The sequence below is a fragment of the Haemorhous mexicanus genome, chromosome 10 (assembly GCF_027477595.1).
Source record: "Haemorhous mexicanus isolate bHaeMex1 chromosome 10, bHaeMex1.pri, whole genome shotgun sequence".
Lineage (NCBI taxonomy): Eukaryota > Metazoa > Chordata > Aves > Passeriformes > Fringillidae > Haemorhous > Haemorhous mexicanus.
The window spans coordinates 10,811,131-11,097,893 of NC_082350.1; the positions used below are offsets into that span (position 1 = coordinate 10,811,131).

General features: G+C 39.6%; 8 protein-coding genes and 1 long non-coding RNA gene across 26 annotated transcripts; 6 read left to right on the top strand and 3 right to left on the bottom strand.

Moving 5' to 3' along the window:
• Positions 1-23,076: 23,076 nt before the first annotated feature.
• RHBDD1 (rhomboid domain containing 1) lies at positions 23,077-49,611 on the top strand. 3 transcript variants are annotated; one of them, XM_059855296.1, is made up of 7 exons: positions 23,077-23,159; positions 28,935-29,453; positions 30,744-30,876; positions 34,166-34,254; positions 35,832-35,882; positions 40,357-40,479; positions 49,303-49,611. In XM_059855296.1, exons 2-7 carry the CDS (start codon positions 29,021-29,023, stop codon positions 49,413-49,415), a joined length of 942 nt encoding a protein of 313 aa, XP_059711279.1. In that variant the 5' UTR covers positions 23,077-23,159; positions 28,935-29,020; the 3' UTR covers positions 49,416-49,611. The 3 variants fall into 3 exon arrangements, with proteins under 3 accessions (XP_059711279.1, XP_059711280.1, XP_059711277.1); XM_059855297.1 differs by lacking the exon at positions 23,077-23,159 and adding an exon at positions 25,661-26,129; XM_059855294.1 differs by lacking the exon at positions 23,077-23,159 and adding an exon at positions 27,849-28,165.
• A 9,170-nt stretch (positions 49,612-58,781) lies between these two features.
• On the bottom strand, positions 58,782-115,537 carry COL4A4 (collagen type IV alpha 4 chain). The gene is made up of 47 exons (XM_059855298.1): positions 115,353-115,537; positions 114,428-114,467; positions 112,515-112,592; positions 103,268-103,402; positions 102,358-102,402; positions 100,608-100,724; positions 99,299-99,367; positions 99,042-99,077; positions 98,246-98,308; positions 97,747-97,782; positions 97,538-97,579; positions 96,910-96,990; positions 95,428-95,481; positions 94,246-94,305; positions 93,596-93,640; positions 92,529-92,582; positions 90,749-90,818; positions 89,456-89,560; positions 88,726-88,890; positions 88,060-88,156; positions 87,566-87,725; positions 85,342-85,414; positions 83,954-84,060; positions 83,419-83,602; positions 82,768-82,836; positions 81,647-81,751; positions 81,027-81,245; positions 80,281-80,442; positions 79,474-79,644; positions 79,119-79,262; positions 78,634-78,741; positions 78,198-78,376; positions 77,067-77,130; positions 76,482-76,556; positions 76,237-76,344; positions 75,811-75,918; positions 71,828-71,899; positions 70,916-71,044; positions 69,015-69,122; positions 68,318-68,473; positions 67,601-67,699; positions 67,286-67,294; positions 65,667-65,798; positions 63,510-63,626; positions 62,603-62,791; positions 60,544-60,830; positions 58,782-59,938 (listed from the first exon to the last, which is right to left on the bottom strand). Exons 1-47 carry the CDS (start codon positions 115,406-115,408, stop codon positions 59,675-59,677), a joined length of 5,046 nt encoding a protein of 1,681 aa, XP_059711281.1. The 5' UTR covers positions 115,409-115,537; the 3' UTR covers positions 58,782-59,674.
• On the top strand, positions 85,983-99,356 carry LOC132331673 (uncharacterized). Its single transcript, XR_009487655.1, has 3 exons — positions 85,983-86,076; positions 95,183-95,249; positions 97,977-99,356. It is a non-coding gene; the product is annotated as an uncharacterized LOC132331673 (long non-coding RNA).
• Positions 115,538-120,616: 5,079 nt separating the features above from the next.
• Positions 120,617-177,757, top strand: COL4A3 (collagen type IV alpha 3 chain). Its single transcript, XM_059855988.1, has 53 exons — positions 120,617-121,013; positions 121,476-121,537; positions 131,299-131,355; positions 134,449-134,538; positions 136,428-136,472; positions 136,950-136,994; positions 137,289-137,351; positions 138,060-138,113; positions 138,927-138,953; positions 139,552-139,629; positions 140,521-140,583; positions 141,058-141,093; positions 141,204-141,245; positions 142,628-142,705; positions 144,129-144,191; positions 144,450-144,506; positions 146,207-146,251; positions 147,641-147,694; positions 148,073-148,114; positions 148,807-148,894; positions 149,253-149,288; positions 149,608-149,772; positions 149,965-150,057; positions 150,778-150,873; positions 151,221-151,291; positions 152,469-152,657; positions 153,538-153,706; positions 154,995-155,087; positions 155,579-155,683; positions 156,540-156,637; positions 157,999-158,149; positions 158,271-158,384; positions 159,161-159,328; positions 160,412-160,501; positions 161,084-161,218; positions 161,924-162,022; positions 163,061-163,150; positions 163,513-163,652; positions 164,644-164,770; positions 165,037-165,117; positions 165,736-165,834; positions 166,791-166,841; positions 167,796-167,981; positions 168,625-168,755; positions 169,199-169,271; positions 169,350-169,421; positions 169,531-169,650; positions 170,446-170,544; positions 171,135-171,347; positions 172,005-172,182; positions 173,240-173,354; positions 174,649-174,821; positions 175,067-177,757. Exons 1-53 carry the CDS (start codon positions 120,617-120,619, stop codon positions 175,149-175,151), a joined length of 5,391 nt encoding a protein of 1,796 aa, XP_059711971.1. The 3' UTR covers positions 175,152-177,757.
• Positions 177,758-180,032: 2,275 nt separating this feature from the next.
• Positions 180,033-202,145, top strand: MFF (mitochondrial fission factor). 7 transcript variants are annotated; one of them, XM_059855299.1, is made up of 9 exons: positions 180,033-180,192; positions 184,504-184,724; positions 185,584-185,756; positions 186,706-186,794; positions 190,214-190,288; positions 193,391-193,549; positions 199,072-199,134; positions 201,066-201,150; positions 201,480-202,145. In XM_059855299.1, the coding sequence occupies exons 2-9, from the start codon at positions 184,505-184,507 to the stop codon at positions 201,609-201,611; spliced, it is 996 nt and encodes a 331-aa protein (XP_059711282.1). In that variant the 5' UTR covers positions 180,033-180,192; position 184,504; the 3' UTR covers positions 201,612-202,145. The 7 variants fall into 7 exon arrangements, with proteins under 7 accessions (XP_059711282.1, XP_059711283.1, XP_059711286.1 ...); XM_059855300.1 differs by lacking the exon at positions 199,072-199,134; XM_059855303.1 differs by lacking the exon at positions 193,391-193,549.
• A 1,700-nt stretch (positions 202,146-203,845) lies between these two features.
• Positions 203,846-207,268, top strand: MRPL44 (mitochondrial ribosomal protein L44). The gene is made up of 4 exons (XM_059855320.1): positions 203,846-204,033; positions 204,341-204,809; positions 205,559-205,737; positions 206,937-207,268. The coding sequence occupies exons 1-4, from the start codon at positions 203,870-203,872 to the stop codon at positions 207,106-207,108; spliced, it is 984 nt and encodes a 327-aa protein (XP_059711303.1). The 5' UTR covers positions 203,846-203,869; the 3' UTR covers positions 207,109-207,268.
• A 14,294-nt stretch (positions 207,269-221,562) lies between these two features.
• AGFG1 (ArfGAP with FG repeats 1) lies at positions 221,563-257,047 on the top strand. 6 transcript variants are annotated; one of them, XM_059855308.1, is made up of 14 exons: positions 221,563-221,813; positions 230,641-230,734; positions 241,263-241,378; positions 241,937-242,099; positions 243,079-243,235; positions 248,701-248,820; positions 249,447-249,518; positions 250,485-250,694; positions 251,538-251,718; positions 252,384-252,463; positions 252,755-252,847; positions 255,620-255,775; positions 256,381-256,472; positions 256,858-257,047. In XM_059855308.1, exons 1-14 carry the CDS (start codon positions 221,647-221,649, stop codon positions 256,915-256,917), a joined length of 1,761 nt encoding a protein of 586 aa, XP_059711291.1. In that variant the 5' UTR covers positions 221,563-221,646; the 3' UTR covers positions 256,918-257,047. The 6 variants fall into 6 exon arrangements, with proteins under 6 accessions (XP_059711291.1, XP_059711290.1, XP_059711293.1 ...); XM_059855307.1 differs by having other exon boundaries at positions 221,564-221,813; positions 255,617-255,775; XM_059855311.1 differs by having other exon boundaries at positions 221,677-221,817; positions 255,617-255,775.
• On the bottom strand, positions 256,857-273,141 carry LOC132331678 (thiamine transporter 2-like). 3 transcript variants are annotated; one of them, XM_059855318.1, is made up of 7 exons: positions 269,267-269,664; positions 268,152-268,251; positions 266,188-266,344; positions 263,471-264,287; positions 261,692-261,884; positions 261,047-261,188; positions 256,857-260,281 (listed from the first exon to the last, which is right to left on the bottom strand). In XM_059855318.1, the coding sequence occupies exons 3-7, from the start codon at positions 266,335-266,337 to the stop codon at positions 260,159-260,161; spliced, it is 1,425 nt and encodes a 474-aa protein (XP_059711301.1). In that variant the 5' UTR covers positions 266,338-266,344; positions 268,152-268,251; positions 269,267-269,664; the 3' UTR covers positions 256,857-260,158. The 3 variants fall into 3 exon arrangements, with proteins under 3 accessions (XP_059711301.1, XP_059711302.1, XP_059711300.1); XM_059855319.1 differs by lacking the exons at positions 268,152-268,251; positions 269,267-269,664 and adding an exon at positions 273,007-273,141; XM_059855317.1 differs by having other exon boundaries at positions 268,152-269,664.
• On the bottom strand, positions 269,816-280,379 carry LOC132331677 (thiamine transporter 2-like). 3 transcript variants are annotated; one of them, XM_059855313.1, is made up of 6 exons: positions 280,225-280,379; positions 277,458-277,612; positions 276,310-277,126; positions 274,666-274,858; positions 273,007-273,148; positions 269,816-271,825 (listed from the first exon to the last, which is right to left on the bottom strand). In XM_059855313.1, exons 2-6 carry the CDS (start codon positions 277,605-277,607, stop codon positions 271,646-271,648), a joined length of 1,482 nt encoding a protein of 493 aa, XP_059711296.1. In that variant the 5' UTR covers positions 277,608-277,612; positions 280,225-280,379; the 3' UTR covers positions 269,816-271,645. The 3 variants fall into 3 exon arrangements, with proteins under 3 accessions (XP_059711296.1, XP_059711298.1, XP_059711299.1); XM_059855315.1 differs by having other exon boundaries at positions 277,458-277,623; positions 280,225-280,358; XM_059855316.1 differs by lacking the exons at positions 269,816-271,825; positions 273,007-273,148 and adding an exon at positions 273,151-273,293.
• Between the last annotated feature and the right edge of the window lie 6,384 nt (positions 280,380-286,763).

Here is a 286,763-nt window from a genome sequence, read left to right on the forward strand (position 1 = left end):
AAAACTACCAGCTGACTTGTATTGTGTCACACCAGGGAAAATGGATTTGAGAGTAAAAGCAGGAGACAGTCCTATAATCATAGAATTTCTTGAGTTGGAAGATATTCATACAGATGACCAAGGCCAAGGCCCTGCTCCTCATGGGGCCAAAACTAACCCATCTGACAAAGGCCATTGTCCAGACTCTCCTTGAACTCTGACAGACTTGGTGTTCTGACCACTTCCCTGGGGATCATGTTCCAGTGACTGACGACCCTGTCAGTGAAGAACCTTTTCCTAATGTCCAATCAACTTCCCCTGACAGTTTCATTCAGTTCATACCATGTCCTAGCCACAGCTTGTGGGCAGACAGTATATTTAAATGTGCTCCATTCATCCTGGGAACATTCTCTTCAATAATAGCTGGTTTTGCAGATAAAATAAAATCTGGTAGTTCTTATCTGGTTATCAAAGGGATTCAGTAAACGTCCCAGAAGTGTTTTCAAACTTTATTTATAGATTCGTGTCCTTTGCCCAGCAGAAATAACAGGCAATAACATACTTCCAGAATATTCTGAAAACTATTTTTTAAAGTTAGTTTGCATCATGCCAGACCACATCTTGGAATTGTTTTCTTGCTCTTTGAGTTCCAAAACTCTGAAGTACTGTGCTTCTCTGTGAGGTACGTAAGTGTGCACACCAAACACCAAAGAGAAGAATATACCCTTACTGTTTCTATTTAAACACTACCCCTGCCTTGACTGAGAATTCAGACTTTGTAACTAATTGCAAAGGGGTTCAAACCAAGACATTTAATTCTCCGTATAAATACCTATAGCTATCACACTACACCACTGTTTCTTTATACAAGAAATTCAGCTTCAATAAACAAGAATAAAATTGAGGTTGCTTTTTTAGCACCCGTGTCCAACTCCTAAATTTCATTTCTGCAGTACCCTTTGACCATTCCCCTATTCTGATCATACACCTCAGAATATATATATATATATATAAAAAAATATGTGTGTGTGTGTGTGTATATCTCCATATTCATTCTCTTGGAGACAACATCATTATTTGATATAGAGAAGGGGAAGGAGTATAATAGAACAGATAAGGATCAAAATTCCCAATTTTTATCTGCCCAAGTAAGTGGTTGAAAGATTAATTTAGCATAGGGTAATCTCAGGAGATGTAAAGTGTTTGAGACACTTAGTTCTCACAGTGTCTCTCCTGAACCTAGCAGAGCAGATCAGTAAGGACTGGGAGATATCAAAACTTGTGCTTTGGTAATGCTCTCTTGGTGAAATGGCATCCCAGGAAAGCAATTGCAAAGATCCAAAAGTAACTGAAGAGGTAGTGCTGCTCTAAATTACAGTGAAGACTGGTTTCTCTTGAAGCCTTTACCTGTTTACAGAAAGATTCTCAGCTAGCTGCAAAAATGAGTAAAAGCAGAAGTTAAGACTCAACATGCACCCTTAATGCAGTAAGGAAAAAAAAACACTACTCATTTATCTTTTCAGGTGATTGTCATAGGCTCTTGGTTTTTTGTTGGGTTTTTTGTGGGGTTTTTTTTGTGGTTTTTTTTTTTTTTTGCCTCTGCCATCAACTGCTTTTATGGCTCTTTTCCCCAATCTTTCTCTCCTCAGACACATCTCTATGTGCTTTGTTCACTTTCCTATGTATCTGACTGTTCTGTTAAAAGGGTGTTAGACTTGTTATTACAGTCTTTTAGAATTTTTGGGTCCACAACAAAAAACTCTCTCACAAGGATGCAAACCCAAATAAAAAATTCCCCAAAGGTGAAGTTACATCACTGCAAGTCCCTAAGAAAAACAGAATTACCCTTGTTCACCACCTTCCTCCATTCACCTTGCAGACACAACTGACCTACAAGTTGCTCCCTCTAACCCCAACTCCCAGTTACTCCTAAAACGCTTGATCTCATTTTCCACATCCAGCTCTTCAGTTAAAACAAAACTATTTCTAGGCAGAATTTCATGGGGGAAAAAAAAACAAACAAAAACAACCCAGGAAATCAAACCTTTCTGAACATTATTTTCTTTAATTTCCTAATGAGTTGGAATCAAGTTGTCCAGGAGCAGGAAGCTGCTCGGCCAGGGAAGGGGAGCCAGGTCAGGGGCAGTGACCTCCCTAGCTGCAGCCCATTCCTATTGTACCCAAATAACATGAGCAGGGAACCCCTGGTGCTTTTTCTGATGTAAAATTTCTCTTACATATAAATAGAATTTCCTATGTTTCAGTTTGTGGCCTTTGCCTTTCACCCTGACACTGGGCAGTACAGAGAAAAGCCCAGCTCTGTGTCCATCACACCAACACAGGTATGCTCTGGGCCACATCCCAGGGTTCAGTTGATTGCATATTTTATTTTTAAGTTCATTTGTAGTATTTACTTTTCTCAAATCAACAGGAAGGACGAAATTTGCATAACTCCTTCAAAAATAGTGTGGCCATCTCTAAACTAGTTAAATCATTACTTAAGTAAACAAGATGTTTAATTTCTCTGTTAAAGGAATGGCAGTAATACCATGATTATATATTTTGTATCACTGACTTCTACCATCATCTCTTTGAAGCAAATCAAGAACACACATGGAATGACTAATTAGAATCTTCAAGTGTCTTTCAAGAATCTTCAAGAATCTAAATTGTTATGCTGCCAGCTGTATCCCACTGCATCACAATAACAAGAAAAGTTCAAGGCATCTTTTCTATACTTCACTTATTAGGAATTTTTCTATCATATATTCTCCAGTTCATGTGTAAAACACTGTTACTCCTAACAGCATTTAGAGCATATTATTGATATGAAATATTTATGCTGTAGCGATCAAAATTAATTAATACAGATTATATTTTTTTGTACATTAGTACCTCCCTATATAGCTTTATGTGTCCTTGTTTAAAGAAGCCAGAAAAGATAAAACATCATTCCTAGGCTTTCCATTGGGAATATGGATATCCCAACTGAAGGATCACTAAACTATCAGCAAGCTCAGTAAGACTTTTGGATAATTCCCAGGCTACTCTGATCAACCTTCAGCTCTGCATCTATTATCTTTACATTTCCTTGCTGTAATAAGTTCAAAAACTGTAGTGATGCTTCACAGATTTTACTTTTTTTTTTGTGCTTTAATTCTGTCTCCTTCACCACAGACAAAATTGCCTGGAGCATGAATTTCAAAGGGCAAGTTACAGAATCTTTTATCTAATTTATAATAAGTTTTGTCTGTGCATAGCTTAAAGTTTTGTCTGTGCATAGCTTAAAGCAATGGTCTCAAGCAGTTTTTGACTGAACAAGGGAGTTTTATAGGTCCACAGGGGCTTGGTTTGGGTTTTTTTACCACTGTGGCCAAGTCCACAGAGGTATGAAAATTAAAGCCAAATAGAAGGCTTTTTCCATGCTTACTTGGTGACAGCAGCAGTCTCAGTCTTGCTCAGTCAGCTTTATTTCATCTTTGAGGTGTCAGTGTTTAACCCCGAATGCTAGATAAAGCAGAAGCTAATGTGCCTGCTGCTGCCCACAGTGCCATTTAACAGCTACAGAGGAAAAGTAGAAAACATATTCATCCCTGCAGCATCCTACAGGGCAGATCCTTCTGAGGCAAGAACCAAGAACCTTGTTTTGCTGGACAGGAGTGAAGGGGTGGGGTTGTGCTGAGCCCCTACTCCAGCCCAGGCCATCGAGGTGGGTTAGCTGGGCTCAGGACTCCCGTGGCCTGCAGCCAGAGCCCTGCCCTGGCCACCAGGACACTGCTGTCACCAGCTGCCTTTGCTGCTGGCCTTGCACTCAGCCTGGCCTCAGGGCTGGTTACTTCTAAGCAGGATGTGCTGCGGGTGTTTGAACATGAATGATTCCTCAGTCGTGTTTGTCAGGAATGGGGAGACTGAAAAATGGGATAACAGAGCAAAAGACTCAGCAATGGTTCCTAGAGAAAAAGGAGATTTACTCTGGTTTTCTTCAAGGAGTTTAACAGTTGAGCTTATCTAAAGACCTGACTTATGTCCAGTGATAGTGGGCAAAATTTATTGATTTTTATCAACCTGAGAAGACATGGACTCATTTTGCAGGCTCCAGCTGTGATTCAAAATTCCTTGAGCTTTCCCTTGTGTGATATGATCAAGCTTAATCATGACCTGCTGATTGTAAATGGAACATAGTTCCTTGGTCTCTGCTCTTTCAAAGAATTACTGAAGGTTCAAAGAGCTGCAGAAAAGCCTCTTGCACAATGGGATGCTGGGCAATAAAACAGTGAGCTTAAACGCATGCAGGAAAAAGCCATTCTGACTTTACATATTTAGTGACATACTCCAAGTTAGTTACAGCTACTTTTGAAGATGGCCTTGGAATTGTAAGAGATAGCTCTTTAAAAACATCAGCTCAACACTTTTGCAGTCAAAAAGCAAATAGAAGATTAGAAATTATCATGTAAAGAGAGAAAACAGACTAGAAACTTTTTTTTTTTTTAACATGCGCTAACTGTTGTACCTCTTGCCCTTGCCTACTGTGGAAAAATTCTACTTTCTGGACTTGAAAACAATAATAAAGATTTGGGAAAAACTAACAGCACATGATTAAAGATAGTGAAAACTGAGCTAGTAGACTGAGATTTTTCAGACTGGATAAAGAATGTCTGCGAAGAGATGTGACAGATACCTAGAAATATCATTCCTGGTATGGAGAAGGGAAAAGGATTGATTGTTCCAATACAAAAGATAAAGAACATGGACTAAAACTAGGAGGTTCAAAACAAAGTTACTTCTTTAGTGTGAATGAACCTGTGAAATCATTGCCACACAACGCTGTGACTTGAAAAATCAGTGGATAGGTACTTGGGAAAGTCTGTCCATGCGATACAAAGACACGACAGGCAGCTCCAGGACTGCAGGAGATACAGAAGCTGGGAGAATGCTTAGGGAAGAGCCACTGTTAATGGATCTTACTCCTGTACATGTCTGTCACCAAGGAGCACCTAGATGGACGTTAGTATGATGCAGCACACATGCTTATGCTTTTAAGAATAATTTCACTTGGTCATGTAAGAGTTCTTTGATAACTGTTCACTCTTTGTGTTGGAATCCATAGCCTGGCTATTCTATTTAAGAAACACTCAGGGTTTCCAAAATAGTGATGTTAATTCTGCATTATTTAAACAGGAACATTGAGGCACCTGCCAAATATCCTATTTAGTTACTGCAGGAAGAATTTCAATGATCTTTTTTTAAAAGAGGCTATTGGACAGAGAATGATTCAATGACTTGCTTAGAATCCCACACCTCTCCTAAACAATAATATCTCAACACTTTCTGGGACAAGACCCAGAGAATATCCATATGCTCGTGTGATGCAAGCAGCACTGGGTAGCAATTTCACTATTTATACACTGGCTTTCATTACACCTTCCCCACAAAATGCCTTTGCATATTGGCATAAATCTCCCAGGAAAGGTAATTGGGACATCTTGCATAGCAAGAAGATGGTCTAAACTGAACTCATCTTCAAATCACCTGAACTGGAAGCAGTTGTTACCAGTCTTCCTCTGTCATCACTTCCATTTTGCAGATTTCTGCTGAACATTTTTAAACACTACCCCCATGAGAAGGCCTTACATCAGGGATGAAGGTGTATGCTAAAGTACTGAAGGGCAGGTTTTAGCCAAAACCTGTTTTCCCTTGATTTCTAGATGAACCTGCAGCTGATTCAAGTGCAGGTCATCACATGGAGGTTTTCAGCAAGCCTTCCCTTGAATTTTAAATACAAAAATAGGGCATAAGCACACATATGCATGTTAATTACTGTGCTTTATGTTTTAGTCCTCCTCAGTTGCCAGGAGATTTTATCTGTATTTGGGGAGGATTTGCAGGGTGGATGGCAGGGCAGTGTGTATAAAATACTAAAAATATTTATTTTCATATATGCCCACTGATGGGTAAGTATGCCTGCAAGTTCATGCATTTGGACATGCAAAGGAAGGCACTAAAAGAATTTAAACCCCATTTTCATATTATTCAATTTTCTTCATACTTTCAGGACTCAACATTTTCTTGACTGATGTCAGACAAAAAGCAAATTTAGCAAATCTTAGACAAAATCCTATCAATTGTTTTGAGTTCTGTCTGCATGAAAGAGCAACCCAAACTACATTTCTTTTTTTAACACGATTCAAATTTTTCCTTTTCTAGCCTGTTCTGAATAGTCTAGTCAAAATCCATTAATTTCTCTCAACTTCTACCTCTACTTACTGAAGGTTTGCTATTCAAAATGAAAGGCACCCTATGCATTTAAAATGCTACCACAGTAATTACTACTCAAACAATACATGCCAAATTAGAACAGTCATTTTAGGGACATTGCTGAAGAAATTGTTTTCAGCCTAATGGAAGTTAATAACTGCTACTTACCTGGAACATCATTACTATTATTGCTTAAATAAAGTGACATTTAATTAGTAAGTCATGAGCAAGAATATTCTTTAAAATGCCTGATCCTGGTTCCTGCAAATATTTTATAGATTCAGTTGAAGGTGCAAACCAGCAGAAGGAGGGAGGTCCTGCAGGGACTGGGGATGCTTCCCACCAGTCCTGTGCAAACCCTTCAGGTGTGTGGGCACCTCAAAGGGCAGTAGCCACCTAGAAATGCCCACCTGCCCCATAACATTGGAATGTCTTGGTCACTCCAAAGAGCTGGTTAGAAAACACTGATTTCTCAGATTAGAAATACTAACTTGATTCAAGGAACAGAATCACTGATTCTGTATTAAGCAATGGGGTTTAAGGTTTTGAAGATCAGGAAGGCCAAACAATGTGGATTACATTTCCATAAACATATGCATCAGTGGGGCTGAAACCAATGGGGATCTGCTCTTTTCAGTGGAGGATTTAGTAATGGTAATGGCAACTTCAAAAAGCAACAAGGAAGAAAACACCACATGGAAGAAATCTTAAGATTTTTTTGCCTTCTTAAAACATTATTTGTCTATTTTTAATATGTTAGATAGCTTAGAATTGAGCAAGACTCTGGTCCCAGAAAGCCAGTGGTTTTGCCCTGTAAGAAACAATTTGGTTATGGGGTTTGTTAGTTTGGTTTTTTTTTTTTTTTTCTTCAATTAGTGTCAAATTTTACATAGATTAAATTACAGAAATACTCAGAGTTTGGTGTCTTATTTATGTCTAACATGTGCCAGGCTCAAAAAAATACTGAGATAAAAATAATGGGGTTTGGTTTTCATCTTCTTTCTTCCATCTGATGTGGTTTGGATTAGAAATTACTTTAGGACTGCCATAAAAAGGTCCAATTTTTTCTTTTAGGAGCAAAGCAAAGAACTTGAATGTAAGCAACTAAAAGCTGTTTACCAAGCCAGTATGTGTGTTTATCCCTAAATAAATCTGTCACAGGGCTGTTAGATAATTTGTTTCTAGTGAGTACTTTGAAAAAAATGCTATTTAACAGATACTGGACCTTCATTCCAAAAGTTGGCTGTTGAGATTTTTGTGAACTTAGTAGAGAAATATGTCCTTTCTTTATATAAAAAATAAGGAGATAGGAAACAGTCTGTGATTCCAGTACAATGTTGATCTGGCCACAAAACAGTTATTGCGCTAGTTTTAAAGGGTTTTTTATATAATATCAGTTAAAACTCTGTTTCATTAGTGAACTGAGGAGGTCCAAGTTACTGTTAATTCCAGGGCCAAGGTAAACTATTCCTGTTTACAGTAAAAATATCCACCAGAAAGAAAAGATAATATAAAGAAAGAAAAGGAAATACTAATGTATGCACATATGTTTCTATAGAAAAGCTGCTTTAGTTGAATTAAGGAAAATCTCATTAAGCAGAATGAGACCAAAGCCACGAACTGAGAATAAACATTACAAATGAAACATTCATTCAGGAGTTTAATTTTTTCAATTCTGATAGCTCCTTTAGAAGACAGGGACCATGTCATGTCTAATTGACAGAGCCTCTGAAGTTACATCACACAGGTCAAGGGCTCTGCTCTGTGTGGGGGAGTCCTCAGGCTCTTCTGCTCCTCAGCCAGGATCTGTACCCACCCCAAGACCTGCATCTTTACACACCCTACAGCTACAAATAATAATAATAAAAAAAATCTAACTAGCTGTTAGCATTGTCAACTGTACTGTAGCCACTTCTCTCTAAAATTAAGCCAAATTATGGAAACTACATGACATCTGGTCTCCTTCATGTGTATGCTAATATTAGAAAAACTATTTGCTGCTCCAATACTGCACACAGCATGACATAGGTAATAGAAACAAATAAGGATTTCTACCTCTTTCAGACTCCTCCAATAAATTGAAATTTAAAAAATGATCTACCACAATTTCATTGTCTTAAAATAGCATTTTTTTGTCAATTTTGGAGATCAAAAGCCAGACTTTGAAAGAACTACAGATATCTAATTTTCTTCAACTTCACAGAAAAGAAAGTTTGTTTCCAGAAAGATTGCCCATGGAAATGCTAATATTCATTAATGAAATAATTCATTTTGCTATGTACTTACATGCCAGCACACACAAGTATTAATGATATTCATACTTTTGAATTAAATGCAACATATTACTTGAGTTACTGCTATCAAGGGTTTTTCTAGTGCTGACAATTATTTTGTATCTACTTGGCATGCACAGAGCTACATCAGCTTCAGCCATTTCCCAGTCTCTGCTGACAAACAGGAGGTCTCCACACCTATTATTCACTGCTGGCTTTCCTAACCACTTTAGCACATTAATTCTTAAGGATGCTTTAGTTGATTTACATAAATACATCCTCTCCTCCTACATGCATTAGATTATTTTTTACAAAGCACTACTGGGGATTATTTGCAGCCAGCAGGTTCAGTATGTCCTTGCCATACAGTCCAGAAAAACAGAGTTGACAACCAGCCTGTTTCCATGGTCTCCCTGTACAGGCTGACATGCTGGTGTTCACACTCAAAGTACAGCAGGCAGCTGTTTTTACCCAAGACATGAGCCCAGCTGTGCAGAGGAGGATCTCACAATGGGTAACACATGCATTTGTTTTTCTGCTATAGACAGGAAGAAAACATTTATCAATTGGTGGATTTAGGTAGACTGAAAAGAGCCAGTAAAGCCCAACTGTAAAATCTGGGAAAATCAGGATGATTATTAAAGGGGAGAGAGAAAGTGGTAAAATAGATCACTTATGTTTGAGTTTCAGGGTTTCCCTTCATGTGACCCCAGTGTGATTAGGAGATGTGTTGCTCAGCCCACTGCACACACTGGCAGGGTCACACTCTTGACTTCCCATCCTGTACCTGCAGAAATCCAGAGCTAAAGGCCCAAAACTCAAGGGCCAAGCTGCAGAACACAAAGCTTATTTTCACACCCAAGATCTCCCCAGGTTTGCAGCAGTTAGATTTATCCAGCTGTTTGGATCACTTATGTATTTATTGCTTCATGTCACAAGTACAAAACTAGTGTAAATACCATGAAGTAAAAAATTTTGCTTTATTTGGTATGTTTTGCACTCTCATTTCCATGTTGTTTCTGTCAGCATACAGGGACTGCTTCCAGACACCCTTCTGTGCCCATTTAGAGTTCCACTGCCTCTCAGAGAGAAATCTTTAAGGATCACACAACTTTCCAATTTTAATATTTTCACCAAAAAGAAAATGTGAACATGCTACTAAGCATATTCTGGTTCCTAAAGATTGCTACAAGTGCCTTACTTATCCCCCTTTCATAGGATTAAACTATAAATATGAATATAGTTACTAGAATGATTTGTCTGGTTTTTCTGCTATTTCCAAAAATAGCACCCAGGAGATGGGAACAAATGAATTTGGTATTTCATCCAGGGACAGGATACCTCTTGGGCTTTTTAAGCCTTTAGAAATTATTTAGCAGTGATGACAGATGCAAGACTGACATCTCAATACAATGAAAATCTCTATTTATCCATGCTATCAGCAAGGCTCCAGTTATTGAAGGATTCTATAGCTATGCAGTTTGTTACTGAATTAAATCCTTCCTATAGGAAAGTGATTAATAATCCCCGCTTTTGTTGTTTAAAACAGATGTTTCAGGCCACAGAATGACAAAGATCAACTTAAATACATGAAGAGAGTATAAATGTCTTCCTGAGTCTGCAGAACAACCTGAAAAAATTTAATTGAGAGGTCTGCTTCCCCCTAATCACCTGAAAGGGTTGTCACGTCTGGAATGGAAAGATAAGTTACAGCATTGCCCTGAGTAATTATTGGATGGAGAATTCCAGCAGAAGCATCCAGCTTTTGTTCTTAACCTCCAGTCCAAAGCTGGCCATAAAGTAGAAAAACTAATAAAAAATAGTATCTCAGAGGAATTCATTCTTATTATGAAACAGTTTCATATTTAACTAACTTCAAATGTCTTAACATTAATTAAGTGACTGTAGAATACCCAGTTTCTTCTGGTGCATTAGAGTTCTGTAGCAAATTTGGTTTAAAATCTGGATCCAGTTTGCAAAATGGCATTAACATCCTAAACACACACTCACTAAGGTCCTGCAGGTGTGTCCTACAGCAGAGCACTGCATAACCAACCAGCACAGTCATACTCTGGGTTTGGCAGGAATTCCCCTCCCTGCCTTTCTTTTAGTGGCAGAAGGACTTTAAAACCAAGGTGTGAAAAGGTACATCAGGCCCTCCTTCTCAGCTGAGCCTGCTGACTGATCCTGGCAGCAGTCACTTCAGAAAGAATAAACCAGCAGTTACTTTTTTGGTGTCTTTTTCATGAGGATTACAGCTGATAGATTGCAATGTCTCCCCCTTCTGTGCAGCTGGAGATTCATGCAGTGCTTCTTGCCCCAGCAGAGTAGTGGCACAACACAGATGACTTTCCCATGGTTTCTAAATCCTATATTTTATATCCATGACCTTTGCAAATCAAGCCTCAAAGAGAAAGCACAGTAAGTTTATACGTTGAAGACCTAAGACTTGCAAGTGAAATATATCTGTTTAGAGGCAGAAAGTAGAGGCTTCTCAGGCAATTAGAAGTTGTCTCTGTGAAAGCAGCATTAAGAGCCATTTTCTTTTAATCTGTGATGACAAATTTCCTCAACAGCTGCATTCCTCAGAAATGAAGTGGCCAAACTCATGGGTTAAACTCCTGTGAGAAGACAAAAATCAGCCTACCCTACTGGCTTGAAACTCCTCATACACTGGAAATAAGGATCACAAATTCAGGTATAAGTGCTAAAGTAATTGAACTGTGCTTTACCACAGCAACAGTTAACAGGAATAAATGATAGAATACAAAAATAAGAGTGAAATAGGAGCTAAGAAATTCAGAAGCAGCCTAAAAACAGGCATGGGAAAAGTCTGGCCCATACTTGTGCCTCCCCTTGCCTTGTGAACAGGAGACATCAGGTCATTGAGTTCTGCAGTTTCAGTATCTGAGAACTGGGGTATTATGCTAATAGCTGTGATGATAGCATTTTATGTGGATTTCCAGGTCATTAAGGATGCCATCAGGGTCATCCACTGAAGGAACACACAATTCCCACTGGAGACACCTCACTGGAAGGTCAGATATTATTCAATGTAAGAAACAAGCCCTCTCTTGCATACTTGCCTGATTCAGGATGTGAGTTGCACATTGAGGACTACGAAGGTCATAAGCCCACTGGCCAGCTCCTGGCTAAATCCTTTCCCACAGCTGCATGAAAGGTAAGTAGCTTCAGGGGAATCAGCAATGAGTTTACTGGTGCAATATTCAGTAAATGTTGTCTCTAGTGCACAGTGTGAGAGACAGATCTGTTGCCATTGACCTTAATACTACCGATTACTGTGTGGTTTGTTGAGTAAGCACTGTGTAACTGAGCAAGTCAGAAGCACAGCCTCTGAATAAAAATAACATTACATCAATATTGTGTTATTTTAAGCTTATATTAGCAACCCGAAAGTAATTGTTAAACTAGCAGGAACTGTGCCACAGGAAGCCCCCTTTCACTCCAGTTCTAATGCAGAAATAACCTGCAGAATAATCTCACCAGCTAAGACTGCAGAACCTTATAAAAGCAACATGGAACACTTAGGGTTTGCATGCACATTTTTAACCTGTTTTTTTCCAGACCTTCATTTTATTTGTTAGTTCTTTAAAAATTTCTGACTGTGTTTTGTTTTAGTCTACTAACACCTATGCCTTTGCAGGAACTACTGTCTCTTAAGAATTCATCCTTTGCACAGCCAAAAATTTTGCACTGGTACAGAAGCAGGGAACTTTCATAAGAGTGCTGAATTAAATAGTTTTAAGTAATTTTGCACTAAGAAAAAAAAGATGTGACAGATTACTATTCCCAGTTTTAATTTGTATATGCAAAACTAATCATCCAGCATGACCTAAATGGGGAGTGCCACTTTCTGTTCACCAAAAATGCAAATGGTAAAGGACCTTGAGAAGTGGCGCTCCTTGCAGAGGTCACCTCGCTGGTCTGTTATCAAAGCTTGCATAATGAAGTGGATGACACAGCCATTAACTTGCGTGTGGGCTTGTATATGTCAAAGCAGACCAGCTTAATCTAAAGGTGAATTCAATAATGTTATGCTGAATTGCAGTACAAAAAAAGCCTGCAAAAGCCTATGATTAAGGGTCAGCACATTTGCCTTCTGATTTGATGTCAGCTGCTAACCCTTCTTTGACCTCATCCCCTGCAGACTTTCTAACTGCCGATTACTAAGGATTTTTTACAATGTCATCTTGCCAACTCTCACTGTGCACTGAGAAATACCATGTATCTTCACCTTTGCTAAGTTAATTTCCAAACCTCTTCAGTACACATGGAAAACTAACATTTAATTTCCTAAACCTGCAGTAAATGGTATCTCACATTGGGAGACAGTGAATGAAAATTGTAGGCAAGCTTATTTTTCCTTCCAAAATAACCATTCTGCCCATTAGCCAGTGTGATCTCTCAAATTTGCATGCTTTTCATAACAGCATTAGTGACAAAAATTTATTCATGCTTAGTGTAGCTGTGTGAAACCAACAGCAGAAAAAACTTGCTTACGCTATATAGGAAATCATTCACACCACATGAGATTTCCTACTTTACTGACTTTTATTGTTCTTCCATTTATTCATTCCCCTATATTTGGCAGGTTGGTGTCCCATTTCTGTTTTGATAGCCTGTGGCTTGTTTATACTTTTGAGTAGGGCAGTCCAATTCTGCCAAAAAATAAGGACAAAGCCTGTTGAGAGGCTGCATCCTTCTGCATAAAAAAGAGAAACCTCTCTCAACTTGGCTTTCCATTTGCATCAGAAAACAATCTGTTCATTAGAACCAGTTCATAATCTTAAATGTTTTTCTAAGCTCCATACCAACTGATTCTCATTTCAAAACAAACAAAAATTACAATTTACAAAAGTGAAAGGTAGATAATTACAGCAGAACACTCAGTTATTAGATCATTTCCAAGTACACAAAAGGAAGGAAATGAATGGTTTGTGAACACCCATATGCAATAGCAGACATTTCTCAGTGAAAATAAAGGAGAAGTTTTTCAGTACAATGAATGCCCCAAGGCACCACAAGAATTTACTTCATGGGTGTAAAAAAGATACATTAATTTGATACCTAAATATTTTAGGAACACCAGTGAGTAAGAACACACCCTGCAATTATTTGCAACTTCATTTTGAGAAGAATGTGCCATAGGCTGGCATTTAGAAAAAAAGAATTCCACTATTTCAAATGATACACAAGCATTCATGCATATTTTTTAATCTATTCAGGTTTATAAAAGCTTCAAAAAAAGAAGCTATCCAATACTTGAGTTGTTGCATGCATCAAGACATATGAAAGATTTCTTTTAGAATTTTACCAGTGATCAGCATTTCTCACTTATTTTACCCTTTCCACCACATTTAGGGAAAATGGGGCTTAATTATGGAAGCCAGCAGCTGTTGTAGCTCCATAATGCATATAAATAAAACACCAAAAGACTGCAGGGCCTCCTTTTGGGGTTACTATTTTAATGAAGCAGTATCACAGTTCTAGCTTGTTCCACCCTTTCCAGGGTGCATATCAGCAGTAAATCTCATCGACTGCATGCTGCATCGCTGAATTAAAGATAGAACCTACTGGGATGGAGCTGAAACCAATGGGAATTTAAAGCTACACCACACATAACAGGGACTGGGCTCATTGCCCACATCACGGCCGTAACAAAGTATCAAGAAAATAATAAACACAAAAAATAAAGTTCAATAACTTCGTTATCAGTTTAACTAAACACAGGTTTCATAAACATATCGGGTCTAGGCCTGCAAAGCCTAATAGTAACTTTTTCCTTTATTCCTCTCAGCCAAAAAGCAAACCTTCATTATCACTTAGAGCCCACCTGGTTTTCCAAACAGCAATTACACCACCTGCACTGCCATTCCACTCTAGAGCAAATTTAGTCCCACTTCACTGGCATTTCTGCTAGGCTGTAGCTGCCACCCAGTCTATCTGCCTCTCATTAGCAAGGCAGACGTAGTAATAAGCAAAAGGACTCCTCATATATGCAAAGAGACATGGAAGACATCTGATGGATGTCACGTTGCCTCTGACTCCTGTGTCCATCTTGGCAATGCAAGCCTTCCATGAGCACCAGTAACTGTGCATGCACTGAATACATGTTTCCCCTGCTTCCCGAGCAGGCTGGGGCTGGCACATGCAGCAATCTCATTCTGTTTGTGTGAAAGTTTCATATTTTTCCCCATTATGAGTCCCCACAGCCCAGATTGATAGTAGACCCAGCTGTCCTTTATAATTACATTTTAATGACTTAGGATGGTTGTTTGCATTTTGGCAACTTGTTTAATAGTGATGACATTTAAATTGTCACAACTAGGCTTCAAAGTTATCAATTTATTAGATGATCAGGAATCTTCACACCTATAGTGGTGAGTTTTTTTGGCTGCAAAATCAGTAATCCATCGGCACACTGATTTATATAATGAGGGTTATTTCATAGGGATATGCTTTAGTTAATTCAGCCCTGAAAGGGATTCACTTGAACAAATTAAAAAGGTTCTGTTTACTTATTTATTATTTTAGATTGACAGATACTCTAAAAACACACATATTGTGTTTTGCCTTCTGTTGCTTTTTCATTTCAGTGCATTGACTTTTTGTGCACATATCCATTTATTTCTTCTCCTTCTTTAAATGAACCTGGGATTTGCAGAATCACATATGATTCCTTCAGAGAAACACTTTGATACAGCAACAGAAGCACTCAAATACTGCATAGTTTATACTCTTGGTAGATTTTTTTGCTAAGTATTTCAACACCCATCCCCCAATGGTCCATCAAAACAGTTGTCCAACTCCTTATAGATGTAGAAGTCATGAATAGCAGAAAAATTAACCCTGATTGCCTGGTCTGAATGTCAAGTTTAATCACAGAACTGTCAGCTGCCTGGCACATTCCCTATACACTGCTTGTTTACCCCTCAGGTTCCCTGCTTCCCACTTTCCACCCAAGGGTTTCAAGTCTCCCTGAAGTCTCCCACCCAGCCCCATTTGATCTGCTGTTTAGAAAAGAACCAGCACAGGGTAGGGGCAGGTAAAGCTCATGAGTTTCCTCACAAACCCACTGCACAGGCCCAGCTGAGGAAGGGGCACAGCTACAGATGAGCAGTGCTGGCCAGGCCCTTTAGAACAAATTGGTATCCTGCTATGTCTCCCAAACTGGGGCTCAACCCTGAGACTGGCAAGCACACCCTGGCCATTCCCATCAGTGTCGAAGAGCAGCTCCCCTCACCAGGCAGGGTGACCATGCATGGCAGCTGCAGGAGGTGTGGGGTGCAGCCCACCAGCAACACATACCTCTGGCAGAGGAGACTGAAACTGGTCAGTTGATTCCAAAGTTATGGGAGAGCAGCGTGCAGGTAAAATTGTCACATGTTGATTTTTAGGAAATGAACTAAAACATGCTAATACACCTGATTGGTGATTGATATCAACAGGGACATGCCAGTCATCATGAAGGAAAGTAGCTCTGGGAGGGGCAGGAGGGGGATTACTGCTCAGTGCCAAGCCCCTGATGTACAAATGGCATTGCTGACAGGCACCATGCAGATGCAAGTGAACACCCTGTGAACTCCCACCTACCTCAGGGACTTGGCCCAGCATAGGGTGTGCCATATAATCTTTCCTGCAAGAGGGAACTGGCTGTAATACACAAGTAGGAGGAAAAAAAAAAAATCTAATGGATGTACTTCTCTTGACAATTTTGACTGCCTTTTCCTCTTTATCAGTGGTATTACCTTCATGCAAGCAATCATTAAGTAAACAGATCTCAATGAGAAGTCATTTCAAGTACAGATTTCTTCCACTAAACTCCCTGGAGTGCCCACTCTGTAGCCCTTGGGCAAAATCCAGCTTGAATTTATCTCAAGAATAGGCCAGTGCTCATTAATCAAGCAAAGGCCTGGCTGAAATCCTCACAGGCGGCTGCACAGAACGCCAAGTTACCTTGTTGTAACTGATCTAGGTACTCTGCAGTGCCAAAAGCCAGAAAGCTGCCAGGGACCATTATATTACAGATGGAAAGCCAGTAAAGAGAACAAGGAAAGTAATTAAAAAATATACTTCTCAAGCTCATTGGACATGGACCAAATTCAAACACAGAACGAGTAATCGAAATAAATGTGACAGGTAGCAGAAATACACATTAGTGAGCTGCTGAAAGAAAAAGCTTCAAATAGACTCTCATAAGTTTTTAGAAGAGGAGGAAGAGGTCCCCAGGGCAATCCCCATGGGAATTCTTTGACTCTGGGAAGAGGGAGGGTTCATCTAACTAATGGTTGAAAAACTTGCCCTTCTACCTAGAAAGCTGGAAGATCCCCAGAAACCTGAACAAGTCCTAGAAAGTTTGCATAAACACCCCTGCAGATGGCTGAGCACTGTCTTTATGCCCTTGCCGGTGCTCATTCCTTGCCAATCAAAAGCCCTCTGCCCTGACCTCTGCTCTGTTTCCAGGGGTAGCCTTTGAAGTGGGTGATTCCTGCACTGGAGATGGCTTGTGGGACAGGACAGCCCGGGGCTGTTACTTGTTCTAGCTGGGAGCTGTGCTGGCTCTCAGCACATGCAGAGCACGATGTGAATCTGGCCTGCTCCAGCCCCACCCAAGCCCTGGATACAGCCTCAAGCTGATCCCAGGCACCTCGTTGATTTTTTTTAAAGAAGATTAGAGAGCACTATCAGCAGAGGACTGACAGGCAATCATCTTCAGCAGAGTGAAAAATCAACAGGAGTACTAAGACAGCAACCTGTTGTAGCTGTTTGCTCAGCAAGTGCACCACATCAGAGCATTGCTCTGCTGCATGTCACGACAAGCAGTCACGGGAGGACAGCATGGAGCCACCTCCTGCTGCTGCTCCAGGTCTGAAGGAAGGCTTCCACCTGCTTTTCTTGGTCTGACAAGAAACGGCACATCTGTCTTTGTCCTTAGGCAATCACTGTGGCCACAGCAGCACTACCACAAAAATGAGTGTGAAAGCTGCTATTTGAAACCAAGGTAAAGACTGAGGCTTATTTGCTCTACATACACTGCAAAAAGCATCATCCCCAGCAGGCTCACCAGTTATTTCCACCAGCTGCTATCAGTGGTCTCCAGTGCACTAAAGGCAGTTTAAAAAAAATACACATCAATTTTTATTGAGCTTTGAAGACCATTGCTTCTATTTCAGATCTGAATAAAGCATTGTGCTCCTGAAAGCTTGTCTGCTTTTCCCATCTATACTAGCAAACCCAATACAATATATTGCATTTGCCAGAAAATTCTAGTTTATCAGGTTAGAGTGCAATTTCTCTGGAGCTGAACCCGAATAACACTCAGGTACAAAATATAAGCTCTCAGGTTTGGTGATAGTCAATAGTTTTATGTAGTTTGATTACAACTCAAGCATTACTTTCTATGCTAAAAAATACTTAGGTGCTTCAAAATCCCAATATGGTCTTCATTTACTTTACTGCTTTCTACAGCAGTCTCATAATTTCTGCTGAATATTGTAAAAAACAATAATGAAAAAGGTGAAAATAATGCTTCTAAAGAGCTTACCAGCTTTGAATTGTCAATTTCAGATTCACTGCCTTGAATTCACTTCCTTACGCTAGAACAACCTCTATGAAGGGGACCCAGCTGCAAGGCACCTGAGCAAGGGGCAGGAAAGGTCCAGGGATAGCAGCTGGTTCAGCCAAGGATCCAAACCACAAGGCAGCCCACGAGGCCGAGGCAGGGCAAAAACAAGGGCAGGAAGTCAAAAGCAGGTGTTACCCCTGGTCCAAGCTGTTTGGAGACAGAACCTCAGCCAAGGGCCAGGGCAAGGTTGGTGGCAGCTAGAGACCAACCCTAGTCCAGGCCTGCTTAGAGAAGGAGTCAGAGCCTCAGGCTGACCTTAAATAGGGCTCTGAGCCCACGAGCAGGGAGTGTGGCTAGGGGACCCAGATGAGGCTGGTCAGCCACTATTAAGGCCTAATTAAGGCAGACCAATGCACTCTGAGCTGTGACAGATGCCTTCATTAGGCTTAGTTTTGTTAAATAAAAATATGTTAAAGACAGCTTTAGGAAGTTGAAACCAACAAAACAAACAAACAAAACCCCCAAACAAATAATAATGTCCATTTCAATATTATGGATATTATGAATATTATGGCATACTATGTCTCCTTAAAACTTCCAGGATTCAAACTTCCAAGGGAAATAAAGCTTTCCTCTTTGAATGAAAACAGAAATAAAAGGACCAAATTGTGAAGTAAAATTTTTGAAGTGTTCTACTGCCTGTATCAGCCCCTCTTCCAAATGCTTCCTCACCCCTGCCTCTGCCTCTCAGCCTCTCTGCAGGGAACTGAAGTCAGGCTAGTGAGCATATACAATGTAGGACCAAGGTTAGCATACAAGACAAAAAAACATGCAGTGCATGAATTCTACTCATATATCCAGAACAAAATACAGAGCAAGAAAAGCCTTCCAAGAAGGGGCTTAAATGTAATTTCTGGTGAAATTACTGTGCTATCTTTGACAAATCCTTCTTTACAAGGTGTGCCAGATAAAGCCCTCTGGTATTGCCTTTGGATTAGCCCAACTTTGAGAGCTGGGAACCTGGGAGAACAGCAAATCGACATTTCATCTCCCTTGGGAAGGCCATTTCTTCCACTGTCCTGGCATCTTGCAGGCCAGTGAAGCACACAAATGTCACCAGAATACTGACACATCCTTGTTATAATATAGTTCAAATTTCATAAAAAATTGGATCATGCCCCATGTTTCCGTAACAGAAAACATTACATGAATGCTTTATAGAAATGGGAAATAATCACAAAATTTTCACAGCTAGAGTATTAAGAAAAATTCCCTGCCAGCAGCAGAATATACTTTATGATTTCTATAAACTGTGAATGATAAGATGTAAATTGTGCTGCCACTGAAAAAAACCTGAACAACTGTATTCAACAGAATATTTTCTGCCTAAGGGATTATTACAAGTAACAACTTCTTGACTATTATTCCTGAGGTCAAGCAAAAGGGAGATAAATGTTTGCATATGCAGCTTTTAAAGTTGGTTTTAGATGACAGCAGGTTACTCTTTTGTTACTTCATACCAAAAAACTTTTTACATTATAGTTTGTTGTCATCAGTGATGTCACATCCTATTCTCTTTGCTTTTGACACCTTTTTTAGAAAGCTCTTCAGTTGCACAGAAGGATTGCCTGGTACCATCTTCTTGGCATAGTTCACAAATTCATTTCCTTAACACTACCCTTTGGTCTACTCCCTTCTTGTCTGCTTTCATACAGCAGCTCAGGCTTTTGAGCTTTTTCAAAATGCTTTAGCTTAACTGAAGTGTCTCACTGCAGCATGGAAGCATCCAGATAAGCAGGAGATGACTGATCATCTGATCAGATGCCTTTGGCTGTAAGTGTTGGGAAACCTTTCTTCTAGCCCACATTAAGAGCAAGATACTCCTTTAGTTTCCAGCTATTGTTTCATCTATGTCTTCTGGGAGTCTATATGAACAAATGAAGAACCTCCAGGATATATTCTATCTCTGTAAGCTGGAGAGAAAGCATTTCTATTTTTCCCTCCATTTGTCCATATTGTATTATAAAGTTACTGTGTAGCGATGCTGGCAGCTGAACTGGAGAAAGTAACCTGCCAGCAAGGAAGAAGTTAGTAAAGTAGTAAAAGCAGAATTAATGTTAGATCAAAGACTGAAAGAGTAAGCCCTGAGTTCATACAAAACATTCACTATCAGATCTTATTTCCATCTGTCTCTCAGAAGGGCTTGTCTCCACAGTTTCCAAGGCATTATGTTGTTTTCAAAACGAGAATAGTAGCAGTGTATATAAACTAATAACATGTTTAAACTGATCCTTTGATCATCTGTATTTTGTTAATTTTCTGACAGACTCATAATATTCGGTGTATCAAATTCTGGGTTACCGCTTTTCTCTTCTTCTGCTTTTTGTAAACACTGTCACGTACTGACAGTCTGGGAAAGCCACAGCTCCTTCACCATAACTACACTCCGGCATTCTTCTTATATTTGCAAGCTAGTCCTAACTAGTTCCTTCAAGATTAACATAAACAGTGTTTCAAATGTGCTGCTATCAGATTCCCAGCATTAATTAGAAAAATAACCTTCAGATATGGATTTAATTTGCATCCATGCATTCATAGCAGGATGTTTCTTTGCAATTGTTACATGTTGAAAAGCCTCCGTATAACCCTCCGAAAAAGTGAGTATTCTGAGATCTGCTCTATTGCTTCTAAAACATGTTTAAACTTTCTGCTATTAAGCAAAGATCTCAATGTCACTTTTTCCTTAGGGGTCAACATATGACTAAGCTGTATGTTTACACTGATAATAGCTGTATGATAAATATTTACATGGATTATATAGTTAGCAGTAAGGCGTAAGCAGTGCTGACCGTATGCGTCACTCCTGTACCAGGAGCACACGCGTTAGGAAAATGATGCTTTTGGTTTTTTCTTCTTTATTTTCCTTCCCAGAGCTGAATTCTCTTCCTAATCAGGCCAGAGATAACCAGGAAACAGAACCTATACTGTTAATAGTTGCTTAAATGGAAAGGGATATTGTCTTAAATTAATTCAACCAACCTTTTATGCATAAGCACTTCAGTTATTCTTACTCAATAACATTATTCATGTTGAGGAAAACTGAGTTATAGCTTGTATGGCACAAGTATATCAAATGTAGAATTTGTAAAAAAAAAAAAAGTTGTAATATGTGAACGGTGTTTCTTATTTCATTCAATTTTACTGGTAAGAAAAATTAACATTCAGCCAAAAATTAAATCCATGAGGTGAATGGTGGTGTGAGATTAAAGAAAGAGAGCAGAAGGTGGTTTTTTTCTTCTAACCAGCTATTTATATAAGTATAAACTAACCGAGAAGATTTGGCAAGATATTAGTAAAATTTGTGTAGAACAAGGAAAAAAATGCCAACTTTTAAGATCTTAATGGGTATAAAGTCCCACACTTGGGTAAAGAGTATAAGAACAATGGTGAGGTTTTTTTAAAATCTAGCGACATATGTGGCCCATTAATTAGAGCATTAGAACACATTATTCACTTCCTTAGCCTCCCATTGTTTTCTGTGACTTTTTTTATCCCTGCTATATCATTAAGGAACTGAAAAGAGAGAACAGTAATATACAATTGCTCAGATTGACCCACGAAGGGAACTACAATCTTCTAGGTCCCAGAAAGGAGTCACAGCCTCAGGACTTGTACATCCAGTAATAAGATCTGGGCCTGTATTGAGGCAAGAAATATGGTATCTTTAAGAATTATGGACTGAAGTTATTGTTGCCTGAAAATGGAGTATGCTGTTACAGGAAATGGTGCCAGTTGTAGAAAACCTAGTGTATGGTAAAAAAAAAATCTATCAGTTCAGGCACTTTTAACTCCCACATCGTGTGATTTCGATGAATTATTATGATTAGCATTAATTGAGGTAACAGATCTAAATGTGCCAAAAGTAAGGAGCTTAAGGTAATGTGTCTAAATGGTGGCACACACTGAGCCTTGCCCGCCTCTTTTGGCTTCTGTTCGTTCTTGGAAGCGAGGACTATGCTGAAGTTGCTTGTTTTGGCAAAGCCTGCTCCTTTAACTTGATCTCCACCCTGTTTCTAGGAATTCAGCCCCTTTCATGCCTGCCAGTCTGCTGAGCTGTGTGCTGTTTTTGGAAGGGCAGAATGCAATTTTCTTATAAATTGTATGACATACTTGTACGAGTTGCCAAAATGTTCTATGAAACCTGAGTGCCACATAAACGACAGCAAAATCAGGCGGCTTACATGTAGCTTTGGCTATGGGGTTCGTATGATTCATTTCTAGTCACATATCGAGCACCATCAGCTCGCCAACATTTATATGAGAACCTGTTATTTCAGGCACTTATAATTTGCCCAGTGTATTCCCTACTGAATATTAATAAAAAAGCTCATAGTCTGGATATCTGTGTCAAACCTGGGGAATAATACAGTGACACCAGTGACTAGTACTCTACAAAAGTGAAACTAATGCAGTCTTTAGCTGCACCAGGGGAGGTTTAGTTTAGACATTAGGATGGAATTCTTCACAGAAAGGGTGATTAGACAGTGAAATGGGCTGCCCAGGTGGAGTCATCACCCCTGGAGGTGTTTAAAAAAAGACTGGACGTGGCACTGAGTGCCATGGTCCGTTTAACACGGTAGTATTTAGTCCTAGGTTGAATTTAATGATCTCAGCGGTCTTTTCCAACCTTGTTGATTCTGTGATTCTGCAATGTCTTCATCTAATTGCTTTTAACGCTTGGGAAAAGGTCCTCGAACTACTAAACTTACAGAACCAGTTACTGTTTTGCATGTGCAGGAAAATGCTCTCAAAGAAAACCTGATTATGTATTTTAATAGTGGGCAGTGCCAGCGGCCAATACCCGCCCCGAGCCGCCGCCTCAGCTTTCCCGCCTCCGCCCTCCGCCCTCAGCCCGCCCGCGCACAGCGCCCCTGGGGCGGGGCGGCCCCAGCGCATGCGCGGCGCGTTCCCCGGGCGGGGCCGGGGCCGCGCCCCTCGCCGCGGAGTGGCGGCCGCGGGTCACGCGGGGCGGCGCAAGGTTCCGGGTGCTGCCGCCGCCGGAGAACGTGAGTGCAGGGGCGGGGGGATGCTGGAGCCGCCGTCGCCACCTCCTCCTCGTCCCTGCGCGGCTCCTCCTGCTGTGCTCTCCTATTCTGCTCTCCTGCCCTCCTCCTGTCTTGCCTTTGCCGCCGCCTCCCGGCGGAGAGCGGCCCCCCGGCCGTGAGGGGCGCGGCCCACACCCGGGGAGCCCCGCCCTGCAGAGAGTGCGAGCCCCGACAAGCGGGGCCTGGGCTCTGTAAGCTGGCCCCAAGCTGCGCTTTGTAGGAGGTTTCCCTCCGCCGCGCTTCGTTCCTTCTCGCCGCTGCAAGGAGTGGTGGGAATTATGGAGGTGAAGAAGTTCGGCTTCGGCCTGAGAAGTCGAATCGCCGATATTTCGCTGTTTCACAGCCATTATCTTTATACACACACCCAGCGTCGTGCCTGTGGACTCGGTTCCCGGGCGCGCTGTGGTGCGCAGGAGGAGCCGGGTGTCGGGAGCCCGCGGGGCTTATCCGCAGCCACAGGTGCACATGAGCCGTGCTCCTCACGGCCGCCCCACTTTGGGCTTACTGCTTTCGTTCTCCCCATTTTCTACAGTGGTGTTTTTTTATAAATTATAAACTAGAACTTTTCTAAACTAGAAACAGCTTCTTAAAAAAATCAATAACTCGCCACAACTTTATCCCTTTCTTTGTTGATACTACAAAACAAAAAAACCTACCCCCAAAAACTGCATATAACTTGCAGCTGTATCGAAGAAGAAGCAAAGGCAGGTATATCTTGTCTGCGTTTGGTAAGCTTTCTTACAGTTGTTAAACACCGAGTTTGAGTAATTCAGGTGTCTGTAAAATGTAATTAACAATACCTGAGCTGGTTTGATTTCCTGAAATAGCACAGTGATGTTCTCCTGGAACTGGTTTTTATTGACATAGACTGGAGGTGTTGACAACAGTAGTATAACGGTAGTAACAGGAAGCATGTGTTTCTGAATTGTTTATTTAACCAGTACTATTTAAAATGGATTTCTTCAGAAAGTGTGTTTCCTGTTCTTCCTTTCTCTTACGCACTGCAGACAAATTTTCCCTCAAAGCTATCAAGGAATGCCAAAATTGTGAGAGCTGTTGTGCTTCACATTTCTGAAGTGTTGTCAGGCAGTCTTTGATGGTTTAATTTTTCGTAATATTAAAAAGTTCTTCAGATAAAGGAGGATGCTCTTTTAGTATGATTACCCAGTTATAACATTGTACTCTTGTAACAATTGCAATTGAGTGGGGAAAAAAAACAAACAACAAACCCCAAATCCCTGACCCTGAGTTAAATATCTGTGAAGTTAAAACTCAGCTGTGGCCTAATCTGAAGTTCACTGTTGTTTTGATGTATTTTTATTTTAAGCTGTGACATCCTCTTTCCTTTATAAGTACAGTGATATTAAATATTTATGACTATTTCACTTCTCCAACTTCAATTAGTGTAGATGTATCCTGGTGTTTTGAAAGGCAGTTACTAATTGCTGTCTGTTATGAGAGAGATATGACCTAGTCCCTTGGGTTCTTTCCTGTGAAAGCTGTCTCGTTTATTTTAGGATAAGGTGGTTAAAATGATTCTTGGCATGAATTGTTTAACATGTGTATATTTTCTTGTGAACAGTAATGGTTACACCCTTCAGAACACAATTTCAGTTTTAAGGTGAAGTTTTTAGTTTAAAAGCTTATTTTGTTAAGGACTTCCTCCTTTAGTGGTACCTAAGAGGATTAAAAATCTATAAAAGATTTTCAGTTTTCATGCTGAAGCAGATATAAGAGGCAAAAGAACTTCTTTATTCTCACAGAAAACTTTGAATGAAATTTAAAATGTTGCATAATAAAAAAAGACATTGATGTAGCCATTTAGGAAGTCATTGAACGTTAATATTTAACTTTGAATTGTCTCAGTAAGGGAGTTTAAATTGCTTTAAAACATTTTTATTGCAGATGTGTGACTTCTGTCACCAAATTCTGAAATGCTATGTCTTTTGAGTTCGCCATTCAGTATTCCTTTGTGAAGGAAATCCATTTAAAGGCACATCTGATGAATCCAGAAGTTGTTCTTTATGAAGTAATTAATTTTATAATGAAGTCAGAACCTTGTCTATGCTATGAACTATGTAGTTGACTGGACATTTCAAAGCTTATTGTAGCTGACAGCTTGTGGCTGACCTTCTCCTTGCATACTTATTAAATATAAACAGGATGATTCATTATGTTTCAAATTTTTAGTTTATTTTTCCTTGCATTGGTTGTTTTTTCTGTTAGGCATTTTCCCCACCTCTTTCCAAAGTTTGAGGGCCACAGTCGAAGTGTTTACAGTTGGTTCCTGCTTCCTTTGCCCTTCTCTTTTGCCCTAAAAGCACTGTTTCTGCTTTACCTGGAGAAGCCTTTGTGTCCTGAGACTGTATCTTCACAGACAAGTGGTGTGGGCTTGTTGAGGCTTAATCTTTATTGTGGAATGCTTTGTGCTTGGGATCTGATACTCACCCTTCATGTTTCAAGAGGTTTTGACATTGGTCTAGCACTAATCTGAACACGTAGGCTGAATGCACACATTTTTTTCCAGTGTATTTGGTTTTGCATAGACATAAATCAAAATTTCAGGGTAGTTATGTCTGTCTTAGGAGGAGCAAGGGCACAGGGAGTTTCTTTTCCTCTAAATTCAAATTACAGCTATAGGAAAAGACAGTAGAACATTTCATTTTAACTGATATTTACTAAAATATTTACTTTATTACATTATTTTTTTTGTAATGTGAAGTCATAATATTTTATGGTTGCCAAGTGAGTGAGGGGGTTTGTCACAGTAAAATGCTTTGACTTGCTTAGTATGAAACAAACAAACAAATTCCAAGAATATTTAGTTCAGACATTTATCTTGAGTAGGCGACAAAAATGCAGACACGTGGCAGCCTGGATGCAAGACAAATGTCTCTTTCTAGTCTGTTCTGGAAATTTGTACATTCTGAGGTAGGTGGCATGTTTTCAAAAAAAAAAAAAAGAAAAAGGAAAAAAAGTATTTCATTGTTTCAAACCTCATTAGACTTTTAATGAACAGAGGAGGAGGAGGAATGTTCAAACAGTTGAAAGCTCTATATGTTTTAAGGGAGTTGCATTAAGGAGGCTCTCAAATAACTGCTGTTCTCTGTCTGGGATCTTTTTTCCTTTAACTCAAACACAAATGTCTTTTGGCTGACATTTTTGGTTGCTCCTAGTAATGGGAATGGTTTATGATAACCAGTGCTGCTGAAATCATGATGGAAAACATTCCTAATCCTGTTCCATGATTATTATCTGGCTATGTGCTGCATGAGGCTTTCTTTTCTTAGGTGCACGGGTGTTGAAAGTACTTAAAGTGGGAATTTAAGGGTATCAGAAGCAGAGATGGGAACTTTAAAACACAAGACTGACAATTTGAACAACATGGTATGGCAAGATTTTGATGTTTCCTCATAACTTGCATTTAAAGGATGTTCACTTTCAAATTCTAACAGGTTTTGTGTCTGCTGTTTTGTGATGAAAAAGATTAACTGTGCATGTGGTACAAGAAAAGCCAGAGGTCTGGGCAGAAGATTATAAGTATATTGGGAGGTGTTGGGGTACCTGATATCAGAGCTAGTGTGGAAAAAGAGAATGACATTGATTAAACTTTGGATTAACTATTTTTTTGGTAATGTTGACTTTAAAGTCAAAGACTGATAATATAATTACCTGCAATGACCAATTTGCAGTTTAACAAGTTTGTTCATTTGAGCTTTGTTAGGGCTACAGCTGTGGTCTCTCTTTACAGCTGTGGCAGTTAAATTGTGATCAGGAGACACTTGTTTTAGAAGGCACCAGAGTAGGAAGCTACATGTTCAAGAGGCATGGTATAAAGCATGTTTCTGTTGTTTTCACTCTGTTTTGGGCTAGGCTCAGCCATCATGTAGCATTTCCAAGATAATAACCTGGGGAAAATGTAGTCAGTTTCATTGTAATGTAGCAAATACATTTTACATGCATTCTGGTTTACTGCAGTCATTTTAGGGATAAAAAACCACAACCAATTTGGTTTTTCTTCTCTTAAATTGCTGTAATATATATAAATGTGATTTAAACAGAAATACAGAGACTAAAAAAATAATTATAAGAAGTGGCACTAATTAATTCTGTGTGTGAACTAGCATGGAACTGTGTGCTTCCCTCACTTCAGGATAAGCAGAGAAGGTAGCCTGGCCCCTCGCTGGTTGTCCTTGAGGTTCCACCCTGTGCAGGTCTCCCAGCTCCTTTTGCTGTTACAGGATAACATCATCCAGAGGTGCTTTTCCTTTCCATCTGCTCACTCACTTTGTGGAATGCTACCCAATCAAATTATTAAGAATACTCTGAATACCTGAATAAACATATTTAGTGAAGTGTTTGCAGGCATGAGAATGGTCTGTAAAAATGCGAAATTAGTGAATCCTAACAGACATAATGGGGAAGGTTAAATTTTGCAACTTGAGCTGTCCTTTATAAATGTGCCATTTTTCTTCCTGTCCTCTAGAAGAATTAGATTGTTGCTTGTTTATCTAATGAAAATGTTGAAGATGAATAATTTTGTATTAATTGGAAAGGCATTTAAATAAAAAATTAGTATATTAACTTTATGTATACTAAAAAGAAGGTTAATGGGGTGTTGAAATGAGACTTTTGTATATATCTCATTATTTCAGGTGGTTTCATTTGAAACCTGGTGGCAGAGTTTTGAAGAGGAATTGTATTTTGCTGGTTCTACATAACTGATACTTCTGTGTGGAATAATGTGTTGTGTGTCTTCAGTGGCTCTGCAAAGGGACACCCTGGAGGGGAGGAGAGGCTGTGCTGTGGTTGGGCCACCTTGCAGAGTTTTCAGAGGTGAAGCAGGATTGGCCAAGCTGGGGTAGCCCTCGAAACCAGCTTGAAATCCTGGGAATCTTCCTGTCTTCTGCCGGTGGTTCCACGCTCACAGCCCCTGTGCTGGGTTATCCCGTGCAGCTTCCTCTCTGGTCAGTTCCTGTCAGAGCAAATCTGTTTCTAGCCAGATCTGTTTCTGTAGCCCTCTTTAATCTCCTGGGGTTCTCTGGCATAAATAAGGCAAAGATGAAAATTTTGTTACAACTCTTAAATTTTTTTATGCTGGTTTTGTATATGATTTCCCCCATAGTTTTCTTTTCTCCATCGCTTACTTCTAAACTAAACTCTTTATTCTCATCCTTAGGAAAGCAGTGAGAATTTTCAAATTGCATCTAGGAGTACTTAGCTGTATCTCTGTTCCTTTTGTAAAAATTGTAACTCTTAGTTTTCAAGCTTAGCTTGTTTTGAATATTTGTAAAAGTTGGAAAAAGGGTCATTAAAAAAAATTGAATATGTAGCAAAGATAGGAATCCTGGAAACTGACACTCTAGAAAAGAATTTTGAACTGTTTTCTTCCCTGAAATCCAAATTATTATGACTGAATCAGAATTAATGAAAACATGTCCAGAATACCTAAGTAATGGATTAAGTACACCCTGTTGAAGGATGTGAAACAGAAGTTGCAGACTGCTTTTTCTCTCAATGCTTGTCTGGATTACCTGTATAAATCTCTTTTATTTGTGTTTTGTATTGGTTTACAAATTCTGATTTTTTTTTCCTCACTTGAATTTTTGTTCTGATATATAAAAGGTCTCAGTTGATTACCTTAATGATTTTTTTTGTGTTTAAAAACTCAAAAAAACAGTGACGAGCTTCAAAACACTGCAATATGTGCATAACAAGTTTTCTTTTTTCTTTTAGAATTTCCAAAACTTGTATGGTTTCGAAATTGAACAAAAGACTGGAAATTGAAATAATCTTCACATTTCTTTGAATAAGAAGTAACTATGGAACGAAGGCAAAGAGGAGTCAGTGCTGGACTGCTTTTGCTGCTTTATCAAATTTCTCAAGTTGGACTCCAGAACATTCCTTCTGTTACCCTTGGGGTACTTGTACTGAATATTTTTCTCTTTCTGAATCCTTTGAGACCACTGTCTGAAGTTTGTCTCAGTGTCAATGAAGCTGTCCAGAGAAAGAACTGGCAGCGTTTGCTGCTTGCTCCTTTCCACCATGCAGATGATTGGCATTTGTATTATAACATGATTTCCATGCTTTGGAAAGGCATAATGCTGGAAAGAAAGCTGAAGAGCATATGGTTTGCCTACATAATTGCAGTATTTTCAGTACTGATTGGAGTAGTTTACATGGTGCTGGAAGTCCTGCTTGTGATAATTCTGGATGATCCTTCTTATGAAATGAATTGTGGTGTAGGTTTTTCAGGTAAGACACAGTGTTGGTCCAATTTACATGTGTAAAATTAGTCTGTATATTTGCTATGTAACAATAACTGTTATTGTTAACAATAAATGTTAATTGCAGAAAGAGCATAGGTGTACATCTGTGTATATGTATGAGTGTCACATCAGTACATCAGTGTGCTTATCCTATTTTTAAATTTAAAGCATGTCCTATGGGCATGAACATAAAGTAATTCTGGTCATGTTCTTATGACCAGCAGGGACTTTACCTGGAACATGAAAATATCATCCTGGTAGAACTGTGTTTTCTGTTTAATATTGCTGGTTAATTGAAGTCTGAACTCTTTGGTTTTCAGATGTTGTGTAAGCATTTCAATGATGATCCTTAGGTGGCTTCTCGAAAAGCCTGTCAGTTTAAAATTACTCTTGCCTGTCTTTGGAGGGACTCTCCTATATTTCCATCTGCTGGCAACATACAAACACCTGATTTTGGTCATCTCCCTTCCAGTAATGGTCTTGTCTCCTCCTTTAGCAGATCATTTTCAAGTCAGTAAACTCCTCTTAAAAAATCTGCAGTCAAGTAGAAAAATAGCCCTGCATTTCTAGATAAGTAGGGGATTTCCTTGCTGTCCTTGGGACCTAACCTTAGAAGGCAAGCCTTCTTTGTCAGCCTTTAAGAAAGTTGCTTAGACCATTTTGAGCTTTCTCTTGAGAGGGACTTTTTCATAAACACTTCCAATAAGTTCTCTGAATTCATTCCATTGTATTGGCTGGCAGTTGCATGATAAAACAATTGCAGTCAGTTAGAAATTAATACTATTTACTGTGATTAGAAGTGATTTATCTACTTTTTTTTTTTCAGAAACAAGTGATTCTGGAGTATGTGTAAGATGATTTTCCATTAATTCAGAATTTGAACCTACTGTTGAGCTTTACACATATTTGTTTGTCTTGTTCTCAGTAGAGGCTTTTCTCAAGTCACAGAACATTTTTTTGAGTTCACTAATTTTGTTAATTATTTCAACTAGAACTCCCATTTAAAATGATGTTTGTATTGTTTTGAACACCTGAATAGCTACAGTGAGCAGGCACAATAAAAAGCAGCTTAGATTTGGCTGTTATACAAATATGCAGTTTTTGTATCTTTTTTTTTTAAGTCACTGAAAAGTATCACTGAAAGAACAGAACTGTTCTGGCATGCAGCAATGTGCTTCATGGTGCTTTGAAACTCCATGGTACTTCAATTGTTTGCGTTTCTTTATTATTTGTGCACAAGTATTTCTCTCTTCATGTGATTTCTTCTTGTTTGCAGGAGTCTTGTTTGCTTTGAAAGTTCTGAACAACTATTACAACCCAGGAAGAGTGAGCAGTGTCTTTGGATTGCCCATATCCAGTAAATATGCTTGTTGGGTGGAGCTGGTGGCTATTCATTTAATCTCCCCAGGGTAAGTACATTTAATATATCAAGGAAAGGAGAAGGGATCTGGGCTATCTGGAGTAGTTTGAAATGTCTCTTGAAGTGTGAGTAGTGTTAGCTGGTATCCCAGTGCAGTGTTGGGCCTGCAGTCTGCTTTTTCCTTAAAACCCTCTGTTTTAAGTACATCTCAAATCAAAAACCTGAAATACTGTTCCCAGCAGGTGTAATTGAGTATTTGAGAGAGGATAACAAAAGTTGATGGACAAGGAAAAGGGCTGTGCCTTTTCAACGAGGTAGCTAAACTACTCCACCATAGTGCCAATGGCTTCATTAGCTGAGCAGCATTGCACTGTTTGCTTGCCATTTCTGTCCTAGACCACTCTGGCTTAGTTACTCCTCTGATTTATGATCAGACTATCATACAGTATTCTGCCAGTTTTGTCAGTGTCCTGCAGTGCTGATGGTCGTCTCCCTCAGTTTCCCTGGGTGCTCTGTGCCAGCACAGTTCATCTGCCCCCACCTCTGGGAGAACCTTGCTCTTCTTTGGCAGTTGATTGTTGTAGTCCTGTTTGCAAATGGGTAATTTCCCTATGTAATATTTTGTAACTGTGAATCACATTGCTGAATATATGCAAAGTACATACACAAAACCTATGAACTATCAAATCACAGTTTATGTACAGTTTCTCTTTTTCAGAAAGATTTAAAATAAAGAGTTCAGCAATACTGAGATATTCCTTGTCTGATACTATTATATAACTGATAGAACATTTCCTAGTGCAGAAGGAGAATTCAGATATTGCTTAGGTTAAGCACTGGTTTTATAGCTTTATGCCTGGCTGCTCAATTAACTGCAGTGAGGATTAAAGACAGAAGAGTGCTCTGCCCAAAAGCAGTTTTGTTTGTGAGCTGCATGGCATTGCTACAAATATAAAAGTAAAGCTTTTGGTACATTAAAAACATTTTCTCTGAAAAACATAAACTGTTGTTTTAGCTGAACATAGGTTTTATTTGGTGATATATTTAACAATAGTGTTTTAAATTAAAGAATAGTGGAAGGGCGTTATGTATGAAGTAAAACCATATCCTACTGTTTATGGGAGAGGAAAAACATGATTTCAGACATTGTGTGCTGTTCTTTTTCAGTTGCTTTACTGTAGAAATGTCTTTGGGTAGAGAGTGGATAGCAAGTCCAGAAATAATATAAAAAAAATATTTTGTAATTTCATGGAAGTTTAGATTGCTGCCTCATCTAAACTTCTACAGTGACCTCTACAGAGAGCAATTTCACAGCACTTAAATGATAATGAGGGCTTCAGAAAACAAGTAGTGATCTCCAGAAATTCATATCCTAGAACACATGTTTAATTAGTAACTGCCAACTGCCTTGCAATGACCCATAGCAATTCTCTCTCTCACAGCATTGCTCTTACATGCTCGTCTGTGTGCTCAGGGCAGGTTATAATATTTGAAGTCTATGTTTAACTGGTTCCTTTTGTAAACCAAATTGCATATTTAATTTTGAATAGATAAGAGGTCAGTAATTGGGGCAGAATTCTGCCCAGTTAGAAAGCTTATACAATAAATTTGGACCTGCCTTTGTGTGCTGGGAGAGGATTTAGGAGTTTACTGACATCTTATTATTTTTGTTCTCATTAATGTTTTTGGTTTGGAAAAGTTTTCAAGTGCATTCTGTATCCTTCTAATCTTCATCTTCCATAAAGAATATTGAGATGCAGGCTTTGCTTAGTGATCTTTGGGATTATTTGTTTAATGGAAGAACAGACATGTGAAAAGTTACTTTCTGTTTAATTTGTGCCTCTTCCAGAATTGAGCAGATATCTTAAGTCTTAGGTGAACCAATATCATGTTGGTGATTTCTAGAGTAGGTGATTTTTAAGTATTTTTGATTTTCTGAGGTCAGACATTTTCCAAGTCAGGCATGCATTTTTCATAAATTTGGAAAATCTGTTCCAGAAAATCTGTTTGGAAAATTAGTTCCTTATAGATACTTTGTTTTGGTAACTACCTTTTATCTATAAATTTTCACATCAGCATTTATGTGTTACTCTCTAGAGAGTTGTTGATTATCAGCAAGAGAGAACTGCGGCTCTCCATGGTAGGATACAAGCTTCAGGTTAAGTAGGTGGCAAAAGAGTGAATTTAGACTTGATCTTTACCTCCCTCTAGTGACACGTGCATTTTTCTGTCTCCTTTCATCACTGATGCCTGGAAGGTGTCTTGGCTTGAGCGCTTGTGCCATCATCTGTGATCCTGTAGATCACTGACCTGAATGTAAAAATTGATGCAAACATTACACTTGGTACATTAAGCAGAGGTTTAATTTCTACTTTATAAAGGAAAAAAAAGCTCATTTTAGCTTGTATTATTTAATTTTTTTGACAATCGGTATAAATGAGTTATTTCTAATTGCACATACGAGGAAATTTTAATGTTGAGTGTATTGGCTCCTGTAACTTGGTAATAGAGGTGAAAAATTTGCATCTAGTGTTTACACTTGATTGAATTCAGCAAATTTTTTCTTAATCTATGTTTAAACACAAGAGTTTAACTCTTAACTTGAATGCTGAAAATTTATTTTTGAATTTATAGAGTACCCCATAGTCATGTCAATAACTGGAGCAAATCTCCTGATTCACTGTAAACATGTGCTTCTGGTTTGATTTCTCAAAAGACTCCAGAGCCTTTTCCTTCTGTATACAAATGGTAATGATATTTTTTAAAGAAATTGTTGGTATGCATAGAAAAGAATTTGGATCTCAGCATTTCAATTGTTCCTTTAATTTTGAAGAAAGTGTATTACAAAGATTGCAGTGGATCTGCATTCATGCTTCTTTCAGACTAATTGTAGGATTGCATGGATAGTGCAGTAGAAAGTATTGTGTTTGTGCTTTCACTCAGAAATGTACATGGTTTTGGTAAGATCTACCCAGACATTACAATGTAACTTTTCTAAAGCTTAAAACAAGTTTACTCGGTTAGTAAGTCTTTAAATGCTTTTAGGTAATGATATTCTGTGACAACTTAAATGATCTCTCCAATTAGCTTCTCAGGATATTTGTTAAATACTTTTCTGTAACTTCGTAACTCCCAATTTTAAGGTAGTTACAAAGAAAGAAAACTTGTTCTTATAACCTTGCAGGCAGGTAATGTCTCTGTGCTTGGTCTCACTCGGGGACTTTCTCTGGGGAGTCTCAGAGACTTTATCTTTACAACTAGTTCTACACTCTCCATTTTGTATCCCTACCAAAAAAAGTCTCCCTTTCCACTACTCACAAGATTTTTTTATTTTCTAGGACTTCTTTCGCTGGGCATCTGTCAGGGATTCTTGTTGGATTGATGTACACTATGGGACCTCTGAAGAAGATCATGCGAGCCTGTGCAGGTATATAATTTTGTTGAATTTACAAAATATGCATAAGGAACATTTTTAGTATTAAAATTCGTTAAGCCTTGCATATAGAAACTCAGCCCATTCCAGCAAGTTTTTAGACAATTAAAGATGTGCTTATTTTATTCAAGTGGGTGCAGAAGAAAAAATTCAATTTTTTTCTTAAATATGGATAAGAACAATTAAGAATAAATGTGACTTTCAGATATTTTTGCTTAGAGAAAAACTTTTACTCTTCTTTTTAAGTATTTATTTATTTAGAGTATAATCTTTCAATGAAAATGTCACTTCAAGTCAAGTGTGGTGAAGCCATAAACATATGTCAGAACCAAACGTTTCCATCTTGATTTCTACTGTTAAGTTGATTCTAATGGAAGTCTCTGGTTTGAAAAAGGTGGTGGGATGCTTTAGAAATGATTGCTGGATTTCTCGAGCTGTCCAATGATGTATTATTACAGCTTTTCGTATTGCAGTAATAATTATTTTCTAAAAAAGATTATAGCTTTAGACATCTTTAGTCTTAACAATTGTTTTGAATACAGCCCCTCAAACCTTTAAATTTACAATCCCATAAATGTCAGTGTTTTAACTGGAAGTCTAAGCCCCAACACAGCAGCTGTGCTGGGGTTGGTTGGCAGAATGTTTGACTTTTTTTGTCTGACTACTTGATAGGTTGATTACTTTATTCATGACTGTTCCATCAAATTGAACATGGATATGGTGTTTGTACAGTGGGGAATTAATTGTTCAAAGGTGTGTGCTCTCACTGGGGCTTTGATCACAGTTTGGGGATAGTCTATAGGTCATGTATGTTCAGCAGCTGGAAGGAAAAGAAGGACACCAGAGCATCAGCTTTCCTGCCTTGCTGGAGGAACAGACGTCAGGTGTCCCGTTAGTTAAAGGTTAACCTTGCATGATGCTGTGCCACGGGGGAGCTACCTGATCCCTATGGAACAGGCGGGCATCCAGCCCTGGACTTGGCAAGATGCAGCCCTGCCTGGGTAACCTGCCCTGATCTCCTCCCTAACCCTGCTCTGGTTAGGGTTAGGAATTGAACTGGGGATCTTCTGAGGTCCCTTCCAATGACTTTGTCTGGGATTCAGTGATAACCCCACAGTACTGTTAGTGAAACCTGCTCTGGCTGCTGTGCAGGTTCTGTGTGACTGACAGCTGCAGGAAGCATTCAGTTCACAAGCGTTCTTTTTCTCCTGTGTAGCAAAGCAGGAATAACGCAGTGTTGCTCCAGTCCTCAGTTTCTTGTGCATTAAACATTGTTACTAATGAATACTCTCAGTAGAAAAATTGTTCATTATGTGTTCTGGAAGAGCATCATAGGTTGGTTTGCTTATTTTCTAGTCTACATGAATCTGTTGCTTGAGCATGGCACTCTACTATAAAATCTGGAATAACATACAAGCTTGCAATAGTATATTCTCTCACTGATGCCAAAACAATCCACAGCTACCCATGACTGATTTCCTCTTAAAGAAAGGGTACTTTAAATTTGAATTTTGTATTCTATAAAGAAAATATGATTATTCTAACAGTATATGCATTATTCTTTTATTTAGCGGGCATTTCTTTCTTCACTGAGCCTGACAGACCAAGGGACTACTATTCAGGTAAGTACTCTTGTCCACTTAATCAAAAACTTATTCCAGCTTTAAAAACAGTTTCTGCTAATGATGAGAGAACCTATAGGAGAGCAATGTAAATGGAAACATACAGAGTATACAAAATATTCTGCACACGTATACTTGCTAAACTTATATTACTTCTCTGGGCATGTCTCACCTTTCCTCTTCAGGAAAGTGTGTGGATGGATTTTGTACAAGAGGCTTAAGCCTCAAATTAAGGTCGTGACTTCCTAAAATGCTACCTCAGGGAAATATCATCCCTCTTGCACAAGGTGTAGCAGTGGGGAAATTGTGTCTACTGAAAGCAGCCTTTTGGACCTTGGTAAATATGCCCTTGTCTGGCAAATTTATCTGTTCCATTCTAGGGTGGTTTTTCCCTTCTAACAAGGATCTTCTTCCTTTGAACCCTCTCTGTAAATGAAGTAATTTATGTGCAGAAGGCCCCTCCTCAGCAGACTGAATTTAGGCCATCTTCAGTTTATAGATGGATGGTTGGAATGCTGGCACACGAGGGGAGCTCATTTGATTCACCTCTCCTGCAGAGCATTGAATCATTGCCTGTGGAGTGTACAGAGATAATAGGTGGAGTCCTTGTCTGTGAGGGCCGGGAGAGGCTGGGAGAAGGGCTCTGGGTGTTGGATTTGAGCTAAGGGATGCATATCCTGGCATCTCTTACCTCCTGCAGTGATTTATGCTCTTTCCTAGGCATCTGCTGGAAGAACAGGATAAATGCATAGTGATAACTCTCTCAGATATCTGCCAGTGTGCAGTGGCTTGTGGCTTAAAGATGTTCTCAGCAGAAAGTTTTATAGGAGGATTTTGTCTTTAATAGCCTGTGGTAGATCCTTCTTCCATCAATTTGTCAAAAGCTCTTTGAATCGACATGAACACTTTCAACACCTACATCATCAGAAAAGACTCACAGTTTGTTTCCTGCTTTAGAATCTGTCATTTTTTGGTTTGGCTTAAACCTGGTAACAGCTAATTTCATTTTATGCATATTAATTCTTATTTGGGGAGGGAGACTAAACCTTCATTCTTTATGTACTTCTTTCCTTAGTGCTTTTTTAGACTTCAGTCCTGTACTCACAATGGCTGTCTTTTCCTTCCACTGAGAAAGTTGGAGTCTTTCTGGTTGCTTATAAGGAAACTATTTCATACGTTTGATCATTCTTACTGTTCTCTGATGTTTTGTCAGGCAGGGTTTTTTATTTTGTGTAGTCTTTTATAATTGAGATGTGCTTACTTTGAGCCAAGTTTATAGCTACTTTTATTCTCCCTGATGGACTTTGCCTTCCATGATCTATCTCCAATTTTATTATTACATTAAATAGTCCCCACAAGCAGGATTCTGGGCCCTTAAGTATTTTTGAAACATCTGTTTTGTAATTCCTAAACAAAAGATCTTAGCTTGTTTTCTTCAGCAACAGGGATTGTTCCAACTTAAAAGTATATTTACCCAGGATTTTCATTACTCTCATTTACTCTCAGGTCACAAAACATTTGATCTAAAGGCCAGAATTGTTTATTTCTAAAGAAATAAAACAATTAGTACTGTGAAGTGAAATGAGAGGTGAAGGCAGCATGTGCAGCAAGCACAAGTGACCTGTTCCCATTCTGGCAGTCCCAGCCCAGGGGCAGGTGCTCATCCAGGTACACGTGCTGCCCAGCCCAGCAGCTCACAGACACTGAACCTTCCTCCAGTATCTCAGAACAGCAGGGTGGATGGAAACTCAAAAGATTTATTTTGGAAAAAGTCCTTTAATAGCTAATGAAGATAAGAATTTGTACTTGACATTTAAACTCTCTGATCTATTACAGCTCCTGTACAAACACCAGCTGCTGGGAGCTTGGGTGGGTGTATGAGACCACCCTTGTGGAGGGAGCAGCAGAGATTCTCAACACCCCTTTCTGTTTGCTTTTCCAGCTCTTTTCAAGTAGGGAAAATGGAAGAGATTTCATGTAGTAGATCTGCCATGATGGGGAGGGGAAAAAATGCTGTGGTATGCTGACAGCAAGGAAGTCTGGGATTTTTTTTTGTGGGTTTTTTTTTTTTTTAGCAGTCCTCAAATGCTGTTACTTTGAGTTCTTTTGGGCAGAGGGGAGATGGAGAGAGTTAACCTGAATTATCCTGTCTTCCAAATTTGCCTTTAGATATAACCATTTAATTTTTTCTTTGTACTAAATTCATTTGTATAAAATGACTTACAACTGCAGTTAAGAAAATATATATTTGTTACATTCATTCCCTGTTCATATACTTTGTAATTGTCTTTCATCCTATTTGCAGAACTCTTAATGGAAGATTTAACCTTTTGCTTGGTGTATGATGTATGGAATAAATTTGGCCATCTGTGAATGAAGAAAACTGTCTCTAGTGTCATAGGCTAATGATGCATATCTTGATTAGTTTTTCACTTTCTGGCATTGCTGATTTATTACTATGTGCCTTTAAATACCAATTTAAGTAGAAAAATAGATGAGCCTATGGTCAGAGCACAAGGAAACAGCTTTGAAAGAAAAAAGGTTTTAAGTGTAATTTTAGCACATTTAGTATTTAGTAGCTGAATTAGGTTTTCTCTAAGTGCAGTTCATGAATAAAGTATTAGGACATTTATTTTGATTAATAGGAACACCTTGAACATGTCAGTGTTACCAAACTGTGTCTCATCTTAAAATAAAATATTATGGCTTTTTGAGCACTTAGAACTTGCTGGCAGTGTGAAACATAAAACATAGAAAAAACTACAGCAATAGAACAAACCTAAAATACAGCATCCTTTTGCTTTTATCAGATAATTTCATGCTTTTAGTAGGAGGATTTTTACACTCTTCATGCATGTAGTTTTGAAGCCTCCAGAAAATAAATTTATAGCTGAGAAAATGTTTATTCAGATTAACATAAAGCAGAGGAGAATGAGGGGAGTGTACAGACATAACAGCTAAATGCTGTCCCTCAGTCAGATTTCACTGCAGGTGTAGGAAAAATCTTCCAATGTCAGTTGTGTTCCAAGACAAGAAAGAACTGGAAAAAGACAGAATGTGTGTGTGCACTGTGTATGTTTACATGTATATATAAAGTCAATGTTTGGATATTTGCAAATACAGAGGAATATATATAATTCTATGTAGAACATTGTGCAGTCACTCTGTTGAGTTTTTCCTGCTTTTTCTGTATAACTTTCAAGACAGAATATTGCTGGTTTTATTTGACTTAAGATTCTAGAGCTTAGGATATTTTTCTTTAGCAAGATAATTTTTAAATAGAAAGTATTTATTTGTCCTCACTTAGTCATCTCTATTTGTTATTAACAACAGAAACTTCACAAGTTTCACCTGGAATTGATAAAACCAATGAGAGAACACAAGACTATCATTGATGCTAATGATCTGAAGAAAAAGGCCTGCCGTACTTGTTTAATACAAAAATATTTCCACTTTTCTCATTTTGAAAAAACTTTGTATAATTTTCTCTCAGATGGAAGAAACTGGCAACCTTTCTTTACTTTGGTTCTTCAAAATCCCTTGTTCAGCTCTCTGGAAATGAACACATCACAAAAGCTTTGTATTTTGAAAATACAGAAATGGAATAGAAAAATTGAACTTTTCTGCATAGTTTTCCTCAGTTGAAAAGTGTGACTTTTTTCCATAATTTTTCTTAGCTTAGGTTTTCTGTGCTCAGTCAAGATCAGATTGTGTTGTTAGCAGGAAGAGAGTGTTGCTCAATTTTCTAGCCAAGTAATTTTTTCCTTTTGAATCCCATGTGTTTGGGTGGGTGATGGCCTGTTCTTGGTTTTGGCCAGCTGTGCAAAGGCCAGAGAGGTTTGTCAGCAGTGCAGCAGCAGCAGCAAGTGGGACACTGATGAGATCTGTGCTGTGCTGGCTTTTTGCAGGGCAGGTTTAGCTGTGCCAGAGCACAACATGAGCTCAGTACAGCACTGCAGGAATTTGTAGGAATCTTTTCCTGTGACTTCTTCTAGGTCCAAAGATGACTGGAATTTATGATGACATTGTTTTATGGGCCCTGGGGGAAAGGGGAAGAGAGGTGGGGAGAAAAAGCCTGAACAGTACCTGGTTTGTGTTCTGGTAATAGCAGTAAGGTCTCCAGATATTGACAACTAAATGTTAAAAGGAGATGAAAGAAACTGTCTTTCAATTTTTGTGTGAAACTTCTTTGTAATAGCAATTCTATGACACTTACTTTTAACAGTTAGAAAAAATTGAGATGTTTGGTCCATCTTTTTTCTCTTTTTTTTTTTTTCCCCTCCTGTTACTGTGCTGTGGCTTTGTAAATTAGAAGTTAATTCATGGCATATATTGTATAAGTAATTGAACCCTAATAATTTTTTTCTTTCCTAAATTAAAACAATTTGTGGAAGAAAGATAGCAAGAAAATAATATCTGATTTCACACTTGCTGAGTAGCAGCAATTTATTTTATTTTTTGATTCATTTTACAGAGTATTATGGCTATTATCCAGATTATCAATACAGAACTCCAAGGAGCTACTTTGACTATACAGGTGGGCTCACTGAAGAAGAACAGCTTGAAAGGGCAGTGCTAAACAGTCTTAATGAAAGAGGTAGGAATTTTATTGCATTTTTATCTCTTAAGTTATGATTCATACTGAAAGGGACTTAGGAGGGAAATAAGATGTATTCCTCATGACTTTTTTTTGGACGTATCTTGTAATTTTGGGAAGGAACTGATATAAAATATGCTTTGTTGTAAGGGGTATTGTCTATTTTACTGTCTTTTTAGGATGATATTTTGCATAAGTTTTAACATTGAGTTTGAGAAAAAAATCCTTCAAAGCTTTTAATATTAAGCATTTGGAAATGTTACTTGAAAGAATGAGCCATTTTTGTTTAGTTTTTTGAAACTATCAAGAAAACAGAATATGAAAAGTGATAAGATTATAATATAAATAAGTAGACAGTATGCACTTTAAAAACTTACATATATCACCGTGAAACATCTGCAACTTTCATTTGTAGCCTTAAATAATCTCCAACACTTCAGGTAAGATGTATTTTTTATCTGCTTGTGTTTTTGAACAAAGGTAAGTTTTGTGCTCTAAGAGGGAATGTGTTTCTTTGGAGAATGTCCTTTGATGAAAGACAAGAATGAATTTCACTAGTACCTTACTAGTAGATTGCTGTGGCAAACCAAAATTCAGTTTGAACCTCCCTGCCAAAAGCAGCATTTCTTAACACTCTGGTAGTGCCAGGTTTCAGTGCTGGTTACAGTTTTTAAGCCTCACAGGCGAGTGAAGCAGGTAAAGGTATTGTCATATATTGTTTCCAGTAGAATTTGGTGTGATCACATATGTAGGGATCTTGCTTTATTTTGCACCTCTTTCTCCTGCCTGCTGGAACACTTTAGTTTGGACAAGTGAGACCTAAGATTTGAGCTCTTAAAATGCTTCCTTAAACAAGCTGTATAATGGTTCAGTTTGCCTATAGGCAGATGTCTTGTTTCAGAAAGAACATGATACAGAGCATGTCACTGATCACACCTGTTTCAGGGACACAAAGGAAGAGATGAAATTTACTATGAAATTTACTGTGCTAATGGGCAATTAGGATATTCTTCCCTGTCAGTTTGAAAAATAATTAGCTAGAATGAGCACTATCCTTTGAACACTATGCATTTTCCCTAAAGCATGAACATTCAGAGATTCTTGCAATTACATGGATGATGAAACAGGTACTTAACATGACAAAAAATTACATAAAATAATTTGAAATAGGTTGTAATAGCAGGTACCACAATCAATTTCGGGCTCTTTTATTAATTTTTTTCCCCAACTATGACATTTAAAGCATCACAGCTGCTCTGTAACTTGGACAACAAAGTACTCCAATAATTTCAATTGATTAATAATATCTTTTTCATCCTTATTTGGACAAGTACATTTATTATGACTTCTAGGCCACAAAATATGCTATTATGGATATAGAATGTTGATCCACCCCTATAAATTGATGTGATAGTATCTTGCTGAGCTAATAAAAGAATTAATGACATAACACAGAATTTTCTGATATCAGCTGTTGTCCACAACTGAAAACTAATTTTTATTAAGCCATGCATTGAAGTTGAGCTCAGTAGATGCTGTTCACTAAACTCATATATGGGTTATCTAAACCCACCCTAAACATACAGCATTTCTGTTTGTTCCACATTCAGGCATTCCTGAACTGCAGATCTATTTTTATGCAACATCCTGGAAATTGCTATAATAATAGTAATTAGAGTCTACTGCAAGAAAAGAAATTGCTAGGCTTCTTTGAGATCTGTGGAGGCATCAGTTTAAGACTGCCAAACTAGTTTAGTGATTTAGGTCCCTTTGCTGAAAGGAGTTGCCACTTATGTTTGTTCTGTTCTCAGTTGTAGTTCTGTTGTTGCCTCAAACAAGAAACCATTTAAACAGCATTAATTCATTTTCTCTCCAGAGTTTGTTGGTTTTGTTTGTTTTGGGATTGTTTTTTGAAATTTTATTGTTAGTCTCATAATTTTATATTTGTTTTAAATTTCAATAACTCTTCCTTTACTTAAAAAAATAATTTTGGATTTAAAAAAGTCATACCCTTTGATATTTACTCTCCTTTTACTATGAAGTTCAACTATATGGCTGACATTTTTGTTGAATACTGGTTTACCAGCCACCCTTAATGTAACCCCAGTATAACCAGGTCTCTGATCTATTGTGTGTTTGTTGTTCTGCTCAGAAGAAATATCTTGATCAGTGTGGGATGTGCATTTGGATTTTTGTTGTGGTGGGTGTTGGGGTTTTTTGTGAGTTGAACTTCTAAGTGTCTGACTTTCAATGTCAATAATGTTAAGAATCCTTTGCAAGCTGGTGTTTCTCCACAAAAGACTAAGCTTTTTAAACATGGAGGTGATAATCTTCATAGTTTGTGATTGAAGAGAAATACCTACAAGTATCAGGTATAGACATTCCTCTTACATTTTATCATGAACTGTCTCTGCATTTCATTGCTTTTGATTTAAAACTAAACCAATAAATACCTCTCCACTCAAAAGCTTTTAGATGGCCATGTATTGGTTAGTCAGTCATTTGGAGCAGTTAGGAAATACCTGGGCATCTGGCTTACCTGTTCCCTGGAAGGGTTCCCTCATGTGTTTGTTGCTACTGAGACAGGATGTTTTACTGGAGTCTTTGAAATTTGCCAGCCCATGGAAGGCTGTAATATAAGAATATTTCTCCAGAGGAAACTGGAGAAACGCTGTGTATTTTATTTCCAGTGTTATCTGTTCTTTCAGCAATTATAGAAATGCCAGTCATTGCACTTGAATATGGTGGTTTTCTGTAGAAATACCTTAAAACAGATTATGTGCTTAAATATGCAGTGCATTGTTTCAGATTAAAATATATTTCATGAAATCATATGCTAGGATTTAGGCTTTGAGAATTAGATGCAACTTTTGTGATGGATTTCCTTTTGGTTTTTTCTTTTTTTTTGTGGTACCCAATACGCCTCTTGGAAAACCCATTGAGCAGACTTCATGTTCTAAATACCTTTCTAAAACTGTAGCTGTGCTCTACCATCTAATCAGCAGCACTTTCTTTAGCAAATTTCTGGGAAAATGAATCAATGAATTCTTATTTCCACACAGAAGGTTTCAGTACCCGTGTAAGAAGCAGACCACTTACAACAAGAAGCATAGTCAGAATGATTTTAGAAATATTTAATGAATTTTCTTCCATCTGTCTCTTCATACATACAGTGGTTGATGGAGGATAAGAGGTTTGCTGAAAATTAAAAAAAAAAAACTCTTGATTCTCTTTACAACGGTGATCAAAGTTCACCATAAGAGTTAAATTAACCCCCTGAACCTTTCACCATGAATTTCTCTTTCAAACCAGTAGCAGAACCAGTTAGCACCTCTGAAATACTGTGGGGTAAAGACCAGCTCTGCAAAGGAGGGATTTTTGGAAATACTGCCTAAAGGGTTGGCTTTCTTGGCTTTTTAGGCAATAAGTGACATAGGATCTTACTATTGCTATAATGGATTTTGCGATAAGAATTTATTCAGATTTTCTTGCTGAAATGGATACAGAATGTTGAGTGTTTTTTCCTGGGAGTTCCTAAGTATGCAACTACACTTGCAAGTACTCCCAATTCATTTGGATTTTTCCTTCTTGCAATTGCTTCTTGCAACTGCTGAAGACAATTAAAATAGGACGAAAATGCTAAAAAATGTTCAATCTTGGATGTTGCTAAAGATGGTTTGCATTCATATTCACATTACACCCATTTTAAAAGCATGGTTTGCATATGGAGGTGGAGACCTTTTGGTGTTTTGATCCAAGACCCAGTGATACAAATGGGAATCTTTTATCTGATTTCAGTCATTTCTGGAAATATTTATTTCCCTCAGTAACTTGTTCATAAAGGAACAAAAGTTATTCCTTTCACAGTGGGTTTGGCAGCGTCACCTTGCTGGAGAACAGCACTTCTGCTTCCCAGCTGTGGGCATCATTAGCAGGAGCTGTGTGTGGGCTGCACAAAAGCATCCCTTACCCTTGGAGAAAGTGGGAGCTGCTGGGGAGTGGCTCCAGTGGTATGTATTGGTATCTCCCTCCATCCATCTGGGTGTCTCAGGCTTGGCACTGGCAAAGGGATATTGTTCAGAGTTCCTTTGTTGCTGTGGGTCTTTGTTACGCAAGCAGAAATGCAGTAACGGGAAAGCAAAGTGGTTTTTCATGTTGTAAGATTCTTGCAAATGTTAACAAACTTAGTCTGGGAATTTTTACTGGTAAACTAAGGTCAGTGAATAGTCCTAATTTTAGATTTACCTATAATTTACTATTTTAACTTTAGTTTATCAGTGGATTCATTCTATAGATTATGTATATAGCTTACTTTTTTTCATTGGGACCATTAAAAAAATTATGTTCTGAAATGAACTCTTTTTTTTTTTTTTTTTTTTATGCCTGACTGAATAAATTAATCATTTTCTAAGGAAAAGCATACCTTGCTATTTGCAGCTGAACAAAATACTTCTACTACATTATGATAAATATACAGCCCACCTGAAATTATTCTTCTAACAGAAGTTATTCATAGCTTTCTTACTACTCAGGAGAGGAATAGCTGTCAGTCTGTCTTAGCCTAGGGGCTGACATGTTTATGTAGGGTTTTTTGAGTTAGTTAGTAAATTCCTTTCAGTACTTGGGAAAGAAAGACATAATGAATTTAATCTATCAACCATTTTCAGTTAATAATGAGTTTGGCCTTGTTTTAGGTGAATTAACATCTGGAGAATTATTAAATGGTTGGGAAATGCAGTGAGATTATTTTATGCCATCTTTCCTGGAGTATCCAGCTAGATATTTCAGTATCCAGCTAAATGGTAGCTGTAAAACTAATTTCGTTAATTCTTTGCAGAAGAGCATCAAGTCCAGCATTGGTCTCTATCCTCTTACTTCTGCATGGTAGCATTGATTATTTGTAGTAAATGGATGATCTGAGTGTGCAGTAAGATTTTGGCTTATACGGCAGTGATTGATGCTTTCTAAAAATGTTACCAGTGTGCTTTTAACAAATTGTTACTTCAAAAAGAGTTTATTTTGGTGATACTGATACTGAAAGATGAGATTTTGAAGCATGATGAAAATAAATGTAAAAATCCTTAAGTATGAAGGGATTAAAGATTAAGTCTTTAGCCATCTCCTCTCCTAACCAAAACAAATTATCAGACTTTTGGGGAGAGAATGGTTTTGTGTATTTCTCAATTTTACCATCTCCTTTTAAAAACAAGAGAGAGACAGAGACTGTTCAAGATTGTTCTGGCTTGCTCTTGTAACAATCCAGCTATGTCTGGATTCATTGTATGTTACTTTCCTTCGAAACTCATTTCCCTCAGCTTCTTCCCTGCTAATTTGATTTTTCATTTGTCAGCTGTTCCAAAGCATAGCACAGAAACAGTAGTTAATTCCATCAGTCTTCTTCACCAGTTTATGTTCAAGTCTGTAGATGAGACATACTGACCTCAGCACCAGGAAGAATAGTTTGCTTCATAGCTTGACAAAATTCTTTTCATACGTTGACAGAAACTGAAAGGGCTGTGTTATAAACAATAGCAAAGACTAATGAATGTGGTCTACTTGGAGCTGAGCAGGAAAAAATGGGGCAGTGATAAGTACTAAAAGCCAAAGCTCTCAGACTGTACAGCATGCTTGCATTTTGCAGAGGGAAGGACAGGAAAGAATAAAAACAGTTTTGACATTTTATGTTTTTTTATTCAGTTGTAGTTTCTGTCTGACTTCTAGTGAAACAAAACAGTGGAAAGGTTGCTATGTTTTGTGTGTCCCAGCTCTTTCTGGAAGCCTCCTAGTCCTGCTAAAGTATGAAAGGAGGAAATATGCCTGCACTGCCTTTCCTTAAAATTCTCTGTACAACTCAGTAAATCATAATAATAATTGATTAGACCTAAAGACTTGACTATTCATTGGCTGGAAGAGATGAAGTGAGTAAAGCAATACTGGGCTTTTTACTCTGGCTTCTTGCTGTCCTCCAGTTTGCTGCTTCTACCTCCAAATGCATCAAAACTACCTTGGAATGAGCTGTGCAGGGAGGTTGTAGAGTCACTGTCCCTGGAGGTGTTTAAGAAAAGGCTGGATGTGGCATTCAGTGCCAGAGTCTGCCTGACAAGGGGTGTTGGATCATAGGTTGGACTCCATGATCTCAAAGGTCTCTTCCAACCTCGTTGTATCTGTGGAAAAAAAAAAAAAAGGATTTTTATAAATTAAGATAACTCCCATATTCTTAAATAGAATGCTTTAAACACTGGTATTTTTGCATTAAAAAGCAAGGCAAGTCAGGTGTTCAATATATTACACTCTATGTGATCTGTAGCACACCCAGGACCTGGTTAGTAAACTTTAATTATATTCTGTGGTTATAACATAGTTAGCAGGGCTATACTATTTATGGAAGAGATTATTTATATAAAACTGGTATAAATGAAAGCCAAGGAAGTGTTAGAAGTTGTTATGACATTTGATCAAATATCCAGATCAGAGCTGTCTGGTTAGCTGTGTGGTCCTTGCTGGGTTCAGAAGAGATTACTGCTGTCTGTGATTATCTTCTACAGCAAAGCCTCTCCAGAAGTTAGAGTTTTTGTAGAAATGCAAAGTGTCTGTTCTTTGTATGGGTATTCAAGTGTTGGTATGGTTTGGTTCTTGTATGGATACCATGTTCAGTAGTGCCAGGACAGATGGTGATACTGAAAATGGTAAGCTGTTCAACTGAAATGTTCGAGATTGTTCTTTACCACAACTAAAGTTGGCATGAAAAAGAAATACAGACATACTGCTTTGTGATATCTCTGCTATTTATTTTCTACACTCCTCTTACCAGACCTAATTACATATTTCTACTAGTGAGATTTTAAGAGTTTGGTAGCTTGATCTATTCCTCCTCAGTCTTACAGAGACTGTCTTGCAAATTCTATTATCTAACCTAAAAATAAGGTCATAACTTCAGAGAAGAGAAAAAAATCAAGTGAGAATGTTTGATGTAACACTTCTGTGGCATTGCATTAATACAGATGTAGTTACATCTGTTGCTATTACAGTGATTTTCTTCTGCTCCATAGTGCTTTAATTGTGAACTTAAGGAACAAAAGAAGCTCCTACTCAGAGTGACAGGATAGGGATGGGGGTCTCAGTCTTCTGTATTCACAGAATGCTGTTCTAGTTCACAATAAATTTATAAAATATGCCATGGGAGGATTAATGTTTTGTTCTAAGTTTATTGTACTATATCCTTTGGTTTTGTCTATCACCCAGTGTTGTTGCAGTTTTTTGTGTCCTTTGAATGCAGTCTTAGATTCCATTAGTCTTTAATTTGTTTTTGCTGATGTGTTGAAAAGCCTGTGTTGGTTTCTTGCACAGATGTCAGGTGGTGTTTCAGTAGTAGCAGTGGCCTAATTACCATTTCTGAACACTGTGGCTTATAAATATTTTGATAAGATGAAGGTGTTATTTCATTAATATTTCTGCAGTAATTAAAAGAAAAAAGGTGTCAGGGAACTATTTTAGGTAGCAGCATAATTTAAATATCTACATGCAGATACAAATACATTTATTTAAAACATCCAGACTTTGCTGTTCACCATATTGTTTGATGTAAAAAAAGATCTTTTCTTCAGCCTAAAGCTTGTCAAAATATATTGTCTAGCCTTCTATTTTTGGGTCAATATATAAAAGCATTTTTCATCTTTTTTATAACACCTCATTCTATTACTAGTGATTATTAAAGCACGTGTATATTTGAAGTGTTGAGCATATTTTATGGGGACTATGCAAAGAATTGTCTTAACTGGTGAGGGGTATCTGTTTTCTTAAATAAAAATTAATCTGGGATGCTGTATAGAAAAATAAAGGTTTTTATAAGAAATTTTGCTATTTAGTTAACAATTTCACTACTGGAAAGAATTTTTTAAAAAATGCAAGTAGTTTAATTATGCTGATTTAAAAATGAGTTATTAAACTACAGCATTACGATGCAGTTTTAACCCTATGTGGCCAGGTGAAAGCTTAAGAAATGCTGAATGTTACAAAGGTTTTATTACCTTTAAAGCAAATTTGCTTGTCCTTAACACTGTAATTCTGCTCAGAAAGCAGACTCTGATTTTGTTTCCCAGAACCCCTCAGCTGAGCTGCTGTGTGTTACCAAGCCTTGCGTTGTTCCTTTGCCATGTGCCTCAATGTGAATTCTGGAGAGCTGCTGGAAGGGCCAGTCCTGGCTCCTCGGGGTGCCAGGGCCCAGAGGGGCTGGGTGTGCTCTTGCTGCTCAGATTATTTTGCTTGCCCTTGGAATGGTAGGGCTGCCATGTGTCCTTCCCTTGTGAAACTGCTGCCAGCTGGGGGTGGGAGCTGTGTGCGCATCTGCTGTGGGTCTGCACATGTTGGACTCGGTACTAAAAGCAAACACAAAAGCTGCTTTTACCAGAAGCAACTGCTGAGGACACTGAAATAGTTTAACATTCTGGAGTTTACTGTATAAAGCAGGGATCGTGAAAAATGTGAATACTTGTTAATACTTGTTATTCTTAATGGGTTAATACTTGTTTGATGTTCTTTTTGTTGTGGTTCATTGTTTGGTTTGGTTTTGTTGTTGGGTTGGGGTGGTTTTTTGGGTGGTGGTAGCTTTATTGTTTGGGGGAGTTTTCTGGTTTTGGTTTTTCTTTTTATTTGACTGTCTTTCAGAGCAGTTTCTGGACGTTGTAATTGCCCTGAAACCATCAGAATTGAAAACATTCAATTCCCTGTCTCCTTTGTGTTGCGACGCTTTGGCTTACAGGATATATGTGCATTTTTCTCCTATTACAGACCATAATAGCAGTTGTTTTTCATTGTGTCTTGTAGATTTTGGTGGAGGAACACACAATTATGGGCAACGACCTTATGGGTTTTGGTTCCCACCTGAGAACTCAGAAGAGGACATGAGAAGGCGAAGGCTTCGTAGGTTTGACAGATGATGAAGTTGGCAGGTGTTGATGTAAAGTGCTATTCAGACTTACCAAAATATTTACAGATTTATTGTAATCTGTAATTTACAGAATAATTTATAATATTTTTCCATTATTTTTACTACTTGTTGCAAAACTGCATAGGATTTTGTGAGTTCAGACTCAAAGTTGGAACTTAAATAAAAAAATGTGAGATAAGAATAAATATGTGATCTTTGGCCATCTCCATCTTAATGCACCTTAAATGGAAGAAGATTGATGGTTTTTCCAAACTGTCTTTTTTTCCTTAAATTATTTTGTATAGCATTAAGAATTCCTTGGCTTCTTGACTGCTGATGTTCTCAGAGAACAGGTTTTCTTCATCCTTTGCAACTGAAATGTTACATTTTCTATGTAACTTTTAAACTATGCAATTTTTCCTTACAAACCTTTCTCAGTTTTCTGTGATGACCAGCTCATTTTTTGGGATTACCATGTGAAGTGACACTTGAAAAGATTGGTTTGATAACAGTAGCTGGGTTATGTGAATCTAGGCTTAAGCTCTTGAGCCGAAAAATAGTTGCAGCTATCCTTCCCCTGCTGTCCTTACCAAGGAATTATTTAATGCAAACTTCAGTGTTGCAGTCTTCCTCCCACCATATTATCTAGAGCTTGGATGAGGTAAAACTGAGTTGTTACTACTTATGTTTTCCTAAAGCCTTTCTTAATATTTATGTTTTAAATCACAAACTGCTGCCCTTTTCAGAGCTGAAATAATTTGTTAGGAATTTTATGTAAAGGTAGGTGGCTATGACATACAAAGCATATATTTATTAACTAATATACTTTTTTAAAGTGTCTGTTTCCCTTTCTAAGAAGGCTTGGAAATTTTCTTTTGTATATGCTGTTCATGCAGCTTTAAAAATTCCACTATTTCTTAATATTTATCTTGTTTGAAGACCAGTCTCAGAGCTGAGAGTTTGTAGACTTGTGGAGATCATACCTAAACACAGGCTACCTTGAATCCTTCATTTTTGAGAATTTCCTTACCCACCCAGCGGAGTTGGCAGGAGACCTGAGAGCTCAGTTGTCCCACTGGGCACACCCCCACACAAGTCTGTCCTGCCTATGGCACTGCTGCCTCTTAATGTTAACTGATGAACCTCGAGGGCTTTCGTTCCAGTATTGCCCTGAAAATCGCTCCTTGTCCAGGCGTTTTATCCTCAGAATGAAAGAACTTGGGGATGTTCCTCTAAAACTATTGCAGAGGTGTGATTGCAGAAGAATAATTTAGTTGTTGGCTTTTGACACAGACCTGTTGGATTCTCCTCATCAGCACTGATGGAGTGGAGGATTAGGACAAGCAGTTTAAGGGTTTCACCAACCTGTGCTTTATGAAGTCTACTTTTCTGTGAGGTTATTTTTTGAATATAAAAAACAGTGCTGTATATTTCATACAGAAAAATATCCTGAAAGGAAATTTTTTACTGTGTTTAAATAAATAGTACCTGCCCTTTCTGTTTGTAGCTAATGTATGTAAGGGAAGCTCTTGCTTGCTGGGAAAAGCACAATATCAGGATGAAGACTTGGGGCTTGGGATTTTGAGACACAACAGGCACTGTTGTGACACAACAGGTACAGACAGAATGCTGATTTCTGGTGTGTTCTTGGGCTTGGCTGATTTTGTATATATGCAATAGCCATAGAATAAAACAGCAGACACTTATAGAAGGCCAACTTTTTTATGTTTTGAAAATAAGTCTCAAAAACCTGTATACTTTTCTCAGCAGGTAATAATCGGATGTAAATGAGAAGGAGGTAGCATTGGTTCCTCAGAAATCCTTTAATGCTCTGGTCAAAAGTTGTCGTGTTACATACTGTGTGTGCTAAACTCTGATATTTTTCTTATTTAAAAGCACAGGATGTGCTGCTAGTCAGGTAAAAAATATACTTAAGGAAAATCAAAAACCCGATTACAATTCTATAAGCACTTGGTTTTGTAAAGTGAGCTTAGACATACATGCCATTAAATATTCACAAAAAATTTCAGTCCTAATAAATGTTCAGTTGTTTTGACTTTTTTTTTTTGTATACAGAATTGAAATAAATATTTTTTAACATTTAAATCTGTTTGGTTTTAATTATAGTAATTAATAATGTGTATGTTTTAAATGACAGAACTGCTTCTATGTTGTTAGAAATGAAGACTTGTGATACCAAGGGGGTAGATTGATTGTGTTGGGACTAACTTTGTTTCTTTTTAATTTAGGGAAAGCTTTGGAGTTAGATTACTGAAAAGTTCTGGTATGTACAGTATTTGGAAGGTTTATTAACACCTGCACATTGCAGGTGGGTTGGACTGGATAGCCTTTAGAGGCCCCATCCAACCCAAACTATTCTGTGAGTCTTTAGCAGGACTTTTGCCATGATAGCCCCATCAATCAGTATTCAGAGCAGTGCTGAGGGCAGATGTGGCAGATGAATCCCCAGTGTGCTCTGTTGCACTTGGTCTCTTCAGGGACAAAAATTAAGGGCAGTTACCCAGGTAAGTGTTGGACCTTGCTTCTTCTCTGGCCCTGGTCTCTGCCTGACTGTCTCAAGGGCTCTTGGAGCAAATGCAGCTTTGTATAAAATATTTCAGCATCTGCAGTTTGATTCCTTTGTTGTAGGAGCTGTGATTTCTTGTGAGTTGTTTGTACTTCTTCTAAACTCTGTGATCAGGTACCATGTAAGAAATTCCGCTCCCTAATTAATCCTAATCAGCAGACTTGTTAATGGGCACATTCTTGAAATGTAATGGTTGAATGGCCTAACGTATTACTGTTAATAAGTAAGGGTTTCTCACAGCCCAGAATTAAGATGTAATGAAAGAACTGTGTTTAGCTTTTAAAATTCTTTTCCCTCTTCCATCTTGTCTTTAAGCACAGGCAAATGCTGTGGTTTTGTGTCAGTGTGCTGATTTCCCTGGCAGCACTACTTCTCCTAAAGGGAAAAAAAATGCCCCTTAAAATACCAAGAAAACAGTATTTATATAGGCATATAGAGTGTAGTAGGAGATAGTGAAGGGACTGGCCATCTTAGGCCAGCAATTTTGCCTTTTTTTTTTTGCCTGCAGGACTAAAGTAACTTTCTCTGGCCATCCCTTGCTCTGTTTAATTATGATACCCCTGTGTGCCAAGTGTATATATGCTGTTATACAATAACAGAGCTGCTGAACCTTTGAAGCTGCTGCTTCTCTCCAGAGGTGTGAGGGTGGAGATGGCCCAGCATGGAGGAGTGAACAGTTTGGAACAGTTTGGATCCAGCTGCCCTCCCTGCTGCTGGGAGGGGATGGGAATGGGGATTGCTCTCATTTTCCCCTCCGATTCCATGGCTGGGGAATTGTGCCCCTTTTGGTTCAGCACTGAGGGAATGTGGATCATGCTTTCACACAACAGCTGGTGTGCAGATCCTGGTGTTTGTGCTGTGGCTTCTGGAGTGTGCAGACATGAAGGACAGAATCATTGCATGGGTTTATAATAAACTTCTCATTGTTCCCTATATAAAAAAAAATTGTTATTTCTTACTTGTTACCAGATTTCAGAAGGCAAGAAAATACTAACACTTCTGAGCTTTCAGTCGTAGGAGCTGCTTCTGAAGGAGTGTCAAGCTTTCTAAAAAGTCTTACAGTCAATTCTGATACCCATTTACTCTTTCAGGAGCTGGGAAAACTGGAGAAATTCAGACAGTTTTTCACAAAACTCTAATATGGTTTGGGCATTTTTGTTTATATGATCAGCTGGGATGGGTAAAGCAATTGGGTTAGTGAAAGAGCGTATCAGGGGTATGTATGACAGCATTCTTCTGCTACATGAGAACAGCAGTAAGCTCAGCTCTCTTTCTATTTACCAGCAGAAATTGGCCTAATTTGCAGCAAAAGGAGTGCAAGCAAAATATTTCTAAACATGTAGTGAACTTTACAAAAAAGCTAGAGATTCCAGAATTTCCTTCTGTCTCTTTGAAGCAGGTTCAACAGGTACCCCTTCAGGGTTGTTGGGCAGGTCAGCAGTAAATGAGCTTGCATGATGCAGAATGTTGGTTTAGGTTTGGTCCTTCACCAAACCATTCTTTCCAGGGATCATTTAAGAGAGATTGGTGTGCAGCCATTGGATTCTGTGAATGCCTGTTTTCCTTCTTTATGCATGGAACAATTGAAAGAATAGCCCCCAAATTCATCCAATATTAGTGAGTGTGGAATGACCTCTTTGCTGACTTAATTATAAAGTATTTACATATGAAGTTCTGCAGCTGAGAAGGCTGTTGTGACATCATTTATGCAGAGATACAACCTGTCTGTAGCCAAAACTTCTGTAACATCTGGTACCGTTTATTGCATCTATTTCACTTTCTTACATACATCTTAAACATTTAAGCACAATAGAATCACAGCATTCTAAAATACTAATTTGTTTTGTAGTTTTTAAAATGCAGATGTGCAGAGTCAAGCAGACTACAGCTACAACTGCCTCATAGTAGCCATTTAAATTTTTTTTTCCTTCCCATCAGAATTTAATTGATTTCTGCCCATGAGAAAGTTTAATCTCCACTTCAATGAAAATACCCCTTTGTAGTGGTGTTTGCCATGTGCATGGAAGACTAAATTCTGGAAAAGTTCTTGTTTTCCTGGGTACTGAAACTTTGTTTTGCCAAGCTGAACCTGATGTCAGTTTGGGACTTGAGTACTTCATTCCAAATCTTGCTAGAAACCAATCAGGAGTAACACACAGGGACACAGCAGAGAGTCTGTAGGGTGGTACCTTACTGTGGGTCTTCCATTAGGACTTGTTTGGGATTTTGTCTCACATGTTCTGCACTTCTAATTCAGCGAATCTGTGGAAAACATTTAAATATGTGGAATTTCCCACATATTCAAAATATACATATACACATATACAAAAAGCCCACAAGGCTCAAACCTGTCTTCTTTTGTGAAGCAGTAGGGCAGTGGTCAAACACAAGGTGAGTTGTGCTGTGAGGTGTGTGAGCTGCCTTACATGGAGAAACTGTCTTTGTTGGACAGGTTCACTCCAGAATGATAAATATGGAGTTGTTTTTACTTTGCACTTATAAAATGTCACCTCTAATTGAACTTCCAGTACCTTCTGGAACATCTGGATGAAGTGACTAGGAAAGGGGAAAGCTGTTAAATATGAATATGGAGCAGCATCTGTTGGAGTGCTGATGGGGATTTTTTTCTCCACCTGGCTAGTTTTCCAGATGGTTCAGGTGGGCAGAATTTCAGCAGCTGTTTTTGTTGTTTGGTCAGTTTAAAATGCTGATTTCTGAAATCAGATCCAGTCATGAAATAGATCCTCAGTTTGATGAAGCAATTGCTTCACCTGCTGGAAAGTTCTTACCAGAGCTGACTGAATTTTTTTTATTGTTTTGAAGACTGATGGGCTCTGTCCTTGCTTGACTGCTCCTTCTCAGAGCTGGCTTTGCAGAGATCGTTTTCTTGCAAACAGTTGTTCCCCACTATAGCTCCTCCCCATGGCCTTGGATGGTTGTTTTCTGTCTTGCTCAGACAGTTCTAATGCAAGTCAAGCCTTAGACCAGAAGTCCTCATTTGTGCAGCATTTGCCTGGGGATGGCCACTGAGTGGAGTTACAAGTTACTTAAGGATTGCTTGGAAGGGCTGGGAGTCAGTCTGGGATGTCAGTGAGAGGTGGCCATGTGGAATAACAGAAACAAACTCCCAGATGGCTGTGTTTTGTGTCCTGAATCTGGATGAAGGTACAGGTCAGAGCATTGCTGAGGGCTGCTGGTGTGGTCCCACATGCTGTGCTGGAGGGCTGGCACAGGCCCTGCAGGCTGGTGTTGTGTGCCCAGAGCAGGTGTGGTGCAGAGCACATTCAGTCTGCTCCAGAGCATGCTTTAAAGCTTTAGGGGGATCCTTTCCAAACAAGTGAGCTGCCTGGGTTAATGGATAAATGCTTTGCTTAAATGGTTAATGGATAAAAGGTTTGCTTAATTTGCCTTAAATACAGGCAAAAAATGTATGGACTGTAGGAATTCTGGGGTTTGACTGTTGTGATACTACTTTTGTTTTCCTCTGGTGCTCATGAACCAGCCAAACTAGGAAAGAGGTTTTTTTGGTTAAGAGTTTACCCTGAAAGAATCCCTGGACCAGTTTTGCTTAAACTTGTTGCACATAATAATGTGATTCTGGGAATGACCCATGCCAGTGCAGGTACTGCCACAAAAGGGCTGCAGCCTACAGAGGAACAATGTCAGAGCACGGGGAGAGAGTGAGAAGGAAGGTGCAGCACAGAGAAGCCTGTACTAAGCCTGTACTTTGTACCTGGACCAACTCCTGTCCCAAGAAGCTTCTGGCTGCCCCCTGCCTCACTGAAGGGTTTGATGGCACTTGCTGTGGTAACAAGGGAGCAGAGCAGGGCCTGGAGTGAGTTGGCCGTGGGAAACTTGGAGGAGAGGTGTGTTAAGTTTTGTGAACTTTTTCCCCAAAATAATAAATTGAATTCCCTGAGCTGAGTCTATTTAGCCCCCAACAGTACTTGGTAAGTGATTTCCCCATCTATATGCCAACCTATGAGTTTGCTTGCTCTTTGTCCTCCTGTTGGGGGGTGAAGCAGCTGGGCAGGTGTGTGGCTGCCAGCCAGGGCCAGCTCCCCACCCTGACAGCTCACAGCACATGACAAGCAGGGACCTGGGGCAGCAAGGCCTGGCCATGGCCCCTGCACTGCTTCTGTAGGAGGCTGTGTCAGCTCACAGGCCCCAGCCAAGCACCTCCTCTGTCTGGAGCTGTCTGCAGCTGTCTGCTGTCCTCTCATTCTGATACCTGGTCCATGCATGTGGATTGTGGACTCTAAACTAAAGTTTTGCTTTAGTCTCTCCCTTTTGACATGCTCTGTATACACCAAAAGATGGCATTCAAGAGATTTTTTCAGTATTGGCTTGTGCATCTCCTTCCTTGTAATGAAAAACATCAAATGAAGCAAAAATGGCCACATTTCTTGTGAGAAGGTCAGGTTTCAGGCCATGCAGTGTTTTCCTTCCATTTGTTATCCTCTAGAAATCCTGATGCACAGCGATGTGAGGGACAAGAATCTGCCACCTGCCCTGAGGATTTGCCTTGAGTTAGAACCAGGACCTTCCCTATGTTCTGGCCATGGTTTGCCAGGGTGATAGGCAAGCAAATTTCATTAGAAATCACTGGATCTGAATTTAATTCCAGGGCAGTTTACCCCAAATGGCTCCAATTTCAGTGACCTCCAAGTGCAGCCAGCATCATTTTCTGTGTTGCTCTTAATATCCTGCCTGCTGTTGAGGATAAAATTCACTTCTTGACTGGGCCTGCACAAGATCCAAACTCTGAAATGCTACAGTGAGGGTAATTTGGACTTCAAGGGCCAGCACAAGGCCATTGCTTTTTGGAGTGTTTTTACTCTTAACAGTTTCAGCTATGCCTTTTCACACTTAATTTCATAAATAGGATCCCTATGAATAATTTAGCAATTATTTTTCAGCTTTTAGTCATGGGACAAATGATTGTAGAGTTAAAGCATCTGCTGCTTTATACTTTGATCTGTTTTACTTGCTGTGTAATATTAAGCAATTTATCTGCAATTTAATTTTGAATTAGCACAATATTTCTGACAAATGCCTTACGGAGTTAGCTGAGCATGGAACAGGAATTTGCACACTTGTGAAATATCTGACCTATCAGTAGTAGCTTAAAATACATTTCCTATATATGTTCTTACAGATCATAGTAAAATGGAACTGGCACAGTTGCAAAAACTCTGCATAAAAATGATACACAAATATGGAGGGGGTTTGTATGATGTTTTTAAAGCAAGCAAAAGAGCAACATGGTAAAGTGCTGTGAAATAGCCTATTTAAATTACTGGTAAGGCTTTTTGCTGATGTTTTAAAGATTTTTTGGTGCATTTGTTCAAGTTAGGTGAACACAGATGCAATTCTAAAAACCCTTTTTATTCCTGTTTTCACCTTGTCCCTATGACCCAGTTTGCAGTAACACAGTGCATAAGGTTTTGATTGTTGCTTACTTCAGTGCAGTTTATACCAAAAGTCCCACTTTGTTTTCCAGGAAAGCCCCAGCCCCTCTCTGCAGTTTCTCACCAGAAAAGAGGCTGCAGATGAGTGACAGGAGCTGGTGAGCACTGTCAGGTGAGGCTCATAAACAAGACCTCAGTGTGGAATCAGCTGAATCCACTCAGGAAATGGGGCCATCACCTGAGCCACTGGCTGTTTGTTCCTGTGACTGTGAGCAGCAGCAGCAGCTCCCTGCCCTGTGGGGCTTTAGCTGAGGTCTTTCTGGAAGCACAGCTTGCACACCTTGGAGAACAGGTGGCCTAAGCACTGGTGCTCCTCTCCTCTGCTTTCTTCCTGCAGGAAGCTCCTGAGCTGCTCAGCACCTCGCAGAGCCAAGACTTTGGGGTTTATGTCAGACTGGAGAGCTGCTCTGTCCTGCTTGTAGGATGCTGCCTGAATCAGGAGGGGATGGAATTCCTGCATACAGGTCAGTGTCAGGGATTGGCCCCTGCTCCAGTGTCAGATCTGCCAGGTGCAGTCAGAATCACCTGGGAGTGACCCGAGGCATGCCCTGTCCCAGCGGGCACAGGAGCAGAGAGAAATATTCCCTGGTACAGGTGGGAATGGCACATGCCCCAGGAGGGCTTCTGGACCTTGCCCAGGTGAAAGGGCAGAGTCAGTTGACCACCATGTAAGCACAGCACATTGGAGAGCACATTTGGTTGGTTGTGTCAGGAGGAAGTTGCACAGTCAGATGTATTTACACTTGACTGGACTTATCCTCTAACTGTTTTATTTTCCTCTGGCTGAGCCTGGAATGTCTGTCTTTCCTGCTCTTTGAGTTTGTGTATCCAGCTTTTAAATTGGCTGATCAGCCTGTTGTACTCGTGATGGCTTCAGAGGGAGTTTGAATTAGGACCCTTGGATGAGGATTCAGTTTCCTTGAAAATCTTTTTGCTGGGAGCACCTCAGTGAACACAAATGGAAATTAAAAGTGCTGGAAAAAGCATTTGATTCCATTCTGGTAAAATGTAGCTTATTTAAATGGTAAAAGGGGCATTTGTGGCCCTTCTGCACATGATGGATTCTCTACTTGCAATCTGTGTTTTCAGATGTTTCCCCATGATATAGAACCATTGAATAGTTCTGATTTTACAGATGAATGAAGGAGGTACAAATGTGTTTTCATTTTTTCAAAAGGTGATTAGTGCTTTAGGACATGAACATTTTTACAATCAGTGCTTTAAAAAATAAAAAGGATCTTCAGAGCTGTCATTCCATAAGGATCTTAATGGTGATGGTTCTTTTTTTTTTCACGGTGTATTTACAAACAAAGAAGCAAAGAATGAATGCAGTTTATTGTCCTAACACTTCTTATATTCATCACTCCGATAAGTTCGCCCATTTTATCACCATGTCACTGTTTCTTTTCAATTAATATTAGAAATTGCTTTGTTTCTTTGGAAACTTGGATTAGAGTTTAATAATTTAATGTAACTGCTCTTAGAAATTAATTGTAAATATAAATACGGGTTTTTAAGGATTTGTTATCACAGCTAATTTTATTTTCTTACATAATCTCCTGTTAAATGGATTGCAGCTTTTTGTTGCTTATGAAAGCCCAATTAACAGTTCTTTCAGTCTGGATCAGTACTGCAGTGGTAAAAGACTTTGATCTTCATTGTTTTTATTATTAGATTATTTTTTAACAATTACATTTTTACTTTCCCTCAGAAACAGCAAGTGCAAAGTTTCTTTAGCTTGGGAAATTCAGCTACAGGGCTTTGACATTTATATCTTCGCTCATTTCTATCGGTATGGATAAATATTTATAATATGCCATGTAAATGCACATACTCTTCCTGCTGTAAATGCCATTTCTGACAGGAAATCCATTCTCTTGCACAACAGGTATGGTGTCCTTGGTCTTCCTAGCTTGACTTAATCCTCCAAGCTCACTTTGTTCCCTGTACTTTACAGCAGTGGACTCCAATGGGACAGAGTTTTGTCTTTTCTTAATTATTTTACAAGAGATTTTACTGCCTGTGGATCTGTGTACATGGGTGGATGAGGCTCAGCACATCCCTCATCTGTGTCTCATTTTTCCATTCCAACAAAGAACAGTGCTGCACACTTTGACACAGATTGAAACACGAGCTGCTGTTTAAACCTTTAGCACGTTGCTCATCGTCCCCTAAGCCCTTCTCTGTAGCTGCCTGCTTTTGCTTTGCTTCTTAGCCATGCTTCAGGCATACCTGGCATCTACTGATTTTTTTCCTCTGCTCTTGTCCTTCTTTAAGAGTCCCTGACAGGGGGGCTGATGCAAACTGCAGCTCAGGCATCACGGTGGTCAGCCAGAAACTGTATTCATTAGCGAAGAACTGACACGTTCCCCGCTGGCCCTGGCACTCGATGAATGGTGCTGATCTGAAGTCTTCCAGGCAGCTTCCGGGTGACATAAGGGACTGTCCACCACCCTGGTCACCAGATCCAGTGTGCTGGAAAGAACAAAGAGACAACTTGGTAACTGTGCATGAAAAATAGGTAAATGATGTTCATCTGTCTTTTTCCCTACTTGCTTTTAACTGTGCTGTTTTTTGTAATCTTATATTGGAGTAAGATTCTCTTGCTGGAGAAAATTTTAATTTGCTCTCTAATAAATTAATCTAAAAGTCTAGAGCCAGCTCACTTAACTTTCAGGTATTTGTCAAACTGAAGGAAGGAGTAGTCTGGGTTGATTCAGAATGATGCCATTATCCAAACTGCTGCAAATGTAACTTGAGGATGGCATTAAAAAGACTGGAGCTCTGATTCTGAAAATTGTGTCTTTGTACATGAAAATCCCACTGTTTATTATAGACAAGGAGGCAAAACCTTTGTTATTTTAAGAAATGTGTATCTTAAGTCTCTAGAGTACAGTATATGTAGCTACAGCTAGGTTCTGCAATTTGGAACTGACCTTTGTCTTTTTCTTGTGAATTTTTTCTCTTTAATGTTTGCTGGACATTGAATAATTTTTCAGAGCTAAAAATCTTTGAACCTTTAGAATACAACAGCTGGATGAAAGAAACATATCTATATAATCATGCACCCACTTTCTTACCATCAAAAAAGAGTATCCTATCCAAAGGCTCCTCCAGTTGGGTGGGCAGGGGGGAATGGACTGGTCCTGGCTGTGCAGTGCCACGGCCTGTGCAGGGGCCTCGCACACGGCGCATCTGCTGATGTAGGGCTGGATCTCCTCCTCGGACAGCGGCGCCATGGGCAGCGGGGCAGCGCTGGACAGCCAGTAGGACTTGTCATTGCGGCTGGCATAGTAACACACCTGGTTGATGTTGCAGTAGGCAAATGGCATGGTACTAAACACAGGCAGGCAGGACCCTGCCAGACCTGGAAATGACAGCAAGGGATGCCAATTATTTCACTTCCTAGGTCAGTTGAAAATTGTATTCTGGCCAGTGTTGCTGCAAAACTAGGTATTTTAGCAGGACTTAGGTAATGCACAGATGTTAAACCTCCCAAGCCCTTTACCAAAATGTCTATGTGAAAAACAGAGACCTATTACCAGTAAGTATCTTCCTTTGATCAGTAATATTTAATTGTGTCAATCTGATATTTAAACATGATGTCGTTTGTCACCATGAGAAACAGTTATGATAACAAATTTCTTAGCTGTGCCAACACTGAAAAATAAATTAGGCAAGAGGTGATGGCTGGTTTAAAAGGAGATCAACTATTTACAAACTCATTAGGAGCAGTGAGAAACCAAGTGACAATGCTGAGAAATAGAAACATTTTTGTGAAGTATGACAAGCCATTGCTAGCAGTCCATTAAGCTGAAATCCCAGCAGCTATCCTGCTATCCAGAAAGGTTTCACTGACTCCCAAAGTGAAATAAAAGGATTGGCGGATTTTGCAGAGCCAGTCCTGCAAAATTTTCATCAGGCAGACATCAGTGGGAACCAAGAAGTGACCAGTGCATACTTCTGTGGTGAATTTCTTCCAGAACTGAATTTAGAACAGTTTCCTGATGGCTTATTGAGTTAGAAATAATCACTGCACAAAGTTCTGCCTAGAACTTGGTGTGTGAAGTGTTATTTCTGTAATGCCTCCAAACCCAAACACCTTCATTAAAGACATGTGACATTTCTGTACAGAAGCCAGTATTTTTTATCACTGATAATATTCCATTCCAGTACTAATGAAGGATCTGGAGCAGCCTTAGTAGGAAAAATGGCTGCAAAATCACACAGGATTTTCTTTGAATCTTATTTTCACTGCTGTTATGAGGCATTCTGTTAGCAACTGGCTCTCCTGGGAAATGCCAAACACACAATAGTGAAAACATTCTAAAGCATCACTGCTATTCTAAAAATAGCTCTTTTTATTGCTCTTTTAAACACTTCTTTTTTGTTCAGCTTATTAGGTCCTTGATCTTTCCTCCTCAGAGACTTCTCTGACTCTTGTATAACAAGTCAACAAGAATTTAGGAAACTTTTTCTATGCAAATTGCCACCAATCAGTTCCTCAGGCTGCAAGTCAGGCAGCTTATTTAGACATCTAATTTTAGTCAGAATTGTATAAGACAGGGAAGAAGTGACCCAAGGCACCAAAAGGAGCTGTCTCTGGAAGGAATATGGCTTTGGCTTTTCAAAAAAATATTAGCTTCTGACTCTGAAAAGCACAGGATTCTGCTGTACACATGATGCATAATTTACTTGTAAACCTTACTTATACTGCCCAACTGTACTTACCCAACTTAACCAGCTCTTTCCCAAGCTGTGTCTACAGTAAAAAGGGAGCAGATCCTCCAGGGAGTTATTTCAGAGTGGCCCAATAAGATTTCTGACCTAGGAAAATCTCTCCAGTGACTTCAAAGACAGCCTAAAATGATCTGGGGTAAGTGAAATAAATCCCTCATCTCTCCAACTTCAAGTCAAAATTACTTAGAAATACTTTTGCATTCAATTGCAGAGCAGCAGAAAGCCATTTTAAATGGGTGACAATAGGGAAGGATAACCAAATTCATTATCATCAGTGTAAATTAGTGTAGAAAATAAGTAGCTGACAGTTTTATAGCTTGTTCCATGTGACTTGTCTTTCCTTGTGTAGATAACACCATATGATCCCTTAGCTGGAAAGCAATTATGTGCAATACATACCAAGATCTTGATTATGGGCTTTTTCTTGTCCCTCCAGGTACAGCAGACTATAGCCAGTCCATAACTTTGGCATCCCCTGTGGGCAGAGTGGTTCTCTGTCTGACTGACTGTGAAGGACGAGCAAGAATCCACTTGCAGATCTAATTTGGGGGCCTGGTTGTCCTGGGACACCAGTCTGGCCAGGTGGACCTTGGAGAAAGGTAAAAGAAATTTACTTGTATAAAATACAAAGTTCACACCTGCTGTGTGTAAATGTTCAGTAAGAAGTTCCCAAGTGAATATAATACAACTTCAAGGCTGTCATGGGCAATAAAGATACAAGCAGACTTCTGTAATCCTTCTTCTGGGAGAGAAATTAAGTAGATTGCCACTGAATGCTTGGCACTTGGCTTTTCTATTGTGACTCTGTCTTGTGCTGTATAGATTAGGAAATGAACTGAAGTGGGCAATGATTTCCTGGAATTACTGACTAGGATGAACAGAATATTTGGACTGAATTAGAATCCTTGCAGTAACAGTCAATGCCCCTTACTTGCGTACGTATTAAACCCTTAATTTATTAGAGAGCAGTCACAGGTAAAATACAACTTTAATTACTCCCAGACGGTTGCCCCATTAGCCCTGGCTCAGAGGTGCATGTCTATTGATATATTCTGTCTGAGCATGGGTGCTTAATTGCCTTTCTGCTTAATAATGGATGCCGAGATAAATTTTCTTCCAATGGGTCTTGCCATGAAATCATTCACAAATGTCACTGTCAGTGCTTGAACTGAGAAGGGGCAGGAGGTATCATGAAATCTCAGGCTAGAGGTGGATGTATCCATGTGGGAACTGGGGGAGCAGAGAGAAAACTGAGTCCATGCATCATCTCACATATCTCCCCCCTGAAGTCATGCTCCATTCTTACCTTGTGGCCCAGCATACCCTTGCTCTCCTCGGCTCCCTTGGTCGCCTGGTGGTCCAGGTGCCCCAGGTAACCCATCTTGACCTGGCAGGCCATATGATCCTTCTTCACCTTTTATGCCTAGAAAAATACAAAGTATGTGCTTTTCCTTCATAGGGCTGCCTTTAAGGTTCTGCAGTGTCCAAACACAAAGGGCCAGTCAGCAAAATAGACACCAGGACAGGGAAGTGCAGAACTGCTTCTGCTGGGAATTCTCTTCACCACTTATTCAGCCTGTGACCACAGCAGTAGCTCAGACGTATGACTTATGAACAGCAGCTCCTGATAGTTTTCCATACTCTCCAGAGATCTGGAGTGATTTACAGTTGAAATCCAAGCACTTCCCAACAAACATTATCATGCAAGTCTCATGCAGAACTGCCATGAGGATCTGCACCATGGAATGAGCAGTAACTCCTCCTGAGGCAAGCCAAGCTGTCAGCTTTGAGAACCCCATTTAGCAAAGTCTTAGAACACATAGTGAACTCCCTTTGAAGTAATGGAGGTATTGGAGTACTTAGAGAACAGAGAGGGACTGCAGAACTGGACATTTTTAGGCTCCTGATGGCCTCGCTTTTTTGTATTTCTCACATGTCCATGCACTTTATACATTAAAGGGAGGAAGGTGTGGCTGTGACAGTAAAAGATACATCTCATGTAGTGTGCAGATAATGATGGGCCTGTTCACTGGCTACCTAAAACAATCTGAATTGAACAAAGTAACACTTATCAGGTATTGTTGCACTCAGAAGTGGTTTTCCCATTTTGATAAAAACCAGTTTTCAGATGAGGGCGTTTCTCTAGCAGCCACTCCAGTTGTTTCTCAGTAATGGTGTTTAATTCCTTGCAGACTTTGCTATTTAACCGGCAGACTGAGTAATTCAAGGTTGTCTCATAGCATTCAAACTTCCCCTTATTACTTTTTACTAAGAAAGTCTGAACCAGTCAAAAAAAAAAAAAAAAAAAAATTAACAGCTTTTCTATGTTGGTTGCAGAGTTATTCTTCCAAAGCTTGAGCACATTGAGGGATTTTCATAAAATTCATTGCTTTTGCCAGTAAAACTTACAATTTGCCTTCCAAGCCAGGAAAAAAACTGGATTCTCCCATCTTAATGAAGGAAAAAGCTTTACTATTTCTTTATTTCTTTCATAAAAACAGTGCAAATATGTGTATCACTGCATCACCTGGTTTTACAAAAACCCTTAATGATGTATATAATGGAAACTCAGCTGTGTAACCCCAGAAACACCTTTTAGCTGGCAAATCAACTAAGATAGCTAAAACTAGAGAGTTAACTGAAAACTGCATTGTTTTCTTTCACGATGGGAATGACTGCTGCAGGGACTCTCCTGGGAGACAATCATGGGGTTTTTTCTCTGGACCCAGAACAGCCAACACAACAAACTTTGGTTTCCCAAGTAGGAAATACCTAAACCCACACAAGGGATTCTACCATCTAAACTGAAGACACTGCAATACAGCCTATGCTGTGTTTCTGTGAAGCTGGCTTCTCTTTTGGGATCACCAGTACCAGCATCACCCTTGTTTTCTTCTCATCTGTCAGAAGAACATTTTAGTCTTTCATCACTTCTTTTTAAGATCTCTTTGGTCAGTTTCCTTTGGTGGTAACTTTTTAATGTTCTAGCAGATAAAGACCTCTGTTGTAGCCACTTCTCTAACTTCTGTGTCCTCTTAGGACTTTGGTTGGCAGAGCTTTGGGATTCATTATTGCTAGGTTTTAAAGCATGTACATTTTAAACATCCTCCAAATAGGTCTAAACCACAGGGCTGGTTTGAGGCATTGCTTTATAACTTGGTGGGGAAAAAGGAAAAATACTACTTAAAGAACTTTTTTCTCAACAGTGACTTATGCTTTTGCCCTGCCTAGCCTAGGAAATGGGAAAGTAGTTCAGGCAGGCTCAAACAGCCTGGTTCAGCTACATTTATCCATCATCCTCAGCATTAACCAGCCCACTATGTGTGTCTGGAGACTGTTACTAAATGTTTAAGGAGAAGAGAGAGGGTAAAATACAGAGAAGTAACTCTGACATTCTGACCCTTTTCAACTTGTTGTCTAAATGGCTGAGAAGAACATCCAAGCTTTCAAAACATGAGCTTACCTTGGGGTCCAGGGTGGCCTATTGGCCCTGGTAATCCTGCAGAGCCATCCTCTCCTCTTTGCCCTGCTTCCCCAGGAGGCCCTGGGATTGTAGGGCATGAATCATCCACTTTCCCTGGTTCACCAGGGTCACCTGGAATGTGTAATGGGAAAGTGAATTGCAAGACTGGCTAATAGTTCCCATGCAAAAAGTCATCATAAATGTTAGCTGATTTGGGTTTTCAAGAGTGTTCTTTAAGTATTTAAAAGTCTTGCATAACTGAGTCCTACTGTTTTAATTTTACTCTTAGTCTTTTAGCACAGTATTAACAGTGTAGCAAGCCAGTGTTAGCAAGTATATGTTAGCTGGTCTGTGATCATTGCCCAGGTGGGCAAGAAGGTCAGTGGCATCCTGGCCTGTGGCCAGCAGGACCAGGCAGTGACCGTTCCCCTGTGCTCGGCACTGGTGGGGCTGCACCTTGAATCCTGTATTCAGCTTTGGGCTTCTCACTACAAGAAAAACATTGAGGTGCTGGAGTGTATTCAGAGAGAGGCAGTGGAGCTGGGAAGGGTCTGGAGCACAAATCTGGTGAGGAGCAGCTGAGGGAATTGAGGGTATTTAGTTTGCAGGAGGGTTAGGAGAGACCTTACTGCTCTATCACAGTTACTTGAAAGGAGCTTGTAAAGAGTCTCTACTCCGAAGAAATAAGAGGAAATGGCTTAAGTTTCATCAAGGGAGACTTATACTGGATATTAGGAAATATGTCTTCATGGGAAGGGCTGTCAAGCCCTGGAACAGGCTGCCCAGGGAAGTGGTGGTGTCACCAACCCTGGAGGCATTGAAAAGACATATAGATGTGGCACTTGGGGACATGGTGTAGGGGTGGCCTTGGCAATGCTGGGTTAATGGTGGGATTCGATATGCTGGAGGTTTTTTCCAACTTAATTCAATGACTCTACATTTCACATAGTTTGTATACAGCTTCAGTCTTAATGTGCCCCAAACTGATTTGAATTAAAGCCTAAAGTCTACCTACTCAAGCTTCAGTGCAAACACCTTAGCGCATGGAAAATTTTGCAGTATTTTGCCTATTTTGTTTCTGCAAAATCATCAATAGGCAGGCCAAAAAGGCTAGCCCATAACAGCCATTTGAAGAAGTAATAATAATAATAATAATAATAATAATAATAATAATAATTATTATTATTATTATTATTATAGCCACATTTTATATATTGAAAGTTACTGGCAGCTTTTGCCTGTTTGCATTTTGTATCAACATTTAGTCAGATGGAAAGTTCAGTGTTTGTAGTAATCCAGTGTTAGGATTCAAGCTTTTGCTACAATTTTGGTTAGAAAGCATCTTGTGTGAAAACCAAAAAAAAAAAAAACCAAACCCAAATAAGAACTAGAAACAAATTTTTCACAAGTCTAATTGACATCCTAGCATGAGAGTTCTCAGCAGAGCATTCTCATGGCATTGGTTCTGTTTATGTGAAATATGTATTAGAGCTATGTCCAGCTAGCAGTACCTACTATTCCTAGAAACCACATCAAGGATATCTTCTAATAAGAGCTGAATGTTTCTATATATGAGGGAGCCCCATGAAAAGAACAGTAATCAAAAGTCATGAACTTACCTATGAAACCTGAAGAATTTGAAAAATGGAAAGCAGATTGTGGCCATTGAGGTGCAGGTGGAAGCAAGTTTCAGGCATGTAAATTAGAGTAAAGAATGGAATGAGAACTGAAATCATTTACATGAGGTGACATTAGAAACAAATAGTTCAGAAATTTTTAATCAAATAAGAAATCATTTAAGTTGGCAACTGCAGGGGTCTTTTTTTTGAGATTGTTTAAATTATTTGCATGCAAGTTAACATTAGTATGATTATACATGAATTGAAGCATCACAGTTACAGGTGAATGACACTAAGCAACAGGTTCATAAGTACCTGTGGGACCTCTGGGACCAGGTCTTCCTGGAAAACCTTGGTCTCCTGGTTGACCTAAAGCACCAGGTGGACCCTGTGGGCCATGGACCCCCATAGGACCTGGAAATAAAACCAAACAAAAATAAAATGTAGTCTGGATGCTTGGGAATCCTCAACTCTGTTGTGCCACAGAAAAAAAATACATATTTCTTCTTTCTCTGGTCTTACGACTTCTTTTTGTAGAGATTGGAAGTGATTGGTGTAGACGGGATTTCTCTACAGTATGTGAAAGAAGCAGAGTATCTAACTAAGAGGTCATAGTGTAGATTTCTGTTTTCAAACTAAAGAATCTGTTGAAAGCTCCAAGTTATTGATACGGGGCACATGTGAGACTCTGTTAGTTCAAACCCATCTGCATTTTCTATAGTTTCTCAAGACCACTGAAGAGGGAGCCACAGTTTGCTTATCTGGCAAACTCAAATGTTTTACTGCCTTATTCTCAGAGAGGCAGAAGTGTCTTCCAACAAGCTGTTGTGAAGCAGTGCATGTGAATCTGTCTCTACTCTCACCTTTTACCCCAACCCCATTGTGTTTGTAGGTAACCAGGAAGAGCTGTGGAATGTCCAGCCTCCCTCCCTTATGCCCAGCTCAATCTCCAGTGGCCACCCCGGGCACAAGGCTCAGTCACAGGGGCTGGGAATAAGTGCACACAGAACTTAAGAACATCTCTGACCATACCCTTTGGGCCTTCTCTTCCTTGGCTCCCTGGAGGGCCTCGGGCTCCCTGTTGTCCTCGTGGCCCAGGATTACCTGGTGCCCCTTGAACACCGCTATCACCTGGATCTCCTCGCACAAAGATGGTCTCTCCAGGAGGACCAGGATTCCCAGGATCACCTATGGAAAAGAACTTCATTCGTAATGTGTGCACAAAGTAGAAACATCTAAAAATAGCCACCTTCTGCTGGTGGGGTTTTTTTATTTTACTCTTGAGTGTTTTGTTTTTGTTTGTTTTTGGTGTTTGTTTGTTGTTTGTTTTTTTTTTTGTCTAGGATATAGGACACTCCTTGCATATTTCTGGAAATACTAGTGTTAGCCTTCATCCAAGGAAGACAATGACAGGAATAGTTCCCAAAGTTAAATAACTTCTGTGCAAGCACAAGAGGCAGCAAGTTACTGGTGCATTCATTGAAATACTGTTTCTCTACATTTATATCTTGTAGCTATATTACTGTGTTGCTTAATCTTGAGATCTGCATTTTGTCCTTGGTTGGTTATCTACCTAGTGTTCACTTCTCTGTGTGTTCACTGAGGTAGTGATGGGTTTCTTTATTCCCTATGCACTTCTATACATTGTTTCACAGACAGTCAGCCTGTTATTCCTAGTAGTCACAGGGGTTTTTTACATTATAAAAGTTGGTATTTTTAGTTTTAATACCTCTGATGCCATCTAAACCAGGTAATCCTTGATCACCCAGAGGACCAGGGGAGGCACTATCAGGAGATCTTCCCATGGGTCCAGTGGGTCCAACAGGTCCTCTTCTACCTAAGGGATCACATTTAAAAAAATATAAAATCTGAGGTTCTTCTTTTTAGATTACAGACAGAAGTTAGTAAATAAAAGAATGCTGACATGAGAAGTCATGGAGGTAATGGATGGTCACACTTGTATACCAAACATACCAGTCCCTAGGCTAAGGAGGCCATCTTGTCAAAGTGAAAATATTAATTATCTTTTTAAATTTTTAATTCTTCCCATAAAATCTATGTAACCTGAAGAATACATCATCCCATGTTGGCACATTGCCACGGAGAGCCATGTTTTCCTGAATTCCAGCAAGGGGAGAAATGGTTACAATGTAAGGTGAGTGGGGACTGAGAAATTCTGCCTGGGGCAGGATAAATATTCATAGATTGTTCCTAGCAAAAGGGAATTGCACTTATTCCTAGAAACCTCAGTGAACAAGATGAATTTACTAGCCTTAAATGCATTTTTTCCCTAATCTTTAATCTGGATTTTTCCACAATAAAACATTTATGCCCTTACTTGTGACAGGCAGAGTTCTCTGCACAACACTTTTGAACAGTTGCAGCTTGTTAACATGTGGGTTGCATTCTGTTGCCTTCTCTTTTCTACAAAAAAACAAATCTAGTTTCTTCAGTCTTCTTTTAACCCCATCCTTCCATTTACTTTCTGATGAGTTTTCTCTTATTTGTCAAAGCTGGTCACAACTATTGGAGACCTCGTCTATCCTATGTCAGACAGTGTTAATACATCTCGGAATTAAACCTTCTCTTTTTTCCTCAACAGCACAGTTTTGTTGACTCCTCCAGTTCACAAACTAGTAACCAAACTAAGAAAAATGGTTGTGTCTTCATCTTAGAATAATTCACCTCACCAGATTTCACCTCCTGCTATTTTTCTTCCATGTGTTATGTGACTGTGGCAAGGTCTGGCAGCATAAAGCTGATGTCACTTCTAATCACAGAATTGCTGAGGCTTGAGTGGGCCTCTGGAGACTTCCTAGACCAGCCCTGCCCTCAAAGCAGGATCAGCTAGAGCAGGTTGCCTCAGGCTCTGTCCAGCTGGGGTTTGAATATCTCCAATGACAGACACTTCATAATTTCTCCAGGTAACTTGTTCCTATGGTCAATTCCCTTCAAAGGGAAAATAAAACTTTTCCTTATATTTATGTAGAATGTCCTGTATGTCAATTTGTGCCCATTCCCTCTGGTCCTCTCACTGGATATCACTATGAAGGAACTGTCTTCAGGTCCTTCCCATCAGGTATTTACACACATTAGTAAATTCCCCCTGCACCTTCTGTTCTGGAGCCAAAGCAATTCCCCCTCTCCCTCTCTCTGCAGTCTCTTCACTTTCTCAGTGACCCTCCTCAAGCACTTGCTTTTTCCCATTTCTGTGCAGTTCCTATATCACAAAGCTCTAAAATAACCACTGCAATCTTGTGAAGCAGTTCTATCTTGCAATTACATCAGAACAGTTGACAGATTCACTATAGTTCTGAGATTGTCAGATCTTCTGCACTCTTTTTCTTCAGGAATTTCTTCCCAAGTGGCAACCCTACCTAGCAGTTCCTAAATATATTCAAGTCTATAATTTTCTATTTTCAGTCTTTCCTATAACATAAGCCAGAAATTCTGCAGTCTCTGTATCTATACCCAGGAAACATCAGCATGTTACAACAGAAGTGGTTTTAAGGAAAGAATCTTCTGAGTAATGTTCATTTTAACCAGAGTAGGAGCCTTTAGAAAAAGAAATTAAATATGAGCTTAATTTCAACACTGCAGAGCAGCACTTTGGAGAAAACCTTTTCTTACCTGGAAATCCTGGGAATCCCCTTTCTCCAGGGCGGCCTGGAATAGCAATACCAGGCCATCCAGGTTCACCTCTGTCTCCTTTTGGCCCAATTTCTCCTGAGTATCCTGGGGGCCCTGTCTCACTCTGACCTTTATAAGAAAACAAATATGTACATAAAGCTCACAGCGAGTACAAATACAGATGTGCAGAACAGAAATACCAGTTGCAGATGTTCCTCCTTGCAAGGGTTGCCTAGTGCTGTTTTTCTGGTTCTCTCTTGGAAGCTGGATAGAGTTTTGTTGAATCTGGCCCTAATTCATCACTTTCAAAGACAGTAATCTTTTTGCTTGAATGCTGTTCTTCAGGGGTTATTATATATGGTGTCATTATTGTAACTTGAAATGTAAATTGATTGCATGGTTTGAAATTTAATTTTCTATCAGCATATATGTGCAATCTTTAGATAGATTATAAGCATTGTTTTTTAACAGTGCTTCAAAAACACCTTTTGAAAGTTGTGAATAGATCAGCATGAGTGGAATCCATGTTCCTCTTAGGTTTGAGGCCCACCTCCCATGGACTTTAAATGGAGCTGGGATTTCACAAGTCTCCTTTTAATTTGTTAGTTTTATCTTTTGCATTTAAAAAAAAAAAAGACTTGGCTCTCCTTTGAATCATCTGCACTGAATTTTTTAATTTTATGAACAGCCCTGAAACATTCCAACAAAATTATGTGAGTAATAGAAGTTTGAACATTTTCCCCACAAGTAACTGCAGGTGTGCCATTAAGCATACTTTAGATTCTGTTTGAAAGTTTGGTCTGAGCCTTAATGGTATCTTCTGGGCAAGGCAAACATCAAAATAATATGCACCTTTCCTTGCACATTCAGTCATGTAGAAGATTTTCTGTTCCAGTTATTTCTCATCTTTACCTGGAGCTCCTACAGAACCCTTTTGTCCTTTAAGTCCATCCAAGCCATCCAATCCAGGCAGTCCGGGAAGACCTGAGAGGTGTTACACAGGTATGACTGACCAACAGTCCTTTACAGTCACAATTAAAAACCAAGCCTTTTTTTATCTGACAGCATCAAGCTGGGTTATTTGCTGAATTTGATTGCTGGCAACTGCAAATGAGATCACATTGCAGTGCAGTCTTTTTGGAAAGGCAAATGTGAAAAGTTTAAAAATTGCAGTCATAATACAGTTTCACATCAAAGCAATCAAAAAGCACAACTTTTAATCCTTTAGGTACTTCCATCCTGCAGCTAGCAGCTTATGGGCTAATCTACAAAGAACCTTGTGTCTGTGGCTGGACTGCTACTGCTACATGTGGCTGCTACACCAAAGTTCACTGTGCTACCACTTCATGGCCACTGATGGGGATGCAGACACTACCTAAGATAGCTGTAAAGTTGGAACTTCTTTACAGCTTCTATTCAAATAGAAGTGCAATTTACCCAGCTGCAGCAAAAAGAGGCTTTCTACTTGGCTTCTTTTCTCTGGTCCTGCAGATTTCACACAGAAAACTATGGTTTTTTTGCATCACTCTGTTACAAAAGCTCTTTGATCTGAACAGCACAAAATCTTTGAGGACAACAAATCTATAATTGAAACTTCTGGTGACACATGGTAGTAGTATATAGAGCAGCTCTGTCACTAGTGATGTTCACTACTAGCACTGGCTGAGTGTGGTAGTCAAACATAACTTTTGCTTTATTACTTGTGCTTTTTTGAAAATTGCTAAAACACAATAAATAAAACAAAAGATGGAAATTTTTAATCCATTTTTAAGAAAGTTGAACTAATCTAAGGTTGTGTTTGTTGTTTGCAGTTGAGGTTAAAAAAAAATCTCCATGTCATCAGTGCTTTTTAGTTCCTTGGTTGTATAGATAAACTATCAAATGTGAGAACACTTCCTCAGTGCAGACAACAGTCTGTCTCCTGGTGATAGCAACAGGTCTGGCAGAACTGATGGGTCATTTGTGGCAGGTTTCAAAGAGATTTCAGAGACAGGAACAGACTTGGGATGCCTCTTGCTCCAGAGAGGGACACTGATCATCAAGGAGCTGAATAATACTGTCAGTGCCTGTTCCTGTCCCTGTGCCACTTCTGCTGCTCATCTCTGCCTCCTTTCCTTCCCCATCAATTCCTCTCTCTGCTCTGCAGGATTCCCACTCCACTTGCAGTGGGTTTCTCCCACAAGTCTGAATTATTTGTGTGTGTCTCCTTTCCTCTGGCTCCTTCCTGGCACAGAAGATGTAGGTTCTCTGTTGGGTGCCTGTGCTCATCCCAGCATGTCCTGCAGCTCACCAATCTGCCATGAATCCAGAGCAGGCATCTTGGGACAATTTATTGCTCTACTTAAGCACATAAGAATGGCTATATTTTTTAAAGTTTATAAACTGGTCAAATTTGGCAAGGACAAATTGCTGTAGGAGCAGCAACACAAATATCCTTCATCAACTGCTTCACCTGCAAAATTTAGTTTTCCTAGTTCAAAGATGGGTCATCTGAGAATGAAAAATAAAAAAGCCCTAGAGTTCTCTAGCAGGCATACCAAAAATTATAATCATATAGCTTTGTTCTGAGAAACTGTAGAATTATTTTAGTTAAAATTTAACAAAGGATGAATTGTAAAAAATAAATCCAGTGTGTAGCAAACACTAGTCTGAAAAAATTTTAAATCCAGAAAATTTTTTGAAAACCTGCAAAACATTGATTATATGCTCTCTGTGTAATCCACTTTATAACATGGGATACTAGTAATCCAACCTGTAATATCTTCTGTGACCTTAATTAACTGTTTAACTTTTCATGACATTCTAACTTTCATTCCTGCTTTCTGTAGCCTTCCTGTGCTTTGGACATGTTCCCATTTTAAAATTTATGTAAGAGTTGCTTTTGGGGAATTTAACAGTGGTATTTTAAAATTATTAAGAACTCCTAACTAATTTTGGCCCCCAGGTCACCATTTAAAACTTTTTGATCTTTGGCTCATTCTGGCAAGATTGATGGCTTGGTTTTACTTGCTTTCCAGGGAATTTCTGACACATTTGCCAACAATCCATTATAATATCAACACTTCTAGATTTTTGGATTGCTATGGTCCCATATTTCTAGGTACAGCTGAATTGGCTGACCTGAGAATGAACCACAGTTTCTGTGTTGTACGGCCCAATTCAGCTCCTTCTCACACAAGTCTTCCTGGTGATGGTCTGAGTATTACTTGCTCCATCAAGGATTACTCACACAAGTAAGGCTTGCCAGGCTAAGCCCTTAACTAGTAAAACAACTGTAATAAACAAAATGGGGCTATGCTTTAATAGATGATGTTTAACTTATTATTTTTTTAAATCTAGAAGTTCTTTAAAATCTAAAAGTTCAGGCACAAGACCCTTAAGGTAACTGAGAACCAATGAGACTAACGAGGCCATGTACTTAGCTATGAATTCTTCATTTCATTTCTAATGCTTGCACCAGCACTTGTTGAAAACCAGCACCAAGATCTATATATCCAGTTGAATTAGAATACAAATACCAGTTAGTTTTCATTAGTGGGTATAGTTTCAAAGGTGTTAACCTTCTTTTCAGCTATGCTGGCAATACACAGAATCGGCAGCTTAGCAAGCAACTCGCTCTCTAATGAATTGTCACTTGGGACTGCACTTTTCCCTCTGCAGGACATGTGTTAATGTCATGTTCCTGTGCAGGACTTAGCATAACTTCTGCACAATATAGTAAAGAAGTGTCTTATGGCAAGAAGGAAAGAGCCCATCAATTATGAAGAAGTTTGCAGCAGAAGAATGCTTTTTTTTTTCTTTTTTGATCCCTTTCAGACATCCCTGCCACTGCAGATCTCTGCCTTTGTTACAGCAAATATTGCTTGCAACACTGAAATGTTCTCTTGCACATTATGTACCAGCAGGGAATCTGTCATGACAGTTTAAATCAGCACTGCTTATTTACTGCAAGCAATCATAAATTGTTTCCATTTTTCATTTGGATTTTCAGTAATTTGTAAGAAATATTCTCAATTTGTTCTTAAGCTGAATTTGAAAAAGTGGATCTATTGTCCTCTCTAACCATTTTCTATAGCCCCAAGTGTTACTTTACTGTGGTTTCTGTATATGGGTCACTAATCTTCTTCCTGTTTGGGAACTGGTTATGAGGCACACTAACAGACACAGGATATAGAGCTGATAAATTTCTCTATGGAGTATTAATAACTTACAATTTCAACTTACAATTTCAATTCTAAGCATAGTAAAAGTTAATAATGTTCCCCAACAAAAAGTTAATAATGTTCCCCAACAAAAACAATTGTATAGATGAACTGACATTCAATATAAACACAACAATCATTGCAAGAAGTGTAAATTAGGATTTGGAGGAAACACTTCTATGCTAAATACTCCAAAATCAGACAAGCAACAAGAAAACCAACAATAAAATGCAACTCAAGTCATCACAATTTGTTAAAACAAATTTGAAAAACAAAGCTGTCATAGTAGCCTGCTGGGTTTACAGAGTAACAGTGGCACTCCATGGTGAAAATGTAGAACACAGTATAACTGAAGTGAAAGTGAAACAACTGAATTACTACAAACTCCTTTTTCTTTCCTAAAGTTCTGCTCTTGGTTACATCAGCTAAGCCAGACTCTGTTTCTACCTTCCTCCTTACTCATTTTAGATTGTAGCCCAGTTTTCCAAAGTAGCATTTCTGTTACTTATCAAAGGTAATGGGAACTGGCCTAAGTCTAAGCAGTTTAAGAGACCACAGAATCCAAATCACAGTCACAGTTAGGCCTTTTCCATTTTCCCTACTGAAAGGGTATTTATGTCTGGTACTGTCACATTACCACTAGAATGGCACTGTATATTCTGCTTACCTTTTCTTTTATTCTTATATTCTTACCTTTTCTGCCTTGGGATCCAGGTAACCCTTGCAATCCTGGATGTCCCAAAATTCCAGGTTTCCCTTTTTCTCCAGGTTCTCCTGGCAATCCTTGAGGACCTGTAGCTCCTGAGAGTGAAAGAAACCCCAGTGAATATGTAATTCTGTTAAACTGTTGATTTTTTTTTTCCCCCCATGCTATGCAGCACACAGCTGTGTTAACAGCAGTACCTGCACGTGTTTGGGGATGCAGGAAGAATTGATGGGTCTTGCTCTCTGAGATGGAGCAGACAATTGCTGCTCTAGGTACAGAAATAACTTTCCATGCCCCCCTTTCTATGATCTCTGATTTCTCCAGCCTCCTCACGTGCCTCCTCAAGTGCCTTCTCCTGTTCCATACATCTTTTAAGTTATTCCATGGCACTATTTTTTAAACTTTGGCATTACCTGGTAATCCAGGTGGCCCTGGATATCCTGGGTCACCCTTGGAGCCTGGTCTTCCAGGCTGTCCTTGGATACCTGGTAAACCCTTCTCCCCTGGAAATCCACGAAGTCCTTAAAGAAAAAAAAAAACAAAAAAAAACAATTGCTACAGAATGGCTCAAAATGCACAGGGAGCAGAGCTCCCTCTAACAAAACTTAGAGAAAATTAATTTTTAAGTCCTATTTTGTCTTCAGTCAAACAGAGGTACCTGGCAATCCTGGATCTCCCAGAGGCCCTTTTTGGCCGTGTGTACCAAGCAGAGGAGTTGGGTCACCTCTCTTGCCTGTTGAGGTACAATGAATTCCATTTTATACAAGCATCCTTTCCGTCCATAAAACCAAAGCTGAACACTTTTGTAAGATCAGGAAAGTCATTAATAGATATAAACAGCTACAGGAGGGGCTAAGAGAACCCAAAATGACAATTGCTTTGGCACATGCAAATTATGACAGTTCACTTTGTTTGCATTTTCTCTTATTTGATTTGACAAATTTTCCATATCCATAAGAATGGATTTTTACATGTTTTGATGGAATTTTTAAGTTCTATGAAATTTGACAGGAATTTATCTTCTAAATTAGCAATACCTATTTTAAAGGAACAAGCTGTTAAAGAATATATTAAAGTGCAAGTTTTGCCTTCAGGTAAGTAAGACTTGTTTCTAATTACACCCATGTTTTATAAGAAAACAGGACAGAAGTGAAAATAATTTTCTAGTGAGTCTTCACAATCTATTCCTCATATATCCTAACAATATTGCTCTATTCACAGCATGTCTATATAAACTCATTACCTTTACATCCTTTGGAGCCAGTCAGTCCTGGATATCCAGGGTTTCCTGGTAAGCCAACATCACCCTAATTAAAAAAAAAAAAAAAAAAAAAAAAAGTTTGACGTAGGATATGTGTAGCAGGAATGATCTGCAGGAGCATTTGGTTCTCTTAGCAAAACTATATCTTAAGCTCAACAAAAACAATCTTGTCTTTGTTACGTGTCTAACACTGGCCAATAACAAGAAACTGTAGGTTAGACTTGCTAATAATTTTGAATTTGTGCTTTTATAGTTTTTTCTCATTCTTGGCTCAAACAGCCTAATTTCCCCATAGAAGGCTTGAATAATTTGATTTAAAAGATACCATAAAATATATATCAAATATTGTTACCCTAAATTTACTATAAACATCAACCAGAAATATTGTGATGTCACAATAAAAATGTGGATTTTCCTATTTTTCTTTTTGAATAATGAACTTTAATCAACAAAGAAATTGAATTAAACAAGCTAAGCAAAAGTATGTCTCTTTACCAAGAAAATAACAGTGCCTTTTCCTTTATGTAATCTCACTGTCTACCTACCCAGCATACAAGAAGTGAAATTTATACCTTGCATGAAATGTTTGTGTGGTTTTGTGTATTTGTTCTTGAGCAACACTGCTTGCCTGGGATCTGCTTGGGGCAAAGATGACTTGCTTTGTCTTTTCTGTTGCCTTGGTCACTTCACACAGCAGGATATGAAGAAGCAGCTCCATATTAACTGCATAATTGTGCTTCTGCTGTGTTATGATCTCTGTGGTAAGTGGTTTGTCAGTCTGTTCTTAAGAATAATGTTAAAGACTTGATTGTGCATCTGTTTTTTGCCCCTCTATTTAGTGTAGTGGAGCCTGGACTTCAACCACGTGGCAAAGCACTACATCAGAACAGGCAGCTAGGAGAGGTCCTTTCCTAACTCCCACCACAGTTCCTGTTAAAATGTAACCACGGCACAGAGGTGTTTCATTAGGGAATTTACAGCTCCTACTACACTGGCTGTCTCTTCTCAGAGGGAACATCTAATGGGTGAGTACAGTACAAGCACCTTCATCATATTTCTTAGAGGCAGGAGGTAACTGCAAAGTCCAGGGTACTTCACTACCACTCTGTTTACCTGGTCACCTGGTTCTCCTTGAAAACCTGTCATTCCTTGCAGGCCCTTTGGTCCAGGCAATCCCCGTGATCCTGGAAAGCCCATCACTCCAGTGTCACCTTGGTCACCTGGTGGTCCTGGAACACCATTCTTTCCTGGAAATCCTCGTGTGCCTCTGAAACCAGTATTGCCTTTTTCACCTGAAGTTGATCGCAGAACAAGATAATGACCAATCAAGTCAAGCCCCAGTGTTTGACACTGATTTTCAATATGGCAATGCTTCCACTCATGGTGTATTGCCTTAGTGAAAACCCAAAGAAAATATACAGCCAGTTTAGGAACTTGTAAACACAGAATGGTGGCTGGATGTTACTGCAGCCCTAAGTCCACACTGTGAAAACCAGCAGTGATTTATGTCAGAGGAATGTGTGTGTATGCAGGGCTTTCAGGAACTTACCTCTTTCACCTCTCAGTCCATGCTCCCCAGGAAACCCTGGGTCCCCCTTCTGGCCCTTCTCAAGACGGAGGTTAACGCCGCCGCTGTCTCCTGGAGGCCCCCTCTCACCTTGGAAGTAACATATGCAATGTAAATACATCCCCACAAGTGACGTGTCCTGAAAATCAGTTTGAGTGGTGACTTTCCTAATAGAGAAAGTCTTAAAATACTAATGTGGTTCTCAGTTTTCTCAGCAGGCTCACTGCTGACAGAATTTGCAGTCCTTGATTTTTTGTTTATTCAGTCATAATCCAGGTGTTATTAAATCTGAAGAATTAGGAAAGATTGTGAAATTATGAAAGACAGAAATTTTGAGCTGCCTGTAATTGCAGCTTGCAGATGATTACTCTCTTTCCTACAAAAAATTACATAGATTTTAAACACAGTAGTAACAAAACTAAACATAGCAACAATATAACTACAGAGTGAAGTGGATTTTTACAAACCTTTTATTCCCATATCTCCACATTCTCCACTAGGCCCAGGTAGACCCATTTTTCCTTCTTCACCTTTTACACCAAAGATTCCCATTGGGCCTTGTATTCCTGGGAGTCCTGGGAATCCCTGGGGTCCTTGAATGCCTTTGCTTCCTGGTAATATGAAATTATTTATTTACATGTTAAGTCTGCTTATACTGCTGCTGTCATATTCTGAGGAATAGTATAAAGCAAAACCAGGGTGTTTAGAAAGACTTCTTAGGAAATCAGCAGAACTAGAGAACCATTAGTTGGAGCATGGCTTCAAGGGCTCCCTCGGCAAGAGAACTTACAGGTGAGGTGGTCTGCAGGTTATTCAACATACCTGTTTCTCCTGGGAAGCCAACAGCTCCTTTATTTCCTGGAAGTCCTGGGGGACCTCGTGAGCCTGGAGGACCTGGGAGACCTCGTGAGCCCAGAGAGCCTTTGAGACCTTTGATTCCAGGGGGCCCAGCCAGGCCCCTGTCTCCCCTCTCACCTTTAAAGCCTGGTAAGCCTGAGAAAGACAACTTTAATCTATGTATGTAAAGGCAGGCAAAAGTTACATAATTGCATATAAAAAGTAGAGAGTGATAGATTTGGTATAAATTTGAAGATCATCAAACATGGCAAAATAAGCTGAAACCTTTTTTTTACTATGTTGGAGGTCTCACCCTGCCTAGATTTTCAATTGGGATGTTTGTTTTCTTGTATTTCTTTAGTGACAGACAATAGAAGAGCACTGTGAAAAATCCCTGTAAATACTTTTGATGGATGTGTCTCCTAGCTCTTCCTAAATAACACTTCCATTGTAGAATAAGGAAGATAAAAGCAGCACAGCAGTGACAGGAGCTCAGCTAAGTTACTCAGGACAACAAAGACAAGACAACTCTTTGTTTATTACTTATAGTGAACTCACTATGATTTGGCCAGTTAAGGAACAGCGTGAGAAGGGAAGGTGGGATACACCTGAGATGCACAGTCTACATTCCCTGAGTTTAAGGAACTGTGCAAAACATAATGTACACCTCCATTAATGAGCAGCCCCCATGGCAACATTTGTCATGCCAGCCACAAAAGTCATGTGATGAAATCTGGCAGAAAATATGTGCAAAGCTTAGGGCTGTGAGGCAACCTGATGGCTCTTGTGTACCTTGAGGTCCTGGCAGGCCCATGACACCTCTGAGTCCAGGTGGTCCTGGTAAGCCTGGGACACATGGTAAGCCAGGGAAGCCCGGACAGCCTGGTGCTCCTACATCACCTTCTGGGCCTCTAAAACCTTTGGGACCTGGAAATCCTGGGGTACCAGGTTGTCCTGGAAAAAAAAAATTGTTAATTCCATTACTCACTGTCCCTCAAAATTCCTAGTTTTAATTTTGAAATGTACATGTGAGGTTACTATAGTATCTTATTTATCCTCTAGTTTTTTCATAGTTTGTGAAAAGTGATGCTTTTCTGCAATTTAGAATTGGCTGTTGTGGAGAATTTCTTTCTTTAAGGAACAAATACAAATTCAACCCTCATCTATGTGTACAGAAGAGAGTTTCTGATGTGTAGGAGCAGAATGGGGTAGCTCACTGGCCTGCACCAGGTGCACAGCACTGGCTCAGTTCTACAGGTGTTCCCTGCACCGAAGGATGGGTGTAACTGCTTAGGGCCAGGCAGAAGGAACACCTGTAAAAGGAAACAGCAAATACCCTCTATGGAGTGGGAAGGACATGGTGGTGTGGAAACAATCACTGCAGCAAACAGCAAAATGTATATGTAAAAACAGGGAGTACTTTTAACAGTCACCATTATGGATCTGAGTGACAGGAAGTTTTCTCTGAACCAGGAGCACCTTTGCTCAGATTTTGTCCTTTGAACATGTAGAAGTGTTTCACAGAAGCTGGCTCATACCTTGAAGTCCAGGAATGCCTGGATTGCCCCTTGCTCCCTGTGCACCAGGGGGTCCTGGCAGTCCCCTGTTGCCTGGGATTCCTGGAGGGCCATAAGTGGTGTCACCTGGAAGACCTTTCTGACCATCTGTGCCAGGTGGACCTGGAAGGCCATTTTTGCCATCAATTGTAGATCCTCTTTCACCTTCATCACCAGGATCACCAGCTGTGCCTCGAAAGCCTGTTGATATGATTTTTAAATTCAAATAGAGCTTAATTCAAGAGTTGTTCAGGGGTTTTTGTTTTGTTTCCCCACTCATCCCAAATGTGGAATACTGTAGTCCAAATTTAGTCAGATTTAAGTTATCACATTGCAAAGAAAAATAACATCATAAATTAAATGTCATGTTTCTTATTTATAGCTAATGATACAAGAGGATTGAAGGAGGTAATTCCTGTGGGAAGTGACAAGGGTTTTGTTTGCAGCAGCATCTGTCTTGAGTACTGTCATGCTTGTCTGGTTCAGTGCTCTCTGGACACTGAGCTATTCATTTCAATTCAATTCTGCTTTACCCTGCCCTACCTTTCCCTGCATTACAACTTGCCCAGCAGCTCTCCCAAATTAGGGAAAGCAGAATTCACCTTCTGGCCCAGGGATTCCTGCCCCTGGCCTTCCTCGATGGCCTTTTTGCCCATCAAAGCCATTTGGTCCAGGATGCCCAGGGAGTCCTTTTAAACCCTTTTGTCCTAAAAATCAAAATGAAATACATAAATGGCTGTCAGAGCACTAAAATGTGTGATATAAGGATTTTATCTTTATTCCATGCAAATTCATATACCTTGAAAACAAGCTGATTTCATCTGCTTCTAACACTTTGGGCAAGAGCTACTGCCCAAGTCATAAACAAATGCATGGTTGCTGTTTTTCTAAATGAACATGTTCCCTATTCCATTAACAGCAGACTGCAAATCACCAGTGTCAATTAGGAAAAAAGTATTTCCTACAACATTTTCATGTTACAGGCCATGAACAGTATTAACCTAGTGAATGACAGGTGTCAAGTTCTTTTACTGTTCTGTGCTATGTCCTGCTTCTGGAATGGTGCAGATGAGCTCAGCACACTCATGTCTGTATAAATTTTTGTTCCTACCCACAACACTGATGTCAGGGAGCTGTGTAACACCATATTACACAGCTTGAAAATCCACTCTCTCCATTTCTTTTAATTTGCTTGAATATTTCAAATGTCTTGGAGGCGATCACTTTGCTAGTTCCTGGGTGAGTTCTTTGAATTTAAATTAAATAAGTTGAAGTAATGATGATAAGTATTGAGATTTTAGGGCTCAATTGCAAGTTGCCATGAGCAATACAGTTTTAGAAATTACAGACTTGGGGCATATCTTTGCCTTGCACATCTCTTTCTCCGGGTATGGAGATGTACATACTCTAGGCCTTACCCAAGTCCAGCCATATTTTACAGACTCTCTCATGCATTTTCATTGAGGCAGGGAGTTTGAAGCTACCTTGATTTAATTATTTCTGTGGAGGCTGCCTGCACATCTGCAAGTGGCAGCTGTCTGGCCAAGATTCTATTGGAGACTACATTGCTATGTATTTGCAGTTTTATTTCCTATGTATTTTCCTATGTATTTTGTTGAAAAAGTAGACTAGTGTAGCTTTTTAGGATAGCCTCTTTTCTTTAATTAGCAACTTAAAACTCCATTTCAGTATAAATCAAAAATTATTCAATGCATAAACATACCTTGAACACCTTTAAAACCCGGGGGACCTGGATTTCCAGGATATGGTGATGTAATGCAGACAGTCTCACCTGAAGCAAGAGGGAGAAGAAACTGGCCTATTGACTTTAGATTAACTGGAGTCTGAGCACTTACTGTAATATTTCTGGGGAACTACCCAACCACGTGCAAATGTGCAGTGACTGTTTTTGCACATTGTTATTTCCATATTACTGAAGTTTTGATGGGGAATCTTAAAATATATTTCTCTTTATACTTTCTATGGTACATTGGTAATTTTTCAAATCTTTGTAATGCAGTTTTATCTTTTAAATACAAAGGTTTTTTTAATTGTCATGGCAATTTGTTTTACAATGCTCTCTATTGCAAGAAAGAAATAATATTTTCATTTCAATTCTATCAACAGCTATCACTGACTTATTTTGCTAAGCATTTTTTATAACCAAAAACCAGGCCAAGATTTAAGTATAAATTGTGTTTTCCTATAAATTATTTTAACTCTAAGTGAATAGCACTATATGTATACATATAGATATGCATATAGAATAATACATTAATATGCAATATAATACATATTAAACCATGATGGATGCCACCAAACACCCAAACGTGTATTATGCTATTTCATTCTTAACGTAAACATTCAAAATTACCTTTCTGGCCTTTTGGACCAGGTGGCCCAACATTACCCATATCACCAAAGTCTCCAGGGCTGCCTCTGGCTCCTGGAGACCCAGGAAGCCCCAGACCAGGCAATCCCATCTGGCCTTTTACCCCAGGAGGTCCTGGGAGCCCAGGGAATCCTTTATCACCCGGAATTGCTACTCCAGAATCGCCCTGAAATATAAATTCTCAGTAAGTAACAAGAGCTAATTTCTCTCCTTTCTTTGATTATGAAAAAGCAGGTTAGAGAATTATCTGGAGAAACACTCTCACAATGGAAAGACTACGTGGATGACATTAGTATTTTTAAATATTCAAAGGCAATAGGAACAAGGGGTTTGTGTATTTTTTGTTTCCAGACCCTGTAATATTGGCACACAGAATTGCAGAGATTATCATCAGGAGTACCAAAATAAACAGTAATACTTACAAGAAACTAATTTTTTAATGCATAAAAGCTTTCATAATCTTTCATAAGATAATAACCTAGTTGAAATGGAAAAAGTCTGGGGAAGTCAAACATACCTCAGCTCCTTTTTCCCCTGGCAATCCTAGTTCCCCATCTCTGCCATCAGGACCTCTTTGGCCTGGAAATCCTGGAAGCCCAGTAGGTCCTCTTTCACCTTTTAATCCTTAAAATATTTTTTTGGGAAAAAATTAATATTTGCTGTAATTTTAGGGGGAGGAAGTATTTCTGCTTAAAGACATTCTGGGTAACCGTTGATCCTATCTCCATGATAATTCCCAGTCCTTGAATTCACATTCCTTAACGAGGCATTTTAGGCTTAGGAAGGCAGTTTGTAGTAGGATGCCTGATGAAACAACTTGGTCTCTCTGTAAGAGAGATATTCACAGGCACCACAGGAATGTGGCTTTTGTCTGTGCTATACATGGAGTTAAAATATTTCACTATTGAAACACATCACAGATTTATTCTTGATTTCAGTGAAGTCAGGTTATAGCAGTGCTATATGATACAGAATATTTGCATCAATATTCCCCAAAAGTTTTTGGTTTTTTCCCCCCATGGATTTTCTTGCACCAATATTTATGAGAAGGTAACTTTTGCATCAAGGACAGTAAAACTATTCTAACACAAAGATTCATTCTGCTGTGTCAAGAAATCCTTTGCAAATAAAAGCAAATGTTTTCCCCTGTTCCAACATCTGTAAAAAAACCCACAGGCATCCAAAGCTAAGCTAACTTTTTATAAACAATAAGAAGGACAATCTTCTGTGAATAACTATTTTAGCCTTTCTGACTAGGCTTTGCCATCCGATTGCTGTAGTTTATTGTTCTCTTTTTCTTTTGCTTTTGCAAATTATAACCATAACTGTGGAGAGGTTTTGATCTATTTAATTACAAGAATTCCAGTTGTGCAACTGGTGGCCTATTGTTTCTCTTCAATGCCTGGTCAAGAGTAATTTTTAGAAATAGGAGAGGAATCTGAATAGTCATTGAGACTGGTTTTCCCAAGAAGAATGTTGGTGGCCTAATATGAGATAACAGCTATGATATTGGTATATGATAGTTCAGGAGGTGGCTTCTGTTCAATAATATTTCTTCATCATTTCACAGTATTTGTATTCTGCTTAGTCTTTGCTGTACAGACATCTGGAAGAGCCCAATTATCAAATGCATGACACGAAAAGTCATTTGTTTGCATTAATAACATGCTGTTAAAACTGTTTTATGGCTCAACTATAGAGAAAAAGACATAAAACACTGTGTTGATCTTGTGTTTAGCAAGAAGAGATGGTACCAAGAGAGCAGTTTGGATATAAATGCCCTCTAGGTTTCAGTAACTTACTGAGCTAATGGATTTAGTAAAGAGTAAATTAATGTTTTTCTCACACTATTGCCTAGACATTGTATAGGAAAACAAAAAGATTAACAGTAAAATGTGTGTTTACCTTTTATTCTAACTCTTCCTGGATCACCCTTCTCTCCTTTTTCCCCATGCTGTCCAGCAGAACCAGGAGTCCCCTAATTGACAAAGAAAAGAGTTGTCATTTATCTCCAGCAAGGAATCAAAGTGGGAATTGAAGGGAAAATTAAATATCTATCTCTTGCATGGTTCCTTCAAAAAAGACCAATTAAAGTAACCAAAAGGTCGCAGTGGTCTCTTTTGATGGTCAAAAAGAGGAGTGAATGGAGTGGAGTGAAGGGCATGTGGTCTTTTAAGGCTGACTCTGCCATGTGCACAAATACACAACTGTGCTGATATGCATTAGTTGAGGAGGGAAGAAGCCACTCACAGAAATTATTTTTCTGAGAGGAGCTGCTGAGAGCTTCCTCCACGCCTAATAACACCAATCACTGACTCATTTTGAATATTGACACTTTGCTAAACCACTAGAAAGCTGAACATGCCCTTGTGAACACACATGTTAAAAATGAACAAACCCTGGGAAATCTCAAATTGGCAAACCAAAACCACTACAACAACTGAAAGAAATTGTAATGCCAGAGCACTGGGCCCACAGCTGCACAGATGTGGGACTGCAAATGTAAGAATATCAAGAGACAAATGATTCATTAACTCTTTCCACTGCAGACTTCAACCCACAACCCACTTAGGAAGGGAATCTCTGGAGAGTGGCGACTGCTGGATGAGGCTGTCCTCCCAGAAGTGAACACAGAAGGAAGTAAGTGATGCTTTTTTTTCTGAATGAAAACTCACAAAGCCACCAATAAAAAATGTAATCTAGTTAGGTACATTCTTAGATGAATACATGGCTTGAGAGGCTTAGAGGGCAAAATAAATACTTTTCTATTTTTTTATGCTGATTTTTGTTTTCAGCAGTCCAAGCAGGGTGTACTATTCATATCATCTTTGGTCAAGGTCTGATCTTGCAATAGTATATGTGGATCAAGGCAACCATGAGAAATTTCACAGAAGTAACAGACCACTAAGGTACAAAAACTGGGGTATTATTTAGGCAGCTTCCTCTGTTACTGAAAATCTTTCCCTTCAAAATGGATGGAGCAAAACCAGTCTGTAATGTGATTGACAATTTTAAATCAGGCAGCAGACTTCTGAAAAATGTGTATCTGAAACTAGAAGTGATTATTTGTTAAAATGTCTAGATCTTAAAGTAGGCAGTGATGAGTTATTAGTGTCTGAAAAGAAAATGAAATATTTGGAAGAGAGTAGAAAAATGGCAAAAAATGGTCCATTAGACCAAAGCACTTCTGTACTCAAGTGAATGATTTCCTTCTGAAGTGATTACTTTGTCCTTGTTTCTCAATTAAGTAGCCTAAGAACAGCAAAATTCAGGACAAGGCTTCAAGCCTTACTTCAGAGCCACAAGGGCTAAAACATACTCTCAAAATAACAAAAATATCAGAATCTCACATACACCACTCAGGTTATAAGGTTTTAAGAAAAAAAAGAGAGTAAATGTAAATCTTCTAATGAAACTATGGGAACTTGAATGAGAGCCCTTCCACCTCCTTCTCTCAGACTCACAATGGATTTGTTTGCTTTTTTTCCTTTTGAAAGAACATGTTCTGGAAACTTTTAAGTAATTCCTTATGTGAACAAACAGTTCTGCTATTAAAACAAACCCAAATCTCAAAAATATAAAACAAAAACCAACCAAGAACAAAAAAAAAAAAAAAAAAAAAAGGCACAAAACTCCCTCTAAACATGCCCCTCAAAACAACCCAAAAACCTAACCATAATGCAATGGTTATAAAGCAGGGCATATCTACCTATATTTTCAAAGAAAAACCTCTCACACACAAGAAAGTGTATTTAAAATACCTTCTATTTGGCATTATTTTGGCATGCAGCATGCTGGATGTACATTTCATATGTCAGACCAGAAGAAGTAAATCAAAATCACAGCAAGACCAATAAATTATCATATACTGTATTCCTAAAGCAGTTAAATTAAGTGGTGTTTTGAATTACTGCTCACTCTGGGGACTAAGATAAACTATATGAAGCACATTAAAGAAAATAAGTCTACTCCCAAAAGTAAAAGCTTGTTTCACTAGACTGTTTTAAGCTAAAGTAGATAAAAGTTCCAGATAATTTTCCAGGGCACTTTCTCTACCATTCTTCTTAAATTCCTCCTGAGTTGAGAGGTAGCTTGATGTTGTTTACTGAAGCTCATGAAAAGCACTCACAGGGAGCCCTGGTGATCCCACTGCACCAGATAAGCCTGGGTCGCCCTTTTCTCCGTGTCTTCCAGGGTATCCCATTTGTCCTTTCCTTCCTGGAGTGCCTGGAGGTCCTTGCACACCACGGGGACCAGGAGGACCAGCACCACATGAGCAGAGGCCTTGACTTCCTACATGAAAGTGTCAATATTACATTGAAACAGCTCAAAAATTAATACACAAAATATAATGCTGTCCTTTTTCTTTTCTGTGTGAGTAGTGCACCATATTTAGACTATTTTATCTCACGTTATCTCACCTGGAGAGGATTATCAGTCTCCCTTTACAGTGCTGAATAACTCTGCACTAACAGGACTCTGCTGACTCAGAAGCCCCAGTGCCAACATTAACTCTGTATTTTGATGGGCCTACACCTCCAAGTTACCATGAACCTCTTGCACATTTAGATTTGACACTCCTGGCAAAGGTTTCATACTCAAATTGTTGTTATCCAGGCCAACTTACCCTTCTCTCCTTTTGCCCCTTTTCTTCCTGGAAGGCCAATCTGACCTTTTGGTCCAGGTTCTCCAGGGATCCCTCTGTCAGTACAGATTACACCTTTGAAAAAGCAAATTTTCCAGCCAGTATAAGTCAGGTTTACTGTTTCCCCAGCTTAGGTCATGTGTCCTCCTCTCCTTTGTTACTCTCACATGAAAAGTTAGTGATAATAATTAATGCTTTACAAGTTGTTGCTTATAGATTATACTGAAACAGACAGTATGGCTAGAGTTGATGTTGACACACTGCTTGTCATTGCCACTGTTATTTTTTTCTACTGAAAACTTTACTTTTTTTCTTTTCTAAAGGATGCAGATTTGAGTTCCCTCCTCAGTATTTTTAACTTGAACAGTTAAAAAATAGTCTATTAGACCAAAGCACTTTTAAAGTTTAATTTTTATATGTGTGTTACTTTTGCGGGTTTAAATCACCCAGAAAAAGATGAAAATCTTGAAATCTTGCTGATCAAAAGCTAATAGGAAAAATATGGTTTCAACATCCCATGAAAACTTTGAAATAGCTGTCAAAATGCACTTTTCAATTCTCTGTATTTGTAGCACCAACAAAAGCAATGGATATATTAATCTGCAGGATTCTATTCTTGTTATATGAATTGCTATTGAACCTACTGGGTAGTCCAGGTAAGCCTTGTCTTCCTGGCTGCCCTGGTAGGCCTGGTGGTCCGGGAAATCCCGGTCTTCCTGGGATTAATTCACCTGTTCCAGGCAAACCAGGGTCCCCTTGAAAGCCTTGAGGTCCTGGTGCCCCACTTACTCCTGGCAGGCCAGGAAGACCTGAAAAAAAAAGAAAGGTAAACAGCCCACACAGCATTAATGTGAGATATCAAGGAGGAAACTCCAGACCATTCAGGACTGCTCTGAAGAATAGTTTCCATATAACTAATGCCTGAATCCAAATCCTTAGGTTTTTCAGGATCCACAAGAAAAGAGGCTCTTGCTGTAGACCTTCAAATGCTTCTTTTCCTCCTTCCCTCCATTATCTCTTTTGCAGACATCCCAGTTACTCCAGCTCCTCATACAGAGCAAAGCCATCCTCAGCACATCCCTTTGTATCTTTTTGAGATGGAGGGCATTTAAGCACACCACTCCTGACACAGTTATACCATGGATTTACCATGGTAGTATTCTCCTTTGTCTTCTGTTCCTTTTATAGTCATTCCTAATGTTCTGCTGGGATAATTTTGTTTCTTTTTCTGGTTATTAAGTGCTGAGTTAATATTTTTACTGAACAGTCTTTACAGTTGGTGACTTGCACCAAGCAAGACCAAAGAACAGTTTTCTTTCAGCTGCTTTCTTTCCTTCCGGTGTATAGTTCGTATTTATCCTCTACTTCTCTTACTTGTTCCATCATATCCTGGTCTTCCTAGAAGGCCTGAAGGACCTATTGGTCCAACTGATCCCATTTCACCAACAGGACCTGGAAATCCAGGATCTCCTCGTGGACCTACAGAGAATTACAGAAACCTGTGAGTTGAACACCTTATGGAATTGACAGCTTAAATCTAAATTAAGCTGCAACCAAAATTATAATTTGGAAACTGCACAAGAGTAAAATAACTTATGAAGCATTTTAAAATGTGTAACAATTTAATTTTAAGGTGGGAGGATTTGGTTACTTTTCCATGGATTCCAGCCCATTTCACAAGCACATTTTTAACTCTTCATCACTTTGTAGGAGTATCTTTGTGCTATGTATTACAAAATGCTGAGAGAAATGTTTGGCTAAAATAAACATGTGTAGCATTTAAAATAAATATGGATTTCATGTTATGTGCTTTGGCATTACACACAGGGAGGCAATTTCAGGATCACCTTAGTTGAAATTATTCAGATTTTTAAAAGTATATTTTCAAAATTGCTACAAATAATAAAATTTAAAACTGCAATTTCATACTGATAAAGAAAATCTGAATCAGATGCAAATAGCTTCATTAAATTAGAAAAATAAAATGTTGGCAGTAGTTCTGTTCTCTATCGTTCTAAAGGCCTCTTTCTCTGAAGATTGTATCCACTCACACACCATGTACATGACTGAATGTTACTTGAGATATTAAACATTGGGTTGTTTGTTGTATGGGCTGGAAACCGTGGTAATCTGTGGAAAAAAATTAATTTATTTTAGGATAAGGCCCCTATATAATGGGGGCCTTATATATATATAAGGCCCCCATTATATATATATATATATATAATTTTCCCCCTGCAAGCTTGTAGTCTAAAATCTGTGTGTTGTGGCAATACTGAAAACAGGAATCCTAAATGACAATGGGAAGGCAGGTGTTCTTATTTGCTGTCCATTAACCAGCATGGGCTTATTTTTCATTGATTTTTTGTAGCTATGCTTAGGTCCAAGAACAAGAGAGTCCTTCAGATCTAGTTGTGACTGTATGCACAAAGATCTTTCACACAAACATTTAATGTGACACTTGTACGTTTAACATAGCTCCAGGAAGATCAGCAAGACAGACAAACACAAAATGTGGCTGAACCCACAAACAGGGGGGTGGCCTGTGACCACTGGGAGTATTTTAGGGTTCTGCCCCCTGCACCCCTAGTGACCACTTTCACACATCTTAGCAAAACAGGTCCTGCACTTTATACAGCACAAAGACTAGTCAAAAATAGATATAACCTTTTATAGGAAGAAGTGGAGTTGCAACAGCTCCAGGAGGACCTGGGGGCCCTTTTTCTCCTGGATCCCCCTGTAAGAGTCCAACAATAATTTTTTTTTATATACAAATATATGGTGTACTAGAATGTAACTAAATATTTCAACAGTGGGGAGATATATAAGGATGTGACACACACCGCCCAGGAAACTTGCTTTTGACACTTTGCAGCATTTAAAACCAAGCAAAAAGATTTAAAATAGTCATTATCTTTCAGGATACAAGTGGCTAAACAGTAATATAGCCATCACACATATCTATTTGACTCTTCAGAACATGTGACTGCTGTATTTGATTTCATTCATTTATTGTAAATATGACTCAACAACAGTAAATCAGTATCCGTTTAATTGAGAAATTTTGATTTAACAACAAATCTGTAATTAAAACTTACAGAAATTCTATATCAGGATTAGGAAATTACTTCTATGACAGATAAGCATAAAGAAAGTTTCACTGTCTAACAGCTATTGTCATTGGTAAGAGATACTCAAAGCTCTTACAAGAAGTTTAAAACATCTGCATTAGGGAAACATGAAAGTGTTCACTAATGGTGAGGAAAATCACTTCTGCTTGGAGGTTTTCTAAATTAACTTGGATTTTGCTACTTAGAATTGCAAGTGAAGTGGATTTTGGGAAGTCTTTTATGTGGCAAATTGTATTAGACCTTTTGCTTTGTAGATTAGAAATCTGCTCTCCTTTTTCAGCAACTGGGAAGTAAGAAAACAAGAGTGTCAATGTGGGAACTGCGTAGTGAGGCTGCATTCCCAGACTGGACTCCAGGGCCTTTTAGGACACAGACAAGGACAACTGGCTACCCATTCTTACACAAGTGAAAACAAGGCCTCTATGCCTCTTTCTTAGCTTTTTTAGCTTTTTTTTTTTTTTTTTTTTTAAATAGTATCTCTACAGTAGTTAGACAGTTCTGTCACTGACTGCTGCCCTCGATCTCTGGCCTGTTTCCTTTGACTGTATCTTGCAGAATGAAAAAATATATTTGTGTCCTGAAATGTCACTAGACTGACACCTGGGTCTTCTGAAATTGTTTTAAGCATCTCTTCCACACTTTAAATATCTTTCTGTTTTACTGTTTAGCCCTGGACTTTGGCACCTACACTTCTAATCCCTAGTGGAAAGCAGCAGGTACTGTAAAATAAAAGAGAGTCAGTGTCATCTAAGTGAGCCAAAGTAGGAAATGTTTAAACACAGCTGGTGTGAAGGAGTCCACTTCCTTACCATTCTGGTAAACATCTTGGAACAATTACTTGAGTGAACAGATTGAGATTTTGGTAAATCATGCAAAGAGGCCCATCTGAATGGAATTTTGCCACCTCATTTGGGGCCAGTTTTCATCCTCGTTTACAGGATCATGCTATTAATTAAATAGCAGCTTCCTTTACCTCCCCTACCTCCCTGGGGAATGCAGCTCAACAGTGAATACCTTGCAGAGTACTACATTTCATGGATTAGGTAGCTATGCTGGTATACTTACAGGTAACTATTGGGATTAACAATTCCTATAGTATGTAAAATAGAATTTCCATTCTCACCTGCACCAGCTAGGAATGTTTTCTTACATTGCTATTTACTACCATGGTGATGAATAATTATAACTATCATGAAAACAGTAAGCATTTACAGAAATTATGACTGTATAAAGGGAAATGGCCTGATAAGTGGGTACATTTGTGAGAAAATATTGGCACAGAGGGGATTGGGGTGTGAATGTGTCACATTTTTTACCTGAATGCCTGGATAGCCAGGTTGTCCAGGAAAACCAGCAAATCCTGTTTCACCCTGGAAAGGATCACATAAATACAATTTGATTAATCTGTTAAGACATAATTAATTGAGTAAAACGCAGTAAGGCAGTTATACAGTACTGTCATGTTATAATTGTGTCCAGAGAATTCACTGGGTTTGTACAGGAGGTGGTGTTTCACAGACTCTCTTGTGTTGGAAAATTCACAGCATGTATTGCCAGGTTATTCAGACAGTGCTCAGCAGATTCAGTGAAGCTGGGGCACAGAATTAGCTGGAATACATACCAGCAGACTCTGATAGACTGTCTGCTTAATACAGCTGAAATTGGTTTGCTGCTTGCTGAATGATTCTCTTAAACTACTGCATGGAAAGCAGCTGCACATCACCTCTCTTTTCTTTTTACGATTTTCTAATATACTCATCCAGCCAGTACTCAAACTCTTTAGGTAGGCTAGAGTGAAAAACAGAGTGAAAAGTATTTTTGCAGATAAAACAGTCACCTGGAACATAACTCTAGAGGCAGATATTTATACCTTAATGGGATTTATGAACAGCATGATCACCATCTTAACTAGAGTTGGGCAAGATACAGATCCATATGCATACATCTATTGTTCTTTATTCCAGTAAGATGTTCAAAGTTCATAATAAAATTTAGCAGACTTAGCATCACTGGAATTTCTCAAGCCCGAAACATGAACAAAACATGCATGCACCACAAAATTGCACATACAATGTCACCATTAAAAACAAAGTTAACATGCTGCATAACTTTTCTATTATGCTGTATGTGTGTCCCACTGACTTTTCCTCCTCCTTGCAGCTTCAGATCCCCTTAGCAAATTTCAGCCAAATTTCAGAGTGGCAGAAATTCAAAGACACAGTGTTCATGCAGCTTCTGTGGCAACAGGTAGCAGAACAGAAAAGAAGGAATGCAATCTGAGCTGTGAAGTATGTGGAAATTTCAAATCTGCATAAATCCACAGAAAACAAAATCTCATTAATCCCACTATTCAGAGAGCTGCTTATATTTTCTGCCTTCTTACCTTCATTCCAGGAAAACCTGCAGGTCCATAAGAACCAGGATGGCCCTAATAAAAGCAAGTAGACTGTAAGCTAAAACAGTAAAAACTTCTTTAAAATTAAACTATTCAGAACTACTGATAGTTAATGTTACATAGATAAATATTACTTGGGATATCTTCCAAAAACTTTGAAAAGCTTTTGCAAATAGTTTCTGTGAGAAATGTACAAGAATTAGAACTGTAGACCAAAGCAAGCCAGTCAAGTTTTCACTTAATTTTTTTACCATATTGCATCAAGCACAGTAGTGGAATACTGCTCACTTCAGCACTGTTAGGCAAATCCAGCACAAGTAAAGTTGCTGTAAAAAATTGGCATCAACATGTATGGAGAACATTAAAATTACTGTGTTAGTACTGTGCTGTTCCAGAGCAGCTTTGTGCTGGTCCAAATATTTAGGGGATAACCCTACAGATTTACTTTTTTTCCAAGGAAAGTCTGTATGAGTTTATGTTTAAGTCTGAGACAGGGTAAATCTCAGGGCAAGTCTCCTAAATATTCTATACAGGAAGCATGACAGATCAGTTTAAAAAATCCTTAAAGTCTTTCTTGAAATCTGGATAATTATAGTGTATTTGTGATATAATTTATTGTGCATTTGGGTATTTCTTACCCGCAATCCAGGGAATCCAGGAAGGCCTTTTTCACCTTTTTCTCCTCTCCCAAGTATGCCCTAGAGGAGTCAAAATAGGTTTTTTAACCAAGATGCTCAGTGAAGTGTGCCATACATTTTAATTTTTTTGCGTGTTTACTAAATGATGTATACATTACATAGATGGATCTTGTTTCACTTGTGAGGCTTAGTCACTGGGGCTGACTTCACACAGCATCACCAGCAGTGCCTAAGTAGTTTCAGTTATTTGAGAAAACTGCTCTAGTGTCTTCTCTAAGCTTCATATTATTTCAGCAGTTGAATTTATATCTATTTTTCTTAAAGTTTTGGGCATTGTTGAGCTGCTTCAGTGGATTTCTCTGTTCCTGCTTATGACTAACAAGTGCGTGTATTGTCATCTACATAGACAACTAGTACTGGAGCATGCATACAAAGCCCATCTTTTTCAATGTAAATATGATAGAAAAAGATTAGCTTTGTTTTCTTTTCCAGTGCCAAGTAACAGTGGTCTTTTTATGATGGAAAATGAACTTCTGAAAAAGTGCCAGACTTCCAACTCCGAAATGTGATGTTCATGCTTTTTGTTTCTTCTCTTCTACTACAAAGCTACATAAGTTTTTAGCATAAATCTTTTGTCTCCAATTTCCTCTTTTTTTCTGAGATCTGGCAGCTTCCTGCCTATGGATTTTCCTCTTCTGGCACCTCAATGTTTAAATTTATCTTACTGACAGAAAGAAAATGTAGAATAGACAGTAAAAAGTAACCTTCTCTCCAAAGAGGTGACTCTGCCTTCTCTACCCTTGGGGATATCCGCAATGTCAAGTCTTCCCTCAACCTTCTGTGGTAAATATACATCATGCCCCACTAAGAACACATTCAGATCTTCTCTGTTTCTCTTCCTGAGGAAAAATAATCTGTACTTGTCTTTTCTTCACAGTTCCAATCCATTATGTCAACAGCCCAACTGGCAACAACACTTTCTGCTACCAGGCAACACTCAATAGGTATGTATAAAACAGACTCAGAAAGATTTTTCCAAAGGGTTTTAAATATTTTTGCTTTCACACTGATTTAGGCAGTGATTAAATTTCACAGCAAAAAATGCTGTGCTTTAGAAGTTTAACATAATAACCACACAAGGACTTTGCCAGCACCATAGGAAAAAAAAGTCCCATTACTTACTTTGGGTCCACGTGGCCCTCTGTATCCTGTTACCCCAGGTAATCCTTTTTGGCCCTACATGTGAAAGGAAAGGTTTTGTGCATATTAATATGCAGGATTGGCCTATGTGCTGCTTAACTTTTTTCAAGTCCTACTCTGAATTAGAAGTGTTAAATGGTATGTTTTTAAGCACTGGGTGTACTTCTTTAGTGTCCTAGACACAAGAAAAGCAAGAAAAACTTTTATGTACTTATCTTTATTTCTGTTAATGCTGTCAAACTAGCATAATGACTGTGGAGGGAGATTTATGTATCTTTTCACTTCCAAGGATCTGCAAGTCAGGGCTTTGTTCCTACAAACATGCACGACATTAGTTTTTTTTAATTTGCTGCTCTTCTTGGTTTGATGCAAGTACTCACAAGCATAAATCTACACTTTGGAGCACAGCCCTACTCTGAATGGCTGCTTGTATGGCCATGATTGTGTCATGTTGTGGAGCAGCAAATGTCCCACTTCCCAGGAACGTGAGGAGTTTATGGAGGTTCTTTTGGTCCTTTCCCTCTCTTCCTATACCTGTACAGCAGCTGTTTGCATGATCAAAGCCCTAGGTCTAACATGTGAAATCTACTGGTTCCCTGAGTTGAGGCTGCAAGGAGCTGGCAATGCCAACATCACCTTTTCACTTGTGTATTTGAGGAAATCAGACTTGAGGATGCAGAGGACTCTTTAACAATATAGGGCTCTGTAACACAGCTTTTGTTTAAAAAAAACGTGGCTTACAAACATTCTAATGTTCCAAGCCACTCAGCTGTAGCTATGGTAGGTGTGATCTTGAAGAAGTATAAGTTGTTCAGGAAAGTTGTGGATGCCCCATTCTTGGAAATGTTAAAGGCCAGTTTGGATGAGGCTTTGAGCAATCTGGTCTAGTGGAAGGTGTCCCTGCCTATGGCAGGGGGTTGGGACTAGCTGATCTTTAAGGACTCTTCCAACCCAAACCATTCTATAATTCTGTGACAAAACTTGCAATAAAAACTGACAACAAAATCACACTTGATTTTTATATTAAAAAGAGCACCCTAGAAGGGTTAGGGTTAGTTCAAAACTGTAGACTGGAGTACAGTTGCCAGTGACATGCAAAATTTATATTGTATTAAATAAGTAAAGTATTAGTGAAGAGCCACAAAGGGATTCAATATCACAGTAATCAAATTTGCCAAGATGCCTGAAATATGGTTTGCTAATGACAAAAACTGAAGAAAACCAAAGCAAGGGCAGTATCTCCTTTCTGCATCAGGACAGTTTTCCCTCCAGGACATGAGCTAAAGTACACATGGGGTATCCTCTCCTGAAAGCTTGTAGGAAGGGTGCTGAACACAGCATTCTGCTGCAGCTGGTCGTTTCTTACAGAAAGATAGGTATATCTTATGACATCCTTGCCAAAATCACATCACAGGATTGTACTGGCCAGGTTGAGCACTGTTAAATATGATGAAAAATTAACACCTTTTGTCCTTTGAACAGCTGCGCTCCAGGAGGTCCAACTAACAGTGGTGACCCAGGTGGCCCAGGCAGTCCAATGTCCCCCTGTGAAAGCCAAAGCAACAGCAGAGATGTTCCATGCAGTATTTCAGTGACACTCAGGCTGTTTTCGTGTTGTACCATAGCACTACATATTTCTGTACTCACTGAAAATGTACTAATTACCTGCAGATAAAGGTTTGCACTGAGATCTGTAAGCCTCTTTACCATCTGCCCAGATGAGTAAGGCTGGCAATCTAATCTCCTATTCTCCTGACTCATTAAAAATGATATTACAGCTAAGGAAATAAATGAGAATGCCTGACTCCTGCTCCAAATCTGCTGTGGAGATAGCAGTTACAGGACTGTCAAATCTCTTATATGTACATACAGTCTCTCATGTTCTAGACCAAAGCCTTTGAGCACAAATTCCTGAATGCAGCTCACTGAAGGAATTCCTTCTGCTCAGAATTAATTGGGTTGATAACTTCTGTTCTAACTTGATTAGCAGGACACAAAGCCACAAATGAATGGGTTCCAGGGAACTCAACAAGACTCTATTATTCTTCTAACTCTACAGCAATAATATATTTAATATTATTTGTTTTCTTACCGGCTCCCCCTTTTGTCCATCCACTCCAATCCCTGGATTTCCCTAATTAATAAAGAATGTAAACAGTTTCAGCATGATCAGAAAATATTAACATTAGAGTTTAATCAAGTAACTCTTTTGAAAAACTTGATAACAAATAAACAAAAGGAACATTTCAAATACTTGTATAAATTATTATTTCACTAACAGCTTCAGAAGTTATTACCTACCTGTTCACCTGGCAAACCAGGGTACCCTGGAACACCCTTTAAAAGAGAATGAAGACAAGTCAATATGTCTGATTTAGAGACCGGTTTTGAAAATTATTTCCTCTTGCTCTTAGGACCTAGAGGCAGCATTTTTTCTTGGGGTGTACCTATTCCAAAGTGCAATTTACTTCACTTGGTCACTGCTTTCAGGAGCGCTGACCTCTGGTTTCCCCCTTTCCTGTCTCCCACAGGTGGTCTTGGGAAAAGGGGTTAAGGAGAGAGCACTAGGAGCATTTCTCCATGACCACAGACTGCCAGGATGAAATATGTTCATGCAGACATGGGAAGGAACAACATATTCCTCAACTTCCAAACTCATAAGGTAAAGCAAAAATCTATCTTATTACCTGCCTGAAAAGTTACTTTTAGGTTTTGATTCACATTAAGACAAGTTCTAAAATGGGTAGACAAGAACGAATGCGTATGCTAATACAAGGCTGTATAACTGAGGGGATCTTACAGGCAAGCCTGGATGGCCTGGGTATCCAGATGGGCCCGTTGTACCTCTTGACCCCCTAGGTCCCTGGAAAAGATTGAAAAAGGTCTTTTTGTGAACACAGAAAGAACTTGCCCTTTTCCACACAAACACAGCCCCTCTAAAGCACCTTGGACTCAGCCTACTGGCCACTGGATTCCACCCACAGCCCAAAGCTTACACCATGCCTGCAATCTCCCTGTGATTAGAGCAGCCCAGCACCAGCTTCTGGGTAATGCTGGACAAGGCACAGTTCTAAGCTGTTAATGCACTGAGAGTTAACTTTATCAGCAGTTGTGCTGTACTGCAGGGACTTGTTACAATTCATCAGTGAATGCCTTTTTGAAGGGTATAACAAGAGGAACCCAAAGGCATCAAGAATGTGATTCAGCAACAAAATTAAACTCTCTCTTCTTCTTTCATGTTCTTATGGCTGAAATATCATATAGTGCTACTTATTCTTGGGAGACCCATCAGATACTGCAGAAGAAGTTTTCACATCTTGAATTTCACAGAGAAAATACTCTGTGAATACCAGGGCAACAGCTGCTCTACACACAGCTAATGCAGGTGAGGGGGGTCTGTTTCTACTCCCTTTAAGCCAACATGAACTAGCCATGGGAACAGACTATACAGACTTGATGTTTCTGAGACTTTATTCTGGAATTTTGCTATTTAAGGCAGGCAGAGAGAAACCCCAATATTTCTTACCATAGAAAGGAGAAAAAATGGAAGACCTTGAAGACAAAAAGCAGTTACAAAACCCACTGACTGTACTTACAGGCATGCCAGGGGGTCCAGGATCACCTCTCTCTCCCTGTAATGACAGTCATTGGCAAATGAACCAGTTCAAACTTTCTTGGGGGTATTTTTTAACTTTACAGATTCTAAGATCATAAAGTAGCTGTTAGAGTTGTATATGTGTTTTTAAATTTTTTTCCACTAAGTTTTATAGCTAGTGAGGTGTAATGGAACAATGACATTTACCATACATGTTTTCCTACAAATAGATGATTTTTTTCACAATCAGATACTTACCGGAAGTCCTTTTCCAAAATGTAAAATATACACTGAATTTCCTTTTTCTCCTTTTTGCCCTGGAATTCCCTTTAAAGAAAAAGAGTCTTTTAAAACATGATCCGCTTACTGATATCCTACATTTCCATGGAGAATGTATAACTTCTCAGGCTGTGACTTTCTGGTGCCCCTATATCACAAGGAATCCACTAGGGTCATGAACTATCATTTTATCTAACAAAACTTTCAGTACAGTTGAGCAAACCAGGTTCCCATAGCTTCTGGACTCCTGCTTTGTTAAGGTGCTCCTTAGCACTTTTGTCCTTCAATATTCTACAATCTTCACTTTACTTGCAGAGGTATTACAAATTAGGTTATTAGTAAATTTATAATGTTGTGTCTTTCATAGCATGAAACTGTATTTTATTCTAATTGTTATTATCTTTTATAACATCATTACACTCTTGCACCCTCTCCACGTTTTTCTAATGGCTGAATTCAGCATTTTATTTAGCTCTCACTAAACACATTTGATTTTTCATGCAAAGTGCAGTTGTTTTTATTGTGTTACTTAAAAGATTTCAGGGAAGCTGTTAGACCAACTAATCAGCTCTTATTCATTCAGAACTAAAACTTGTTTCCGCAATAAATCAAAGACTGGTGACTAGAATTGTTCAGCAAAATTTCTTTGTAGCTACAGTAATTTCTTTCCCTTAATGACAAGAATCTTTTTATCTTCAGTAGTTGAGTACTGCTAACACAGCTACTTAAACAATTTTAAAGTGCCTTCCATTTTACCAGAAAAAGTAAACAAATATTAAAGTGCTAATTTCAAACATTTTACCTGTGGAACGATCTCTGCAAATACAGATACATGTCTAGGCAAGACTAGGAGTGCACAGAGCACATATGTGTAAAAAAGTGGTACCAAATCTTAGAGTGAAACAGGACTTAGCCTTGTTGAACCTTCCACTTATTTCTAAGTCATCTCATGTATGTCCTTGCTAGTCATGCCTTTAAGAAATTTCAAGTACTAATGAATGGTAAGGGGGTTTCAAGCTACTCCTTTTCAGCTGGAGTGGCAATTCTGGGGAAACAAGACAGAATTTAACTTTCAAGGCAGCCATATGTACTTCAAGGATATAGAAGCTTATTTCACTTTCAAGCTTAATCTGTTAAGGCAGTGTTTTACTCCCATTAACCTGAGTAAGTATTCCTGGGAATTCCTTGTGCAGCACTGTAAAGCTGATGCCACAGTCTGTCTAAGAGTCATTTAAAGAGCTGTTAGGAGGGGAAATGCACATGCACAGTGGGGATGCCTTTCACATACATAAGGACCTCTTGGTCCCATGTAACCGTTTTCTCCTGGGAATCCTGGGTCTCCCCTCGAGCCATTGCAGCCATCCAAACCATGCTTGCCTCTGGGTCCTTCCCTTCCTGGGAGGCCCTGAAAGACAGTTTAATATTGATGAGAAATACACCATGATTAATGGGAAATTGCTTTTTAAATTAACAGAACAGTTCAGAAACAAATATATCTCAGATGTGAATGAGATGACCTCTCACAGTGGTGCTGGTTTCAAATTCTTTTTGCATTAGAAATGTCTTCTATTCTGAATAGATTTTTTGTGGGGTAGAACAAATGAGGTAAGTCTTTTGTTTATTTTTCTTTTAATTCTGTTACTAAAGTTTTCTTTATACCCTTAAAATTTTTGCCCTCCTGTTTTGCCCTCCTCCTAATCCATATCTCACAGCAGAAAATGAGTAAATAATTGTACTTGGGTGCACTGGTGATATGGCCAGCACTAGACCCACTACAGCTATAAAGCTGAAAAAAAACACCAAAAAACCCAAAAAATAAAAAAAATAATAATTTCAAGCAGCCTCATGCTTTTTAATTTTTAGGATAAAACAAGTAAAAAGAGGACATAGCTTGACCCAGGCACACAGTAATTATAGAGATTGTAGTTTTTCTAACCTAGTAATAACTAACCAGTGTCCAGATAAGGATTAGTTCTACTGAAAGTTAGGAATTGGGCAATGAAACAATGAGATTTTTTTTGGAATGATCTTCCTGTTGGAGGAGAAAACCTATTTTTCACAGAATTAAAGATTTTTGTAATGACAAAATATTAATTTTGACACAAATTCTTTTTTGGGGGTGGGGGATAAGTCTGAAAAATCATCAAGAGAGTATCCTGATGATTTACCTGAAACACTTTTGTCAGTTGTACCTTCTTCTTGTCTGTAAATACTTCAGTCTAATTTGTGGACACTGTTTTTAAATTAACATTCTTTGCAAAAAGAATATACATTTCTCGGGAACGCTTCCTTTTTTTTGTGCCAGATTCTGGGCTTGTGACCTCTGCACTATCCAGACATTTTGGCAACAGTCCCACTGTCAAATGTGGACAGCTGACAAGCAGATGCTACAACACCCACTCAGCTTTTGGTTCTGTTTTTACTTTCAAAATTCAACATTTTAACTTTGTTTGATCCACATGAAACTGGTAGCATCACAGGAATTCAGTTCTAGCAGGGTATTTTGAAAAATGCATTATCTAAGATACTATTTCACCAATTTTCACAATTGAAGAAGACATTAATACAAAAACATTATCATATGCTTATAAAGACATATTTAGGACCCACTTTGTTTATTCAGTCCCTATTCAGGTTAAAATTACTGGATTCAGTGGTTGGGTTTCTTCCTGCAAAAGGACTACAAGCAAAAATCAGAATGTCTGAACAAAAACCAGTGCATTGTTTGACATATTTTCAGAGATGTTAAAAATGAACCAAGCAAACTACAGTGTAATATAGAACCTGAGAAAAGAAATACTCTGCTTTTAAGCCTAGTGGTATTCTCTGCCTTCACTGCCCCACTCCTGCATGAAAATTCTGTACCTACCTCTTTCGGATTTGATGGTGTTTGTTATCAACAGGAAACACAGTTGAAGTTAACCTAGTTATTTTACATTTTTCAAAATGTGTAACTCTCTGAGAGAAATGTTAGAGGACTTGCTATGAATTTATGGGACCTGTAATTTTTTATAAAGAAATATTTGTTTAATACGTACAGGAACACCATCTAAACCAGGAAATCCTGGGACTCCAGTTGGGCCCTAAAAACAGGTGATATGAAAAAACAAAGTTTATGAGGTCATTTCTTAAAAAGAATGAAAAACAAGAATATGTGCTACTATATAGCAAGAAACAAAAATCCAGTCTTGTTTAAAATACGAATCAAAAGCCATAATTTTCAGAAATTAAGTATCTGAAAAAAACTTCTACGGGTCTAGCAGAAGACTAGTGCCAACAGTTACCTGTGTAACAGGTGGTGCTAACACCTAATACTCAATAGCTATTCATACTCCAAAGATTATAAAATGACAGAACAGGAAGTTACCTGTAACTTATAAAATATTTCTGTACATAATTTCACGATCTTACTCCTGTTTTGATAAAATTTTTGTTACAGCATTTACATTTCTGGCGTGCTAGATACTGACATTAGTGATTTCACTCTGAGATCAGTTAAATTAGACTATTAAAACTAATATGAGGTACCAAGGACCAGGGATTGTACAGATATGAAAGATATGAATCTGAACTGCAATTTATACTCTCTAAGTGGTAAAAAAATTCTGTTTAGTGCAGCATTTTTAAAAGCACCATACTCCTCCCTCCAGCTCGACATTTCTACACATTCTTTGAGATTAAGGAGGATGACGTGATATGTGACAATCAGAGTCTGTCTGTTCACCATATTTCACATCTTCTGACGATTCTAATTCTGCAATCTACAGCAAAACAACCTCCTGAAATATTTTTTCAAGAAATATCTGTAATTAACTTCTGTGAGAATTTTGTGTGAGCAAGAGTATAGTTTGGCAAATGCTTTTTGATCATTCAGGTTCTGTTTCACTTATCAACATTTAACATTACACACTCTATATAATTAAAAGAGCTGTCTGTGGTGTTTCCTACCTTATCACCTTTTTCTCCAGCTGGCCCAGGCTTCCCATTCTCACCTCTCTGTCCTTTCTCCCCTGGCAGACCAGCTGGTCCTGTAGATCCCAAGGACCCAATCGGACCTTGAGCTCCCAGCTCACCAGGCTGACCCTGAAAAGAGTCCAAAGAAGTGAATGACTACTGCTGTAGCCCCCACAGCAATTCAGAGATGACCCTGTGCATAAAAGAAGGCTTACAGTGTATAAATATTCATGATTCAAAACAGCTGCTGGACAGCCTGCAAAACTGTCTCACGAATTAGGTGCCGTAGGACCTTCAAATTTAACAACTTGCTGAAGGTGATCATTTCTTTTCACCTTCATCAGGTCTCCAAGACCACCTCTCTGAGATGCTTGGGATAACCTCCAAGTCTTCCTGGCTCCTGCAATTTAAGTATCACCTTTTGCAAGCCTAGGACTTCAATGAGCATTGTGTTTTCCCACCAGAAACATGAGGAGCCCTTTTAGACAAAGGGACTTTGTACACAATTAGAACAATCTAGCAAGTTCTCTCTTTCAAGTCATAATACGCCAGTTAAGTTTTTCTAGCTCACATTTTTCATAATCACTCTCATATCTTAGTGCCTCATATAAAACTTGTGAAGTTCCTGGAGAAAAAAAATAATAGTTTACATATAGCTATATAATAGCTAACATATTTACAGAAAGTATCAATTTTAATAGATTGTGTTAAAATGGTTTGCGAGGTTGAAGAATGTAATTTATCTATATGGCTCTAAATTGAGTATTTGTACCTTCATTACCATACAATCTCCACAGATTTCTATTAACTTTTCCAAGGTAATAGACATTCTCCTAAAGCAAAATTGCTCCCCATGCCAACTGGACTTTTCAGTCTATAACACTGGTGTGCAGTTGTTTCAGATGTGTTGCAGTTTTTGTTCTGTGCTGCTCAACAGCTATGCAATCAGAGATTCAAAGTGCTGAATGAAGCAAGCTTTCTAATCAGGCTTCACATGTGAGCTGTCTACACTTCCACCCTACAAAAATCTATGTATTTGCAGGTCTTTATTTTGCTTACATATATTTTTCATTTTCTATCATTATCCTTGTTTACCTATAACTTGTTCTGTTTCCAAACTGAAGACTGTTTTGCTTTCAAGACTTCATCCATTAATTATACTAAATTATTATAACTATAATTAATTATATTAGTTACACAGTATGTATAATCAATCAATATTTCATTATAGTATAGAATTAATTATTATAATTAATTATAATCCTGTATTTTAAAAGAGAGCAAAAGGAAACCTCACACATTCCTGACAAAACCATATGGCATTAGGACCACTTGAGGGCAGTAAAAGATATTTCAGTATTCACAGAAATAAGAGACTATATCTTTACTTTTATGAATGGGTTGAAGGAAGAAAAAAAAGGATGGAAATGAAAGATGATTGAAAGATATGTAACTTCAGGAACCAAAAGAACTGAATGCTTCTCAGTGTAAACATTTCAGCAGCCTGTCTGGATAAAATCTTGTTAATTACAACCAAGGACTCAAACTTCTTTTACTTTTTATTTATTTTCTCATTGTCTTTTTAAAATCAGTGTGATTTGATAGTGAAAAGAAGTGAAAAAATGTATGGTATGCATCATTCAATCAAATCAACAAAACAACAGAGAAGTTAATTTAATACATGTTTGAACAAGAACATAGTATAGGTTCCTTCCACAGTGGAAGTAGGGCTGGATGACCAGTGGCCCTTAAACTATGAACAAGAACTTAGTCCAGAGGCTGGGAAAAGAAGTCCTACACTTAGAAATAAGGACCACCTGAAAAAAAGAATCCTCATATGAGTCATATTCCATTTACTTGCTCCTCACACTTCAGCCTTGATCCTGCTTCCAGAGAAATCACTGACAAAAATTCCAGGGTAGACTTAGCATGCTGTCTTCTCTAATAGTTACAATTTTTGTGATACCAGAATTTCAGCAGTGTAAAATATTGTGCAAATTAAGTGCTACTGGTATTAAAAGCTGATGATTCTGCATCCTTGTTAACAGTGAATGGACAGTTGGGATTCTGGGTGTTGAGTGTTTGCTTGCATGAGCAGTTGCAACCTGTCTACTCACAGAGACTTACTCATTCTATGTTAGAATGAATTTATTAATTGAAGTACTTCTAAGGTAGCTATTATGCCCTTTAAATACTTGATTGAAAAAATAATTGGACAACCATTTTAATTAAAGCATCATTTTGAGTATAAGTGAAATTAATCAGATTAATATTATAAAATACAACTCTTTGAACCATTAAATTTACTGGAAGTGGTATGGCTTTTTAGTTCTCTAAACTATCTATTACCTTGCAAAATGCATCATTCATCAACAGGAAAAGAAAAGCATAAGATGTTTTGCACTAAGTTTTTAATGCATTTGTATTTTAGTGCATTTTGTTGACAACAGGTTTCTGCAGCAACTTCAGTATTTTTAATAAATAGTGTATATGCTCTGCACTCAAGAGTTGAAAGAGAAAATTTTCAAAACAGGTTATATCCTTTGGACAGTTAAGAAACATGATTTTTATTGCACTCAGAAAAAAAAAAAGCCGAGACACTGTAGGCATTCTGTGGTAGTCATTATAATTAAAAAATTAACACTTCCAGGACATGTAGTCCTTTAGGCTGGTAAAATGTCTTCATTCGCTGCTACACTGTGAATTTAATTGACTTCATGGTCCTCAGTAGAAGGTAGTGAAGTCATAGAACAGAGTCACTGAATTCAAAATTCACAATGGGTTTGGCAGCTGATACAACTTTAGCATGCCATGTGAAGCTGATGGATTCTCTCTCTTTCTTTCAGCTCAAAGACTGATAATGACTGGAGCTTTGTTAAGACCAAACTGATACCGTGCCATAACATCTATTATCACATCTATTATTTGTGCCCATCCAATGTGACTACCACAGCATTACAGTCTCAGGACAGCTGTAAAAATAAAGAGGATGAAGGTAGTCATGCTCATGTGGAAATGACAAATTAGCTCAGATAAAATGAACAGAATATTATGCCCACTCTGCCATCTGATGCCAATAAATTCCTCTAGGTTTTCAGTGCCTTGTTAATTGTCTAGGTCAGGAGCTACCATGCCAAGACTATGGTCTGTTATTTTAGCATATCCTGGGCTTGACCTGCAGTAAGAAATTGACTTTAAGAAAAACAAGGCTATATTTTTTTTTAATTAACTATGCTTCCTAAGACTAAGACTGCAAGCACTTCAGAATCATGCAACAAAACATCTAATGCTGTTTGGAAAAGGCAATGGCCAAGGTTAACTGGATTTTTTTTTTTTTTAATGCATGAGACTGAAAAGTATCTGATTTTGAGAATGCCTTGAGCACTTAGCTGTCTCAAACACAATGTTTTAAAGGAGTCATAATTGGAAATACAAAAAGTCATGCTACTCAAGTGAATTGTCTTGCTTCTCGTTATCAAAAAAGTCAAAAGAAGCCCAGTTATCACCTTCAGTGAGGACAGTACCCTGTGTTACAGGCCATGGAGATGTACCAGTGATTTGTGAAATGCACTTACCTTCTGTTCATGAGAACAAAAGTGAAAATGCCCAGCAATTCCATACAGATTGTAGGCAAATAATACAGCAGCCCTTTCCTCTGTGCACTGGACTCTGGCTTGTAACCAGTCTTTCTCATTTCACTAGGAGCAGGACAGAGCAAGAAGAAAAGGAAAGCAGTCTGTGGGCAAGAGAGGAGTGCTCACAAAGGCATTTGGAGAGATGTTTCATTTTGTAGTTTGCTTAGTGAGGTGGGGGCATCTGCTACTGCTCTAAGCTCCACCCATGTCCTCTCCCCTTTTGGAAGAGCTGGTCAATTACACAGCAAAGCCACAGCTTCCAGGGTTTGGAGGGGTGTCCATTCTGGGAAAATTCTACTCCTCACTGTGTAAGACCAGAACCAAACTAATTTTTACTGTAAGTCAAGGTTCAAAAAAACCCAGAACAAACCCTCTTCTAAATATAAACCTGATTAAAATGAGATAAATCTGAGAAATCACACAATTTGGCATTAAATCCAGTCTCTTGTTCTTAATAGGTTAAATGAATAAATTTTTTTTCACAGATTTTTAGCCAAGTAAATGCAATAATAATACTTAGAGCTTGAGAATCATAGACTTTCATAGAATGGTTTGAGATAGAAGGGATCTTAAAGATCAAGTAGTTCCAAACCCCCTGTTATGGTTGGGATGACCTTCCACTAGACCAGGTCATTCAAAACCTGGCCTTGAACACTTCAAGGATGAGCCATCCACAATTTCCCTGGGCAGCCTGTGTTAGGGCCTCACCACCCTCACAGTGAAGAATTTCTTCCTCATATCCAATCTAAATTGTCTTTCAGCTTGAAGCCACTACCCTTTGTTCTGTTACTACAGGCCCTTGTAAATACTCTATCTTTCTTGTAAAGAAGATCTGAACCATGCTCTAAACTACTGGAAAATTTGGCAACTTATCATATTTGGCAACTTTATTATATTTTTCAATTATATAATATACTATAAGAACAAAACCCCTGATGATGCAGTTTAGTATTCACAGAGATACTTCACAGAAGCATGAGAAATCACAGTGAATGCTGAAGACATCATTCACAATGTATACTTAGGTTTGTGTTTTAACCCTGTGGGACTATGAAAAGAAAAATTATCCAATAAGCCAGTGGGTGTCACTATTGTGTTAAACAAACTCAACAAATCATAATTTAGTACTGAAACTCTTAACTACTAATGGCTGAAAGGTACAAATAGAGAGCTACAAATAGAGCATAGATCTTATAGACCACAAATAATTAGCATCAGCTTAGCTAATAAAATTGAGTTTTGCTCTGTACTATTTTATTGAAGTCACTGATGACAATTTTTGGTTGATTCAAACCAGTAAAAAAGAATGCTTTTTGTAGAGTTTTATCTTGCTTGATGTAGAAAAGCTTGGCAATCTGCAGCAACTGAGAAAAAATACCATTTTCAGTATAGTAGGATAGGGGAACCAAAAGTATTAAGAAAGAAAGATGCTCAAGAACAAAAGGAGGTATAATTAATAAGGTCAACACTTCTGAAAATTTGAAAAATGTCTAATATGAAAAATGCTAATTTACAGATGCTGTAGCTGGGCATCATGTATGACAAACCACCTCAAAGAGACCTTGCAGTGATTGGTGTGATTCTCCTTACGGACTGGAGTGGTTCTGTTCCTATTCCACATTCTGGTAAGCAGGATCCACTCCCTACCAGTTTGAATCCTAACTTCTGCAGGCAGAAGAAAAAAAAAAAAGTGAGGTCTGCTTCAGATATAGATTTAGGGGTCTAATTTCTCTGGGTCTGTTTTATAGAAAAACATAATATGTTTTCAGTGAATGTAAATGAAATGTGTAACTGGTCTCAGCAATCTTCTGCTTTAAAACTGCTTTAAAAATTACAGCTAATGTACTGGGAAAAAATGATCAACAAGTAGGTGGCAAATAATGGAAGAAATCTAGATTTCCTCAGATGCTAGTGCACATACACCTCTGATAGTGCATTTGAGACCAAGCAGAAGGATTTTACATATTTATTTCCTGAGTTGCAACTTGAAAATTCAAATACAAGTACTGGATATTCCATGTGAATGACAGACATGCATACCAACATGCATGCCAACATGCAAAAAAAGTGTGTTTTAATAAACGCCTCTTACTTCACAAAACAGACAGAATTTGCACAATTTGCAGAGTTAGTGCATTTTAAATATATTTACACTGTGCTGTAAATTGAACTCAAATAACCCATGGAACCCACTAAGGAAATTTGGCAGCTCACAAGATCAACTGAGATGTTACAAGAGAAGCAGTGCCAGAATATTGACTTACTCGCAGGTAACTTTGCTCATTCTTACCCCAAGGCAGTGCATTCTTGCCCTGCAGTGACTGATACCAGCTGACTTCCTAACTTACCTGTGACACCCAAGTGACTCAGCATCTCTTGTGAATGCTTACTCCTTACATCTGAAGTGTCAGAAAGTGTAAAACCCTCCTCTTAGATTTCTGTTTGCTGCATTCTCCCCTACACTAGGATAAAAATAAACCTCTTGCTTCATCTGCAAAAGAACGAACATTGGTCCTGCTGAGTTATATTTATTATTCACTTTGATCCAGGCATTTCACATGACCCCATAGAAGCCAGATCAGGTTGGCTCATGAATAGATGCTTGCTTCCCAAATCTACTTAACTAAAAACAAAGCCAATGGAATTGAATAGGATCAAACTCCGAGGTCAGCACAGGACAGGTTTACAATCGGTCAGTGCGAACTGCAAACATTTTTTGAGCTATCTAAATTCTATTAGAGCAGCCAGCATTATTGGAAGCTGGTGATACAACACTGCAGGAGTTTTCCAGGAAACAACTTTCCAACGTAAAAAAAGAGGATAAAATGGTGGAAAGGTTTTACTATGTCTTTTATGAAAATTGAAATCACAGACTTCATGTGATTCCTTTTACCAAAAAGGAAGAGGGGAAAAAGAATCTAAGAGGTCAGATGGAACACTTACTGCCATGTATACTTTCACAAATATGTTTTGCCTCATTTAGCTGTTCCACAGTTCTGAAATGTCTAGGTATAATAGCACACAGTATGGACAAAGAGACTTAGCAGCACATTTTAATGGTGTCCTATGGAAGAGAGAGTTGTCGTTTTGAGTTGTGACATAAGATTAAAAGATAAACAGCATCATGAGGGACTAACACCAACAAGACTGCAGTCCCAAGTGAACAGAAGTCAAAATTTCATTGTGATGTGAACAATTGCAATGATATACTACTAGCAGTAGTGATTTAAATGTTTTTTCAGTGATTTCTTCTAATGAATAGGAGTGCAAATCTATTTCTTGCACAAAGTTATATATGGTTGAGAGAATTAAAAATGACAAGTACACAAGCTCTTCTAAAACTCAATAGAGCAACTGATCCATAGCTATGATGGTTTTATTTAAATATTAAATGAAAGTTCAGCTATTTGCTTCTACTTTTGTTTCAACTTGCCCACTATCAATACATTCAAGTATGTCCATGACAGTTTTATTTTCTTTTCTTTCTCACGGTCAGCTTTTCTCTAGCTAAACCTTAATTATCATTATCTTGTCCACTTATAATAAAGAAGGCTTTTGATGTTGAAATTTAAAATATTTTCAAATGGGCAAATAGAAGGCAAAGTCTTACTACCAAAAGTTCGGAATATTTAGGCTTGTCTACTGTACAATGCCAGAGGCTTTTAATAACCATTTATTTTTGATGATTTCAAGACAGGATTGAGGAAGATGCAAAACTCTGAGGAACCAGCCCCAGAGCAGGATTCAGACAGAAAAGCAGATAATGCAGATGTTTTGCATTCTAGACAGCTAACAATAAGATAAACCAGTCTTTTATTTTGTAATGGGTAGTCTCCACAAAAGCTTGGAGAGCAAAGTTAGTGTGTCAGAGTGTAAAAGCAGAATATAGCAAAGTTTAAAAACCAGAAGAATTGTAGTCTGAAAGAAAAGATTAAATAAACCTATAGAAAATTATTCATCACCATTCATTAGTACAGAAAATATGCACAGTAATCCATGTGAGGCAGTGTTTAGTAAAGCCATGTTTCCTGTAGGGTCTGAAGAGTACTTCTGTTTCTGGTATGTTGATTAATATAAATGACTGCATGAAATATAGATTAGTATTACATTGGAGATACTTTACCCATTATCCATCAGGGAACATGTACATCCGCATTTCAGAGCTTTTTCAGAAAATAGTACAATTCTGAGACTTACAGTTGCATAACAACATTCAATTAACTTTGAAATGTTTATTTCACTTCTATTTAGCACTTAGGTCCAGTTCCTTGGAATTATTTAGAAAACTAACTGCAAATGCATGAATAATAGTACAGTTTACATGTGACGAGGACAGCCTAGGAAAGAACTAGAACAACTGCAGGAGGTATTTATTGACTGACTATGAGAATGTAATTCAGAACTTCCAGGCAACTGAGTGAGAACCCAAATCAGGGAAATTCCCCCTGGTTTGAGAGTTAGTTGTTTTCAAATGGCACTTCAGATCAGGTTTTTGGTATCCAAAACAGTCTGTTCAGTAGCACTGAGAGACACTGCAGAGGTACCAGTCAAAATACTTTTCCTGGGATGCCCTTTTGTTAGCACAGTGTTACAGAGATATATGCATCCTAGGCCTCTATTATGAAAATCCTACAGCATGGGGGACTTTCACATAGACATAATCCTGGAGGATTAGGATAGGATCCAAGGACACCAGGGCAGTGATCATGACACAGCAAAGCATGCAGCTAACTGCAGAAGCACAGGAAGAAAAAGATGTGTCTTGCTGTTCTGGCAACTCAGGTTGTACACAAAGAAATGGGCGTGCTGCTCTTCCAAAATTGATCCACCATATTCAACCTTCCTAAACTTAAACTTAAACATAGTGCTTTGGTAGAAAACAGTTTTCATCACTGACAATTTTTTAGTTGACCACCAATCAGTACATATATATACAAATTTTGTATATATATAAGTTTTTTCCTCAAAATGTTTAAATTATTAGCTATCTCTATATAGACATGTATTCTGAGAAAGAGCAGCCAAGATAAATTAATCATCACTGGACATATTTCAGTTAGCAATTAGCAACATGTACAGTTACTAATTTTAGCATGTAATGTGAAAATGCCTTAGAGCTGTTTTATAATTATTCATAAGACAAAGAAAATTCAAGGTTTTTTTAAATTTAGTATCTTAAGTGAGTAAGATTAAAAGTCTGCAAACATTTTTGGAGTCACCCAACCAAAATAAGAAATAAATAAGTTCTCATAAAACTAGAGAATGGCATGGACATTCTCTTTCATCCAGCCAGTTAGTAGAAGACGAGTATAGATTTCTATACTTAACTTGTATTAGGAATTACATCTGTCTAATTCCTAGACTGATTTCAAAGAATCCTTAATACAAGAAAGGTATCATGATTAGTACAAACCCAATTAGAAACAGAATTCTTTACAATCTTAGGTTTCTTCAGTGACAGCTGCACTCAATACCAGTGACAGAATTATACAGTTTGTCAGATGTGTTTATGTCTGAATATTGATTTATTGATTTATCAACCATGTTGATTTTCAGGAACAGTAACGTGCACAAAGTAAACAGTATTATCTCTAATCACAACTTACCCTTGATCCTTTTTCTGGAAAGCACCGACAAACTGAACAATCCTGTCCCCCACATGGATCAATATATGCATATCCTCCCTAAAAATTGAAGGGTTATGGATTTATCAATGCACAACAGACAACAATTACATCATCAAATATTGTCAGCTGGACATATTAGCTAATTAGAAGGCAAAAGATCTCTCATCAACTCATAAACATGCTGGCAAGGTCGAAGCAATAAGTAAAAGCTTATTACTTGTTGCTGTAAAAGGTGGAAGACCTTAACTACAAGTTATGTTACATAATACTAAATATTACAGCCAAATATAACTTAGGAAACCAGCTGCACCTGAAATAGATTTTAACAGAACCAGAATTTAATTTGCAATAATGTAAAATTTGTAATCCATCACATTATTTTAGGAGATTGTTCAACTACAATGAAATCATAAAAGGCAAAACAAGGTGAAGGAGCAAGACATTCACTCAGAGATAAAACCTTGAATTTAATTCTTGTCCATTAAATGAAGCTAAGTATATGCATGGTGTAATTATGCATTGCCTACTGTTAATTTACTTCTTGTATTTAAAAATTCTGTTGTTGTCCTTTTAATAGCAAACAAATTACTGCTTTTTTCATCAAATTGCAATGAGAAAAAAATATTATTCAAGAAAACACAACAAAATGTAAATTCAGTAGATGTTGTGTGTGGTAAATGAACATGATTTCACTGTTCTTTTACATTTCTCCAAATGTAATGATAAAAGTACATCATATGCACTTAATAAACTGAGTTGGAATGTCTACTACATAGCATTTTTTTGAGTAAAACTGTGTAAATTATCAAAGATATTTTAAAAATAATTTTAACAAGGAGGTAAAATATTTAAGAATAATGTAGATAAACAAGTAAATGGTGATAAAACAAATATTTCCTCAGTGTGGGTTTTCATTATTATCAAGGTTAAGATTGTTTTGTTACTGGTTTTAATACCCAGCAGAACACTATAGGTTCATACTTCAGTCTTTCAAGGAGAAAACTCTGACAAATATTAGATGAGGAAAAATTCTGTTCTTTCTATCTGTACCATTTTTAGAATATCTAGAATTCCCAAACCTCAGAACAGGAGGGTATGATGATCTCTCTCACACACTACTTGTCTTTCACACACTGCATTTCCCATGAAATTAGTAATCTACTCTGCACTAGTCTCTCACATAGTTGTTAGACTCTTACCTCTCCTGGAATGTCAATAGAATCCAAGCTTCCAATAACAGAACTATTATCCTTTCTTCTGATTGAATAGTTATTTTTAAAAAATATTACCATCTTCAACAGCTCAAATAAAAAGGGATGAGTTTGGGGATAAAAAAAATGAACTCTACAAAAAAAGAGCTCGTAAATATCTGAAAGAATACAAAGAGGATGGACTTGAAAGAAGGCAAGGGCATTGCAAACATAAGGGTAATATGAAGGCCAGCACAGACAGGATAATAAAATAGATACTGAAACTATATTATGTATGAAAATTTGGCTTCAGAGAGATGGGACTGTCCACAGAAGCCAGTTTAAGATCTAGGTTAACATACAGAGCAGAATGGAAAGCTAGAATTGACATGTGCCCTAATGCAGAACCATTAAAGACACTTTATGAGGAAGGAGATAGACTCAGTGAACAAGGGAGGGTTTTCTACATCCAGCTTTCCAAATGCACCTCAAGAAGCCAGAATTAGAATCTAGGAAAATCCAGAGCATAAAATTGCAAATTAGCTGAGTAGCAGAAAGGAAAGTCAGAACTGCAGAAATACAGAAAGGAACATTACAGTTTTCCCACAGAACTATTGGTCATTTTGGTGCATGTGGTGCTACTTGTTTAAACTCTACCGTTCTATCCCTCACCTGCCTAAAGTAAATATCAATGTCACTTACCCCATCAATTCCTTGAGTTGAAAAAACTATCAGCAGCCACCTGATTTAAAAGAAGAAAACTGAATTAAAACTACACTCACAACATCAAACCTTTTCAAAAATTTAGCCTGTAGAAAGTGAGAAGTGATCAAGTGTACATAGGATTCAATCCTGTTTGGGGTGACTACATAGTGTTCTTATTAAGGGATGCACACCATCAAGAAATGGCCTCTCATGCTGTAAATATTTGGGTTTTTGGATTTGTGAGACTGAGGACAAACAGATAGGCATGAACAAGACTATGTAAAAGTCATTTTAACTCCCCCTTGTAACCTATTTCCAATCTCACAATTATGAAGGACCAGAGGGGACCTATTCCAGACAGATTTCTCCATGGACACCATGAGGTGAAGACTGAGTAGAGACAGGAATGATCTGCATCTACCCTGAAATCAGTTAGCTGGTGCTGTTTTCTTCTGCTCAGAGAAAGAGGGCAAGAGAAAGTAGAGAGGAAAGCCACATTCAGAATAGCCACATGATTCTAGAGCAGCTGCTAGGGAAGCCCAGCTCCATGCCAACCATTGCTGGTGATGGCTTGTAAAGTTTACAAAAAAAAGAAAAAAAAAAAGAAAAAAAAAAAAGAAAAAAAAAAGTTAGCCCAAAATTTCTGCAGCAATACAGAAAATAAGCATTCTTTTAAATTATTATTAATGTTGATATTATTTTTACTAAGAACTAAGGTGTCTACTAGTAATATGAAAAGATAAATTAGGTACAGCCATAGCATACAGACTGCTATGTACTATTCTACAGGACACAATGAAGCCTATTTCAAAATTACTTCAACTTTGCAAATATCTAGGTATTTCTTATTACTGTTAAATTAATAGCTAAGAATATATCTTAGTGAATCTGGTTAAAAAATGTAGTGATCTGTAAAACTCACCAGGCAGCTGTGATAAGCCACTTAATCCGTTCAAATGAATCCTTTGTTAATGCCATTCCTGTTGATTGAGGATTTGTATATGCAGCACTTCTTTTTTCTTTAAATGGCAGGTCTTCTCTTTCCTTCTGTTTGTGGATGGTCTATAAACACTGTTCCATACTGGTGTTGTTTTCCCCTCTGAACCTGTTTCTATTAAAATATACATCCAATGTACACATGAATAATTACTAGAAAACCAAAAATAAGTCTTAACCATTTGTATGTGTTACACTGCACAGCTTTGTGTTGGCACTACATTATATTCTTCCTATTCAGGCCACATTTTATTTTATCAGCAATCCAATTATTTCAAGGGGACTATGATGAAACTGCAGATTCACATAAAAGGGGGTACAAGATTTCAGCCTGGTAAAGATAGTCCTCATTCTGTGTTTAAAATAATGAACAAAGAGAATCTTGCATCACTATTTCTTAAGTTTTCGTTGCCACCATTTCAGTTAAAGGCACTAAGAGATGCTATACCCATGTATAGTGAAAAAAAAACCTAATGAACTTTAAAAAAACCTCAAGAAAGTATTTGTTATAGTTTTAAGACCTGACTGAGCAGCAGCATCTTTTGCAAACTGGGCTGGACCAGTCTGTGCCAGCATCTGAGCAAAGGAAGACCACTCTGAATGCAGAATAAAACATATGCATTGCAGCTAAGGGTTTTACCCATATGCATGGATGGATGACAATCATTGGACATCACCTAGAGTTTTTCAGCTTTATTTTTAGAACATTTTTTCTACAGTTTTTGCCAGGATTTAGGAAGCTGGGAGCTCTGTGTGTAGGACTGACCAGGGGCCTCCACAGTCCCACACAGTCAAATTTTGCATACATAAATTGCATACATAATACATAATTTGTATTCATAGTGCATCCCTGACCTATGACTTAGGTCCAACAGTTTTATTTGCTGCTCCAACCTTTTTGGAAACTCGAGCTTCACAAATTGAGAGACAGGGCCAGGTCATGTGCAAACTCCCTTATGCTCCAAATAAAAAAGAAGCTGCAATCCTTTTTAATAAGGCATGTCTGGCAAATGAGTCACACTGAGGGTTATTTCAAACTGAGGGTTTAAGGGCTGGGCTTCTCCCAGGTTAGCACAGATTATCACAGGCTTCTGCTTTTTAGCACTCTAGTGTTCCAAATGTGGGCAATAATTTTGAGGAAACTGAACATTGACTAGAGGGAATTGACAGGGGTTTGCTTCCTTTGGAGATGTTTCCTGAGTAGGCAAAGACACTCAGTTCATCAGCCAGGAGTAAGGATGTGAAGTGCAGCAAACTGGCAGCTCTCTGATAGCTGTTCAGGCAGCAGCCATGTGTTTGTTAAACACATGAGGGTACAGTTCCTGAAACATTACTGTTTTGCTTTCAATTATTTGATAGTGTGGCATCTTTCTAACCAGAACTAATCTATAAATAATATTGATTCCTGTGTGCATGCACAGTATATCCAAATCCTACAGTACTGAGGGAAGACTTTGGAAGCTGCTGTGCCCTGACTGATGAATAAATAGCCTAAAGGCAGCCAGTCCAAGCTGCAAGATCACTCTTTACATGTATTGTACAGTACTCCATTCATCTGTGAAATTCTTACAGTCTTGCTGTGCCCCAGTTCCTCATCTGTAAGAAAAGAAAAAAATAACAACATCCCTAATAAAAAAAAATAATATTCCAACCGCATTCCTACCTCACTGATTTTTTACTTTTTTTTATATTAGCAATATAAACAATATAAGCAAAATTGAGAGGCAATAAAATTTTGCAGGGACTGATTCCCTCAAATGGAAAATCCACGTATAAAGTGCTGAGACTTTGCAGAAATGTGTTCCTTTTGCCCACTATCCATCTCATTATTTAATTATCCAAACAGCTTCTGAAAATTAAGAAGAAAATAAAAAAGAAAATTATATTTGGTACATTTGCTTTGTATTAGCAGTGAAACTTTTATTTTCAAATTAAAATCCATTTTGATCCAACCCATTGACACAGTTTGAAGTAATACTTAATGCATGAGTGGAAGACTTGCAACCCTCTGCTTGTTATTTTGTCATGGCTATCTAAACCCCATCATTTTCCGAACAAGTTGAATTGTTCAGTAGCTAATACAATAACAGAAAGAATACAAGGTTTTGTTTAGATTGATGTGTCAAATTGATCTCATTTCTTATGTTTTTGAAGCAATCACAACAGTTACCTCAATAAAATATCCCCAGGATAGCACACTCACTGCCACCAAAGGAATAGGTTTCACCTGAGACCACCAAACCTCACCTCAGAAAAGAGAAGGGGAAAAGCTGGCAGTATAACATAATCTAGATGTTTTCTCTCTTGACAAGAATCAAGAAGCAAGACAATTTCATTCTCAGTAACTCTGCTAAAGAACAGGGGACACGAGCCATAGTTTGAGGCAGACACAGAGCTACAGTTATTGAGGTAAAAAGAATTAGAACAGTCCTAACTGTATTTTCATTACATTCAAATGAAGAAATATCACATGGAACAATACCACACAAGTTACAAAGTCAAGGATTCAGAAGCTGTGAAATAAAAAAGGGGTTGTGTGCTCAGTTTTAATGTGGTTCTTTTATGCATATAATTAGGACAGACATTTGAAGTCTGTGAACATATATGCTGTTTTCCATACGACTTCTTCCTCATTTGTGATGGATGTATTCAGTACTCCCTCCGTCCTTTCCAATAAGTCCTGTTTTTTTCATTTACAGTGTTCTATAAAACTGTGCACTTTATACTAAATTCGTACAACTTTAATGTTTCCCACAAAAATATTCCTGAAAATAGTATTATCCTTTCTTTACCAGAGAGAACCAAGGAAACAAAACCAAAGTTAAAGTAATTAAGTATCAGTTACTGTAGAAAAAGACAAGCTTTAATTAGCTGCATCTTTCAATTGCTTTCTAGAATTTAAGGTTGATCTCCTGTGTTCATGTACTGGTGCTTTTGTTGGATTTTTGTGAAGTAGCTCTACAGGCACCTGCAGGTATACATTTTGGCACAACTGATGCTCTACAGCTGGACAGCTGTTTAGACATACAAGATTGTCTGAGTTTGTAGCTCTCAGATAATATCATGGCTTACAGCAGTAGCATCAACAGAGTGTGCATCAAGGTTACACAGGCTTTCTGCGGATGGACACTGCCAATGATGGCAGTGGTGAGCAGGGAGGAGAACATCAGTGGCTGATCTTACCTTTGTAGCAGCTCCTTTGGATCTGTCCTAGAGACTCACATGAAGGCATGTATGCTTCTATGTGACAATCTCAGAGTGCAACATTACTTGCTGTTTCTTAACTATAAACACACAAAACTCCCATTCAGCTGAGCCACTTAGCAGCCAGCTGCTCAAGGTCAGTGAAGGAGGTGGTTCTGCAAGTGAAGAGGATTCTTTTTAAATATTTTGCCTTATTGATACATCTCCCTTGTTAGCACTCTCACATTTTTGCTTTGAGCTTGCTTTTTTTTTTTAATTTCCACACAGGGTTTTCATAATTTGAAAATTGACTCAGTACCTCTTTATTATAGCAGTGTTTCATTCACTCAGTATTCTGCATGAGATCCTTCATTGCCCCTAACAGTGGTCTGCCTGCTTTCATCTGTTTCTTCCAATCACTCATTGGCACAGTATTCAACAGCTCTTTTGAGTAGTCTTCTTTACAGTCAGAGCCATGTTGGGCCATTTTGCATTGAAATTGTCATCATTTCAGAGGACTGATCACTCTCTTCCACTGTAGTCTCACTTGCTCTGACCTCATTGTCTCATAGACAGCTTATGCACCTTTTGTTTTCACTTTTGTATAAATAAGTGTCTACTACCTTCTCTCTAACACCAGTACTACTTATGTTAAATTCCAGCAGTGGATACTATTTCTTCTTCATGGTCACCATCAATCTGGCCTGAAACCAGGGGAATTCTTTCCTTTTCTCTCCATACCTTGCTGTCAACGCCAGCATGCTCTCACAGATATTGGATATTTCAGAGTCAAGTTGTTTTACCATATTCCTATGTACAAGATCTTTGGTATTGAAGATAATGCTCACCTCCTCCTGAAGCATGTTCTTACTGGCACTACCAAAATTTTTGGAAAAGTCGCTTCTGCTAACCAGCTTTCACAGCAGTTTTCATAAGAGGTTGAGTATGGTCTACTGAGCAGAGATTCAGCTCTACTCTTGTGCCTGTCAGAGAAGCTGTTTTACAAAGCTCTGTGGCTAGCTTTCTGCTCACAAAAGCCTTTAGCTTTGTATTTCATTAATACTCCTAAATTTATATACATTTATTATATAGTTGCTTTTGCTATCACTTTTAGTGCAAATAAACCCTGTAACAAGGGATTTCCTGTATAGCATCCATGAACACTATAGACAAGATAAGGCTGCTGTGGCTGGCACCGCCAGCATGCTTTCTAAGTTTGCACCTTCTCAAAACAGCACTCTATTTGGTGAAAGGTTACCTTGAGCATGCAGCACTTCTGTCAATAACATAAATGTGACAAACATTACACATTGCCGACACTTTACAAATCACAATTCCGTTCGCAAAAGCTTTTTATCATATTACGTGGAAACCTTGGGGAGAACCATTTCTCGCTGCTTTCCATGTATGCGGTGGGGCAGCTTTTTGTCCCCTCTGGGAGTTTCCTCTGTCTCATAAAGAAAACACTCGAGGGAGCGGAAAGGGTTGCTGAAGGAACTCCGGTCCGTGCCCGGGAGCGCTCCGGCAGCGGCGGGATGGCGCTGGGAGCCCCGGCTGCTGCCGCTTTCCCGGTACCGCCTCGCTCTCGGCCGCTCTCACCGTGCCCTCCTCCCCGAAGGACCCAGAGCCGACCCCGCTCCGTGGGAGCGCAGCCCATGCCTCCTTCGGGCGGCGCCCGGGGCTGGCCCCGGCCCCGCTCCCGCCGCGAGCCCCGCGGTTCGGGGGTTCCGCCACCTGCGCCCTCACGGCGGCGCGGGCGGGGGACGGAGCCAGCCGGCAACCCGGGACACCTCCCGCTGTCCCGGGACGGGGCTGCCCTTCGGCGCGCTGCCCAGCCCCGTCTGGAGGAGAACCAGGTGCCCCCGCCGGGGCTGGCCGTCCGCGGCGCTCACCTCAGCTCTCAGGTGGGAAAGCCCCCGACACCTCGCTCACTCCATGCCCGCTGAGGACGGACGGACGGACGGGCGGGCGGCGGCTGCCAGCGCTGCCCAAGGCACGCGGGGGGAGATGAGGGGGTGGACGAGAGGGGTGGCCGGGGCGGGGCCGCGACCCGGAGCGCCGAGGCGGGTGCGGAGGAACCCTCAGGCCAAAACCCACGGGAGGGTGGGAGGGGGGCAGAGTCGAAGCGCCCCGGGACGCCGCGCAGGCAGCGCCCAGGGGGGGATGGCCGGCGGGGGCTGCCCCGGCCGCCTGGCGCCGGTGCTGCTGCTCGCCCTGCTCTGGCCGGGTCGCGCCGCGGCGGAGGTGAGTGAGCGCCGGGACGGGGCGGTGGCGCCGGGTCCCGCGGAGGCTGCGGCGGGCCCTGGGGCAGAGCGGGCTCGGCCCCGCGTTCCTCGCTGCCACCGCGCTGCGTTGGCCACTGGTGGGGAAGGAAAGGTGAATGCCTGTGTTTCAAGTGATGCGCGTAGTATGCACGGCCGGGCAGGGCGAGGGGAGGCGAGGTGAGGCGAGGTGAGGTGCATCTCGCCCAGCTGCGGGACACCGCTACCTGGACACCTCTGCCGGGCGGGGAGAAGGACGGGAGAGACGGCCCTGCACGGGGCACCGCGTCCCCGCTGGCCTCAGGAGCTTTCCGCCCTTCCAGCTGAGGGTTCGGCGCGGGGTGGGATGGAGGCTCCGTCCCGTCACCAGCCCGGGAAGCGGCTGCGGAGGCCCGGCCTGCGGGCACGGGGGATGCCGTGAGGGAGTGGATGGCCCTGAGGCAGACACCTCCGGATCGGCACTTACTGTCTGGACCACCTGTGCCACCTTCATGACAAAATCATTTAACAGACTTGTCTTTCGTGCTTAATGGCAAGTGTCCATCACCGTTTGGTCAGTAAATTCTCCTAGATCATATTGTAGTCTTTTCTGTGCTTTTCTCCAGTGTCTGCTTATAACATTTGGATTGTACATTCCCAGCTGGGAGAAGAGCAGGCAGCTGTGAGGGTACGCGGGTCGGTGTAGCTCTCAATATTCTGGCAGTTACCAAACAGAAAACTGCTGGTTTTGGTGAATTTCTAGTGGACATCAAACACATGAAACTGACAGTTTTAAATTTTCTGATAAACCCAAAGCACACAAAACTGACAGTTTTAGTAAATTTCAAGTTCTTTCTCCCATTATAGTCAACAATCTTAATTTTTCCTTGTATGAGTAGATATGAGTAAAGCTCTAACACCATACATGAAAGTCTTTACTGACTCTCAAAACATTTTGAAGTTCACCTTTAGAAGGAAGAAATGTGATCTTGTACTTTACTGTTGCTAAATCAGCGCCACATTCTGCTACAATTATCTGAAGCAGTCTAATTAGTAATAATTTTCCTTTAAACTCTTGCAGCTTTTTCAGCCCCCTCTTTCTGGGTAGAGTGTCTGGAAACAGCTTAAGTGCCTCACCCAATATGTTGGGTTTTTTCATGGCACTCTAACTCCACTGGCAGTCAAGTTCAGTCATTTAACAAAGATCTAATTGTTTTATTTGTAATGGAATTAAAATACCTCTTAGTTCTTATGTAGAACAGAGGTACCAGATCTATTTGCAAAGTATGTGTTTTCTGCAGAGTTGTTTCAGGCTCCATCCAGATCTGGATGTGGAAGATGTGGAAAATTAACAGCTCAAGACCTGTCTCTCTCTTCTGCCCAGTTTGCTAGTTTTTGTTCCTTTCTCCTCTTCCTCTGCTGATACCTGCCATCCATTGACCTTGTTGCTCTGAGGAGGTGGATATCATCATGTGGGCTTCTGGATGGCTTATAGCAAGCACAGGCTGTGTTCCAGGAGTGACCCCCCCCTTCCCACAACACACACACACTTTTTCTAAGCGTCTGGTCTGGCAGTTTTATCTAAACTCCTAATTAAATATTAGTGGCTACTGTAATTGACATGAGGTAATTGACAAATAAATCATTGCATCTTGGCTAAACTGTTCATTGCAAAGAAATAGTAAGTTAGTATAGTTAATGTTCTAAAATCATGCTACACTTTCATATGAAAATAAATTGATGTTTGACCAGCAAGCAATACTTCTGCTGTTTGCATCAATTTAAAAATGTTTCAACATAGAAAATTTTAGGTGTAGTTTATTCCTGAAGACAGGAAAGAAAATTAGTCATTTGTGACTGCTGCTCTTTATACAGCAAATTTTAGTCTTTGTAGCTCTTCACAGAGTCCAGACTTCTCTGCCCTTAGGAGGCTGAACTTTCTGGCACCTGCTAGGGAGTATTATTGTCTGCATTCTTGGCCACTGGCATGCTCTAATCACATCTTCTGAAAACTCAGCAGAAGTAGCATCTTCCCATGTCAAAGGCCTTTCAGCTTCTTTGATCAGCCTCTTTCTTCTTCCTTGACTTCAAAAAGTGGTGTTATAATTATTCAGATTTTTCTGCTGTTCATTTTTATATTTTAGAATCATCATCATAATATGTTTTCACAGGGCACAAGATTCTTCCTATTCTTCATCTTTTTTTTCTTTCAGAAAAAAATGGATTTGGTTTTTCATTGCTTCATTTTGTCTAACAGCACCTGGAATGATATGTCTTGGTGTAAATGTACAATTCAATTAATTCGCTTAAGAGTGTCCTGTCTTTTCATACCATTTATGTACTAATCTAAAAATATTCCCTGAAATTTGTTGTTTCAAATGACATGTTGTTTCAGTTTTTCCTAATGGGAAAAATACCTTGGTCAAGTACATTATTACTCAATCAATATTGTGGCATTGATCATTTTTATGATGCCATCATGTTAGTATTTTTTCAGAACAGGATAAAGAGAGTTTCTACTTCAGCAAGATTACTTGCTTGCAAGTTAGCTGCACCTGATCTTACTACCACTTTTTAATTTGTATTGTAAATACTGTTGCAGTGTTTGTTAGCTCACAGGATTCAATTAGGTTATGTTGTTATGTTTTTGCCTCCGTCATGACATTTCATTTTTTTCAACATGCGCTGGTGGCAAAGGAGGGGACATAACAACCATGGTGACTGTAAGACTTGGGAAGATCTGTTTTGCATCCTCTTCCTCACTCATATTGTCTGTGACTAATGCAAGTGTTCATATTTCACAATTAATTTCATTTCTTGAAAATCTTAGCATTTGCATGCAAGTACTTGAAGTGAATCTTTGTTGCTTCTTAATAGCAGGTTGTTTTTTTTCCTAATTATATGTAACCTATATTGCTGTCACAAGTAGATCTTAATACATGGCTCTTGGAAGGGAAAAATGATGTTCTGCTTCAGCCCATGGTCTCTCCAAGGCTGGTAGGAATGGCATGCAGGCTTTTTTTGACCAGGAATCAAAGTGTTGGAAGCACCGTGTCCTGGTGAGAATGTTCCTTGTCTGACAGCCTTTGGAAGCACCCAGGTTCTTTGTTGCACAAGCAGCTGAGAAGGGAAATGTGCACCTGAATATACAAGAGAGTTCACAGAGCATGTTAGAAAAACAAGTCCTTTGTGAAGTGCCCTCTTTGATTTGGTTAATGTGATCCCAGCTCCAAAGTCAAGGAGGGTGTTACTCTGAGAATTGGGTCCAACTTCTGCTAGACTTTTCTGCTCCTGATTGCCTCTACTTTTTTTGTAATTCAGGCATCACCTCCACAGAGAAACAGCCCAATGTCCCAGCCCTGCAGAGCAAGGCTTTTTCTACTGGGCCAAGAGAGGCAGCATAAATTAGCAGAGTTACCCTAATGTTTGTGCATCAAAATTGATGGATTTCTGCTGGTTTGCAGCACATTGCTCTGATGGCCAAGAAATGTGAAGTGTGCCTATGTGTGTGCTGCATCTTACAACTGAAAGATGAACCTGCTTAGATGACCTAAGTAAACACCTGTAAAAATGGAACTGTTGACACTTCATGCCTTTTCTAGAAAACCTACAAGACAAATACACATTTAAGAAAAATCTACAATTCAAGTTGTTTTGCTGGCTGAATAATGTCATTAAATTCTTAGAGTAGGCAGGTTCTTTCTTCGCTGCTTTGCATTTCATAGAGATAAAACCATTTTATTTATGATCTGTGTTAGCAGTCTCTTCTGCAATACCTAGAGCTGACTTGATATAACAGATCTCTGAAACAGAATACTTTGCTATTAAGTGCGACTAGTATGGGATGTCCGGTCATCTGTTTTACTGTCACATTCTCACCTTACTGCCTAACAAAGTAATACTAGAAGTATGTTGGCGTGGATTACAGGAGCCTAGGAGGAAGGTGAAGTGCAAAAAAGACTTTTCCTTAACTGTTTGCAGCCCCAGTCTCTCAGAGTCACACTGAAAAAGTTCTATTTTGTCACACCTAATATAGTTTTAGTTCCATTTTCATTATTTGTCTTTCCCATTTTGTGATAGGGTACAAGTCTCACAGGTTTACGGGTTTTCAATTTTGCCTGGCTTAGTGAGGACCTTTTAGCTTGGGCTTTGTGCTGCATTTTTCCACAGGCTATTTTGGAGGAAGCTGCAGGAGGAAGTGACCTTTAATGTTTTTTAATCTGTGAAATCACAGAGCCTTTCAAATAAGGAAAAACCAAAGCATGTGCAATAAGCCTTCTCTGAACAAGCTACTGTTGCTTTCATTGCTACTTGCACCACTAAACAGAAGATGCACACCAGGAATTTTATGAATATACAAATATACAGGCCTGAGGAGTTGAAAATTTTAGTGAATATCAATCCCACACTCAACAGCTGGGAAGAAATACAAAGTGTTTGAGTTAATGATAACTGTATTGTGGTAGGTAAGCAAAAATTCAGTAGTTAAATGGTGTGTATTCTTTGTTATTAGATTGCTCTTTTAAGGTGATTGTTAGGAAGGAAGAACACGGATGAATAAGCTGATTAAACACCCTTAAGAGTTTGCTACACAAAACAAAATTGTGTGGCCTGAATTGCTTAGTCTTTTTTTCCTTGGAGAAAAGAAAATATTTATTTCTGTTGCCCCCATGTCCTCTTCAAGGTCAGGAGAAGAAACTAACCCCAGAGATGGAGTTTATGGCTCCATCTTTGTAGATTTTACGCATCTGAATATATCAGGAACAGTTTGGTTCCATTTCTTATAGTCCTTATCACAGCAACTTCAACCCTAGTGAGATTATTTGTAGAGTAAGGTGTTGGTCATTATAAACATAAATGTAAATATATTCTGTGTTTAGAAGGAAAAGCATCATTCTCTTTGTCTAAAGAGAGAAAAAGTCTGTATCTTCTCTTTATAGACCTAAAGTAATTTACACACACACACCCCCTCCCCAAAAGAGGAGATTTGAGAGCCTCAACATTCAGCTTTTCAAAACTGCACACAAAATACCAGCTCTACTTGTATAGATACTGAGTAATTTTATGCAATGTCTACAAAATAGGCCTTAGTGGCCATTGCTACAGAGCTCACAAATCATTTGAGTTTGTGAAAACTCAGTGTGTTTGGTTTGTTCTGCATTAAAATATTTTATCTGTTTTATCCTAAGGCAATGATGAAGACATGGGCAAACTGAAAATTGCTAAGCCCTACTCTTCTCACACTTCCACACTGATAATGAGCTGGAGAGAAGGGAGAAGCTCAGTAGAATTAATTGTGCTGTATCTGCTTGAAGAAGAGTATGGTTGGCACCATGGGAGTTGCATGTTTAACACACTCCCAATGACACAGTGGTGTGTTTCCCTGTATGAGCAGCTATGTTACAGTGGTTTCTTGGAACTTTTGTACAAACAGGCTTATTCACAGGAAAAAAAAAAGAAAAAAAAAGATATGCTGTACAGTAAATATATCAACAAGAAAAGAAGCAAGAGATACTAGAAATTCTCTGAGAATTTTGTTTTCATCTGACTTATACTGTTTAACCTAAGGTTTACGTTACTGCTTTTTTATTGTGATAAGTGTGGATACTTATGAGAGATTTGTCTAACACTACAAAACTCTTGTTATGCAAAGTTCTTAACCAACAGGGTTTTGCTGTAAAGAGTAAGAGATTTTTTTCAAAGTGCTTTCAATCTCTGAAGTGAAAAAAGCCCTGTTCCCTTTGGCATAATAGAAAGCTGTTTAAATGTTCTCATACAGAAGCTTCTTCCATTTCTCTACATGTCATTTAGCTTAGCTGGTTTGAAATACCATTATAAATATATGTTTATATTACATGAATGAGCAAATCCCTCCTAAAAGAGCTCATACCAGTTTAAAATTAAGGATTTAAAGTAAGGAGATTCTTACCAGGTTCAGATGAAAATGTGTGCTAACATCATGTGATCATGACTCATTTATCTGTAAACTAAACACAAAGTCCTGCTTCTGTGAAGTGTTATGACCACAAATGTTCAGAACTTCTCTCCTGCACCTCACACTGAAAGCAGCACATAACCAGTAACACAAGGCCTGTGTCCCCAGAAGGCATTTTGATTCAATAGCTATTCCCTGAGCAGGGTTTCCATTACAGGTGTTTATTAGAGCTTATTCAACAGCTGCACTGCCTGCAGCATAACAGTTGTCTCCTGCTGTGCCTTTTAGATCCAGGCTCTCTGTGTTGGGTGCTATTAGATAAGTTACAGGTGTATTTCTTTATAATGGAAAGTCTGAATGAGATAATTTTTGTCCTGTGCTAGGTATTCAACTGGTAAGCAAAATGCTGTGAATTGTGATAGCATACATGGCTGTTAACAGGAGTCTTCTAAGGTAGGAATGTCTGGCTGCCTTCCAGTTCACAAGTGACTACACAATGTTTCAGGGTTTGGGAACTGACATATTTTCCTTCATCTCATCATCTCCTATTTCTGCTCTATGTTGTCTATACTTATTGAAGGCTTAATAATTTGGTTTTGTTGTACTGGTCCAGCAATCACTAAAAAAACATAAAGTTCTTCGTGGTCTTTGATAATTTTAATGAATTCATGTTTGATGCTTAGAATGCATGAAAAACTTTTAGTATACAGATTCTAATTGTGGGACTGGTATTTTGTTTTGATAGCAATGTTTTGGAGTGAGGGGAGCTCATTCTCCAGGACCTTGCACACTCCGTGGTGATTTGCAGTTGTGCAACATAAGGAATATGCTGCCAGGGTCACGTATCCACCTTGTCTAGCTAGAATTCCTGACTGTGCTAATCTAGAGAAATGTCTTAATACAGGTGCATCAGAAGAAAAAGATTTTCTTTATACAGCTTTTCTCACAGTGGGAACCTTTTTTCTGTAAAGCTCTGCTCTCAGATCCTCTTGTGCAGGTTAGGATAAATTTTCAAAACTGTAACTGTATCCAACCTCAAAACTCTAGCTACCACCATCACATTCTTCAGAAAGTCCAACATTTAACCTATGTGCGGCATACCTACCCCGACACAAATCTGCAGAGTGAATACATGGTAGAGCAAACTTTCCACTTCTCATAATCACAATGTATTACTCCCACCTTTATTAGATGCAATAGAAAACAGGTAGTAGAGAATGAGTGAAATGGGCCTTTTGAAGCTTTAAGCACTATATTAACATCAACTGTTGGAGCAGGGTTATTCTATGAGCTCAGTTGTGATTTATAGACACAGCTGGGATGTGTAAAGTGATTGCTCTGCACTGAGGCAGCCCAGGAAGAATTCAAAAATCTCCATGTGTCAGCAGCGCTTGAAAATTCATAATCAAGGCTTAAAGGAGCTGGCTCACTGATACATATTTTTTAATAAGTATTGGCATTTAATAGAAATTACAGAAAACTTGAAATTACCTTCCACTTAGGACCACTGTGATGATGTGCATATTTTCAGGCTGCTCAGAATATCATAAACGAGCAGAAAGATGGAAAAGAATAAAAAAGTGACATCACAGAAAAATAGATATTTTCCAGTAAGTCTTGTTCCACATAGTGATAGAGTTCTAATTCAGTGATTCTTTAAGTTAGGAGATAAAGACATATAATGGCAGAATAGGTGAGATGCTAAAAAATATCAAGTTTAAATGAAAAAATTAGTTATGCATTTTTAAAAAGAAGTCTGATCAGCAGTTAGAGCAACCAGTGAAGGAGAGCTTCATCACCCGCTTGAAAGACACCTGGGCTATTTTTACTGTCCAGAGTAATTAATGGATATCACCTGCACTGCTTTTAATTCATTTTAAAATACCTCATGTTGCACAGTCATCTTTGATTTATGTTAACCAGGATTTACTTTGGGCATCAGTGGAGTTCACCCATGAAATTAAAGAGCAGTCAGGCCAAAAGCACAAACTTAAGCCCCACTTCAGCCACATTACTATATTCCTTCACATTACAATTAATTTCATCTCAGCTTTCATCTCAATCTGTAAGATTCTCTCCAAATTAAGTTGCCACCACTGCAGTGGCTGGAGTAGCAGTGCCATGCTCAATCTACATTAACCTTTGTACAGGTGACACTACAGTCTGTAGTATGTTATTTTTTTCTACTTTCTGTGTCATTTCTTTGAGGGATTATGTGAAGGAGAGGACTGGAATACTTTAAGTTACTCTCTGAATCAGGAGCAGGAAGAGGTCAGAGCCCAACTCCATAGTGTAGGAAGGGCAATTCAGAATCCAACCCCATAGTGTAGGAAAGGCAATTCAGTGTTATAGATAAGGATGCACCCACTGAACAAAAATTAACCAGTGCAGTAAAAGTGCCTCAACATGGACTACTGGAATGATGTATCTGTTTAATATAACACTGTAACTGTCACTAAAAACACTTTGGAGAAGAGCTTCTCTGTAAATTACTCCGAGTGCTGTGGGGCTTTAATTTTGGTTCATTGGTAAATTGATTTGATTTGGTAATCATATAATGATCTGGCTGTATCCTTTGACCTAGATTTTAGATCAAAAATATTCTTCATCTAAATATTTGAAAGAAAAGTAAATTATTACTATGAAAATCACAAAACCAAAAAACATGCAGTAAAACTGTGGCTTTGGTTAATACACTTGCTTATGTAGATGTTATTGTGAGAATTTTGAATAAACTGTTAATACCTAATATTCTCTTTCCTTATCTTAAAACCTGGAAACATCATATTGGGTTTTTATGACCCTTTGATAAAGGAGCTGCAGGCATCTTGGAAGGATGTGAAAGTATCCTGCAGTATAAGTGAGCAATGATTTTTTGGTTCAAAGCTCCTGTTCAGAAGGTGTAATCTAATCTTACATAAAAAATCATATGCCAAAACATTTAGTATTATCCAGCTAACTGACTGTGTAATGTTAAATCATTGGTCTTTTCAGTTTAGTTTAGAGTGATATGTGTACACAAAAAGACCTAAACAGATCTGAAAGCTTACTAATGGCAAATTAAACACATTCTAAGCATTCTGACTTCTTGAAGAGCAAAGGCTTTCTTTCTTTCAATAGTTTATTAACTTAGATTAATTGTATAGTGTCATAATTTTCTACATGTTCATGCATTCCTCTTCACATTGGATCATCTTTGATTTTAAGATAAAAGGGTTTGTTCTGTATCTGCACACATCAAATCTTCTGCAGATTATACCTGTTATGGGAGAGTAATTTCATTTTTGGATTTTTCTACATGTCCTGAAAACTGTGCTTTGCATACAGATGCTGGAAAGATCTGCTTCTAGTTTGCTTTCACAGGCAGGAATAAGGTACAACTCCATGAAGGTCTGTAGAATTATAATGGTATATATCTGTGTATACATCTTATCTTGAGCAACTGCCCTTTCTATATTGCTTAGCAGACCTCTGTATGATAATCAGTTTTGAAGAAAATGCTTTGGGATGCAAGGTACTGTCATTGAATAAGGAACAAGAAAATCAGTTGTCCTATAAACTATCCCAAATTTATTTTGAGATGTACATCACTTTATCCTCTTGTATTGATGCTTAAAGGCTTAAAATATGTGTCATATAACTGACTTGATGAATTTAGATTATCCAGTACCAGACTGATTGGTCTCACCAATGAGAAATCAGGATACTGTTTGTTGTTAATTCTTGTATCCCTGGTGATATAATCATATTGATTACTATAATAGTAAAGGTAGCATAGTTAGATGGTTTCTGTTTCACATAATACCTTTGTTTTCCAAATTTCTGATGCAGTACTACTTGAATTTTAGCTGCCAGATCACAGTAAGAGTGAGTCTTCTTTAAATATGACAAAGAATTAACTAATGTTTGCATTTCTTTAGAAATCTAGCTTGAAATATCAAGTAGCCACTTATTGATCTGTCTATGAATCAGAGGCAAACACAATAATTTCTTGAGGATTTGCCTTTCATAGCCAACTGATTTAAATTTCTGCTTTATTTTGTAAATAAATGTTTAAATATCTGTTCAGTGGAGGAATGCTCCCTGCAGCTGTTTTTAAATTGATAGATGGCATCATCTCACCTAAGTTCAGCCACCTAAAAGAGAAGCAGCAACTTTCAGGAATTTTCAAGTCCATAGAGAGCGGCAGCTACTTGCAGCATCTTTCCTCCATCATAAAAGAGAGAAAAAAGTTACAAATTTGAAACACTGACTGTTGTAGTGTGAGAAACTGTAGGGGGAAGTTCTGTCTGCAAGATCTCACTAATGCCCTTATTTCTCTCAACAGAAAATACAGAGGAATAATGAGATCTTTGCCACTGTTGTGAATTGCCTCTTCACAAACATTTTATTTAAAAGTTGTATTATTTGTGAAATAATTACTTACTCAAACCACTGAGATCATATTTGCCTCTCTCCAAACAATTCAATGAGAAAAAGAATTGTATTATAATGTTTGTATTTTTGTTTTTCAGAACTGTGTATGCAAAGGTAAAAGTCCCTGCTTTTGTGATAGCACAAAAGGTAGTAAGGTAAGAAGAGATACATTTTCCCTTTTGAATATTAGCTTATGTACTTGGAATTGTTGGTAGATTACTTCAGTTGATACAGTGAGTGAATTTAGTGCATGATGGTATTTTGCCAACAGAGTCTACAGAGAATTATTATCTTACAAATTTCTTTTAACTTTGGGGAAACTGTTTAACTAAGCCTTTTCAACTGAATTTTTTTCCTGCATTATTATGTTTACACCATTGTATGATGTTTGGACACCAGCAGAACAACTGCCCAGAAACACCAGGTCTCTTTCACTAACCCCTAACAAATGCCATTACCTTGGCAGCTGCTCTCCTGTTATAAATTTCATCATGCCATCAGGAGTCTCATGTTCAGTGCTTCCCTCTTTCCACCTCTTTCCTGCCTGCCCCCCTTTGCCAGTTCCTGAAGAAAAGTTGCAGACACTGGCATCAAACAGATAAACTTCTTGCAGATGAAGCAGGGCAAGAGTTTCTGGGTCCTAATCACAAACACCTTGCCAGCACTGAAGAAGCAGCAAATCCATCAGCAGTAACAGATCCACAGCTCTGCCTGTTGCCAATAGCAGCTTGGCAGAGGCTCTGAGTGGCTTTTAGACAAACCTAAATTACACAAATGCCAAAAATTCTTTGGAACTCCTGCTCGCAGTTGGAAGAACAGTTGATTCACAAATGAAAGGGGCATTATTGAAGAAGTCATGGTTGCAATTTAGGTGAGCCATGAACACAGAAGTTGACATACTAAACCTTATCAACAGATTTCAGACATCTATAAAGATCTAGGATTATGATTAGTCCCACTGATTGGTCCTATCTGCTTTTATGAAGCTGGAGAAAATTTATTTGGAAGTAAATATGCTCATTATTAAAATATCTATTAATAAGTGGGAAAGGAAAATACTAATATTTTTAGTAAAATCTCCCTATTTATTTTTCATATTACTAGTTGATCTAACCTGACTTTGTCCTAAACAGTGAAATTGAAACCAGTTGAAAACCTAGAAAAAAATAAGCTGACCACTAAAAGAGAAATATTAATAAGAATGGACACCTACAATTTGTCTTTATCAGTTCCATGGAAAATAACAGAGCAATTTGTGGCTAAGAGTAAATAATTGTTTAGACTGATGAAGTTTTACATGCAGAAAATTAGAATAATGACATTAATCAACATGTTTTGGTCATGATTCAGTGTTTAGAATTTTCCAACCTGAAAATCCTCAGATCTTGTTGATCTGCCAAGAAGAAAGTGTAGCTAAAGTTGCCTTTTCTCTAGAGGGGGCCGTGAAGCTGTCAGGAGAGCGCAGTGCTGCTCTGGATTCAGGCAGCACCGCGTGGCTCTCGGCACGGGCAGGCGGAGGGAGTTTGGTTTTCCTGGGAGCTGGTACCGAACCCCCTCCAGCGGCTCATCCTGGGATAGCACTCGTCCTCCTACCTTGGGATGCTGCTACAGAACATACAGTGGAAATAAATTATTTTTTATATAAAGCTATGCCGATTTATTATATAGCTCTCACACACGCTTAATAATACAATTCCTATTTTATATGTGTCAAAGTATTATGGGATTACATTCTATCTTGAGAGATACAAATATATATAATTACTATTTTTAAATTTTTTATTTCATTCAGAAGCTATTTAAAATCTGGTGAGTTTGTGGGATTTTGAGAAGGAAGAATTGGTGCAGGGAAAAGCCAGAATATTTTGGCTTCCCAGAGACATCTCTTGGCTCCTGTCTTGTACATCGAATAGGACGCTCAAACTTTGCCACAGCAGAAGTTCACATGCTTTCTTTGCATAACTTTCTATAAGGCAAAAAGAAAATTGGCACTGAGAGAATTGATAATCCTGTTCTCTCTCTCCCATATCATGCTGTGATGTAAAAGGTCTTGAACCAGCAGCTCTTCACTGATGTAAAAATGAGCATGCTCTAAAAAAAGGTGTTTCAGCCCTTCAGACAGCAGCAATTTTACATTTTTGCATGTAAAATTGCTGCTGTCTGAAGGGCTGAAACACCTTTTCCGTGAGCTTCCAGGCTTGAAACATTTCATTTAAACCAAGTTAAGACTTGCATCTTCTACATTTAAATAAAAAACTGAAAATGCCCCTTTCACTCTAGCTTAGCCTTCTGTATTCTGTTTCCATACCTTCAATTTTGTTTCTTTTAATTATTTATTTGAATTTGATCTTAAAATAAAACACGTGAAAAAGTAATTTGGTGTCTTAATCTCTGAGATTCAGAAAAAAATTAAGATATTTGTCATGTAAAGCAAGGGGTTTTAGTCTGTCTGAATGGTTTTGTTGCATTTGACTCCCACTGTTTTCTTCCTTGGTTTTCATGAAGAGAAATTGATGGTTTGGAAGTGACCTTGCTGTACAGCAGAAGCTGTAGGCACACGGTTTGTGGTGATTGGGAGTGGGGCTGGCCCAGCCTCATCCCCAGTGGGCACAGCTGTGAGCAGCAGGTGAGCAGCACTGACAGCAATGAGCCATGGAGTGCCCAGGGGCACTGACCAACCACCAAAGGGAGCAGAGGGCACACAGGGGCAGTGCAGCAACAGGAGGGGATGAAAGGCTGGGCTGAACAACAAGAGGGGCAGAGGCTTGGAGCTTTCTGAAGTGGTGAGGTGTTGCTCTGTCTGGGTTGAAGCTTTCTGCAGTTGTGTGATGATACTCTGTGTATTGTGGCTGTCTCAACTGCTACATGTGCTGTGGCATGTGCTGTGACAAGCAGCTATTAAGTCTCTCAATTTGTGTCACTAAACACAATACAGAAATATTAATAAGGAATACATATCATCTCCTTTCTTAAACTTTTCATGCTGTCAGCTAACTTCCATACTCTACAAAATCCTGAGCACTATCTTGTGCTCTGATAATTCAGCCATACTTACAAGCAGGTGGTGCCGTGGGGCTGAGGCAGCCCAGAGATGGACCACAAAAACAGGTCAGTGTTGCTAAGGACAGTGGATCTGCCACAACAGCAGGAAGCCAAGGGGTACTGAAAGTAATGAATGCCTCAGAAATAAGCTATCAAAAGGAGAATTCATAGATATTTGAAGAGTTTAATTATTTTAATGTTTTCAGGGTGAAAAAGGCTTTCCTGGTGTTCCTGGTCCACCTGGTCAAAGAGGCTTTCCTGGTCCAGAAGGGCCTCCAGGGCCACAGGGACCAAAGGTAGGTATGTAAGTGAGACAGAGAGATACACACAGAGAAATTACTGTGCATGATAGTGAAAGTTAGCTATGGCTGTGTAGACAATTCTGTTTTACAAAACCAAACCAAAACCTGTCTCAGAGCTTCCCATTTGGTAGGGATGTTATTTGGTCATCAGCTGCAAAGGTCATTTTTACTGCATCAGAGTAGAGCTGAAAAAACCATGGACTTTTGTTGTCAGTTGTCCATTGGCCAGTGCTAAAGCAGCTGGACTAAACTGCCAGACAATGAACAAGGGTCTAGACAGATTTTTGCAGCATACCTCAGTTTTTGTCTTAGTATCAATTAACATCTTGACATTTGTTGCAGAAAAGAAAGTAAACAAGCTACTAATGAGACAAATATGAAAAATAGATTGAAGAATATTTGAAGGGAAACATGCTTTTTAAGATAAATCTTGGCCTGTTTAGGAAATACCTGGTTGCCTGCAATATGGAGTGGCTTCAGTGGCTTGAGCTTTCTTTCTTTCCTGTATGCCTAAACTGAGGCTGAATATGAATTTTCAATAACTCCTGCATGAGTAGAAAAACCAAAAATTGTGCATTAAAAGCATTTTATGCATAATCTTGCTGTTATCAATAAATTTGCTCTGGTGAATAACTTACTTTTTGTGTAAATATGGTGTGAACTCAGTGAATCAGGAAGGTGCTGCCACAACCAGATCATGTCTAAGACCTGCACTAATGTGGCTACAGCACTTTACTATAAACCCATTTAACCAAATGGGTTTTATAATTTTCATTTTTTTAAGTACTGTTGCATTATTCTGTCCTATCTTATTTTTACAATACTTTCTGGAAGTGATACTCATGTAGATTTGATACGTGTTGATGAGACCTTTATCTGAACTCATTGACGTGTTTGGTACAGCATTTCCCTTCTAGTAAGTGATAATAATTCTATAAGAATGGCAAAAAGTAAGGCTAGTTTATCTAGCAAGAAGACCTCTATTAGCCTGAATTGCCACTTGTTGTAGTGTGTGCCAGTAAGCCTCTTGTGTCCAATGCCTCTACATTGTCTGAAATGGAATGTGGCCCAGGATTTTAGAAGCTATGATGTTCTTCACATTTTCCATTTCCTTTCTGGGAATGGTAAAATTTTTTGCTAATACTAAAGCTCTAAGCATCTTGAAAGAATTCCAGCAGGTTCTGTGCAGATGGTGCAGTGTCACTGTGGCATTCTTTGCTGGCTTCCTTCAGCCTTGCTCTCCCATCCTGCTTAGCCCCCTTTCAGCTTGCTCCTGGGCTTCCTTTCCATGCTCAGCAGTGCAGGTGAGAGTACATACATCTATCTGATCTGGTGGACATCACCCCTATCTGGGAACCTCCCAGCTTCTCCCTCACAGGGAAGCACTTCCAGGACTCAGTTTGACCAAATCCATAGCACCTGCTTTCTCAATATAAATGGTTATTTGTCTGGCCCTATGATGAAATATAGATATTTTTTCACTATGAGGGTAGGAGGGTGGTAAGACACTGACACAGTTTCCCCACCCCTGGGAGTTCAAGGCCAAGTTGGATGAGGCTTTGAGCAATTCCTTCTAGTCAAAGGGGTCCCTGCCCATGTCAGGGGGTTGGAACTACATAAGGTCCCTTCCAACTTGAAGCATTCTGTGATACATCCCCTGGAAACACTGAAAGGGAAGGAACGACACCACAATTTATGCAAGTTGTACGGAATTCTTGTTTCCTTTATTGACTGTAATAGGCCAATAAATTTTTTTTTTTATAGGTGGTTTTGTGTGCACATATTGCTATTGATATTGAAAATATTGCGTGTCCTGTTGACATTTATGAGCTCTTTCTCAATTGAAATGTACCAAAAAATGTCACTTTCCATTTTTGCTCTAGGGTTCTCCAGGGCTTACAGGCTTAGTTGGACCCAAAGGTATCCGAGTAAGTGTTTGCATTTTAAACAAACTTACATGTATTAAATGTCATGCTAATTGCCAACTTGGTTCAATAATTTGTGAAAATAAAAGCAAAACATTATGTCTGATTTCAAAGTATGGTTAAAATTTATGACACAGTGTATGTACTAGTATTATTTATTTTTAGAACTTTTGCCCTTTTGCTGCACCTTACATCCAAGGTTGTTGCTGTATGTATTTAATATTTGGGTATTCAGTGAAAAAGTCAGACTAGAATACCACAAAGAGTTGTTTGGGTTTTTTCCCTGTGGGCAAAACCAGTGTGTGTTACCTGTGTATAACTATAATGCTTGGTTCACAGTCAGAAGAATTAAGGAAGTAATGATCTTTTAATAGAATCGTACTTGCATTCATTCTTAATATGACTGTAATCAAATAAAAATTGCCTAATGAGCTTTTGTTTTATATTCATAATATTATTTATCTGGTTTAATATCATTAGGGAGTCCCAGGAATACCTGGATTTTCAGGTCCTCCAGGCCTTCCTGTAAGTAAAAATGAAACTGATTTAACCATTTCTCTCTTACTTCAGTCTTTAGTGCACAATTATCCTCAGCTCAATGTGCTCACTCTAGTCTCAGCATCAGCATTGTCTCTGTCAATTGGCCTAGAGATAAAAATCTTGGCATCAGCAATTCTTGTTCATTGTAATGATTTAAGAATACATTGTAATCTGTCAAGTCTTGTGAAACATTGCTCCAACATAAACTCTTTCAGTGTTTCTGTAAGGCAATATGAATGTACAAAAATAAAGCTTGTGTCAATTTCATGCTTCTTTTAGGGTGAACCAGGAACTGTTGGTCCTCCTGGGCTACCAGGTGTTCCAGGATGCAATGGCACAAAGGTACAAACCAAGCTGAGTGTTCTGGAGATTGCTTTTGGCTGTGCATGGGAATGGACAAAAAGTGATCTAAATTTCCCCCAATCTACAGCTTTGATTTGTTTTGCTTTGTGACTTTATCAGCTAGAAAAACTTGTGTCATGGGACCAGAGAGAGGAAAAGTGCTACTTTTTTGTGCAAAATAAATTCTTAAATAATACATTCTAGTGGCCTGGGCTACAAGAAAAGAATAACATTTGATATTTTGACAGATAATACTTTTTTCATTAAATCCAGGAGACCTAATCAGTCTTGTCCAACTCTCCTTTTGTTGCAATGGGTTATAAAGAAGATAGTTAATCCATTTTATTTTGCCAGTATCTAGCTTGCAGTTGGCAATTCATAAATCCTGAAAGTAATTAAGTGAAAAGGCTCAATGTTAAGTAGCAGATTTGCCAGGTTTTCTTTCCTCTATGAGCATTCTGAAAGAAGTCAGAATAATCCCTACTACAGAAAATCATTGATTTCTACTGAAACTGTGAACTAATCTGAACAGTCTAGGATAGAAGTTAAGCTGCATAAAATGCAAGAAAAATCCTCTTCTAGCAAAATACGGTGATCATGAACTCACAGTGCACTTAGTGTGATAGGATAGAAAACTTCTGTGATCATTTGACAAAATCAGGCCAAATAATAAACCATAAAATGTATTATCACTGATACTACTTTCAGGGTGACCAAGGATTTCCAGGTCCTCCAGGTCGAAGAGGTGCTCCAGGCCTTCCAGTAAGTGTGAAATTCATGATTGTGTGCATTCCTACCACACAAAGCCAGTCCCTGAAGGAGAGTAAAGCCTCATGCTAGCTCACACTGACAACAGGAGAAATATATAGGTATCCCCATTTTATTAGCATAAAAACTGTGTCATAAAGAGACCAAAGTTAAAAGTAATGCTTTATTGTCTACATGTTGGGCCTCAACTTCTTAGCTAGTGACTGCATGAAATTCATTGAGTGGAATTAGCTCTCATGGGATACTCATGAAAATTTTTCCCAAAAGTGTCCAAGATATATTTAAGAGATTGCAGTTCCAGTTCATGCCTAAGTATATTTGAGGAAATAATGGCTTAATTAAGTCATTAAGAACCAGGAATTAAACCTAGAACTTCTCACTCTGGGTACACTGCTTTGATCGCAGGATTTGGGTTTTTTTTTACTGTAGAAATGTGTTCGAAAGAGATTCTTTTAAATGAATGGAAAAGGAATGCTGTCTTTTAAGTTCCAGTGGCTTCAAATCTAATAACTTATGAATATGATCTTTATTTTACCAGCTTTGCTGATTTTGTTTATTCATTTATTAAGATCAGGTTTCAAAGCTGTTCTGCCTTCAATTGTAGAGTTGTACCTGTGAGATTAACTATTTTTAAACAATATGCCCTTTCTTCTTAAATTGAAGCCTGGCCCAGTAAACATGAACCTGGCTCTGCACCTTCTTCATGAAAATAAATCACCCAAAGAGCACCAATCTTAGACACTGTTTAATGTGTGTTATTTCAGCACTCTTATTTTTCTGTTTCAATATGATTGTTCTTCTTCCTAGGGAGTTGCTGGTATCAAAGGAGAGAAGGTCAGTTTTTTGCAAGATATTACATGAAATATTTATTGGTTATCAACAATTTGTGTGTATGTTTGTTGCTCTTTACAACTCCATTCATGGGAAACAAAAGGTTTATCTTCCAGAAGAAGAAACCACGAAGTTTGGTGCTTCCTTTGTCCTAGTAGCATTCACCTCAGGTTGCAAAATGGTCAATAATTTTTTCCCCCTCAAACTACTGTTACTGCATGTAATTAATTTAACACTTTCAAGCACACATAAAACTAAGCTCCTCCCCCAAACAGTTTATGAATTCATATGGAAATCTGCAGATGCACTGGAGAGTGTTTTATAGCAATAAAGAGTAACAAAAATAAATTGAAAACAAGGATTGTGCATGAGTAGTGTAGGTATATCTGAAAAGACTGCTCCTAACAGAACTGAAAGGCTTACAAAAGATATATTTGGTTTCATAAAATCTTTTTTAAAGGTAGACTATCCATAGTAGACAGTTTCCATCATTATGCAATTCTGATGTTGCTTATTTCCCTACAAACTGTATTAGAAGATTTGTTGCACTACAGAGTTCTACAGCATAACTTTTTATGTTTCTTTTTATCTAATTGTCCAGGGGTACCCTGCAGAGGGATATAGCCAAGAGTATGGTGCAAAAGGTGATCCTGGATTACCAGGAATGCCTGGTCTCCAGGTAACTCAAAATGAGGGGTGCTGAGATAGATATGTATAAAAATATACAGTTATAAGTATAAACACATTCTATATAACACAAGTGTGAATTAAAAATGTTTGGTATTTTACATTACTTAAGTGTATTATTTACTTAATATTGATACAGTGGTTTTTTGAAATTGTGTCACTGATTTCTAAACCAAAACCAGTCAGTTTGCAGGCCAGTCAGATTGCAGAAAAACAGTACTTCAGGTAGGGAGAGAAACTGGTCACAGATCTATGAGTTTTCCCCTACACATACAGAATAGAATAGTTCAACTGGAAGGGACCTATAATGGCCATCTGCAGTCCAACTGCTAAAATTCCCATCAAAGTTAAGACTGAACAGGACAGACCAGCTCAACTTCTAGAGTACTAACAAAGGAAAGAATGGTCCATATTTCAAGAATGAACATTTATACAGGAAGGCAGGGCTGACATTTCTTCTGACTATTGGAATCAACAGAGAGCATTAAATTAAAAAGAAAACAAAAATGTTTCATTTTCCATTTCTTTGAAAAAAGCTTTAAAGTATAGGATTTATTGCATGGAATATTTGAAGCATTGAAGGATTATTAGAGGCATTAATAGGACCATATGGATTGAGTCCACATTTCTCAGAAGACTTACTTACATCCTTACTCACTTGAGTAGTTTACTTTTAGAACAGATGTTTTCTCGTGTTTCAAAACATATGCCAAATAATGAAGCAGTGCGGAAGAATTATACTTCTGTGTTTCCCTGAGACAGGAAAAGGAAATCCAGAAGCAGAGCTGCTCCTCTGTTTCTCATTCAGTTCATTGACTTTAGTGTTGTATTTTGCTCATAATCTTGCCAGGAGGTTTATTCCTGTTTCTTTTTTAATATGCAGGGTGCCCAGGGTGCTCAAGGATATCCTGGGGAACTTGGACCACAGGGCCCTCCAGGACCTTTAGTATGAATTTGTTTCACTTGTTACTTTGACCTTTGATTTCCCCTAAACCCTATGGGATTACACAGATACAAGTACTTGACTCTCTCAAACTTATTTGAGGTCTAGACACATGTGTATGTAAAAACTATGTTTTTCTGCACACATCTGATGTTTTGCTGTTGATTATTTTTATGCATGATAATTTCTATATTTTTAGAAGCATGCCTTGTCCATGTAGGCATAAATTTTAATTTCAAATAGCTATCTATTAATTCACGTCAAATACTAATATGCATAACATTGAGAGATGCATATGTTTGCAACTATACTGAGTGAACAATCTGTCACCCACTGACAACAGCTTGCAGTTGTAAAGGTGAGGGAAAGAGTAAAAATGGGCTATATGTTCTGTGGAAGTTGGGTACTTCAGAACACTTGTATCAGAGAACAAGATTGTAAGTTTCTAGCTGACGTTTTTGTTTTCCTGTTTTGTAGGGCATGCCAGGGAAACCAGGACCTCCTGGACCTAAGGTAGTCTCAGATGGGTAAAAAAATGAAAACCACTGTTGTGTAACATGAATCAACCCATGTTTAAGTGTTTGTACAATTTAAAAAAAATAACATTTGGGGTTATTTTTCAGGGTCTTATGGGATTGAAAGTAATAGGAGCCAAAGGAAGGAAGGTAATTTAATAAGAAGCTTTAAACATTTTATAAGTTTTGTTTCTGTTTTCTGCATTTTCTGATTTGCTATGGTGGAATGTTTGGGGAAGTCCTGTAAAATGCAAATTTTCAGTATATACGTGGGAGTCTTTTGTTGAAAAATGGAAACATGGCAATGTTCTCTAAGGTCAAAATGTTTTTGCATAAGAGCCAATGAGATAAACGTCCAGACAGAAGATTAGACACTGAAGAGAAGCCAGTAATTAATATTTATTAGCAAATAGCATTAAATTAATATATGTACTTTGTGTAGTGTTCCTAAATGCTTCTCTAAGCAAATAAACAGTGGTAAATATGTAGCATTTGTAGTCTCACAACTTCTGTCCAATGTATTTTCAGTGTCAGCCCTTGTGATACAAAAAACTCCCAGGTTTTGAATAAAAATGGGATAACTTGTCTTTCATGTACTTACTTTGTATTCCATGTAATTGACATTAAGCCAGGAATTACTACAAATGCCCACATTGTCTCTCAGCACCCAGCCTGCAGTTGCAAGACTGTTGCAGTTAATCTGAATATTCTTGCAAGAGATTAGGACATCTCACAATTATGCTAACTGACCTGCAGAGATTCAGTTTTAACATTGTAATCACCATCAGGAATGTGCTAGGAGTTTCCTGGGAAAAAAAAACAAAAAACCAGCCTATAAACCTGGTTATTCATTAGCAGTAGCTCAGGTGACCATGGAGCATCTTGCTTCCTTATGAAGGAGTGACACATTCTTTGCTGTTCTGCTGCAAATTCATGCAAAAGCATTCCTGGCTTAAAATCACTGAAAATTGTGGATATTGTTTTGATGAGGTCCACAGGAAAGATCACACTGAGGACTTTCCCAGTTCTCAAAGATAATGAAAAGGTGCACTTCACTACTTAGGTTGTCAGTGAAGGACACATGAAAGCTTGTTTTGTCTGTTAGCACCATGATTCTGTGATCTCCCTGGAATACCTAGACTGCAGTTTGGGGGATGTCACCAATGACAGTTCATGTAATTTACTGATTGACATAATTAAATAGAGATAAATATTGTAGTCAAGGAGCTATTTTTGCTTGATTCAAAATAGTTTTATATCAAATAGACAGGATTAAAAATTTAGGTTGTTTCCAGAAACTTTAACAGATATCAGCATATTAATTTTTGTAATAATCAGCTAGGGAAAGGTTAAATCTTCCATATGTCTTTTTTACTGGAATTTAAATGGCAAACAAAGGTAAGTGTTAGCTGAATAATTGGCTGAGTGTAATGACAGAAGAATTTTCATGATATCAAAAGTATAGTAGTAGTAATTTGAAATAAAGAAAAATAGAGCAAATTACAAGCAGTGTGTTTTTGTTTTCTTCCAAGGGTGACACTGGGTTAACTGGACCCCCTGGACCCCCAGGAACTGTCATTGTGACGTTAACTGGACCAGACAACATGACGGTAGTGAAATTGTTAAACATCACATTCAGATAAGCCATCTGACTAGGTTCTACTTGGAGAGGACATTTTCATCTTCACTGCTCTGATAACATTTCCTTTTACCCATCCTAATGTTTCTCAGACTTGTTTAATTAGATTCTAAGCTCTCTAAGAGTGTCTGTGTGGAGCCAGCTTGGCTGAGCCTGTGTGCTCACGTGCACATCTGCACGTGCCAGTGAAATGCTTCTTGCTTACCAGTACCCCATGCTGGGGATCTCTGAGTACATGAAGAGTAAATCACTTCTGCCTCACCAAATCCACATGGATGTTCTGAATGGCTATCAAAGCCACAGCTGTGTTGACCTCTGGTTCTTGGCATTGAGAATGTCAGACTCTGAGCTACCAGTGTTTCACAAAAGCTTACAACATGTTCATGTACATTTTGTAGTTTGTTTTCTCATTACTTTTACTGAAACCTGAGTAATAATGGACAGTTTTGGAGAGACAATAAATATGGAAGGAAATTGTCTGATTCAGCTTTAAGTATTGCTTTGTGAATTAAAATTCTTGCATTGTATCCTTATATAGAAATTAAACAGCAGTAGCTGACAGAATTATTAGTATTTGCATATTAACAGGACAAGTCTTCTGTGTGTTCTTGATTCCATTTTTCTTATGGAATTAGCATCTAATCTATGGAGTCAGCCAAAGCTCCTCTCCCTTATGTGCTGAAATAAAAGTGAGTTTTACATCAAGACTGAATTGAGGAGGGAAGAGAGATTGCAGAAGCAAGGTGCAGCTTTTAGGCGCACCAGCTCTCCCTGTTTAGATCAAATACAGAGCACCTGGAGCACTTTCCAGTCACAGCTGTGGTGGCATATCATGAAATAATGGCAATTTTTCAGGAACATGGGGCATTATTGTTTAGAAACTTCTCAAAACTCCTTCCATAAATACTTTGGCACATGAGTCTAACCAGGTAATAAATAGACAATGAAATTTGGCCTTACAGTGACTTTAGGATGTGGCCCAGTGGTGCTACACTATAGCGTAATCTAATCTTGCACCCATAGAGACAAGGACACTGTAGGTAGCCACTACAATTATGTTTGGAAGTAACTCTAGTTCCAGTGAAGCAACAAAGGTTTATTTGGGTTTGTTTCTTGCTGCCATTTGTGGGGATATTTACTGCAGTTCTTTTGCACGCAGTCACAGGTAGGTTGTTTTGATCTAGCTCTATTCTGAAATGTGTAGAAACCGTTTCTTTTTCAAACATCAGACTTACACTGATACAAAGTTTCTGCTTCTTAATCGTATGAGTAGAACCATCTCTGCTCAAGAATCTTGCTGGTGACAGAAGGATTTCCTCTCTGTAGAACCAGACTGAAATGGTAAGCATGGAAAAATCCGACACCACAGTGAGATCTTCTTTTCTGTGTAATAGGACTTGAAAGGAGAAAAAGGAGAAAAAGGATCAAGAGGACTCCCAGGGCCAATGGGGTTTACAGTAAGTGAACAAAAGTAAATCCCTTAAATTCAGATGTTCAGACAGCATCACCCAGTTAATGCTACTCTTTACAGCCCAGTATTTACACTAATTATTTCAACTTTTAGTAACAAGAATAGAACTAATGAATAGAATAAAATACCTATTAATAGCATTCCAACTGTATTTTTTTAAAGATAAAAAAATTATAAAATACATATTTAACTTAAAAAATGTGAATTTCAGAACATGAGTATCCTCAGTGTGGTTTTGTTCCAGGGGCCAGTTGGTGATTCCCAAAGTGAAAAGGGTGACCGAGGAGAACCAGGAGCACAGGTGTGTGCAAACATTGAACACATGTGTTAGTCCTTTCTGAAAAACAGTTTTGAAATACTGTTGCTGTCCAGTTTTTGTCTTGCTGCTACTCAGAGCAAATTTGCTAAGATTCAAAAGTTCTTTCCTGCAGTAAACTAGACAAGAGCTGGAAGTCAAGTGACTGTACTTACATGAGTACTTGGAGTGAAGGTCAGTTAATTGTGAGGATGCTTTTTTTTTTTTTTTGCTATAAAGGTTCTGCTGTTAAAACTTAGTAAAAGAGTGCTCTGCTAGACATGTACTGGCTTTGTAATGCAAAGGTATAAGTAGAAGAGAAAACACCATGTTTACTTAAGGCAGCAGACTTAAATTAGTATGTTCAACCAGGAGCTGTGTGGAGATAGGAAGTAAGTTGCCTAAGAGTTACTTCCTTAACAGCATAGTGTATGAAAAAATATTTATTAAAAAAGCATTAATATTAAATACAATTTTCCTGATTATATATATGTTTTTTGGAAGATAATTAATGGAAAGCTATTACTTTCATTCAAATGCCTTTCAAACTTTCAGATGAAAACTAATCAATGACAGAGACAGGGTCTTAGTAACTAAAACTACTAATTCATAACAACTTAATGATAAATAAACAGAGGAGAACCCTAAATTAGTAAAAAAGATCAATGTTTTGCAACTTTTTCTGAATACAGATTTTGAATACATTATGAAAGCAATGCTAAGAAAAAATAATTTTCAAATGAAATATTTCATTCAATCCAAATGTATATATTTTTGAAACTTTTCTCCTACTTTTTGTGGTTACATTTTTTCCACAAGGAAAGATAGCAAGACAAGACCCTGGTACAACCTGATGATTGCTCTTTCCTCAGTTGTATGGTGCTATAAAAATGATGATGTTAGAGAGAAACTTGATTGTTATTTTTATGATTCTACACATAATGAAAATTTCAATGCGAGTTACTAGTGTAACATTTTAGAAGTTCTTGCTATTCAAAGTGTGTTATTAATCCTCCATCTTCTGTGTTTTTCACATTCTTCTGCTTGCAAAAGCCTTGTCCTGTCATGCAGTATTTTTTGCCTCTCTTCCCTTTGTCTCCTTATTTTGTTATGAATTGCTCAAACAATTGTTTCTTGTTGCCACGTAAGATACAGGATCCCAGCAGACACTGCCAAATGGGCTGTGGAAAGCAGCAGATACCTCTGACATGCTGCCTCCTTCTGTTTTCACTTTTCCATATTCTGCCTTGCTTCAGATACCTTTGAAGTGCACTCCCTATTCCTTTCCATTAAGTAATTTCACCTCAAGTTGTCCCATACAGGAAATGGGGTTCAGAGAGTTTTCCTTCAGTGTCCTTCCAAGATCACCAAGGGAACGGCTGCTTGCTGCTCCATTGTTTTATTGTTTGCCTTGTTTCTGCAAGAACCTGATTTTGCACCAAGCTTTCTGCACTTGCCTGGAACTTTGTACTACTGGAGTCTGACACAAATAATCCTCCACAGGAGAAGAAATGTCAGTGGAATCTCTGACTACCTGTTTTGTAGAGTTTTGTGAACTTCAGTTATGATCAATGAATGCTTTAAAATAACCTTAATGGCTTTTTACAGTTTGCAGTTTACAGTTATGTGCACAGCATCAATTTGCTATGCTCTTTGAATGTAATATCCTCACTTTAAATTGTTTATTTTACATTTTTCCTTTGTAGGGGAAGCCTGGAAAAGAAGGTGCCCCAGGTCCACCTGGCTTACCGGTAATGAAGGAAGTTTTCTAAATGTTTTCTAAGTGATAGTCATCTGTTTAGGACAATTTTGTCTTCCTGTCACAGCTCTCTCACTGTGGAATGTATTTCAAAATGTTGATTTACATACACATGCAGCTGGCCTTGGAACACACCATGTTCTCACAGATTTATGTGCAGGAGAAAGAGGCTCCGTTCATGGATGTCATTGCTTCTCTGTCAAATGAAAAGACCTGTTGCTTGCTGCTGACTGTCTAATGAGTTTGAGACACACTCCAAGTTAAGAAAAACTCTCAGTTTTTTCTGGTTAGTCACATTGAAATTTTTGAAAAAGAGTTATACCTTCCCTTTAACATAAATTGAGAAGAAAAATGAATAGTTTTTAATCACTAGGATCAAAGACATTGTTTTACAAAGAAAACTTATTGTCAGGGTCATGGCTGTCTTGGCCTGGAACAGGATGCCTGATAGCTATTAGACTGTAATTTTGTCAACATATAGTTCTTAAAGTATGCCATTTTAGAAGCAAAATAGTCTAATTTGTGTACTAATTTAAAAGTTGGAGTTGTTCAAATGTGTCTGAAATACTGTGTTCAATTGGTTAAGTATCAGTTCTTTTTACTTCAGCTCTACTTTCACAACATCATTAGATTTGCAGTGACCTTATAAATATCTTACCAAAATTCTTACTGCCAGAATAGCCTATTGCACATGTATCTTACTATAACATCATCTTTGTCATGCTAAAATGACCTTCACAGGCAGTCTAAACACATTCCAGTCTGACAAGGCACACTGGATGACAGACCACAAAGCTCTACTGCCTCAGCTAACAAAAAGAAAAGTTTGTGTCATTGCTCTGTTCCCATTTCAGCTTTACTCACTAGTATTTTATTCAACTGCAGGAGTCTCCAAGGAGTCCCTCTCCCTTGCCTGTATTCCCTTGCAGAAAGGCTTAGTCTGCACTGTTTTCCCTCCTGGTGCTGCTGACACCTCTTGAGATCAGCAGCATTGCGCAGACTGAGCGAGTTCTGGGGGAGGGTGTTGAATGGGAGAGTCTTGCATTGTGTTCAGTTTCTCCCCTTCAGAAATAATTTGCAGAGGGAGAACAGATCAGAGACTCCTACACTTGTGCCATGCAGAGCAGCTTCCCTTGGGACTGTTAGTGTGCTGTAATAAATGCAGTTTTGGATGGGACACTTGCAGCTTTTGCTACAGACATGGAGCTGTACCTCAAACTGGGTCTTTCACTGCAGTTTCTTCTCCTCAGCAAATTGCATTCACTTTGCCATCACCATGAAAGATTAAAGCTTTACATTTCAGATCTTACTGTTGTCAGTGCTAAAAGATTATAAAATTATTAGATTATATCCTTAAAAAATTGTGTACTGTCACCTGCAGGGACAAAAGGGTGAACAGGGCAAGCCAGGAGTGGCTGGAAGGCAAGGAGCCAAGGTATTGTCCAATTGTTTTGTTATTGCTTTTGAGGACGAGGTTAAGGTATGTTTGGAGGTTATTATTTATCATTGTGTATATAATATGTCTCACTTGGCCTAAGAGATAACGAGTAAGGGTATAATGGAATAGGGAATGGATCAGCTGTAACAAACCATGTGTTTGAACTGGTGTCCATCTGTCTGCTGATGAGTCCTGTAGGTTTTGGTGTATGCAGCTGAATAGTTTTGTAAGGAACAGAGACAGGGTGGTGACGGACTGGTCAGGAGCAGTTGTTTTTCTTTAAAGTTTTGAGTGATGAACTGAAGTAACAGTGGGTAAATGTAATTCCATATATTGTTTTTAATGAAAAAAACCTATCTCTGTTCTCTGATGAAGGGGATGAAAGGAAACCCTGGTCCACCTGGAGCTTGTGGTCGAGTAAGTATAAATTTCCTTCATATCATTTTTCTAAACCCTTATAATAAGAAAAATCCAAATTGTTTGCATGAGGCAATAATGGATGTCCTGTGATGCTCTAATCAGGCATGGCTTTCTCAAAGTACTGATATTGCTGTGACTCTCACACAGATGAGATCTTTCTTATGGAGTTGCATACAGTATCTGTGCCTTGCTAGACCTCCCCTGGATCCAGAAATTTGGTCAGGAGATTGGACTGTCAAAGAACAGCTACAAAAATTCACAGGAGTTAATATTTAAATCAATTTCTAATCACTTCCAGAATGGGTGGCCTTAATTTTAAAATCCTAAGAACACTTTTTAAAAAAAGCAAGTTGGTATGAGTACTGTTTCCCTGTCTAGTCATACTGTCTCCCTACTAGCTTTCATAAAGGACCCATATGCACCTAACAGAAACCTTCTGCCTAAATTCTTCAGAAGAAATAGCCTTTTAAAAAGCTGAAGTGTTTGACAGAGTACTAAAAAAACACTGCTGCTAATAACAATTTTGATTTTGTTTCTGGTTGCTTGTAATTAGTAAGATCTTGTGGTGTCAGAACATCAAAATTATGAATGAGATCAAAACATTGCTTTAATCAAGTGTTCAGTGTGAGGTACTGTGCTTCTCTTTTAATTCTTGCAACTCTTTCTTTTCTTACCACCTTTCTCTTGAGACGGAGTATTACGATTATGTGGTTGGTGAAAAAGGGGATGAAGGACCCCCCGGACCTCCAGGACCAAAAGGTCAACGTGGCATGCCTGGTGAGTGGGATATCAGAATTACAATCCTGTAGTAAAAACAGTCCACTCAAAGAGCTTATTGCAAAGTACATTTTCAGCAACCTTCTGCCTTTACAATAATATTTCCTAGACTCACATGTAATTGCTGACTTGAAATGTATCCTGAGACTGATTTTTAGCATTATTTACCCTTAAAAATAATTGCCAGTATGCAATAGTTGCATGAGTGGTAGATGCCTACTCAGGCAAAACCAGATTCTTATTTTAAATTTTAAGTTTAAAATGCAAAAGATTAAAGGTTGTATTCAATGCTATTGAACAGTGACTTCATAGAGTATAAAGTGGTTTAACTCAAGTTTTTAATACCTTGCTTTTGCAGGGCCACAGGGTCCTCCTGGAGCTGCTGGCAGACCAGGTATTTGCAATAACAAAATACATTGTTCTTCCTGTCTGTTACACTGAATCAGCTTCGTCAAATATTAATTTCAGGTGACTTTAAAAATATCTCTCAGTGCTAAAACATTGTCACTCAGGAGCTTTGGTGGGTCAAGTACTCAGGTAAAGATCATTTTTAAATGTCTGTAGATTCTCACTTTCATTAATATATTTCAAGATAAAAAATATTTGTGAGATGAACTTGGTGTGTTTGTCTTTCACTCATTCTATAGACTACTTAGCTTTAAAATGCCTTTTCTTCTTTAACTCTGTTTTTTTATTTTTTCCCCTTTGTTTAGGGGTGTCAAGACCTGGTATGAGAGGTCCCCCAGGATTTCCTGGGCCAAAAGGAACAAAAGGAGAGAGAGGACAAAGTGGCTTGTGTATAGTAGGCCCTCCAGGACTGCCTGGTGTTACTGGCAGGCCTGGTTCTGTTGGATTGCCAGGTCCTCCAGGAGAACCAGGTACTTCTAGTAGCAGGTGTTTTGGATTTTTCCAGGTAGCTCTCTCTTTTAAATGAATTGTTGAATATCTCAAGTTGGAAGGGACCCATAGGGATCAGAATATTGTTTCCAGCTCATCCCTGCAACTTTTTTCTTGCTTAGCAAGTAGAGAAATGTCTGAATGTAATGGTGCCATGCTCATTTCATTAACAGGTAGAGTAACATTTGGAACTGGCCTGCCAGGACTTCCTGGAGAGCCAGGGTGTACAGGACCTCCAGGACCTCCAGGAGATACTGGCATGAGAGGTCAGTCTCAGATAACTGTCACTCAGAAGTAGAAGTAGGTACAATCTAGTAATCATCATGGATCCTCGTTAGATTTTTTAAAATTTAATTTACCTTTTAAATCATTTGCTGAGTTCAGAGTTTTAAGAACATTCATTAGGGATAGTGAGACGTCTTCCTCCCCTTTCATCAACTGGAAGAGCAGTGATGTGCCAGTGCTGCCAGTTGTACAGAACTGTCTTCACTGGAACAAGCAGTTACTACAGACTGGTAGAGCTTTGTACTCTGTTGGTTATGTTCTTGCTGGCATTTCATCTCTAAAAGACACTGCAACTTCCACCCACAGGAGCTGCTGAATCTCTTTGCCCTTTGCTTGTCATTAGAATGACTCTGAGTGTTGCAGAGCTCTGTTACTTGGAAGCATATGTCCCTTACATACTCTTAGAATCTGGCTTATCGGTAAAGTGACTGTATCCAAATTGCTTGCTAAAACTTGACTTGAAAAAATTAAGAAATTTAAACCAAATGTTTCTGTCTCTTCAATTAATTGCAGTCAGTTCTGATTGACTTTCTGACCACAGGCAATTTAGAACCGTGTTAGAAGTCATCTTCCAACAAAATTAAGGCCATGATTCTACCACTCCTGGCCAAAAAGTGTTAGCTATAACAAAGTGAGTAGCACATTAGTTAACCTTGAAAATGACTTGCTGTGGAGCATCTAATGATTTATTTTCATTCTAGGTGATGATGCTCGTGTGTGTACTGATTGTAGCTACATTCCGGGAATGCCTGGTCTTCCTGGTTCTCCTGGGCCTCGTGGTCAGGACGGCATGCCTGGTAAATTATCTTGTTCCTAACAGGATAGTAGGAGTGCAAATGATTTTGGTTTCAGCATGAGAATCAGGTGTGGGCATGTCTGCAGCCTGCAGTCCTTGACTAGCCCTGAGGTGGTGGCGAGTGTGAGAGCCTGGGGCCGCTCGCTCTGCTGACATGGGCACAAGCCCTAAAAGATTGGAACTCAGAGTGCTGATAGGCTTTAGGTGCAGCCTGAAGCCAGCTCAGTCTATGATCAGTAGTCAATGTAACAACAGGAACATTGAATACTGGGTGCAGTTATTGGAGCTTGTCAAAATCCATGTCCTTATTTTCATTTTTCTTTACAAAATATACTGATTCTTTTGCAGGTAGAGATGGAACAACAGGTCCAAAAGGTTCTCCGGGTTCTCCAGGAACACCAGGGCTTCCAGGGGCTCAAGTAAGACTGGTTTTTCAGATGAACATTCAGATCCCACAAGAATTATTTCAGAGAAACCTCATGGCTAGTGCTATGTGCAGTGTCATACGGGGTGATCTTAGCAGGTTTTTTTCCTGTAGTAATGGATGTGTCAGCATGGGAGGCAAGGCCGAGAATGTGATGCATGGCTCACACAGCTTTACATGAGCCTGGTTGCTCAGTGCAGCAAGTTAGCCCAGGCAGTGAGGCAGGTAAATAAATACCTGTGTGATTAACCTGTGCTGCATTTCATAGTGCTGAGGCTGCTTGCTCTGTCTGGTATGGGTAGTCTATAGTTACCTCCTATTCCTTTATCTAATTCAGTAATCATGGCAGTGGCTATAAAGCATATATGGATTTTTGTGTGCTGTGATCTTTGTCAGACTTCTTCTCTTGTTTCCTGCATACTCAGGAGTTGCTAAAGCCCAAGCAGTGCAGAGGAACTTGCTTTGCATCACAGCCTCTTCAGGGGTGCAAAGGACACTCCCTTCAGGAAAATGTTATGAAGAGGGAAGTCTGCCACTTGCTGCCACACACATGTCATTTGGTTGTGCTAACTTGTGCCTGTAGTAGTAATTATTTATGGGAAAGTACAGCCAGTGCTGTCCAATAAAAAAATCATGCACAAGTATTCGTTGTGGTGGTTACTGTACAGGTGCAGAATGAGGCTGCTAACAGACTTTGCCAGGAACCCTCTCAGAGTTTGTGAGCCCAAGATCACTAGAGCCCAGTGTGCTTCCAGCTGGGATAGTGTACCCACTTTGTAACCTCTGGGGGAGAGAAGGAAGAGGGAAGTTGACTATGAGCAGAGCCAGCTATGGCAATTAGAGTGTCCCTGGGGAAATATTCCAATGTGGAAGAGAAATCTCTATCTAGGTCTTAAAGTCCTTTTTGTGCCATGGTTTTACTCATTAAATTATGCTACATTATTCCTGTTTGTAGTAGCATAAATGAAATGGTAGTCTTGTCAAAAGAAGTAAAAGCAGGAGAAAAAGAAAATACAAAAATACCCCAAACCCTATTCATTGAAGTATGCTATTACAGAGAATAAAAATTAGAGTTGAGAGAACCTCTCTGAGGTATTTAAAGAAAAAAAAGAAAACTTGAAAACAGATGTCATATATCTAGCACTGAAATCCTTTTGATAACTCTATCCTAGGGACCTCCAGGTTTTAGAGGAGATCAAGGACGTAAAGGATCAAAAGGTGAACCAAGATATGTACATCCAGAAGGGCCAAAAGGTGAGCAAGGTGATCCAGGAGCCAGGGGAGAAAAAGGAAGAAGAGGTTCAAGTGGATTTCTGGGAAGACCTGGCTCTAAAGGATCCAAAGGTTCTAAAGGTGAAGAGGTGGGTATGCACTTTTTGCAATTAATATGGAAGTCACGGAAACCTAATTCTGTATTTTATCTTGTACAACAACCTGTTTAATCTAAGCAGATATCCAGCTGAGTATCTCCTACCTGACTGAGGGTACTGTCCTCAACAACCAATATGCATGAAAGAAGGAGAGAAAATATTCTGATGTAATACCAGAGAGAGATGAGACCAGTATAGGTACAAATTGCTGAAAAACCTCAGCAGTCTAGTGAGATTTTAGTTTGAATATTGATACTTGAGCACTTTGTTGGATTTCAATGATGGATAAATCTTTTTAGAAAGCATTTTCCTGACTACTTATAATGCTTAATAATTCAAGTACTTCCTGTTCAGTCTTTATGGGTTAATCTTCAGTGAGAACTGACCATAAAACTAGAATTGTTAGGAAAGAGCTTGGCAGAAACAAAAACTAATAATTATCGTTGTGTTATGTTGGCTGAGAAACTGTTAACATGATTCAGATATAAATGCCTCTAAATGTGAATCCACAGAATTCAAGGAGAGTCAGAGCTGATGTGGGTTTGATTTTTTGCTAAATGTGTTTTAAAACAGAAGAAAAGTGTACAGTGCAACAACACAGTGATTGGAAAAAAGGCAATTTATTTATTTGTAGTATTTCACTTTTAATAGCCATCTCTTTGTAACCATTGATATTCAAATTTATATTCATTTTATCACAAGTAAATCAGAGGAAAAATTTTTTCTGAAATTATCAGTTACACTGTTAGTAAAATAAAACAAAATTATAGTCAGAGAAATGGTAATTTTGTTAAGAAAGCTGGTGTGGAAAGCAAGTAATTCTTGGTATACCTGTCAATCCCTAATTAGACAGGTATACCTGTCTAATTAGGGATTGGCTGGATCAAAAGGAGATAGAGGACTACCTGGATTACCTGGTAGACTTGGGCTGCCTGGAGAAATGGGGCTTCCTGGACTGGCAGGTTATGGACCACAAGGAGTAAGAGGTTTTAAAGGCTCTAAAGGAATTCCTGGACCACCTGGATTACCTGGAGAAGCAGGTTAGAAACTTTGCTGTTTTATTGCATTACACCAATGTTAAGGAGTACTAGATTAAAATGGCAGAGATAGATTGAAATCAAAGATGTAATTTACTAATTTTGGAACACGAAAGGCATGCCAGCACACCTATTTTACTGCATTTTACCAATGGTAAGGAGAGCATGATTAAAACTGGAGAGATAGACACATTGAAATCAAAGAAATAATGTACTAATTTGGGAACACAGCTGCAAAAACCCAGAGCTCCAGACACAGCAGGTAAAAAAGACATGCCAAGGGGAGCAAAGACCTGCCACACCATGCCTCCCTCCCCATATTTCAAATTGTCACCAGCCTCACCCCCATACAGCTTTTCCTCCCTTACCCAGGGTGAGGCTTATGCCTAGGATTAGTGTTACACCTAGGATTAGCGTTCTGAAAACCATAAAGCCCACAGCTCCAGGCACACTGCAGCTGTGAAAGGCATCCCAAGGGGAACACAAAACTGCCAAGACATGGCTTCCTCAACAGCTTCTTCCTTGGAACCAGCTTTATAGCCCAAGGCTGCTTTGAATGTGAATTGTGGGAAACCACTCCTTGCAGTGGGACTTCCAGAACATCGTCCCCACTTTGGGTACCCCCGGATAGCGTAGAAAAGTCTTCAGATGATAAGATAATTTAGGTTTGAAGGACTTTGTGTAGTCTGAACTTCATCTCAGCACAGGGACAGCTCTGAGATCAGACCACTTTTCTGAAGGCATTATCCAGTTGGTCCTTGAAAACCTCAAAGGACAGAGACAGCACATTATCTCTAGGCAATGTGTTCTAGTGCTTGACTGACCTCTCTGTGGAAATAATATCTAATGAAGTATCCAGCCAGTCATCACCATTAGTGTAATCTAAGTCAGCAGGTTAAATGTAAAGGGCATAATAGTTTTTGAGTGCTGGAAGAACTCAGCTAAGTGGCTGAGTTTGCTTAAAGACAATGCCCATTGAGCCTTTATGACATAGAGTTGAAGATTTAAGCACTTGTCAGTTGTATCATTTTCCTGGTGGCTTTGTGCTTCTTTTTCTGCGTCTCCCCTAGACTGCAGGAGGGCTGAGAGGAAGACTGCAGGTGTCAATAAACTGATTTTACTTAATGAAGTCAAGATGTGAAGGCTTTTCAAAAATCTGTTGGAGTTTCAGAAATATGGCAACTGTAGACGACTACATTTTTAGCCAAGTAGATGGATCACTCATATTTTTAAATGCTTGGGATTACCAAACTATATGCCTTTGTAATAGTTTATAATGTATTTGATGAAGGTCTGAAAGGAGAGACCAGTAGGGCAACTCCATTACCTGCATTGCCAGGACCTCAGGGACCACATGGTTTACCCGGACCTCCAGGAGTGCCTGGTGAGTGCAGCACTAAATCAGTGAAACAGTTAAAATCAGAGACTGGTTAACTGTAAGGCATCTTTGCTTCGGTTTTGTAGAACAGTAGTCCTGAACAGCACAGGAACTGTCCTGAACAGCACAGGAAGTTTTTTTACAGTTTTATGGTGGTTTGTTTTTGTAGTTGCTTCTGTTTCAAGCCTCACACCTATAAAGTGTGTTTGGAACCTTCCAAGAATTGCAACATTCATGTCTGCATGTAGCTGTCTCTAGGAGTCTGGAATTTGGCCAGATTGCATAAAAACTTAACTCACAGACTCATAAATGCTTTGACACTGTGAATGCAGTTAGCACTTTAACTGTGAAAACCTGCAGTGGAGAAATAGTGTCTAAATTCTAATATAATCTACAGCTGTGTGTTTATTAAAAATGATCACTTATAACACACATAATCTTAAAAATTGATGTTCTGTGGTAAGATAATTCACAGTTTATTTATTTTCTTTGGGCAGGTAGGGTTGGAGCAAGAGGTCAGCCAGGTGATCCGGGACATTCAGGACCAACAGGTGACACAGGCTTTCCAGGGCTTGGGTTTCCTGGGAACCCAGGTCCAAAAGGTAAAATACTCTTTTTCATCTTCAAAAAAACCAAAACCAAATATTAAAAAAAAAAATAATTAAGTACATCTTAAAATAATTAGCAAGTTAAAAAAAGAAAATCAATGAACAAACAGATATGTGTTTTTAGCAGTCTTGTAATTTACTGCCTTAAGTCTTAGAAATGGCAAGTTTGAAATATTTTGAGGTATTTCAGAGTATGAAATATCAAAGCTGACAGTAAGGAAATACTTTTAAAGACATTGATTCTTGCTGGAATACTGCCCAAACAGGTGCAGCTATCTCATCTGAGTGCTATACTTAATTCAGTTGGGTTCTCTTTACCTGGATATGTGTTACAGAGACAGAGCTGTAGAAGTGTCAAAGCACTTTATTTTTAATCTATTTTGGTTATGTACGATGCAATATCTGCCCTAATATGCAGGTAATAGAAAGCATTTTTAATACTTTAAATTTAGCCATTCCTCATGCAAAGTTATAACTCCCCTTGAACCCTAGAAATACTGGGAAATTCTCATAATCCTGTAAGGACATGAGTTATAAAAAAAAAAGCTCAGATACTGAAACTTGTACCAAGCTGCTTGCTAAAGAGAACAGCAGGGAACTAACATCAGAATGACTTCACTTGGAAAGAAAATGGTGACATGCTTCAAGTCAGGTAATTAACAAGCAGTGTTTCAGTCAATTTTGAGTGAATATGTAAGGAACAAGATGCTGTGTGTCACATAAGCTCTGAAATCAAGATCTTCCCTTCAGCTCATGTAAGCTGCATTAGTGTCAGAGGCTCATAACTGCACACATGCAAGGACCCTTTTGTGAAATCAAGCATCTGACTGCCATTTAATTCCTTTTGCAGGAGATAAAGGACTTGCAGGAGGCAGAGGGCCGCCAGGTTGTGAAGGAAAGATTGGAGATCCAGGCCGAGCTGGAAACCTAGGACAACCAGGACAAAAGGTTTGGTTAGAAATAGAGCACCAGCTTTTCCATAGGCCCCATTCATTCAATTTTATACTGAGCAAATAAATTAGAAATTGTAAGGAATATGGGAATTCCTTCATTTCTTGACTAATCATGCACAAACTATGAAATTAAATTCTTTCTGTAAAAAGGGGCTCAAGCCAAAGTTTTTGATCCAAATACAAGATTTCAGAATTCCAAGTGTTTGGGATATTTTCCTACTTCAGCTTTCAGACCACAAGGAGGATACTGCATTGCTTAAAGCAAAAAAATTAGGGCCACAGCTGCTGAAATGATGCCTGTTCAGAAATCCAATTAAGCATATATTTGAGAGACGTAATTGACAAGCAAGTATTTATTTCATTTAAGCAAGTGCTCTGTTAAATTGAAGCATGAAGAAAGAAGATTGGAGGTAATACTTCACCCACTCTTGCTGATTAACAGAAGCTAATCTACTGATTCTTGACTAGTCTATAATTAGGATTCAATTTTTGAAAAAGATATTAACACCTAAATTATTTGAACATATGGCATTTCTTTGTCTGTTTGTCCCCATATGGCATTCTTTTGTGTGTTTTTTTGACATGACAAAGGAAGGCAGTTGAGGTTGTGACTTTTATTTTTTTAATCTATACTTGATGCAACAGAACATCTGGATGTGAAGTGGCCTTTGTGGTCCAAGTATATAATTAGTGACTGATATAAGCTCAGGTCTACTGATCTGCTTTATGAACATATTGATTTGCTGGTACTCAAAACAACCACCAGTTCAATCAACTAAGAAAAACCTACTAACTCAAAGTTTCCTGTCAGGGAATGCACTTGGGACATTTGTGATAAAAAAAAGTCTTCATGGACAACAATGTTCAGAAAAATGATCTAAAAAAAACCCAACAACTGACTGAGTATCCTGAGGCATATCTGGGTGCTGATCTTGATCATTCAAATAAATATTTCATATATATATAATTTTTATTTTATAAAAATAAAGGAAAAGTTATATTTGCACAAACTTAACCCCCACTTTCAGATAGATATTCAAAGCCATTCACAGCTGCAGAAGGCATCTCAATGCTGTAAAGACCAAATGGAGGGAAGTGTCTTGCACTGCTGAGTAGCAACTTCTTAGCACTAGGAGACAAAGTTTAAAAGCTGTCTAGATTAATTACTCAGCTAGCTAATAAGGAACATCCAGTGGTTTGCTGAATTGAAACCATTAGAAATTACAGTGTGAAAGATCCAAAGGGAATGAAGAGAATTACCCTAATAAAATAAGGTCATTATTACTCCAGTGGAGAAAATATTTTGGCAGCTTTGCAAAGCAGAAAGGATTGTTTATATTTCTCTCTGTGTTGCAGGGTGAGCCAGGCATGATTATTCCTGGAGAGCCAGGAAGAATGGGTTCACCAGGAGGTCTCGGCAGTCCTGGCTCAAAAGGTGAAGGTGGACTTCCAGGACTCCCAGGCCTGCCGGGGCATCCTGGGCATGATGGTGATGATGGCCTAAGAGGTAATGTTGCCAGAGAAGCTCAGGGAGCCCAGCACGTTATTTTAAAGAAAATCAAGTCAAACAAGGTTCACTGAAAGCTTAAAACTTAATTTAGCTGTGAATCCACTCTCATGTCTTTTAGGAGATCGTGGCTCACCTGGAGCTCCTGGAGACCCAGGATTTCCAGGGAAACCTGCTGAATGTCTTATTGGCCTGCCAGGTTTGCCAGGTGGCCAGGGAGCTACAGGCCCACCAGGTAGGACTTTCTGACCCAAAAATGCCATTTGACAGGGTGAGTCTGGGTTTTGTTTCTGCCTTCCAATGGCCCGAAGGAGCTGAAATTGTTTCTGGATATTGGTTATGGAATAGTATGCAAGAAAATATCAGTCCATTTAAAAGATGCTCTTTCTATAGATGGGAGGAAGCACATGCACTGATGAAGAGGGATTAAGATTCAGATTCCATTGGCCAGTATAAAGAGTAATCACAAACTGACCAAATTCCCAGGAAAAGGGATGGATGTTTCAGACATATCTCCCTTGTGGGACTCAACTGAGATCCTGTGGTGAATGGGATTGATAAAGAAATAAGTGAAAGGAGGAGCTCATCTAGGTAGGAGAAGAATTTAGGGTGCCAAAAGTACCTGCCTCTACTGCATATGATTTTCTTTTCAAAAACACACACTCAGATATACAGCACATTCCTTCTCCTATACATGATCTCAAAAGGATTTTAAAAATAAAAAATTTATAAGAAATTAATGCAAAATTGTTGGGGGTTTCATATTTGGGTTTTTCTTTTTCTGGAAAAGAACAGATTTGTCTACTCTCACTTTTTTTTCCTTCTTTTCAAAAATCCCAACTTACAGCCCTTCTAAGATTTTCTGAATGTATTTGTTGCCTTACAGATCTCATGTTTAGCCTCAAACAGGCAGAGTTCGAGAAGAGTTTCATGCTTATGATGTAATGATAGAGATGAAGGTTTGTTTTTCAGACAGATCTACCATACTACACTGTCCTGCACTTTTCTTAGGAGGAAGAGGTTTACAAGGCTCAAAAGGAAATCCAGGTGCTCCTGGTCTGAGTATCCCAGGAACCTACGGAAAGCCAGGGGAACCTGGATTGATAGGTCTTCAGGGAAATACGGGATTACCTGGTCCCAAGGGACAATCTGGAAGGCCAGGAATCTCTGGTTTGCCAGGTAAGGTTTTCCCAAGTATTTGTTTTGATGTAGCAATTGAGTCTTTGCAGAAAGGTGTTTGGCAAAAAGGTCATGTTTTTCCAGACTGAAGATGCTGAAATATTTTTTCATCAACACCTTTAGTTTGTCTTTGAGATTTTTATGAAAAACTAATAAATCATTCTTCCTTAAAGGATGAGCATATCTTGAAGCTCTCTTGACACAGTGTGGAATTTTCTATAATAGTCTTCTGAGAACAGCATTTTATGTAGTTTTTGTTCAGGAAGGTCCTTGCAGTAGGACATGAAATAGTTAATAATCAAAGCAACTCCCCCAGCACAATGGAATTGCAAAGTGTTTAGTTCCTACTCATCATCCCTTTTCAAATAGTTTGTAATGCCAGCATCTTTTTCTTATGAGCTCAGATCTGGAGTCTGACAGAGTTGAGTCAGATCAAGCTGTCACTAACCAGAGCTAACTTTAAGTAAGCTAAGTGGTCCCTGTAGGGTTGATTTGTTTGTTTTTTTCTTTCAGAAATAAGTTGAAATTTGTTTTGAAGAATAAAATATATCAGTCATATAATGTTTCTTATTTCTAACAAAGATTTTTCTTTAATATCAAATCATTACACTATGGGAAGGAGATGGCACATGCCTTTTTATATTGAGAATCTGTAAAGCTTTTGGATAAACATGTAGGACTTGACTCAGTTATGCAAACATAGACTTCTGGTGGCATTTGAGGGAGTTGTTATTTCCTAGGTGGTCTTTGACTCCTGAGCCTGAAAGGAATGTCATTCCCACGCATCTCATGGCTGATCTCTCATTCCTGTGTGGGTATCTCAGATGAATTATCCTTACTGTTAGTTATTTAATTCATTGGTAGGAGCTGTTGCAGCAACTAATTTAGGTAACTTGGGGGTTATAAGTCATGATCCTGTGGTTAAAGATGGGAAAACTGGTTTGGACAGTTACAGAAATGGAGAAAAAATAAAATAAGCAATTAAACACTGAAATGACAGGTGTATGTGTAGTTTTCTGAAGTAATGTCTTATTTAAGTGATTTAATACTAACAAATATATTCCTATTGCTTCAACTCCACAGGTGCAAGGGGAGATCCAGGTGTAATGGGACGGTTAGGAATTCCTGGACCCCCTGGCATGGTTGGAAGACCAGGCAGCCCCGGTATCCAAGGCAAGTGACCACTTTATCTGCCTTCCTTATCACTTAGAGTACAGGAATTTCAATGCTCAAGTTAGTCTTGTGATCCATTTTTGTGTCTATTATCACTCCTGAGTATAGATGTTGTACTAGAATTTCTTTGAGTTTTGGTAAATCTGTTTTCTTTATATGTGCAGTCTGCAGACTGAATGGTCATGTCATATTTTTTAGCAGTTTTGACTTGCCACCTTTTTCATTTTTTGAAGTGGCTGGTGATTTGCTCGATAAGGAGCAGAAAGGCTTTTTGCTGTTTTTTCCCCCCTGTGTAGATACCATTATTATATTTATTTAACAGACGCAAGATTGTATGTTTATTCACTATAAGAAATAACTTCCATGTCTTGCTGGAAAATCAAGCATTACTTGCTACAAGTAATCTGTACTTGTAGGTGTTTTATTGATGATTGGAGCAGTTAAGAAGCTAGTCTAGGTTGTTTTGCAATGTATATTGACATATGTAGATTACAATTGCTCTTGAAGATGGGCACTATCTGGTTTGCTTTATTATATCATCTAGTCAGGTCTCTTCAAAAATGTCACTCTATTTTCTTGCAGGTTCTCCTGGCTTCCCAGGAATAAAAGGAAGAAAAGGATTTCTTGGAGAAAAAGGTGAATCAGGTGATAAAGGTTTTCCTGGACCATCTGAGACCTTGGTTGGTATTGGGGACAAAGGAGAACAAGGTTTTAAAGGTACACATTCATTGTTCTGTCATTAAAACTAGCCAGGGTTGTCATCTGTTTTGCAGTTCCAGTGGACTCTAAAATATGGAATAAACTGACTCTACTGCTGAGAGTAGAGTCACATTGTTTTGAAATAATTATTGCTAAACACTAGAACTGCCTTCTTATTATGGAATAGTTGGATATTACATTGAATATTCAGTTCAATTTTAGTAAGTCCTAATTCCTTTAAAAAGCTCTTATTTTAATGTTAAATAATATGTCAGTAGTACCAGGAGGCTTCTGTACATTTATGCTATACATTTATGTTTTTACATTTTTATTATGCTGTGAGCACAGAAATGGCTGCTCTTACCAACCAGATGCTGGATTGCAAAGACATTAAATCTGCTCAGAAGTACTGACTGCCAGAAAAACTCCTTTGTTTGCAATATGAATATGGACTCTCTATATGAGCTGTAGATGCTTAACTAATGCTGTCTGGCTTTTTCTATTGGTATTTTCCTATGGAAGCTTTCTGGAACTTCCTATTGCCTCCACATGAAAAAGGTGTTGGATTTGAGTTTGTGTTTTGCTTATGTGTGTTCAGAGTGAAAATCCCATGCTCTACTTCTGTTTCATTAGCTTAAAGAGTTACAGAATGTTGAACTTTGTACAGAAGTTATATTCTAAGATGTTGTTTTGTAATATCTTTTAAATGAATCTTCATTTTAGGAGTTCAAGGCCAAATGGGTGTAAGGGGAGAAAAAGGAGATGTTGGTGTGCAAGGTCCACCAGGTGTTGATGGGTCTGAAGGAATGCCTGGTCTACCAGGTATGGAATGTGCATACTGAAAATCCCTGGCCATGTGGGCAGGGAGGTACTGCTGCTCCAGTGCACACCAACTTGGCTCCAGAAGCAGCACTACATTCTCTCTGTTAACTCTCAAGCTTTCCTGAGAATTCTGAAACGGGGCAATTTCAAAAGCTGCAGTTTGAAAGTCATAGCAGCTATCACCAAACGATTCTTTGTTTTCTTTCAAATATAGACCATTGTTCAGGATGACAAATAGAAAATAATATTAAATCCTGAATAACAATAAATCTAAAAGTTGATGAAACCAATGAATAAAAATTAATATTTCTAAAAAGCAAAAAGAAGTTTGAATTTGCAATATTATTTAAAAATTAATTCTAAAGTACTACAGTTTTGCACAAAAAATATTTTAGGATTTTTATTTTAATTTCAGATGAATTATATTTCCCTTTTCAAAACTGACATATTTGACTTGTATTTCAAAAGTTAGCAGATTTCCAATGAAAAGTAGCTTTAAGAATGTCAGGCTTTGGCACACTGGCATTTAGAAAGAATGTTCACAGAACATTCTAGATGTATCTGGATCTTTTAATCATTAAACTGAGTGCTAATTTAGCTAAATGAATCTCAAGATAAGTGAGTGAAGGGAAAATTGCTTAGGTCGCACTCAGCTTTTTACTATATCCTAGTCATGAGAAATCTGTCATGAGTAAGTAATAATGTGGTTGTTCCATAGACAAACTAAACTGAACTGGAGTGCAAGCAATGAAAGGAGAGTTCAGTGCATAAATACAAATTTATGATCTTGATAAAATATATTGCAGTGGCTGCCCCTAAGTGCTGTGGTCGCAAACCTTAATTTTAACATTGATACATAAGGTATTTGTTATTTCCTTGGCTTTCTGAAAACAATAATAATAATAATTATATCTGTGTTTGGGGCAAAAGGCTTCATGTTGATTATCTGTAAAATATAATACACTAAAAGAAGGTGTGTGGTAGAGGATTTTGTATCCATAACAGTCCTAACGTGAAATTTATTTCTTCATCTTGCAGGAGCCAAGGGATTTATGGGTCTCCCAGGGATTCCTGGAGGACAAGGATTCCCAGGTGGACTTGGAGACAAAGGGGACATGGGAATTCCAGGTCATTTTCTTTCAAGGCATATTACAAATTCATAAAGCTCTAGAAGCATTTGCACAGGTCTGAGCTGTTACTGTCAGCACACCACACAATTCTTGGACTGGGATTTATCCTGTAGTATCCATGGACTTATCTTCACCCCAGCATTTGCTTGACTTGCAGAATGCAATTCTCCCTCTCTATCCAAATTCTTTAATTTATATATTGTTACATGTAAGAACCTCTTTTTAGAAATAAAATCACAGTTTAAATTACTTTAATGAACAATTAATATCTGTATATATAAGCAATAGCTCACAAAACATGGAGTGTGAAATGCAATTATGATCCTTTTAAGAATGGTATCAGTATTGGTCTTTTTCCAGGTCCAAAAGGCCAGAAAGGATCTCCAGGCTTTCCAGGACCATCAGGTGACCCTGGTCCACCAGGCTATAGTGGCTTTCCAGGTGACAAAGGAGATCCTGGGTTCCCATCTGCTGGGCCTCCAGGAGAACCTGGTCCAAAGGTATAAAGGCAGTGGAAAAATTTTCCTGTTAGGCAGAGCCTTTCACTATAGAAACAGAACATGTAAGCAAGAGATGCAGAATTTGCAGAAATTGTTGATTTATTAGTGGTAAGAAATATGAAAATTCTATTGTATCATTACTCAGGAGAAGTTTATTTCATTATATTTCGCTTCAATTGTGCAAAAATTTCTTATTTATAAAGATGAAATATCTTGAAGTAATTTGCTTTCTGTAAAAGTTCCTAATTCATTAAGAGCAATGATGTTAAAAAGTACATAAAAAACTCATCTTAGCAAATGCAAAAGTCTTATAATCTAAACTTGTACTGTTTGGTTTTGATAGTCTGGTAATATCCTTGCACAAGATTTTTTTTTCCTTAGTAATGTGTATTACATCCAGTATATACTATGTTTGGTCATATATACATTGCTGAGAACAAACCAGTATTTTTAAGTTGGATCAGTTGCATAGTTTAACTCCACATGTTCGATTGTTGAATAACTGGAAGTCTTTTTACCTATGAGATTATCTGAAATTTGTGGCTGAGGCTATAAATTCCTTTATAAATCCTGTAATCTGTCTAAATTATTTGTTTATTTTCAGTATCAGCTGGGTAGCCTCAATGAGATTACTGTGAAAAAAGTCAATAGAAATTCAAGGGAAAAAAAATGCAATTCAGTATTTTGTGTATCTACATGCTACCTAAGGAATGAACGTTTGGATCAAAAGAAGAGCTGGTAGAATAAAACTGAAGGGGAATCTCTTCCAGGGAAAAATCTAAAAACAACTTGGTTTATAAAGGTTAAAAATAGATCTTTAACTATATCTAAAAGATCAGCGCTGTTATGAGACCTTGTATTTAGTCTGCTTTGGGCTTTGTCTGAAAATCCTAGTGAAATGTGATTACATGTACTTAACCCTTAAAATTTCATGTGATTTTTCTATTCTGCACTGTGATTCTTTACCTGTGTGTGTGCAACTGTTTCTCAGGGAGATCCAGGCCCCCCAGGAGTTTTTGGCCGCAAAGGAGAGAAGGGCTCCGAGGGCCCTCCAGGGCTTACGGGAGTGCCAGGACCACATGGGATCCGAGGGGAAACTGGAGGTGCAGGAATCCCAGGTATGGGATACTTTTGGAGGGCTGGTGAGCTGGCAACATGCTTGTAGAAGATAATTCCTCCAACTGCACGGGGTGCCTGGGGGTGGCACGCTGACTTACACTGACTGCTGCAAACCTCTACAGCTTTGTGGTCACAGCAGCCAGGCCAGCTTGTGTCACCTGGAGAGCTTTTGCAGCTAGCCAAAGCAGAAACAGCAAAGCTCTAAACTGAGTCTGGATCTAGAGGTGATGCCACTTCCCCTCTGCCACACTCTTTCTTCTTACAGGGCAGTGTGGACCCCCTGGAGATCCTGGTGTTAAAGGGTGCCAGGGCCACCCAGGACAGCAGGGAGTCCCAGGCCCTCCTGGTATGGTATATAGCTTCTCTCCTAAATCACTGACCTGCATTTGGGATTTCATTTCAGTGTGAGGCTGTATTTGCCTCCTTTTAACAGCCCATTTTCAATGTTATCAGTTCAGCTGAGGCAAAAAGTTTTAATTTTGCTTCACTACTGGAAAGCTTTTTGCTCTTTCTTATTATAAGTACATATCCAAGGGTCTCAAGATGTGATATCCACACAATTATAGGAAAGGCTTAAGTTCTTTAGGTTCTACCTCCTAAAAGACAATAATAAACTAAGATATAGGTAGATGAAGAGAACTAACTAGAGTAACAAAGAGTTGTAGCTGTCTGCTAAAGCAACAGAACTAAAACAGAATTAAAAATGTACCTCAGGGGCAGTGTGTATATGTAGCAACAGAGAGGCATGCATTGAAGGCTTTATTATGTCTGTGAAAATAGTGGGGCTGTTAAATCCACTGAAGTCCAGTGAGCTCCATACAAGCTACATGCTGCTCTAGACCAACACAGCTACCCCTATCTCTGAAGTAGCAGAGCTAATTAAATTTTAATAAAGGGGAGTCAAATCTTCTCACTGCAAAATTACAGAAGTAAAATTTATATTGTGGTCCATTGTAATTCACAGGTGCTGTTGGAGTCCCTGGAAAACCTGGACTTGTTGGTGAAAGGGGTACTCAAGGTCAGGATGGTATGCCTGGTCCCCCAGGAGTAAAGGGAGAACCAGGTAACAGCAGTGAAATATTTTTATTCTATTTTACAATTGGGCTTTTTTCTGTAATTATAGTGACAAGGATGATTTGGGAAGGATTACTAAGGAGCTTCTGTGAAGCCAAAGTTAAGTTTATAAGTAGTAGGTTATAAGTGGTTTTCTATGTAATTTTTGTACATGCTGTCAACAACCCAAGTGCATTACAAATGCTCTATTCTACATGTGCTGTAATGTCACCTAAAAATGTTCATGTCTGCCAGAGTGAAAGTACTGCTGGTAACAGCTCTTATGGGTTTTATCTCAAAGAGTTTAAATGAACCAAAATCCTTTCAGAGTCTTCTGTCTTACATGAATATAAAATAAAAGGAATCACAGTGTTTTCCTGCATGAATAGTGAAAGCTTCCATGACCTACACCTTGGGTTGTGAAACCTCTCATTTAAAAGTCACTTCTAAAGTTATCAGTGTTCAGATAGATTTAGTCCTACACTGAATTCTGACAGAATTTTACACTGAAAAATTTTTCTTTGCATGCTAGTGTCAAGAAGATACTTAGAAGGCATCCATAGTATTTAGAAAGTATTCTCATATTGAAGTAATCACTGTTTGAAGTAATTGCTGTTAACATATTTTCTTTTGTAGGTGTTTACGTTTATTTTTCTATTTCTCTTAATAACTAAGTGCAGATTTTTTTCTGTGTTTTTCTCTGATAAGAAAGAAATAGCTTCTTCTTGTAGAACGTACCTCATATAAGACTGACCAATAGGTGTTCTTCCTATAAATAAAAACTTAAAAATTTAATTTGTGGTTTTGTATAGAAGAAATGAATATAATACATTTTACTTTGCATACAACTACACTCTACCTTTTGATTCCATGATCGCTGAAAAAATCTATGAAATATTAGAAAACTCTGATGTTTTCAAAAAATTATTTCAGACTTTGAGTGTAATGTGACCTAATATTTTACAGGACCATCAGGGAGAGGGATCCCTGGTTTTCCAGGTATTCCTGGGCGTAGAGGTGAGTTGCCTTTTTGAAAAGCAACAGCTTAATTTTTAAATCCCAGAACCATCATCAAGTCCCCTCCTGCTTTCAGGTGCTTGCAATGGCACTAACAGTGTCAGAGGAAATCAAGAGTGATTCTGTGGTTTTGGTCAATGGTTTGGTCCTATATATTAAATGTCAAGAGTTGTTGCTTGTGAAGTTTAGATTGTTGTAAAAGGCAAATAAAGAAGCTGACTTCTGTGGTCTTGTGAAGGTGATACACACATTCTAGAGCTTTTGAAATGTTATTGTGATACATAATTTGATTACAGAGTAGGTTCTTATCAAAATAAGATCTTTCTGAATAACAAGCACACTTTGAGAAAGCTGCAGTGGTTGCATTTTAATTTTGTTCGTTTTTCCTTTGATATTGATAAACAGAAGAGGGACTCTTCCCATTTTTTAGCTTTTACATTGTATTTCTAGTGCTGGTAGAAATCCATTGATTTGCTTTACTTCAAAAAAGTAAAATTAAAGCACTCTAAGATTGACTTCAGAGCAATTTGCTTGTGGAATAGTCTCTTATTTTGTTGCATTCATATTGATGCTTCCAGCTGGGATCGAGTTTAAAAGGATTTGTTAGTTCTGATGAACAAAGAAGCATTTCTTCTACTTATTCATCAATAAATATTGCCTTCTCTGGGCTGTTTATCCTCCTCTCAAGTTGATTCCTTGAGATGAGCAATCTCTGAAATGGAGTGGGTTTTTTTTATTTGTGGGGATTTTCAATTTAAAAGAAGGGGTGTGTACCTTGTGAGTCCTGTCTTCTCTAGTTTGGTTTAGGGTAGCAAGCTGGCTTTGGGGACTTCTCTGTACTAAAGACAAGGGCTGAATTCCACCTTTGCCATAGAGGAAATGCATTTTTGGAGTTGTCACATCACCTCACTTGTCTTAACAGCCTTCTCCACATGTGATATCCACACTTTGCAGGAATCAAAGGGGACATGGGACTGCCTGGTTTTCCTGGGCCTCCAGGTGTGAAAGGTCATCAGGGAGATCAAGGACCCATTGGACCTCCTGGCTTAGTGGGGTTACCTGGATTTCAAGGTGCCACAGGCGTGGCAATCACTGGCCAGAAAGGGAACAGAGGTATTCCTGGTGCACGTGGAAGACCAGGTTTGTTTTTGCAAGTCCTTATTTGCCTGAAAAGATATACTGATAATTTAAAGTAGAAGTCAGCCTATCCAGAATTCAAGACTGAAAGGGGTATTTCCCCAAGAGAGTTTCATAACTAAAAAGGTCCCTTTAGCAACTAATGCAATATTACCATTGTAAACAACATGATCTATGCAGTGGCATTTAAATTAAAATAACTCCAAGCTTTTGAGTCCACCCGATTACACTATCTTGCCTTCCTCCCATGTAGTCCATGGGGCAGCTGAGATTCAACTTTAACAAAGTGAGATAACATGAGTGGCACTTAGGGACATGGTTTAGCGACAACATGGCAGTGTTGGACTTGATGACCTTAAAGGTCTTTTCCAATGTAAATGATTCTGTGATTCCTGACTTAACTACAACTGGAGGATATTCAAAAGCCTGTAGTGTTAAAGAGTACTGTAAGTTCTGATCTTAGATTAAATTAGTAGGTTAGGAAACATTTGATTTTTTTAAAAAAGTGTGCATATTTCCTTGGAGATCACTGAGGTGATAAACATGGGTATCGTTATGGAACTATTGAATGTTGCACTGTGTTGTGTGCAATCTAAGTGAAAAGCTGTTGGCAGCAGTTTTCCCTTACTCTGATGTCTCTGTGTAGGTGCTCCTGGTTTTCCAGGCCTTCCTGGTCTTTCCACTCTCAGCGTGAAAGGAAGCAAAGGTGTCCGAGGGGCGGATGGAATTCCAGGGCCAAGGGGCCCAGCTGGTGACATTGGCCCTCCTGGTCCCAAAGTCAGTGAAAGGAATAGTGCTTCTTTCTTGCTGCATTGATAGTCTGCTCTTACCATGAAAAGATAATACCCATTAAAAAACCCTCCAAAATTTCTAAACAAACAACAAACCCAAACAAGCATCCCCTCCCACCCATTTTCACAAAAACACCTTGTAATAGAGGAAATAACAAAATGGATGTGAGAAGCAAGTTTATGGACTTAGGTGGATCAATAAGAATTGTTTTTCTAATTCCTGGTGTGTCATTTCCTTGGCTGGTCTGTATTACAGGATAATCTGAACAATCATATGACAATTTCTAACATGCTTAACAGAAGAGCAGATAGTTCTAGTTACAGCATATTCTGTGAACATAATGCCTTGATATTCTGAACAAAAATGAAATATATTACATTGTGTGAAGATGCTGCTCCTGTTTATTACTGATGTTCTCTGTTTTGCAGGGAATAGAAGGTCGATCGGGCTATCCTGGTGCTAGAGGGCACCCTGGATTTCTTGGATTCCCAGGTGTAAAAGGTATTCATATATTATGTACACTGTCATGTGTTTTGACATTTTAAACCAGACAGATATATCTTCAATCTTCTCTTTTAGGAGAAAAGGGTAATCAAGGACCCCCAGGACCACAAGGTGCAGAAGGGCCAAGGGGACCAAAGGGCCAGCAAGGTAAGCAACCCTTCTCCTTCCAATACCAGCTGACTTAGGTTGATTTATGTGGTTTGTTTGCTTTCTCTTATTGTAAAGCAATAGATCTTCATTATATTTTTGCTGCTAGGCCCACCTGGATTCCCTGGAAAAATGTTCTCCATCCCAGGAAGCAAGGGTCCTGCAGGACTGCCAGGAATCCCAGGAACACCAGGTGATCAAGGAATTCAAGGGATTCCTGGACTACAAGGTGAATTATATTTTTATCTCTATGCATGTCTGTGTGTGCTGCTTAGGAGAACATTTTGGTTTGGTGGAAAAACTTCTGCACAGAAATTTGACATGTCTTTAAAATCTCCACCATATTTAAAAATAGCTCTTTGTACCTTAATTGTGTTAAGACCTTAATATTTATAAGCCGTCGCATTCCCTCTGTCCTCCACCCTTGCAGTGAGTCAGTGAGTACATTCCTCAATGTAAGTCTAAGGAATATAACAGATGAAAACATTCCCCATTTTCATACAATCAGAACCATGCTCAGGATTTTTGTCGTTTGTGGGGAGGAGGGAATTACCACCTATGCTAAAAGTATTCTAGATGTGCTCCAGTGTGATTTTTTTTGTCTGTCCTAGTCTGGGGGTGGGAAGGAAAGGACAGGCTTCTCATTGGCACCAGAAGTGAAGCCTGTCACAGCTGTGAGGAAGGGGGAAGGAAGGAAAAGGTCGGGTGATGTGGATATGCCATGGGTATCTGGCCACCCTTCCCAATACCACTGCTTTGCACCCCAGGCAGGGAGCTCTTCAAGGGGGCAGGCCTCTGCTGAAGGCATTTTTCTGCAGACATTCAATATTTCCTTGTAATCTTCCTGATAGGAAAGATGATGACACTTGCACTATAGATAGTGTGAAAACTTAGTAAGTTCATGTTTTATTCTACCACAGCTAGGCTTATGCGGGGATTTTAACTTTATTCTTTACCAGTTATTAAAATCTAGAATAACTACTGCCATATGCCTCTGGAGTATTTTTTCTTGATTACAATTTAGGACCCAAAGGAGTAAAAGGACTACCAGGACGTTTTGGTCGTCCAGGGCATCCAGGATTGCCTGGTCCAAAAGGAGATAGGGGATTTCCAGGACAAAGAGGTACAGGAAAGCAGAATCTCTGTTTGACTGGTACTAAGTGAATTTACAGATAAATTATACTGCTGATTTCTTTAAATCCTTCCTCTTACATGTATTGAGATTCTGTAATTTACAGAATATTTACAGTAACTTTAGGGACATATGTAAACACATTCTTAGCTTTTAACAGGTGCATGTTCACAACTGAAATAATAATTTACAGAAATATGCCTTGGCTATGCTCTTCTGTTATTAATCACTTCTGTTTAGTCACTTGAAATCTGTAGGTACCAGGGTGCCTATATTACATCAAAATAGAATGAAATATTTTTATTTAGGCATCACAAAATAGTTTTATTTTAACCTTTTTTTGGTTAAAATGGCCATGGTTCTTTAAAATACCTCACTATGCCATAAAGCTATGCAGTGTAAAGCTGCCTGAGCTAAGTCTGAAGGAATTCCTACATCTGGAACATATATTACAAGTTTTTAAGTTGTATCTTGTTATTGGTATTTTTTCGGTTAGTTTCAAGCAGTTTCATGAATTTAAAAAAAATGAAAATTCAAACAAAATTATAATACTTCCCGACATATTTATTTCTCATCCACAGGACAACCTGGATTGATTGGCTTTCCAGGTCTGCAGGGGTTACCTGGATCACCCGGTACTACCACTGCTGGTCCAACAAGAAAAGGATTTATCTTTACCCGGCATAGTCAGACAACAAAGATTCCTTTGTGCCCACATGGGACATCCCAGATCTATGTCGGCTATTCACTGCTTTTTGTACAAGGAAACGAACGAGCACATGGACAAGATCTTGGTACTGTATTGGTAAAAAAATTCAGATTGTTTTCTTAGAGTCCAGTAATGCTAAGTTGTACTGAAGCCAAATTTACAGTAAGTGTCTGAGATAAACATTGGTTTCAACCATCTGTCTCCAGAGTGGCCTGGAGTCAATTCAGGAATCGTGGTTTAGAAGTCACCTTTCTTTCCTGCACTCCTATATTCCCTTGTTGATATCCCTAGAGTTTTTTGAGGAGGAATTCAGTTACTTATGGATAGATGTCTAGTATAAACCTTCACAACATTTGGGCTGACACAGGGCTGACAGTAGCACCACAGGATGTGAAGGAGAATCTTGTGGGTTTTGGAGCCGAAGTGGGATACTTTAGTGTGTGAATAATGTCAGCAGAAACTTTTGTTTAAGCAGACAAATCCCTGCTACTGTGTAAAGGGCTGATACCATTCAAGAAGATTGTATTATTTTAACAGATTTTGTTCTTAGCCCTTGTTTATTATATAGATATTTTTGTATAAGCCAGAAGCATTTTGCTTTAAGATCGTTTTACTGAACAGACTCTTCTTATACTTAACTGTATTAATTCTTCCTATAGTGGATTGGATGCCATCGTGTGTCTCTTCTGGTCACTGCACTAAATCTCCTACTGCCACAAACCTCTCCTCTTTTGTCTCCCAGGAACAGCTGGTAGCTGCTTGCAGAGGTTCAGCACCATGCCATTCTTGTTCTGCAGCACCAATGATGTTTGTAGCTTTGCTTCTCGCAATGACTACTCCTACTGGCTGTCCACTGCAGTGGTGATGCCACCAGACATGGCACCCATTTCTGGCAGGGCACTAGAGCCCCAGATAAGCAGGTAAAAGGATAAGAATTTTAGCTCTTCTGCCCCGGAACCACAGAGGCATCACAAATTGTTTTAAGTGGCAAATCTTAGGCTAGACCTGCCCGTCTCAGCCAGTACAAGCAGTGACTTCATCAGCCTGGTTTTTGATTACTCACCTAAGTCTTCACTCAAAGACTCAGTGAAACTTTCAAGAAAAGCTGGAATAAAGCTAGGGTCCCACCACAGGCCCTACTGCTGCAAAGCCAGCATAAGAAAATGGCACACTGTCCTACTGATTGCAGGGATTGTTTTCTTTAGACCTTATCATTATGGATATTAGAGACAGACTAAAATTAAATAAAGACAGCTTTGTTCTTTAGAATTATAGCACAAATAAAGTTCTGCTTTCAATTCTGGATGATGTATTTACTGTTGTTGGTGAAGAACATTGTAAACTGAGCTGAAGGTTCTCAGCTATGAAACACTGTTCTGCAAGAATGGCCCTTTCTAGTTGCTTGGAATAGCTAGGAAGGATGGAGAACAATGTAAGAGAAAAGTTTTAAAAGAATGAAAGACCTAGAGCAGCAAAATCCAAGGTGGGAAGGCAGGCATTGCACGCTTATCTGTCCTGCCCTACTCCGTTGTTGTAATCCAGTAGCTCAGCTTCAGTTTCCTCATTTAGGAAATAAATATTTCTTTTTCTAATCAGCAAATAAGGGTACAGAAGTACAGAATTTTGAACTAAACCAGAACAACACAAAATAGTGAGCATGTGAAAAAGGTAACATACTGATAGTTACTTTGTTAAAGGCAAAATTAAGAAGTTCAAATGTTCTGCAATTGCTTCCCATCTTAGAACAGTTTTAGTCTGGTGTTATTAGTAGAGATTGCAAAGCAATTGCAAGGTAAGGTATATGGGTTTCCTTCAATTTGCTTACTCCTCATTAAACAGACAAACCTGTGTGAGTGGTAGCATTTACAGCAAGGTATGCTATGCCATGAGGTAGCTACCATCCTAGAAGGCACAAGTTTGCTCTGCTCTCATGTTTTCCCTCTTGTTTGCACTGAATGTATGTACTTTCCTTCCCAGGTGTGTTGTCTGTGAAGGAGCTGCAATGGTAATAGCAGTTCACAGCCAAACAACTGTAGTTCCTGCATGTCCAGATGGCTGGATGTCTCTCTGGAAGGGCTTTTCTTTTGTCATGGTAAGGATATAACAACTTGAATTAGTAATTTTATGTCCTCTAATTTTCATTGGTGCTTTCAGCTGTTCATAACTCATTTGTTTCTTAATAACTGTTAAATCCTTTTAATTTTTTTGCCTCTGCCAAGAAGTAGAAAATAATTCTATTAATTCTTATTCAATTCCAAAAGCATAGAAACAGCTATTTTGATCTGTTCACAAAAATAGTGGCAGGAGGAAAAGCAGAAAAGATAAGTACTAAAGGATTTTAGTCTGACAAAAATAACTGCATGCATTCACTTTCATGTGTTATGCTAAGATCTAGGAAACAGGTTTGGGGAGTGGTGTGGTTAAACTGGTCCTGAACAGAAAAACGTAGAAATAAGTGACCAACTTCTACACCAGGAAGTTCTTTTAAAAATGAGATTTGGGGTTGAAGTGCACAGAAAGCTAAAATCAAAATAAATGCAGAACACTGACAGAAGACTGCCTCAGCAATTTGGACACCATAATTAGATATGGGTGAAGAAAGTTCATAATGGAAGTGCAAACTGAGAACTGCTTATGGGACTAACAGTGAATTTATAATAGGGGATGCAGCATTTCATCTTTGTCACCCAGGTTTGTGGGATGTCGTAGGGATTGAAAAATTAAGGTAGAAGAATTTAAAATCCCTCTCTTTTGCATAATGTAAAGTCCTTTTAGCTCTAGGGTGAAGTTTTCATTTCTCTTGCAATTTGGCCCCATGTAGTAATAATAATAAACTTGGAAAAGAATGAGAGAATTTTTTAGCATTTTGTTAAAACAATTTACTTGTTTCCAACATCAGCAAAATTAGATGGTATTTTCTAGCCAATTTTAAACTATTGTAAATTATTATAGAGCTACTTTGACAAGCATTTACCAACATCAGAGAAGGAAAATGCCTTTTCTGCTTTTTGTGTTTGGAGAAGTGATCAGTGCAACAAAAGATATGAAAACACACCCCCACCAATTTGGTTTATTTGTAATGTAGTTACTGTTGTACTCAACTGGACAGAAGCCAGCTTTCTAGGCTTTGAACTGGTTAGTTTCATGCATTTCATTGACCTGAAAAAGGCCTTTGCAGGGACTTAAGAAATGCCATAACTGCTTGGATTTTCAGAAGGCTTCTGTGCTTCTTTGTAAATTTTATCAAATGAATCTGCATTCAGTTTATTTTGTCTAAGATATACCACAGAGCATATGATATGTTTTAGAAAGAGGGGTTTTTTTTTGCTTGTAGTTTACTAAAAGCTGATGGGCAAGTTCTCATCAAAATGCTTTGGTGGTTGCAGTACACAAGTGCTGGCTCAGAAGCTTCTGGCCAAGCATTGGCATCTCCTGGATCTTGTCTGGAAGAATTTCGGGCCGTCCCATTCATAGAGTGCCATGGCAGGGGGACATGCAACTACTACACAAATTCCTACAGTTTCTGGTTGGCATCATTAAATCCAAGAAGAATGTTCAGGTAAACCGTACTTCCCTGCATCCCAGTGCCCGAGGACACAAATGCTCGCAAAACCTGTGGGGGTTTCCTTTGTAATTCCCTTCAGGTTAGGCACCCCTGTTTGTTAGGTGCAGAGTCATTTTGTAGCACATAGATGTTTGAGCCAAGAATTTAAAGGTTGTTGTCAGTAATTCCATATCCAAAGTCTCATTATCTCTCCCTGTTTATTAAAGAAAAAAATTGAATGTTTGGGTTTTTTCTTCTAGGAGACCTGTGCCACAGACTTTGAAAGCAGGACAACTAGAGAATATCATCAGTCGTTGTCAGGTCTGCATGAAGAGACCAATCTAACTGGTGGCCACTCTTCACAGAACATGAAACTGATTTATTACAAAGAATTGCCTAACTCTGAAGAGCTATAATTTATTGAAATCCTGCTGCATCTGGAAAGAAAATTATAAATTGCCAGGGCAGCACTGTGGTGAGGTAGGGCAAGAGTTTGACTTTTGTCTATGGCAAATGAGAAAGCACTTTGTTGGAGGAATCTTATAATGGCATCTGCAGGGGCATCTGCTGAACCTTGTCATTTCTGAGCTGCATCTTCACCATAAAACTACAGCATCACCAGATGTTTAATGAAAGATGTCAATGCTGCCTTGTGTCATGTGCTTTTCAAACAGCAAGACAAACTAAACGCTCCTGTATCAGCTTACCTATGTTCAGTGTTTTAAGCAGATATCATTTACGGTGACAGTCTGGCATTTAAGAGAGGTAGGGTTCAATAGGAAATATTTTCAGTGCACTTTCAGCTATATAATGATTCATTAAGAGTTGTTTTGGTTTGGTTTTCTTGTCTAATAAACAAGTATCTCCCCATGTACCTCACCCTTCCTCTGGCTGGCAAACAGGAATACAAAGGTTTTTGTATCACTGTGATGATAATGGTGCTTGACTGGCCAGAGAGGGAGCAACAGCAGGCACTGGGCAGGCAGGACGGTGGTGACAGCACTGGCTGTGTGCTCCAGAGTGACTGTGGCTAAGGGCTGACTGAAGAAAGTGTTGGGAAGTTTTCTTTAGATTCCATGGCTTTTGACATTGATCATGTGATCTTTGAGTTCTTCAAATTTGGCAGGATTGGGCCTCTATTATGATCACATGCTCTCTGAAGAATCACATGTCTCTCCTGAAGAAAATACTATTTACCAAGTAATTTGGGATTTTGTTAGAATTAACAATTACTGTATGGCTCAAGGGCTCCCATGGCATTATCAGGTTATCACAAACCCATCAGGATGTGATTCCCAACAAAATCTATAATACTTCCATTTTACAGTATTTCATATTTAAATGTTTATCACAAATTGTATTCTGTATTTAAATATTTAGCACACATATCTGCAAATGAAACCATTATTCCATCCAGATAAATGTATGCATCCAGAATTTTTAAAAACACTGATATTTAAATTGTACCATCTAAGCACTGATTATATACAAGAGAATCCAACTGTAAATGAACATAAATACTTGAAAAGCACTTTCATTTGCTCATATAAATTATATTAAATTGTAGCTCTGAGTTTTTTTTTTAATATTTATAACATTGCACTTGCAAGGCTATTTAAAATTGTAATGTTGACATTTAAAATGTTAATATTTTTTAATACTTGCACAATTTATCAGAATTTCAGTATTTAGTGAAGAAGCCTAATTCATCTGAATAGTTCTGTAAATGCACCATTTTAAATGTAGGGTCTAGCAATTCAGTGAAATAACCAGGATTTCTCATTTAGATGGTTTTTTTTTAAGCCAGTGAAATTTTATATTGTTTCTGTTAAAATACTTGCATCATGTTTGTCAGACTGTTTGAATTTTCAGTGTTAACCTAACTAAGAAATGGTTTTGTCTGTGTTCCATGCCAGTTTCTTATGATGGACCTAACATGAAGATACCATTTATATGAACTGAATGGATACTTTAAAATTATTGTTTGCTTGAACAGTCATTGTAATTCTGTTTGCAAAGTATAATTGTGAATTTACAGGGTTTAATGAAGAATCTCTTTGCAGATGCACTACTGGTAAGAAGGTATTAATGTCGTTAATATTTAGTCTTTCATTTGAATCAAGCCTGGGATTGAGACTATCTTCCTTAAAACCATCACATACTAGACTTTTCCATAAACTCTGAAGTTTGCTTTAAGTACTCAAAGACCACACCTGTTGCTTGATAGGTTGTTGGGGTGCTGGAGTTTGGTTGTTTTTTTTTTTTTTTTCCCATTAATGCTCATTGCAGTCATCCAAAGATAGAACTGATGACTGTGGAGACTTCCATATAAAACTAGCTAGTAAAATGCACATGTGAGTACCTGAGGCTGAAGTCTGCTGGAAATGTGTCCAGTAGAGAATAATGTGTAAGGAGAAGGAAATGGATTGTGGCTTTGAAGTCCAAAGGTAAGTTACAGAGAATTATGTCTCATAGTATAGCATATAACTGGAAGTTATGCCTTGTTCCTAGTTTTGGATTCTGCTGCTCACTTTTTTTGTGGCCTTCAAAAGTTACTAAAGAAGGATGCTGGTAAATAGATCTAGATTTTGAGTGCTCAAAATGAGTCTTTCTTTCAAAAGCATGAAATACAACTGCAGGGACACATGTTTGTCAAGCCTGGCATAATACAAGCTAGACACTGGAAATCAAAGAAAAACTTGGGAAAAGTTGATGTTGACTTCTCACGGCAGCTGCAGATCATTTTCCTTCCCTACTGCTAATGGTTGTTGTGAGGATTAGTTAACTGCTGTCTGTAAATGCTTTGGGAGCCTTAACTGGAAAGTGCTGATGAGGTGCAAGCTGTTAATATATTGTACTGAAAGAATGGATGCATGAGAAATTGGGAATAACGAGCAAATAATGGGGGCTGTATTCTGCTAAATACAGCCAAATAAAGATATTTTGACTAAATAAAAGACCCATTTGCATGTTGGCTTTTTTCCCCTTTCCAGTACTAATGCTCTTGTCCACTACCTGGGCATACAAAAAAAAAAGGGTTATCCGATTAAAACAGAGGGTAGAGTTTGTCTTAAGAAAGACACTTGCTCCCTCTGACCTGGACCACACAAGTTTAGGACTTGAGTGTAAATACCCAAGCTGGGTCTGTGCATACCAGCTTTCTTCCTACATAGGATGCTGTGATAAGCTGGGTTTTTTCTTCTTATCAGCTGGTTCAGGGCTGTTGTGGATTCAGTAGAAGAATTTACATTGCTAACTGATAATTTATATTGCCAACACACTGATGGTTAGGTTGTTGCTCAGTAGTGTTTACTCTAAGTCAAGGACTTTTCAGTGTCCCGTGGTCTGCCAGTGAGGAGAGGCACAGAAATGTGGGAGGAAGCATGGCTGGGACAGGTGCCCTGAAGTGGCAATTCCATGCCATAGAACATCATGACAGTATATGGACTGGGGAAATTACCTGCAAAGAGGAGGCCGATGGTGGATCAGGAACCAGCTTGGCATTGGGCAGCAATTGTGTTGTCATCACTTGTCTTACCTGGGTTTTATCTCCTTCTCTCCTCCTTTTTATCACATTTAGTAGTAGTAGTATCATTTTTATTACTATTTTGTTTCAATTGTAAAACTATTATTACCTCAACATGAGTTCTATTTTATTTTCTTGATTCTCCTCCCGTTCCATGGTGAGGTGGGATGTGGGGAGTGAGTGGTTCTGTGGTGCTTGGTACAATCAGAGTGTGCAGAAAGAAAAAGGCACAACTAAAATTATTATCAAGAGTTCAGCATGAAAATAAAGAAGACAAACCAGCAGAACTGTGTTGTATGCAACATGCTTAAGGATGGCCTTTTAAATCACTGCTCTGAAAATCAAGGATATCTGCAGCGAAATCTTCAAACTGTCAAAGAAAGTTAATTGTGCAAGCACCTGTACACAATGCAAAATATGGAAAGAACAACCTGAGAGGGGATGGGATAGAGCCTGATACAATTCTTTTTGAGTTGGGACAGAAGACGAGGCAGGGCAGTTGTCAAGTGGCTTGTCTGTGACCACTGAATTTATTAACAGTCATATATTCAGTGAACAAAAACAGTCACAAAACTGATCTCAACATACAGTTACATATGGGGAATCACAGGAGAGGAGCCAAATTTCTAGTGTGCTTGAAGAACAAGTTTTTAGACAGTAATTGCTTTGGGGATTTATTGTTTGTTTTTATTTTAAGGACTAAATCCTTTTGATAATTTATAAAATGTTAAAGAATAGGTAAAATTAAGGACTCTGCATACAGAATGATGAGGCTTGCCTGGTAAGATGTGCTTGGGACAGCTCATGTTTCAAGGCAGCTAAATATAAGAGCAAATGTAAGATCTTAAGGCAACTACTGTATCATTCTCAATGTTAGACAACTTCGATTTAGTAGGAGATCGTATTTCTGACCACTTGCCTATGTAAAGCAGTGCTGTTGATATTTGTGAAGAGCTGAATTAGCAAGTTGCAAGCCCTTGATCAGTACATGCTTCTGTGGTGGAACTGCTACACTTTCTGACCTCCAAAACATTGTAATCATAAATCCAAAGATAGGGAAAGTTCTGAGCCTGCTTCTTTTTCAAAAGTACCTCATAGACATAACAGCATCTTTCATTATATTCTCCTGTGTGGAGTTGAAAATTTGATTCACGCCATGAAGCAGCAGCTGCTCCTGGTTCTCCGATAATCAGTTCCAGGAAGGGTCAGCTAATGGTGCCCTTGGAAGGTTTGAGCTCTGCTGAGTGTCAGCGGGGCACAAAAGGTACGGCTGTCACCCGCGTTTGGCGACAACAGCTCCGTGGCGGTAACGGGGCGGCGATGGCTGTGGCCGGGCAGGGCCCCAGGAGCTCAGAGCTGGCCGCAGGCAGGGCTGGGCGAGCGGCGGGGCTGCCCTGGAGCAGCGCTCAGGGCCCGGCGGCCTGCACTGCTCTGGCTCCTGCCCGTGCCACAGCTCAGCGCACACCCGAACACAGGGGCCAGGCACTGGGCACACGGCACCGCTCCGTGTGGGCACCGCGAGCGGCTCAGCCCCGGACACGGCACGGCAGGGCTGCGCCATCCCCGCCCGTCGGGCTCGCGCCGCGGGTCACCTTGCCGGGCACCCCAAAGCGGCTGCGCGGCGCAGGCCTGCCCTCAGTAAAGATGGCTGCTCCCGCGACCCTCACACGTGAGGCGCCGGCGAGAGCCGCTTCCGCCCGCCCCTAGTCACGTGACGTACGGCCCTTACGGACACCCGATGAGGACACGCAAGCCGCGTTTGGCGGCTGACGCGCGGAGCGCGGTGCGGTGCCGCGGTGCCTGACGCGCTCCCGGCCGGGCCGGGCTGGCAGCGCTCCCCGGCCTCCTTCCGCCGCACGGGTGAGTACGGACCGCCGGAGCCTGGCGGCAGCGGCCCCAGTTCCACTCGGAGGGCTCGGCCTGCCCGCGGGGCCGCAGCCGGCCCTTCGCCGCGTTCGCAGCCGGAGCCCCTTTAGCCCGTGTGTCCCCCGCTCCCCGTGGCCGCGTGTCGCTCAGCCCCGGCTCCCTCAGGGCCCGTCCCGCCTGCCAGCACCGGCTCCGGGCTGCCAGCACTGCCCCCGGCCCGGCCCCTCGGGCTGTGCCCCGCGGCCCGGCCCGGTGCCGGGGTCGCGGCCGGGTCGCGTGGGAGCGTTCGGTAGCGGGACAGGAGCTTGTGCCGGGGGCTCCGCCCGCCCGGGACACCCGGGGGCGACGCGCCGAGACCGCGAGCTCCCCATTTCTCCCGGACGTTATCGGCTGAGCCGCCGCGACCACCCCCCACAAAGGGAAGGAAGCACTTACACCCCCTCTTTTCCGAATGCTTTTAATGCCGCCACAGCGCAGTGAATGGTTGGGTGCTCCAGAAAAATGGTTGTCAGAGTGATGGTTTTCTTCTAACGTTCTCCAGCATTTTTTTTTATTACAAAAAAAAAAAAATTAAAAGTATTTTGTGTTAAAGCATTTTGCTGGAGTAAAACAAACTTGAAAGAACACAGTCTTTAGTGGTTTGTGGTCATATAGCCTTGCTCGTGCGTCATAGGTGCATTTAGTTGATGTCATGCCAGTGCTAAGGAGAGGGGCTAGTGCATTGTTTAAGTTCAGCCCCTGTAACTGCTCTGCAGAGCAGCTTTCAGCGTTTAGCCTGCCCCTGGTGCTCCTCTCCCTCAGACCGTTCCCTTCCTGCTGTGTTAGGTCACAATCTCTCTGATCTGTATTCAGTTACAGGGGCCCAGAATAAGGTCTTCTGGTTCCTTAATTCGCATCCTCAATTTAGCTCTGAGTCTTCCTCTTCCCCATTTTCCTTGTCCAAGGATAACTGGATGCTTGCCAAGGGAACACTTTGTAGCTTGTGTGCACGTGAACAGAGGAACTGCGAAGTAGCCACATCAGGAACAAACAGCAATGGAGCTCGAGAAGCTACAGTTTGGTGTGGGTTGTAAAACCTCTCTGAGCTCAGTGCTGACAGAGCTATACTGTTACCAGAGCTCATCTTCTTGTATCTGAGCTCCACGCTGTGCAGAACATTGCCGGTTGCTGCACAGATATGGCCAATGTGTGATTATGGCCAAAATGCTGCCAAACATTCATCCCTCACATTTCTATGCATTGCTTCATCCTCATCTCTTCTGTTCTTGTTTAGGAGAGAGAGGTACTCCTGTGTCTTTCTGAACATGTAATTCACTTTATAACATTTCTTTTTTCTCTCTTGCCTTATCATCCTCTGGATTTCTCCTTTATTTCTTTCTTTCGTTAAATGCTGTTGATGCTCATTTGCACTTCAGTCATTTTCTGTTTATCCTATATATGTGATTGGATTTTTATTGTCTTATCATTCTCAGACTTCTATTATCATGCCTTTTTAAGAGGTATTTAGTTCTGTAAATATCAATTTTAAAATCCCCAATCACCTGATTTATTATTAATGCTTTCTGTAAAATGCTTTGTATAACAAGGACATTGCAGAAAACATAACTTTGTTTTGTTCAGAAGCTTCATTAAAATGTTTTATCTGTTGCTGAGATCTCACTGTTTCTTGTTTTGCTGTTCTATTGTAAAAAGAAATGAAATTTGAAATCACTTTGACAGCAAATCCAGTTCTCGGTGACACAAAGTAGACAAGAGTAGGAAGATAGGAGGTTTTGCATCTGTAGGGCCTTGGCAAGCACTGCTAAACCCACACAGTGCTATTTAGTTTATAAATACTTTCTACTGCTGTCTGGCTTTGTGTAGGTTTTGCCTTGCAGCTGGAAAGCAGTTGTTGTGCAACCAACTTCTTGTGTCCAAAAGCCTCACCAAGCTGTGGTGGAAACACTGCTGCAGGGCAGGGATACTTGATCACTAAACTTGGAGCCAGCCAGGTGTTTCTAAATGAGTGAAGCAGGGAAACACCTTTTGTCACATGTGAGCAAGAAGTGTGCTTAAAGCTGCTGCCAGTCGATACTCTGGGTACTGTAAGTTCTTAAAATTTGGTCTCCCTGTTGACATGATTTTTATGAGATTGGGAAATGCTTTACTGATCACAGACGATGTTTGAAATGAAAGGCACCTTTTGGAATGTAGAAATCTCAAATGGCTGTGTATTTTGTTCATGTCACTGGCTGATCAAGCCAATGTCTTGCAAAAGGGGCAAATCTAGTCTGTAAAATCAAAGGGCAGGGATGAAAAAACTCCATGTGAAAACGTTAACATTTTTGAAGTGACAGATGCTTAAGCACCTCTTGAACTCCTATAAAGCTTTTATTCCTAATTCAGTGGGTTGCTTCACTTTCTTTCACTTGATACAGTGATAATTAATACAGGTGGATTAAATGTGCAGCACTTCAAGTATTTCCTTTAAAACTATTTTTTTTTAAGTTTACATAGGCCTTTTTTAAGGTTACACAGTGACCTTTTAGCCTGCTCCCTGATCACCTGTTCTCCTACTGTGCTACAGTGACACTTGGAGATTACTGAGATGCTTTATTTGATCTGTGGTGATAGGGAGCCTTGCAAATAACACCGACGCTCACAGGATGGACTGCCAGGTGGTCACACTCAGTGTGTGTGCAGTCGTGTGTTACACAATCCACATCCTTCTCTGTACTTCTGTCCTTTGCCTGAGGGTTGTTCAAGGTTTTACTGGTAAATGTGGAAGTACTGCTTGTGTGGGATGGTGGGAGGGAGGGTTTGGGCTGCCTCACCTGCCTTGTGCTGCTCTGCACCAAGGCCTCTCTGCGTTCTGCACGTTCAGCTCAGCAGAGTGCACATGCAGCGACAGACGTGGCCTTGCTGCCAAAAATAGTAAAGGAATGTAGTTGCAATTTTAGTGGCAAACCCTGCCTTTTTGCCAGGATGGGTTACTACATTTAGGGACCTACTTAAGCAACACCAGTCATAGATTTTGTGCTAGACTAAGCCATGCTTTGCATAGGCAGGTTTGCCAATGTAAGTTATATTTACATGTTGTGTATGTGTATATATGTCTAGAAACTTTGTTTTCCTATTCTAACCCTAAAAAACCATCATTGCAGTGTGAGCTGTTGACAAGTCCCCCAGCCTTTGCCTGGATGAAAAGTTTCCCACAACCAGTTCTTGCAGCTCAGTGTTTCCTCTGGGAGCCCCTTTCCAGCCCCCTCCAAAGGCACCTTCAGGGTGTCTCGTAACCGAGCCCATAGCCATTATCTGGGTCTGAGCCATCAGCAAGGTGCACTGGCCACTGCCCAGGTAATCAGCTCCTCCCAGCTGTCTGAGATCCCTTTCCAGCCACCCCCAGGCACAGCTCTAGGATTTCTTTTTCTCTCGACCCTAAATCTAACTTCAGAGTCCCAGTTACCTTGGTCTTTGACACAACTCCCAGCAATTGCATTAGTAAGTTTCTCACGGCCCAGTTTCTAGAGAACTCGTCCACTGCTTCATTTGAAATTCCACTGCTTTTCTAGGAAAATATATATATAAAGTATTGGCAAATGCTTTTAAGTTTAAATGAAGTCTTGTTCTCTGTCCTCCTCATTTTGTATCAGTTCCACAAAAGTAAGATGTTAATTTACAGAAAAATATAGAAGTGGGAAGTTTAAAGAATTGCTGCACTTGGGAAGGGTTATGAATATTCTCAGTTTTCAAGTTGATTTGACAGGCTGTTGATAAGGAACTTTGTCCTTGTAAGATCTGACTGACAGTGAGCAGGAGGCTCCTGCCCAGGCTGAGTCTTTTCTGTCTTCCTGTGCCTCAACACGCAGTTTTGTGAGACTTCAGCCATTTTCTCAACCACAAGTATACTGGATTTCTGTAAGTGCAAATCAGTAATTTGATTTCTCACCAATCCTGAATAGATTTCCCACCAATGCTACCAATTCTTTGATGTGTTTGTGTTTCTATTTCTGTCAGCCAGTGCAGGAATAGTACCTTGCCTGCAGAATTTCCAGGTTGGTTTGTTTTGGTTTTTTTTAACTTGTCGTGGCTCAGTTTGAGAACCCTCAATTTGAGCATTGTCTACAGTATCACTTTGTTCTTCTTTCATTGCCCTGCACCTCTCAGCACTTTGTGACTACACTTCCTGTGAATTTTACTGTGCAGTTTGCTCCTTTAAATAAGACTCTTCAGTTATTATCTCCCACTTCCCTGGTGATCTGAGCAAAGCATCTCCTGTCCCTCCTTCTGCTGGGTCCCTGTCTGAGTGTTGGGTTGCCTTGGCAGGATGGGCGGGGCGGCGTTCCCGTCGCCGGCTGCCGAGATGGCCGAGATGAACCGGCTGCAGTACGAGATGGAATACACCGAGGGCATCAGCCAGCGCATGAGGGTCCCCGAGAAGCTCAAGGTGGCTCCTCAAAACGCTGACCTGGACAAGAGCAGCCAGCAGGAAGGATTTCCAAATGCCAGTGTAACTATGCAGGTTCCAGAGCGGATTGTAGTGGCAGGTATGTCTGCATCGCAGTGCAGGTGAAAACTTAAATTAATTCCCCAGATTTCTGGATGGAAAAAATATATACTGATATGTCATTTTTGAAATAATAACCTGTAAAATGCTTTCTGGTGTTTAAATAGTTAAAGCTCTTCAACTTGGGAAGTTTTTTAAGGTCTGAAAATATTTCATGAATAGTTTTGGTGTAGCTTATAATGGAGACAGCTGATGAATTAATTATGAACAGAAGGTTAAATCGCTGATGTTTCATCCTACTATGGTATTTTTGGAGAAAAAAATTACTGTTTATTGATTTACACCTGATTTTTAGTAATTAACTGTAAGCTAAAGTAACTGTAACAAATGTTGGGGATGGACTTTATATTTGTCATGCAAAACATGTTTGATTTTAATTAGAGTGTTAATTTTGTTGATAATCTGTCTATTATGAGTGGACTCTGTCAATATAAGTTTAGTATTTGTGGTCATGGACTTTACAGTGACATATCCAGAACTGCTGAAAGTCTAACAAGTTTGCAAAATGTGTGACATGCATATATTTTATGCTTTGATGTCCCCAGTCAAAGACACTGATAGGACTGTGTCTTGAGTGCTCTCACTTGCATAATAGTTTATGTGGTTCAGGGTTACTCAGGATCATTGTCCTCAGAGAAACTGCTCAAATAAGTGTCAATGTGGTCTTGATGAGTACTTCAACAGTAGTTTTTAACATACAAGAAGGTTAAAGAAGGTTATACTTCATCATTTGGCATAGCCAGGAGAAGTAACTGCTGTGATGTCCTTTTGAACTTTTAAGCACTGGCCTTCAGGCCTCAGAACTATTTGCTTTCTATTGACAATTGATGTTCTTGCAGGTAATAGTGAAGACATTCCATTTTCCAGACCAGCAGACCTTGACATTCTTCAGTCTACTCCATTCAAACCACTGGCATTGAAAACTCCTCCCCGTGTTATTTCTCTTAGTGATCGACCGCTAGATTTTTTGGACCTAGAAAAACCTCCACAGCAGACACCTCAAAGTGAAGAGGCCAGTACTTATTTTGCTTTTTCCTTAGATGAAAAGCATTCTGCTAAAGAAAGTGAAATGACCACTGATTTCTCTACTGTGGTGCAGATCAACCTGGTGCTGACATATGTTGGGAAAATATAAAAATATTTTTATTAGTACTATAGTAGTTAGACTTCGAAGTGGCAGATGGCCTCAGCAAGCTTACTCACTACTTACAAAAATAAAGTCATAATTAGAACTACTCAAAATATTTCTAACAAAAAAGTCCTTGTGATGAAGAGAAAGCTGCAAGTTTGTTTTTATTTACAGATTACCAGAAAAATATAAGATTCTTGTGTTGTATATAGTTATACATTGTAATATATGTGGTTAATTTATGGACTTCATAGCCAGGTGATATAACACCACACAGAATTAATGAGTTTTAACAAAGCTCTGAAAAAAACAACTTCAAATAATGGTATAACATTGGCATCCAGGTGAATAATGGCAACTGACACTTTAAAAATGGAAAATTATTTATGAAGCTGCATATTCTATAGGCTTATAAAATACAATAGAAATATATTTATCTTTGGTGATAGGAAGCAATCCCAGGTAAGATTGGGAGGGACCACTGGAGTTGATCTAGTCCAACCTCCCTCAGGAGGGTCATCCTGGAGCATGTTACTCAGGATTGTGTCCAGTGGGCTTTGAGTATCTCCAGAGAATATAGAAAATTCTGTTGGTTCTAATTTTGACATCGGGTCACACGGATAGGTAACAACAGGGTTGCAGTAAGTTCGGAGCTTGGTTTTACATGTACCAGCATCACATCTGTCATCAGTGGTTTTCCTCCTAATCACTGTGAAACCCCTGGAAATGTGCCTTTGTATCTGAGGGCAGATCTGAGTGACAGTCCTGCAAAGCACAGAGCTGTGTCCTGGAACTCTCTGGCTTTTATGTCTCCTTTGCTCCCGTGCTGCAGGTGCGCGCGGTGGGAAGGCTGAAGAGAGAGCGCTCCATGAGCGAGAACGCCACGCGGCAGAACGGGCAGCTGGCCCGCAACGATTCCATGTGAGTGCAGCCCCCTGCAGGGCCACTGCTGCACCTTTGGGACACCTTTCCTTCCTTCCTTACCTCCTCCTTATTTGCTTTTCCCAGCTAATGTTTTGTATCTTGTGGCAAGAACATCATTTTAACTATTATAACACCAGCCTTTTTCTTCTTTTCTGTGGGTTTCGATTAGGCAGGTGACTTCTTGCAGGGGATGGGTTTGAAGTGTTTGTGGGCTCACAGTTTGTTTCACCAGTTACCAGGAATTGTTATTTCAGGAGATTTTTCCATTTCTAAGTTGGTACAGTATTTTTTCCCCCTTAATTTTCAGGAAATGGCATTCTTTGTGCATCAAAATGTTCCAAATTCTCTCACTGTAATATAATGATTTTCATTCATTGGAGAAGAAATATTTTTATTTCCTCATAAATATTAGAATAAGTAATTTTTCTGTGGCGTCACTGTACTACATGTATTGGAATCTGTGAGTATATACATCTTAATATTTTCTGACCAAAATGGCAAGGAGCACTTAGAATTGGAAACTTCATCTGTTGTTACCATCCAAGGTTGCAGTTCTTAGGGCGCCTTCTGAAGACATACATGTCTGTAAATTTTTGTTAGATATGATAGTCTTGGATTAATCATGGTTTATTCTGAGTGACAGCATCTTTCCACCTGGAAATAACTGGTTTTGCAATATAACACTTAGAAGTCTTTTATGTATGAATTTTAATACAGCTGCCACAAGGAATACTTGCCTTAGAAAAGGCTTTAAATTTAAGATTTGAAAGATAGGATTCATCTGTCCCAATGTAGACTGTATGACAATATTGCTAGATCACCATCAAACTTAATTTTCAGTAACTAGCGGGAAATAAGTGCATAGCCTACTTAAGGTCTACCTATTTTTAGTCTAAAGTAGATCAAGTGAAGCATGCCCTAGAAATGCCTGTTTCCTTCTATTGACATCAGGGGCACTAGGAGGTACTGTGTGTACCACATATCTGTCCACCTATTAATTTGGCTAAAATGAAATGTACTCTGATGCGTGTTCCAGACATGTTACGCTTCTCTTCCAGATATTTATAGAAATATTGCTTCATATCTTCCTCTTCTTATTTGATCAGACTTTGGGTTCATACAGGTTTATAGATTGCTCATGTCTAGGTGCTCAGGTCTGCAGAGTCACACACATTTACTGAGCTGGCAAAACTCAGATTCCCATCTTTAAGTGCCTGACCAGCTCAGTCTCTGGGTGTTCTGTCAGCCTCCTCAGTGTCCAAGTTCCCTGTGGTGTCACTTACCCAATAATGTCCTGTTGGACTGGACACACTATAATGTCACTTCAGAGTGGCTTTCTCTTGCCCATCTGGCAGTTTGGATATTGTACATGCTGGAGTACCATGATCTTCATGTGATGGGAGCTTCCTGTGGAAATATTTCTCCCTTTGATGCTGCCAGCTCTGCTTTGCCAGTCTTTGATGTATTGCACTTAAAAGGAAAAACCAATTGGTAAAGAAATTCTTGCAATTTCTTGAAATTGCTTTACTTTATCCCATGTTAGTTTAGTCTTTCAAAAGTCATGGGCCATGCCCATGAGAAAATGCCCATCCTAGAAAACAGTAAGATCAGCTCTGCCTGTAGTTGCTGTCAGAGTTCTCACATGTATGGACTTCTTGAATCTGAAAATCCTAAATCTGTAAAATTCACCTGTGTGTTTTTCTGTCACTCAGTAGTTATATATAGAATTACTGGGTTTACGTGGTCTGAATGTTATTTGCTGTCACAGTATTTTAATCTTTTATCAATTCTTCAGAGGCTTAGCAATACAATAAGCACCTGGAATCCTGTAAATTTAAAAAGCCTGTGATGAAGGAACATATGACTGACAGCTGGCATGACTCAGTTTATCAGTTTTACAAAAGCCAGGAAATTATTACACACCTGGAGATTAGTTTTCCTCTTTTGATACCCATGCCACTGCTTGATAAGGTCTGTCAAATAAATCATAATTCCAATGCCAAGCACCCTCTATTGTATCTTTTTGATTGATCCAGGATCTCTTCTCTTGCTTGTAAGATAAATAACAGCTAGATGATATTGAGCCTTCAAATCTGTATTCTCTACTGCCCATGTGGAAGATATCCTTCATTGCAGTATTCTGCACTTCTGACCTGCAGATAATGTATTTTAGCAGAACTTCATTTTTCTCTTGTCCTCCCAGGTGCTTGTTTTCTTATGACAGAAGTTATGCTGTGTCTAGTGTTAGATCATCTGCTTTGAAATCATGGAGGTTCCTAGAAATGGCTTCTTTCTCTGCCATAATTGCTTCTTCTGATTCAATGCAATCCAAAGAAAGAAATCACTTTGAACATGCTCTGTCACTCTGATGCTGAGTCTGACATTTCTCCCTCATCCAGGTTTTGTCACTCTCCAAGTGGAGAATGTGACTTTGTACCTGGCTACCTCTCAGGAGAATGTTCTAGGAATTCAGATTGTAAAAACACCACGGTCACAGTGGAACCTGTGCAGCTCCCAAAATGCAGGAAGGCCAGGCCTTCTGTACTTGTTGGAAAAGAAACCTCTTGGCTCTTGTTTCCTCACAGTTTAAGCCCTCAGGACATACAGTGTAAACTGCAAAAATATTGCAAGTTTCATGTAAATCAATTCTTTGCACTACAGAAAATGTTATTGTGCAACTGTTGCCTCATTTATATTTCCTTGGAATTCCTTTACCATCTGGAAATACTAGTTTTCCAGTTAATTACAAGAGTATAAGAAACTAGCTGCTGCTAAAGTTCTTACATCCAGTGTTGTTGGCTGAAAAAATAGTTTTCTTCTGCACTAACAAATGCTGTGGTGCTCTACCTTGACAAAAATCAGCTCTTTGTTTTTGTGCTTTGTTTGGTTCACATCTTCAGATAGAAAAGGAAGTCCACATGGGCTGCTCAGAACTGTGATGAGGTTTGAAGAGGTGCTTGGAGCACTGCCTTTTAAAACCTTTGTTTTCAAAATATGATTACAGTTCTCAAGTTTTAGTCTAGGACACTATTGTGCTCCTTGGACAAAATAATCAGATGTACTGTGTGAAATTCCAGGGCTTGACTTAGAAAGTGACAAAATCAAACATTCTGGAATAGATGGTGCAAGTGAGAGTTGGCTGGGCTCCTTATCACAGTGTTCTTGACATACACAAATAGTGGTTTCTCTTCCATTGTCTTTCTCTTCTTGTCATCCAGTTGCATGCAGAGACAGTTCTGAGGATTTTTTTGTCAGCTGGGCTTCATTAAAGTCAGTAATTCTCTCATGCTCTTAGAAATCCTGGGACTAACAAGTACCTGCTGGTACAATAACTGTGTAGCAATAATGACAACTCTAAATTACAATCCCTCTTTTTCTAAGGATGCTCACTTAAGAGATTACAATTATTATTCAAGGTGGCACAGATCAGATACTGTCCCAAGAAATAAAATGCCACGGTTCCAGTCACCTCTTTCGACTAAGGATTGCACGTAAGCCTGAACCTTCCCTGGTATATGAAAAGCAAGAGTGTGTATAATTCTGTAGCTCTCTGCAATACTAATATTCTAACTAAGTACCTCTAGCTTAGAATATAAAATTTGAAACAGCTACACTGAATGTGTTGTTTCTAATTTTGCTTCAGGGTTTCTCAGACTTGGTCAAATTGTTTCCCTCTGTAAAGAGCACAGGGAAAAACACCTGACAGCCAATGAAAGGGAAATTAAATTTCAAAATTGCTTTAATTTGTTTGACACTCTGTTCTTTAGCTAGTTTTGTATAGCTGGAGAAACAAAGCTTTTTATTGGTCATTGCCAGCCAATGCTGAATGCAAGTATTCCACTTCTCTGCTGGAGATCACCAAACCACCAGGAGTGCATGGAAAAGTGGGCAGCACTTAAATTTCTTTTTGCTCCACAAAATAACACATCTTTCTAGAGAGTTCAATTTCACAGTTTGAGAAATTCTGTTCTTGCAAGTCATGGAGGAAAAGGTGATGGTGTGCATGTCTGTCTATGTGCTTGAATTCAAAGTAACCTTAATTAGTTAAATCTGTTTACCTCTCATTTAATACTACCAGAACTGCAAGTCAGAGAAATACCTGAAATAAAGCCTGTGTACGCAACAAATGCTTTGAGAAGGTTTAGGGGAGATTGCTGCTAAGCTAAAAACTGCATGTAGCAAAATGCTACTGTACTCTTTCATAGTAATGTCTGTAATTTCATCCTGTCTGTTTTGGTTCCAAGCTCTGGAATTGACTGGTGTCTGTAACCAGGGAGGTTACAGTTGCTGGAGCTGTATATAAGAATTCTTTTCAGAGATGAGAAACAAAATTATAACTACAAGTAGGACCATTTCACTGGAAATGGAGGGGGGAAGGGGGGATAGCCACAATGTCTAATGAAAAGTGCTCATACTACATATTGCAGAATTGCCTTATGGCAGAAATTTTTTTATCTTATGTTACCTGGGCTGATTTGTGTCTCAGGTAATTGCTTCATAATATTTCTTCTCCATGGTCTCTGACATAGTCCAAAGGACTGCCAGATGCTTACAGGACAGCAATTTCAAATCCTGGAAAAGGAAAATAGAAGAAAAATTTTGCTTCTCTCTCCACCCGACAGTCATGGCCTTTGTGTCCTTCACAGAATTATTCTTGGTTTTTGATATTTTTCCTTATTGTATAACTTTGACTTTAATCAGCACATGTGACTTAATTCTAGAGAATTCTGTACAGTTTTAGTTTAAACTGGGGGGCTTTTTCCTGCTTTTTAATTTTTTAGAATCTTTTTAGTATACAGAAATCTTTGTATGCAAAAATCATTACTGTAGTATTTATACTAATACCATTTTGGACAACAGGAATTCCACAATTTTTTTCTGTTTTGCAATATGTTTTAAATATTATTTGCTACTTTTTTTTTTGAGTTGTCTTTTACCCTGTTCTGCATGTCTCTGAAGTGATGCACAGATGAAATTAGTTTTAATGTAAAATATACTGTAATTTCAAGCCTTAACTCTGCCTTCATTTGCCTCAATCCAGCAAATCCACAAGGAGTAACAATTCTGATAAATTCATTTTAATGGCAATATTTTGAACTTGCCCCTGCTGCTTGATATTTTTCTGTTGAATATTGGCATTTCTAGTGCAATTCCATAGTAAAATGTGTGACCACTACTATTGATTACAAAATAGAAGTCATCATAAATATAGAAGAAAGGTGAATTCTGCAAGTGTGGATGAGCAAGAAAAGCTGGAAGGAAGCAACCAGATATTTACTGCAATGTAGTCTGTGGCAGCCTGAAAAGATACCTGCCCTTGAGGTAACAATGACCAGTATCTGCCAAGCCCCAGTTGCTGCAGTCTGTGGGTGTTCCTTGAAGCCCATGGTGGCTGAGCTCTGCTGTGGGAGAGGTGACATTTGTGTAACATTGTTTGATTCAGTCTGTTCAGCTGAACTTTCTGTCCTACTCAGTTTTGTGATCTTGCTGCCAGCCACGTGCAGAGCAGCTCTGTTCAAAGTAAGAGTAGCCACAGAATTCTGACCCTGCTAGAGATTAGCCAAATATCAAACCAACTTCCAAGTACTCAGCATTAATGTTTTATTAAAATGCCACGGTCAAAAAGATTGACATTTTAAATCCAAACTGTTGTAGCAAAGCACAAGTGGCAAGGAAATGTGTTGAATTATGGGTACTAATCTCAGAATAAAAACTAACCCAAGATTTAAAGGGTACAGTGGCTGGAACTTGGTTTGCATGTGTGTTAATATTTACATTAACACTAATTAATTTCTACTAAAAAAGCATCTTACCTCTAATAAAGTTTCCAGATTAAAAAAAATAAAAGTCTTGCTGTGTGCAGGAAAAGTAAATAAAGTCACTTTGAATGTAAAGAAACGTAAGCAAATCGTAGGCAGCTTATCAAAGCTATTTTCTCTCTGATAGACAAGTTTGGTATAATCCAAATGGCCATGTTTGAAGTCCAGTCCTGCATATTTTAAATAATATTTTTTGCATCATAGTCAACATGTTAGATCATGTAATTCATTGTCACTGGGATGTGAATTTCGTACTATTTTTTGAATTTGTTGCATTTTGCTTTCAAACTTGGTCATGTGCAAATCAAAATACAGTCTTGATCATAGCTTCCAAAAATTTTGTTAAAGAGGTTCTGTGTGAGATTCTCCTTATGGAAAAAGGCTTGTGTTTTGAAAAGAGATGATGTGTAGGATTTTCTTAAAATGCCAGTGCTTGTAAAAACACTCCTCTCATTGATGTCAAGTGAGGACTTGAACGCTGACTTCAACAGGTATAGATTTAGCTGTACAAGCACTTTCTAGGACTAACTTGTGTAACAGATCAAAACTGTGTCCTTATTACTACCTGTGTGTGTTTCTGATGGACATATGCAAATGCAGCTCATAATCCCCACGCTACTGGAATTTGGGAGTGTTACCTTTACAGTGGTGGGAGAAGGGTAAACCAAAATCAAGCAATAAGCATTTTGGAATGGGGTCTATCTGAAAGGCTTTTTTTCATTTAAAATCTGACTCTAGTGTTTCTCTCTTCATTTACTATGCTTGTACAAACAGTGTGACCCCATCACTGCAACAGGCTCGTGTCTGTCCTCCCAATATGTTACCTGAAGATGGAATTAATCTTTACTCTGCTCGTGGCATTTTGTCGTTTATCCAGTCTTCCACTCGTAGGGCTTACCAGCAGGTCTTGGATGTGCTGGATGAAAACCGCAGGTGATTGGTTGTCCCTGGTTCTGCCAGCTTCTGCTGCTTTGTTTTTCTTTTCTCCTTTTTAGTGGACTTTGGTTTCTGTTTACACAACAATGAGATGAAATTATTTGCTTTTGCTTTCCTTTGCTTTCACTATTCATAAGCAATTTAAATGTCCAAAATTCACATTTCAAAATGCTTCTGTTTCAAATATAGCATTGTTTTGGTTTCCTTCCAAATAAAAATCTTTATAGGAAGGGTTAGCCTGTGGCTGCAAGGGGTTTTGCTGTCCGAGATTATCAGTGTATTCTGCAATTAATACTTGACCCTGAGCCTGCAAATTTACAAGCCTTGTCTTCTGCTTTTCTGTTGGTGAGCAGTGGTGCAAATCAATAAGATTGGGTTGATGATGTCATGAAGCATTAAAAAATGTGCAGAAACAGGGTAGAATATTAAAAGGCGTTGTAGACTACTTTGATAATGTGTCAGGACTTAAAACTCATGGTTTATTTTGGGATTAATTCTCTCTGGTGGCCATGTGACTAATGGTGGCCGCCGTGGATGCTGAGAGCAGGAAAGGCAGGGGACACTGGGGAGCTGGTTGCTCCTCTGATTATTGCTGTCTCTGATTCTGTGGATAACCTGACACTTGGAGAGTAATGAGCCACAACAAGCCTCATGGCAATCCCTGCGTAGTTATTTCTCTTCAGTGGAGTTTTGCTCACTTGGTGTATCCTTAGACTGTCTGGATTTGGGATTTGGAAGGGTTCCAAGAGCAGCATGTTTATTACTATAGAAACATTCCTAAAGACTAACAATGGCAATATTCATTTACTAAAAGCAATTTCCAGGTTAGTTGTGTGCCAGCACAGAAGTTCAGGTAACAATTGCACAAGTCTCCAGTGCAGGGCTAGCTCAGACCCCCGGGGCTTGCCAGGAGGTTGAACTAGTGGAAATAATGGGTAAGAACACTTGGGAGGAACTGCTCATTTCTCCTGCAGCCCTTCAGTGTGGCCTGTGCTAGCAAGTTCTTTGAAATTTGCCATGTGCCTCTGCTATCTTATCTTAGCACACTTACTATGTGTAGTGTGAAGTTTGAATTATTTGCTTTCTAGTTGTTTTGGTAATGAAATGTGACTATCAAGCCAATCTTACTGTGAATGTCTGTGTGTTTGCAGTCACTTTCCAAACTGGCACCTCCTTTAGCTCACCATGTTTGCTGACCTGACAATATATAAATGCCTATAGTAACATTCCTGAATTGTAAAGAATTCCAGTATTTTTGGCCTTTGTGTTCTTAAACTGGGACTCAGAAAAACAAACAAAATCAGCTGCATAGAGTCTCTTGAAATACTGTGGGTTGGGTTCTTAACTAATGAATTATTTAATCCTGTGAAATGCCAGGCTGTAGCTGTTAAAATTTTGATGCCTATCTATCAACAGTTGGGCATCAATACTTTTTTTTACCTTATCAATATTAAAATTATACAATTAAAAATTTGTTTTTCCAATTTAAAGCTCCCAGATAAGAAGAAATTGTACTGTCTGTGAACAGTAGCACTTAAGGATCTTGTGCCAAGAGTCCTTGTTAAAATATAGATTGGAACTGTAGCCCTTTTCCCAGTCTGCTGTGAAGCTAACAGGTTTTATTCCTGGCTTCTCTTATGCATGCTCTTGCCTATGTTTTCTTGGATTCTGGAAAACAAATCCATATACATACACTTTCAACTTAGTTCAATTATCAGAAAAATTCTAGGATTCTGAATACTTCAAAAGCTGCATTACTCAACCTGGTTTGAGTTAATTTTCGAGGTGTTCTTACTAACCTTCCTAGAAGGAATGGGAAACCTGTTTCTAGTCACCTATGAATAAATAGGTGCTAAAATAATGAATTTTCAATAAGATGAAAGTGTATTCTTTGTGGCTGGGTGTTTGGACACCCACCATTACAGCTGGCGTGGGAATGTGAAATTTGGATGATCCACTTGCATGGTTGCAAAATATTATTCATTTTAAATTGCTCTAAACCTGCACTCTGTTCTTTTGCTCTGTGTAATGTGTTTTCTTTCTCAAAGCCTTACCTCTTTTAACATTTTATGCTAAATACTTGAAGAGATCTTTTAAAACTAACAAGTTCTGGCTGTGTGTTACTGGAAATATTTGTAACTTGTTTTATAGCTTGTCTTTTTTTTTTTTCCCCCACACATTTTCCAATCTACTAAAACTGCTAACGGTAGGTGCTGATGGTACTGCTGCAGGTAATTAATTATGCCTAGCTCAGCCAGCACTGCTCACATAAAGGATTATTTAAATGAGCAACAATTTAATGATCACTGTTTACTCTTGCATTTCCTTCAGCTTGGACAAGGACAATAGGTCAGTTTTGGTTTCTAGTTCTAACCATTTTTCTGTTTCAATTTCTGTGGAATGACTATAGGACCTACCTCTAGTGTCCTTTAAAGATTGATCTTTTATGCTCTAGGCAGCAGAAGAAAATCTGAAAACAAACCAGCCAAACAAACAAGCCCCCCAAAAACTCCATGCATTTAATGAGATCTTAGTGATGTCTTAAATGCAGGAAAAAGAGACAATTTCATATCTGCATAGACTTGTTTTGAAATCTGTACTTTATCTAAACTGACTCATCTCTTGAGTCAGTACATTTTATTTAGGAGGAAAAAGTAAGGCAATTTATAATTTCTCTTCTTTAGGATAGCCCTCTTTAAAAAAAAAAAACACTGTCCTTTTAAAATGCCAAACTTCCCCCACGTAGTCATATCCTGAGATTTTATAAGATCATTTTTTATATTGAGAAAGTTAATGATATTTTTCATTGCAGAAATAAAATGGGAAGTGAGTTAAGACCATCAAAGAGGGCTAAACTTGACTCTGGTCTGGGGTAATGATGGTTCAGAAGGAAATAGATGGGTGTGCAGGTGTGAGGGAGGCTGGGAAAGGCAGCAGCTTTGCTGTGCTGGAGGAACTGCCAGCAGCACTGAGACAGGCACGGGGAGCAGCTGGAGCCAGCCAGTTCTGTTTGTACCTCAGGAGCTCCCCCAGCTCCTGTCTGGAGCACAGCCCTTTATCCTACTGCCCATTCTTAGGGCCTTGCTGATACTTGCAGAGGTTTTTTTAAAGGACAGCCAGAGCTGAACACAGCTTCTGCCTCTGCTAAACAAGGAGTGTGTGCTGGCCACAGCCTCCTGTTCACAGGCACAGGAATGATGGAAACTGGACCCAGGTCCTTGAATTGTCCACCCCTTGTTGTTTTCCTCCCAGACCATGTGTTTAGGGTTGCATCCTCATTGTGGAAGCAGCAGGAGACCAGGTTCAGTTGCTCCTTGCCTTACTGCCTGTTTTCCCACTGGTATTAGATTGTATTCCTGAGCATTCCCTTCAAGGTTGAGGTTGCTGCTGTGTTTGCAGGGAGTACACATGACCTTGCTGTTATGGGTTCTTCTGATCATGCACTAATGTTTAGGATGGAATTGACAGAAGTAGCCAGAAAATTCCAAGTTCTAATGTACACTTTTTTTTAAAGAAGGCCATGCATTTAATGTCTTGCCTATATTAAACTTGTACATTCTGGATTTGCCAAAAAACTTACTGCTAATTTTGGAGTAAGGTTCTCAATTATGAGGCCACTGTGATCAAGGTAATCAGTTCTCTGTTGATATAAAAAAACCAAGCAAGTAGAAGAGATGGGGCAATATTGTGGTATTCCTTTTGGGTCCATATGTAATGAAATAAAGTGAACTGTAAAGAAAAGGAAGAAGTCACCTGCAGCATCTTAACAGCCTGGCTGTGTTGGGAAGTAGGATCAAAGACTTGAGTTTGAGCTCCTGCCTTGCACAGATCTCAGTGTTCTGGGTTTGTGCCTTGCTGTAGCCCTCAGCTGTCTCCAAGCCTCTGGCTTTCCTTTGGAAGGGCAGTTGTGAATTAGGATTGATAAATTCTACAAGAGCTGTAAAACTGTGTTTGCCAAAAGATAGTGCAGAAGCTGAATTTAGAGGGCACTTGAGACTGTTGTTCTCATTACACAGAATCCAAATGTCCAGTGTCAGATGGTGTGGGCAGTGCCCTCTGGGTACTGGCACTGGCATTCACATATCTGCCAGTTGGTTACAGGTGACTGAAGCTCTCAGAAAAATTCTGTGGCCTTCTCCATAGCTGCTGTTTGCTCAATTTCTTACACTGTCTCAAAGCATTTAGTTGTGGCATCTGTCAGAGAAGATTTTAGACCAGCTGAATTATTTCTCTGGTTAGGAACAGGTTTTTTTGGATAACTTTCTGCAAGACCTTGTACATTTAGGTAAGAACATTCATATATTGCATGTGTCAGAAACAGGGCTTTCTGTTTTGTAAAATAAATCATGCTGGCCTAACTGCTAGAAAGGAGAACGTTGTGGTGTGCTCTTCTGGTGCTAACTAGACTAGGACCTGGTCCCAGTAAATGGTTACCAGGTAGCAGAGTTTGCCAAGGCTCCTAGATCCTGATCTTTTGAAGTGAAGCTGGTGGCTGTGATATTTTTGCATGGTTCTGGCTGGTCTCAGGCCACAGTGTTCTCCCAGCCACCTTGGCACCAAAGCTCTGCCTCCTATATGGACCTGCTGTAAAGATTTTCATACCTAGATTGTCTTCAGTTTTCTAGCCTGCAGTATACATGGGTTAAATGCATGGTACAAGAATCTGCAGTTGGCTTTGGGAAAATGAAGGAGATTGAGAAGACATTTCAGGCTCCTGCAGAGTTTGTTGCACACCTGTGATGTGGAACCCTAATGCCTCGTTACCAGAGGCACTGGAAACATGTAGTGCCAGCTTGTCAGAGGGTACTGCTGGTGAGCTGCAATACACCACCTTCTCCTTGCAAACTTCATGTATATTAGAAAGCTGCAGCAGTTCCTGCAACTTCCTCCCTGCCCAGAAAGAAAAGAGAGAAGAGCAACACGTGTAAGGATGTTCAAGAGATGTGCTTGAAGCCTGTAGTCACTTCCTGCAGAGATTTCCCTCTCTTCAGGTTATACATGGCCCTTAGGCTGCCAGCCCAGATTTTCTGAATTACATCTAGCATAGATGAATACAGGAAAGACAAATCTCCCCTTTCCCTGCAGGGAGCAGAGGGTGATTAAAAGGCCCTTTATAAGTATGTGTAGTACATTTATTGATTTCCTGTTATTGTTGGGTGAGGCTTTGGGGGGGTAATTTTTTTTTTTTTGAACCTGAAGTTCCCCATATTTATTTTTTAAGGCTAAATTTCTATTCCACCTGTTTGTCTTCTGCTGTAAATGAAGCTTCTCCAAATCTGCTTCATCAAAAATTTGCTTACGCGTCTTAGCTGCAAAAACATTCAGTGTTGATTAAATTTGAATGAGAGAAATATGAAAGTGCAATTTACAACAAAATAAATGATAGAAGTTATATTGAAACATAGAGCATATCTGGAAGTATTTTGATGTTCCTTTGATCTTGGTGTTTTACATCTTCTCTCTTGTTTGTCATTTCCTGTTTCTGTCTTGTGCTTTCAATCTACAAAATCCTGCTGTAGGCCAATGTTACGTGGTGGGTCAGCTGCTACCACTTCCTCTAATCCTCATCATGACAACACCAGGTAAAGAGCATTTTTTTGTTAGTCATGATCCACTAATTCTAAAATTCAGATTTCTATTTCCCTCTTCCCAGCAATGTTATTTTAAAGCACAGTGCTCATTTTTATGCTGCCTCTCAACTCTTGAGGTATTTCAGGCCTTTATTCTTTCTCCATCCAAGTCGCCTGCAAGATCTCAGTTGTCTGGTAGATACAATGTGCTGCAGAACTCTGCCTCAGATTAATGCTTGAGGGGAGGCTCTTACATTACATGAGCTGAATAGTTCAAGTATTTGCTATTTAATAGGGAGCTTACTAGAAAATTTGGCCTTACCTCACCTAATTTGGAGGTGCTCTCAGCCTGTGATTGTTGGGTGTAGCTGGAGGCCTTTTCACTGCCGTTGTCTTGGCAGATTGATATCATTTCAGTGGTACTGGGTAAGAGACTGACACATAATCCAATGGTCAGGCTGAGGGGGAAAAAACAGTCCTTTCACATCCATTTTTCCCACTTGCCTTTTAGACTTTAGTGTTTTCATGGAAATGGAGGTTAGATTTGTGTTTAAGTAGAAACAGCATTGAAACAGATGATTCTTCTCTAACTCCGGAATTCAGTTTCTGAAATGGTCTAAAGAGGTATCTCTAGGGGGTTTTTGCTCTTGATTTAATACTTGGAATGGTTTGGAAATCATGGAGCAGCAGTGATACATTGTTATATGAGCTGCGAGGGAGATGTGTGCATCTCATTGAAATGCTGACCCTCCCTGCCTTTCCCAGGAGAGAATGAGGGACAGCTCTGCTGTAGATCTGGTGGAATTTTCTAATTTTTTTACCATGTACTACTAACAAAAAAAATAGCTACAAAAAGACCCTTATCAGAAATCTCTTTGGTTTTCAGAGGGCATTCTAGAGAAGTTTCAGGAAAGTGATGGGAGAACCTGCAGTGCAAAAGTAGTTTCTGCACTTACGGGCCTTCTGCAAACTCCAGGAATTCTACTCATATTCTTGTTAGTTTGAAATTACTGTCATTAATTCTTTTAGGTGTATTTGTTGGGAATTCAGTGGCCTTGACATTATTTTGCTCCATTTCAGCTGTCTGCAGCAGTTGTTCACAGGTCCTCATGAGAATGGAAGTCAGGGGAAGCTGATATTGGAAGCAGAGGTTTAAAAACACAAAGTGAGAAACTCAGAAGTAGGTGGAGGTTCAGGAACAGCTTTACCTGTTTACTTGTTGGAAATGAATCTCGTTAAGAGCTAGCACTTGGATGATCAAAATATAAACCTGTAAAGACTTTCTGCCACTTTTGAACTGATAATAAATGTTCTTTATTTATTTAACTTGTCCTGGAGTTGGAATAATGCTCTTTCTGAATTGCTGCATTCAGAAAACTGAGAGTGCTCTGGGTACAAACTTAATAATGCACACCAAGTTCAGCAAGCAGTGAGTGACTGCACGGGGCTTTGTTTGCCAGATTGTCTGCCTAAAATACAGAGATTGATGTGACTGAGGTTCTTAATCTCAGTAAGTGTCCCCTTTGGATACTGAAGTAGGTACTGAGCATAAGACACTTTGCAAGTCTCTGGTTATTTCTACTCTGGCCAGGTCTCTTGCAACTTTGGCACTTTAGGGCAGGCAATGTTCAGGTTTCATGAATCAGTTAACTGGAAATGGTCTTTTGAGGAACTGTGTGTCAGAAGGAAGGTTGTCTGTGTGGAGAATTTTAAGTGTGGAGAGCGATCAACCTGAATTTAGTCAAGCACTTACCCTCTTCATATCTGTTTGTGCTTTACTTAGTTAGGATCCTATTGAAATGCAACTCTGTAGCAGCTGCAAAAAAAAAAAAAATTCTTGTCTCTATCACCACCAAAATATACATCTGCTAGAATGTTGATAAAATATGGTACTTGCTGATCTGCATGGCTGACACAGCTGAGCCCTCTCCTTCATTTGCTAGATACAGTCTCTCCAGCTTCGAAACGACGCTCGAGGGAACACCAGATGACATGACAGTCGTAGATGCTGCCTCCTTAAGAAGACAGGTATGTAAAACACAGTAGGTGACAACATTAGGACAAAGCCTATGACTACAGAGGTACCAGCAACAGGCCAGGCAAGGTCTCATCTCAGTGCCCCTGCTGGACTGCCCTCATACACCATGTCCTGTTCTGGGAGTCTGTGGAATCTGACTCAGTTTCTGTTCCTAAATAATAAGGGAGTGCAGGATCTGATCACTACTGATTGAAGAGAGGTCAAATTATCAACTGTTTAACATCCATCTGTTTGAGATACTAATTACATGGTTATTCGGAAGCTTCTAGAAAGTGTGGCAACTTGTAATGAAATATTAAAAGCCTTTATTTGTTTTTAGATAATCAAACTTAATCGCCGTCTCCAGCTCCTGGAAGAAGAGAACAAAGAGCGTGCTAAGAGGGAAATGATCATGTATTCCATTACTGTAGCTTTCTGGCTACTCAATAGCTGGCTTTGGTTTCGGCGCTAGACACAGCTCTCAGAAAGATTTACAAGCTGAAAACACAAACAATTTGCAAAATTCCTTGTTTGTTTCTGATTGTATGCTGTTTTATAACAAATACACTGGAAACTTCCACCACAGATAAAGGCTCTAGAATTGCAGTGTTAAAGGGACACCTTGTTCATTTATAACGTATTTAATAGATTTGCATTGCAAATGCTGCAGTGTCCTCCTTTGCATGCTTCTGTGTAACATGGACCAGCCCATGGGGAGTCTGCTTCATGCAATGTGAGTGGTCTCCAGGACTAACCACTGGAGGGTTTGTTGTGTAGAGAAGAGAACAAGTGGAATGGGTTTGGAAAAAAAAGAACAAAAAACAAAGGAATACAGAGTCATTTTTATTGTTCTGTTTTTAGATGCAATTAAACAATTGCACTAGTTTTCCTTTAGTCCAAGTAGTTTGAGGTGTGCCATAATCAAGGAGTGTGTCCTGTTTCATGAGTATGTTCTTTGTTTAAGTATATGTTCAGGTTGAATAATAAAACAAATTCTTTGCTAACATGCAGATTGTCCAGAAGTGTGTAATATGTTTTTTTTTTTTTGGTTTAATTTTGCAGATGTTTTTCTATAAATTACATTTTTAAGCAAGTTAGTTTGTGAGTGATCAAAATATTATGGAGTACAAGATTTTGGTGTAGTATCTTTAATAAAACTCTCAAAAAAAGCCCAACCCCAAACCATTGTTTAATATCATTTGAAGAGAATTTATGTAAACTGTTAGTCTGTGATGTAAGTAGTTGGCTCCAAAGCAGCCGGTAGCCACCCCCTGTGTCTTGTGGGGATGGGGGCCCAGCCTGGGGTGCCCTGATCCCGGGGTCAGTTTAAACATCCCCTGCTCAGCCTCGGCCACAGGGGTGCTGAGGGAGCTCCCTGCAGGCTGGTGGCTCCATGGCCCTGGCACGGCTGCAGCAGCCGCAGCTCCTTTCGCGGGGAGTACAGAATAACTCACCGTACCCCTGTGCCGGAGACCGGCAGTGACACCACAGAGCTGCTTCAGAGGGAACCTCCCTCAGCACAGCTGGACACAGAGCCCTGTGCAGGACCCTTTTCGGGCTCTAGAGGGGTGAAGAGATGGTGATGCGCGGCGGCTGCAGAGGAGAAGGAGCCGGGGTCTGTTCCAGCGCTATCCCCGCTCCCCGCGCAGCGCAGAGGCCCCAGTCCAGTGCCAGGGCTGCCCCTGCACAGCGGGACCCAGGGCGGCGCTGCGGCTGCACACGGGCCCGGGGGCGGTGCCCGGGTAAGGACCGGGCATCCCGGGAGCAGCAGCATGAGACCGTCAGGGGGTTTTGCTACAAGTGCTGCAAATGCCTGCAGGAATGCTGCTCTCATCCGTTTCTTGTGCTCTGGAGTCAGAGTGGGCTCAGTGTGTGGCTGTTGCACTGCTGTACAGGCTGCTGTACCTGCTTCCTTGGCTTCCCACAGGGCTGTCTGTGGTCTATGTTCTTTCTGAGCTTTGTTTACTGTGTTCCGTGACTATATCGGGGCTTTTGCTGTGCATATTTTCTTACCGTGAATGTTGAAGCGTGTGCCTTTGTCTTTTAGTAAAGACGATAAAAAGGGCCAGGCCTGCTTTGCACATTTTCTGCATTTTCATGAGTTTTATACCATGACCTTTGCACTGAAGGTGTACTGTATGAACTCTGATGGTGCAAATGAGGGCTGAGAGATGTACAAAGAACTGTATAGGCAATAGTCAAAAATAAAGCTTCTTTTAAGTGCACAAAACCGGACTTTGTCTTGCACGTAGGAATGGAACTCATAAAAATATTTTAAAACGCCGCCACCTAAGGGGCCGCGCGTGGGGCGCGTTCGGCGAGCGCCGCAGCCCCGGGACCCGCTGCGAGCTCCCCGGTCACACCGCGGGACTATCCCGGGACCGCTGCGAGCTCCCCATGGGTCACACCGCGGGACTGCCCGGGACCCGCTGCGAGCTCCCCGGTCACACCGCGGGACTGCCCGGGACCGCTGCGAGCTCCCCGGTCACACCGCGGGGCGGCCGCGGCCTGAGGGCTGAGGGGCGCCCAGCCTGAGGGTCTCAGCTGAAACATCCCGGCGGCCCATGCCGGAGCCCCGGCGCTGAAGCTGCCCTGCTCCTGCCCTTGCCCGTGTCCCCGGGGCGGGGGTGTCCGGTGCAGGCTGCAGAGCCCGGGCCCGGTTCCGCCGCCCGGGCCGGGAGCGCTTCCGCCCGGAAGCCGCGGGGCGGAGCCGCTCCTGCCCGCACCGCCATGGCCGCGCGGCTGCTCCTGCGGGCCGTGCGGCCGCTCCTGGCCGGGGCCGGGCGGGGCACCGGGCTCGGTACCGCGTTCAGCACCGCGCCGCCCCCCGAAAAGAAGCGGTGGCTTCGGGCGTACCTGGAGCTGCAGCGGCTGCAGGCGCCTCCGCAGCGGCGGTGAGCGGCGGGAGAGGCGGGCAGGGCTCGGAGAAGGGGTGCGACGGCCCCTAAAAGGGGAAAAATTAGAACGTTTAGGCGCCGTCTGCTCACGCTTTGGAGCAGAATGGGTTGAGCTCCGCAGGTTGGCATAGTCTGGGTTGAACGGAGCAGGCAGACGGGGATGCGGAACCGACAGTGTCTGACCCCAGGGATTTTAATACTGGGTTTGGTATTCAAGCTCAATTTCATTTCTCGTGCCCGTTCAAAAGGCGCGGGACGGGCAACGCGTTCCATTCCTGAGCTGGTTCCCTTTCCGCGCCCGCAGGTCCGAGAAGCCCAACTGGGATTACCACGCGGAGATCCAAGCCTTCAGCCACCGGGTGCAGGAAAACTTCGCCCTGGATCTTCTCAAGACTGCGTTTGTTAACCCCTGCTACATCGAAAGCGAAGAGGCGAGGCGCCGGCAGCTGGGGCTGGACAAGGACGCGGTCGCTCTTCAGCTCCAGGACAACACCGGCCTTGCGGAGCGAGGGCTGCGCTTCGCCCGCGCTTACCTGGGGCAGTGCTTTGAAGGCGCCTACCCAGAGTTACCTGCAAAGGGCATAGAAGCACTGGTTAATTTTCTGAGCAGTCAGGAACTTGTCTCTTATGTGGCTCAAAACCTGTCCATACAGGACCTGGCGCTTTGCAGGGATTTTCCTGCCCCACCAGACGTGCTGCAGAGGACGTTCCTCGCTGTGATAGGAGCCCTGCTGGAAAGCAGCGGGCCCGAGAGAACCGGGATCTTTGTCAGGGTAGGTTCAATGAAGGCTGCTTTGTACCTGGATGGGGAAAGATCCAGGGAGGTTGGCAGAAGTTTGACAATACCTGTAACAAGACAATTTAACAATGAGATCTGATGTGGTGGTGGTGGTCAGCTGGGGTTTTGTGGGTTGGGGATTTTGTTGGGGGCTTTTTGATTAAGAAGGCTGATCAAGTATATGAAATCATATCCTTCTGGATTGTGATGGTGATATTAATATTTGCTGAAAGTTGCTAAGGGAAAGCATTATATGCACTATATTATCAGATAATGAAATTATTCCATGTTAGATTTCATCTATCTTCAGTTTAAAAAAGCTCCATTCTATATAAACAGGGATGAGTTCATAGGTTTTGCGTGTAGGAGTGCAAGCCCCTGAAGATATTTCATACAAAAATGTTTGATTGAAATTCAGTGTGCCAAAGAGAGTGATCCCAGCAGGTGAACGACCCGTGGTTTTGCACATTCCCATGTATTGCCCCAGCTCCTCTGCTGCCACAGCTTGTCCCTTAGGCTGGAGCTGTCCCTTCTCTGGGTCTGGGGCTGACTTTGCCCCCGGCACAAGTCTGTCAATGGCTACACCACAGTCAGAGACTCCGAGCACTGCGATGGGGCACTGAGGCAGCTTTATCATTCATTTCAGCAATTCATTGTCAGTTTTTGTCTCTTCATACTGTTTTTTCATTAGGAGACACCAGACTCTCAAGCCATTAATAATAACTTCTACATTTTCTTGTTTAGGACTTTTTTATTCCCCAGCTGATTGGAAAAGACCTGTTTGAGATCTGGGAAGTTGTAAATCCTATGGGTTTACTGCTGGAAGAACTGACCAAGAGGAATATCTCTGCTCCAGAACCAAGAATTACCAGGCAGCTGGGAGTCAGCACAGTTCTGCCAGTCTACTTTGTTGGGTTGTACTGGTTAGTGCAATATTAATCTAAAGTTAAATGGCTTTAATTGGAGGAGTGGGAAGGAGGGAAGATGGTCTTTTACTTTTCTACTCACGCTTTTTGGTCAAGTTGTTCCAGAAAAGAAACGTGATAGTAAGTTCCATATAAAATGAGCCATTTAAGCATTAGCCATAGCTTGCTGTGGTGATACATAAACAGTCTCTGACTAAGGGCTCCAGAGGCTAAATGGGGTGCACCAAAGAGCCTGGGTGTGTTCTGAGTGACCTGACACAGGAACTTTGGGAACAGCATAACTGCACGGCTTTGGAAGGACCACAGCTGTATCCAGGGCTTAAGCAAGCATAAAGAGACATCAAGGGAGTGAGATGGAAGAGAGACTAATTTTAAGTTCCAGAGAAGTTTTTAAGTTTGAAAATCAGCAGCACTGTAAACTGGGCCATAGGAGTATCTGTGTCCAGGCACGACTTAGGAAGTGCCAGTTGTCCCTGGTGCATTTGTGTCAGGTGTGGTCAGTGCCCAGCAGTGACAGTGCTCCTGTGGGGCAGAACAGAATCCACATCACTGCTGCTCTCCTGAAGGAGCTGCAGATGAACACATGCCTTAAGTTGTTCTGCTTTACCCTGCTTTGGTTTCTGTACCAAATTAAATTGTATCTTATAAAAGAGAAAGGAACTTTGATTGTTTCTCTTCAGGAATCCCTGGTGTCCCTTTATGAACTGCTCCTATTTAGTGTGTGCCCATAGGTGTTTGTTAAACAGATGTGAGCACATAATTCATAACAGAGAGAGCTTCTCAGTCCTTTTGAAGCACTTTGAAATGCGTCTTTACCAGGGAAGGAGAAAAGACAAAAGCACTTCAGTTCCTGTTTAACCTAACCAGAGTAACAAATTTGCAGATTTTTTTATCAGGGCTGACAAATTGAATGCTGTTAAGAGTCAGTGCTGTGTTAGGAACCTAAATGAACAGAGTGGTGTTCTCCCAGGAAATGGACAGATTTCTGATCTGAGTTTCCATTACTGAATATACAGTTACTTGCCTTTGCAGGAAAGACCAACAGAAATGTTTCCATTGTGTGTATATAAAAGTCAGTGTTCACAGACACTGGAGAAAAACCAGTCTGTTTTATTGACAGTACACAGCAGTGCTCAGGGTTTTATGCTGGAAACTTTGGTTTTTCATGGTTGTAATTTTGGTTGTTTTTCCCCAAGTGATAAGAAGATGTTAGCTGAAGGCCCTGGTGAAACACTGCTGGCTGCAGAGGAGGAGGCTGCACGAGTGGCACTGCGGAAGCTCTATGGGTACACAGAGAACAGAAGACCTTGGGATTACTCGAAACCCAAACAAGAATTGGCAGCTGAAAAGGCAATCAGCAGTAACTAGATGCTAAAAGACATTTCAGGTGTATCTTAAAAATCAGTGGCTTCCATGCTGAATATAGGTGTATTTGGAAAGGCAAAAACCAGTTTGTTTTTCTGGTCTTCAGTGCTTGAAACTTCTGAATCATATTTGGTATTAAATAAAGTATTTTCATTTTGCGCAATGTTTAATGTTTGCTCATTTTCCTAAATATAAAAGTGCCCTTAATCTGAATTTTTGCCTTTTGGCTCAGAAGTTTTTCTGTGCATCACAGGAGACCATCTTTAGTGATGTTTAATAACCTGTGACAAAGTCTCACTGTTCAGAAACAGCTTTCATGAATGCTTCCTCGGAGATTGTTTGGAGAGGATTGTTAATAAGCTGAGTTGAATTACCATATGTTACGTCAGCCTTTGGATTGCATCTGGATCAATTTGTCCTTCACCTTGTGAAAACATCAGGTTTGATGATGATCCTGACACTGCTGGGGATTCAAACTCTGAGGTCTCACTGCTTTCATCCAAGTTTTATTTGCCATGCACATTGGTTTCTATTGTTGGAGCACACTCTGAAAGATTTTTAAAACTTGTAAAAATGCCTCTGCTGCAAAATGAGAAATAGGTGAAAATTAGGATCATGAAGGCCTGAACCAAAAGAAACTGGAGAACATGATTTCATGACAGGCTATGAGATAAGCTTTTTCTTTTTTTTCTCTTTTTTTTCTCTTTGGTACTTTTCCTGTTTAGTCCATGTTCTTTCATTTAAGCAGTCCCATGACTGAAGTATTGGATTCAGTGAAATCAGTGTTTGTCTTGTTTGCAACATCTGTAGCTGTTTTAGCTCCAAATGAATGGAAAGACACTTAGGAATAATTCAGGTTACCTGCATGATATTTCTGTTAAATGTCATAGAAACTCAGCATGTCTACCAGAGGGCAACAGATGTGTGAGAATTGCAGCTATTTCAGAATAATTTTCTTAAAAAAGGAGTGAGCATCTATTACAAACTTGTCTGAGCCCTGCAAGGAAGAAGCTGGATGTAGGACTAAGAAGCTGGATGTTCAAAAGTGTTTCCTGCTTTATTCCATTATGAGCACTGATTGTATAGGAAGACACCAGGTAAATGAATGTGCCTTCACTAAGAGGAGGGGGAGAATCAGGCTGATGGCCATTGATCCATGTTTGATAATGTTGTCCATTGCAACACATCCTTTGCCTTTGGCCCACAAGATGGATTTAGGGAAGGACACTTGGCAGCCAAAGGTCCTGGCTGCAGCTACTGGGCAGGTCTGTGCTGTGACAGTGAGTGCTGGTTGTATCAACCCAGTGGAAACAGATTTATTGGTGTTCTGAGGCAGGAGGAGTCTGTGTGTGGCCCTGAGTGTCTCCAGCGCTCGGTGCCTTGCATCCCGCCCGGTGTCGAACGCGGCTGTGGCTGCAGAGCAGCGAGAGCTTCCTGCTGCCCCTGGCTGAGAGGGCACATGAGTGAGGGCTGGAATGCAAAAAGGAGGGCAGAAAGATTGGCCCAACAGAAAATATGCACAAAATTGCTTGTGTTAAAGGAAAAATTCCAGCTAGGCAACCTATTACCAGTTACATAAGCAAAGCCAATAAGGTCACTATATTCCAGGGGAATAAGAGCAAAATGTGAAAAGATGGTAAAATTACTCATCCTATTTTTAGTTTCCAGATGAGGTTATTGCTCTTTACCTATTTTAAAAGGACAATAGTGAAGGAGGATTTTTTTACAGCCCAAGTTATCTACTGCTTTTATATACATATTTATGTATTTTGAGATGGAGAAGAAAATTTCAGTCAGTTTACCTTTAAAAACAATTAAAATCTCTTTCCTTTGGCATTATAGTTTGGAATGTGGGCATAAGTCCTAGGAGAAGTGGAATACTGTGCTGGTAAAAGATGAGTGATGCAAGATAAATCAGTTAACTGTGTGGCACATGAATGGAATGTATTAAGACCAAATGAAAAGACAATTTGGGGACATCGAAAGAAAGGACTGGGTTTTTATAGAGGTGTTGACTGAAACAGGAGTTTTTATAAGAAAATGTGTCCCATTTTCAAGTTTCTAAAGGTCAGAAAAGCATTTAATGTGGTATCTGTGCCTTAATTTCTGACACTCAACATATATTTCAGGATCTACAGCTGTGCTAGTGGGATCATTTATATACTTCAAGTTACTAACCTTTTTCCTTGTTTTTTGAATCAGTAGCCAGTAACCACAGCATTGTTAAAAGATTTGTCAGACCTACAGAAATCATTAGCTATAAAGTGTGGTAAAAATGGCAGCTCAGAAACATTGTTCATGAAATCCCATGGCAGTTTTGTCTGAAAAGTGCTTTGTGAGCTGCTTGCATTGGTGGCGAGTACAAGTGCATTTATGTCTCCCCGTGGTTGTTCCTTTCACACTCACATTTTATTAATCTTTCAGAGAGACAATAGATTGAGCAGACTGTCTATAATGACTGACAGAAAGGAATCAGGATATTTTATTCTTGCAACCCATTGAAGAACTGGATTATTGTTACAAAAATTACATTTGTAAACTCACTAAACAGTAGGAAACACTAGTAACCTAGACTTGCTTTTTCTCCAAATATTAGGTTAATGCAGTGTGTGAGTGGTCTTGGATTACTCTGTTTCTGTCATCTACATCCTTTGTCTTATTTTTTAAGTGCTGTAAAAGTAATTTTATTTTGAGAAAGGTAAGAGAAATTCTATTGGTAGCAGCTAAGTAATTGGAAAAAAATTGCTTAATATGCTTTCATGCACTGTTGTTGAGTTGCTTCTGATCTCAGCAACAGAAGCTGCTCTGTTGCTTCTCTGCGCCTTTGCTCCTGTGTCTCAGCAGTTCAGTGATGTGACTGAGCACTCAGTTCTAGCTCCTTGCTTTCAACTGGAGCTTCTGGTTACAATAACCAGATGTTTTGCTTCAATTTTCTCTTAACAAAAAAAAAAAAAAAAAAAAAAAGTCCAGGAATAATTATTGTGTGAATTGTTGCTGTGACTTAAAGGCAGGAAATGAAAATACAATCGTTTCACAATAATCTCTGTGTTAATTCAGAGTTTGAAGTTGCTGGTGAAAAGTTAAAGCTTTTACTGGTTTATGACATTTATTTTTTACTTCTTATAACAATCTCTTGGGTTTTATGATAAATCAAAAATTTAAATGAGGTGCTCTGGTGTTATGCTGCTATACAAAGCCATGAAGAATTCAAAACATCAAAAGATGTGTTGTCATTGTGTTTTGCAGGGCAGAGGGAGGGGATGATGCAGCACAGGGACGTAAGAAGAGCTCTACTTTTCCTTGTCCTTAACTTTGCTGAGTGCTGTGGTAACTTTAAAGAGGCTCTGAACTATTTGGGTTCTGTTACATCAGAGCTTTGAAGTTTAATATTGAGACATGCATTTAGTGTTGAGAAACACTTCTCATCAAGGACAGACTGGTTTTTTCTTTCTAAATCAATTCCCCAGATGTAATGGCACTAGTTTTGCTTTTTCCTCTTTTCAGCTTGCCTAAGAAACTAAAGATCCAGTGCTCACCAGTTGGTCAGTAAATAGCCCCTGCTGGAGTTTGAGGCTGCAGAATGGGAACAGCTGCTCTGTGTGACAGAATCAGAGCATTATTGAAGGCACTTGGTGATTCCTAAATCACAGGCACACTGCAATGCAGCTCTTTGTGGTGCACATAAAAACTGGGCTGCTCTTCTTTGAGAAAAGGGTAGCTCTAGGGAGAAGGTAAACATCATCATTCCTGTCTATTTCTGTGTAATAAGTGTAATGTTTCTGGCAGTCGTGGCAGCTGTGCTGGGGACTGTGCTCTTGAACTTACAGGTTTTTAATCTAACATGTTAATTTTGGACACATTAAATCTTTTCCTCCTGTTGCACCAACTGGGAACAATTACAGAGCCTCACTTTTCTGATATGGAAATTAAAATTTATTCTTTACCTCCAGAACTGTTCATTGCCAGTTGTGCTCACTTATTCTTGTACCAATGTTCTTTATCAGAAGAAATCTTGATTTCATTGATGTTGGAGGAATTCTGCATTTAATTGCAATGAAATTAAAATTTCATTGAGTTTTGAGCATGCTTCAGGGCTCCCCTTTAAGGGGCATCTCAATAGTTTTGCAGTCCTATGTTTTCCCTTTGTCTGGGATGCTTATATAAATCAGAGCAATATTTGTATTTCTGACTCGAGTAACATTTTTAGATAAGTTGTTACCTGACTTTTTTAGTTTAGTACTCTTTGTCCTGAAGGCACCATTTTGGTTTAAAGCACCTGATTTTGTTACTACTTTATCTAGGAAGGAAACCAAAATGAATTGCATCATTAAGTAGGCATTTCTATTAAAAATGTTATTTTCAATAGTAATTTAAATTACCTGGCCAATGTTTATGTAGCATTTCTGAATACTAAAAATATGCAACTTGCAAAAAAAAAAGTTCTGAAAGAATGTTTTGATATCTGCCTTCAAAAAAACTTAACACTGTTTAATGCAAGTTGTTTCGGGAGACGATGGTGAACTGTAGTCCTTTGCTCCTAACAAGAGGTTCCATAGTTTCATGATTCCCACATATTTAGCCAAATGTTGAATCAAATCTTCAATGCCAGTGTGCATGTGGCTTTTTGTAGGCTGTACTGTGCACTTGGGTGGGGAGGAAAAGTGCCCCTGGCAATTTTTCAACCTTAGAGAAGGGAGAAATTAAATGACTGATGCAGGATATCACTTTCTGAAGTCACAAAGTTTGGAAGTTTAAAAATGTTCTGCTCTCACTTATTTGACCATTTCTAGAGAATGGTGCCACATAGCAGGTAGCCACTGAGGAGACCCACTGCCATGTTGAGCAGATTTGTGGGGATGTATCCAGATTTGGGATGAATATCTCTTAGGTAATGTAGGGGATATTGCCAGGTCAAACAATGAAGCCAAGTGGAATGAAAAATCAGTGTGCCTGAAGGCTGAAGGAAACACAGAGGTGGAGCACCACTGCCTACACTAGACCTAAACCTATGAGAGAAAATTCAGAGTAGCTGCAGTTCAAAGATAGCATTCTGAAAGCTGTTCTTGTGGAGTATCTCCTCCACAGAGGCAGTTCTGCAAAATTAAGAAAATGCTGTTGAAATTAAGGAAGTGTCACAGAATTAGTCAGGTTAGAAGAGGATTAACCAGGGGAAGCATTCCCACCACCAGAGGGCAAAGATTTGTCTAAAAGTTCTGGTAGTTAAAAAAAGAAATCCAGTTACTTTAGTGGTTATTTCAGTAGCACTAGTAGGCACAGCTTTATCCTCCAAGTTACTGGCAAAAAGGTGAGTATTTAGGATGACAACAGAACAAAACAATTTGAGAAAATCAGTCCAACATCAGAGAAGAGTCCAGAGAGAAAATGGCTTCAATAGTTGAGCTATTTGAAAGTTCATGGAAATTATTCTCTTTAATTTCAGGTGATGGGAAGTGGAAATGTTTATAATGGTCCATCAGGAAAAACACAGCTGCCTAATCTAAAAGCATGTCTGAAGGTTTCCTATTCTATTACTCAGACCTTCTGATTGAGCAACAACTGTGGCAGTGAGCTTGGGAGAGCTACTTTTATAATTTGATTACTAGGGAGGTGATGGGCTTAGATTTGAATTATTCCCCTGTCATTTTCTGTTTATAATATCAGAGCACAGTTCAGTTTTCTTTCATGTTTCTTTTGCAGTAAAAATATATGTTAAATATTTAATTCCTACCTCAAATATCATGTGATGCTATTTCAGCATGTTTTCAGTCAGGCAGTTTTCAACAACCTGTGGCTATCAGGCAATGAGACAACAATTGGAGAAGAAGAAAAAAGGATGACATTCATATTGACACTTAGCAGATCCCCCTATGGCAATTCATTATTGCTTCTACTGCTGCTCTGATTACTTTAGAAGGAACTTAGATGCCCACGCCCACCCAGTTTCACTTCAGACCCACAGCATTGCACTTTTTTTTCCCCAGCTGCTGGGAATCTGCTCTGACAGCGACCTGTGACTGCAGGCACAATGTCCAAGTGAGCTTTGTGAGGGTTTCTTTGATTCAGGCTCTGTGCTGCATGACCAGCAGGCAGACCGCTGAAGTTCATGGAAATCTAGACCAGAAGCAAACTGCTGATTATTCCCAGGTTTCAGAATTAGGCAATTTCATAGCTTATTTCTTTGAAAGTTTCCTTTCAAACCAGTTAGTTCCTAATTGGTTATTTCAACTGCCCACTGCAAGCTCAGCTGTAAGATCAAATGTTTAGGAGATTATCATGGATCAAGTTGAATTTGGTTGATCTCATATGTAAAAACAGACTATTTAAAAATAAGTTTGAACATTTTTTTGCTTGATTGGAGTACTATACTCATCATTTCTTAGTAATCAAAACCATCAGGGATTAAATGATAACAACAAAAATAATAAAGTTTGGTAAAATTGGGAATAAGCTTCCAAATTTTACTTTAGAGAAAAACTCCCCCTGTTGCAGAAAGGATTTGTTGCTAGTGACAGTACACACTGCTAAGCTATCTGACTCTTACTAGCAAATTTTTGAAACCTGTAAGGAATAATTTTATGCTTCAAGATAATTTCCAGTTTTGAAGCATAACAATACATCATTTAACATGAAGATGTTATTTCAAGGAGTTGTGACAAATGATTATTTGGATTTCATTATATGAGGGGATGACACTACTTGTCTAGAGCACCAAGGGCAATTGTGGGCATTGCCTGGCAATGCTGAGGGGCTGCAGCAAAGAAACAAAACACAAGTACTCAGAACGTACTATGAACATTCACTGACTGTTTATAATGAGAAAATACAGAAAGTGCTAAGCCTTTTGGCAGGTGGGTTTGAACAGTGATCTCTGTCCAGGAGTGTAAAATGAATTTACTTTGGCAAATGCCTAGGTCAGTGTGAATGAAAACTTTTCAATAATTACTGTGAAACCTTTCTCTGTGAATTGTTGCTTTGCTTAAATTGGTTCTGTTTTGAGTGTTTACACTCCTAATCAGCAAAGTTGTAGTGCAGCAATGCACAAAGCTCCTCCATCCCCTCTATCTCCTGCCTGCACGTGTCCCCCTGGCAGCTGGGCAGATATCTGTGGCACAGAGGCACGTGTGGGGGGGACATGGACCTGAAGGTTTCAGAGCAGTATTTATAAGCTGGCTAAGAATACATCAAACTGGAACAATTGCAAAGCTGGACGTTTATTAGTAAAGCACTGAGGTCTGAAATAACCACATGCAAAAAGGAGCTGAATGTAAAACCTCTATGTATTCATAAAGTGGATTTTGATAATTTAGAAAAGTCAGGGTAAACTGAGAAGAGAGATCTAAAAAGTTATACTAATAGGGTAAGAAACTCTAACAATTACAAGAGACTTGATTAAAAGTTCTACTTTGTAAGAAATATTATGCTTCCCTAACAGCTTCTGTAATATTTTTGTTTCCATATTTGTGATGATTTATTAACTGTCAGGTTCCTTCTCCCCACAAATTTTCCTCATCCGTGGTAGCCCAGAGGACCTTGCTGGTAGGGTTTTTTTCCACTTGTATCAAATCTCTTGGACATCAGGGGTGTATTTCTCAAATGACTGTTTATGTCAGTAAGACACTGCTATTTTTTTCTGCTGTTATCCCAAATTTTCCATTCACTGTGCTGTTTCAGAGTATTTATTAATTCTCTTGCTGCCCACAAATCAAACCAAGGTTTTGTTCTGTTCAGGCTGTGATAATGTTCTGAACACTTCCTCTTTTCCCATTTCTGAAACCCAGTACATTGAATGTTACCCTGCACAACATGCCATTGACTATTCATTTGTTTCTGGTGGTTGTTTTGTTGTTGGGGTTTTGTTCCATTGTTTTTCAGATTTTTTAGAATTTATTTAAACTTGTACCTAGTAAATATTAAATATTCTTGTCATGTAATGAAAAATGCTTCTTTTTCATGTCAAGACATTTTGGTTAAGTCACATGAAGATAAGCATTTTTCTTTCTTATCTCCTGGTTAAAAGAGAGTTTTTCTAATTGACAAATACTTTCAAAACCAACCTTCTCAGTTGAAATTCCCACACATTGTTTCCAAGAGACATGTCTGTCATTGCCACTTCAGCAGAGAATGCATTTTTGAAAGAAATCTTAATTTTTTCACAGCTGTTTGTAACTACAAGTATGGCTTACAGTGTTAAACACAGTTCAAGGCAAGACACTGCAGGTGCTCTTGCTGTACAGGAGAAGGTACAGGAGGCCTGAGTGTCAGGGGATTGATTTTTCTTGTTAAACCAATTATTCTAAAAAACAATTTGAGGGTTTGTTTTTGTACTTCTGAAGAAAATGACATGGAGAGAAAGTGCTAAGCCATTACTAGGTTTAGTATTATTTTTCCTATATATGGATTGAGATTAAGCTTCTCCTGCAGAAAACCTCCCCTAAGTGTATTTGCAGCTACCAGGGATTATCCATATCCACTCAGTGCAGCTGCAGGAGCCTGTGCTACATTCTCTGGGGGATCTTTTTGTCTGTTGTGCATCTTGTTAGTGCTTTTACTTTTATCTGTTATTGCTACCAGTCATAAAGCCCTTCTCTCTGCAGTTTGAATGAGACAAATTCTCAAGATTAATGGAAACAAACCTTGGTGAGAGCATTTCAGATTTTAAAATTACAGCAGTGAGAAACATTACAATAAAGTTCATAGAATTGGTTTTCTTTTTGTAGTTGTCCTCTAAAATATTTTCTTTCAGAAATGGGGTGACTGAAAAACTTAATTTTCCCATATTCACATGGCATAGATTATGTTCTGTGTTCTTCTAGTTGAATGTCTGACATCAAAAAGCTGTGTTTCCTCTATTTCCCTCTTTTGTTATGTCCATCTCCATTTTTTATTCAAAGATACTGCTCTTTTTCATCCAATTTTGAGTCCAAATGGATGTTTCCCTGATGTTTAGCTATTCTGACACTTGTTATATTCATTGCTTTGTGCAGTGGAGTGTACAAAACTCTGTTTACCAGGCAAGACTCAAACATTACTCCATTGGAGTCACTGGTTTACAATCTCAGTGTTTCAGATCATGCAGTGCATGACAGGTATTTCGTGACTTGTCTTGGGAACTGTGACTCTGCACCTTTTTCTTTCTTTTCATCCTTTTTCATTCTTTATATAATCAGGTTGCTTAGAGAATTAGAAAGTTATGGGCCTGTTTTCTAGATTTCAGTTTTAGACTCTGCTTCAGGGTTACCATGAGCACTGAAAGATGTCTGCTCAGAACAGTTAATTCTACTCTAGTGTTCCCCAAATCAGCCCTCAAGTAATGTTTATTAAAATAAATGCAATTCTAGGGAAGTATGAAAGAGAATATGTGAGTTTTGTTAAGTGTGGGCAAATAAAAGAACACTGGCTGAATATGCTGTTTATCCTATCTATTTTAATAGCCTTTCCCTCACTGAAGATCTGTGTGAAATTACCTGTCTTTCTTTTTGCCCAATCTAAGGCACTTTTAAGACAGCACTAACCAATAGCAGTTTCCACAAATTAGGCTGACTAATCAATAATTTAGATTCATTAGTGGAAAGCAACAAAGGCCTCTCTTCACTCCCATGGGAGTTTTACAGAAAACAGGCAGGAAATGCTCATCATCAAGTGGAAAAGGTACTGAAGAACTGAACTTCAAAATACATTGAGGCTTTAAATACAAATCTCATTTATAAGTCAAGAAATAACTTAAGTCTTTAAACTTTAATGTGAAAATTGAGTTGTTCTTGCTCAGAGAGCTGGGAGAGCATTTCCTGGTTCAGTACTTCATGTAGCCAAATACTACAGAAGCTGTGGGGGTTTAGATGTCTGTTTAAATTCCGTCTCCCTCTTTTAACTTAGAACCAAAAGAGTTAAAGAGTTGAACTATCTTACCACCACTAAGTTCTGTCTTTCACATTTGTGTCCTAAAGATGGGGGTTTTTGCATCCTTGTTGTTTTGTTCATATCAGTCCCACAACTTCTTTCTTCTGCCCATAGTTTCTGGGCTGCCTTGTGCATTGCCAACATTCCTGTGGGATGTTCCAGCAAATGTAAAATATTATATGACTTACCATTGTATTTCTATTGCTGTAACAGAATAAGTATGAATATACTCTGTGGTTGAAAGGGTTCCACTCTCCTCTGGCATGTTCCTCTGAAAGGATGCATGAAACAATCACTTTACCAAAACTTCTGTGACAGCTTATAAAGCATCATTCAACTACAGGGTTTTATAGATTAATGATAAACCAATACAAAACAAAAAACAGTAATAGAAACATTGGCACATTCTCTAAAAATAAATGTACTGCAAAGATGAACTCCAAAATGAAATGCATTTGTCTTGCATGCAAGATATGCATTCCTATGACAGATATTTTGACTTCACTGCAACTGTATATAGGTATGTTCTTTCCACTGCCTAGTCTGTGATTACAAACTGGAATAGGATCTTGTGCACTTAAGGCACGATGGAAATTCAAGAACTGTGTCAAATAAAGGGGCAAGGCTGAAATATTGATAGCCTTTCAACATCACTGGCCAATCTAGAAAGCAGGAAGAGAATCATATGGTGACTGAAAACCATCTCCTACCACATATTACTCCAAATGAATTAGGTGTATTTCACACAAATAAAAGATGACATCAAAAAAATACAGACCACTAACTTGTTCATTACAAAAATCCCAAGCTGATGAGACTGTGCCTTTGTCTTTATTGTGAGGCCAGTTTCTTATTCACAGCTGTTAAGGGTAAAGGCAGGGCTTTCCATCATTTACCTTTTCTTACTATGTTAATGTCATAGCAGTGGGTGGGAAATGTCCAAGGGAAATGGCATTGCAAGTAAAGATAATGTTGTAATTCAATCATATTTGTCTGACCATTTTATTGCATTGAATTGTCCAGATTTAAATAACTGTCAACAGGCAGTATGATTATATATAACCATTACTATGACTTTCTCTTGTTCTGATCTCATACCAGAATGTATCTATTCATTAACAAAAAGCTACTGCTTGAATAAGGCCAGGCACAGACACACTAATTTATGCTCAGTGGACTGAACCTTGAATAGAGCATCTCAGTGAATGTTCTGGCTGTGTTCTTTCCAAGCATTTTCAGGAAACCCTTCATATACAAATCTGAAGTGAGGTAGCAGTTTACCCTGATCCGATATACCTAATCCCAGGATTAATTCTGTATGCCCATCAGTGGTGAAGCAAGATGGATTTAATAGCCCATTAGCCTTTCAGCATGATAATTTTCACGTCACTTATCCTGCTGGGTTAATTGCTTTAAAGTGGATATTATTGACCTCAATCCTAGTGGCAAACAGAGAATGTCTTATTCATCTCCCAAATGTACATTCTTAGAGTCTTGTTTCTTTTGGTCCTGACAATAAATCCACTAGATTATGTGTTTGTATATTATAATTTATACCCTATTGGCCCATATTTAAGAGCTTACCGAAGCAACATCTTTCAGATATTATTACCCACGACTGGAATATTAAATTCTGTTTCTTATGTAAAGAGAAATGTTGTAAGCATAAAAAAATAATTGTTTTACCTCTTGTTAAGAAATTAATTTTGATGCCAAAAGCTGTAGCAGGTGCAGCAGGGATTAAGCACTTTTGGAATAAACAGCTGGACAGTATATTTCCAACTGCAGAAGTCTGGTCATTAGAAGGAGAGAATGAAGAACAAATTTGGACAGGGAAGCTGCAGGAAAGGAAATTCAGGTTCTAGCATAGAGAAACAGAAAAATATGTAATGAAAAAGAAAATCCAGGAGCAAAACTGAAGAGAAGTGGTTTTATTCATGTGTATTATTTGTGGATATTTTCCTTTAGTGGTTTAGAGAAAACACAGACAGCTGCTTTGAGGGAATTAATGCTAGCTGTGAGCAGCAAAAAATAGAAAAAGCGGGAGTGGAAGAGGAGCACAAGTAACGCTGTTGCTTGTGGGGAGGTGAAATGGAGCTGGAAGTTACCGTAGCCAGTTTTTAGCTCTGCATGTGTCAACAGTGTTACACACAGTTATACTTAGGGCCTTGTATTCCTTTGGTTCCTCCGGGAAACAGGAGGGTAAGATTCAGATACTTGATTGTAGGAACCCCAGGTGTGCCCAGAGGCTCTGGAAGAAACAAGTCCCACAGATCTCATTTGTAACACAGTGTATCCTCACACACCCCAGAAGTCTCATTCTGTAGTTTCCTGGGGTAAATCTGCTTTATAAGATATAGAATGGAGAATCTTGGTATTTACAAAAAGTGGTTTCTAAACCACATTAATGTTAACATAGGTAATTCATCCACTAGTGTAAGCCTATCTTGGCTCATTAGGCTTATCAAACACCAGAATAATGGCAGGACTGTTTCTTCACAAAGCAAACTGGAGCCACAGGATTCCTACTGAACTTTCCGATTGACTTAAACAGTGCTAGGATTTTCCCTGGGAGCTCAGTTCCACATTTTACTGACAATGACAATGTCAATGGCAGTGATGTCGTTTTGATTAGCAGCTGTTCCTGTGTGACATTCACGTGAGTTCAGACGTGACACGAGCAGTGGAAGCTGCTTGCTCCCACTTCAGTTACAAACCACCTTTGACTCTGGTTGAAACTAAACCTGCCTGCATGCAGCAACTCTCTGCTGCAGCAGGCATGTGGCCAATCACTGCTCTCGGAAGGATTTTCCAGGAAAAAACAACAACTTGTTTTTTAACCTTCAAATTTTTTTTTCTAAATTTAGGTCATCTGCTTTAGGTCATTTAGGTCGTTGGAAAAGGTACGACGTTAGCATGTTTCATAAAAGGCAAAATAAATGAAACCTTCTGAATAAAAAGAATATCAACATTTGATAGAGAAGTGAAAAATTAAAGGAAGCAGTGAGAATTTGGTCAAGTCTGGAAATATTTCCTGTTTACTCTTAAGAATGCTGTTTAAACATTGCTGATTATTTAGTGATGTTTATTTTTCACTTTGAACAGCTCCTGCCATCCATACTAGGAAAAAAATTAGAGCATTGCCTTCTGTGCTTAAAACTTAGAACTGGTTGATCAGCTCATGTAAATTAGCACATAGCAAATCCAGAGGAATCAGAAGAGGAAGGACAGATTACTGATGCTGAACACCTAGTCCTAGATTTCTTTTAACTTAAACTATGAGGAAAATACAGTGGATCAGATTTTGCTCCTATATGTACTGACGTCAGGGGCACAAAACTTGACCCTAAATACATTGCACTGGGTCATTAAACCTTAAAAGATTTAATCATACATAGCGTTGCTAGGATGTTTTGTAAATGAAATCACTGAAATATAAAGTGCATTGACTTATTTTTCTAACATTGATTTCGCACACTGTTAGGCACCTTTGTGCGGAACAAACACGTATTTTGTGGATCAGGGGCTGACTGGGCTTTCCTCTCGGGTACCAGAAGTACGTGACTGCTGGCTCTGCTCTCTCCCTGCCGGGGGAACGGCCAGCCGGGCACCGAATTCCCAAAGGAAAACTGTGCCTTTCTCACCTCCGTCCCAAGGAAAGCCAGACCCGCTGGGGGTGTTCTCCCCACAAATTCGCTGCCTGCTGCAATCCGCCCTGACGATCCTCACGGAACCTGGGCCACCAGCCCGTCCCCCGGTCCATCCCCGCCGCCAGGACCCGCGGGCACGCAAGCTGGGACCGGGAGCGCCTCCGCTCTCGCCACGCCCCGTGACTGAATTTCCAGACTTTTGGTACACAGAGGGACACCGGCAGCGCTGGGGTGGGGACGGGGCACGTGGTCATTCGTTCACGGAGCACCTCCCGCTCTCCCCAGCCGGCCTGAGCCCACTGCCCACGAGGGGCTGACGGGCGGCGGGGACTGCCTGGCGCTCACCCCGCGGTGTGAAGGGAACAGCCCGCACCGAGCACCCCGCTGAGCGGGGAGGCGATCTCCTCGTCCCCGAGGAAAGTCTAACTGCACTCACTTTTTACTGATATTTTTCCATCGGGATTCTCCACAAGACAGACTCCCGGCCCTACCCCCGCCCTGCCGGGTCACGCGGGGTGACTCGGCCCCGCTGTAGGCGCCGCCCCGGGCCGGGGCCGCGGCGTGAGGGGACGGAGTGTAGTGCGCCCTCCCAAGCGACAGGGGGAGCTGCAGCCGGCGGGCGCGCGGGGCTCCGCCGCCGCCGCCATCTCCTCGCTGAGCTCATAAAGGTGTCGCGCAGGGTCCGCCCGGGCTCGTCATTCCGCCGCCCCGGGCCCGGTGCCGCTGCTGCCGCCGCCGCTGCTTCCCTTGAGCCGCGGCCCCCGCCCGCTGCCTCCCTCGTGGGGCTGCCGGTCCGCGTCAGCGGCCACCCCCCTCCCGCACCGGCCCGCCGGCAGGCGCCGGTTGTGCCCTCCCCGCCCCTTCCTCCCCTGTCTTCCCCTCACCCCCCCGCCCGCCCGGCCCCTCTCCCGCCGGCCGAGCCCCGGAGCGCCGCCGCCGCCGGGGTGTGAGCGGGGCCCGGCGCCGTGCCGGGCCGTCCCTCGCCGGCGGGGCCATGGCCGCGAGCGCCAAGCGGAAGCAGGAGGAGAAGCACCTGAAGCTGCTGCGGGAGATGAGCAGCCTCCCGCCCAACCGCAAGTGCTTCGACTGCGACCAGCGGGGCCCCACCTACACCGACATGACCGTGGGCAGCTTCGTGTGCACCTCCTGCTCCGGCATCCTGTGAGTGAGTGCGGGAGGGGACCGCCGGCTCCATCCCCCCGGCAGCGGTGACCTCCGCCCCCGGCCGCCGGGGCACGCGTCCGCAGGGCGGCGGCGGCCGGGCGGTGCAGCCCCGCCGCGGGTCTCGCGGCGCCGCCGCTCCCCCTGCGCTCGCCCTTCCTGTTCCCGGCTTGGCCACGTCGGAGGGCAGCGGGCAGGGGGCTCTCCCGGGTAAGGGAGGGAGGCCGTCGGGAGGCTTTCTCGGGCGCGTTCGCTGGAAATCCCCGTCGGAGCCCCCGGTGCGGAGGTGGCCGCCGCTGGCAGGGTGTGCGGCGCTGGGGCGCACGGCAGCCCCGCGGCCCGGAGATGATCCTGGGGAGGCTTCTCCGGCGCGTAGGGGGAGCGCGCACGGGCAGCCGGAGCACCACCACCGCACGGAAGTGTCGAGGGGTGGTTAATTAAGCAAGTGTGCGGCAATACTTGTGGAAAGGGAAGGGGCATGTGGCTTAGCAGTTCACTGTCATGATAGCCTTGAAGATGCGGGGATACTAACCCTGTCGTGAATGCGTTTGCAGATATTACTTAAACGTTAAGTTAAACCACCAGCATGGCTTTATGCGCAACGAGTTCTGCTTGGTGGTAGTTTGTAAGACAAACCTTTAAGCTCTGTCTCAGTCTATAAACTCCAGGCCCAATGGTTTAAGAGATTTTATAAGAAAAGTAGAAGCTGTTTGGGATTTTTTGATTTTACATCGACTATTTTCTACAAACTATATGTATAAACCTGGGAAAGGGATTGGCTCTGATAAAGTGATTGCATTTTTCCTGTTCCTCATTCCTGTATGGGCCTTCCTACTACTCCTCCCTTTTCCACCCGTCCTTCCCAGAGGTAGTGTGTATGAAACGAAGAGTTGAGGTCAGTCAGTTGTGAATTTCAGTCACATATTCATAATTTGGGAGAAAGACCCCACTGTCTTTAGTGCTGCTGTTTCCTTAGCTATATCTGTTTGGTTTTATATGATTCTGTAGCATTGTGCTAATGGAATGGAGCAGAACCAGAGTAACAAAAGAAGTAATAAATAGTATGTCAGAGGATATGGATTGGTGTTTCTAAAAGGCATTTAGGAGCTTGAACTAATTTCTGTCCCCTTACTACCCCAAACATCCCTTCCAAGTAGGGTCTTGTGTTTTAGAACAAAGTTGGTAATTATGTTTAAATGCAAAGTAAATATATTACTTCTTTGCTGAATTTACATGGAACAAACTGCCTTTTATACTAATAGACAGCTAATTTGACTTGGAGTTCTTCTACTTTATGTAGGCTTCTGAACAGACTTGATGCAAAAACAGAAAATACATTTAGGTTGTGAAATTGAAAAGAGACTCTGGGTTTTCACACAAACATGCCACTCAATCAGCCAGCTCTGGCTATTGTTTGCTCTCTTAGCAAACTGTTATTTGTGCTGGCATGTGAAACTATTTTAAGCTACTGCACTGAGCTTATTTAATGGTTGCACATGTTCTTACTGGGTTAAACTGAAAGTGTGGTAAAGCTGCACCATGAGAGTGTTTGTCTTTATTTTTCAGGCTTCTTAACCTTAATAGACAAGTATATTGTGAATGCTGCTGAGATGCTTAGCGTGGGTTCAGAAGAGTCTGTTCCTTTTATCTGTTGACTGGGAGGTAGGGACTACTAACATAGTCCAGTTTACAGCCACCAAAAGCATGTACAGGCAGTGAAACAACTCGTAAGCAGGGGACAGCTGCCACTTGGTGTTGGCCATCATTTGGATGATACCATGCTTAAAGGAGGAAGATGATCTGCAAAAACATGGTTAATGTATTGGTATTCCATTGAAACACAAATGGTTTTTTCATTCTAAATATGCAGTGTTTTTGTCTTACTGCAAAAAAGCAGCTACAAACTACGTGTTTGGCTCTTACAGCTAGTAACACCTACACTTACAGCTGGAGTACATGACTATTAAGAGGACTTAGTTTCCCTCTAAAATAAATTTGGACTCATTCTTTCATGTCAACTTGGAAGAACCTCTGTAAGTTGTGTGTGCAGGATCATATGCATTGGTTAACACCTTATGACCTAGCCAGTGGCATGTTTATTTGTTAGTGATGAGACTTGGTGTAGGTCATGTCTGTTTCAGAACTAGAAACTTATTTTTAACACTTTCATCAGAACAGTTCTTCAGACAACTTGTTTATTTCTAAATGCTTTTCACTGTAGAATTTCACGGTGTAGGGAAACGACTTGGGAACAAACAGCATAATGGCAATTATAAAAGTACTGCTGCTTTTGTAGTTCTTAATGGCTGTTTGTGTTCTGCCTCATAGTACTTGCTTTACTGTAAGGTTTTAATAATCTTAGTACTTTATCTTGTTTATATGCTGTGTGTATTACTTGCATTGCTTCTTGTTTTAATTATTTTTTTTCTAATCCGGTACAGGAAGTATTCTTGAAGTCAAGTAGACCAGTTTTTTCAAGTATGAAGTGCTCAGTGCAAGATTAAAGTACTAGTAGATTAAAAAGTCTCCTTCAGAAAGGTTTCTCAACTAAAAGTGATTGCTAACATCAGTATCATCTTAAAATAACCATGTTATTCTAGATACAGTTAACTCTAAGCTCTTTAAAACTGTAGTATAACTTTTTTTACTAGTTTTCTGAAGTGTTTGTTCATTGTCCTGGCAAGGGCTATCTAGTCACATCCAAAATCTTAATTCTGGATCCATCCTGAATTTCCTTAAAGTATTTCATGAGTATCAAAAGAGTGATGCTAATGTATTACTAGATTTAGCTTTAAAAACCTACTATTCCCTCTACGGTTTCCCAAAATAGTATGTCTAGCTTTTTCATATGCTGCTAAAAACAGTGACAGAACTAGTGGCTTTGCTAAAAAGATCTCTTTCTGACTTAATGTTGAAGGTGAAGCTTGTCAAGTCAGAAGTGTGGATGACAGGAGGTTTTTTCCATAGTACCTGGGGTTTAAGTGATTGGGTCAGATCAGGCTTACCAGAGCAGAAGTTTTGCTGTGCAAAATGGTGCATGTAGGAGAAGGTTCATGCTCAGTAGTGTGAATTTGCTTCCTCTTAAAATAGTTCCACTTGTCCCCTGTGTTTAAATTCTTCATGTGGGCAAAAAAAGTGTGCTAGCATCACACAAGGTAACTCAAGTTTTTGGTGTTGTACAAGAATCTAGGATATCTGGAATTATACACAATTTCTGCCCTGAGAGCGGGAGGAGGTGCTCTGGAGGAGCAGTGTGCTCAGGTCAAGATTACAGTCATACACCACGGGAAGATTTCTCTTTATTACAGCAAACCTGTATCTTGGGAAATGTTGGCAGGGAGATTATTTTGGTTTGACAGAAGTCCTTTGATTCAAAGGATTGTGTTGGTAGCTATGACTATTGTTTTCCTGGATGCTCCCATGTGGCTTGCTGACAGTGACATCCTTCCCTTTGTCTTATCAAATGCCTCTCTGCCTTGTATCTCAGCTGTGTGTGCATCTCTGCTTTCAAGTACTTCTGTAGCACTCACAGTCAGCCCGCTCCCAACTTTGATAAAAAGAACATGTTTTCAGTTCACCAACGGAAAATATCCCTGTTTAGCAGTCTGCTTGCACATGTTTTGTATTACATAATTTTTTTATTTAATCTTGACTCTTTTTTGTATCTGCTGATGTGATAATTAAGGTACTCCTATCCTTTTTCTCACTGGCCTCTTAACTCCCTCCCAACTTATTTTGGAAGTCTCTTGTTCAGCAACAAGGAATGTTTACAGCATAATAGGTACTTTGAGAAATGCTAAGCCCTTTTATGCTAGATTTTTACAACTGTTGGCCTCCTTCTGGCTACTTGTGATGCTCCTAGTTGAAATTTTAAATTTAAAATTTTCATGGATAGGGGACTTCTGTATCAGCAGATAGAAGTATTTGGCTGATAGAATAGTAGCAAACGATAACGTCTCTGTGCAGTGGTGATAAGTTATTGTTCTTTCCCTAGAATAAGTTTAGCAGAAATTTTAAAAGTCTAAATAAACAGTTCTAGAATGAAGGTGATTGAGTTAGCATGACTTATCAGTCCTTTTTTTCCTTTGTAGCATGTTTGGAAAATGACTCCATGTGTTCTGGGTCTCTGTGTATGTGTATATATATTTTTTAAGGATATTTTCTGTGTTACTATATTTCTTGTTTTCAGTTGCAAGGCAGGAGAGCAAAGGAAATGTGTCTATACCACACTGAACACTGTGCAGTTCAGAAAGAATGTTTGGTTATTTTTTAAGGAAAAACCTAAATTAATCTTAACGCTGCTTCAAAATGTGTATATGAGTTGTCTGCTATTAAAAATAAATGAGCTTGTGAGATGGTGGAGGGTCTCCAGGGAGGTCTGCAAGTATCAGGAATGGCCAGTGCTGCTTATATTCCTTTTTGCTAATTAGAGTAGCACAGAAATAATTATGAATGCTGTCACACTGGGTTTTCTGGTGCTTGTTTTCTGGACATCTGGGTGTGTGGGGTGCTTTGTGATGGCTCGGTATTTGACTTGCCTCACCTTCCTGCGTTTTAGGGGATCAGATTTTGCTGGCTTAGATTCGAGTTGGTGTTAAAATCTGATCCAGGGGACATGAGCAGTGTTGAGCAGCCGTCTGCCCACCATTCCTCCCACGAAAGGGACCCTCTGTTCTGCCAGAGCTCACTCTTCACATTTTTCTCCCCTCCCAGCCCTAGCCTTTGCAGTCGGCTGCTCTGCCAACAATCACAAGTTCAACTATAATTTGCCGCTAAATTATGTTAGAAACAAATATCCACTGCTTGTTGACTGTGTTTTGAATGTTTAATGTTTCAACTGCCAGACTGCAGAATCCTGTGTCAGTGGCCTTAAAGCTTCCTTTGTTTGTGAGAGCACCAGTTTAACAATGCCCTCTGGAGAACAGAGGTCTCATGTTCTCTGAAGCTGCCCCTACGCTGAGCTGTGACTCAGTGAGGGTCAGTGGAGGAGACTCTGGGCTGGAATCTCTGGTCATAGTGCTCTTCCACAGAAATAATCGTTGCTGAGCGTGAAGAAGTTGGCAGTGATGAGTGGGATCTCTGTGTGGGATGTTCTAGCTCTGGTGTGCTGGATAAGTGCAGATGGCAGAATTGTCTTACTCTGTCATCCTTCCCCAGGGCCTCTTGGGAGGAGAGAGCTGCAGTCTGGTTTAAGTGCTGAGGTGGCGTTTGGTTGCTGCCTTCCCCAGGAGCTCTGTTGTAGGGAAGGGAGTAACTGGTACTGCTGCACAGGGGCAGATTGCAAATACTAGTTCAGGGTCAATTTAAATTTAGGCATGGATAATTTGCACTAAGGGACTGTAATCTGTTTGTCCCTGTTAAATAGGGAGTACTGTAAAGCATTAGAATTGTGTGAAACACTTGTCAAATACAGGGAAAGAAACATTTTACCTATGAAAAAGGAGATTTGTTAATTCCTCATAAGGGATAATTGTACTTGGCTGTCTACCAATAAGCTTCCCCCATATGTAGATGAGGTGTTTGTGAATCATTTGGGTCATTAAATAGTCTCTGTAAGGTAAGGAAGGGTTGGTCCCTGAATCCTGTTTCAAAAATTGCACAACTGCTCTGTTTTAGGGAAATTCCAGGCCATTAATGGATGTTAGAAATCATAAAAAAATAGTTTGTTGTTCTAATGGTAGAATCAAAGTAATTTATCTAAGGAAGATAATGCTTGGGCTGTGTTTGTGTGCAGCTTCTTGTCTTGAATTCCTTCTTTTGGGCCGACTTCTTAGGCTGCTTTAGCATAAGAGGAAGCTTTACATAGATTGCCTGCATCCTTTGCCGTATTCAATGGACATAAATACTTGAATGTACAGTATTGCAGCTTTATAGTTTACTTTAGATTATGGCTGTTAAAGTTTTGTTCAGAATTTCCAATATTACCTGGACCACTGACGTGGTTCCATGCTGTCTTTCATCCTGCCAGACATCTGACACCTCTGTGTGGTGATCTGACCTTTAGGGGGGATGTCTTCCTTCTTTTAGCAGGATGGTATAAGAGGAAATGTGAATTCCTCTTATCCCATGTGGATATAGTGTGTATACCATGAAACCTTATATGTCTGAACTTTTCACTGGAGAGAGAAGCATGGAGGAAGTCTCTGGTGAGATGATACAAAATCTTATCTAGGCCTCAACCACATTTAATATTGCTGCTTAATAGAGCTGAAGATACTGAAGATGTCAGTGTTTGCTGCTGTAAACGCTCTAAAGAGCCCTGGTAGATCACTGTAGAGTAGGTAAGTCTTAGAGAACTTCTGCAGTGCCTTGAAATTGCTAACACAGGTACAACAGAGCACTTCAACTGTACGTACTGCAAAAAGGAATTTCCAGCAGGAGCTAGTGGGAAAGTTGAGATATACTGCCTGTGCTGAGAAACATGTCAATGTGTTAGTGAATAGCTCTGGCTTTTAAATAGCTATTAAATAGTTTACAACTACCTAACTGTGCTGCTATTCTAATTACTAGGAGGAGAGTAAATTGAACAGACTAAGGCAGACAGAACTGCTTTTATACTTACTGTAAAAGCAAGGGACAGTAATTGTCATATAACATTTGATGGAGCAGATAGATCTGTGTGAAGTGCCAAGTGGATGCCAACTTTGTTTCTATGCTGTCACTCAATATGTGATGCTACAAGTGCCATTTAGTGAAATGTAATTACTTGCATGCACAGACTGAGGTGTTTCTTTTAAAAGCCAGAAATAAGCAAAACCTAATCCTAGCACCAGCTCTGAAACAATGAATTTTAACTGCATAGAACTCCTACAGGTTTCTTATAAATTAATTACATCATCTTAAAATGAGCATTTAATTTAAAAATAACTCAGATAATATTATAGGATTTTGATAAATGTAATTTATTTGTGTTGTAGATGATACAGCTAGATGAAAGATGTTAAATTAGTAACTTTAATTTACCAAGAAATTTAAATATTTTGAGAGAAGATAGTTTAATCAAGTATCGTAAAACCTCTCTCACCAACTTCAGTGGAAGTTCTACCATGTCAAGGTGCTGAACTGTGGAGTCTAATGTCAGTTGCTCTGATTTCAAAAGTTTCCTGAAGCAAATGGTATTCTGTAAAACAAATTTTCATATGCCTGTAAATGACTTCTCTTTGAAGGTATTCAAAATGACTGCATTTCTTAGCAAAATACAATTAATTGTTTATCCAAGTGTTTCAAACTGTGATTATCTCAAATTTTTTTTCTCATGAAACTTAGGCTAAAATGTTACTGCTTAGTGTTCTAACCCATATTCAACTTCTGATTAAAAATGTGGAGTTCTTTAACACAGGATCAGAATTGTCTTACAGGTACACTTGAATTTAGGTGTGAAGGTGAATTTCCAAGCTAAAAGCACAGTATTTTTCCCATTAGACTTACTTGGAGAACTTGAAGTGCTAAAGTTTTTCTGCCAAAGTTGAATTTAATGTTAATATTTGGAATGTCAGATTTTTTTCATAGGCTGTTCTGATGGATAACAATTTAATTTATAGCTAATGTTCTTGGGATAATCACAGAGTTTAAAGAAATCTACTGGCTGTTCTAAATTAGATGTCAGTGTTGTTTTGTTTTTGGTTTTTTTTTTTCTTTTTTCTTAAAGCAATCTGAACCAAATTTAGAATTAAGTGTACGGAAAAATACAAGCAATACGGTTGATTTTCTTAGCCATTTGTTAGGCCCGTATTGCATCCCTGGAAAGCTGTTTGTGTGCTTTGGTATCTCATGGTCAATGTATGTGAATTGGTTTTTAAGATGGTATTTCAGAAATCCAGGCCTAATTAACCTGAGTGTAAACTGCCCCCTGGTATTGCCTGGGTGAGTGTCTCCAGTGCTTGGCACATGTGGGATGGGATGTTCTTGCATCCACTAGGCAAAGCACAGCTTGGGTTTGATGGGAAGCAGTTGTGGGCAAAAGCAGTAGCTAGCATGTATTTAAAGGAGGAGTTGGAAAAGAAAGCCAGCTTTTTCTTACCCTGATGCTGTTGCTCAGCATGTTTTCTCTCTGTGCTTGCAGGCTGTGACTGAACTGGGTTTGACAGTGTCAGGCTGTAGCAGCACAAATGCCTGGTGTTGTGCTGGCTCTGCTGCGGGAGCCTGGCATGGATGTGAGAGTGGTGCCAGTCTGGGCTTCAGGCAGAGCTGCTCATGTTTGGAGCTGTGGCATTAGCAATGGTATCTCTCATGTGAGAGCATGCTAAAACCAGTGTCTTTTTGCTTTTGTTGTGGTTAGTTCCGTAGTGTTCAGGAAGAGGAGTAAGCCCCTGTGAGTTCAGGGGCAAAAAGTAAACTGTAAAAAGATGCTGTGAGGAAACAGGAAATGTAGGTTAAAGCAAGAGAAAAATACTGAGCTGGACAGTTTAAGTTGAAGAAATCTAGTTACTGTGTAGAAGTTGTGATAAGAGATCAAAGTATGGAAAGAGTTGGAGGAAAAGGAAACTACTACCAAGAAACCCAAGAGTGAGAGACAAAAGGTAGAGGCAAGGGTGAAGCAGATTATGATTTTTAAAAAAGGTCTAATTTTGTTTTCCTAAATTTGCATAGAAGGTGCCTGAGTGACTTTGCGTGGGCAGTTGTGAATATTGGTCTCCCCTGAAGTTGTTATTCAGCTTTGTATACTGAGTGTTACTTGAGCTTACATAGCCTTAAGTTGTATGGCAGTACCAAGAATGAGTGTGCTTTACAGAGATGGCTCCTGATTTTAAAATGTCTAGCTGTAGTGTTAAATGTGATTGTATGATGACAAATTTCCCAAATGCTGAACACCTCTTTCTTCTTTCAGGCGGGGCTTGAATCCACCCCACAGAGTGAAGTCGATTTCAATGACTACGTTCACACAACAGGAAATAGAGTTTCTGCAGAAACATGGAAATGAAGTAAGTATTATTTGGAAAATAAAGTGGGTTTGGCACTTTAGTATTAAAGTTGAAAACACTACTTCAAGAAAACTAAGCGTTTTTTGTTTGGTTTTTTTTTTTTTTTTTGGCAAAAGCTAGACAGAAGTCTTTTGAAGCCAACATCATTTGAAATGAGGCTTCTGAAGAGCTTGTTTCATTGGGTAGCTGATCATCATAATGTTATTGCCCAACCCAGACAAACAAGATTCACATAATCAGTATTTCTGTATTGGGTTTTCTTTTGATTTTGCATAAGGCAATATGCAGCCACCTTTTTTTATTCCTGTAAGCTCAGAACTTGAAACTGACCACAGCAGTATTTCCTGAAAGAGTGTACTGCGTCAAAATAAATACAAAAGTACAGCTTGTAGCTGTATTTCTTCACACTTGGTGTCAGAAAGTCTTCTACTAGTTTTAATTATTAATAAAATAATAATGAATAATTAATTTATAATTAATAATAAGTATTTTAAATACTTGATAAAAGCATATCCATATACTTACATATGTGTGTTAAAGTATATCCATATTGAATGTTCTTGGACAGAGGAAGGAAAGGGAGAAATTGTTACCTCGTGGCAGCTTTGAAGAGTTCTAGCATACTGACTTTTTGTTCCTTTTAATAGAAGAAAAAAAAATCTGAGGTAAATGTTGGATTGCCTCTGTGGGAATACATGGAGCTGTTAGGCCCTGGATGTGGCTATTGCTGACTTAAGTTTGAAGGTGAAGTTTGTGTTTTAATAACATGCTGTAGCCTTGAGGATTTTAGAGGCAGATTTTGCCTCTGTTCAAACTAGATAAGGTTCTGCTTCACATTGATTGCATCTGTACCCTGTTTAGTAGAACTATTGATTGTAGGCTAGAGTGTGTTTTATTAGTGTGCTTTTGTGAAGCTTTGTGAGGATAAATCCCATCATTCAGTAAAATGCTGATACTTAACTTTCTTAAAGTTGGTCCATTCATAACTGTCAGGTTGAAGAATGAAAACAGAAGTAGTAATTTCTTTTTCTGCCCTGGTAAACATGTGTTATTTGTTGAAATGACTGTTAGTGACTGATTCCTCTAGACAGAGCTAGAACAAGGCCTGAACTCTCCGAGACTTTATAAAATACTCTTGATGGCTTAGGTTGGTTGGGCTTTTTAAAACTATAGAACATTGCATGTGTGTGTATATGTATAGAGCATATATAAGTCAGTATTACTGACTTTTTGCATAGGGAAATTTAATAAAGAATCATCTCTGGATTCACATAAGAGCGTGTTGGAGGCTCTTTCCGTAAGATTAGATTGTAAACTTCAGCTTTGCTTTAAGCTTCACAAAGTGTGAAGGAAAACATGTGTTTGTAGCTCTCTCCCTGTATTTGTTTTAATTTCATTTACTAAACTTGCTATGTCTAGAGAATGTGATGCGTTTGTTTTCACTGATCTGGAACCTTAAGTGATCCCTTCTCAACTGATTGGTGTGGTTGTCCTTCTCATAGCCATGACTAGTCTGCTAATCGTTATGATTCAGTTGTTACATAGTTTATTATTGACATAAAAAAAAAAAATCACAGACCTCTGCAGTGCTGCTCTATTTCAAAAGGATAGGTCTTTGCACTTGTAGTACTCTAATCAGAGGATTGCAATGATTTAAATGAGCTGCCCCCTAAATGAAGATGTCTTTCTGAGTTTAGTTTTAGGTTGTTGATTATTGCATTAATTCTTAAGTAGAACTGAATAGACACTTGTAGGTGCTGATGGCACATTTAAGGAGTGCTCAAATATTGAATAGAAATTATTATTGTTTTAAAGACTGTTAGAAGTTTAAAACCTAGTTAAACATGGTTTTGTACTTCATATTGCAGTAATTAAATAGGCATTTTGCTTTCCCTTGTTAGTATTGAACTTTGGAATACTTATCTGCAGATAAGATAATGTATTGGACAGAGGAAATTCATCTGACAAAAGAAACCCCCTTTTTTTTTTTTTTTTTTCTTTAGCTTACTGTTCAGCATAGGAGGCTCTTGTATCTATTGGAAGAAAGGAAATTGCCTAAAATAAGACTTTTCAAACATGGAATTGTCCAATGTTTTAATATCAACGGTTATAACAATTTTAAAGTGATACATATAAAAAGCTCAACATTTTTGGCAATCTATCATGTTTAACTTATATTTTTCTGTAACTTCTAAAATACTTTCATTCCAACTTTCTTGCTCGAGTCTTTCTCCATCATGGCCAAGGCCTCTGTGATAACCTTTCTTGCTTCCAGAAGAGTAGGTCGTGGTTGTACAATAGGGATCTTGTTCTGAATACAAAGTAAAATAGCAAGAAAACTTCCATGAGATAAAGTAGTTAAGGTGCTGAGTTGTTCTTAAATGAAGTCATTTTCCACTCTCATTCAAAGGGTATTTATAAGGTCAGTATATTGTATGAGGTTGAAGTCCTCTAAAAAAACCCAACCACCCAAACCAAACAAAGAAAAAACCCTAAAATGTTTCATAATATTTAAAATACCAACTTTTCCCCAGTTGTTGTAAATGACCCTCTTTGTGGCACACATGGGTGAAACATTCAGTTACTGAAAGGCTTCTGCAAAGCAGCTGCTTCAGGGAGAGATTATTCAGAGCAGCTCTTCCTTAGGTGAGACACCATCTTCTTCCCCATCTATACACATTCTAAGAAATTTCTGGCACAGGTAGCTTGAAAATTATTTTAAATGAGTTTTTACTGCGTCAAACAAAGTTTTAAATCCTTATACTGTATTAGAAGACACCTATATTTTGGTGTTGCTTACTCATCTGGAGGTATAAACAGCTGACCAGTCTCCAGTTTTGCTTATGTTGGGATTAGGTCACTGTAGCAAGAATGGAGGCATCTTCCAGCTGTCATTCCTCAAGTGCCTTCTGAAATCCTTTTGAAGGATAAAGGCAGTTCTGACTCACTGGGTAGGGTTTTTCGTCTCCTTGCTGTCTTCATGAAGAGCAGTGTGAGGTATTTGCACATTTTCTTGTTAGGAATAATGAGGAGAGAGTGATATGGAGATGTGTCTGCTTGAATACTCATCCTCAAATGATGCTAGTGCTGATTTGGCCTCTGATTCAGTTGTGCAGTGGTAGTAGGAAGTGAACTTGCTGCTTGAAGAAAGTGGAGGTGGTGCTAATCTCCTGTTGCCATTATAACTGTGAATATTTATTCAGAAGCTTTTCTCCTAAGATGAAGAATAGTATTATGAGGCAAACCAGTTGCAGAGTTAATTTTTCTCCTACCCTTTTGAAAGATGACAGGTATTTTATAACCTTTCCAAATAACCCATTCTAATTTGCAAGTGGTTGAAGAAAAAGATCTTGATGGTCTTGGATTTATAAAATCTCTGTTACTCTGGGGCAAATGCCATGTTTACCTGAGCTAATGAGTAGAATACACAAAGGTATGCTCAGCTGCTTGGAGTTATTTTAATAGTGCTGAATTTCGGTGCCAATTTTCCTGACTCTCAGTAGCACCTGTGCAAGTCCCTGTTTCTTGCACTCTTGCAGAACTGGCAGCAGTCTGAACCTGGTTCAGAGCTGGTGTTAGGCCAGGCAAGAATGCTTCCCTTGAATCTCCTTTACTGTGGAATGTGGCCTGGAAACCCTGGAGTGAAAGGAGCAGTCCTAAGCTGGAGCTGATGAGTGCTGACAGCACGAGCTGGGCAGTCAGGTGTCCCTGGAGTACATTGCTGGTTCTGCTAATACAATACAGAGATACATGAGCTGATTGTGTGTAGAACAATGTCTTTGTTAGCTGGATTTACTGGCTTCACTCTGCTTATCAAACCACTATAACTTCTGGACCCAAACTGCCTTTGAAATCAGTACTCTGGCAGTATGAAATTCTTTTAACTTACAGAGATTAATGAATAATATTGACATCAGAAGTGCAGGATTACTAAACAAAGCTATAACTTGCTTACATAAAGAAACTGTTTCCAAATCTTTCTTCCTGTAGGGTGTTATGTTTTGGAACTTAGTTTTGTTGTGTGGTAATGTGCAGTTCTTTGCACTGCCAGCATTATATTTGGTGCATGACTGAGGATATTTTATTGGCAGGGGTGGGGAGAAGAAGAAATCTAATTTGGCATTTACCAGCCTCCTGAAAGGTATTATCTTGTTAGAGCTTTTTAAACTAGACTGACATGTGTAATCTTCCTATGCAGCGGTATGTCTGGGTCTCCAGAAGTGTTGTAGGTCAAGTAGTGTGCTTTTTCCTAGGTTGAAGTACAGCTTCTGTCAACACAAGGATGTGTCCTCTGAGAGCTTTTCCTTGCCTTGCTGCCTTCACCACATACAGGAGCAGGAGGCTTAATGAGCAAGAATGTAACTTTGCTGGCCTGACTGAATTTTTATTCTTCCTGACTAGCACAACTGTGCTAACAGGAGTTTCTGAAGTGTGGTGGCTCATTGTGTTGTCTAAGCAGAAGGCCTTTGTCTCTCCTATATCCGCCTTTCCCCACACACTGGAGATCTCTATCAGTGAAATGGTTATGACATGGCAAAGCTTTATTTGGTAGTTGAAATACAAAGCACTGGAATAAAAATAACTGAAGTCTTAAATTCTCAGTGTTTCTGCAAAATTTAGTGGATAGTGCTGATTCTTTTCTTAATTAACAGTTTTTTAGTCGGCCTGTTCTTTCCTATTTGCCCAGCTCTAAAAGCACACAGGCAAAAACCCCATAACATGCGAACAAATATAAAGCAAAACAAAAGCTAAACTTTTGTGGAAAAACAGGTACACGTATTTTCCTTTCAGTCTTTGACCCCTCCTTGGAACTCCTGAAAGCATGAAAAGTTAGTGGAGGCCAGGTTTTAACCAGAAACCTTTCTGATTAACTTCGTGGTGGGCCAGATGTGCACTAAATGGGATGTGTTCTTGTTGTGTTCTGTCAAAGCTGAAAACAAAGGTAATTTCTCAAAGTGTAGGACTACAAATGTAAATAATGTATGGAAAACCAAATGTATGGTAAATATAATTACTCTGGGGAAAAAAGCTCTCTCTCAGATGGAATAGCTGTGGAGTGCAGATTCAGGGAAACCAATGGTATGAAGAGAAATAAAGGTAAAGGCTTTATTATAACATACAATATGCACTTGGCCTAATTTCTCCTTTCAATGATATATTTAAGTTACGGAAACTCACAGTTTCTGCCTTGCTACCTCCTGGGTTTTTATCTAGGTCAGGGTGAGTAGGTTGATGCTGGTTGTGATTTTCTTTCCCTCTTTACTTCATGCTGTACTTGCTGATCTAATTCTGAACGTCCCAGTATCTGGTTGCCAAGTGTCTGATGACATCCCTTGCACTACTGGAGCTTGTTGGCAGAGGACAGGTACTATCCTTCCCAAAGCAGTTGTAAAGGGATTCTCATGAACTTTTTCATTCCATGAAGACAACTGGTATCTACCTGTTGTTACCTGACAAGGTAAAACTTTGCTTTGTCTTGATTTTTGCAGCCCCCAGAGTGTAGTAGGTGCAAAACTTCAAAGTAAAGCCTTCAACAAAAGTGGACCTTCAAATGCTGCATATGCTTAGTCATTGTGACTTCAGTGCTCTCCTTTTTTTTTTCCCCTGCTCTGTTGGTGAACCAGTGGGACATGGACTAATTACACTTTTCAGGGACAGTGGACAATGATTATGGATTGTTGGATATGTTCCACTGTTTCTAGGGGCTTCCACATAACTTGAGTGTTTACTCTTGGCTCCAGCTTGTCAGGCTCTTCTCTAAGCAGAGCATTTTGTTTGATAGAGCTGTGGTTATCCAGAGGAAGAGTATAGCAAAGCTTTCAGCGAATAAACAGAGCTTTCGAGCTCAGGCCTATTGGTGCTGCTGTTGCAGAAAGAACAATATTAATATTAAATGGCTGAACCAGAGTATTCCCAAGGAGATGGTGCAATGTAGAAGGATTTCAGAAAGCCATAGAATTTTTAGGCCCAATACCTTAATAGTAGTGTTGTGTAATTGTGTGGTGAGTTGGGATGATGGTTCATATATTATCTGTAAAAGCAAAGGAATGAGTAATTCTGTTAAAATGAGGCTGAAGATGTGTCATACAACTTCAGCAGCAGCACTTTCTGAATGAGCTCTGCAAGTGTGATTTATATATGGAGCTGTTAGAGGGGTGGTTTGAAATACATGCTCCTTGGGATATCAAATTCAAATTTCTCAAAACATACGTTCTCAAAATTACCTAAAATTGAGAACAATTACTTCCATGGATTTTTTTTTTTCAGATAGTGAATTTGTATTAAATAAGAAGAAAACTATGTTTAGTAGAGTAACAGCTTGCTTAAGGCTTGGGTTTGTGCAGGTTTACATTTCCTTTAATGCCTTTTTGCAGTTTCTCCTTGCTCCCATGTCCTGCGAGTAATGCCCTGCAAGAGTCAGCACATGCTGTGGATAGCTGTGCTGAGTAACTGTGGGAGTAACTGTGCTGTTCAGGTGTCCTGCCTGGGCAGCTGTTGGGCCAGACAGAACATAGCACTGAAGCTTATGATGAGGTGTTGGCAACTAAAGTTGCCAGTCTGATCTTTCTATAGTTGTACTGGCTTTTTTTTGTTGTTGTTGTAATGAATCTTTTGGTATCTGTCCAATTCAGATGGTGAATTAGTGGGGAGTAATCAGGGTACCAAAGGTATAAATGCTGAGTAATCTTCCCCCACCATAAACAAGTTGTATGGCATAAGTTTCCCTGATATTTATCACAAGAGTAACTTCTGAATAGCTTTGAAGCAAAAAATGTGATGACCTGATCAATAAAAATAAAGCAAAAATAAAAATTTCTCACAGCAAACTTCTTTCTTTGCACAAGTTTCAGGACTGTTGGTGACTTACTTTAAAATGACTATGGACAGACAACTACTTCAAGATAACACAATTACATGATGTGAGTTCTGTCTCTGACAACAGTGTTCTTTAAATTTTATTTTTCAATTTTCATTTCATCCTGTGGTATTGCACAGCTCTCTGCCATTTGTGCTTTTTTAGATGGCCGAAAATTGTTTTGTGGTTCACTTGAAGCATAATCGATGCAGTGTTGTGGATCCCTGTCAAGTCAGATGATGGTAGCAGAAGTATAGCTAGACAGAGCACACAGGTCACCAGCAAACAAGGGAAGACAACGAGCCTTTTATTGGGCTCTGAATGCCTGCTTGGAATGGCTGCTGATGTTCAAAGCATTGTGTGCTGCTTCAGACAGAAATATGTGCCTTTGCATGGTTTCTGGTGTGGTTCTAAAACTTCATAAAATACGGCTTTCTAAAGGACTTAAGTCAGAATTGTGTAGGTTGGAAAAAACCTTTAAGATCATCAAGCCCAACTGCAGTAGGAAGACAAAACAGCCTTTTTTTGGCATAAGCATGGTCTGAAATGCCCTTATGAGGATGTGATTTACCCTTCATATTCCAGTCATGTTGTACACCCACTTAAAATCTTACGGTTTCTTTCCATCATTCCCACTAACCCAAACTACTCTTACCTATTGTGGGTGTCTGGTTTTGGTTTAAGACTTGTCCATTTTAAGAACTTTTAAGAAATTGTACTTCCTCTGATAACTCTTCAGGTAAAGAAACCTAGGTGAAATTTAATTTGCATTTGCTGTGTAAATGTTTTACACTGTTTGTACAGCTCCTGCAGTCAGATTCTGGAACAGTGAGAATGTCTTGCTGAAGTGTGTGTGACTAAGTAGGTTCTTTGGCTTAGTGGATGTCCATTAGTAAAACTGGTAGTAAAATTGGTTGCCCATTTAGTAAAACTGTTCTCTGTGCTACCAGCAGCAGAAGAACACAGAATGCCTGGCAGTTTGTTTAAATTAATTACAGTAATGACTTAAGGCATATTTCACTTGTTACTTCCTTTTGTGGTTAGGTATTTAGAAGGAATTAGTTGCTCCAGGAAACACTTTTGGAAGGCTGTTTTCTGAAGGTTTGCAGAAATTGCAGTGCAATGGCAAGAGCCGATGCCTTTAAGAAGCTTGCATCATTTTAAACGAACAGGTGTTTGTTCAGCACAGTCCTCCTCCGTTCCTGTTTGCATATTCATAGAACTGTATCTACTAGGGCTCTGTAGCTGGTAATGATCTGAAGTCACTCAGCACCTTGTTTTCTGAGTCCTCACAGAAATTGCGTGTAGTGGTCATGATGGCCTGAGACATTGACACGGAGCTGTGGTGATTTTTTGGTTTGGATTGTTTGTTGTTGGGGGTTTCTCTTTGTTTGTTTTGAGAGTTTTTTGTTTGGTTTTCTTTCCCCCTTACTCCAAATGCTTAGGCACTTCAAGGGGAAGATGAAGCAAAAAACTGGGAGGGGAGAAACATGAAAAACTGGGTTGTGGTTAGTTGCTGTGAGTTGATCTCCTCCAGGTTTCAACGGTAGCAGTGACTTGGTAATTATGATGAGTTTCTTTGATCTGACTTGTTTTGGATGGCAGGAGAAGGAGAAATAATTGGATGGTCTGGTATGGGTGGAGAAGAGGCCCTCCTCTGTCATTTGCCAGCATGTCTCAGGCTGGATGCAAACTGATTATCATGGTGGAACCCCAGGTGTTACAGTGCTGGGTGCAGAATCAAGTAGGGGCTGTTACAACATTTGTCTTTCTGCTTGTCTGAAATTAAGCACAATTTTTTCTTTTCTTCAGTATTTCCTGATGTTCTTTCCAATATTGAAGTTGAGCTAGGGGAGGGACTGTGTAGATTTGAACACCACCAACTCCTGCTGCTAGAGATTCTGTAAATAGACACAGGCAGGACTTCTCTTCCTCCTAGCAATCATATGACTGCTGCTTGTATAGTTATACTCTCAAATCTAAGTATGGAAATACTACTGCTGGCTCACTTCAGGCTATTCACTGCAAGTTTAAAGATACACACATAAATATTCTGACTTTATATGTTTTGTCACCAAAAAGTAGTGAAAGATTGATACTACTAAAACAGTAATTCTTCATATTAGCCTTTACTTTAGAACAGACTTGTGACTTTTTTGACTAAGTTTGTCTTCTAATTTTGTTTGAAGATGTATTAAACAAATATATTAAGCTTCATTTTATCTATTGCTATACTGTGACTGTTTAATTTTGAGAACTCAAATCAATGTGTTGAACTTGACCCTATTGTGGAGTGCAGTTGCAGAATGAATGCAGAGTTGCTGAGTTTGAGGTAGTAACTACTGATCTTTGCTCTAAATTAGCTATATAAATACTCTTTTAAAAATATCTTTTGATCATTGGATCTGTTTCCTGTTGTTGTTTGTCTCTATCCAGCAGATGATGATAATGTTGGTAATAAGGACTGTTAGGTGTTGAATATGCAATTGGACTATTTAAAGCTGAAACATCAAATATGAAATACATAGTTAGGATGTCTGCCTAATCTCTCTAATCTTTGAAATGACCTATAAGATTTATCAGGTTTGCCAAGTAGTTTGGGGAAGATGCTGAAGTGGAAGTATCACAGCTTTTACCTTGATTTGCCAGCTTTCAGAGCAATCAGTTTTGCAGCTCTTGGTTGTTAGAGCCTGAAGGTCACTGGGAACAATATTGAAAACCTGACACTTGCAGGGATAGAGGACATGTTTGTAGTAGTCAGGTAGGAGGCATGGTCAGGGCTATTTCAGAAAGGGTGCGGGAAGAAAAGGTATGCATCACAAAAACAAAGCCTTTTTGACTCTGCTTCTCTGGAAGAAACCAGTTCTAAAAGGGCACTGTGATTTTTGAGGGCAGCTAATGTTTGGTGTTATTGTTTGGGTGCATATTCAGGTTACTTGCAGAATAGTCTGAAAGGCTTAAAACATTTCAAGTTGAAACTCCTACATCTTCTTTAGTTTTGAGAACACCTTTCCTCTTGTTTTGCTCAGGAATTAAAGCTTGAACATACTGAGAATTTTGCAAGTGGTTAAACTTTTGCTCACTCTCAACTACAATTAGAAAATGAAATTGGAACAAGAGTATTTTTACTCCTTATCTCGTACCATCACTCAAATGTATATGGTATTGTAGAAACTGCATCATGGTAACAAAGGCCTTTGGAAAAACAGTTCTTGTACTCAAATAGTAATTAAAAGTATAAATACTGAACTTTGGATTCTTTAAAATCTACCTTTGAGGCTTAAGGCATATGGAATCTATTGAAACAGTTTTAAGCCCTTAAGTACAGTAAGGGAATGTATAAAATTCGGTGAAGGAGAAGAATCTTAAAGATTGCAAGTAGAAATCAGGTGCTTTGCATTTCATGGGCACATTCTACAAATACTTCATAAAAGGAGTGTTGAATGGTGAAATTGGATGCTGGGATCTGCTTGCCCTGCTGTGACAGGCAACTTTAGGTATTTAGACCAGTACATGGTGCAGCAGTCAGTTGTTACAGCAGCTCAGAATGGAATATAAATTATGTAGCCACACACTTTGATGGTTTAATGTTTTAACAATAGTAAACTTTAAAAAGTTTTGAATTAAGGTATTTTCTCTGAATAATCTGTGTTGTTGTGGTTTTTTATTAAGGTGTGCAAACAGATTTGGCTAGGCCTATTTGATGATAGATCATCAGCAATTCCAGACTTCAGGGATCCACAGAAAGTAAAGGAATTTCTACAGGAAAAATATGAAAAGAAAAGATGGTAAGATACCTTTACTATTATAAAGATTGCCTATTAAAGATTTACTATTATAAAGTTTGTGATGAGAAGTGAAGATGGACTGTTTGCTCTCATTTTGAATGTTCTTTCCTTCTTTGGATCTGCTCTTCAGACTAGATTACACAGTTCTGTAAAGTGAAATGATTTCTGAACTTTATGTAGAGCTCCTGTAGGAAGCAGAGAAGACAAACTAAACAAGTTTCTCAGTGTTCATATTGATGGAACAGAAATGGCTTAAGAGGATGTCAACAACAGTGTAAAGTAACAGTTTTGCAAACTGTTATTTCCCATCTGATTTATTAGTATGGGAAAGACATGTTTTATATTGAGTAAGTGCTAAAAATATTGATGACTTTAAATTCTAGTCCATTAAAAAAATAAATATCATATTTAAAGAATGGGTACTTTGCAAACTATTTGATAGAGTCTATTGCAGGATCGAGGTTTCAGTAGCAAAACTGAGATCTGCCAGTTCTCAACTTCAAACTCAAGAAATTGTCATGTGAAACTTGTAAAAACCATTGCTCTTCTTGCATGTAGGTATGTTCCTCCAGAGCAAGCAAAGGTGGTGGCATCAGTCCATGCATCCATCTCGGGCTCTTCTGCCAGTAGTACAAGCAGCACACCTGAGGTGAAGCCGCTCAAATCTCTCTTGGGAGAAGCTGCACCCGCACTGCACTTAAACAAGGGCACACCTAGCCAAGTGAGTAATGATTGCTGAGGGGCACAGAACTGTTCTGCAGTCCTTGTTGCTCTTTCAATGGCACAAAAATTATTGCAGTAACAGCTGCTGTGATCTGTAGGAACTAATGTGATCACTGTATGTCGTGTATTTTACTGAAGTATACACGTGTTTTCAGATCACGTACTAAATGAAGTTTGTTTCTATTGACCAAATTGATTTTTAGTGGTTATTTTCAGTAAATAGAGCTCTCCATTGCGATAGGATGAATTAATTGTCTTTTGCATAAATACCTCTAAAGTTTAGACCTACTGTGTTATATTTTCATTTTTGCATTTTCTCTCTGAAAATAAGAAAACTACTGATGTTATTAACTGAGATTAGTAGTGAATATGTGGATGAAAGCATGTCATATTTATTATGGCTTCCTATGCATTCTGAAACTGTCTTATGCTGTTATGTAAAGTCAAGCAACACTGTGTACTTCGATTTTTGGAGGGAAGACAGTTTGTTTGAAAACTGCCATCAGGCAGCTCTTAAATGGACCTCTTTTAACTCAAACTGTGGAAAATTGCAACTTCAAGCCTTGCTATTAAATTCTTCAATTTTTCTCTACTTATACTGAATTCTAATGATTTTTTTTTAATTTAGTGAATAACTATATTCTGTCTTGTAAAATCAAGTTTTATTGCTTGTATTTGTACAGTATTTAGTTCAAATACCAAATCTGAAGTTGCTAATAATATATTGCTACTTTAGTCTTCTGGCTCTATTAAACCATGTAAATCTGCAACAGAGTTCCTTTAAGAGCCAGCGTAGTAGCATAAATAGTATTCCTCATACTACAGGAGGAGGGTGTGTACTACATACAGCATCCTAAACTTCAGGAATAAATGTCTTGTTAAAGAAATAAGCTTAGTCTAGCCTTCTAATATTTTGTAAATGTCAGTTTGGTAAAATATCACCTTTTTGTACTAGCTAATTGAAATCTTGTTTGTAGTCTCCTGTTGTAGTTCGATCTCAAGGACAGCAGCAACAAGAAAAGAAACAATTTGACCTCCTCAGTGACCTTGGCTCAGATATCTTTGCTGCTGCCCCTCCTCAGTCAACTGCTACAGCGAATTTTGCTAATTTTGCACACTTCAACAGTCATACAGGTAGTATTTGGAGCACTTTTTGGACTCTTTTAATTGTATAAAATGTAGTTTTAATTTTGATGGCTTTTGACTAAACTTCATGAGATGTATGTAATCTCTCTGCCTTAGCAATGTTGTATTGTTGAAAGTTTCTTTCAGGTCTTTGTAATGAAAGGTTGAAGACATAAAGACTGACAATTATGCTTTTGGAAGTGGGGGTTGCTATAGCTATTCTCTAGGATATGTGTGATTACACTGTTTCTGCCTACTACTAAACTTTAGGTTCTTTAGGGGAGAGAGTGAGAGGATGAGTAATAAAATGTTGGGAAAAGCTGATATTAGACCTTCAGTTTTCTTTCTGAAAATTATTAGGAAGAGCATTCATGAAAAGCAAGCAGATACAGAGACTTTAAAGGAGTTCAGATGCATTGATAATAAATGCCAATTTTTCAAAGGAAAAACCAAGGCTTGCCCAGTTTAAAGAGTGATCTCATCTTTTGTGTGTGTGTCTGTTTGAAAGCTGAGTACTGCCCATGTGAGCAGTATTCTGTAGTTTCAGGAAGGATAAACAAGCCTTGAGTATATATATTGACTGAGGAAAGAGGATAGGCCTTGAATTCTTAGAAGATGACTTCAATAAAATATATTCAGCCCTCAGGGTTTTTTTTTTTTTTCCCAGCCAAAGCCTAAGAGCCATAGAAGTGTATCCTAAAGACAAAGTCAGTTCAGTGGTCACTGAAGTTTGTTGTTTCTAGCTTGCCTTGTAGTTGTGGGAAAGTACCTTTGCCTGCCTGGTCTGAATGGGCTTTTCATCTAGTTGTTCTGAGAGAAACTGGTGCTGCTAAGCCACATAGAATAAGAGAGATTTCTTGCAAATCAGTCCTGAAACTGTTAACAGCCAAGATAAAGTATCATAGGTTGGACTTAAGGTTCACACCTGAGGAACTGAGCAAAATACCAAATTTTATCCAAATTAAGGTGAAATAAATGTCTGAATTCAGTAACACTGCAACAGCAATTGTTATATTCTGTGTGTCCTGTAAAATCCTTAAAATTAGATTTCATGTTAATCATAATTTTTGGGGTGTATTTAACTGGGAGAACTTGTGCTAGTCACTGCTGCATAGTGTTACTGAAAAGGCTGCAGATGGTTAATTCTTTCTAATCATTTCTTTCCAAGCTTGTTGCTGAATGATTCTTTTATTTATATACCCTTTATTATTCTTAGTGCTTTTTAGGAGATGAAAATTCCATTAAAGCAGTATTTCATTACTGTGTTCCAAATCTAGGTAAAATTCCATTGCGTCTCTGCTGGGTAATTTTTAGAAGGATAGAAAGCTATAGGAACACTCCAGAATAAATAAAATCTGTTAATTTCTGGTCACAGACTAACTATTGTGGTCATTCCCATGACTTCTTACCATAAGTTTTAGAGCCCCAAGCAGTATCAGGGCTAGTAAATCAGTTTCTAAAAGGCAGAGACCTGAATCTTAGTGTGTGATAGCTGAACATGTATTGCAGACTTGTTACCTGAGGGTGTTTTCTGACTTGCTGTAGTAAAGTGCTTGTAAGGCATGTCTTGTGTGCAGTAAGTACAGGGCAGTGTTAGTGAAATGAATAACAAAATGTTACAGACCCTTCCTTTGGAACGCAAGGAGGGTTGATCAGTCTGCCAGCTTTGGCAAAAATAAGTTTGAAATGCTCATTAAGGAGCTGTATAAACATGTAATTTTTGTTAGCAATTACACACTGCTAAGGAGGATGGGAGAATTTGCACTTAGTCCAGCGCTACTTTCTCAAAGTTTACGGTCTGGTCTTCTTGTTTTAGGGCTTGGTTTTAGCTGTGTGTATAAAGGATGGAGTTTTTTCCCTTCCTATACACAATACCAACTAAATCACTGAATAGACCAGCATACTTAAGATCCTTCAGTATAAGTTACTGAGTGTGGCAGCTGATAGGAAAATATTAACAAACTTGTTCTGTAATCTGTGAAGTGTAGGTGTAAATCTTGAAAATTATGCAGGAACTGCAATTGGTGATATGTTTCTGCTTTCCAAGTTCTCTGATGTATTAAGCTGGCTCAGGATATTGTTGCTTATTGAAGGGGAAACATACTGACCTTATGTTTACTGTTGGTATTTAATTTACAATGTTCTCTAATTTCTGCAAAATTGAGATTTTTCAGTTGGTACATGACTGATGTGTCTGTAGTTTATAGACTGGTAGTTGCAACAAGGATCAAAATTTTTGGCATGTAAATGTCTTAAAAACTGATGGAATAGATGACCTGCACAAAAGATTTTACTAAGATGTAGTGACACAGCACACCTCTATTACAGATGACATGGAAGAAGAGGCTTTATCTAAGAGTTATTTTGTAGAGGTTTTTTTTTTTTTTTCACTTTAGGTATATGTAGATTTTATTTTAGTTTTTTTCTGTTTTGAAGTGTTTTGTGCCTTAATGACATATGAGGTAGTACAAGCCTCACAGAAGAAACTGCAGAGATTGTAGGAGCAGCTGGCATTGCTGTGACTTGTGCTGTCATTCCTGGCTGTAGCCTACTGGCCTTTGTACTGCCTTGTTGGTCTGCAGTGTCAAGAGCAGCTGTAAATCCATGGCAGTCTGCAACCCCCTGCAGTTCCTGAGCTTACTTAGGTTTGTTCTTGGGTTTTTGTGTGGAGAACTGAATTTTGGAATTTGCAATTTACATATTGTCCAGGTGTAGCAGAGTACAAGTCTTACCTGGTCTTTATTTTTGTGTCACATTCACAAAGGTTGAAATTTTACTGCATAAAATAAAACAACATTATTGTCAGTATACTCTGCTGAAGAGGCTTTACAGCAATACTGCTTGAACATGGGCTCACTTGAAGGTCATCCTTTCTGTGTCAGCTGATACAGTAAAATGAAGTGTTTTGTAATATAATACACTCCAGTTTTTAATTTGGACCCAAAAGATGTTTCATTTAAGATTCTTTTAAGATTCTTGACATAGTTTTCTGTTTGTGTGAGTGGTTAAAATGAATAATCTTGCCCTTATTCTAGAAGTGACATTTATGTACTTAATCCTCTTTGGTCAACTAAACATCAGTCTCTTGCCTGTCCAACTGATGCATTAGGATGAAAGTTTCACTTTCATTTTTAAAGTAAATTCCTAATCTATTCCTATGAAAAAACTACTGGTTTAAAAACCAGAACAGCTCAAACTTTGGGGTTTGGAGTCTGTAAATGCTGTTTGAACCAGTACAGAGCATATAATAGAAGTAATTTTTGTCTGTTTGTGCCAGCTTTTTCCACACGGCAGATATGGAAATAATTTTCCCACCATCTTGCTTTCACTTTGGTATTTTTTTTTCTCCTTGCTGACTCTCATGCTGTGGTGGGTTCCGGGTACCCATGGGGCTGTGTGACACGAAAAAGCTTATGAGTCAAGAGAAAGTAACTGGGCAAACCAGGCTTGACTTAGTTTGTTGACACTTTAATAATAGAGTAGGATAGTAAAAAAATAAAACCAAACCCACCTTCAACCCTTTTTGTGAGGTGTAATTTCACTCCTGACCATTTTAGCTCTTCCCCATGAGGGGTCTGGGGAATGGGCATTGCAGTTAACTCGTGCTGTTCCCCTGCTCCAGTGTGGGGTCCCTCCCCTGCAGTGGGATATGGTCCTTCTTAAACTTCTTGGAATGTGAGCCCTTGCCATGGGTGTCAGTTCTTCTAGAACTGCTCCAGCATGGGTCCTTTCCATGGTCCTGTCCTTCAGGCAGGGTCACAGCTCCTTCCAGAAAACTGCTCCAGCAGCAGCTCTCCATGAGCTCCAGGCTCCTCATGCCCTCCCTACCTGCTCTGGCATGGCTCCTCCAAGGTTGCAGTGTGAATGTGTTACCCCATGGTCCTTCATGGGCTGCAGTGGGACAGCCATTCATACCATGGTCTTCTCCATGGGCCTGGGGCATGTCCTTCCCTCCCTCTTGGCTGACCTTGGTATCTGCAGTGTTTTCTCTTGCGTTTTCCTCACTCCTCTCTGGCACAGCTGCTGCACACTGGTTTTTAACCTTTTTAAACACAGTGCCCCAGCCAGCACTGCTGGTAGCCTTAGCTTTGGGCAGTGGGGAGGCAGTCTTGGAGCTGCAGCAGCTATGCAGCAATGGGGGCAGCTTCTGTTCACTCCTCACAGGGACCACCCTGGCTGCTCCCTGCTGCCAAAACCATGCTCTAACCTAATGCTTATGCACATGGTTTATTAAATGTGGTATCGAGTCCAGCCAAACCTCACTCTTTCCCAGGGTACTCTGGGAAGGAAAGTGCAGGCACTTTCCTACTAATTTATATTGGCATCATTGTGGAGTACAGTAGTTTGTATTAAAATGTCCTTTCAGTTTATAAGTCTGTAGTACAGATGTTTTTGAATAGAAATTAATTGAAATAATAGAACTTTTAATTAGCACTATGAGATTATTAAGTTACAGTACTTCAGCAATCAGCATAATTTATTCTCTTTGTATATACTTAATCTGCAAAATCTCTCCAGAATAAACAAATTCTAACCTAAAAATATAATGTATTGCCATCTGTTATTCCAGAAGGTGTTGTGTGAGCTTTCTTTAGATAGTAATTCAAGTTATCTTTGTAAAAAGGTTTGCTTTGCATTTGATTAAAATAATTTTTTCCTTTCTTGCTCATAATAGAGTTTAAGGGCTTCTGTGGAGCTTACCAGTTAGGTGTGCAATTCCTCTTGAGTCTATAGATGCTTGAATGTCCAACTGATCAAAATTAAGATTAGTGTTAACTTCTATTTTCTCCTATAGTATGGCATGGAAGGAAGGCAAAAGCTGAAATTTTATTTGAAATTTCCTTGGATTTAATTTTGTGGATATACTATGAATGCTATCTTCTTGCCACTGGCATTGATTTTCCATATTTCTGTACTCTGATTTAGTTTTTTTAAAGACTGAATTTTCCAGTTAAATGAATTTATAAACCTAGCCAAAACTATTCAAGCTGTGCCAACCAAAATTCACCTGAGGAAGAAGCACTTGGTGTATGAGGAATTTGAATTGCCAATATGTTACAAGAATACCTCCTGATTTTTATGCACAAAGAAATGTTCAGTTAGCCCACAAGTTCTAGTTTTGGAAACTAGGTATTCTGTACTTTATGGGCTGTTTTTTCCTGAGCAGCCAGCACTGCAAGCACTTAGGGTTAAGCTGGAGTGGATTCCATTGGGTCATGCAGTTGTGAGCAGCAGCTTGTGTGGGAAGGACAGAAGTAGCATTAACTGATACAGCTTTGTGAAGGTGATTTGTGAGAGCTTGTTAAAAGACAACTTTCAGTTGTAGAATAACATGTAGTTTTCTTCATGTCAAAAGCAGCACCTGGTAGGACATAACCCTTGAAGGCTGTCATGACCATGATTCAGTTAATACATCTGTTTTTGTGTTTATTTCCCATATCCATTAACATGTTTTGTTCCTTTGCGATTTACAGCGCAGAACTCTGCCAATGCAGGTTTTGCAAACTTTGATGCATTTGGACAGTCTAGTGGCTCGAGTAATTTTGGAGGTTTCCCCACAGCAAGTCAGTCTCCTTTTCAGCCCCAAAATACAGGTAGAAGTCCTAGCACTTTTGATTAATCCTTAATTGAAATAATCCTTACCTTTATGTTGAAAGGTACCGAAGTTGAGTTTTTCTTGCATCTGCCTGCTTTAATGTGATCAAGCCATCTGAAGCTCTGGGGAAACTCAAAATGAATTCCTTGTGTTTGGTGTTGATTTTTTTTTTCCCCTAATGCTACTCAGAAGTCTGATTTATGGCACTGTGTTTGTTAGCTCTACACCTGAAATAACTATGAAAAGAATAAACTCTACTGCTTTTAATAAGTATTGAATTGACTCTGTCTTCTAAGAGAAGCACTTCAGTAGATCCAAAAGGATGTCACTGTACCAAACAAGTGTGTGTCTATGCATATGTATAGTGTATGCACACACTTCAGTATGTTTGACTTCATGTGTAGAGCCTATTGCTAAGATTTATTTTGCTTTCCTTTAATTTGATCATGCTTTACAACTTCTGCTTGAGTTTACACTTGCTGTTTGTCTAGATCTTTGGCTGACTGACTTTCTTTTCCTTTTTTTTTTTCTTTTGAGTGTGGTGTTGTTTTAAACTTTTTTTTCAAATTTTCTTTCTCCCTTCTTATGTTAACTTTAACCCACACACAATTTCTGGCTGTCCAGCGTTCAGAACGCTTTCATCTAGCTGCAGTTTTGGTGAATTTACTTCAGCTTTTCCTCTCCAGGCTGTACACAGTAAGTTCCACGCAGTGGAAAACTCAGCTTGCTTCATTTTATGCCATTGTAGTATAGCACTTCCATTCCTACTGTTGCATATGTTTCAACTTGTTGCTTATGCTTTTAGGAAGTTGTGTTTCTGTTTTACAAAGTTCTGTAGTATGAGTGGAATCATCAACCAACTGTTATAAAATGTGATGCACTTAATGGAACAACTCATTTAAATTTAAGTGTATGACCTGCCTAGATTAAATTGTCTGGACAATGAAGAGATGGAAGCTCGTGGTGTCATACTTGATCTGAAGTTCAGTTATATGCACTCATATCAGATTTATGAAATTGATTTATGTATATCTGACTTCAGTGGAGATTGTTATAAAAGAGCTGAGTTGTGTCTTCCCCCTGACCTCTTTCCTGATTGGATGCAGTCTAAAACTCTTGAGAACAGAGAACAAAACTCTTTAAACCTGGGCATGAAATCATATAACTTTGGGACTTCCAGGCACTTTTTTTTTTGCTTAGGATTATAGCTGACACCTGAAATGACTAAACATTGAACCACTAAGTAAATGTAATTAGTAGTTATTTGTTAGCCACATGTGGTAGGGAAATGAAGCTTCTCTTATTTTGAGTATTAAAGATTAAGACAAATAAATCTTTTTCCAGGAAGCTTTTATTATTGAAATGATTTTTAACAGCTAAAAATAGCATATAGTTTTCAGGATCAAATTATGACTGTGATTTAAAGTGTTGAAGTTTGGGGTGTTTATCCCTGATATGCAGTCAAAATACTATATTATAATTTTTTTCTGATGGCCCACTGAACTTTGAAGGAAATGGGAAAGAGCCTTAAATGGGTAGGATGGGGCAGGCAAACACATTGCCTCACTTAACCACAAAGGGAGGGTTATTGTGCCATCAGTTACACTTGGAGAGACTTTCTAACTTTGGAGCATTGATCATGTTTAACTTAATTTGTTACAGGTGGAAGTGCTGGATCAGTGAATGCTAATTTTGCTCACTTTGATAACTTCCCCAAATCCTCCAGTGCTGATTTTGGATCCTTCAATGCTTCTCAGAGCAACGCCACAGCAACTGCAGCCAGTAAAGCTGCAGTGAATAAACTGAATCTTCAGTCAGCTGACAAATATGCAGCTCTTGCTAATTTAGATAATATCTTCAGTGCAGGGCAAGGTATTAAATTTTATTGTTTGCTATGGTTATTCTGTATGTGTATAGTTACCCCAAGGATGGCTGTGCTTGTCAAAGTACTGTAACAGTATTTCAAAATTTCCCTTTTCAAAGTGATCAGCAGAATTTTGTGTTAATGTACCCTTAAATATGCAAGATAAGAGTTTTAAGACATCATTCCAAAAGGATGTCATTGGAAGACTGCTTTTTGGGAACATATTTCCCATTGAGATGAATAATTCAAAATTAAAATAGCTAAATAATCATTACTTCAATAATGAAAACATTCAAAAATACAAATACGTATTTTATATTTGTACTACAACCTGTAGTGGATGCTCTGGAATGGAGAGCTGCAGCTGTTGCAAAGAGCTATCAGAGCAGCTTTCTTACCTCTCTGCCACAAAAACAATTTGCTTTAGTTTTTAATGAAATAGTAGCAGTGATATTTGGATTTAGTTGATAATAAATTGAGGAGAAAAAGCTAGTTATTCTGTTACTCAAATGTAGTTCTTCTTGAAGGGTGTGTTAAAACTTATGTTCATTTGTACTCCAGAGGTTTGTTCTGAAACGGATTATTTGAGGTTAGGTGTTAATTTTCTAGTTGAAGGTGAATGGATTATTTTTCTAGGGAAACAAAAGCTCTTTGGGGCTGCAGAGTACCTTTAGAGGCAGGACATTTTGCTAACAGCTAATGGCTTGTTAAATACTTTTTCCTCTGTGCCCTAGTGCATATTTAATTTTTAAGTCTGCAGCCGTCTGTGAGCTTTCATTTAGTTCTCAATGTCAGCAGGGCAGAAAGTGAAACCATCTCCAGTATGCTTAATCTGCTTGCTTTCTTTCTAGGTGGGAGTGAGCAGGGAAGTGGCTTCAGCACAGCAGTGTCCTCAGCAGGCCCTGCCTTGTCAGCCCCCAACCAGTCAAGTGCATCTTCGGACAAGTACGCGGCGCTGGCGGAGCTGGACAGCGTGTTCAGCTCCACGGCCACCTCCAGCAACGCCTACACCGCCACCAGTAATGTCAGCAGGTACGCTGCTCACTGCTCACCCTGCCTGCAGCAGCACTGAACAGCTGGAAGTCATTGCTCAAATCTGGTTGTTCTTGTCTAAACGGGGAAGCTTTGAATGAGTTTAAGGTAGTGTTGAACCTGCGTCTCTTGTTTTCAATAATGGCAGGACTGAGGGATAGCATACTCTAGGAATACTGTCAGAGGAATGTTCTCTGCACCTTTCTAGTCATGACATGCTAATCCTGTTAGATGGTAGCACTTTGCTCTGTAGAGCACTTGCTTGCATATTCAAAAATCAGACGATCAACCCTGAAAAAAGAATTCAGATATTTTTAATGTAAACAGTGCTGCCCATTTCTTTTCTGGATCACTGAAGTAACAAATACCAAATGCCTGTTAGGGGCATGGCATTGCAAGTGCCCCTAAGGCTTTTTCTTTGCAACCTTTATGCTGTCAGCCTTAGCTCTACTTTCCTTCTCCTGCTGTTGCTGGAGATGACTTTCCATTGCTCAGCACCAGTGAGAGTATCTGACCCTGACATCAGGGTGGTACATTGTAGTCTGCAAACTGCCCATAAATGTTCATCCCCTTTCTTTTACATGCCAGCAGTAACTGTAAATTGTATTTAATTATTAAACGAGCAATTCTGACTTCAATGAATGAATTGTATAAATTATTTCCAGCAATGCTTTTGGAACAGTACCTGTAGCTGCTACAGCACAGACACAGCCTGCATCTTCAAGTGTGCCTGCTCCATTTGGAGGTATGGAAGTGTTACTAACACCCTTTGGGGACTGTAAGCAAGCAGTCTGCTAATTTTTTACTTGATAATGCTCTGCTTTGATACCACTACTACTGGAGCTAATAAAGGTACTATTAACAAAAAAGTACTTCTGTCAAAATAACTCTATTTTTAATGTATCTTATATATTCCTGATTTTTGGCCTAATTTTAAGTATTTATGTGTCTTTGTATAAAGGCTGTATAGACTTCATGTGAGTGAGATTTGCTGTTAGAGAAATGCTTACTTAGTAAAATGTCTTTAATCTTTCAGCAACACCTTCCACAAATCCATTTGTAGCTGCCCCTGTTGCCCCAGTGGCACCTTCAACAAATCCATTCCAGACCAATAGCCGAGGAGCAACAGGTTAGGAAAAAATACACTGAGTGTTTGAGAAACTTTCTTTAAAGAATTGCATTGATTCTTTTTTCCTGTATCTGTGTAATATGTTTCTTAAAGATTTTCTGTATTATCTGTCCCTGGTGTGTTTGACATGTTGTGTGTTTGCTCAGTGTTGAGGTGCAATTCTAGGATTTCAGATGGTGGTGATGAAAATGTCGAAATGATCTGTTTGAGCTCTACCTGTTTGTGGTGTATGTATCACCAGCTGGCTTCCTTCCAAGACTATAACCTTGGCTTTAGAGCATGCTTTATAGAAGGTAGCCCTGAAATCAGGGATCTTAGAAGCCCTTCTTTTTAATTTCTTTCTTTATTTTGAAGTGTTGAAAGCTCTCAAAACCAAAGAGCTGGAGCCAGAACCATCCCAAGGCTCTTGGGATGCTATCTCCTCAGCAGTTAATTAGTACATTAGTGTCTCTTTTTTAAAGTATATGTTTACACTCATCAAGCAATCTTTACACTGATTTTTTTATATTAATTTTCTGTGGGATGATTCTGTAGAATCATAATTCTATGGGCAAATCACTTTTTAAGAAAGCAAACTTCTACTTCTTTAAAACTGTAAACTTGGATTAGATGGCTGCTAGGTTATGCTGATTTTCCTCTCCAGAGCAACTGCTAAATTTTGACACTTTTATCTGTTAGCTGGACTTCAACAGAAGTCTGCTGATGTGTGCATTTTGACATTTGAGATGTGGTTTGCTCAATGATTTAGGTAGGCAGAGTTAAACACTGATTTGATAAATTTTTGTCCTCTGCTGAAATTATTTCTGTTTTCAGTCCCTTTTGAGATATTATGCTGCTAAATTTGTTCAGATATCTAATGCCCAAAATACCCTTTTTCTTTATTTTAATCCCATTCCTAAATGGGCTAGTTTGGATCATCATTAAGAATTTGTAGCCTCTTTAGATAAATTTCTTTGAGTATGGCACCTCCCTCCTTCCACCTTCTGTGCAGCTGTCTCTGGCTTGCTGAGGTTCCAAGCCTTTGGCAGCATCCTGATGTTCCACAGTAGGTGACAGAGATAATGTTCAGCTCCTTTCAGTGTAAGGTGTAAACTTATGGCTTGTCCTTTTATGTGTTCTTCCTGCATGAACTCTGCTATTTAGTACATGGGAGATCTATTTTGTAGAGCTTATTTCTGATGGTTTTCTAATACTAATCTATTGCTGGTCATGCTGTTGATGAACTGTTTGGTACATATATGTGTATCTATTTCTCTCTCTCTCTATATATATATGTAAAACTAAGAAATGACTGTTCAAGAGTGTATAAATGATTTGACATTGTCTGGTCTCTTTGTGGCTTCCATAAGGCCTCTCGGGAGCAATGCACTCTCACATATTTCCTCAGGCTCATTTTGGTAGGTGGCCACATTTGGTATCAAGTTTCTTGTGGCTAATTGTTCTTGCTTGTAAAAGCTTATTGACAGCTATCTGGTTCTCTGCACAAAGAATTGTGGAAGACTTCTTAAAAATGGAGTGGGTGTGGGTATTTGGCAGCTGGGCAGAGGGAGAGAAGAGCATTCATAGACATCCTGTCGAGCAACCAAAACAAAACCATTATTGGTATCATCCATGGTCACCATGTAGTGCTTATGAATGACTGTTGAAGTTTGCCAACAGTAGTTTGATGCCTTTTGGGATATCCCAAGTCCCCTGCTGATTTTGTTGTGCTTCTTTTTGCTGTTTTAGCCGAGTTTGCTGTGGAGTAGCTGCTCTGCTCACTGTAATGTGAGAACAGTGTTAGTACATTAGTTTGGCGTGCACTTGTCTACACTTTGTCTGTACGATGTCTTGCCCTTGAACACTTTTGGGGTAAATACTTCAACTGATAACTAAGCTATATTCATTCAATTAATTTTATTAGCTTTTTTAAACAGTTGAGCTTGCATAAAATGTAGCTTGTAACATTTCAAAAGAGAACTTTTGAATACCTGGTGTGTGTACCAAAAATCTTCCTATGTACTTCTCTTTTCAAGAATAACTCCCAAAAGACTGAATAATGGTTTTGTTACTATACTTTTGCACCTCATGTGCTCCTGTTTATTTGCTGAAGGCATGGGGAAATGCTTATGAGCTGTGTGTTCTTTACTTGAAATATTCAGCAGAGAATCAGATGAAAAGTTTTGGGCTCTTTTTGTTTTAAGTTCCACCTCAACAGTAAGAGGGTTTGCAACAGGAACTTTGTGTGCAAATAATGTGCATGGTGAGAATCTCCTTAAAGACATTAAAGATGGGATGATAAAAGGGGATGCATGTATCCCTTTGTTTTTTTGTTTTGTTTTGTTTTTTTAATTTATAACCTCCTGTAGTGCAGCTTGAAGTAGGAAAATCCTTTTGTGCTTTTCTCAGAAGGAGAATAACAGAGGGGCTTAGGCTGCCTGAACCTGCTTGCTTCTTATGTTTACAGACTTCTACCAGAAAAAACTGTGGGAGAAATATATAATAACACTGAGAACAAAAAATAATTTGCTCTTCAGAAAGTATATCTGAATGTGCTGAATCTACTAAATTTTAAATAATGCCATTCATTTTTAAAGTGTAAAGGCAAATCATGCACCCAGTTGGTGGTGATGGAAGGGAACAAATCACTTCAGTGGCTGTGGAAGTTGAATCAAACTTTGATCCAGTCATAGAGGGTATTAGAAGACTTTTAACTTGGCCTTACAGTAATTTGTTTCATGAAAAAAATGATTTCTTACAAATAATTGCATGTTATTTTTTGCCTACCAGCAGCAACATTTGGTACTGCATCCATGAGCATGCCGGCAGGATTTGGAACTCCTGCCTCCTACAGTCTTCCTACTAGTTATAGTGGCAACTTCCAGCAGCCCACGTTCCCAACCCAGGCAGCTTTCCCTCAACAGACTGCTTTTGCTCAGCAGCCAAATGGTAGGTCTGCATGTTTTAGATAACCTTGTCTAAATCAGAAACATGGAGAAAATGCTCTATCTATAAGTTGGCAATAACAAGTGGATATTTATTTCTATATGAACTTGATAGTAATGTTGATGAAGGGCTCCCACACTGTTCTGGCTTTGTAGATGAACCTTCTGACTTGGCTGTGTGCAATTGCCTAATTACCAAACTGAAATTTTACCAAAATCTCATACTAAAATGGCAAGTATTCACAGGCTTAAAGGGGTTTTAGGCAAGAGGGGCTGTTTGGGAATGTCTGCAACACACTATTACACTTTCTCTAACTTCATAGAACACAGGCAAGTGAAAATTGGAAAGTATTTTCTCCCTGAATTTATATGATATAACATCGAAAGAAGTGCATATGTAGAAATTGGAGATTGATAAGTTGTGAACAGTTGAAAACAAACAAAAAGCTCAACCACAGTGTTTTACACTTACATTCCTGATCACGATGCTGATCATTCCAGCATCCTGCTGGTTCTGCAGTTCAAACTTAATTTTGGCTGGAAGCTGCAGCAAAGAACTCTTTGAACATTGTTTACTAGTAATAATATTCTTTTCCTTTTCTTTCCAAGGAGCAGGTTTTGCTACATTTGGGCAAGCAAAGCCTGTAGTAACTCCTTTTGGACAAGTTGCAGCTGTTGGAGTATCTAGTAACCCTTTTATGGTGAGTTGTTGCATGTCAATGACTTCTGTATGTCCAAAGAAGAATAGTCTGTAACACTTAATTTAGAGATACACAAAGATTAGGGGGTTTTCTTGATTTTAATAATGGAAGGAAGCATGTGACTCTCCTAACTGCAGCTCATTATTTGGATTATATGCCATTTGTAACAATGTTCAGATCAAAGCAGAGGTACTTTCATACATGTTTCCAGAGTAGTGTAATTCCAGAGAAGCAGCAAAAAGCAGATTGCAATATAAAACAGAAGAATTCCCTAACAGGTTATTTTTTAAAAATATATTCTGCATTTATTTTTTACAATATAGAAAAAAAAAATCTCAAAATATTTTTCTTTGTTCCTTATTTTTCTTTGTTCCTTTTCCCCCAGGCTGGTGCACCAACAGGACAATTTCCAACAGGAAGCTCATCAACCAATCCTTTCTTATAGCCTTATAGACACTTTACCCAAAAGAACTCTTATGTGGTCACATAACATCTCTGCGCCTCTTGCACTGTTGTCTTGTTTCACTGATATTAGCTTTAAACACAAAAGAAGTCTTTAAGAAGTAAAAATAAAAGCCTGCATTGTGTACCTTTAAAAAGTTTCAAACAGGAAAAAAAAAAACAAACCACCCGACACAAAAAAACAAGAAAACCAACCCCCCACCAGGTAATAACGTGCAAAACAGAGGGCTGTGGTAACATCCTTGAACCTGTGAAGTGGCAGGTACAAAGTAGCGGTATCATGTGTATTAAAATTGGCTAATAAGTTATTGCAGATACCACACTCATTATGCTGCAGTACTGTACATATTTTTCTTAGAAAATAGCTATTTGTGCATATCAGTATTTGTAACTTTAACACATTGTTATGTGAAAAATGTTACTGGGGAATAGATCAGCCACTTTAAGGTGCTGTTGTATCTCTTGGAATGAATGAGCTGCATCATTTTAACCATTGGTATTGGAAGTCACGAAGTTAAATTGAAGGTTTGTTCATTTCTCAAAATGTTTTCCTTTCCTAAGAGCTCTTCTATTTATACATGCCTAAATCTCTAATGTTAGAGGGATACCTGTCTGCATAATAAAGCTGATCATGTTTTGCTACAGTTTGCAGGTGAAAAAATAAATATTAGAAAAAAAAACCTGTGTAGCATTATTTCTGTGCAGTAACATTTACTGGATGAAAATGTGCACACTGTGTCTTGTACACAGATGAGGTGTCCAAAGCAGTGTGTTTAAAGGTGAGCTAAGCTTAAAATTTTCACATGCCTCACTTTTGTCCTTATGATGAAGCTGTTCTAGCTCAAGTGACCTGCCACACAGGAGAATGCTAGGTGAGGTTTGGATTGTTTGGATAGAGAATGTCATGAAGGACACTGGAAGCACTGTGTAGGGTGGTTATTGGAGAGAAGGTTTGCAGCAAAAGACACTTTATTATGGGTAGCTAATGACAGGCTCTGAACAAGCCTTAGTGGTCTGAACAGAGTGTGTAACAGCAGGCCGAGGGACCACAGATGTAATAGCCCTCTCTTTATTAAAAACTGATGCATATCAGTAAGAGCTCCTGTGGAATATTACTTTTTTTTTTTTTTTTAATTTACAGAAACATTTCCTGCCATACTGCAGTGAAGTTTGTAGAGGGAAAAATGTCTGGCTTGTCTTCCTCTGTAACAGTGATAAGGTTCAAGAAAAATATAACTCTATCAAAGTAATTGCTGTTTTAAACAGATAATTTGGCTGCAAGTGTAATTCTGAAACTAAGCAAATAATGTAAGTATATTGTGAATACATAAACTACAAGCTTAAAGGTTTCTGACCAGCTGGAGAATAAAATTCTAACAGCTTTCAGGATATCAGAGATAAATAAGGTGAGATGGACTTTTTTTTAAAAAGGACATGCGAGTCCATTTGAGATAAACACGAAAATTCTTCAAGGTAAGACATTTCACTTGTAATTGACTGCCTGAATGTCAGCTAGGTTTTTCTAGGGCATCTGAAAGGTTTGACCTCTCCTTGTAAAAGTATTTGTGCTAATGCTTTTAACTTTTGTTGCCTGCCTATGGGGGTTGTAATTTCTTTTTGTTTGTTTTTGGTTTTTAAACTTTGGAGATAGCAAGCAGGAGACAGGCAGCTCATAAAACGTGCTGCAAGTTTTCTGTACTTAAATGTCTGGTTTTGTCCTGTTGGTATATTTAAAACAGGCTTGAAGGCTCTCTTTTGTTTCTGATGGAGACTGCTCAACAGAGTGTGGTGTTCAGTTCAGTTCCCAACATTCTCTGAGGAATTCACTGAAGAAATCCCCAGCAACTGGAGGCTTGCAGGGTATTAGTAACACCCTTACTCTCACTACTGTGTTTTAGCACATTGTAAATAGTTGTAATTCTCCCTGTTCCCCAGCCTTGGCTGTTTTGGATAGTAAAAGGTAAATGCAGTAGAGAGTGGGGAACTGCAAGGGTTCAGCAGGGCTTGTGGAATACTTGAAAATGCTTAATGCAGAGAACTGGACCAAATCATAGAGATGTCTTGTCAATGAGATAAAAAGTGTTAGGAAAGAGCAACAATTCTGTGCCCTCTTCACTTACAGTGGTGTAAATTAGGCTTTGGGCACGGGCTAATGAGATCAGCATCTATAGAGATTGTCCTAATCCAAATATTACTGCTGAGATACTGAAACTGATTGAAGTATTCAAGGCATGTAGTGTAGAATATGCTGTAGAAGTAGTGAAATACTTTATTTTTCATAATGAATTATAACAGATGAAAGGTTTGCAACTTTTAACTGGATACAAACACACCTCTTTAGACTGTGTTCACGGATTTTAGATTTGTCAAATTCCAGATAAGCTAAAGATCTTTTATTGTTTTGAGCCTTCTGTATATTGAGCATAAACTGACACCATTAGTGTTTCATTGATTAGGTTTTAAAATAGCTTTATTTACAAAATGAATTTTTCACCCCTGATTTGAAATGTTTTTATCATGGAGATCTCTGCAGTTATTCCCTCAATTTTTCATGCAAATAGCATAGTTGCCTAAAAGCTGTATTTTTAAGCACTTCACTTGATAACTTTAGGCCCTTTATACAGAAATTAATTTGGAGACCTCCTAGATTAGACTTCAGTCCTAAACATCAGCTGTTACAAGTGTAAGATGCTACACTTGCAGGACCATCCTGAGCTCTGTAAGGCAGTTGTGATGTCCGGTTGAAAAAGTCTTTAAGTTTTCCAAAGACCTCTGTGACAAATTTTCTGGCAAGTCATTGTATGGTTCAACTGCTTTCGATTCCCTGGGCATGTCTGATGGTCTTCTGTCAGTAAATAAATTGCCTTAAATTGAAATACTCAGTAGAAGGAAAAGTCCGAGGTTGTTCTGTGAGTTCCTCTGGTGTGAGGTTCAGGCATTTGTATGTCCTTGTGCTCACTGAGCCTTGATAGAAGTTTGTATGTCAGATCACTAACCTTGAATTAGAAGACTGTTTGAGGAATGTTTGTATTAAACTGCTGGTGAAGAAAATGGAGCAAATGCATCATCCTGTTGACAAAGCTCTCTTTGCAGTAGGCTCATAAACAGCTTGCTTCAACCTGGACCAGTTTTGTTTGATTGAACATTATATTTCTCTTGATTTCTTGTCCAGATGATGGAGCCTTCTGCATTGTTGCTTGTAACCTTTGCTTTTGTCTCGGTTGTTAAGGGGCAGTGCTTTCAGCAGCCACACTTGTATTTCTGCATTTGGTGGAAATTATGGTGTACATGCTTCTGATCAGGAAAATTCCTGTTATGACTGTGAAGTAGCTGCCATAAATGAGAAACTGGGAAATGGAGGTGGGGAAGGAGAAAAGTAGTTATGTAACAGGAAAAACAGTTTTTGACTCTAAAGGGTGTCTCTCCATTGCTGCCTTCTTTTCCCTATCAGCTGTGCCCAGAATGGCCCCATCTTGAGAGGATTCAAGAAGTCTGGACTGCTTGATTTTCCACTATAGAAATTCTGTGATTGTAAAAGGGGGAGACAATGTTCTGATATGTCCTTCCCCACCTCAATAAGCAAGGACAGCTCTCCTGCACTTTGTCTCTTTTCTGGAAACATGAAACCTAGAGTCTTAGACTCATTCAGTGTCTTAGTTTAAACTAATTTTAGAAATTTAACGGGGATTTGCAATGAGTTAATTTTCAGAATTACAGTAACTTTAAAGGTGTGTGTCCACTGGAACTATGTAACTTAGAATTACCCTAGTAATAGACCCATTGATTGTCTTTCAGCTGGCTTCCTGCTTCTGGTTAGGGTATTTTGGCTATAAACTTGTGAATAGTAAGCCTTTAATTTAAAGAATACCCAGAGTAATAGGTGGTTACCTTTGCCCTCCGTTTTCTGGACATAGAATATTTTCCAGTCATCCCAGTACTGGGAGGCTTAGAGGACAAGCAGGTTGTAGTAGTTCAAGCCAGTTCATTTTAAATGAGTCTTTTTCCAGCTGAGTAACTGTCCTGAGCTTGCACATTACCACAGGCTAATCTTGGAGTAGAACCTGGTTTTGAAGGAGAGTAGGGGAACTAAGCAGTGGAACTCAGTGGCTTACCTGAGTGCTGATATCCAGTCCCAGACCTCTTGAATCTACTACAACAACAGTTAAAATTGTCTGAATCACCAGTGCAACAAAGTTGTTGAAGCCAAACATCAAAGCATAACGTTCCATGCTGAGGTTGACAGCAATCTGAAACCTGACAATGAATGCACAGGTTCACAAAACTGTGGAGAGCAAGGACGGGTGGATGCACTTATGGGAACAGTTTAATGGGCACAATGCACTCTTCAAAGGACCAGATCTCTTCAGTCTTGGCTATTTAACTTTATCAGCTTCATTTTAACAGAAATTTTTTTTGTTTTTTCTGGCTTTGTGACTTTTGTGCTTCTTCATTTACCCTTGAGTGAATATTTTTGCTAAATACCTGTCTATATTCATTGGATCATTTTGAGAATACTCATGCATTGGTCATTGAACAGCCAAGTGCAGAAGCTGCCTTGTTCTGACTTGGAGTGTACTATGGTAATGGTTAGGTCATATAATTTTACCCAGTTTTATACAGGCTAGAAACAATATATTCTGCTGTTATATCTTTTTTGTATTTATAACTAGGGAAATGTCCAGTAAAATTTTGATAAATATAGAAATTTGACAGTGATTTAAATCAATTTAGTTAGAACAGTTGTGTGTTGTACTTACGTTGCTATTGTTATAAGGAGCATATAGCAAGCTTTAAATACAAGGTAACCAGCATAACATGCCCAGATGTTATCAGTGAAGTGCATAAGAAGCAGAGAACCAGCATCCAGTGCAGAAAAAATTCCCAAAGCCAGTTCTCCAGAGAGATCCCAGTTTATTTTGACATATCCAACTGCCATGGATGTTGCTGAACCTAAAAATTGAAAAGTAGTAATTAAATCTTCAAAACATTATCATTGAGAGCCATTGCATAACTGTCATTGGATTATGCCAGGAGCTCTTCAGTCTTGCTCAAAGTGGACTTTGGTAATGGTATGGATCATACTTCTTTTTTGGGGTGTGGGAGTCTTCTGTTAGTTTGGATGTTTTCTTCCTTGCTTAGCCTTGAAGCCCCTTGCTTCACTGCCTGAAGTGCTCTGGGAAAGTGCCTCATGCCTAAGGCTGGAGGCAGCAGTGCACTTTATATTGTTGCTCCGTTTTTAGACAACTATGAACAAGGAGGAGAACAATCCCACCAAGCATTTTCTGCCAAAATATGTATAATGAGTTTAGTTACTTCCTGTGAAGTTCTTTATGGAAAAAAAATCTTAGCACTTTATGCCTTTTTTTTTTACTGGAAGTGTATTTTCAGTTTCTGGTGAAAAGCCTTATGAAACTGCATTTGTCAGTGTCTTATTGGCCATCACATGTGTTAAAACCCTTACTTGAGTCTCTTACAGTGTAGCAAACCCCATGTTCTCATGTGGGCTAGCACAAAAACTGGACTTTGTTTGCTGGTTGTATGTGTTCTTCATCAGAATTCCAAAAATTGGGGCAAACCAACCCCTTTGGTCCATCCCTGCCATGAGCAGTGGTTCCCAGTGCTGTGAGTGCCTTCTGTACTCTGTGTCAAGTGCCAGAGGGTGTAAGTGCAAGAAAGACTTTGGAAACACTACTCAAAGCAGCAGTCAGAAGTTCTGGAGTAGCTTCAGTAAAATGGATTTTCATGCTGATTGCAGGGAGGAAAAGTAACCTTACAGTTCCCTGTAGCAGTGTGGGATACAGCTCCTGGAATGTGGGGGGAGACAGCTGTGTAAATGGGAGCTCCCAAAGGAGGCTGTATTTGTGCTGCACAGCTAAATAAATGAAGTTTCACTTTACCCATATCCTTCTGTGGCTAAAGAGAAATGGAATTTGGGTGGGCCAGGAGACTAATGAGAAGCAGAATGTCTGAGGTTGGAAGAGAGATGGAGGTCACATGACCCTGCTAAAAGCTGAGTCAGCTAAAGAAGCTGCTCAGGATGGTGCCTAGGCTTTGACTCTAGGATGGAGAGTCCACATCTCTGGCCAACCTGTTCCTGTTTAAAATCACTCTTCACATTTTCACAGTATGCTCAGAGTAGTATTTAGAGTAGTGTATCTGCTAACATGTTCTTTTAATTCTTAAACCAGCCAGCTTAAGGTGTATTTGAAGGAGGAATATGGAGGATATCATTGCACAGTTTTGATGTGCTTACTTGAGATTAAAGACATGGTCTAAAAAGAGCAGTAAACTTAAAACTCTTAAAACATTTTGGCAGAATGAGTCTCCTTAGAGAAGGAAAAGCTTATTTATATATGTTTTTTAAGATTAATTTTGAAGAGCCCACTATAAAAGTTTATAGTAAAATCATGCTTTGCACACTGTTTATCTCTCAGTCTGTTTACTTAGTCCTCATAGGAGATGGAAAACCACCAAACACATTGCTGAAGAGTCCCTCAGCACAGGATGGTTACAAGTACCTGCTAATGATTGCTTACCCAAAAACGTTGCTATTGCTTCGACAGCTCCGTTGTACACTGCGGAGCTGTGCGAGGGGGCTCGCAGGTCCCACAGCACCTGGACATAATTCAGCACCTGGTTAAAGCCGGCCGTGGCCAGAGCCCACCACAGGGACCAGCAGAGGAGCTTGAGGGAGCTGTAGCAGTCCCTCAGGTCCCTGCCCAGCTGCAGCAGCACGCTGAGCCCGTGCCTGTGGGGCCTGGCACTGCCAGCCTGGGGCTGGGGGCTCGGGGCCCTGGCGGCAGGATCAGGGCTCCTTTCCTCTTGGCAGCTTGGGGCCCTGCGGGCAGCGCCCACGGCCAGCCCCTTGCCAGGCCCTGGCACAGCCTCAGGGGCATCTTTCCCGTGGAAGAACATGCTCCTCTGGGGCATGGGCAAGAAGAAGGCACACAGGAATGCCAGGGACACGGAAGCCAAGCTGATGGCGTTGAGGTAGAAGTAGGAGACGTCTGCTAAGGACACCAGCAGCTGTCCCAGCACGGCGGCCACGGTGGCTGCCACCAGAGTGACACTCCTGCAGTAGCTGGTGACCCTCTGGTAGTGTTGGGTGCTGACCACGCTGTAGATGTAGGCGTAATAGGCCACCTCGGTGGCTGTGACCATGCCATAGAAGAATTCCACCAGCTGCATGGCCACCACTCCGCGTGCAAAGAGCAGCAGGAGCCACGTGACGATGAGGCTGATGCCCTGCAGGAGGAGGACGGGCTTGTAGCGCACGTAGTCTGTGAGCAGGAACACTGGGAAAAGGAGAGCCAGGTACGAGTATGTCCAGACTGGCAGAATCTGGTTGGTAACCTAGAACACAATGAAAGAGGAAATGTTAAAACAGCCCCAACTCCCCATATGTTTAAAATACTCTTTCAGATGATTTTTGGTGGTGTTACTGCTGAAACGGCCTAGTTGTGGTGATATGAAACATTGAAATGTGTGAACAGTGCAGACTTAAACTGCTTTTAATTACAAGACTGTGACTTCACTGTGTAAGGACTAAAGACAGTGATGCTATGCTCCACTAAAGAAACAGATTTTCTTAAAAAGTAATTCCAGTAAAGGCCTATGAAGAGTGCAGGTTTTGATAGGCAGCTGTTTAAAGCAATTTTAACTTTGTATCTGATGTAAGTCTCTCTAGTTTCAAATCCTATTCCCTCCAGTATCTGAAAATGAAGGCTTGTTTTAACATAATGTGAGTCATTATATACCTTTGGTCACTTCTTTCCCTTGTTCGGGATAGATAAAAAAAATCATGTGCCTCTTAGGGAGGGGAACTGCAGCTGTACACAGTGTGTTGCTGCTGCTAGGGTACTGCACCTTCTGTGGTTTTTTCTGATTTAAAGTGTAAGAAGTAAAGAAGTTTTTCAGTAAGTTTAAGTTAGTCTTCAATACATAGACACCCTGAGAAGAAATTCTTTCTCTTTTTTTCTAAAACTTCTGATTTTGGGTTGGAAGGTGGTGCTTGTGGTTGCCACTAAAGCTCAGTGCTTTCCTGGGCAGTTTGGGCAGACCTGGGGCAGGTATCTTTATAGATGCACATTACAAAGCAACCTTCTTCTGTGACTCTAAGTTGCCTGTTTTGGGCAGGTCTTTTGGCCCAGTAGTCGTGGGGCCTGCTGAGGTATCCATTCCTGATCTCTTGTTCTCTACTTAAGCAATTAGACTAGAAAGGAGCTGTACCAAATGCTGGAGGAATGCTTTTTACTTCTGAACAGGTACTGGAATGATTTTGCATAGTGAGCAGCAGGTTCACTGTATCTTTCTGCGTGACTTCTTTTGTTTCTCTGAACTTAGAATTACCTCATTGAATTAACTCACTGGAGGTGAGTTTGGCTGAAAGAGACAGTGTCTGTACTGTGCTTGATTTTGAGTTAAGAATTCTTGCTGAAATCAGAATTAAGATGTTCTATGATGCTATCTGTGTGATTTATATAAGAAATAATGCTTTCCCTCGTGGTTAAAAAAAACTTAAAAGGAGGGAGGAAAAAAACTCCCTGACAACCTAAACCATAAATACCTTTTTTTCAGCAGAAACCTTGGGTTCACAGTGTGCTGGTAGATTCTGCCTTAACATTTGCTACTGCACATCAGGAATGACTGTTCTTCATATTAGCTGTATGTGGGTGTAGCAAGCCTGTGTTTTCTAATTATGCTGTTAGCTCCATGACTCAGCCACGTGTTAACCATGTCCCTTTTGTTGGGAGGTGTACTCCTGAAGCAGCCAGTGCTGAACACAGCACATTGCAAGGAAACTTGGAGTGCAGGTTATTGTCAAAAACCCCCAGTTTTTCTGAATGTGAACTTAACCTCCACAGGTTAATGAATGCATGAATTTAGGGAATATAGGAAATAAGCTTACAACTCATAAGAGGAAGGCTGTGTAGCTTTCTTATGTTTTGAAATCAATTCTGTCAGTGTAATCAACTCCATGCTAAGTATAAATGTCTCCTCTGGGGTGGAGAGAGGAACCAGCTGAGCTGATTTTGCCAAATATATGAACCACCAAAGGGGTTTCAAAGTCCTGAGAATGTAGGAACTTTAGTTTTGATCTCCTGCCAAAGAGGTGACTCCTGACTCTCTTCCAGAAGAATCTTAAATATGGATCTTTAGATAAAATATTCATACTTCATCTTCCCTTCAGTTATTGCTGTACGGCCTAATGCTTTAAGCATTTTAGTTACTGCTTTAGAGAATAGTTACATACCTCTTCAGTTGTTAGGTTTTTGTCTGGTCCTGTTAGATAGGGGGTGAGAAAAGATTCTGATGGCCTCATTGTGGTGAAAAATCCATTTGCACAGATGATCACTGTGGGATAAATCCAGCTGTGGCTTACAGCTCCCTTCCAGCAATCCATAATTTACCTAAACAAAAAAAAAAAAAAGGTGGCAAAGGAAGAATAGATGCTCTTCACAGTTGGTAAAAATTAATTTTCAAGTTTACTTTTTAGCTAAACCTACACTCACTCCCCTGAAGCCATGACCACCAGTGAAGGCTGTGGTGGTGGCATCCATTGTAACTGGACTTAGAGGGACAGGTGGCAGTATGACAGCCAAAGGCTGCCCACAGAGGTGACTCAGATGTCTGGCTGGTGTGCAGATGTAACCAAACCACTGATCTCAAGCTGCACTCCTGGATCTCCTCTTAGGCAGAGACACCTCTCGCAGTTACTCCTGAGGCTGAGATTCTGTGCTACAGCACATTCTTGGTAAGTGACTAACAGTGTGCTCAGCCTTGAAACCTTGGCTAAGTCATATAAAGAATTTATTGCATATACTGCATAATCCTTTAGATGGAAGCAGTTGACCAAATCTTGGACTGGGAGTGGGTCTAAGCTGCACCCAGGCTCTTCTCTGAGAGGAGTTGAGAACCCAGTGACTTAGCAGGAGGGTCTCTGATCAGTTTTACCTGATCTTGCCATCTCTGCACTAAGTCGAGTACACTTCCCTGTTGAGTCTTGTTAAACCACTGTCACATTTACTGCTGAACTTTGTGATATTGATAAAGGGCATTGTTGCTTCTGTCTTGTGAGTGAAGTGCATGGCTCCCGCTGTGCCACATGTCTAAGCCAATGTTCCCCTCACTGAACCTGCCTGGAATAACAGCTGCAGTTTGGAAATGAGCAACTGGATCAAGGTACAATCAGCCCTGGTAAACTCTGTATTGTCTGTCAAAGGTTGTTTGTAGTGATGTTCTTAGGGCTCAGTGGCTGTGCTGTAGCAGAAGAAAAAAGTTCCATTATAGTTTCATTTTTGAATAAATGAGTGGGCAAAGTGTGAGATCAAAGCTCATTCTGTGTGCTCAAAGAGGTTCTTTTCTGTTGATTTGCAAATCTGTTTGATTTTTTTTGTTGACTTTTTTAATTTGACACAATGATCATGCAAATGTTCTTGATGGCAGTAAAAGCCATCAGGCAGCTCAACCCGTTGTGACCTCAGCTTCTTCAAAATGCTTTAACACTCACCATGTTTCTTGCACTCCAGTCATTGGAGAGGGTAAAGAAAGATCCAGAAACTATCTGCTCATGGTACCTGCTCAGACTTAGAATAAAGAACTATTGACTTCACTTTTGAAAGTGATGACCAAAAGGAAAAGGAGGCTTGTTTCTTCAGTGTAGCTGGCAGTAAATAGAAGTCTAGAAAGATTTGGTTTTTTAAGTTTATTTTACTTCTTTTGTGTTAAAAAGTCAATTTCACTCTTCCTGAAATAAGTGAAACAGTGCTTACAATCATAAACAAATGAAAGCAAAGCACTAGCTGATGTCTAATCATGCTGCTACAAGCTGTGTATCTTAAATTGCTGAATTCCATTCTGTAGGAGGCTCTTTTGAAAAAGTGCTTCTGCTTGCACTGTGAGATGATATACATTAAAACTTAGTGTAAATCATATGTTATAAAGACAATATTTCTGTGACCTGAGAGGAATGTTAGAAAAGCAGCCCTAACCTTGTAACTCGATTTTTAAAAGTTCTCTGTCATCTTGCTCTTACAAATAATTGTAAATAAAATATAGTCTCTAGTATCTTTAACTCAAGACCTTATTTGAAATGGGATAAAAATATAAGCCCTGGGCTGATCAGTAGCATCTCCATAAATATTGCATCACCTCCAAATGCACTGAGCAAGTGAGTAGCCAGCACACTCCCAAATAACTCCAATGGTGATGAATTACCTGTCAAGGCTCTGGCTGTGGAGAATTTCCTGTGGATTCAGGTGCAGTTCTTCCTAGAATGACTTTGTCTTGCAGAGAAGTGAGAAGCCACCCTTCTGAGCTGGTGATAGTCAGAAATTTCTGTAACTTTTTCCCAAAAAGTTATTTCTAAACTTGAAAATGTTATCAGAATTTAAATAATAATAACAACAACTTGTCATAGCTGTTCTTTCTTGCAGAACTTGTCCATGAAGATTGTAGGGAAAGTGTTCTTTATGGGTTTGGTCAGCAAACTGAGTTCTATTTTTAAGATAAAACTATGACTTAGTGTAGCTAATGATTAATAAAACCTGTTGTGACAAGAAAGCAATGATTGCATTCTTTCTGTTAATAAATACCATTAAAAGCTCTGGTTTCTGGTTTATGGGAAGACAGATAACCAGTTTTACAGTTTGGACTAACTGTCCTTGTCCCATGTGTAGCACAGAGGCCTCTGGGCTCGTGGGGCTGCTCTGACTGTCCTGGCTCTGCTGGGGCCATGGGAGGTAGGACAGCAAATGCTTCCTAATATTAGTTGGCCTGGAATTACTTCTGTATCAGGACAGATCTGTCATTAAAGGACAAAGGGACAAAATTCAATTGCTAAATCTAGGTTCTTAGCTAAAAAATGAACAGGCTTGTTTCAGAGAAATGCTGCTGCTTTGCTTTCCTTTACCCATTTTTTTTTAGACTGTACTGCCTGCATCTTCCAGGGTTGATCAGAGGCTGCAGTTCACCCTGAAGCCTGTTGGTGGGACGTGTGTTGACCCTGGGAGCAGAAGCTGAGGCCCTGCCAGGAGGGGCTCTTTGGGAGCTTGACAGAGCCTCCTGGTCTGGTCCTGCAGGTGTGGGAGGTTCCCTCGGGGCTGGAGTGTGTGGTGCAACCAGGCAGGAGGTGCTCAGGGGAGCTGGGCCTGCCTCTGCCCTTCATCCTCCTCCCTGGCCAAAGGCTTTGAGGCAGGGAAAGGACCTTGGGCAGGAGCTGAGAGGGCTGCTGGCTCGTGTTTCTCTGGTAGCCCACACAGTGCTTGGGCAGTACCTGCATGTTTTGAATACAAACACACTATTTGTTCCTTGTTTGCTCAAACTAGCCTTACCAGCTTGTTGGGCTGCATCTTCATGGAAGGTTTGTACCCAAACCCACTGAAGTTTCAGATGTAATTAGTGGTGTATTTAGAGGGGGTTGCAGCTGTGGGGAGGAATGTGCCCATCTCTGGAGTTCCATGTTTGCATAGAAACCTTTAACACTCTGGAAGAAAGACAAGCAGTACTAAAAGTTGCTAGGAGAGGTGGATGTTGAGAATTTCCTTTTCCCGCAGAACTAGACAGCCTGTGGTTCCAGCCTTCCTTGTAACCTGCCAAGTCTCAACTATCTCCTCTCCATAGTGTGTGTGTGCAGGTACACAAACACACAGATGCAAGTGTACATCTTACTCTTTTAGAAACCTCTGACTGCTGGGTGAGTACTGATTTGCAGCTGAAAACCCAGGATAACATAAGGCCTTGTCTTTCTCCTCCTAACACTCCTAAGAGCTGCCTTGTTCATCCCCTATTTACCCCATATTGCTTCCTGCCAGCTTCCAACCTCAGAATCATTATTTTGGAGATTAGAGAGAATAGGAATGGATTCTTTTTTCTTTAAAGTCTTATTTGTTTTCTGAAGATGGTTTTCTCTAAAGCTGCAAGCCAAATACACTGTGTCTGCTCGCTTCCTTTGCTCCTCAGCGGCTTTTTACAGACACAGAGAGCAGTTAGCTCTAGCCAGAATATAAGAATGGAGCTGAAAATATGAAGTTCCTCTTTTTAATTTAAACACAAACTCTTGTTAACTTCTGGTCTGGGACTGACATCTAATTCTAAACTGAATGCCTCAAAATAAGATTGCTACTCACAAGGAAGCATAGAAAAATAGTCCTTACTCTTCTGGATTCTGTCCCTGTTTCTTCAGGCAGGAGCATCATGCCCCCAGTTCTGCAGTAAGAAAAGAAATCTCACTGGAGACTAAGTGAATCTCCTATTTTTATGACTGCAATGGTTAAACTGTTGTGCTTAGAGCCAGCTTACAACAGATAATGTCCCCACAATGCACAGTAGTAAACAAAAGGCCTACAATATTAGCCAGGTTCATTTTGTCAGATCCTACTGATTCTTCTTGTGACTTGAAACAAATTGTTTCTGTCCTGCCTGCCCTTGCCTCTGGGCACTTTGTCTAGTTGCAGTGTGTGACAGTGGTATGAAAAGCTGGTATGTCTGTACAAATGATAGTTTGTGTCTCTACAGGAAAAATATTCTGTAAATGCTAAGTGGTTTTTATTAGATGTAGATATTGGAAGCTAGAAGCAAACAGCAGTACAGAAATAACTTCAGCATATGGATATGGTTCATATTAAATTAGACATTCACTATGCAAACTCATTTCTAGTGTCTTTTTTCTTCTCCTGGACTGTCTTTTGGACAAAATTAGCTGTAGGGCTTGGAGCTTCTTGACATGAGTTTGGCTGATCCTGCCAAATTCTTGGCCAAGATCAGTGGACCTCCCTCACTTGGCACTCAAAAGCACACAATGCTCACTGTTTGTTTCAGTTATAAGTCTTGGATATTCCTGTCAATCTGGAATTTTCCTCTGTGGAATCAGCTAAATTTCTCCACAATGTCCTTCTCTGGTTTTAGTTTGTGCTACTTGAGGCCTTTCATATTATTTGTTTCGTGCTGAAAGGAAGCTAGTCAGTCCTGATTTTAATTTTACTGGAAGCACAAGCAAAGGAGTGGTGCTCTTGCCATTTGCTTGGACTCTGGAGTTATTCCCTTCTCAGCAGAGGTTGCTGTGAAGTCAGCACAGTGTTTGTAGCACTCAAATGTGGGCCAAGCAACAACTGTGACGTAGCAGTGTTGCGGTGAAGCTCCCAGGACAGGTTGTGCAAGCCCAGCTTTTTGCAGCCTGCGTGCACTGAGCTGTGGGAGGTGACAGGAGGAGCCTTGTCCCCCATCTGCCTGTAGTGCCTATGAAAGAATAGAAGGATGCAAATATGATCTTTTCTTCCTTGGTTCAGAACAAGTGCTGTGCAAAGGGGAGTCACCCCCTCAGCCACTGCATCAGCAAATGTGACAGAGGCAGCTTTGCCAGCACCACATTCAGGAGCTACAATGAGCAAGGCAGGCTGAACTCTGCTCTCTGCCATCGTGCACAGGGGGATGCAAAGGTGGTTGTTCTGATTCTGTGTAAAACTTACTGCCCTTAAGCTATTTATATGCATATAAATAAGAATCTAAAGCAACTTATCTTTTATTCTTGGCACAGTGCCATTCTGGTGCGCTCTCTGCTGGCATATGTTGCGCTGAAGTGCTGGAATGATTCAGCGTAGCTTTTCAGGGCTGAGTTGAATGTTCTTCTTGCACTGCTGTTCCCTGCATGCTGCTCTTCTTCCCTGCTGGGAGCCCTTCTCCCAGGAGAAGCCCTTCTCCAGCCTGCCTGCCTCCTACAGCCGTGTCATGTAGCTTGTGACAATCTGCTCTCTTGACTCGTGCTCAGCCTGGTTCAGCTGCTCTGTGCAAGATCTCACTATTTTCCTTTGGCATTGGCATGAGACCAGCACACAAATGCTTCTGATCATGAAAATCCCATGTATGACTGCGAAGTAGCTGCCATAAATTAAAAACTGGGAGAGGAGGAGAAAAAGGCAGAACAATTAATGAAAAACACATCAGAGAAATGCTGCTTCTTCTGAAGATGACAGTCACTCCGATTTTCTCGTGTTCTGGCAGTTTCTCTACACTTGAGTTTTTGCTTTGTGAGTAAGCAAAACCTCAGCTTTTCAAGTATACAGGAGATAACTGAAATGAAAAAATGCCCCTTTCTTCCATTCCTTATCCTCTTAACAAACGTCAGACAGGGAGAGGGATAAGAACAGGACATTTTTTTCTATTAGTGCAAAATGTAGAAGTACCTTCATTTCCCACATGGTCATGAATAATCTGCATGAAGAACCTGAGGTCATACTTGTCTTGCTTTTACACATTTCAGTAACTGTCACCACAATGGTTTCAGTAAATACACTGTGATTTTATATCAGTATTTTCAGCAACAGTGGCAAGGCTGAATATGTAGGACTTTATGAAGTCCCACATATTCCTGTCCTTAATTTGAAAGATTTAATGTTTGATTCAATCTTTACTCTTTGAAAGTCACTTTTGCCTTCTCTGTGCAGAGTGTGAATAGCTTTAGTCTTCTTCAGACCTATTAGAGTAGAAATCTGCCCCAGCTGAGAGCCCATCTGAGGAAATGCAAAAATCAGTAGGTTTCAGTTGACTTCAACGTGAGTGACATTGGTTTGAAGCTAGGGACACTGTTGTGAGACAGGATGTCCCATCCCAAATGAAGTGCCCAAGCTGTGGGCAGAAGACTCTATTGCACATGTTGAGATAAAGACCAGGTTTGCTCCTGAGCTGGAATCAGAAGTTACTTGCGCTGAAATAACTCAAATAATCCAGACTGTGCCTCATAGTCCTGAACTCCCATTCTGCATCTGACCAAACCAGTCTGAGCTTTTGGGAAGAGAGGATGGTGTCCCATTAACTACTAAAACCTTTGGATAGCAGGGCCTGGTTAGTTATGTTCTGGTGTATCTCCCTTTGGAAAGTAAGAGACCAGCATCTGTAATCCTAAATGCATTAAAAGGCAAAAGGGAAGAATGATGACAAATAGGGGTAAAGAATGACAAGGGAAGAACAAGATGTCTGGATTTCTATAGAAGAAAGATAATTAAGTTGTGCTTTGGCATAGGAATTTTGAAGATGACTTGGCTGAGCAGTAAATAGGAAGTAAGGTAACTACACTTACTTGAGCCTCTATGTCCAGTCCCAGGCCTCTTGAATCTACAACAACTATTGTGAGAAGGGTCTGGATCAGCAGGGCAATGAAGTTGTTGAATCCAAACATCAGGGCATAGCGCTCCATGCTCAGATTGACGGCGATCTGGAACCTAACGGGAAACTGGCAGGTCAGTCACTTCCCCTGGGAAAGCTATTGCTGTCTAGCAGTTGATGAAGAGAAAGTGAATCATGGAGATGGTGCATCAAGGACACAGGAAATGCTGCTTCATTTGTTTGTTTGCTTCATTGCTTTCTCTAAAAAGAAAAAAAAAAAGTCTGGGGTACCATAGTGTATTTTAATGGTTTTTTTTTAACTACATGGGCTGCTTTTCTAACCCCTCCTTTCAGATGATCAGGTAGAATGTCAGCTCTCTGTACCCTTCCCCTTTGCTCCTTCTCTGCCTGCACAGACTGTGCCAGACAGGCTGTAGAGAGTCCATGCTGGAAGCTTTCAGAGACCTGGCCAGGCAAAGCAGTGACTTGCTCTGGCACTGGAAGCAGTTCTGCCCTGGCTGGGAGGTCTCTCTGGGTATCTTCTAACCAAGCTTTCCATGGTAATGAGTCACATTTTGCTTTGTGATTTGACAGTGAAGGTAACATGCTGCTTACTTCTGTCAAGAGCCTGTAGTTTTTTACTTGCAATATCTTTTATGGCAATAATCAAAACGCCTTTCTTAGCAATATATACCTGCAAAGTTTCTATACAAACAAAAGGGTGTTATTCCTTCAGGACTCACTTTCAATGATTTTAGCTTGGGAGTTTTTTTTCAAGATTTTACTTTGTTGGGGTTTTTTTTAGAATATATTGAAATAGTCCAGGTGTAATTAACTATAATGTAGTAACAATCTACCAAAATGACAAGAGCTCACTTGACTTCCTTCAAGATAGGCATAATCTTTGCCATGCATTATAATGTTAGCAATTTTTTAAAATGGTATCTGATTAATTTTGGAGTTTGACACAAAATGCATCCGATATTTTTGTTAATGAAATAGTGTGGTATGTCTAAAGACATTCCAAGCAAGAAAATGACTGGAGCAATAACATTTCATATTTATTACACAGGATGAAATATTTGTTGTTAATATTATTTTTACATTTCTATTTCTGTCAACAGAACAGCTTGGTCTCCTATAAGATCTTGTCTGAGTTTATATGTCCTATGTTCCCTTTTATTCCTTCTTTACATCTTAATATCATTAATGATTATATGTATAAAATTATGTTGGGGTACACTTTATGTGGAGTCTTTTCCTGCATTCATGCAGGTCATGGCATGCTAAAAGGTTCATCAGTAGGGGGTCTAGGCATATGGTGATCCTAAAGGATGGCTGTCAGGGTATGCTTGTCCCTATCGTTCACTTTGCGTCTTTCTTGCCAGGAAAAGTGCCTTGTGCCTTGTTAAATTTCTGCTTAGGTAAATATTCAATGTCCTTTTGACAATTTTTCTTTCCTGGTTGTTTGGAAGAATGAAAACAACCAGACATTTAAGTGTTCTTGTCCTTACCTAAACAGTTATGTCAAGCATTAGGTCAGCTACCTCTGAGGAAAAGGATGCCCAAAGCAAACTCACAGTAGGGTCAGTGTTCTGTGCATGATGGCAGCATGGTGATGTTCTGTACTTACGTTGCTATTGTCAGGAGGAGCACATAGCATGCCTTGAAAATGAGATATCCAGCATAACATGCCCAGATGCTGGTAGAGAAGTGCATGAGAAACAGACAACCAGCATCTATTGCAGAGAAGATCCCTAAAGCCAGTTCTCCAAAATGGTCCCAGTTAATCTGCACATATTGTACTAGGAAAGATGTTACTGAGCCTAGAAAAAGAGAAAAAATATGTGTAAATGACCAAGTCCTGCCACACTCACATGCCAAAAGGCAATGCTAAATAATGAAGCAGAGTAGTCTGAAGTTTGAAAGCATTTCTGATGACTTCTGCAGCTGTGCAGATGACCAGTCATTTTAAGACAACTGCATATATCAAGTCTCTGCCATCCTGTTCTTAGTGTTTTATTCCACTTCACAGGATAAATTTACTGTAATGTAGGAGGATTCATTATTTAAGTGTCTGTACACAGCATGGCTCTCTGGGGAGAGAATTAGGAACATGGTTTGGAGTTCAAGAAGGAAATACTTCCACCTTCTCCTAGTTAGGCTAGTAAACCTTCTATTGAACAGCTGAGCTCTGTGCACCTCATAGAGGGGGTAAACTGTCAAAAAAGTGATTTTTGAGGCATCAAGGAAGTATATCCAAGGAATGAGAAAGGATAGGTTTGCTTTTTGTGGGCCTCCTAGAAGACGCATCTGTTGCAAAGTTAAGCCACCTGACTGCCCATCTTAGGGGTCCCAGACCCTTTTAAAAACTTCTATACATTATATTTAAAAACTTCTATACTTATACACTGAGAACTAGGCAAGTCCATAAGAGAGAGAAATTCATCAAGGAGTAGATACTACAGGAGGTCTTCAACTTCATGATTCACGTGGTCTCTTTAGTCGCCTGCTGCAAGAGTGGTATCTGTTTCTCCTTAAAGACAGTAAGGGTGACCTGAATGACTAGGTGTGGTGCAGATGTGTTTATTTTTCCTGATAAAACACATCCCCACATCTTGTGCAAGTTCTTTACAACAGCATCACGTGAGCCAAGGCAGGGTGGTATCCTCTGATGTTACCTTTTGATAACCTCACTTTGCATGTGTGATGCAAGCATCTGCTCCTGGTACAAAAATGGAAAGGTTCACATGAGTATTGTAAGGATTCACAGGGTCTTTTTTCCCCTGAAAATCTTTGTATCATGCAATGACTAAAGTTTTTCTTTTTGTCTGGTTGCACAAAGGTATTTCACTAGAAAAAAAAAAATTTAAATGAGACGATTATGTTCTTTTTGTGTAAAATTTTTACAGAAAACTTCTCCCTGATAGCATTGTTATGGGAACGGTGCAATATTTGTTTTGGGGGAAAAAACCCAACATCCAATAGCCTCATCCAAAGAAACAGGGGTGCTTCTGAATGGATTTACCAGCTAGATGCAATGTCTGTGTGACTTGCACACTTTATACACACTAGTAAAATACAGTTATTTGTCTGCTACTAAAGAAGAACCAACATAACTCACATTTGAACTGCAGCACATCAAAGACCTAGGTCTGGAATGCACAGGGTGTGCACTGGCTCCCTGGAGCGCCTGCAATGGAATGGCACTTGGAAAGTTTACTAAAGTGAAACTTCAGAGGCTGTCATTGTGATCAATGTTTAAACACTGACTTACTCAGAAACGTTGCTATTGCTTCGACAGCTCCGTTGTACACTGCGGAGCTGTGCGAGGGGGCTCGCAGGTCCCACAGCACCTGGACATAATTCAGCACCTGGTTAAAGCCGGCCGTGGCCAGAGCCCACCACAGGGACCAGCAGAGGAGCTTGAGGGAGCTGTAGCAGTCCCTCAGGTCCCTGCCCAGCTGCAGCAGCACGCTGAGCCCGTGCCTGTGGGGCCTGGCACTGCCAGCCTGGGGCTGGGGGCTCGGGGCCCTGGCAGCAGGATCAGGGCTCCTTTCCTCTTGGCAGCTCGGGGCCCTGCGGGCAGCGCCCACGGCCAGCCCCTTGCCAGGCCCTGGCACAGCCTCAGGGGCATCTTTCCCATGGAAGAACATGCTCCTCTGGGGCATGGGCAGGAAGAAGGCACACAGGAATGCCAGGGACACGGAAGCCAAGCTGATGGCGTTGAGGTAGAAGTAGGAGACATCTGCTAAGGACACCAGCAGCTGTCCCAGCACGGCGGCCACGGTGGCTGCCACCAGAGTGACACTCCTGCAGTAGCTGGTGACCCTCTGGTAGTGTTGGGTGCTGACCACGCTGTAGATGTAGGCGTAATAGGCCACCTCGGTGGCTGTGACCATGCCATAGAAGAATTCCACCAGCTGCATGGCCACCACTCCGCGTGCAAAGAGCAGCAGGAGCCACGTGACGATGAGGCTGATGCCCTGCAGGAGGAGGACGGGCTTGTAGCGCACGTAGTCTGTGAGCAGGAACACTGGGAAAAGGAGAGCCAGGTACGAGTATGTCCAGACTGGCAGAATCTGGTTGGTAACCTAGAACAGAAGAGAAAATGTCAGTGTTCTCATTGCTGAGGAAAGGAAGTTCATGTATTTTAAATGGTGTTGTAGAGGGAAGTTTTTTCTCTGAAGGAATTCATAAAATATATAACCACATTGAATCAGCATGGGACTGTTGGGCAGGAAAATGGATCTTGGATCCGTTAAATGGATCTTTTATTTATGCAGTCTGCTGCAAATTGTAACCTGCCAGAGCTAGTTAAATTTTGCTTTTTTTTTTTTTTCATATTTTTAAAAACTTTAAACAGTGTTTTCCCTTTCTATTTTCACTACTTCAGTTAAAAGAAATCATAGAATAAAACCATACCTCTTCTGTGGTCAGGTTTTTGTCTGGTCCTGTCAAATAGGGTGTTAGGAAAGGTTCTGATGGTTTCATCATGTAGAAGAATCCATAGAGGCAGAGGATCAGGGTGGGAAAAGCCCAGGTGCCAATTTTCTCTTGCTTCCAGCAGCCCATGGCCTCTGCAGCAAAGCTGAGTTTGTTAGAATAATGATACTGCCCATCCAAGTGCAAAGAGGTCTTGTAATTGACTTTTGTTTTGTGGTTTCTAATGCCAAGGAGTGCTCTTTAGAGGCTGACAGTTCAAAATCATTCTTATTTATAATGTTAAAGTGAATAGCTATTCCTGTACATTTGTCTGCTGTTCTCTTTGCAGAACAAGCATAAAAAATGAACTGGAAGATCCTTAACTGGGAGACAAACTACCCTGTCATTCTATCTGCACTGACCAAGATAAACACAGGAAAAGCCTTTCTAGACTGAAGTGGCTGAAGACAGCTGAGCATTGAGATTTCCCTCGACACCATGACTGATCACAGCCAAGCACTTTGTTGAATGACAAAGATAACTCTGGAGCCTAGCAGATGGGGCTGCTAAGAAATACAGAAAGGATATCAAGTCAGACTCTCATCTGGAATTATCTGCATAAGAAGTCCATTTTGGATACAGACATCATATTTTCCATTTGTAAAAGTGGTCACAGAGGGTTAACAGCTCATGCTGAAATGAAATGAAGCAGGTATTTTTGTTCTTGTCACTAGGTGAGGTGATGGAATAAATGAAAATTTGCAACTCTGCTGGACAGAGCCCAAACAAAAGTCAAAATGGGTGTAAAGGGGACATGCAAAGGAAATAGACATAAGTTAATATCCATATTCATGTTAGTATAGGCAATGTCAAGAACCTTAATGTTTGCAGTTTATTTTTTGGAGCCCTTTGGACTTTGCATATCAGCAGGTGGGATTTCTATCACTCTGCTTTTGACTTTTATCTACTTCCCTCCTGATTACTATTTTTTTGGGCAAAACATGGATCTTATAAAAATCTTTAATATTTAGTGTTTTTTCGCAAACTTTTTTGTACGTGCTGAAGGAAGGTCGATTCAGCCCAAAGCAGTCATGTCCTGATTTCACTCCAGGTTGGATGGGCAGAGGGTCATTTTTTATAGGATGTGATATGTACAAGGCAGTAGGCATTATGCATCTTCTTTTCTAACTTCATGCTCTGACAGCACGTTTTACTGACAGCCTGACACACTAAGAAATGGGTGCAGATCCAAGGGAATTTGAATTGCTTCCTTTGGGGCATAAAGGCCAAAAGCACGGGCATTACAGGATTCCAGCAGAAAGGAACCCAGCTCTGTGTCAGCTCTGCAGTGTGAGCCACTAGATGGCAAGGTGGCCCCAGCAAGGCAAACGAGCTGGGGAGGACTGAGACACTGAATGCTCTAGGAAGGAAGCATTTCTGCCCCTCCTTCCTCCCCAGCTGTTGGAAGATCAGCCTGCTGCAAACGTGGCTTTGGCAGGACCAGTTTGGGCCCTGCCCAGGATCGTGCTCACTGAGTCACCATGACATCCCCTGGCTCTCCTCCCACGTGGTAATCATCAAAGCCATCCAGCACCCCAGTGCCACGGGAATGCTTCGTGTGATTCCGAGAGAATCACACCAGAAGAGTGGGGTGGAGACCATCTCTAACACTGTAATGAGAAACTTTTGGACAAGTCAGCTTTGGGACGTAGCCAGGGCATATTTTTCCCTTTCCAGCCTAGATTCTGTGCTCTGGTCTGTTTCAGGTCTTGCCCTGTTTGCTCACCCCCCAGCAGGCTGTGTGACACCAGGGCAGCAAGTCTCATGTAGCCTGTCAGAATGTCACACACACCTTGGGAGGTGAGTGGGCAGCTGCTGCCTCTGCAGGGCTTGCAGGGTGCTTGTGCTGCCCCCGGGATGCTGCCCATGGGTGGCAGGGCTTCGCCATCCTGTGCAGGAATTCACGGTTTCTGCTGTACACAGAAGAACTTCAGGTGTGTCCTGGTCACTGCATCCCTACAGAGCCAGCTGTGCACTGTCAAGGGGTTTGGGTCAGACCTGTACCTCTAATCTGCACTTCTGCTCTTTGAGCTGCCAGTGTTAGGCGGGTAGGTGAAGTGAGGTTTCCCACTTGATACAAGGAGCTGAGCAGAAAAAAACCTGTCACTGGTGCTGAGCAGAAAACCTGTCACTGGTGCTGAGCAGAAAACCTGTCACTGGTGCTGATCAGAAAAAAAGCTGTCACTGGTGCTGAGCTGGGAGGGGCAGAGGGCTGAGGGCTCTCAGGGGCAGCCCACTCTGCCCTTGGGGAGTGGGAGAGGGTGTCACCTCACCTGCCCTGGGGTTTGTGTTCCACTCACACCCCAGCCCTTGGTGAAGCCCCCTCCATCTCTGAAGCTGCTGTACAAGCCCTCCTTTATGCATTCCTAACCACAAACCTCTGACAACCAGAGCTCTGCCTTGCTGCTTGAGGGGGAAAGATCCAACTTGTTCCTGGTTCCGTCATCCCATGTGGTCAATTTGTCTTTTATATATCTAGGTTTTGTTCACTTTTGAAGAGATTTTAGGATGCCTTGGTGATGTTTTGCAACAAAATAATCCTCTGTTTCTTTTTTCCTTCAGCAATTCTTGCTGCCAGAGCTGTCAGCTCTTCTACACATAGCCTCACACAGCCCTCCAGCTCCCCATTGGATTGCTCTCTTCTTCCCTCCCACTTTCCCTTGTCATTGCAGGATTTCATATTTCTAAAGTTCATATATAATCATACCTTCTGTGCTGGAGCTCTTCCTTTCTTACTTCCAAGGGAAAAGCCTCCTTTGAGTATTCCCAGTCTTGCTTCTGGTTGTCCTGTGTGTATTGCAGCTACTGGACTCTGTTTGGGGTTTGTGCTTTTCCTGTTCTTCTAGTGTTACAGCTTGCTGAGACACCTCCTTTGGAAAGGCCTCCAGCTGGCTTTCTTTCAGCACCCTTAAAGGAACAGCCAGATAATCCTGGCCTGACTTTGCCCCAAGGCAGCAGTGAATCAAGACCCAAACTGCAGTTTAGTGCCTGACTGGCACAAAATCAATAGAGGAAGTCCTGTTCCCAAAGAATTTTGGGTCTATTTGACAGGATATGTGGCTTGGGAGCCATCTGTGCCTCAAACTGACCTATATTAGAGAGGGAGCAGTAGCTGTGCGTGGGTAGTCACAGGGCTGAGGGTGAGCAAATACCACTGCTGTAAGATTGGAAGGTATCCACACCACTTACATGGGGTTTCAAACTATTCTAAAAATTTAAAAGGTAAAAAGTAAAACACCCTGCTCTGCTTCCTCTTGACTTATTTGCTGGCAAATTCATCAGATTTTTGTGCTTTGACAGGTTCTTGCAGTGCTGCTGAAGATGGGGATAGCTGCCCTATAGCCAGCTTCAGAGGATTCTGTGGGACTCACAACAGCAGAGTACACTCTGTGAAATGTACAGACTTTCACCAAAAGTATTTACACAAATTTAGATCCACTCCCACCCAGCCTCACAGCATGTAGGTCTGGAATGAGTGATGGAATAATTATTTAGGATTATCACCAATACAGTAGGAAAATGTTTAAATATTTGTAAATGACAGTGAATTATCCAACCAGAGGAAGGCAACATCTTGGTTCACACACAGTAAAATGGAACAGTAATTTTATGGACACATACATGAATATGAAAAAGGAATGATATTCCTTGCTGGGTCAGAGAAGTGTCTCAGCTCAGCCACCTTTGCCTTCACTCTTGGCCAGATTTTGGAGTCTTTGCCTTCTACCCCTCAACAATCCAATATTAGAGGATCAGTGATGTTAGAGGGACCATCCTGCCTCTTGCCTTTATAACTGGTTTGTTGGCATTTGTCCATCAAACCATCTCCTCCTGCCTGGGACAGTGCTCTGCACATCTGGAGTCATAAAACACCTAGAGCTGGGAGGGAGCCGTAGGGATCATCATGTTCCACTCCCTGCTCCTCACAGGACTATCTCCAGCTGAACCATGTGAGTCATGGTGCATCATCAGACACTCCTCACACGCTGGCAGCCTCTGTAACGTGTGTGAAACTGACGCATGGAAGGAATGTCATAATTCCTTTGGGCTCTTTCCCAGCCATCAGTCACTGCTGACACTGATCCCAGAGTTATCTTGGTTCTTCCTGTTCTATTGACCCTGTGGCTGTAGGAGGTGACAGCCCCTCTGAGAGAACACTGAGAATAGCTGCATTTGGTGTCATTCTCATGAACTCTTGCTAAAATGGAGAGAACTCTTGAGAGAAACAGTGTTACTTGGGGTTTGCACTGACTTACTGAAGAATCCAACTCAAATTTCTTGACCCGGAGAAAAAAAGCAAAATTCTGTTTTTCTTGTAATGCAATAATTAGAAAGAATGATTTAAGTAATTCCAGGTATTGATGATTGGTTTCTCTGCTTTCAGATTCTCTTTTATCCTTTATTATCTCTTCTTTCCCATAGTCTTCAGTCCATCTTGTTTGTAGTTAAAATTTCATGCTTTTTCACTGATTCACTTCTGAATGCCAAGTGGAAGACTGTGAGCTTATGCAAGTTTTTGGTCAACTTGAGCCCTATGCCATAAGGTGCCTGCAGCAGAGCTTAGCTGCTGGATTTGAAGGGAACTACACTCTTTTCACCAAGTGCAGTCTGATGCAGAATTGTTGTTCTGCTTGGAGGGTGGGCTGGGCAATCTGTTTCTAGCTGACATCCCAATTCTGATCACTTGGGAAAGGGAAGCTTCTGTAAGAGTGGAGGAAAGGTGAGTTTTATGGTAGTGGTGTATCCTGAAGAGTTAATCTAACATGGTCTCTAATGAATCAAGGAGATAGGAAAATTCTGAGAGGGGAAGAAAGGCAGTAAAAGAACAAGACTGCAAACATCTGTCATCCTGATACTGCCTCCTGCCTCTGCTACCCCTTGGACTCAATCCTGATATCATCTCTGGTGCTTCACAGGATGGCACCAAGGCTGAAAGGCTCATGCTGGCAGCGTGAGGTGTCTCTGTCTGGTTGGGCACTGAACATCAGCTCACAAATCACATCTGCTTCTTGACACCTGCCCAACTCAGACAAAGAGGCTTCTTCAATCAAACTAATGGCTTATTCTATTTGAAGAATGTGTACTTTGTTCTCTAAAGGAAGTGATAGCAAAGAAAATTTTCTGTGGCTAATGCTGAAGATTTTTCTCCATTTGTGGCCAAATACACCCTATGCACAGAAAGGTTCTAATGGCAGTTATAAAGAGTGAAGTGAATTCTTGTCAGATTTCTCAGACCCAGGAGTATTCACAGGGCAAGTTCACATTTTAACTTATGGATCAGCTGATCTTTATCTTTTCTCATGTACTGCATGCTCACTTTGGGAACGAGCTGCTTCCTGCAGTCTGGCCCTGAATCCCACAGTGTGTGGGTGAGTGTTTCCATGACATGAATCTTGCCTCAGGTTCCTAACGTGGCACGACTTTCACATCCTGGGCCCAGGTGATTTTCATCTGAGACACAAAAATGAATACGCAGAGTTTACTTTGGGATATTTAGATAGAAGGTACTAAGGGCATTACTCCAAGGGATAGGTTGGGAAATACATTCAACCAAACATACGTTTCAGGTACTTGGTTTAAATCTACACTTACAGCTGCTTCCTTACTAAAAACTAATGCTGCAAGGCTATTTTTTACTATGCTGTACCTTACCTAAGGGTAATGCCTACCTTTTTTATCTATTCAGTCTTCTTAACTCTTGTCACTGGAGTGCCCCCATTGCCACTGGCACCATGCCAGGGTAGAGGCTGCTGGTAGCAGTACAGGAGCTGGAACAAACAGCTGTGCCATTAATCATCACCCTGAGGTATTTTAAGGGGGTTTAATTCTTTTCTCTTACAGGCAGCATTTTTGTGTTGGCACACTTGGGCACAAACAAGACCTGGACCTCTTGTTATAATATGCTACCAACATGGTATGGATCACATAGAAGTCCTGTGATGAGTTTATAAAGGCTGGTTGAACCTACTTTGGCCGTGCTTTATGTCCCTTTTGTAAACAATGAAGTCTGAGCAAGTGCTGGTTTGAAGGGATTTACCCCCTTAATCTCCTCTTATTGGCCAGGGAAAGTTAGGTTGCATTGCCTTTCTGCAATATAGGTCACTGGCTGGTTTGTCTCCTTTTGGTTACAGGTTAGTTGCTGAATTCACTGTAGGTGAGAGATCACTGATGTAGCATCTGATTACAGTGGGTGCCCCTTTGGAAGCATTGCCAATTATTTGCATGGCAGTGCCCTGCATTGCAGCTCTGTGATTTGCTCTGTGCCTCTTGCAAAAATCTCCCACAGATCTTGGAAGGTTTCCAAATAAAGGTGTTTCCCACTCTCTGAGGACTGGGTTGATTGAAGAAGCTTTTACTTTCTCCCTCTTACTGGCACAAAGCACACTCTGCTCTCCCAACTGAGGCATGCAAAGCAGTGAGGTGTTGGAAGGTGGAGAAAACCTTCCTGTTGCATTCAATGACAGGAGAACAGAAAGACCTACAGAAGAACAGGTTATACCTTAAGTAGGTCCTTCAGTTTTCCTTATATTTTTCTTCTGGATCATCAATGGAGGACAGGAACCACTCCTTTGTCAGTGGAATTCTCTGAGGATTTCCTTTTCTAATAAAATATTATGAGGTCACTGCTGTAGGTTTGCAGCTGACTTTTGTGCTAGTGCTGACTGTGGCTGAGTGCCCTGGGCTCTGGTGTCCCTCTGTCCCCTCCACTCTGTCAGCTCTTCTAATGGCATAGAAGCCATCAGGGTTTAAAAGAAGAACAGCAGCTTTTTATTTCTCAATGAAGTGGGGAAAGACGATTCTGGTGAGAAAAAAGTGACACATGGTAACAAAAAATGAGCAAAAAAGCATTGCTTTTAAGAGATGAGGAAGAATATGAAAGACTCTATTAAGCTTCGCATTTAGAATTTCTAACTACAGTTAGTAGGATGCTTATCCCAGCACCAAAAAAATCTCCCCTATCTCCAAGTTTGCTACTTGATGATTTGGCCTGGTGACTTTAACATCTTATTTGTAGTTTTTGTAACAATGCCATACAATCCAATTTAATACCCGTGTTTTAGTCTTTCTTGGATTGCATACTTTTAAAATCTCCAGTTATTTAACAAAAGGGAAGTGATATATATGTCAAAGAATTCTCATTTGAAATGGTTAATACTTGTAGTGACTAATGCTAATGCTCACTCTCTGTGGTTTGCCAAAAAGAAATGAGAGGAAAAACCTGAAGGGATTTCTGAGGCACTTTCCATGTTGAAAGAGCACTTTCCAGGGCGTGTTCCCCTGTAGACTTATTCCACAGGCCTCCCACTAGTGGCAGATCTTGTCCTGCTGTCACAGACGGATATCTCATTTCAGAGATGCAAATTCATGTTTGCACAACCTCTGCGTGTAGGAAGTTTCAGCTCAGCGTATCCTCTCTACAATTTTTTTATCCTCAAGGTTCGTCTCATTACAGACACCATGGGAGACTTTGAATCATTGCAGCAGCCCAAGTAGTGTAAAGTCCTGCTGGAAGAGCACTTGTCACATTTTCATAAGTGGTCATAACAAGCTGGCTGCTTCATCTAATGCTAAACCTCTACTGACAACTGAAATAGACTTAAAATAAGTCAATTATGCTGCTAGTGTTTGCTTAAATGTAAGAATTCTTACACTTAAAATGTCCTGAATTCTTCTAATACCTTGATTTCTTGCCAGCTCCAAAGAGTTTTGATCATAAAGTTATTAAAGTCTTTATGGGGTTTTGTTTTTGTTTGTTGTTTGGTTTTTTTTCATCAACAGTGTGTTAGGTTTATCCCTTCCATGAAGAATTTTTTTTTTTTTTAATGTAGTCCAAGTTTTTCTGCATGTGCCTTCACCTTCCTGTGAGTTCTTTCAAAGGCAAAGCAGTTACAGTGTATGTTGTACCCTGGAGCTCTGGCCCTGGTAGCCACAAGCCTCGATGTCCTAGGTCGGGTACAAACAAAAATAGCAAAAGGACCAGTCTTTGATCTGAGGAAGGCTGAGCCTACTTACTTGAGGAGATGTTCTTGTAAAGCACAGGTCACTTTGGAATAGCAGATTTCTGTCAAAACATCTCTTCTGGTTTAAAACAGTTTTTCTGTCTCTGGTTCTTGCCTTGTTCACAGGAGCCCGGATGATTGTGAGCAGGATTGAGTGGTTGGACACAGCACCCTCCTCAAAGCCCTAGCCAAGAGCCCAACCAACAGGGCACTTTTGGGGCTGGCTGCAGTTGTCTGGACTAGCAATAAGAAAGAAAGACTCTGAAAATGGGCACAAGCAAGAGAATGCATGAAGTAGCCAAGAGAACCCTGCAGAAAGAGAGGAAAAAATTACCCTGGCAGATGACTTCCTTCACAGGACCTAGGGCAAGGCTGCCCTTTCTGGGGCCTCCAAATGGCTTTTGCAGAAATCAAGGGGTGATAACCAAGGTCCAGAAAAAGGGTATAGGAGGGTGAGAGAGTCAATGATCTCAGTTGTGTTATGCAAAAGAGCCTGCAAGAGTCAGGATGGAAGGGATGTGGTGGTGTGGTTTCCTTGGGAAAAGAGCAGCCTCTTGGAAAGAGGGAAGTCCAAGGCAGTTGGTTTGGGCAACAATGGTTTAAAGCTCCTCTCAGGAAAGTCCCTCTAACGCAACCGCGTGGTGCTGAGAAGCTGCAGTGATTGCAGCACTTGCCTTGAGAGGGCCTGTGTCCACAGCTGCTCTGCCAGCCCTCATGACACAGCCACTCCACTGTTAACTAACAGCTACTCAAAGCAATCTCAATTGGTTTTTGTTTGGTAATCCCACATAAGCAGGTATCACTGGGTATTTTTAAGCTGGTCTTCCAGTAACGCATGACAAAACGTTGGCTGTGTTAACAATGTACTGAGTAGTGCAAGTAATCACATATTCTATATGGCAAGTATGACACAGTAAAACCTTCATGAGTTCTCTTGGTCAACTTAAAACTTTACCACTTCATGTTCTTTAGTTCTTTATTCTCTTTTCTTTATAAGGTTTGGACTATTTGTCTTAGGTCTTCCTGAGGAAGCAAACAGAACACAAAAAAAGAAGCTTCCCATTTTCTTAATAGTTCTCTTCTAATTTTATACAAAACCATGTTTTAATTGAATTAATGAACAGTTTCAGCCAACTTAAAACTGCATTTTAATGAAATTTTAAGTCACAGATTTTCTTCCTCCCTACTTCTATTCTCGTATTTTACTTTCAAGATTCAGAAAATGTCACATATTTCTCTCTCATAA

What these genes read in the sequence shown, in the direction of transcription:
- COL4A3 (XM_059855988.1), top strand. Translation starts at nt 120,617, where the DNA reads ATGAGGGGGTGGACGAGAGGGGTGGCCGGGGCGGGGCCGCGACCCGGA. An exon ending in AAGAGCAGGCAGCTGTGAGG is followed by an intron (nt 121,538 to 131,298) that starts GTACGCGGGTCG and finishes TTTGTTTTTCAG; the next exon opens with AACTGTGTATGCAAAGGTAA. An exon ending in TGGATTCCCAGGTGTAAAAG is followed by an intron (nt 169,272 to 169,349) that starts GTATTCATATAT and finishes CTTCTCTTTTAG; the next exon opens with GAGAAAAGGGTAATCAAGGA.
- COL4A4 (XM_059855298.1), bottom strand. Translation starts at nt 115,408, where the DNA reads ATGGCATTAACAAAGGATTCATTTGAACGGATTAAGTGGCTTATCACA. An exon ending in GGGTTTTAAAGGTGTTCAAG is followed by an intron (nt 81,752 to 82,767) that starts GTATGTTTATGC and finishes TTTGATTTTTAG; the next exon opens with GACAAAAGGGTTTAAAAGGA. An exon ending in TGGATCCCAAGGCAGAAAAG is followed by an intron (nt 71,900 to 75,810) that starts GTAAGAATATAA and finishes AACACCTCTCAG; the next exon opens with GTCTTCCCGGACTGCCTGGA.
- MFF (XM_059855299.1), top strand. Translation starts at nt 184,505, where the DNA reads ATGGGCGGGGCGGCGTTCCCGTCGCCGGCTGCCGAGATGGCCGAGATG. An exon ending in AGAGCGGATTGTAGTGGCAG is followed by an intron (nt 184,725 to 185,583) that starts GTATGTCTGCAT and finishes ATGTTCTTGCAG; the next exon opens with GTAATAGTGAAGACATTCCA. An exon ending in CTGCCTCCTTAAGAAGACAG is followed by an intron (nt 201,151 to 201,479) that starts GTATGTAAAACA and finishes ATTTGTTTTTAG; the next exon opens with ATAATCAAACTTAATCGCCG.
- LOC132331677 (XM_059855313.1), bottom strand. Translation starts at nt 277,607, where the DNA reads ATGGGCTGCTGGAAGCAAGAGAAAATTGGCACCTGGGCTTTTCCCACC. An exon ending in AGCAATAGCAACGTTTCTGA is followed by an intron (nt 274,859 to 276,309) that starts GTAAGTCAGTGT and finishes CTCTTTTTCTAG; the next exon opens with GCTCAGTAACATCTTTCCTA. An exon ending in GACTGGACATAGAGGCTCAA is followed by an intron (nt 271,826 to 273,006) that starts GTAAGTGTAGTT and finishes CTCCTCTCCCAG; the next exon opens with TTTTTAATTTATGGCAGCTA.
- AGFG1 (XM_059855307.1), top strand. Translation starts at nt 221,647, where the DNA reads ATGGCCGCGAGCGCCAAGCGGAAGCAGGAGGAGAAGCACCTGAAGCTG. An exon ending in TGCAGAAACATGGAAATGAA is followed by an intron (nt 230,735 to 241,262) that starts GTAAGTATTATT and finishes TTTTTTATTAAG; the next exon opens with GTGTGCAAACAGATTTGGCT. An exon ending in TATCTTCAGTGCAGGGCAAG is followed by an intron (nt 250,695 to 251,537) that starts GTATTAAATTTT and finishes CTTTCTTTCTAG; the next exon opens with GTGGGAGTGAGCAGGGAAGT.
- MRPL44 (XM_059855320.1), top strand. Translation starts at nt 203,870, where the DNA reads ATGGCCGCGCGGCTGCTCCTGCGGGCCGTGCGGCCGCTCCTGGCCGGG. An exon ending in CAGGCGCCTCCGCAGCGGCG is followed by an intron (nt 204,034 to 204,340) that starts GTGAGCGGCGGG and finishes CCGCGCCCGCAG; the next exon opens with GTCCGAGAAGCCCAACTGGG. An exon ending in GAACCGGGATCTTTGTCAGG is followed by an intron (nt 204,810 to 205,558) that starts GTAGGTTCAATG and finishes TTTCTTGTTTAG; the next exon opens with GACTTTTTTATTCCCCAGCT.
- LOC132331678 (XM_059855319.1), bottom strand. Translation starts at nt 266,337, where the DNA reads ATGGATTGCTGGAAGGGAGCTGTAAGCCACAGCTGGATTTATCCCACA. An exon ending in AAAACCTAACAACTGAAGAG is followed by an intron (nt 264,288 to 266,187) that starts GTATGTAACTAT and finishes ATTGTGTTCTAG; the next exon opens with GTTACCAACCAGATTCTGCC. An exon ending in GACTGGATATCAGCACTCAG is followed by an intron (nt 260,282 to 261,046) that starts GTAAGCCACTGA and finishes TCCATTTCCCAG; the next exon opens with TTTCTCATTTATGGCAGCTA.
- RHBDD1 (XM_059855296.1), top strand. Translation starts at nt 29,021, where the DNA reads ATGGAACGAAGGCAAAGAGGAGTCAGTGCTGGACTGCTTTTGCTGCTT. An exon ending in ATTCATTTAATCTCCCCAGG is followed by an intron (nt 30,877 to 34,165) that starts GTAAGTACATTT and finishes TTTATTTTCTAG; the next exon opens with GACTTCTTTCGCTGGGCATC. An exon ending in ACCAAGGGACTACTATTCAG is followed by an intron (nt 35,883 to 40,356) that starts GTAAGTACTCTT and finishes TTCATTTTACAG; the next exon opens with AGTATTATGGCTATTATCCA.